General features: G+C 41.8%; 8 protein-coding genes and 3 long non-coding RNA genes across 15 annotated transcripts in view; 9 read left to right on the top strand and 2 right to left on the bottom strand.

The window, feature by feature from the left end:
- The window catches only part of LOC101164252 (caveolae-associated protein 4a), a 12,742-nt gene extending 4,200 nt beyond the window's left edge, over positions 1-8,542 (top strand). Inside the window, exon 3 of the mRNA XM_011486221.2 lies at positions 6,063-8,542. Within this exon, the coding sequence (XP_011484523.1) occupies positions 6,063-6,647 (585 nt within the window). The 3' untranslated portion in view covers positions 6,648-8,542. The remainder of the gene's footprint in view (positions 1-6,062) is intronic.
- A 14,909-nt stretch (positions 8,543-23,451) lies between these two features.
- Positions 23,452-32,811, top strand: LOC101164002 (zinc finger protein 664-like). Its single transcript, XM_023965681.1, has 2 exons — positions 23,452-23,853; positions 31,388-32,811. The coding sequence occupies exons 1-2, from the start codon at positions 23,682-23,684 to the stop codon at positions 32,554-32,556; spliced, it is 1,341 nt and encodes a 446-aa protein (XP_023821449.1). The 5' UTR covers positions 23,452-23,681; the 3' UTR covers positions 32,557-32,811.
- A 3,750-nt stretch (positions 32,812-36,561) lies between these two features.
- Positions 36,562-42,790, top strand: ift57 (intraflagellar transport 57). The gene is made up of 11 exons (XM_023965684.1): positions 36,562-37,072; positions 37,486-37,660; positions 37,773-37,891; positions 38,586-38,676; positions 38,805-38,873; positions 39,810-39,932; positions 40,047-40,118; positions 41,060-41,191; positions 41,271-41,333; positions 41,793-41,859; positions 41,971-42,790. Exons 1-11 carry the CDS (start codon positions 36,939-36,941, stop codon positions 42,150-42,152), a joined length of 1,227 nt encoding a protein of 408 aa, XP_023821452.1. The 5' UTR covers positions 36,562-36,938; the 3' UTR covers positions 42,153-42,790.
- A 28-nt stretch (positions 42,791-42,818) lies between these two features.
- tmem71 (transmembrane protein 71) lies at positions 42,819-52,536 on the top strand. Its single transcript, XM_023965688.1, has 11 exons — positions 42,819-43,016; positions 46,192-46,267; positions 46,740-46,797; positions 47,820-47,865; positions 48,049-48,258; positions 48,554-48,828; positions 48,906-49,097; positions 49,189-49,255; positions 49,338-49,399; positions 50,745-50,794; positions 50,865-52,536. The coding sequence occupies exons 2-11, from the start codon at positions 46,265-46,267 to the stop codon at positions 50,886-50,888; spliced, it is 987 nt and encodes a 328-aa protein (XP_023821456.1). The 5' UTR covers positions 42,819-43,016; positions 46,192-46,264; the 3' UTR covers positions 50,889-52,536.
- A 1,002-nt stretch (positions 52,537-53,538) lies between these two features.
- LOC101163766 lies at positions 53,539-72,913 on the bottom strand. Its single transcript, XM_023964924.1, has 15 exons — positions 72,428-72,913; positions 72,044-72,135; positions 71,744-71,867; positions 70,824-71,551; positions 68,936-69,493; positions 68,033-68,093; positions 65,720-66,598; positions 64,349-64,454; positions 63,400-63,451; positions 63,181-63,267; positions 63,007-63,129; positions 60,725-61,067; positions 54,529-54,617; positions 54,391-54,460; positions 53,539-54,302 (listed from the first exon to the last, which is right to left on the bottom strand). Exons 1-15 carry the CDS (start codon positions 72,711-72,713, stop codon positions 53,539-53,541), a joined length of 4,362 nt encoding a protein of 1,453 aa, XP_023820692.1. The 5' UTR covers positions 72,714-72,913.
- A 717-nt stretch (positions 72,914-73,630) lies between these two features.
- Positions 73,631-123,064, top strand: lrrc6 (leucine rich repeat containing 6). Of its 3 annotated transcripts, none has more exons than XR_002875163.1 (12): positions 73,631-73,698; positions 75,061-75,228; positions 75,369-75,446; positions 76,336-76,508; positions 91,078-91,274; positions 91,844-92,014; positions 101,110-101,184; positions 101,419-101,484; positions 101,583-101,652; positions 103,180-103,264; positions 104,515-104,610; positions 105,871-105,962. XR_002875163.1 is itself a non-coding variant. In XM_023965680.1 (12 exons), exons 1-12 carry the CDS (start codon positions 73,689-73,691, stop codon positions 122,854-122,856), a joined length of 1,383 nt encoding a protein of 460 aa, XP_023821448.1. In that variant the 5' UTR covers positions 73,631-73,688; the 3' UTR covers positions 122,857-123,064. The 3 variants fall into 3 exon arrangements, 2 of the variants coding, with proteins under 2 accessions (XP_023821448.1, XP_023821447.1); XM_023965680.1 differs by lacking the exon at positions 103,180-103,264 and adding an exon at positions 122,670-123,064; XM_023965679.1 differs by lacking the exon at positions 103,180-103,264 and adding an exon at positions 122,667-123,064.
- LOC110016814 lies at positions 83,314-90,950 on the bottom strand. 3 transcript variants are annotated; one of them, XR_002875173.1, is made up of 5 exons: positions 90,791-90,950; positions 90,638-90,723; positions 90,061-90,552; positions 89,661-89,708; positions 83,314-83,579 (listed from the first exon to the last, which is right to left on the bottom strand). It is a non-coding gene; the product is annotated as an uncharacterized LOC110016814 (long non-coding RNA). The 3 variants fall into 3 exon arrangements; XR_002875172.1 differs by having other exon boundaries at positions 90,638-90,950; XR_002875174.1 differs by lacking the exon at positions 89,661-89,708 and having other exon boundaries at positions 90,638-90,949.
- A 26,541-nt stretch (positions 123,065-149,605) lies between the features above and the next one.
- On the top strand, positions 149,606-257,607 carry kcnq3 (potassium voltage-gated channel subfamily Q member 3). The gene is made up of 16 exons (XM_020711392.2): positions 149,606-150,283; positions 150,592-151,014; positions 241,690-241,780; positions 242,060-242,186; positions 242,986-243,158; positions 243,993-244,166; positions 244,660-244,770; positions 244,934-245,029; positions 245,174-245,268; positions 248,255-248,281; positions 250,880-251,079; positions 251,169-251,274; positions 252,725-252,856; positions 252,935-253,030; positions 253,110-253,197; positions 255,606-257,607. Exons 2-16 carry the CDS (start codon positions 150,698-150,700, stop codon positions 256,260-256,262), a joined length of 2,490 nt encoding a protein of 829 aa, XP_020567051.2. The 5' UTR covers positions 149,606-150,283; positions 150,592-150,697; the 3' UTR covers positions 256,263-257,607.
- On the top strand, positions 200,743-202,019 carry LOC110016813. Its single transcript, XR_002292150.2, has 3 exons — positions 200,743-200,986; positions 201,726-201,814; positions 201,976-202,019. It is a non-coding gene; the product is annotated as an uncharacterized LOC110016813 (long non-coding RNA).
- On the top strand, positions 202,248-204,855 carry LOC111949063. The gene is made up of 3 exons (XR_002875086.1): positions 202,248-202,660; positions 204,301-204,426; positions 204,720-204,855. It is a non-coding gene; the product is annotated as an uncharacterized LOC111949063 (long non-coding RNA).
- Positions 223,009-223,874, top strand: LOC111949062 (E3 ubiquitin/ISG15 ligase TRIM25-like). The gene has a single exon (XM_023965196.1). It carries the CDS (start codon positions 223,050-223,052, stop codon positions 223,857-223,859), a length of 810 nt encoding a protein of 269 aa, XP_023820964.1. The 5' UTR covers positions 223,009-223,049; the 3' UTR covers positions 223,860-223,874.
- Positions 257,608-266,462: the final 8,855 nt, after the last annotated feature.

The following is a 266,462-nucleotide window of genomic DNA, read 5'->3' as shown; positions in this document are numbered from 1 at the left end:
AAGTCCAGGTCCCCATCTCCTGGTCTCCCCACTGCTTTAGAGTTACCAGTTTTAGGGTGTATTCTGACTGGACAGTTTAAGTGAACCAGAGTTTCTTTCCCACGATAATCCAGAACAAATTTTCTGTCTGAAACAGACAGTCAGACAGATCTGACACATCTTTCAAGGTGGTCTCAGTTTGTTTCCAATTGGACTGAGCTTTGGTTTTCACTGAGATTTCCCAGTCTGAATACAATCCGTCCTCTGAGTGGAACAACTGGACCAAAGAGGCCATCGTAGCTGGTTCGTCACGTGATGTAAACAGAGTAGAAATGAAGGAACCAATGAGCCGTGGACAAATGTAAAGCAACGATTGTCGTTTTATCAAACAGAAGAAGAGTTTGTTTATTTGTTAGAACATTTATTTTAACACTGCTGAAAACGCTTCATACATGCTTTTCTAGGTCATATTAAAAACAACCCTGTAGTTTCCCTACTGGAATTCTCTTAAACAACACCATAACACCACAACGATGAGACACAGCAACTCATTAAAATGTGATCAGAATAAGACAGACTTATATATATATTAATATATTTTGCCATATTGCTGCAGTTAAGGTGAATTTTCTTAGAGTTTTTTTTGTATGCCTTCAGTGCAGTCATCTCCTTTGTCTCACATGCCACTGTTATAGCTCGAGCTATGTTAAAAATGTGTCTTTCTCTGGTGTAAATGAAACAAGTCTCCCGTATTTAGGGTCAATATTGAATTGGTAGATAGATAAATATCCCTGAAGCATCAGTGTTGCTTTACAAAAAGCAGGTTTTTTATGTATTTCCTAGATCTTGAAATGCTGGACAGATGCGTTCATTGACTGTCAAATACCGTACTTTAATTATGCAGTCATCTGCTGACGGCGATGTCCAGGTATCATTGTTCCTTTCTTTAGCCTCATACATTGTCAATCTTTCCCATCTTTCACCTCCACGCTCCAGGCTTTTGAAGATGCCGAACCTTCAGTTGGATCAGAGCAGATCCATCAGATCAGCTGTGGAGGCTGTCTTTGTGCTTCACAGGGTTAAAACATGAATAAATGCTCTGGATGAAGGTTTCCCGTCTGTGAACCTCAGCAGTGCAGGAGATCATGCTGCGCCCGGCTCAGGTCGGTGCCGCCTGCAGGACAGACCCTCGCAGTGTCCGGTTTCTTGGTGACGGATGCGCTGTCAGTTATTCTAAGGCCTCCGTTCGTCTCCTAATATAGAGCTTCAGCTTCAGACGTTTAAGCAAGTCTTTGTTGGGGGAAAAGGCGGAGCTGCCGGCTGAATGATGGTGGCCGGCAGTAATAAGACAAAGATAAATGGCTGCCGGCCGGCGCCCAGGGCCGTTCCGCCTCGGCTGTTGTTCAGGACGCCGGACATTAGAGGACGAGGTTTAATTTTAGGGAAGCTAATGAGTGTGAGTTTGTGATGTTTCTGCTGTGTGTCACAGAGGAGATGAGCAGTGACAGCTCATGAAATGAAGCGCCTGCAGGAAAATGCAATTAAAAAGGTCACCCAGCCAATGACAGCAGCATGGTAACAGCATGTTCAGAAGGCTGAGCTCGCATTAACAGCGCATCTTTGAGTGATTGCAGAATTTATGCAGTAGTACACCCAACACAAATTCAAAGCTGACGGTTTCCCCTATTTGTCATCCAGTAAATCAGCCATAAACATGAATGTTTAATTTCAAGACTGCAATAACTCAGTGAGCACATGAGACAGCTGAGGAAATGTATTAGTCTTTTGTTTTTATGGTTGTTCTTTATACTATTTCAGATTTTTAAGGTAAGTTTTGCAGTGCAGAGATTTACATTTTTTGATTTTCATCTTTAGACAATTTTAATCTAAGATGTTTTAATGATGATTAAATGATAGACTTAAAAGAGAGTTCCTTTTTTGTCTTCTTTATCCCATTTGTTATTTTTCGAAGATATGTTGTGTTCGTTGTGTTCATCGTTCATAGTATTGTTGAATTGATTTGCTTTTATTGTCACACAAGTAAAAGTGCAACAAAATTGTATATTCGGATTCTTTCTGTGACCTGTTTGTTTTTTTCCTCATAATAATTAAAAGCTCACTTTAGTTCCACCCTTTGGTCCATGGACAGTCCATCTGCATTCACACTGAAGTGAGCTGTCCCAGAGTTGTCTATTCACACAAACAAAACAGTGCCAACTCTGTCTCTCAGTAATCTTTTGTGTCTTTGAAATGAATTAACCCTTGTGCTATCCTATTACCCCACCCTTAAATATGCATGTTATTCCTACCATGACAAAGGTGGATAAAGGTGGAAAGATTTCATGTAATCCATGGACACCAGTGAAGATCACAAATCACTGAAGAAAAAAGGTTCAGACTACTGTCTAGTGGGTCTAGATGACGCAACTCCCAATGGTAAAGTGCCTACGATAGCACAAGGGTTAAATGGTGACATTATTTTGCTTACTAAATGGCTGGAGGTGGATCTGTGGTTGGCGCTCTTGCTTTCCATCTGGTTCAAATCCCAACTGGGAGGTTGCGTGGACTTTACATGTTCTTCTTATGCATTCATGGGTTTTTTCTCCAGGCACTCCGGTTTTCTCCTACAGTCCAAAAGCAAGCTTCACATAGGTTAATTGGTGTCTCTAAGTGTGTGTGGCCCTGGGACAGACTGGCGGCCTGTTCAGGGTGTATTCCTCCCTCATCCAACAGTAGCTGGTTGGCTCCAGCAACCCTGTGACCCCTGAAAGTATTCAACAGGCTCGGAAAATCGCTGGATTTACCTCATTTCTAAATGTTAAAAAAAAGTTTCTCATTTAAATGTTAGCCAATAAGGAAGTGTTTCAACAAATACAATATGCTGATTTGACTAAAAGCTGGAGAAAAGTTCTTCAAGATAAGGTTTTTGCAGACTTAATTTTTGTTTTCTTTATGCCTTACATTGTTTCTCTGCACACTTCAGCGCTTTCACCCCCCCCCCCCCCATCTTCTAACCGTCCTGGCAGCCCCCCACCCACTTTCAGCACCACTCAGGTTATTAATACTTGCTTTGACCCACATTTTGTGTAATTATTGTTTCTTCCTGCGCGCTCGGACTCGATCTGACGACTTTTCACTGATTAATGAGTGTGATGACTGCAGGTGGCTGCAGCTTAACAATATTAAATTCCTCTCACATCCAAAGTCACCTGTGGGGGACAGCAGGTGGAGCAGACGGGAGGACGTCAAGTTGTTGTCATCCATGACAAACATGGATGTTCTGCTGATGAACACTGAGTTTAGAGGGGAAAAAAGGAAGAAAGGGAAGGATTAAAGGATTACACATGTCGAGACTGTACCTGCATACACTTTTGTGGGATTATTTTAGCTGCTGTTAGAAACACCAGAGCCACCGATCCAACCGGGACCAGCTTCCCCCCGCGCCCCCCTCACCCCTCACCATATGGCCAGGTTATTATTACTGCAGGTCTTGAGTTGCAGGTGCAGTTCCTGCCAGCAGTTTCCTCTCCGATTCAGCTTCGGTTACTCCTCATTGATAAAAATAGAAGAACTGGATCTGATGACGATGGGAAAGGGGGGTGGGACTGCAAGTCAGACTTGTCTCAGAGGAGCATCATGTTTCTATGAGTTGGATTTGCAGCACAGGGATTTATCTGAATGATTGCACGAGAGAGCAGATGTGAGTTTAAGGTTTCTAACTGGTGTTTGATTGAGAGGGACTTTCAAAGTTAGAGGTTATAATAAAAGAGGGTACAAGTGCATCAGTGTCCTGCTAAAGTCACTGATCACACCAGTATTCACCACGGCGCTGATTTTAGAATTGTTAAGTGTCACAACCAGGACTTATAAACTCTAAAGACTGTCCTTAAATTGTCTGGAAGTTTCCGAGCTTCAATAATAAAAATAATAATTATAAAAATAACAATGTTTGTTTTTTTTAAATCAATGTTTTAAAAACATGCAGGATACACATATGACATGAAAATGAGTCAACTATGACTTAAATAATCTTAAATTAATAACCAACCCTTTTAATTAGTTGTTAATTAGTTTATTTTTATCTTGCAGGAAAAACAATCTGAATATGTTGCCAGTCCAAAGTATTCTTTTGATGTTTTCCAGTCAGGTTTTAGACCCCATCATAGCACAGAAACTGCTCTTATCAAGGTAACCAATGACATCCGCCTGAACACTGATGATGGCAAAGTCACTGTCTTAATGCTGCTAGACCTGAGCGCTGCCTTTGATACTGTTGATCATGGGATCCTTTTGCACAGACTCCAAGACTGGGTTGGCATCTCTGGATCTGCCCTAAGTTGGCTCAAGTCTTATCTAGAAGACATGAAATATTTTGTTGAAATTGGGAGTTGTGTCTCAGACTACATGGGCTTGAATTGTGGTGTGCCCCAGGGATCGATCCTGGGACCCCTTCTGTTCAACCTCTACATGCTGCCACTAGGGCAGTTAATACGCAGTAATAACATAACTTATCACAACTATGCAGATGATACTCAGATATATGTGTCACTGACAACAGGTGAATATGGGCCGGTGGATTCTCTCAACCACTGCCTCCAACAGATCTGTGCGTGGATGCAGAACAACTTTCTCCAGCTAAACTCAAACCAGACCGAAGTTATTATTTTTGGCCCACAGAAACAAAGAGAAAGTGTCAGCAGCTACCTTCATTCTCTGTCTCTGAAACCCTCAAATCAAGTCAGAAATTTAGGGGTAATCATGGACTCTGACCTAAACTTTAACAGCCATATCAAGTCAGTAACATCAGCGGCATTTTACCACCTGAAAAACATTGCCAAAATCAAAAACATAGTGTCAAAGCCAGACCTGGAGATACTTATTCATGCATTTGTCTCCAGTAGGTTAGACTACTGTAACGGCCTGCTCACCGGCCTCTCAAAACGAGCTGTAAAACAGCTTCAGTACATCCAGAATGCTGCTGCTCGAGTCTTGACCAGAACCAGGAAGTATGATCACATTAGTCCTGTGCTCAGGTCTCTGCACTGGCTCCCTGTACCTGAAAGAATAGACTTCAAAGCAGCTCTGCTTGTGTACAAGTCTCTCCATGGCCGCGCACCAAAGTACATCTCTGACATGTTAGTGCCATATGAACCATCTCGTACTCTGAGGACCTCAGGGGCCGGCCTCCTGTTGATTCCCAGAGTCAGAACTAAACAAGGGGAATCAGCGTTTCAATATTCTGCAGCTAAAATCTGGAACAGCCTCCCTGAAGTCGTAAGACAGGCCTCTTCTGTGCTCATGTTCAAATCTAGACATAAAACATTTCTGTTTAGCCGTGTATATGACTGAAAGGTCTTATCTGCACTTTTCTTTCCTTTCCTTCCTTTATTTTTAAATCAATTTTCAAATTTAATTATTTATTTATTTATTTATTTTCTTTTGTTTTAAAGTAAATTTGTTGATTATTTCTATGATGTATTGTGATTTTAATGCATTTTCTGTTTTGTGAAGCACCTTGAATTACTTTGTGTAGGAATTGTGCTATACAAATAAACTTGCCTTGCCTTGCCTATTCTTTTGTTTGTTGTTTTGTTTTCTTAAAAGTAATTTGTGCCAATAGTGATTTAGATTTAACTCTGGACAAGTGTCACAATGTTTAAGTTTTAGATCAACAGAATATAAACAAAACTCGCTAAAATGTTGACATTTTGAACCTAATAACGAGTTTCAACACAAAAACTGATTTTTAAAGCATGTTGTAAATCAAATTTTGAAGTAGTTTATTTTGTATTGAATAGAATAGAATAGAATAGAATAGGGATAAAAGCAGCTCTTTCAACCCCAGAATAAGGGAAAATACACGAATAAAGCATACGTACAAAATGTTCTTAAACAGTTTCTGTATTTCTCTCTGCATTCTGTCATAGTTTCTCTTTATTTACATTATTTCAAGAATTATTGGAACATAAAGGAGATGTTGTGTTGTTCTTCTTTTCTTCATGCTATTTTTTAAACCCCTGATGGTCGTCAAGAGTGTTCAGGTGTTTTGACGTTGACAGATTTTGCTCCTTGTGTCATTTCAGGGAGAGACGGAGATCCCATCAGTGGCCGTTACCAAAACTCCTAAAGGCCCCACCCTGGAGAGTCTGGACATTGAGCCGGACGCATATGACCTCCCCGCCGACCTCTCCTCGGATGAGGAGTACCTGAGCGTGGAGGAGGCCGACCCCTCACGAGCGGCTCGCATCAAGAAATCAATGGTGAAGAGCACGGAGACCCTAAAGGCCGCTTTCTCCAAGGAGAATATGACCAAAAGGAAAGACAACCTGGGAACCAGGTTCCACAACCTGGGCGAGAAGGTCATGCCGCCGGAGCGCCGGGAGAGGATGCACCAGGCCGGCGAGCGGCTCAAGCAGTCTGGCGAGCGGCTCAAAGAGAACATCGCCAAGAAGGCTCCGACGAAAGAGACTTTTCGCATCAAGTTGAAGAAGGAACGAGCCGTCGCTGAGGGGCAAGAGGGTGCAGAGGCTGAGGGTGACGTCAAGGCCAACGAAGAGGAGGCCACAGGTGGGGTACCATACACAGAGGTTGCCCTAGAAACCAAGAGGGAGGGGCCAGTGGAGGAGGCCGGCGCCACCAGGATACAAGAGGGAGAACTGAGGAAATAACTAAACCGGAAACCTGACTAAGGAGGTAGTGGGACTTTGAAGGAAGAAGGTCTGTGATGGATGATGGAGATGAAGGAGTGAGATTGCAAGAGTCAAAATATTACCAGATTATTTTTATAATCTGAACAGTTAGGCCATCGTATGTTGTTTTTAAACAGAAAAGTGAGAGGTTCCGAGATTGAGATGATCAAGATTATCCGTCTGTGAGTCCAGATCGTTAACAGGTTAAGATGAAAGCAAAAGGATGCGGACATTTGTGTGAGACTCTCATCTGTGGCTCCGAGTAAACCGGTTAGATGAAACGAGCTTCAGTGGGTCGTTGAGAGAAGTCTTCATCGGACTGGTTTCTGCAGCAGCGTTCAAACCCACGTGCGGCATGTTGCTTCAAGTGTTTGCTTTGATGTTTACACTCCTTAAAGTCCCACTCCTATTATCTCCTTGATCTATTGTAAACACGCTCCCAGTGGTCTTTATTTTACTGATTGTCATTTTTAGCCTAAATCAAAACACCTGTGTTGCTGTCTAGGACATAGTTTCTACAGAGCGGCAGTTGTCCATTAGAAATTTACAACAGAGTAGTGGACGGGACTCTTGACACAGAGTAAGTCTTCCCTCATTTCCCATCATCCTTCTAAATTTAAACTTTCTCACTAGCTTTCAGCCCCTCACACCTCCGACCAATATTAGCGGTGCAACAAAAATGATGAGCAATATCGGAGCTATCCAGCCTTACAGGATTGAGCCAGATGTCAGCTCAGACGAGGAAAACAAAGACGTACATGGATCTAGTCGTCTACAAGTGAATGCATCAGAATGGAGCGGAGTGGGGAGCTTGACGCCTGCCCCGTGTATTTTCTGCGTGATGAATTCGAATCTTTTTCTAACAAAATAGTTTTCATCTGCTCCTGATTCACAACAATTTGAATTAAAAAAATGCTCATGAATGCAATTTTCATTACACCTTATGTCCTCAATTATCAGAATAATGCCACAATAATATATTAAAAACCCTAAAAACATCATTTTTATTGGAGGGGGTCTTTAAACTATGGCTATGTCCAAATTCCCGCCCTAATCCCTAACTACTAAAAAATATATAGTGCGGGGCTATGTAGTGCCATTGATTTTAAAAGCAATTTGGACACAATGCCCTCTACTTGTCTTTCGAATATGGCATCATTGATTTCACAAGGTTAAAATCTAATTGATATCAGCGTTTTGCGACAATCATTCATTAATCTACTATCTTCTGAAGATAAAAACATTGAAGGTTTATCAAAATTATACAATAAAGTACATTTTCTTGAAAAGAATTGTTCAGACATAATGCATTGTGGTCTATATTTGCCAATCTCATGAGCATCGATGCACACTGGTTTTTCGCAGAGACTTCTGGGAAATTTCTAGGGCACTTGATTTTGGAATTGTATATTCACTATGTAGTGAGTAGTGAAGGAATTCGGACACAGCATATATCTTTATTAAATGTTTTTCTCACTGCTGCCTTAACACCTGAGTGGGTAAATAACACTCACAGAAGGAACATGGTGGATTTAGGTCAGTCTGAGCTCTCATGTTTAATGGCTTCATCAGCTTTTGTCTAATTTTGGAGAAAGAAAGTTAGTTGAAGGGTAAATGTTTATTAGTCGGACCTCCTCTTTCCTCACAATCCCAGATTTTAAAATTTTCAGCACAACAACCATAAAACGCTTTAAATGTGTCCAATAAAAGATCTGCTTTCTTGTTTGTCTTGAAACATCAGTGACGTGTCTTATTCTGAAAAATACCTCCAGTGTAACTTCAACCTCATTTCCTTCCAAATTGATGTTTCTGCACTGCTAATAGTGTGTGAATTTACTCCAGTGAATTAATAAAATTTGATTTATTCTTTCTTTTCTGTTGTTTTTGTTTCAATTTTGTTTCTAATTTTGCATTAATTTTTCAAAGTCTCAGTCAGAAGACAATCACTGTTTGTTTTAGGCTGTACTCTCAACGTTTTGTTTTTTTTTATAAGTAAAATTACTAAAAATCAAAAATAAAAAATATATAAGTATCTAGACTCCAAAATACATCAACTTTTTTTGTTGTTTTCTGTGGCATGTAAAGAGAATCATTTCTTTTTTAGCTAAAAAGTTGTGCATATTAGGTACATTTTGATCAAAAACCTGCAGTCTTTGGACAGTCTTAAATTTAAATGCACAATATACAACATCACAATATTTAAAGAACATAAAGAAATCCCTGTATGCCAGGGACAATGCCAATTGCAATGCTTTATGATCTCTGATCTTTACCTATGTTCAGGAAAAAATAAAGCAAATTTCTCTGATTTTTAGATGGGATTGCAGTAAATTGTGTGTGTTCATTAAAGACATACAAATGGAGCCACAGCTGAATCCAAAGCAGAATATAAATGCTTTACGGATAGATACATAGATATATGTCCTGAAACGTCCAAAAAAATTGCGTGTTGGGTGTGTTTCAGGTTTCCCCAAAAATCAGAGATCCTCTCTGCTGCTGTGGAGTAAATCCTATGAAAGAAATGGAAACTGTTTGCTATATGATAAACCAAAAAAACAACTGAAACTGTGCAGAACCGGGAAATAACTCTCTGTTCTTGGTGGTTTTCAAAGACAGTTAGTTCACTGCAAATTGGAATCATCTTTCATGATCATTTTTCAGATGGATTGATTTTTTTAACCCTTATGCTACTCTAGGCTCTTTAACGTTGGGAGTTGGGTCATCTAGACCCACTAGACCAGGGGTGGGCAATTCCAGGCCTCGAGGGCCGGTGTGTCTGCATGATTTCCAGATAGTCTTGCCCTACTCATGGCTGATTACCTGGTTCAGGTGTGTCCAGCCAATAATCTTGCCCTACTCATGGCTGATTACCTGGTTCAGGTGTGTCCAGCCAATTAGAACATGCCAGAGCAGGGTATGCTGGAAAACATGCAGGAATGCAGCCCTCAGTGCCCACCTCTGCACTAGACAGTGCTCTGAACCTTTTTTCTTCAATGATTTGTGATCTTCACTGGTGTCCATGGATAACATGAAATCTTTCCACCTTTATCCACCTTTGTCATGGAAAGGAGAACACGTCAATGTAAGGGTGGGGTCATCTAAGATAGCACAAGGGTTAAACTGCTGAGAAGACAGATGAGTAATGAAAGAAAATATCAGGGTTTTTGTTTTTCTTAATAAAAAAAAACTCATATTAGTTTTATTCTGATTGAATCTATTTTAAAGTCCATAGGTATGAAGTATTCAATCACATGGAATCCATGGAGTCTTACAGTTGTTTGAAAAAACAAATGGACCCAATTCCTTATTGAAATGGTTTGGAAATGGTTTGGTAATGTTAGTCTGAGTCAAAGGACAGGCAATGTGACCGGTGAACAGCTTACAATGGACAGGAACCCCGTTGAGAAAGCTGGGAAACATTCAAAACGATAAAAGTACATTTTATGATGTACCAGTGAGGTAGAAACAGGAATTGAATGTCAAATTAAGAGCTTCATATGAGAAGTAAGGCTGATTGAGCTGTTCTGGGTTGAGTTTTTAGGTTTTTCTTTCAGCTCTGTGGTCCCATCTTCACCAAATGTAACATCACCTAAACTTTTCAAAACTTTACAAAAAGACGAAAAACAAACTTCACAGCGGTTGGAACATACCCACTCATTGTTGACCTGAAGATTTGTAACCTGCCAATAAAAATAAGACAACTGAAGTAAATTTACTGAAAAAATGAAGTTTGTATAAATTCCCTCCAAGCATAATTATTGCCCGCAGCAGCAGTCATTGACTGCAAGGACCTCATTGTTTTTTGCAGTTGCAAAGATTTCGGCGCCTTTCAGCGAAAATTTGACCCATACTTGAAAAGTCCCCATAATGTACACACCTAGGATAAATTGAAAATAAATTTTCCACAAAGTCAACATCACCCCCCGAAGACGATGACATCACAGACATCATGTGGGTGGCCGTGGGGTAGCGGTAGGGCGGTTGACCCATGATCGTTAGATTGCAGGTTCGATACCCGCCTTGCACGCCCATGTGTCGAAGTGTCCTCGGGCAAAACACTGAACCCCACCTTGCCTCTGGTGGGAGGTTGGCGCCAGCGTTTGGCAGCGGAGCCGCCATCAGTGTGTGAATGTGTGTGTACATGGGTGAATGGGACTGTGACTGTGACTGTAAAGTGCTTTGGGCCTTCGAAAGAGGGTAGAAAGCGCTATGTAAGTATACGCCATTTACCATCACGGCGAGTGATACCGTAAAAAAAGTTAATGGGTGGAAAATAACGTATGGGGCCGAAAGAAAATTATTTCAAAATACATTTATGAAACCCAAATACACGTGATGGGGATGTCCCAAGAGAGTTTTGAAATCATTATGGGACGGCCACACGACCTTCGCCTTGGCGAACTCTGAGAATTGCCGATTTTTGTGTTTTGTCTTTTGTTTGAGCAATTTTCTCGAAATAGCACACACTTGCTGCCAGATACAGTCTACAAACACCACAGAACTGTTGTTGACCTTTGACCTTGGGAAAAGACCGCCATCTTGCATTTTGAAAAAAAGGCACCTTTAGCACCAGATACAAAGGAAAACTCGTCCTAGGGATTTATAGCGATCATATAACTGCTCAGGCATCCATAGCAAGGTACTTTGGACAAAATGTTGGAATTAGAAGTTGTAGATTTTGAACGGCGTTTCCTTGGCACATTCGCAACCGTTGCGATCTTAGTTAGCTCGCACATTTTTTATTGGAATGAGATATGAGATTCTCTGGCCCACGCTGAACAAAACGATGTAACATACAACAAGATCGATTAAGGAATGTGGGCGTAGTTAGCAAAAAACCTCTGTTGCCAACAGTGGCGGTTCTACCCTGAATTACTCCCCGGGCGAGACCCTCCTCTGCCCCCCCCCCCCCCCAATAGAGTCACTTTGTCCATTTATTGTAACTGAAAATACAGTTAGGAAATATTTAATAAACACAAATAATCTGAAATAAATATTATAAACTACAAATCACACAAATAATACACTAGAATAAATGTGACTGCAGCACTAAGAACAGAAAACACTAACTAAAACCTAACCTTTGTGGCCTTCCTGATGCAAGCTTGTCAATAACGTCATCATATGAAATCTGCTCCCCCCCTGAATGATTGATACTAACAACAGCAGGTTAGTGAGTTGCTCCTGAGACATTGGTGATCTCAGGTATGACTTGATCAACTGGAGTTTTGAAAAGCTAACAGCAGCAGCAGCAGCATCAGCAGCATCAGCAGCAGCAGCAGCAGCAGCAGCAGCAGCATCAGCAGCAGCAGCAGCAGCAGCAGCAGCAGCATCAGCAGCAGCAGCAGCAGCAGCAGCAGCAGCAGCAGCATCAGCAGCATCAGCAGCAGCAGCAGCAGCAGCAGCAGCAGCAGCATCAGCAGCAGCAGCTATAGCTACAGCAGCAGCAGCAGCAGCAGCATCAGCAGCAGCAGCTATAGCTACAGCAGCAGCAGCAGCAGCAGCATCAGCAGCAGCAGCTATAGCTACAGCAGCAGCAGCAGCAGCAGCATCAGCAGCAGCAGCTATAGCTACAGCAGCAGCAGCAGCAGCAGCAGCATCAGCAGCAGCAGCAGCAGCTATAGCTACAGCAGCAGCAGCAGCAGCAGCAGCAGCAGCTATAGCTACAGCAGCAGCAGCAGCAGCATCAGCAGCAGCAGCTATAGCTACAGCAGCAGCAGCAGCAGCAGCAGCATCAGCAGCAGCAGCAGCAGCTATAGCTACAGCAGCAGCAGCAGCAGCAGCAGCAGCAGCATCAGCAGCAGCAGCAGCATGCTACCATCACAGCTTATTTAACATTATGAACTAATATACAACAATAAAACACAACAAAAACTTTGTGTTACAGCAGAGCAGACAGACACACGAATCATAACTAATGTTACAAGTTAAGGCAGAGCAAACATTTAAGAATAAATATCTTAAAAATGACGTTATTTGCAATATTTGGGCCTACTTCAGTTTTGGTCATGATAGACCAAACAAGAGATTTTTCCTCTGCAACGTTGTTGTTGTTGTAGGGCAGGTAGCATTCGAATTTAGAAAACGTGCATCTAGCTATGTGATAATACCCTTTTCTTTGTCTCTTTTCTCCTCTTCTTCTCTTTTCTTTCTAAATTGGGCACCAGCTTTGACCTTTTTACTCCATATTTCAGATGTTTTTGCATTTAGCATAAATGTCCTGACATAGGTATCAAGTCTGTCGACTAAACCAACTGTCATCTAAGTGAAGAATTTTTTTTGTTTTCCCATTTTTTATTTGGGCATTTCACACAAAAATAACCAAAAAAGCATGATTTTTTTATACCTTTTTTATACCCGCAGCCCCCCCCCCCGTTCGTCATACATTTCCAGAAGGAGCGCGTGCAGCTGCACCCAGGGGCGCCAATTCGCTACATGGCGGCGCAATTTTTATTTTTATTTTTTCATCAAGCACTGAGACAGGAGAGAGCGCAGCTGCGGGGCGGGGGCGCCGCCAGGTTTCAGGCTGTTACAAACTCTGTGATATAAGTAAACCAATAGTGATTCATAAAGTATTTTACAAGAGCTGAGCCGCTGGCGCCGCCCCTCCGTCATTTTTCCGCCCCGGGCGATCGCCCGTATGGCCCGTGCCTAAAACCGCTACTGGTTGCCAAGGACATCAAACATTTACTTTTTCCGATTTGTCTGAAACTGATGTCAATCTGTTAGTTATCTCCAGCCGACCAAAACGTAAAATGATTGCGATGGAGATAAAATCAACAGAAAAGCCGCCATTTTGAGAAAAGTTGATTTTTTATCAACTTATCACATGTAGCTCTTACCAATGGAGCAATGTGTTTTTCTGAGTGAGTTGATGATGCTTATTGCAATGCTAGAGCTTTTAGCCACATTAGCATAACTAGCATTTTTAGCATAATTAACAAATGCATCTTTGACTAGCCTTGATCAAAGGTGGGCAGTGAGGACGGCGGTGCTGCGTAGAGGTGGGCAGCGATGGCACGGCGGTGGTGTGTAGAGGGGGTGGACGGGGCGGGTAGCGCCTGCGGGCCATGCAACGTCGCTTGCGGCTTTAATTATTATTGATATTACAGTAAATTTAAATCTAAGTTGAGAAATGTTCTGAAAGTTCAGTAACAGCTTGGTTAACTGACTAGACTCTTCTTTCTTTAAATGTGGTTCAACTGGAAGGCAAGAGGTTTCTCCTCATTTCTCATTTGAACTGGAATCTCCTGTTTTTAGAAAAAAGGGTCTATCCAGCAACACATAAAGGGTTATGGAGAAATTAATCCTTGAGAACCCAGACCCCTTTTTCTTTAAACTGATCTTTTTTTGTTTGTTTTACTTTTTCAATTACCTATACGAAGCCCATCGAGACGACTGTTGTTGTGAATTTGGGCTATACAAATAAAATTGAAGTGAATTGAATCTTTTAATGAGACAAGCCAAAGAACAAGTACATTTCTGATTTTTTTCAGTTACACTGACGTCACCATTGGTTCTCTTAATTGTATACAAAGTCAAATCAACAGTAGGCAACTTTCATGGCAACTCCTGCAAGGATTCTTTTTGGCAACTGGAGGTCCAGGGAATTATTTGAACCCCCAGATAAAATGTACTTAAAATATTCAAATCCGGAACAACTTCACAGATCAGTGCCTTGAAAGACTTTGGCTACGTTCACACAGCCCTCAGCAATGCGCGTTCAAATGACCACTTTTCTGTTTCAGGCTTCAGCATTCAAAACTCTCACATTCACGCGTCACTACGCCACGCAGGTTCCTACAGTCATTTTTAAAACGCTCATCCATTGAACGCGTGTTGAGAGTTAAATCAAGTTAGAATGTGACCACTCAGGGACTTCAATTTGGGGCTATCCAGCTGTACAGTTTTCAGCCAGATGTAGGGTGGTCAACCTCTTATCAGAAGATTTTTTCCAACAGCATTTTTTTGTCTGCTCCTGAATCCCGATTGGAATAAAAAAACACACACAATTGTGTGTGCGAAAGTGCATGGGTGGTGACAGACCTGGGGGCTGGCTCGCCATGACCCGCAGGGGCTCACCTTCCCACTGTAGAGTGGGGAGGGCATTAGGGGTGATATGGGAGGAGGGGGGAAGGAACTTGTTCCTTATTCAAATTGGCTCTTGTATCCCCCACTCTCTCCCCCTCTCTTCCTTTTTTCCTCTTCAACCCCTCCTTCACACTTTTCCCCTCTCCCTCCCCACACACACTAAATGTGACAAATAAATAAAATGTAATAAAAAAACAAAAAGGGGTTTATACAAATGTACACTCTGGCTATCCGAAGATATATAACCTCTTTTTGTAATAATAAAACCTGTCCAACACAAAAGGCCTTCAGCGCTCATCTGTTTGCACAGTTGTTGGACAGAACAAGTAAAAGAAAAAGAAAAAAAAAAGGAATAAAAAACACATGATGAAATGTAATGTGGAGCGTAAGTTTCTTAATATATGTCCTTCATCATCAGGAGAATGCCACAAGAATATGCTAAAATCTCCCCAAAAAACAGGATTTTCATTAGAGTGGTTCTCAAATGACTTCCAGGATATTAATGGAAACAGATGAAACCCTGAAATCTCTTGGTTGTGCAAATGCAGCATTTCAGCCTAGTTAAACTTCAAGGTTCCTCATTAATCCATTGACGCTCAGGTCTTGTCATGACGTTAAATGCGGGTGAAAATGTAGGTAAAGAAAGCATCCTTCCATGAGAAGTGCTGGGAGGGATGCAGCCTACTTTGATCTCTGGATGACTCATTGAGCAGACATGTGGTGCAGCGACGATGCTGGGACCACAGTTTTAAAAGGCTGCAGGGTGTTCAAGTGACTGCTGAGCGTGATTATGATGACAAACAAATGAAACTTGTCCCTCTCTCGGTCCAAGCTCCACCACGAGAGTCTGCAAAGACCTTGGAGAGCACCTGAGCTCTGGGTAGCAACAGAAGCAAAATATCAAAGGAAAGCGGAGCAAAATGACATTAATTAATTCCTCTTCTCTGGGGCGAATCTGTGACTCTGAGCCACATGAAAGTGCTGCGTCTCTGTAGCATTTCTGCTCCTGAGCTGCACCAACGCCAAAAACCATCATTTTGATTTATTTCAGCACTTCAGAGCAAAAGACAGAGAGAAGGACACAGAGATGCACTGCAGTGATTGCTCTCGCCTCGTCTGTTTGCTATGCATTAGCTGTGTGCAACTGAAGAAATCTGCTGTAGTGCCTTAGGTGAAGCACAGACAAGAGAAGAAGAGCTCCATTAAAACATTTTCATTTTCTGCCTCAGTCTGGGAACTCTTCCACTGAGTCAGAAACACCTGAATAACCTTCAGAGAAGCTTTTTTTTTTTCAATTTCCCTGAAATTGACTTGTCAAACCTGTTCTTTTACAGGCTGGATTTATACAAGCAGACCAGAAGGTGGAGAGCTGCACTTCATCCACAACTCTCTTTTTTGTGTTTTTGTGTCACTTGATTTATGAAAAAGGGCTGGACTCGAAGTGTCTCCTGTGAAAACTTGTGTTTCTCTTTTGTCTGCTGTGACAGCAACACAACCACAAAAACAAGCAAAACTTCAGAGATCCGCATCAGCAAAGTCCTACAGACACTTTGCAGTGAAGTCAGTGGAGCTGAAAAAGACAAACTTAGTGACACCCAACATCCCAGGTGAGTTTCTGAAAAATCCGCTCACCTCAGCGCTAAAGCAGCTGGTGTTTGTTCTTCGTGTGAAAAATGATGTGAAAATGGGTTTTTCAGTGTCTCAGTGTGAGTTCAGAGTATCGGCAGCAAATTCACTGTCAGCTTTTCCAGATGAGTTAATGACAGCAGAAAACCAAAACACTCCTGATCACCTGCAGCCTCAGCAAAGACGGTTAAAAAGCTATTTCTTAAATAAGCTAAGTCTATTGTGAAGCTTTAGTGCAAATAACAAACATTTTTACAACTGTTAATGATCTGTTATCTACCATCTTTGCTAAACTGATTGCAAGCTAGTTAACTTGTGATGTCAGTAGCCTACTTGGGCATTAGCATCCTGCAAATGATGTACATGTACAGCAGTTTTGTCCAGTTTTTTACACCATCATTTATAGTCTAGTGCAGCTGCAAAGTTTCCACATAATTTAAATGTTTAAGGTTGCACCCCCTAACCTTGACCTTAAGCATTCCAGTGCCACAAATGGACAAATCATTTCAGAGGGACAGAAATGCCACCTGCCGAATGCTAGGTATCGCTTTTATTTAAGGTATGCTACTTCTCTGGCTATTTAAGTGGTAATTTCATGGTACTTTTGATGTACCTACTGGGTATTTATGTGGTATGGGACAGCGGGGTAGCAGTGCCAATTTGTACCTAAAGTGCCTCTAAAGCAAGGGAACTTCTGTAATGGCCCCAAGTAAACTATGTATACATAGTGTAGGATCTTGTGCATCCCATGGAGACAATCACTTTGGATCGCAAATAAACTTTTGGAGAAATTTTGCTTTAGCAAAGACGTTTTTCTGTGGCACAACTTGAAGTAAGTTGTGCCATTTGAGAAAATACACTGGGGTAGATTGTGCCATTTATATTTGACGTACAACAGATCTAAATCTCACAAATGATAATACTGTATGTAAGCAGGATAATATCAGTAGAACATGTATTTAATTAATTGCTTTATTGTTTATTTAGAGTTTCAAAAACATTTTTTTAGTAATGCTGCGGGAAAACATTAACCTTTCTTCCCATGTGAATGTATAACTAAGTGTTGTGGGGGGTTTAATAAAGATACTTAAAGCAATTCGACATTCTTCAGTTGTGCCAGTGGCACAAACCTTTAGGCACAACTTACCCCAAGCCCACCATTTTTTTTAAATGCCCTCCCCTGCTGTTTTAAGCTATAGCTACATGCTAACTCCATAAACTTGTGATGTAGCTTAATAAAGCACTAGAACATGTGTGAACTGCTTTCAAATGTATCTATAATTGTTCCAACATAGCAATAAAAAAACCTCAGGTATAGAATTTTTACTTTTTAGGGCAAAAAATTGCTTTTTGAACCAAAAAATGCTTTTCTCTCAAAATACCTCTCTCCCTTCTTTGGACGATGAGTGAAAAGGATGCCTCTTCAAAAATTGTGTGGTCAAATCTTCTGTGTTTTTTTTTAATTGGTGGGGTGGCACTGTTTCGGCTGGGTAGCTCAGTTGGTAAGGCGAGAGGCTACCATGCAGGAATCCAGGGTTCAATTCCCAGAGGAGGATAAACAATGGTTCTGGGTCAATTCTATATCAATGGCGAGCATTTAACATCACCCAGAGATGTCCTTAGGCAAGTTTTCATAACGCTACTGCCTCCCGAGCGTGGTTAGGCTGCAGCTCACCACTCCCCCAGGGGATGGGTCAAATGCGGAGAAGAATTTCCCCATTGTGGGATAAATAAAGTATCAATTATTATTATTATTATTATTACTTGGCACAACTTACCCCACTCTCCCCTACTATTTAGTTCATACTGGGTATTTATTTAGTACCACTGGGTTTTTACACAGTATCTACTGGCTATTTACATGTTGAGGTAATGTGTCTCTTGCGGTACTCACCATATGTAAGAACAGTGTAAGCACAAAAAAAGTCCTTATTTACTTGTTGACTATGTTTTAGAAACATGATAGTAGGGAAAAGAAAACTACCTTTGAAATGCAATAGTGAAGTGTCCTGCATTTTTTTTATTTCTTGGAGAGCTGTAAAAGTTCGAGATCCAAGACATTTACTGCTCACATGGAATCTATTGGTGGCATTTTTTTTGTTTCTCTTTATGTTTGCCATCTGCTCAGGTCCATATCCTGTTTCCAGGTTTCTTCTTACCTAAAGATCACACCAGATTTGTGTTACTAATCAACTCTGCTTTGTGATTGTTAATCAGCCTCAGCTGCCCTCCGCCACTTCTTCCTGTGTCAATCCTAGAAAAGTTTACGTTTTTGTTTTGTCAAGTTTGGGTTCCTGAAATTCTTCTATTATTGAACTGACAAAATACCGTAACTTTTTACAAATTGTTGAAATATCACTGAGACACCGAATCAAATTTCAACAATTAAAACTCTATTTTGTGCACCTGTGTGTTATTTTTTGTATCTGTGTTCGTGTAAATCTGTGTCTGCGTGTGCCTATGTGTCTGTTTTTTGTGAACGTGTACCTTGTGTGTTCATGTGTGTGTTTGTGTTGTGTGTATCCTAGCTTCTGTATGCAAGCTTTGTGTGTTCAAGTTTTTTTTTATTTTGCTTGTCTATCTTTTTGTGTTTGCTTAGTTGTGTGTGTGTGTTGTGTATTTATTTGTGTGCTTGTGTGTTATGTGTTTCTTTGTTTTGTGTGCGTGTGTTGGTGTCTTGGTTTGTTTGTGTGTACTTTGTGTGTTCAAGAGTGTCTGTTTGTGTCTGTTTTTGTCCTTTGTGTGTTTGGTTCTGTGCCTGTGTATGTCCGTTTGTTTGTGTGTGTGTTTATGTTTGTGTTTAGGTGAGCATTTTTGTGTGGGGGGTGTTTGTGTCTGTGTGTGCTTTGTGTGTTGAAGTGTTTTTTGTGTGTTTAAGTGTTTGAGTTTTTGTGTGTGTCTGCATGTACGTGTGTGCCTGTGTGTGCTTTGTGTATTTAGGTGTGTTGTGTGTTTTTTTTTTTTTAGTGTATCTTTGTCTTGTGTGTTTGTAAGTTAGTTCTTGTTTTAAATGTGTGGATTCAAGTGTATGTCTTGATGTTTTTGGGTTTGTCTGTGTGTGTATCTATTTGTGTATGTTTAGGTGCGTGTTTGTTTGTCTCTGGGTGAGCTTGTGAGTGTGTGTGTGTTTGTGCGTGTGTGTGTGCATTTGCGTGTGTGATCCAATCGCTCTGCCCGCCAGTCAGTTTTCAGAGAATGTAATAACTTTTCAAGCTTTGAAAAAGACTGTTTTCCAAATGACCCCCCCCCCCCTCCTTTTAAAAAAGTGACACCTCCTGTTAGGGAAATGAGCTGCGGCTCACTCAGAGAGGAAGAGGAATACTGATGAAGCTGTGAGTCAGTGGCATGCCTCCTCCTGAGACTGCAACAGTTAAAACCATCATCGGCTCTTTGCCGCCTTGTTTTCTTGTCTTTTAGTGACACCTGCCTGTCAGGAATGTAACATGCTGCACAAACTATAAAGCAAAAATAACTCATTTCCTAAATTTGTTATTTAGATTTGAGTGTAAACTTGTCGCTTTCAGTTGACCAGAGAAGATTTTTTTTTTATGTGGTTCTGTGAATTATGTGAAGTGTTTTGATGAAACCAGCCTAGTTTGCAAGATTGTGTGTTTTCAATTGGAAAAAAAACTGTAAAAAAGCTTTATGGGGTTGACACTAGGAAACTGGCAGGACTATCTAATGCACTGACTGTAATATTACAGAAAACAAGACTACATATGAAAATAACTCTACCAGAATCATTTGCTGCAGTAATGTGACGGGGCAGACTAAAGCCGGGTTTCACACTTCTCTCTGCAACTCGTGTTCTAGTGACCCCTCCAATGAAACGCCTATGTTAACAGCTTTTGATGATAACCTGCTGCACTGTCTTCTGGGGTCATGCTTCCAGTAGATCATTGTTCCTGAACTGCAGTCCTTAGGGCCACCCATCCAGGATCTTCTTTTTCTGCTTAAACAAATCTGCCTCTAATGACTGTCATGATCCAGCCTCCTTCAAGGAGTGATGCTGAGCTAAATCAGGTGTGTTTAAGAAGGGTAACAGAAAGCAGGTAGCAGGTTGGTGAAACCCTGGAGTAGATTTAGTTTCACTGGGGATCTAAAGTGTTTTTAATGAGAAAAATGAATCTGTAAACTTCTGTAACTGTAAACAAAGTCTTTCCAAATTCTTTGGCTTTTTCAGTTCATCCCCTGATCTGTTTGTGAGACAGATCTACTTTGAACATTTCTAATTTAAATGTTCCAAATGATAGTTTGATAAATCAATAGAGGTTTTATTTCCCAAATATAAATAACATGAAAACAAACCTAACCTATTGCTAAATCTTTGTTTGAATTGCACATTAATTAAATGAATGAACATTTCATTCTTTTTTTTTTTAGAATAAATGTGAGCTAAAAAAACAACAACAACTAAATACTCTGAAAACAACGTCTGAAAATTCAGAAGAAGAAGTCAGCAAATGATGAAGGGTCTTTGCAGTCTTAAAAGAGGTTGCTTCAACCTAATGAAACGGAGCAGTAATAGTAGAAATGTTTTGCTAACAGTTGCAGAATGCGTGAAGAAAACATTATAGAGCTCAGTGCCTTGTTCTTCCTATCCTGTCCTGAACCAGATGACAGAAAAGAACAATCCCAGCAGCTAAACTGACCTGTTTTGGGGTTCAAATGTGTTCAAGTGCAGTACAGTTCATTTGGTGTGAAAAGGCCCTTGTGACTTTATCTGACTTGGCAAACTCTGGACCAAAGAGTAAACACACAGCAGCAATGAAAACAATCTGTTTAATTTCACATATTTCCAGCAAAAAGAGGAAAGATTGGCTTCTCGTGTATGAAAACCGTATTTTGACAATTTATATCAGTCCTTCCTGACAGGACTCAGTGATGCGGGGATTCAGTGTAATGACTCTCAGGGGTTATTTTTGCTCAAAGGGCACACAGTCTCTCTGGCTGGTGTCCAGCAGCCTGATAAGCTTCCTGTCGGCCCCGAGATGAGGCATCCTGCCAGCCAGCACTCATTAATGCTTCGCTCAGGTTAAGCTGTGGATCCACCCCTGCTTCTCCTCCCAATTACCTCTCAGAGCAGCAGAGGCGAGGCACTGAAGGAGGCCGGTTGCAGACCGACATGCTGTCTAGCTGCACAGTAATCCCAGCAGACAGCAGGGGAAATTTGCTTTCTGTTTCTAAATGCAGCCGTATGAAGGAGACTCATTAGTAGCCCATGCTGCTGGACAGCAGCTCTCTGTGTGATGGATGACAATGAAGTGCTCAGGTGATCCTCTGGCTTCAAACTGAATCCACAACTGCTGCTGCCTTAAAAATAATCAGTAAATCCAGAATTTTTTCAGACAATTTCTTTTTGCAATGCCAATGTTCATCGAGTTCATTCGTTTATATGTTTCTATAATTTGACAGCATGCTCCTGGAAGGTGGTGTTGCTCTCCATGTATTCAGAATAAAGTTGAGATAATTTAGCTTCCTCAAACTGACCAAAATAGACATTAACCATTTGGGATGATTTGAAATACAACTATCAGGGATGCAACCATTCTTGGTTTAAAACCGAACTGTATGTTTCACCACTAAACCAAATCATGGGGAAAGTGAATCGCTGCATCCCTAAGGTCTACCAGGATGTTTACGCTGAAAAGGTACAACACATGTGTAAGGATATATCATTTATTGTTTTATTATATTACACCACGCTCAGTAAAACCAACCAACAGATTTTTCATCATTTTTAGCCATTTCCATTGCCTGCAACAGGTTGAGGTTTTAAAACAAATTGTTGAGAAAGTGAATCATTGCATCTCTAATAACTACAGTGAATAAATGTTATGTTTGCTTAGTTTTGAATCAGAATCATTCATTATGCAGTGCGCAACGAAATTATGTCCAGCAGCTCTTTTCAGTAAATACCTAAACACAATAAGAAAGACTGTACAAGGTAGGGGTTATTTTGGTTATATGTAGTGCTTTGAGACAACCCCGTCTATCACAAAGTAGTTCATAATATATAATCTTAGTTGTGAGCACTCGTGCTGAGTGGATCTGAGCAACAGCTCACAGAGTTTCATTGGGCAGCAGCTGACAGCAGGACTCTGTGAACCACAGACAAACACGAAGCTGCAGGTGGATAAAACAACCCCCCTCCCTGCTGCAGCACAGGACCAGCAGACATTCTCCACATAAGTGATTCACACACAGTCTCTGCTGGTGGAATCTGTAAGATGCATCACAAGAAAGCATATTCAGAGCACTTGATGTCAACTCCTTTAAATGTAACTGTTTTTATAATTGAATGTAATTGTATTTGTTGTCTATGTTTGTAGCTTTTTGCTGCCTCTTGGCCAGGACTCTCTTGTAAAAGAGATTTTTAATCTCAATGGGACTTTCCTGGTTAAATAAAGGCTACATAAATAAATAATTTTAAAAAACAGCTGGATCAAATATGTATGATGTGTAACAGAAGCAGCACTGAGAAAACTATTTGTTGTGTTCAAAAGTAACTGCTGGTTTAACCACAAGTCATGACAACAACACAAAAACTGTCTGAAAATCACTTTCAAAGTTTTTAGCCAGCTCCTTCCGGCACGAAAAACAAAACACAGCTGTATTTGAAAAAAGTTGGAGGAGCATAAATCCACGCAGATTTAGCAGGGAGAGTCTTTTTTATGCTGTTTCTGTATTTCTATCCACACAAGGTCAACCAGATCTATAAGACATGTGTTAAGTACAAACACCTGAAAATGTTCATGATGAAGTGCAAAGTTGTGCCAAACACTTGAAAAAGTCAAAAAATGACAGTAATGTCTCAATAGTTCACTGGTTTTAAAGTTTTTTGGTGCAATACAAAATGGATAAAGTCAAAACTAATTCCAAATTTAAAAGTTAATTAATTTAAAAATTATTTGGGATCAAATTGCATTTAACAAAATTGCCTTCCTGTAGTAATCAACTTGCCTAGGTTGTCCTATTTTTTAAAATGAGTAATCCATTTTGGCTATTAGTTGGGCCTAATGAAAGCCAAGTCTTTCTGGACATAGAATGCTTTTCAAAAGTATCAAATTGGTTTAGTAAAAGTTTAATATTAATCTTGTAATCTTTAACTTATTTCTAAAAATGATTTTTTTTTTCCCCAGGGCGGAACTATATGTACGTAAAATAAACTCCCCGGAACTTAGCGGTGTAACACACTGTTGTGATGAAACCGCGGCGCTTCGTCTGCTCATCTCCGGGTTGATTTATTGAAAGCTTTTATATCCCAGCTGGATAGATTTCTCCTCTGCGGTAAAGATGTCTTCTGTTCTCTATCTGAAGGATTTCATCAGCAAGCGCCTGACGGCCGCGGCGGAGGAGATTTTCTTGGAGTTTGAGAAAACCATCGTTCAGTACGAAGAGCAGCTGGACCGGCAGCGCAGACTGCTGGACGTCGGCTGGAAGCCGCCTGCGCAGCTGCAAGCCGCAGGTAGGACTAGGAGAGGCTAGAGCTGTCTGTGTTCTGCGGAGTTTAGAAAACGCGACACAAAACAGAGACACCGGGGACCGGAAACGGCTGCAGAGCTAGCATGGCCAGGCTAAAGCTAACCTGATATGCTGTGATAACCTGTCATGATATAAACCCTCAGTGTTTAATAATTAATATTTATTATTCTTATTATCTTCTAATGATGAACTCTGTACTGTTTTTCTATGAAAGGATGAAGGTTTACTATTTATCAAATTAAAACATTTTGGTTTAAAAATATGTATTTATTAATATTATTATTATTATTATTATTATTATTATTATTATTATTATTATTATTATTATATTTCAAGGAGTTAAATCTAACTAAAAATGATCATTTTTTTAAATATATATTCCCAAAACTCGCTCTCCCCTCCACAATAACTCATTTAAAGTTTAATTATAGCAGAAATACAATCATGCTTAGTAACAGTTAATATAATAAATCCAACATTAAAACAGTTTAACTTTTTTTTCTTCAAATGTAATATACAGTTCTAGGAGCATTTTTAATGTTTTAATCTGTGTGAGAGTGTTTGTTTTTTCCCAAACTCTTATTGTAGCACCAGAATTAGAAACTAAAATGTTAAACATGCCTTATACTTTCATGTTTAATATTTTAACTGTTTCATTAAATTAAATACATTTTTTTCTTGAAATCAGGGAGCCTTTAAAGAAGCCAGAGGACTTCACGTTTTTATTCTGCTGAGTCAGCGCCGTGTCAGCATGCAATGCAGCTGATTTACGGGTGCATTGCTGCAACGCAGTTGGAGCACAACTGTCAAAAAGTAATTTATGATGGAAGGAAAGAGAGAGAGAGAAATTAGTGCCCCAAGGGCAATTCTGTCAAAGCATTTCTCTAGCAAGATGATAAAGACAAGACAGTAACATCAAACAAATAAATAAATCATTTAAAATGAGAAAATAAATTATTTAAAAATAATACTGTCAAGTTTATCCTCTCTAATGTAAAAGTTTTATAGCATTTGGAATAATAATAATTCACTCTTCATTCATACTTGGAGATGGTAGAGGCGTGGCTGCCAGTTCTGACCATCACCAGGATCATTCATGCACATTCATGCTGGTAGGCAGTAGCGTTAACGGTCTTGCCCCAGGGCCCCCACTGGGTGATACCCGTACTCCTGCATTGATATGTACCATTGTTTATTCCCCTCTGGGAACCAAACCCTGCGTGGCAGCCCTTTTACCTTCACAACTGAGCTACCCAGCTAAATAGATGTTATCTACCTGTTTGTTTTCCTTACTGGTACCAAATTTAAATTAAAAACACTGCCTAGGTGCAACACTAAAAAGGACGTGTTCGTGTTTTAACATATTTTTTGCTTTCTGAACAACCTGCCTCTCCCTCAAAGAGTTCAGAATTCTTCTGTTGGATGGCAGTGAACAAACTTAACTATATTGAGCCAGTTTTTGTTCCAGAACATCTCACTGCTTCACTCGTCCGCTTTGGCTTCAATGAGAGACGGAGACCCATCATATGGTGTTTTTTGTTTGTTTCAAAGTGAAATGAAAACGTGATGATGTCATGTTTCAGTGCAGAGAACTGGACCTAGTGACCCCCCCCCCCCCCCCCCCGCCTCGCATTTCAAATAGGAACTACCCAAGAAGACAAAATCCCACAGACTTCTATAGAGAAATAAACAGCTATTACTCAGTCATTATATTTGTCAGAATAACAATAAAAATGATCTTATAAAGTGACCATCAAATGCCTCAAGAAGAGTATGTGGTCTCACGTTAAGCGTTTAACAGATTCCCCCCCTAAGCCTGCTTTCAAGTGGTAGGGGGTGTGGCCTTCCAGATAGGCATGACTGCCATAGAAATGATGACTCGGACCAATCACTGCTTACTTGCGATGCCTGGCTGGCATCAACATGGTGGCATCCGTATCGCCATTTTATCTTCTGTCGAGGTATCACTGACAAATTCTTGAATCCACTTCATTCAGATTTCACAGTTCAATTTAAAATCTGTTTTATTTTTCGGATTTATTTTTTCGAACTGTAATGTTTGTTATGTTTTCATATAAGAACTGATTTAAACTGAGCAAAAGGTGACAAAGAGTTAACATGATGCAAAATCTCGGGATTAAAGCTAACTGAAAAGGTTAAAAATGGAAGAAACGGCATCAAAGATGAGATGTTAATACATCTTTTAAATATGGAGTTAATTCAGTCTCAATAATCAGAAATGCACTCAACCGGTTTTACAAATACACACGCTCCGATCCACAAATGTCATTTTATGCAAACGTGAAAAATAAATTCGGAAATACACACCCTGTGTTTCACAAACACACACATTGTGTTTCACACATGCACACTGAATGTTTTACAAATGCACAATAAGTGTTTCTCACAAATGTGCACACTGTTTTTCACAAAAACATTTTAGAAATTCACAATAAATGTATCAGAAATGCACAGTAGGTGCTTCACAAACATGATTTTTAGGTACACATGTGATGTGAACTCACAGATCATTCGAACTGCAGAGGGTGCATTCAAAATCCCGTTCTCGTTTGTGAATCTCCCCGTGTGTGTGAGAGATTTTTCTACGCTGAATATTGAGACTCATCTGACGGAACAGGTCAACTAATGTCACCGTTGGCTAGTGAATCTGTCAATCAAACTCATCAGCAAAGCAGGCGGGTTCGCTTTTAGCCAATGGAATGGCCTCTTACACTTTCTCTACGCTTTCTGCAGGTGGCAAAAGCCCCGCCCATATTTGATTCCATACCAGTCGGTCGTTAGCGTGTTAGCCTTAGCATGGCTTGTCGGTTTATTTGCCTTCGGTTGTCAAAAATTACTGGCTTGTGCAACTTTTCAGTGTACCTGGAAGCAAGGCAACAGTGGTTGAATGCAGTTGACATAGAATCCATCGAACTCTGTACTGGTCATGAGATTTGTAGTTTGAATGAACTATGAGAAATGTAATTTGAATGAACATTTCACTCGGGATTGTTTGTACGTTGTTCTCTTAGCTTTCATGCTAGCCTCATTTCAACACTCAGACACGGTTTTGATCATATGAAGGTGGAGGAGAAAAATCTTCAACTTCCACAGAAGGTTTTGTGGAGAAACTGGCATCACTTTGCTCCGTACCACGCAGTGGGACTACATTACCTCGAGTTCATCTCACTGTCAATCACAGACCCCCAAAACACCTCCCCTGCTCAGCCCAAAGTCACTTTGCTGGACCTTAATTTTTTTTAAACTCACATGTCATTGATTTTATATTGTAACCATATTTATGCTTCTAACCTTTTGGTCAAGTCACCCTTGCAAAAAGATCCTGATCTCTCTGGGTTTTATAACTGGTTAAATACTACACAACAAAAGATGGTCATAGAACAACAAAGTGCAAACATTCACCCTTTATTGCTGAGTAAAATTCAGTGAAAACATGGACAGATTAAAACATCAAAATTTAAGCAGATGCAGGGGATCTCTACTGATTTGAATTTTATTTAAACTGGAACTAATTTTCATAACATCCTTACATACAATTAAGTCCCTTGAACAATACAGCAGTATTGATTTGAACTCTGTCTTGCTCCCCTCAGTCTCTCTTCTTCTGTATGTAATTATGTCGCCTAAATTAAGTTCTAAACAGGGACAGTAAAGATGTAGGTCCACTCCCAAACATTCTGAATTCCACAATGGATTGATGTCGTTTTGCAGTTCCAACATTTGTGGACCCAAAAGGGGACTGTCTCATACCAGGACATTGATCCCAGGATGAGGTTCAGTCATGGATCCACTCTCCTCCCATTCAATCTATGGAACCAGCATACCCTGACAAAAAAAAAAAAAAAGATACTGTTTATGAACAGCACTGTTTTTTTATGTTTTAGATTATGTAGGCACAGTGACCCACTAATAATTACTTATATTGTTGCTGGCAGGCAGACCTCATATCTCCATAACTGTTTTTAATTTGCAAATAAGTGAACCTTAACAAAGTAGTGAGATTAGTTCATCTGATAGCTCATAATGCCATGCATTGTGATGCATTTTGAACTTGCAGATGTGCTATTCTTCCTACTTGATTAAAAAAAAAAACAATTTAGGGAAATTGCACCACACAACAATAATACTTTTCATTCATTTTTGATGAAAATTCACTGTAGTCATTGTGATTTCATTATACTGTTCTTGATACTTTCCACTTTAGTCGAACTGCACACACATCAGTTGTCCAGTACAGTGAGATTAAATAAAGCATTTACCCGGGGATCAGAAACAGGGTTGTGGGTCAAGCCCAACTGCCACAGCTGATTTGTTGTCATGCTTTACTCCGTCCTGATTGGATGGCTGTCCCACGCGTCACTAAAGACATCCAAACTGGCCTGAATGTGTGGTAGAAAAATGTAATGGCAGCAGAATACGTGATGTTACTGATATTGAGCAAGTCTTGGTCCTCAGGAGAGTGCAGGATGTTGTAATATAAACCAGTAACAGTCATGAAGACATCACACCAGAGGAGCTCAATCCTGTATTTGGAAAAAAGCAAAAACAAATATTATATTGTCAGATTTATTTTTAATACATCATTCACTTTTATGTATATATAAAAGCTTCTAAAACTAGGTTCAAATCACCGTTGATTGTGTGTACACTTTTCCTGCAATGAAGCCGTTTGTGTCAGTTCTACATACTGTGAGCATTTACTCGGCTATGGCCACATGTTCTCTTCCAAGATCTCCTCTCACCCTGACAATAACACGAAGATCATGTCTCAAACACATAATTACAAATGCATCGCCAATACGGTGCACATCAATTTAAAATGTAATGTTCTTATGTATGATGCCAATAAGTAGAGTTTCTAGGTTAAATAAATTGCAGGAGTGGGTTACATGTATCACTGGGAAAAAAATTGAGGTGAGAGAGACTGTTAAGGGGGGGTAAAATGTTATTCATGAGGGGAAAGAGTTTTAGAGTTGCCCTTATGGAGAGGAGTCTAAAAAAGTTATTTTATTTTTGTACAAATAACCAAGTACTTATACTGCCTGATATGTGAATAAAATATTTCTTTATGAATAACATGAATACCTCAGAGGTAAGCCATACACGTTCACAGCATTACTGAAGAAGGCCAAGTCTGCACAGTTGTTGTCTGCCATCTTCAGGTACAAGATCTATGGAATACAAGTACAAATACTTTCAACTGACATATATTTACAGGGGCAAAAATGCTAAATTCCCAATTGACAGGTAAAACAGTTATACAATAGGATGATAAAATATGAAATAGAATAGAATAGAAGGGTATTTAATAATCCCACATAAAAACACACACGCATTACAAATAGAAATATCACAAATTAAAAAGATTGATAAAAAAGGTAAATAATTGAAAAATCAGTGGGTAAAATTAATTAAAAGAAATTACTTCTAAGATGCCCTGCCAGAGAGTTGTATTGCCTGATGGCACGAGGAACAAACGATTGCTTCAGTCTTTTTGTGGAGCAGCGCTGGGACAGCAGACTGTTGCTAAATGTGCAGGCCTTCCACAGCAACAGGTTGCCTCTCCTTCACATCAACAGGTTGCCTCTCCAAGGTGCTTAACAGTCGATGATGCAGCCTTTGAAGGATGTCACGCTTCAGTAATTCCTAGAGAATAAATAAAAACATGACAAACATGGATTAGATAATTTTGCTGGTTTAGATTAAATTACATCATTTTCAAATATTTGAAAGGGGAATTTTTTTAAAACACTCTTGCTATGATAACTTGAGCTTGTAGTAAAGAACAGCTTTAAAAGAAAATCAGAGACAAGACACTGATCACAGGAAGCCTGTGTGTAATATTTACAGTAACTTCTACTCTAATCACTGTTGACAGCTGATTTCTCCCATCCACCCTTGCTGTGACTACTTATCGACTACAAAACAGCCTAAAAACATAATGTTTGGGATTCTTGTCATTACGTCATTGGAAGTAAAGATACGGGGATTTTAGTGGCTGTCACTCTGATCTGACACAATCTCACAGGGCTTTTCAGCAAAATACGGGTTCTAACGTTAGAAACTTAATGGCTTCTTTCATTCAACAGTGGATTCACGTCTTAAAAAATGCCATTTTCATGATGAATGTCATACGAATTTACTTTGTTGCACATCACACCACACCGTCTTAAACTAAAGTCTCGGTTGTGAAAATGCTGTGTCTAACTTTAACCCGGATCGCGTTTACATAAGGCAGCACACGGAACAGCTAACTAGCTAGTTAGCATGGCATAGCATCAGTGTTTAAACAAATCCCCGTCTCCAAAACAATACTTTTTATTAAACTTTCTTTGCTGCTGTAAATCTGGCATGTTTTTCCCCTTAGTTCTATCTGAATCATGTTAGAACCTACAGATTGGCTATAGACGCTAGCTTGAAGAACCGACACCGGCTTGAACTCACAGGCAGACACAACTTGAGTCGAAAGCCGGCTAGTTTCGAGGCCCCTGGTTGGTTGTAGTTATTCGTGTTGTGTGAAGAGCTGGTATGCCAAATATAAAACTTGACAAAACCATCATAAGTCCTCCCCCGCTTTAAAACCATTATAACCGCACAGGCTAAGCAAAGCTAAGTTAATTTGCGGTGGGGGTACTCTGCAAACGACTCGGCTGCAGTGTTCATAAAGCATTCACACATGTCACTTGGCTAAGGAGAACGCTGCAACTTAGTATTCAATAACATTACAGGACGTACAACGAGGGAATGATCAAATAAATGCATTACTTACGGGATGAGACTGATCCCGTTGGGAAGAGAACTCTCCGCCATGTTTGCCGCCCGCGTCCTTTCAACTCCTGTGCTGAACAGCTCCCTCCCTCGTTAGTTTGAAAGTGAGGAGTGTAAGGGGCCATTTGATTGGCTAAGAGCGAACCCGCCTGCTTTGCCGATGAGTTTGATTGACAGATTCACTAGCCAATGGTGACATTAGTTGACCTGCTCCGCCAGATGAGTCTCAATATTCACCGTAGAAAAATCTCTCACACACACGGGGAGATTCACAAACGAGAACGGGATTTTGAATGCACATTCTGCAATTCGAATGATCTGTGAGTTCACATCACATGTGTACCTAAAAATCATGTTTGTAAAGCACCTACTGTGCATTTCTGATACATTTATTGTGAATTTCTAAAATGTTTTTGTGAAAAACGGTGTGCACATTTGTGAGAAACACTTATTGTGCATTTGTAAAACATTCAGTGTGCATGTGTGAAACACAACGTGTGCATTTGTGAAACACAATGGTGCATTTCCAAATTTATTTAGCACGTTTGCATAAAATGACATTTGTGAATCGAAGTGTGTGCATTTGTGACTCGGAGTGTGTGCAATTCTGAGTTATGAGACTGTTCTGACCTCATATTTAAAGGTTAAATTGATTTAAATATACCCAAGTTTACTACCAATCTTTTTCTTTAAAAGTAATGCTTTTTTATTCTGCTCTGCCCTCACAGGCTTTGTGGAACAAATCTCCCCAAAGAAGGAGGTCTTCCTCACCGACGACCAAGTGAAGAAGATCTCGAGCATAAAGCAGGAACAGGGGGACGTGTACCGGGGTCAGGCAGGGGGTCAGGCTCCACTGAAGCAGGAGGCTGATGTCTCTCTGGTGATGGTCTCCCACAATGAAACAGAGTGGAACAGTCAGCAGCTCCTGGCTCACGGCTCCCCCCTCCCTCAGAGTCAGGAGTTTAGTGAAAACCGCCAGGTTCTCCCGGAGCATGGTCCCGCGTTCCAGGCTCCCAGTAGCCATGGAGACCGTGTCATCATCAGTGGAGATCAGCTTCCTGTGGAGCCGAGCACGGAGTACCAGTTCCCCCTCCTCAAGAAGCCTTACACCTGCAGCACTTGTGAAAAAGTATTTCAGTACGCGTCCACGCTGAGAAGTCACCTGAGGTCGCATTTGGTTGAAAAGCCATATGCCTGCAAGACCTGCGGAAAGAAGTTCAGCTGCAGATTCAACCTGAAAGTCCACATCCGAATCCACACGGGCGAGAGGCCGTACTCCTGCAAAACCTGCGGAAAGGCCTTCACCAACAAAGCCCACCTCCGGTATCACGCCGGAGTGCACACGGTCCGGACTCAGATCCTAGAGCCGGAGCAAAAGCTGTTCTCCTGTGACACCTGCGGCAAAAAGTACACGTGCAGAGCCAGCTTGGTGATCCACATGAGGACGCACACCGGCGAGAAGCCCTTCTCCTGTGAGACCTGCGGCAAAAACTTCACCTGTAGCTCCAACCTCAAGGTCCACATGCGAATCCACACGGGCGAGAAGCCGTATTCCTGCCAAACCTGCGGGAGAGCTTTCAGTAACCAAGGACACCTCCGCTACCACACGAAGATCCACACCGGCAAGGCCCAGAACCCCGTGAAGAAGTTGCACTCGTGCGAGACCTGTGGGAAGACCTACACGTCCCGCGCCAGCTTGGTGATCCACGTGCGGACCCACACGGGCGAGAAGCCCTTCTCCTGCAAAATGTGTGGGAAGAGGTTCAGCCGCAGCGCCAACTGCAAAATCCACATGAGGATCCACACGGGCGAGAAGCCCTACTGCTGCAAGATCTGTGAGAAGTGCTTCACCAACAAGGCCCACCTGCGATCTCACATGAAGGGGCACATGGGCTGAGCGCCCACGCCACTCCGAGAGCTCAGTGTTGGAGCTGAAAACGTTTGGAAGCTGGCATCTCTGCCAGAAGTTATCAGTTTGCAGTGAAGTGCCTTCTCCCTCATCCAACTTTATTGAAATGAACAAAAGCTTATGCCTTAGTCACATGTGGGCTTGTGGAGGGTCGTGGACAGGGGCAGGTGCATATTGAGGGTGCCTTGCAGTTCGCTTAAGGCTTGTGTAACACGTGAAGGGACGTCATAAAATTGAAACATACCGTCTTGCGTGTGTTAGGGATGGGCATTAAATCGGTTGTATTCATAAATTTGAATTAGTTGTTTAACCCTTGTGTTATCCTAGGTACTTTAACATTGGGAATTGGGTCATCTAGACCCACTAGACAGTGCTCTGAACCTTTTTTCTTCAATGATTTGTGATCTTCACTGGTGTCCATGGATTACATGAAATCTTTCCACCTTTATCCACCTTTGTCATGGTAGAGAGAACACGTCAATGTAAGGGTGGGGTCATCTAAGATAGCACAAGGGTTAAGAAAATTTATTTTTGGGAAAATCTGGATCCCCACCCCCACTTTCGTGGACTGCCATTGTTCAGACTGTGATTAACCTGCCTGTTCCTCGCAACGCCCAGATATTATAAATGCCCAGGTATGGCCGCTAGCAAAAAAAGGGCTTGTTCCCAAAACAGGAACAGTTTCTTCAGTTCTATAGAAATGGTTTGATTTTTAGACTTAAACTTAGAGAAACAAACCACTGCAAAGACTGTTTAATAATGATGGACTGGATTTATCTGCGCTTTTCCAGACACTCAAAGCGCTGACAGTGTAGTGTGGAAGTCTTTGGCTTCATACTTGGTGATGTAGCCATAGAGGCATGGCTGCCAGTATGCACCCCCTCTCACCATCACCAGGACATTCATAACCCATTCACGCTCCAGTGGAGCCACATTGGAGGCAGGAATGGTGGAGTGTCTTGCCCAAGAATACGACAACAGTTGACTGGGGGGAGCGGGGATCAAACCGCAGACCCTTCGATCATTGGCCGGCCCACTCAGCCGCTTGAGCCACTGCCGCTCAGGCTGTTGATACCAAAAGCGGGAGTTCGCCAAATTAGTTTCATCGTCTGAAACGGAGACTCTGGCGACTGTGAGAAGTGTTTGTCTTGACGAGACGCTCAAGCTAACAGCAGCTCACAAAACAGCTGCTACGATGTTTTACAACATTTTTTTACAGCTCCTATTTAGTTACATTTCCAAAGGCAGGCAGACAGACAAAGGAAGGCAGACTTCCAAAGGAGATGGGAAAATAAAATGGCTTTTGTTAAATATATTATGTCATTTGAAATTGGTAAAGAGAGAAAAAAAAGCTGAAACTTTGGGCTATGTCCGAATTCCTTCACTTATCACTATATAGTGGCGTTTGCCATTTTGTAATGCCGTCCGAATCTGCAATTCCAAAATCCAGTCCCCTTGAAATTTCCAAGAAGTCTCTGCGAAAAACCATGCTTTTTTTTGTTGTTGAAAAAAGCATGTTTTTTGTGTCCAAATTTTGAAATCCAGGCACTACATCGTAGGGTTTTTTTTTGTAGTTTTTTTATTTATTGTATTGTATTTATCCCACAATGGGAAATTTGTTCTCCACATTTGACCCATCCCCTGAAGGTGGCAGGGTTAGGGGTCTCACTGGGTGAGGCCATTGATAAGGTGATTGCCCCAGTACCATTGTTCATTCCTGCGTGGCAGTCTCTCACCTTACCAACCAAGCTACCCAGCCATCATTAGGAGTTGGGGCAGGAATTCAGAAATAGCGTTGGAGTGAAAAAAATTCAAAGATTTTGTTTGCAGCCCTAGTGTTTGTTTCGTAGTATTTGTAAGAATAAAGTAAGTTGCACGCACTTGTGACGTACGGGTGAGGCTGTCGTAGGGCGACCTCTACGCAGCTCTGTAGTCGTTAGGTGCACTTACTGGCTCCTTACTGAGCTGCACGCAAATGCTATGTGTACGGGATGTGGAGGTCATATATGTAAGAAGAATGTCCACACAAGCTAACTAATGATCTCATTTCCTCCTGTCTAACAGTCAGTCTGCACGCACGCTTAGTGGCGTTCCAGCGATGAAGGAAGGCACTCCAATCGCAATCTGTGGAATTTGGGGGGAGAAAGAAAAATAAAAAAGTCTGTACAACACGCCTGCGTCTCCCCTACTTCCCCCGTACACATGGAAGTGTTCGCTATGACCTGTTGCTCGGATCATGGCCTTAGAAAAAAACGTGTATGAACACTTTCAATCTAGAATCTTAAAATCTGCGTACAGGTTTGCTCGTATCCACCCGTAAAGACGGCGGTGACTAAGGCCTTCGCTCTGCACAGATTGAACTAACATTTGGGCTCCAACACTTTCACCCTGAATGTGAGCGGGACATTGTGGCGAGCCGCTCCTCAAAACTGTGCATGATTGTTTCTGCAGATTCACCTGAGGTTTGGTGTCTGTGCGACCGACTGCATAGAGTCACTGTAACTGAAGGAACTTCTTACCCTTTTTTTCCCCTGCATGTTCTGAAGTCCCCCCCCCCCGACTGTGAAAGTGTCCTTTTGTTTTAAATGTCAGATCTTTCTCTCAGAACTACTGCAGTGAGCATCTACAGGTTCAGAGCTGTGCTTTGAAGCAGATGGAAGTGGGAGCAGCGGCAGGACGCCTCCTCCACTCCTGCGTTCGCTCGCGTGTTCTGTCACGCGTGAACACTAAAGCTATTACTGTTTGTACCTCTTCAGAGGATTATTTCCTACATTTTGTCTCCAGATGCAGAAGATGTTTTTAAAAGGAGGAAAGACATGAAGAGACTTTTCCATTTGAGAAACGTCTCACTGAAAGGACGTCGGGCCTCTTCAGCCTGACGCAGAGACGCTCTCCGTGACAAGTGTTACTCATCTTACTGTGTCAATAAAGTTCTGCAAGTTAAACGCTGTATGATGAACAAATGTGTTTCTACTTAAAAACACCGAAGTTAAAGGTTTGAACTCCTTACAAACTTATTGGCAAACTGACAAACACCCACAATCCATTATAGGAAAAACTTTTTTGGGGAATTGTTTTGGAATTTAATTAGATTATGAGGTTCTGTGCAAAAACGAAACACCCCCCCCCCCCCCCCCAAAAAAAAAAAAACCATATGCATTTAATTGTAAAGGAATTTAATCAAAGTTTAAAGGTGACATTATCTGTTTATTATCTTTTATCTATATGTAGAGATTTTGCTTCCTTTAAAAAAAAGAATTCCATTTAATTTTGCTTTCGTACCTTTTTTCTTTTTGTCAATAAGTGTATTAAAAAAGAAACAAGCACAATGATGGGTGTTATACTGTAATGATTATGCACCCCGTCAACCTTTTTCTAAAAGAAATCTTCAAAATAAATGTGAAAATAAAAAAGTTTGTCCAAAAAATATGTACCCAAAATTATGACAGTATTGGTCAAAATTATAAGGAAAGAAAAACACAGACACCCTGTTGGCAAAAAAAAAACCCAAAAAACGTATTTAATAATAATGCCTGAGCAGCATCATAAAACATTAAAGAAAAAATCAATTTAATCTGAAAATATCTTAATTCCAATGTCCTTGTAAATTTACAGCTGACCCTTCAGTTTCAAAATACCTTACATTTTAAGTTCCTTCTACATACCTAAAAAAAATGAAGTAGTTTTAACGGGTTTTTTTGGAATTTTTTTTCCCCACTATCAGCAGGTTGTTAAACATTTGTATTTTCATTTTGCTCCTTTCACTTTAGAATAACAGAAAGATGATGCACTTTAACTTTAAGCCTTTTAGATGGCTCCATGCACTGTTGGACATAAATTACCTTCTTTTTTAATCTGAGATTAAGATAGTACAATCAAAATAACAGTAGAATTTCTTGCATGGTGTATTTGTGTACAAATGCCTCAGTAAATGCAAAAAGGATATTTTCATTTTAAGAACAAAATCCCAGTCCCAATATTCAGGTCCCTCTCCCGCCCTCTAGGGGGCGATGTTTGACTCTATATTCTAGCAGAAGAAGAGATCAAACTCAAGTTAGCAAACAAATCTACCAAGTTTCTTATGCTAAGGACGGAGCCCTCGAACTTGGTCACACCCATTCTGTTTTCCAGACAGTTTGAATGTTGTTTTGTTGCTGTTGAGCAAATTCTCAATGCGCATATTTAAAGTTTAAAGGGAGGAAAAAGAAATACGTGTTAAGAAAAGGGCTACTTAGCTTTCGGTTGCTAGGCAACGGGCCTACAGTCAACCTGAGCTAGCAGAGCAGCGTGTGCTAATCGAACAAACAAGGCCCCAGAAAACATTTATTTTTTTAGTGGATTTTAAAGCGGTTTGAAAAGTAGCTGGGCTCATGGCAGAGGAGGATGAGCGGGGCCCGGGAGCCGCTCACCGGATGGTGTCGGTGATGGAGGGACTGTTAGAAAAGCTCGACGCTCTGAACTACGAGGAGCTTCTGGACAAACACAACATGAAGAAAGTGTGCAGGTCAGGAACGAAACGAGCCAAATGACGGGTTTAAGCTGAATTTCAGCTCCCTGAAGACGACGTTTTGAAGCAGAACACGATAAGAAGCAGTGATGATATCTGCCGGAACAGAGCTAATAGAACAGAACCTGAGCTGGACCGTCGATTGTGTTAAATGAAAAAAACAAAGACAAAAGTTGAAAACAGCTTTGATCACATTTTGTACTTTTCCCGAGCACTAAATCTTTATTTTTATACAATTTTAAATCAATTTTAAATACACTTAAGAAAATAGCAGTAAGTCTACAAATAAATGCCTAAAGTGTAATACATCTTTCCAGACTGCTTATTATTGAAGTTGTCTTCCTAAATGTGTTTCATTTCAAACATGATCTGATCTTGTGATTCATGTATCTTCTTCCTTCTCTTCCCAGGCACTACTTTGTCTCCAACTCCCACCTGTCCTCCAATCCGGGTGAGCAGTTTTACATGTTCACCATCATCGCTGCCTGGCTCATCAACGTGGCAGGGAGGCCGTTCACCGAACCCCGGGAGCACGACGAGCCCAACGCCACCGTGTCCAACATCCTGGCGGAGCTGAGAGCCTTTGTGAGCTGCTGTTTCACATGCAGATGATCCAATATGTCCCTTTCTGTGTGACTTAGACTCTGATCTCAGATGTGTGAGGACGACCTCTGACTGTGACCCTGGTGGGTTTCAGGGCGTAAAGGTGGACTTCCCTCCCTCCAAATTGAAGACGGGCTCAGGCGAGCACGTCTGCTTGGTGTTGGACCGACTGGCCGACGAGGCTTTGAAGAGGAGAAACTTCTCCTTCAAAAGGTGCTTCTGCTCTGCTTTACGCTGGGACATCTTTTGGGCCAGACACGGGTTCTAGGCTGGTACTGGAGCCAGTTCAAGACTGGAATGAATGAAGCAGTTTTACAGCTGCAAGGTTGGAGTGTCTTTCTTCTTGGGTCCCAACAATACCGGTTGTGGTCAGAAGTCAGTTTGGTTAAGTTCAGGCCGCCACACCTTAAAGATCTCCGATTAAAATTGTGTTTGTGGTGTTTTTAATGTTTTGTGGCATTTTTCTCATTATAGAAGACCTATATGAAGAAAGTAAAGCATAAAATGACCTTCCTGAAGCTGCAATATGGCTCCCCATATTTTGTTGTACCGGTGATGTTAGGTTGGGGATGTGAGGGACTGTAAGCTAGTGGAAGAGAGTGTAAAACAAAGGGATGATGGGAAATGAGGACAGGCTTTCTCTGCCCCAATAGTCCCCCCCACAACTTAAAGGTGTATTTCTAATGAACTGTTGCTGCTCTGCAGAAACGATATCCTAGTAAAGGACACTTTTTTTTTTTTAATTTTGGCTAAAATCTGCACCATCATAATTAAAAAAACACTGGGGGACACTTTTACAGTACATCAGATAGATCACTGTGGTGGGACTTTACAGATTTGACAACAGCGAGGCCTCACTGGCTGCTCCAGTTTGAGATGAAGTGTTCTTCTCCCTCCTCCCCTTTAGGCCAGATTACCCGTCAGAAACCCCGGAGGAAGAGTCGATGCTGGAGGACGATGCAGAAGTCACACTCAGCACAGCAGAGGAGGAAATATTGGTCAGCACTTCACAGAGAAAAATGCTGACAGCTTATTTCAACGCCGCTTTTGCAAAAACTGGTGTCCTTTTTGTTTTTCATTCTTGTATTTGATTTTTTAAAAGATTGTTTTCTAATTGTGACTTCAGGAGGAAGATGAGGATGAGGAGGAAATTGCGATGGATCTGGAGTCTCTGAAGTTGCGGAACTTCCACAATGTGAGAAAAACTTGTCTTTATACAGACAAGAGAGAGCACTCCCATTGACTGTAGATGAGAGCTGGACTGAGTGACTCCGCCCCCCCCCCCCCCCCCCCTCGCGTTCCTAATAGGAAGGACCCGCTGGCTCCAAGAAGCCAAAGACTTCCATCGATAAATAAACAACTCTTACTCAGTCATTCTATGTGTCAGGATGACCATTATTGCTCTGATACCTTTTTAATATGTTCTTCATAATCCAAATTTTTTCCCTCTGATATTTCTTCTATGATTCAATTTATTCAAGTTATAAACCGACCAATCAGGTGCCTCAATAAAAGCATGTGTCCTGACATTGAACGTTCAAAACGTTTGACAGATTCTCCCGAGCCGGCTTTAAAGTGCTAGGGGTGTGGACTTCCACAAGCTCACTCCTGATTGGCGAGAGTGGTTGCCATAGAAATGATGACTTTGATCGATTCGGTCCTACCACTCTGACGTCCTTTGGTTTCAACGTGGCGGCATCCGTTATGCAAAAAAAAAAAGGCGACTGAATTGACTTCTTTTGGTTGGGGCTGGAAGTGAGGCATTTTCTACCACAGGGGTGGGCAATTCCAGGCCTCGAGGGCCGGTGTGTCTGCATGATTTCAAGATAGCCTTTCCCTACTCATGGCTGATTACCTGGTTCAGGTGTGTCCAGCCAATAATCTTGCCCTACTCATGACTGATTACCTGGTTCAGGTGTGTCCAGCCAATTAGAACATGCCAGAGCAGGGTATGCTGGAAAACATGCAGGAATGCGGCCCTCAGTGCCCACCTCTGTTCTACCAGGTGGCTCATAGAAAGACGTCTCACTAGCTTAGTCCAGTTCTCACACACTCAATGGTCAGATCCTTCACAGAGGCTGTTCCTCTCAGAGAGGAGTCGAGCTCTTAAACCAGACCTACTGTCTGACAGGAACCAGAACTGTCATCCAAACCCGAGGAGATCTTGGAGGCGACTGTGGATGCTGCAGAGTGGAACCTGGAGGTGGAGAGAGTCATACCACACCTGAAAGTCACCATCAGGAACGACAATAAGGTTCAAACGGAGGATTTCTATCTACTAGCTGTCAGCGCTGAGGCCAGTTTTCTGCTTTAACATAACGCTCTTTCCCATCATGCCGTGGTGTGTTGCTTTTTCCGTTTTCTGCAGGACTGGAGGGTCCACCTGGAGCAGATGCATCAGTACCAAGACAAAATCGACTCCCTGTTCAAAGAGTCCAAGGTTCGTTCACAGACTGTAGAAGAACCGAGCCATACTGCTGACAAAGTCCAAAAGGTTCTGATCAGACCAGAGACCAGGACTCATGACACACCAGATCAGACCAGAGACCAGGACTCATGACACACCAGATCAGACCAGAGACCAGGACTCATGACACACCAGATCTGGCTGCACCACACTTTGGAAAACAAACCCCAGAGTCACATACAGTTCAGACTGAGATCCTTGTGTGTCCTTGGAGTAAACTAGGGCTGTAACGATTCCTTTTAATGACGATTCGATTCATCTCATCATTTGTGGTTTCTGATACGTTTCATTGTTGATATTAGTTTCTTTTGAACGATCCGATTCACCGACCTAAAATCGATCCAGGACATCTTTAGCCAAAAATGTAACCAGTGTGACTCAGAGATGAATACCTGGCTACCGAAAAGGGCAGGTGAAGTTTTTCCACATTCTGTGGATTTCTTGCAAGATAATCGAGTGTAAATTAAATATGTAAACAAACAAACAAGAAATGATGGAAAATTCATTCACGTTTTAGTTTGATAAAAATTCAGCCCACTGTTGTTTTTCCACATCACAATAACACAAACGGAACAATATTAGAGCATTCTTCCACACTGAATGGTCACATGACTTTGAGTCTTTCCACACATTGGACTGGAATGATGGGCTGATCATTTCATGCTGACATCACATGTGTGTTGTTCTGTGTTATCCTTAGTTGTTTTAACATTATAGTAAAAGAAAGCTACCATGTCTCAATCCAAACGGTATTTTCTTTAATTTTGAAAGGATTCTATAGGTCGATTTGATTTCTATTAACAATGTGCCTTAGACAGATGGATCTGGTTGGATTGTAGGAATAGGAATCGATTCATCAATGAATCGTCACACCCCTAGAATAAACATACTTATGATCTTCTCTCTGGCTGCAGAGCTACATGGACAAGCTGCAGGAAGACATCGGAAAGACTCAGGAGAAAGTGAGCAGCAGGGAGAAGTACATCAACAACCAGCTAGAGCTTCCGGTGCAGGAGTACCGCAGCGCCCAGGCCAAACTCAGCGAGGTGCACACACACACAAACACACAAATGAGACACCTCAAAGAGTTTCAGCTGCTGACCTTATGTGATCCTCAATCTGCAGGCCAAGGAACGCTACCAACAGGCCAGTGGAGGGGTGACCGAGAGAAGCAGAGTCCTGGCTGAGGTCAGTGAACGCATCACCAAGTCAAACAAGATCATTGATTAGGATAAGCAGCAAACCAAAAGATGACTAAAGCCATTAAAACTATTTAGAAGCAGTTATTTAAAATAACTTAAGATAAAATAAACACTTTGTCATCATTCAGCTGTTGCACCATTTTTAATAACTGTAATCTTAATGACATAGCTATAAAAGTCCTGTGTTTTAACTTTGTTCTTTACTACAAAATAATCAAAATTTTTATTTTGATTGTTAAAAAATGTTAAATTGGGGTACTTGTGATAAAGTTTATCTTTATCCCTATGATGTTTTATTTTGAAACATCCAGTTTTTCTTTTTTTAGTTTTTACACACATGGAAGGTTTTTCCAATTTATCTTCCATGTGCAGTAATGCCTCTTTAAAGCTGATGAGCCCTGCAGATGCATCTCTGTGAGACCGCAGGATTGTTTCTCTGCTTCAGATCAGCGAGGAGCTGGACAAGGTGAAGCAGGAGATGGAGGAGAAGGGCAGCAGCATGTCGGATGCAGGTGAAGCAGAGGCCACTGCTGTGCGTTTGTCTTCTGTGTCTCTGCTTGCTGTGAGTCTGACCCGGGTACTTTGTGTGTGTGTGTGTGTGTGTGTGTGTGTGTGCTCCTTAGCTCCGGTGGTAAAGATCAACCAGAGTCTGACGAAGCTGAAGCAGGAGATCGTGCAGATTGACTTGAGGATCGGCGTGGTGGAGCACACCCTGCTGCAGGCCAAACTCAAGGAGAAGTCCAACATGACGCGCGACATGCACGCCACCAACATCCCTGAGCCCACTGCAGGGCCCTTCGCTTAGCAGCACTCACGGACCGGGTCAAACCGGAGCCAGTTCTGATCTGAAACAAAATGGTCGTTCTTTCAAATCAGTTACAAATGAAACATTTATTGAAATTTCAAACATTTATTTTTTTACTACCTTTAATAAACAAATAAACACACCTGAACTGCAAAAGTCTAAATCATCTGGACCCAGAAAATGTTTACATTAATTGGAGCCAAATGAACACTAGAGGTCACTGTTACTGCACTGAAATCCAAATTCGTTGAACCTTTACTTTGAAATTTTTGAAAAAACATGTACATAAACTGTAGTTTTTGTCAGAAATGACAAACATATTTAAGAAGCAGGAAAATAAATCATCGAGAAGTACAAAGAGCTGCTTTAGTGTTCTAGTAAAATGTCGAAAGAAATCCCAGTTAGTTATTTAGCAAGTTATACCAACACTTGTCAGGGCACTATTCCTGAGCCCTTATCCTGCCTTTAAAATAAACAAGGATTTTAATTTTTTTATTTTTTGCTTAGGATAGAAAATATGTTGAGACTTGCTACTGTTCAATAAATCCACTTAAATATTTCTAACTTAAACTTGGTAAGTTTGGCTTTCAATGTTCTCTGCTTTTTAACGCATGGAATAAATTTACTTTGGAGAGTCAAACCGGAAGCAGCATGTTTTTTTGTTTTTGTTTGACAGCAGCTGTTTGTTCCTTATGCGCAGGCGGGGCGTCGTCACACTGTCGGGTTTTCTAAACCATGTAATTATTTAAAAAAAATACTACAAAAGAACAGAAAAACTAAACGAAACGGAAAAAGCAAGAGATTGGCGGCTACAGGAAGATTTTCCTCCACACTTCCGCTTAGTAATCCAGAAGAAAAGCATCGGTGAGTTCATTCTTTGTTTCTGTTTTGCTGAAACTGCCCATCGAAAACTCAAAATGAGATAAATAACTCCGCAAAAGCCTTCCGCTTGACTTTAAGCTTGTTTAAAAGAAAAGTGAAATCAAAATTATATTTCAATAAACACGTTTTAAAGGTGATTAAATGATACAAAACAACCGTGTCCCTTATATTTTATAGCTTACAGAAATGTTGTGTTTATTATTTTCGTGCCTTTTTCCATACTTTATACCCTTTGCACACAGGTTTTTATGAGATATTTTAAAAACAACGTCATGGATAAATGCCGGAATTTAACTAAAAATAGTATAAAAACGTTAACTTGTCATATAAAACACAAATGGAACGCTTAGATTCATTCATTGACTAATTCAAGTGAAATAAGTCTAATAACGAGAGTTAAAACAAACTAAATATTTATAACCTAAATCTGAAAATTAATTCTTACATTGTGTTGAATTAGTGAAATGTTTTTTCCATGTATTTTATTTATTATTATTATTGTATATATATTTTACATTAACTTCACGTTGGAGATGCTCAGATGGTCCTGCGGGAGGCTTTACGCTGAAGCTGCTGGTGGAGGTGAAATGGTTTGGTCCATGTCTGTGTTTCCTGCTACGCGTTTTCCTCCAGCATCAGCAACTGAAATAAGACTGCTGCTGCAAGGCATGCTGGGAAACCCAGACTGGGAAGAGCCCAATGTGTCACACATGGGGGGGGGGTCATAAAAAAAAATCATCTGAGAGCCCCAGAAGTCAACTGAATACCATCGAATTCATATTCAGCAAATCAGACACGAACTAGAGAGAATCAATAAAAATGCAAACGTTTTGTTTTTTAATCTGCCTGTATGTGTTTTCCCCAGGGCTCCTAGATGTTTTACAGCTGAAGAAAGCTTTGTTTGAGCCTGTTTTTAACCAAACATGCCTGAGCATAAAGCGGAAGCTTTTGTTGTGAAAATCTGCCTGTTTGCTTTTAGCATTGAAACATTTTCGGAGCAGACAATAGAGCTTCAGGAAAAAGGCACACAAACAGGCATCTGTGTGTCAGGATGGGAAGATTTTTCAGGAAACAAACGTTTGGTTTGGGTTTTTTAAATTTTTTCTTAATCTAAATTTAGCTGATCAAAGCAAAAAAAAAAAAAAAACTCAAGCAAGGGGGCACTGAACTCTTAATGTTTTGAGCAACCATCTGTCTTCACAGCAGGGGTAAACCAAAGCTTCACAAAGCTTCTGAATCCTCTTCAACATACAGCAGAGTTTATCATTTCAGACCCCACAGAATAAGACAGACTTAAAACTGAAACAAGGCGATGAGGAAAGTTAACGGTTAGTTCATAGAGGGCATGGAATGAACGTGTACAGCCTTTCAAAATCCACCCATGACGACCATCTGAAGTCCTTCACTCCCCACTGCTTAGCACACTACATACAGCATTCACCATTTATTTTAGTGGTGTCTGACTCTACAATTGCAAAATCTACTTCAACAAGTGAGTAACATCATACTACAAATTTTAAAATATATATCTACAAAGACAGTAGGCCATAGCAACCATCAAGATGTTGACACCTCTTGGGTTAAAGTGTATATGTGGCAGATTTTGTGGCTCGACATCAAAGTACATTTCTAAATATTCCATAGCAACCAGTGTTTACACAAGCCACGCCCACCCAAATGAGTCAAAAATGATTAAAAAAACAAAACAACACAGGAAGACGTCCTCCATGGAGAACTGTTTTTAACTTAATCTGTTTAACTTTCTTTCAGATCATCAAAAAATTAAAATGCTTAATTTATTTAAACTGACACTGACAGTTTTAAGGCCCGTTCACACCGGGACGAATTTCACCGGCGATTTTCGCCGACGTTTAACGCCTCGTGACTAAACAAAGGGCACCAATGTGAGTGTGCACACCGACGCGAAAAAATGCCACGCGCCAAAGCGTCAAAAAAAAAAAACGCCTCGGGTTCGTTTTTTTTTTTTGACGCGTCGCATCGAAATCTATTCGACCAATGAGAATGGAGCTTTTGCACACGTGTCTGGAGCTTCTGAAGTTACAGTAAAACACAACTTGGGGGCGCTCAAACACAAAACTGCCTTGCTGAGCACACATACCAGCGAAGAAGATAGACGCCAAGTAGCGTCTACACTGCCGCGAAGAAATAATGACGGACATTCTAAAATATCCCCGAACCAAGCACCAGTTGGAGCTACTGGTGCTTGAAATATTCATGTTTTCTTTTTATTATTCTGACAAGCACGTAAATACTTGCTCTCTTCTTCTGAGTGAAAAGCGACTTTAAGAAGCGTAAAGTTGCGCAGCGCCACCTTGTGTACAGGAGTATTTCTGTTTACATTAAGCGCCATCTAATGTCAGGGAATGAAATTGCATGTTCACTTGGCTCATCGTCAGCGAAAATCGCCTGGGTGTGAACACAAAAAACGTGGCGAATAACGCCTGGCGAATATTCGTCCCGGTGTGTACGGGCCTTAACACTGACAGACAAGTTCTCTGATCTCTGGATTTGCCTCTAGGTGGCGCCCTCAGTACAAACACTTGTTTTGTAATGAGACATGCCTGTTGAGATGTGGATGACTACAATAACTGTCTTTTATCTTTTTAATTTTTGAGAACTGAAATTTAAATGGTTGTCATGGCGACGTTCTAACTGGCGTTGGGTCCACGACTTCATAAGACAAAATGTTTCACAATTCTGGCAATTTGACCCAATTTGGACACATTTGTGTAATTTTCAAGTTAAGGCAAACTTTTTTTCTTTTCTTTAAAAAGTTTAAATAATTACGTGAGTTTACAGCATTTAAACTCAAAGAGTGAAAAAATGTATCATTAGAAATGTTGTTTTTTTTCAGTAGAAAATCCTTTGACAACAGAAACTGGCTGTGTCCTAAAATAAGTGACTAAACCTGCAGGAAGAGATCATGTGTACAGAGTGACAGTTCGTCAGAAGATAAACTCATGTTTCCTCTCTAAAAATACATCAAGTCAAATCAAACACTGTAAATGGGTTGTAATGAATAAGGAAGGAGGCGTCTCTGGCCCTGCAGTCAGTGGTCGGCGGCGTTCTCCGGAGTGAAGGAAGGGTTAACAGGAAGCTCCGAGTCACAGCTCCTCTTTCTGTTGTTCTTCTGCAGTCGGCTCTGCTGCAGGATGTGAGAAAACCTCCTCAGAAAAGTCTGAAAACTGATCCCAGCTGGAGCCGCTTTGATGGTGAGACTCACAACCAACTTTTTTCTCTGTTTATTTTAAACCTTCAGCTCTACTTAAGTGTGGATTAGATTTAAATCCAGTAATCTCTGAACTTCTCAGACGTTTGACTGTAAAAGGATTAACAGGAACAGATCTTTTAGCGTTTGAAAGAGAATCCCCTTTAGATTTTTGTGTTTATTCAAACTTTTCTCACTAAGTTGTACGTCCACTGCCAGCTCGCTGTCGTTTCTTATCATATTCTGTGTAGACCTGCTAAAAAAAAACATCCTTACAAGATAGTTTTACCCAACCTGAAGAAGAAAACTCATTGAAGCTGTAAATATGCTTCAGTCCTCATCTGAGAAACCCTAACTTTAGTGAAATAGATGCTTTCAAACTCAACGGTCAAAAGCTCTCACTCTGGTTAGAAAGCAGAGAAAAGTGTTTTTCCCTCTCTCACCAGCAGGTGTCGTGTTTATGATGTCTTTCACAGAGAAACAGGCGGGACGCCCAGAACAACATGGCTCTGTTCTTCTCTGGAGCCGTTACAAGTACGTCACCGTCCGACCCCTGAACAGACTCACACTCAGAAACACACGGCAGAGAGTCGGAGCACCGCCTCACGGACGGACAACCTTTTTAAACATTTCACAACAATGTGTTGCATCTCCTTCCCTCCGCTTCAGAATCCGTGGGAATTTGGTGAATTCCCAAAACGGATGAAGAGTTACGGTAGTTGAAAATATGTAAGCGGTGGAGCTAAAGCTCTGGTGTTAAAGTCCCACTTCCATCATCTTTTGATCTATTGTAAAAGCTCCCAGTGGTCTTTTAATCATGATTATGCTGTTTTTAGGCAAATTCAAAAAAGCTGTGTCGTCTTTTTAGGACCTAGTTTCTGCAGAGCAGTATGTGGCGGGACCGGAGTAGCCTCATTTTTTCTCTTTTGCTTGTTCAATTAATGCCTAATAATCAAAACAATTTGATTTAGTTTATTGTGTGAAGTATCAACATATCAGATGGTGTTGACTGGTGGAACCAGAAGGTCTGTCTGCATTCACACTGAAGTGAGTCCAGATGCATGGGAACCAGGAACCTCCTTTTCTAAAGGACCAGAGTTCTCTTGTTTGGTCCGAACTTAAATTCCGGTCCACACCTGATTAAACTCAAAGAACGTTTGGATCGACTACGGCTCAATGCATCTGGGAATCCTCCTGACTGACATTTCAAAGACGCGTTTGGATTTTTAGTCGATTTAATTAGAGGGAAATGATCCAAATGAAAGTCTAAAGTCCAATTTGAGCTGCAGGGATTTTTGTGATCCACTAAGTTGGACTGACATGTCCATCATGATGTGGAGCGAGCATCAACATGCAAAGCACATGTTTGATTCCAATTGGCCACTGTAGAATTATCAGCATTTAACCTTCCCTCTGCCACAGCGAGGCTCTCCAACTGTCAGCTGGCTGCTCTGTCATCACCATTCACTCAGACACCCCCACCCCCCCATTCCAGCGCCGGCCTCTGGAATGCGCCCCTGCTAACTCTGCTGACTGTTCTCACGCTTGTCTTTCAGGCTCTCCAATAAAACGGAGGCTGCGCAGCTCCCAGTCCTGCCTCAGGTAATCTGCTGTGTCACTGAACATCTCCAGCTCATAATCAATCAGCTAAAGTTACATCTTGATTTCAGAATAAAAGCATCTCCAGACTTTTCTCCAGAAACAGATTTCAGCACCAAACGACGCCGCCTTGATCACATGTGTTTGTGTTTTGGGTTGGCATCAGTTTCTCCTCTTCCTCCGCAGCCTCGACCAGTCCCTCCTCTCCCCCGACTCCTCCTACATCTGTTACTCCTCGGCCGACAGCAGCCGGCCCTGCAGCTGCCGCCGTTCGCCGCGCCTCCTCACCAACGGCTACTACGCCGTGACGGAGGACAGCTTTTCGTGGGACGAGGACGGGAACGTGTCGCTGACGCCCTGCAAGGCCAGCGTGTCCTACAAGGAGAACCACGTGAGGTGAGTCATGCAGCAGCCGCAGCTGCAAAGCCCTCACCTCTGAGTTCATCGGGCCCTCAGGGCCGGCGGTGATGTCATTCAACGCAGTTGCTAGGCGACGCTCTGTTTTTTAGCGTCAACACTGGAGACTGGGATTTTTCTGAGCTCCAATCAAAGACTCGGAGACGGTTTACACAGCTGTCTGTACGATCTTCTGTCAATTTCATGTATTTATTTTGTGTGGTCATTTTCTTTACATGTCTGTCCAAATTTCATGACATCGCTGAAATGCAGCTGATGCTTTCGGGTTCTGCAGGGTTTTCCGGCGCCGGCGCCGCAGACTGCGCCGCTCTCTGGTCCAGCTGCTGAGCGATGTGACGGAGAGCTGCCAGTCCTGGTTCGATCAGAACGTCTTCGGAGGCCTGTACACAACCAACCATCAGCAGGACCATGACAAAGACCCAGACCTGGATCCCCACCGGGATCTTAGTTTTTCGTGGAGCGGTGGGTTGGGCTCCGCCCCACTGGACGAGTCTCTGTGGTCAGAACCACACAGCACCATGCTGGACGACAGCTGCAGCTTCACCTATGGTCAGAATCTGAGCCCTTAACATGCTTAGACTCTATGAATTGAAACTAAACATCCTCGATTTTTTTCCCCCCCTAAGACCTGACAGAAGCCCCGCCCCCTCATGGTAAAGAAGCCACGCCCCCAAAGCTGCTCATCCAGGAGGAAATTTGTTCTGAAATCAGTCAATCAAAAGAGCGGTTCATCCGCTCTGTGGGCGGACTCGCCGAGGTCCCGCCTCCTCTTTCGTTCGTCAGCAGCTGCTGCTGTCAGGCAGCACCTGAGCCCATAGGTAAGCCCCGCCCACCCAAACCTAAACCAATATGTTTGGGAGAGTCTGACCTGTCAGAATTAAAGCACATCTTGGCATGTTTTTGTCTTAGGGATCACCATGACGGCCTTCCTCCTGCTCATCCTCACCATCTTCATCTTCACGTCTCTGTTCTCGGGGTGAGTCTGAAACCTTCAATGAAGCTTTTGGATATTTAGATGAAGCTGCTGAGCTGACCGTCTCACTGGGTCTCACCTGTAGGTGTCTGTGGTTCAGCGGCGCCGTGGCCTCAGTCGTCTTCATGAGCGCAGCCGCCTTCATGTGTGAGTATCTGAGCCCCCCCCCCCAAAATCTGTTCTGAAAGAATAAAGCAAACTAACACAAGGAAACTAAAACTCAGCATAAACAACTCCCCCATTAATGAAATAAGGACATTCCTGCCTATGCAGATTCTCCTACTGCAATCCAAATCCACACATTGATGAAGGTGCACCAACAAACGCAGCATCCTTAAAGTTCCACTCTGATCATCTTTCATTTATTGTAGAAGCGTCCCCGCTGGTCTCCTATGTGTCTTATAACGCTGTTAGTCCAATCAAAAAACCTGGAACTGCAGAGTTCATTAGAAATTCACCTGTGAGTGTGGGCAGGACTCTTGGTGCAGGGCAACCCCAACCCCCCTTTCCGTCATTCTTAACTGAGAGCTCTCTGTTTACATTCTCTCCTGTTAGCTTAGCTTACAGCCCGTCAAATAACCACAACCTAACATTAGCGGTGCAACAAAAAATGGCAATATTGAAGCTATCCAGCCGTACAGGACAGTTATGATGCAGATTCCAGCTCAGACGAGGAAAACAGAGACGTTCATTGATCGATTCGTCTGCATGTGCATCAGAATGGAGCGGAGCAGGGAGGAGCTTGTGGCCCGCCCAGCGTACATTCCACCGCATAAATAATCTTTTTTTCAAACTGCATTATTTTTCATTTGCTCCTGATACACAACGACTTAAATGCAGTTTTAAGCTGAATTTTCTTCATAAATGTCCTCCATCGTGAGAAAAATGCCACAAGAATAGGTTAGAAAAAATCTTTTCAGTGGAATGGGTTCTTAAAAACCCCCCACAAAACTGAACCAGGTTCACAGAAACTGTCGAGGCTCACACAGTAACTATTGTCAGTTACCCAGCATGCTTTATTGTTTATTTAATGTGTTTTAACATATTTATGATGAACCTTCAGACCATTTTTATAGAATTTTAGTTTCTGCAGAAAAAATTCCTAGAAACTTTATTATTATTTTTTTTTTTTACAAAGTAGTTCATTTGGAATGATGGTTTTAGGATTTTTTCTCTAAACTGTTTGATGTTAAATACTAATGAGCGACAGTGGCGATCACAGGGGAAGCTTTTAAACTTTCATGGAAATTTCAATCAGTTAGCCACAAAATGTTCATTTTATTGATTTTTGACCATTAGAAAACAATAAAAAATGTTTTATAATCTCTCAACTGTTATTTTAAAATACTGAATTTGTTTATGTTGCTTTTTTAGGTTTTTAAATAGATTCTATTGTGTTTATTAATTTATTTATTATGCATCAAAATAAGGGATCAGATGGATTCAACACATTTCAGCCCAACATTTTTCTGAACTGCGGTGTCTGTTTCAGTCCTTTCAAAGTCTGGGCCGATGGGCGAGTGGAGGAGGGCGAAGACAGAGGTGAGCGCGACCCTGAACTCTTTAGAGCTTCTGCCGACTCAGCAGCTTCAACCCATCCTCTGTTTCTCAGGACATCACATCCAGGAACGAGTGAGGACAGACGTCTGCTCATCTGCGGACAGCGGGAACGCTCTGATGGGACTTCACGGGGAGGATGAGGAGTTGTTGTGTCTCTTTTTGTTTGCATGTAAGTTGCACTTAAAGGGCAAAAAAGTTCTGGAAGTTTTCACCTCAATCAGCGTCCAGACATGGGCCAAGAGGAGAAGCAGCGGGATGTGACGCAGAAAGAGCTCAAAGACTGAATTAAAGCAGCTCAGAGAAGCTCATGTCAAACACAGCCAAGTGTATCTTCTGGGGTTCGGGCTTGAAAGTTGCTTTTTGGGCGTCCAAAGTGACCAAACGTCAGGGAAACGTCGACTCAGCCTGCTTTCCAATCTGAGCTGAGACTTTTTCTACAAACCAAATGCACAAAAACTTCCTGGATGTTACTTGTTTTCACAAACAAAGCCTTTTTTTTAGTAGACAGAAATTAAATGGAGAGATTTAAAGAGAAAAAAAAGCAAGACAGTTTTACTCCTGTTTATTATTTAAAGATAAAAAATCCTGACCTCTGCCTTTATGCTTTTGGATTGTTTCTCCACATTTACGCTTTTATTTTGAAACAATTCCATCTTGACAGAAGCAATAACTTCTAAAAAAAAAAAACCCGCAAGTTACAGCTGGAAGTTTTTTTCTAGACAAAAAAAAGTAATGCTAGTCTCAAATGATGAAAAATCAGAAGAGCTGAGTTCAGGTTTTTCTGTTGGCTTGCTTCCGCTCTTCTCCCTGTTTGTGTTATTGTCCATTTAGACCAGAAAAGCATTTAAATCTTTAATTTTTCAATCTCCAGAATCATTTTTTCACCTGTCAGTCAACAATTTGATCTACAGTATCTATTAGAATGTGTTAGTATTATAAGATAATGGATTGAAACTGCAGCATCAGGAGCTAGAGATCATTATAAAGTGCCAAATGTCTTTCATACCACATCACATCTTTCTAAACAAAAAACATCAAATCTAAATGTTCTAAAAATATCTCTGCTTTGTGTTTAACGTTGCACCTACTAACATCCGTATAATCAACAATTTTCTGCCTCGTGTTTCTTTTTAAAATCAGTTTTTTGTAGAAGACTCAGAGATCAGTTTTAACCTGCTGCCCCCTGGTGGCCTGAATCCAACAGTGCAGGTAAAAAAAAACAATTTGTTTGAAGTAAAAATGAAAAAAAAAGTGTTAAATGGACAGAAAGTGGATGAAAAAAAACTGTCAAAATAACACATTTAAAAATAGATTCACCAGATTTTTCTTCTTGTGTAGCACTGAACATCCTTTGTTTATATTTTTTTAATTGACGGCACTTGTTTCCAAAGTCGGAAATGTGAGACTCTACTGAAGTGGCACTTAATATTATTATTATTAATAATTTGCAGATGTTTTTAAATATTTCAGCTTTGAATCCTACAGCTATATCTTTAACTAAAAGCTATCAGGACTAAAAAGGGTAGATAAATAAAAAGGGTTATTAGAGCGAGGATGAAGTCCTCCTTTATTGATCGCTGCATGGCGATGAGGAAATGACTTTTTTGTGGATTTTAAAGATTTAACTTTCACATTTTCTAAGCACTTGTAGCTTTTATGTGTGTTAGTAAACATTTGTACTTTAAGTGAACAATTAAGCAATTAAATTCATTTCTAAAACCAAATGAGACATTTCTGTTACGTTTTTTAAGTTCCTTTTAATACTTTTTATTATTTTATATTTTGCAGAAAAGCCTTGAAGACTTGGTACAAAACAAAGTTTTTTGGCTCTTTTTACATATTTTGGAATTTCAACTTTTCCCCCTAATTTTAAATTTGAGCCTAGTTTAACATTAAGGCGTAACTATTTGGACATTTAAAAAAACAGTTTACCTTCTTAATTAGGTTTTGACTTTTTTTTCCAGTTTTTAAAACAAATTATTTATTAATGATAAGTTTACAATGTATTGCAAACACAACACATTTTTCACACGATTTTTCAAAAATCATTTTTATACATTTTCAAAATTCTTTTCCAAACGTCTATAAAACTTTTAGCTGAATTTAGCTCTCCCACAAATATTTTACACATCAACACAACTTTATTTACACAGTGTTAAGAAAAATCTGCCTTAAACTTTGTGCTGCAATTGTGTTCTGATACTTAGAATTCAAACGCAATTAGCTCTTTGTTTTAAATGCAGTTTATTTATCATTTTTTATATTACAGTAACTTAAAAAGTGCAAAATGCATTTTTATTTGAATTATGACACTAAAAGACCCTGACCATTTAACCTTTGTGCTATCCAATGGGGTCCAGATGACCCCACCCTTACATTGATGTTTTCTCCCTACCGTGACAAAGGTGGATAAAGGTGGAAAGATTTCATGTAATCCATGGACACCAGTGAAGATCACAAATCATTGAAGAAAAAAGGTTCAGAGCACTGTCTAGTGGGTCTAGATGACCCAACCCCCAACGTTAAAGTGCCTAGGATAGCACAGGGGTTAAAATACAACAGATTATCTTTTTCTTTCTTTCTTAACTGTAAGATCGAATTTCATTTTTTCACACTGAATTCTAAATTGCAAATACAAAAATAAAATTTTCAATGGAGAATTGAATATCACTTTGAATTATGGGTAAAAAAGGCATCAGAGATCAGAGACCCTGAAGGTGGTCCTGTCAGGGCGATGTGGCGGCAGCGAGCCGCTTCTCTGTGGTGTGGAGGCTGATGTGGCGCCGCAGGTGCGTGCTGGAGATGAAGGTCTTGCTGCAGTGCAGACACTTGAACTGTTTGCAGTCGCTGTGCACGCTCATGTGGACCTTCAGCGATCCTGACTGCGCGAAGCGTTTGCCGCAGTGCGTGCAGCTGTAGCGCTTCTCGCCGGTGTGCACGCTGTGGTGGCGTTTCAGGTTGCTGGAGTCAGAGAAGCGTTTCCCGCAGAGCGTGCAGGCGAACGGCTTCTCGCCCGTGTGCACCCGCATGTGGGTCTTCAGGTTCTTCAGGCACGCCAGGCTTTTCCCGCAGCGGCTGCAGATGAAGGCGCGGCCTGCAGCGTCGTCCTGGTTCCCCCCGCTGTCCTGGAGCCCCCACGCTTCCCTCCTCGGGAACACGCTCGGACCTCCACCCGCCCCCATCTGCACAGGAAGCTTTTCTACAGGTGGTGGCGCCCTCTGCTGTTGGCAGAGGAAATTCCCACTGCGCTCCGATTCAGACGGGCAGCCAGGATAAGAACCCGGGGGATTCTGGGTAATGGAACCACGCTCTGACTCAAACATCAGACAGTCATAAGCGCCAGCTTCCAGCCTCTGACTGCAGTTCAGGCTGTTCTGGGTGGAGGAGGAGGTGGAGCTGACGGCGCCGGCGTCCGCCGCTTCCTGTCTGCTGAACGGGCCGGGAGCTTTTTCCTTCAGCGTCCGTACTTCCACAATGCGGCAAAAACCATCTGCAGACCAAAAGCACACCAGAACGTCAAACTTCCCGTCTGCCGCAACCGATGTTGCACCAACGGCTGAAGCGTGAGTCTTCCTCACCCTCCGCCTCCGAGGGCGACCAGGACTCCTTGTCCTCCTCTTTGATCACCACGGCGGATTCCCCTGTGGGCTGAAGTCAGAGAAGATGAAGGCTGCAGCAGGCAGTACAAAGGCTGCTCCTCTTCCTCCTGTACTCACCATCTGCTGCGTGCTCTCCCGCGTCGACGGAGGACTCGGGTCTCCGCGGACCGGCGTTCCCTGACCGGACAACCAGGAGGGCGCCGGCTCTGACACGAGAGGTGAGAGAGGACGTGAAATTCCAGAAATCAACACTTTCTTTTTTTTTCATTCAGGTGTCCACTGTGAGAGACATTACCTAACAGAATCTAGGTATCACGTTGCATGACTTTTTAAGTTATTTATTTGTATGCTACGGCAGCAAATAAGTATTTGAACACCTCAGTATTCGGGACTACAGCCTCTGTTTGCTATTACACAGGTCAAAGGTTTCCTGTAGCTTTTCACCAGGTTTGCACACACTGCAGGAGGGATTTTGGTCCACTCCTCCACATCAGTCAGGTTTTTGGACCGTCACTGAGAAACACAGAGTTTGAGCTCCCTCCATAGATTTTCTATTGGAACCAGGTCTGGAGACGTTTCTAGGCGCCTACAGAACCTTGATGTGCTTCTTCCGGAGCTGCTCCTTGGTCATCTTAGCTGTGCTTCAGGTCCTTGTCATGTTGGAAAAACCAGCCACCACTCATCTTCAATGCTGTAACTGAAGGAAGGAGGTTGTTGCCCAAAATCTTGCAGTACATGGCCTCGGTCATCCTCTCTTTAATACAATCCCACGTGCAGAAAACCCCCCCATAGCATGATGCTAGCTTCCCATGCTTCACAGTAGGGATGGTGTTCTTGGGATGGTCCTCATCATTCTTCTTATTCCAAACACGGTGAGAGGAATAAATTAAGACCATAAAGTTATATTTTGGTCTCATCTGATCACATGACTTTCTCCCATGACTCCTCTGGATCATCCAAATGGTCAATGGCAAACTTTACACGTGCCTGGACATTTAAGCAGGGGAACCTTCCGTGCCAAGCATGATTTCAAACAATGTCTTAGTGTATTACCAACAGTAACAGCAGAAACGGTGGTCCCAGCTCTATAACGGGCATTGACCATCTCCAGCTGTGTGGTTCTGGGCTGAGTCTCACCTTTCTTAAGATCACTGAAACCCCATGAGGTCAGATCTTGCATGGAGCCCCAGTCTGAAGGAGATTGACCGTCATGTTCAGCTTCTCCCATTTTCTAATACATGTTCCATTTGCAGCAGTAGCACACAAATTATTTTCTAAAAGAAATCATGCAATGGGATTTCCACATTTGTTTTTGGGCCGTTGAAATAATTGTATGTTCAAAATCAAATAAAGTTGGATTTCAAATGTTCTTCACACGTGTAGAATCTGCAGATGTTTTTGTTTCCACATCTGCACATCTCTCTGGCTGGGTTGATAAAACTGATTCAACCATCTGAATTGATCCAAGCTTTATTATTGTATTTCTTCACAAATATGTCTAAATGTGGAACCTTGTAAATTGAAAATTCAATCGAGTGGATTGAAAGAAGCAAGACATCGTGGATCAAATCTATCTAGATTCTAGTGAATCTAATCGATTCTGGAAATTATTGTTGACACATGTCAAAATTGGTTCAAAAGGTAAATATCTATTTATCCAATAATTATGATTGTAACATCCGGTGTTGTTCCACGCACCGACGCAAGTTGATGACGTATGTGACGTGTGACGGAAATAAATAAAAGGAAAAGAGTTGTCTGACGAAGAAGCCTCTTGTAGTCCCTGAATACCCTAAATAATACGGAAGTATTACATGGTGTCAGAACGGAGCGTGCCCACATCGACCTGACGATTGACGATGGAAAGCGCCGGCGTACCGATGCCGCGAATGGATTGGGATTCCACCAATTTACCTGACGCTTGGAGAAAATTCCGCCAGCACGTGGAGCTCATGTTCTCGGGCCCGCTGCGTAATAAATCTCAGGAGGAGAAATGCAGCTACCTGTTGTTGTGGATTGGGGAGAAAGGCAGAGATGTATACAGCACGTGGACTCTCACAGCTGATCAAAGAAAGGTACTGAGAACTTATTTTGATAGATTTGAGGAATATGTCACGCCCAAAGCAAACCCAATCTTTGCACGCTATAAATTCCATGAGAAGATACAGGGAGAATGTGAAAGTTTTGATCAGTTTTTAACGGATTTAAGGCTCCTGGTTAAAGACTGTAATTACCAAAACAGCGATGAGATGATCAGAGACAGAATTGTGTTTGCAACCAACTCACCACGAGTTCGGGAAAAACTGCTGTGTCAAGGCCCCGATCTGACTCTAGAAAAAGCGATCGACATCGTTAAATCACATGAGCTGTCTCAGCAGCAACTAAAAGTAATGGCAGGTGCCACCTCCAATATTTCTTCTCAGTCTGCTCATGCAATAAGCCAAAAACCACATAAGCCAAGCTCGTCCTACCACAGATTCAAAACCTATAATAGCAATGTGACGGCTCCAAACACAGAATGTGGAGCATGTGGAAAACAACACAGCCGCATGGAGGACTGTCCAGCAAAGGGACGCCAGTGCAACAATTGCAAGAAATTTAACCACTTCGCTAAGATGTGCAGAACGCAAAGACAGCCTAAAAATACTAAATACAAGCCCAGAAAGGTGCATACTGTCATGGATGATGAGCAGCAACCAGAACTGTTCGTTGATTCTGTTACTTCATGTTACAAAGACACAGACAAAGAACAAGCCTATGCTGAAATTGAGCTAGGAAAACAGAGACACAGATTGAGTTTTAAAGTGGACACTGGTGCTCAGGCTAACATCATACCAGCCAAAATATTTCACCAGACGTTCGGGAGTGTCGCTTTACGCCCAGCAGACAGCAACCTCACTGCATTTGGTGGGCATTCACTGAAAACAGAAGGAGTCTGCAGGCTGACATGCAGACACAAAGAAAAGATCATTCCTCTGGATTTCACCATAATATGCGAAAAGGCTCCCCCTGTCCTAGGCATGCGTGCTTGTCTGGACCTCGACATAGTCAGACTAATACATGTCGTTTCTGCAGAACCCAGGAGAGGCACAAACATCCTGGAGGAGTTTCCTGATGTTTTTGACGGCGTTGGTCTATTCCCTGGAGAATGTAAGTTTCAGCTAAAACCTTCAGCTGTCCCAGTGGTATGCCCCCCCCGCCGGATCCCGCATGCCCTGCGAGACCAACTTAAAGCTGAGCTCGATGCTATGGAAAATACAGACATAATACAGAAGGTGACAGAGCCAACAGAATGGGTAAATGCCCTAGTGGTAGTGGAAAAACCCAAAACCAAGAAACTTAGGGTGTGTCTAGACCCTCGCCCACTGAACAAAGCCATCCAAAGACCCCATTACCCCCTGCCTACGTTGGATGACATCACACCGAGGCTCGCGGGTGCACAGTACTTCAGCGTACTGGATGCCAGATCTGGATACTGGGCGATAAAACTCAGTGAGGAATCATCCATGTTGACCACCTTCAATACCATCTATGGAAGATACCGGTTCAAAAGACTTCCATTTGGAATAGTTTCAGCTCAAGATGAGTTCCAGCGGAGAGTTGATGAAGCATATGAAGGGCTCTCAGGCGTTTCCGCCATTGTGGATGACATCCTGGTGTACGGCCGCACGGAAGAGGAACACAACAGGAACCTGCGTGCAGTACTAGAGAGAACCAGAGAAAAGGGCATAAAACTGAATAAGGACAAAAGCATCATCTGCGTGCCTGAGGTGAGCTATTTTGGACACAAACTAACACGGGACGGGATCCAGCCCGATCCTAATAAAGTCAAAGCCATCAAAGAAATGCCACCTCCCAGCAACAAATCTGAGTTGGAGACCATATTGGGCATGGTAACTTACCTCTCAAAGTTTGCACCCAGACTTTCAGAAGCAACAGACCCACTACGTCAGCTACTAAAGGAGAACAGTGAGTTTGTGTGGGACTCTAATCATGACGTTGCTTTTCAGCGTGTAAAAGACCTGCTGACACAGGAACCAGGTCCTGTACTAGCGTACTTTGACTGTACCAAGGATGTGAAATTGCAGGTGGATGCATCCCAATGTGGCCTAGGAGCGGTTTTGCTGCAGGACGAAAGGCCAATAGCATACGCATCCAAAGCACTGAATGACACTGAGAAAAACTATGCCCAAATAGAGAAAGAACTGTTTGCAGTGCTCTTTGGGTGTAAGCGTTTCCACCAGTACCTGTATGGGAGGCAGGTAGTTGTCGAGTCAGACCACAAGCCTTTGGAATCCATAATGCGCAAACCACTTGTCGCCGCACCACCTCGACTCCAGCGCATGATATTGCAGCTTCAAAGGTATAACATTGACATCCAACACAAGCCAGGAAAACACATCCCCGTCGCCGACACGCTGTCCAGGAAACCTATTGAGTGTGACAGCCAGACATTGTGTGAAGGAATGGACTTTCAGATTCACAGTGTAATCTGTAATGCTCCTGTGAGTGACAGAAAAATGGCAGAAATCAGAGCAGCCACCGCACAGGATGAGCAGCTGTCAAGATTGAAGCAGATGATCCAATCAGGTTGGCCAGATTCGCGCAAAAGGTGCCCAACCACCGTCGCTGAATACTGGAACCACAGACATGAGATATCTGAGGTAGATGGCATCTTGCTGAAGGGCGAAAAGATAATCATCCCTCACTCGCTCAGGACAGACATGTTGTCACGCATACATACCGGACACCTTGGGATTGAAAAATCCAAGCAGAGAGCGAGAGATGTTCTGTTCTGGCCCGGGATGGGAAAACAAATAGAAACGCTGGTTGGATCTTGCAGCATCTGTCTAGAGAGGCGTCACTCACACCAGAGAGAACCAATGATATCCCATCCTATCCCAGAGAGACCTTGGCAAGTAATAGCCACAGACCTGTTCACGTGGAACAGCCGTGACTACATAGTAGCCGTTGACTACTACAGTAGATACTTTGAAGTAGAGAAAATTGTCAGTCTTACATCAGCCGCAGTGATTACAAAGCTCAAAGCTATGTTTGCCAGGTTTGGTGTGCCCCAGACTGTCATCAGTGATAACGGACCCTGTTACAGCTCACAGGAGTTCAAAAACTTTGCACATTCATGGGACTTTGAACACATCACGAGCAGCCCATTGTACCCACAGAGCAATGGACTTGCTGAAAAGACAGTGCAGACTGCCAAAGCTCTCATGGATAAAGCTCATGCTCAAAGAGTTGACCCGTACCTGAGTCTACTGGAGTACAGGAACACACCAGTGGATGGTCTGAAGTCACCAGCCCAGTTATTGATGAGTCGTCGCTTACACTCTGTGTTACCAGCTACGGAGAAGCAGCTGCAGCCGGTCCTTTCGCCTCGCTGCACATTCCAGAGCAGACGACAATTATGTCAAAGCCGGCAGAAGCAATACTATGACAGAAGTGCCAGAGCGCTGCCTGCTCTGTCCCAAGGATCTACAATTCGATTCCAACTTCCATCTGGGACATGGAAGCCTGCAACTGTCATTGGACCAGCACCCACACAAAGATCTTACAACATTGTCACTGATGAAGGCCAGATGCTGAGGAGAAACCGACGTCACCTTCTACAGACACAAGAACCTAATCCTGAAAAAAAATGCATCTGACCCAATCAAACCTGCGAGCACCGAAACAGAGTGTTTGCAACATCCTAACGCAGACCCGTTAGAACCAGAAGAAACATCACAACTGGTTTCTACCAGATCAGGTCGCATAGTGAGACCTAGGGTTGTTCTAGATCTGTAATCAAATCAGTCGTATTCTTTAGACTGAAACCTTGTTACCAAATGTGTTATTTTAAACCTTGTAAAAACTAAAAGGAAAAAAAAACATTGGTTTAATAGTTCATCCAAACGGGATTTGAATTTGCTCCATAAGTTTTATTGCTGAGTCTGATTGCTTTCTGGTTTAGTATGGTTTACACAGTCTCGTCAGTTTGACAACTATACTGAAGTTTTTTTTTTTTAAAAACAAGGGGGATGTAACATCCGGTGTTGTTCCACGCACCGACGTAAGTTGATGACGTATGTGACGTGTGACGGAAATAAATAAAAGGAAAAGAGTTGTCTGACGAAGAAGCCTCTTGTAGTCCCTGAATACCCTAAATAATACGGAAGTATTACAATGATTTGTTACAACTTGTCTTTAATGTTTACATTTTTTATTGAAATCTTAAAGTTACCGGAGTGCAACACTCAGATTTCCCACATTCCAAGTGGTCCATGAACGGTTCTTTCTTCATAAAAGTAATGTTCACCTGTACAGATGTTTCCTGGCGGTGCCACGCGCCTCCTGGGCTCCTGGTTTGTGAGCACGTGAACTCGCGGGGGCGCGCTCGCCTGCAGTAGCGTGCCGCCACTAACGGCTGCTCTGAGCGCGGTGGCGCGCGCGGCCCGCAGCTCCGCCAGGCGCAGCTTTCTCCGCAGAGCGTCGTTCTCTTTGCGGCTCCGCGTGATCTCCAGCTGCAGCAGCGCGTACCCGCCGTCCACGAGCTCGCAGATCTCCGCCACCGCCGCGTTAGCCAGGACCTCCATGATAGAGGCTAGCTGCGCGTGGAAGGACTCGCGCGGGGACATTTCGGACCAGCGCGTGCCTCGAATCTAAAGAAAATTGGGAAGCGCCGATGTCGTGGATGTCGTTCGGCTTCGGAACTAACGGAAGTGACGTTTCGCAGACGCTGAGCGGACAGTAGCTAACACGCATGCGCATAGCTTTTTTTTTTTTTAAAGATATGTAGATACCAAAAGAAATATGCACTGTATGAATTATTTGGGTGTGCAACTAGAAGCTCAGACTCTGGAGTTGAACAGACTGTTTTAGTTTTCACTGTCAGGACTCTGCAGGTCTTTTTTTCCAGACCAAACTGGTTCGCTATGATTTGTACTCAAGTTGGAACAGGAAGTAGCTATCCCAGATTTCAGCATGAAATTACAGAAAACCTTTGGTCTGCTGAAGCTTTCACTCATTCTTTTAATTTTATTTTTTTTATTGAATCTAGGGGACCAAGCCCAGCCCCTGTAAAAAATAATAAATCAACCCACACCATACTACTCCCTCCACAAACCTTTGCAGCATTACCTGTATAGAGTAGTGGACTGAGCGAGTGTGACGTCACCCATAGAAAATGGCTTACTTACGGCTCCAAGAAAATGAAGTCTATTCAGTCGCCATTTTCCCGCAGCACGGACGCTGCCATTTGGAGCCAGACGATGTCAGCAAATGGTTATTGGTCCGCGTCGGTCTGAATCAACGTTTTTATGGCCCCTACTCCCAAACGGTGCTCTCAGGAGAATCTGTTAATCAAATGTTTTGGATGTTCAAGGTGGGGGCCAGCGAGCACCACCTACTTTTACTAAGGCATCTGATTGGCCAGTATATAATTTTAATACCCTGGCTCGCAATAAAGAAAAAATGTCATGAAAAGAATATTAAGATTAGCAAGAATATGTTAAAAAAAAGGTATCAGAGCAAGAATGATCCTGACCAGTAGAATGACTGAGTAATAGCTGTTTATTTCTCCATAGACGTCTATGGGAATTTGACCTTTTGGAGCTGGTGGGTTCTTCCTGTTTGGAATGTGAGGGGGGAGGAGTCACTCAGTCCAGCTCGCTTATGGTTCTCCATGTTTACACCTAGCCTAAAGCAGACAGGTGTCATTTCAAAGCCGCCACATTCATCCGACCTGCTGTCCTTCCCTCTTTGTTATGATGCCACTGACGGCTGACTGTGGAGCATTTAGGAGTGTGGAAATGTCAGGCGTGGACTTGTTACACAGGAGCGTCACAGACGTAGGGAGCTTGAGGATGGAGAGAACAGTACATGGAGGCAGATGATTCACTATGGCGACCCCAAAAAGAAGCAGCTAAAAGGCCAAGAAGTCTTTATTGTTAAAAACAAAAAAAAAACATGAGAGACAGTCTCAGCGTTGAAACCCACAGATGATCTCAATCTGAAGATGAAACATGTCCATCGTTTTTATTTCTATAAGATATTTAAATAAGTCCAGAATTGTAAAAATAACACAAACCAGTGAAGGCTATTATTCAGCTTTTAAACTTGAAATCATCACAAGGAAAAGAGAAGATAAATTCAAGTCCTTGGAAAAACATGAAACCAAAATCTTTCAGAAAAAGCAGAATGACTCACTTTAATATTTGTTGTTTTATTCTGAAAAGTTAAACTTAACTGGATGGGATTTCCTTTAGAAGTGTCTTTCTATCTCAAAATAAAAAAATGACGACATCACAGCAGACGAAACCGTCAAAAAAAAAATGAATGTGGCCAAAATCTCTTATGGGGCTCAAAAAGATTATTTTGAAATCCAGAAACGAAATGAAACATCCACAAGTTGGACCAACTTGGGCTCAGCACCTCCCTGTGCAACTGGAATTTCTGACAGGGAGACCACAGGCAGTTTGTGTCGGCAACAACACCTCCAGCACCATCACAATGAACACAGGGGTCCCCCAAGGCTGTGTGCTGAGCCCCCTTCTCTTCACTCTGCTGACTCACAACTGCACCCCAACATCAAGCTCCAACCTCTTCATCAAGTTTGCGGATGAGACAACAGTGGTGGGTCTCATCAACAACAACGACGACGAGACCCCCTACAGGAGTGAGGTGAACAGGCTGGCTCTGTGGTGCAAAGACAACAATCTCCACCTGAAAGTGGAGAAGACAAAGGAGATGGTTGTGGACTTCAGAAGAACTCACACCCAGCCCGCTCCACTGATCGTCAATGGTGCTGCTGTGGAAAGGGTGAGCTGCACCAAATTCCTGGGGGTGTACATCTCCGACGACCTGTCTTGGAACCACAACACTGCATCACTGGCCAAGAAATCCCAACAACGCCTGTACTTCCTCCGCAAACTGAAGAGGGCCAGAGCTTCAACCCCCCATCATGCAGACCTTTTACAGGGGCGCCATCCTGACCAGCTGCATCACCGTGTGGTACGGAGCCTGCAACGCGTTCTGCCGGAAGACTCTGCAGCACATTGTGAAAACAGCTGAGAAGATCGTTGGTGTCCCTGTCACTGGCCTCTGGGACATTTATCATTCCCGCCAAGCCGTCAGGATTGCATGGGACCCCTCACACCCATCCCAGAGTCACTTCCTCCTGCTGCCACCAGGCCAGAACCAGCAGACTCACGGACAGTTTCCTCCATCAGGCAATAAGGAAACTCAACTCCCTCCCTGCCCTCCCCCCTCTGGCCCCTCCACTCCCTGCTAGAAACTTATACTGAAATACGTTCACACCTGCATCAGAACATCATCTTCACCAAAGACTGCCATCACTGACTCCTCTGCTTACTCTTCTCTTTAAACTGTCACTTTAACCATCTCATTGCTCTTTTGCACTATTTACATTGCTGTTATTATTCTTGTAATTGTTATTTTATTATTTTCTAAGCTGCTTGCACTGTGGGGCGAGAGGAAAGTCATTTCATCTGTGCTGTATGTCATGTGTATGCAGCTTATTTGACAAGAAAGCTGACTTTGACTTGACTTTGGAAACCAAAACATTTATATTCAATGGGAGTGTTAGAGTTATTATGGGATGGCCACAGGACCTACGGTTTGGAAGGCATTTTGTGGCAAAGTGTAAATTTGACATTTTTCCACAATATGGGAAACAAAAACTGTTGTTCAAGCAATGCACACTCAAGTTTACAACTTAAGTGTTGCTGACCTTTGACCTCGGGAAGAGGCCGCCATCTTGAATAAAAAAAAAAACACCTTTACCTCCAGCTAGTTGTGTGTATTGGCAAGAGTACGGTTAAATCTTCACTGTAAATCAGATAACTGGTTTAAAGCAATACTAAAATCCATTTTGCCATTCCATCTTTTATGTTTCCATTGACTATAGCGAGGTGATCGCTACTCCAGGCGGCTGAGAGAGCCGCTGTCTGCCGCCGGAGCGGCATAGTGATCTCCGACAGTGGAGCACGCTATGCCAGGCAGCTGTCTGGCCGGCCGACAGAGAGCCGCTGCGGTATGGCATAGCAGCAAGCTCAGTCATCCTAAATCTTTTTTTTTTTTTTTTCATCAAGACAATAATAAATAGATGCCCTAGTTTGATTCTTGTTTTTATTTTCCCCCTCTTGAATTACTGCGGGGTCACAGAGACATGGAAGTAGCGGCAGAAAGCAGCTGTATGAAGTGTGTGCGAGTGTGTATGACGCTTTTTAAAGTACATAAACATCCTCCGTGTCTTCCATGCATAATGAGATATAAACAGACAGAAATGAGAAGGTATCTGCTGTAAATCCAAGTATTTTGTGTGGGAATTAATGAATTACTTTTTTACCCATGTCAGGTCACGGGCTGCGTGGAGAAGCTTGGTGTAGGCGGTGTAAAAAACCAGAGTGAAGGCTGCAAACCAGCAGCTTCCTGAACTTTTCCTCCTCAGGACTTTTTGTTCATCTATTCCCAAAGAATCTTTGGATTTCCGAATTTGAGCCACGGTTAGTTCTGGAAATGAAACTTGTTGGATGTCAGATCTGTGAACTTAAAACCTATTACAGGTGAACTGAATTCCATTTAGGTTTGGGAATTTTTCAATGTTTCCGTCTTTTCTTTCAATGCCTTTCAGAATTGTAGTATTGGATTGAAGCTAGAACATTTCACTTGTTTTTTTCTTCATTCAAAACTTTATAAAGCTTGTGTGGGCCAAAAATACAGTGAACAACCTGTTGTGTCTGGGTTGTACCCATTGACTGTATCTGAGAACTGGACTGAGCGAGTGTGACGTCAAATGTGCGACCAAATGGTTTCCTTCAGGCTCCAACCAGATGAAGTCAATTCTGGCGCCTTTTTTTCCTCAATCACCGTGTCCAGAAATCCTCTGGACACAGTGATTGGGTCTGCTTGCCATCGTATCTATGGCAGCGGGTTTGGACAGAGAGGGGGGAGGGGTCACTCAATCCAGTCTATTTAAATCAATGGTTGTAAGTCACATAAACGGTCTTTGGGTCTTTTTATTTGATCAGGGAACAAAATGTAAACATCAAACTTTCCGTTTCTCTTTGTTGATCGTTTTACGCCAAGTTTTTAACCCTCTTCTGAAAGTTACACGCTTATCCAACAGCTGAATTTTTCTTTTACTAAATCTGTTTGTATTTTTAAGCAGAAAAATGGTCTTAAACCAAAACTATAAACGTTTATTTCTTGGTTTGCAAACTGTTATTCTATAAAAGGTTTGACTTTTTCTGGAGTGACTTAAAAAATGAACAGAAAGTCATTTGTGACGCTCACAGAGAGGTCTGGCCGGTTTGGGCGGGTGGGGTCCAGCTGCTGGGGTGGGACTTCTTCGCGTGCAGCTTCAGGCTGTATTTGATCATGAAGCTCTTGGAGCAGAGCTTGCAGGTGTACGGCCGCTCGCCGGTGTGAACGTTTTGGTGCGACTTCAGGTGTGCAGACTGGGTGAACTTCTTGCCGCACTGACTGCAGGAGAAAGGCCGCTCGCCTGTGTGGATCCTCATGTGGACCTCCAGGTTCTGCGCGCTGGCGTACGTTTTGTTGCACATGGAGCAGATGAAGCGCTTCCTGTGGAGACCGGCGCCCGGCTGCCCGGCGAGGAGCTGTGGCGGGCCCGTCTGGTCCCCGTAGAGCCCTAAGTTCACAGCGCCGGCGTCGCACTCGAACACTGAACTCCTGCTGTCGGACAGCTGGCCGTCTGCGGGGGAGGAGCCAGAGATGCTGACTACCTTCAGTCCGAACGCGTCACCACTGTCATTCGGGACAAACGTGCCAAAAGCCACCGAGCCTTTAGGCTGTTTGGACCACACCGAATCCACGCTCAGGTCCAGTTCCGCTCGGCTGGATGGGGATTGAGCTTCCATTAGAGTGCTGCTGCTGAAACACATCTGAGACGAGAAAGAACAGACGGACTCGCCACCGTCCGCGGAGACGCCCTCCACCAGCTGAGAGGAGCAGCCCGGCCCGCCGGTGGGCCCGTCCAGAGTGTAAATTGGAAGCTTGGCCTGCGCCGCGGGGGGTGATGACATCACGTCCATCTGATCCGACAGCTCTTCTGAATCCTCTGTCCTGCAACTGCGTCTTCTCTTTCTGCTGATCGCGGTCGACGTGGCGCCCCCTCTGGCTGCGCTCCTCTCAGCAGACGCCCTGTCACCTGAAATTTACAACGATCGACCATGTGGGTCAGAGCAGGTAGATGGACCAGAGGGACACCAAGAAATCCACACACAGCATTAATGTCTGGACACCAAACTATTGAGCAGAAAAATAATTTTTGATTAGCTTTTGATGGAATAAGCTCCGCCTCCATCATGAGGTAGCTGGGATAGAATCGAGGAACCTCTATGATTCTCCACAGAAATATCGTGGATGGATGGATTTTACAGCAAAATCCAGACTAAAAGAAAATGAATGACGAAAATGGAGACATGTTTTCCCTCTAATGATAAAATCTCTGTGGTTTTTTTTAAGGATGGATATTTTAAAACAAAACAGAATGCTTTTTTGTTCTTTAGATTTGGAAAGATGGATTTCAGTTTTTGTTAAAAGAGGGAATCCCATAGACGTCTGCATTTCCATCAACACCTGAGGACATCAGGAACGTTTAACACCGGTTCATTCATGTTACTTTTATCAAATGTATCTTTTTATAGGACAAACTGGATTAAAAATCCCACAGAAAGTCATTCCTATGATCTATGTGCGCCACAAATGTCTAACAGTGGACGTCTTAAACACACATGTTCACCCTGATTTAAAAAAAAGCTTTGGAACGAGCTCAAATTCTAACACTTCAACCACTGTGCTGTACAGTTGGTTAGAGGTTTGAAAAGTAAATTCATGTTTACTTCTATGTCTAGCTACAAACAGAGTAATGTTGTGTACTCTATCCACTGCAAAGAGAACTGCAATGAACAGTATACACAAGCAGCTTTACCAACATCGCAGAGCCAACCCAAGTGGACCTGAGTCTGCAGTGCATCTCCACCTGAAGGCCACAAACCACTCGTTCGAGGACAGTGAAGTCAGAATTCCAGCCAGAGAGAAAGGATGGTTCGAGCGAGGAGTGAAAGAAGCCATTTTTGTCAAGAAGGATAAACCTTCTCTTAATAAGAACGGTGGTCTCAGGTATATTCTTCCATCCATCTACGGCAGTGTTCTGAAACCTAAACAAACCAAACCAGTTCCAGCTGGGTCGTTAACAGCTATAAGAGATGACCAGTTTGGGGAGGGAGTCACTGGCTCCCCAACCCCCAGCTGAGGACAAAGGACTATTAACGTCCTGAAACCATGTAGGCTAAGTTGACAATACCATCCAGTTTCAGGTCTGACTCCTCCCACATGAGCGCATATATACCAGCTCTTTTACCAGCTAATTCAGACAAGACAAAGCCTCTTGGATAAGAGGTGAAATGTCTTCTAATTTAAAATAAACTAAGTCCAGATGACAACCCCTAAACCTACTACTATGATGGAATCAACCTGGATGAATGAGAGTCTTTATAGACAAAAATTCACGTTTATGTTCACATGGGAAAGTTTGGTCTGTTTTCTCTGATTACACCCCTCCCGCCTCCCTTTCATTCACCTTCATCCTCAGTGTCGTTACTGTCAGAGTCTTCGTCTTTGATCAACACCACTTCAGGAAGCTGCAGGCACAACAAAATCATCATCATCATCATGATCAGTGAGTTCAAGAGACGAAAAAGCAAATGATTTCTCTGTTAGATGTTTTGTTTCAATCCTAAAATTGAAAATGATTGATCAGAACAGCTCGATCTTTTTCCATCTTGGTTGTTGGTTATTAGTTAACCCATTTCTTCAAAGCAAAGGAGAGAATGACTTCATCACAGTTTCTACGCCCAATGGAGTCATTAACCAGAGAAAGTGTCTTTCTGCCTGCTGCAGTGATGCCACTGAGAAGAAAAGCATGAAATGATTCTAGTGAGGAGTTTTTGGCGCTTGTTTTCCAAAAACTCAAACTCCACAAACACGGAATTTCATTAAATATCTGCTCTTTGAAAGGAGGCTAAGTAGAGCTTTTAGAAAATAAATCCGATCTCTAAACATGTACACATCAATGCATTGACATGAGATACACACAAAAATATGAAGGTTTCTGCTGTAAATCAAAATATTGCTCCCATCCCTGTATATAATAAGTTATCACGTGAATTATTGTTTCGTGGGAACGGATTACTACAGCGTGGGAACGAATTAATTACTTCGTGGGAACCAATTACATTTTATTTTATTTTTTTTTACTCGTCAGGCTCCGTACAAAGGAATAGAGAAAAAAAGAACCCAAAAGGTATGGAAGCCCAGAAGGGCCACGTGGAAAACTTTTTGCTGTAATTTCACAAGAATAACCTTATTATGACGGTGTACCTACAACGGTCCTATAACGGTTTAATTTTCACATTTTTTATGGTTTATGATGAACAATATTTCTGTTACCACGGACTCAATAAAAGTATTTAAAAACCTTTACCAGTCCCGCGTGAGCGTGTTCAGCCAGGTGTGCCGTCCGCGGTGTTACAGGCTGCTCCCGCTCCGCCCCGGCAGCTCCTCCATGACCTCCGCAGGCAGCAGCGGCGGCCCCCCTGAACCCATCCCGCTCTCGAGGCGACGCATCCGGCCGCAGGACCTTATCCGCGAACGGCGCCGGTTCCATTCCTTCCGCAGCCGCACGCGGCCCGCTGCTCCCGCGGACCACGATGGACTCGATGAGCTGCAGCTTTTTCTTCAGGTCCTCGTTCTCCTTATGGCTGCGGCTGATCTCCATCTGCAGCACCGCGTAGCCTTCGTTCACCAGCTCGCAGATCTCCGCCACCGCCGCCTTGGTCAGCGCCCCCATGATGACGGCCAGCTGCTCCTGGAGGGCTCTGCTGCTTAAAACAGACATCCCACCGCGCGAGCAGAACCCCAACTCACCCGAAAAACCTTCCGCCGAACCGCGTGAAGCTAAAACAAACGCCGGACGAGCAACAGACGACGGCTCTGGACCTCTAATGGACCACAAACAAGGAGGCGTCATTCCGACTTGTTGATGTCATATCCGGAATTTTTCAAAATAAGACCCCAAAACAATTTAGAAATGGTTCTGTTGGAATAATGTATATAAGTTATCTCACATTTGCTTTTTATGCAAATACATATAGGTGATATAATCATGTTTGCAGAAGTGTCTGTGTCCAACTCTGTTTCACAGGAAGGTGGAGGTGAAACCCGTGGGAGAAAACGTTTATCTTTCCAGTATCTTCCTGCAGCTTGTTAGCTGTGCTTAGAATGAATCGAAGGACGCTCTGTGTTAGTTTATCCGTGAGAAAAGGCTTTGCAGGTCTGAAGATGATGTGAGAAGGCTGAGATAGACATGTCGTAATTCATGTTTTCTGATGGCACTGCAGCTGTGTTTTTATCTATTTCCCCTCCTTAGAGCTCAGCGCACATGTAAATTAGGGAAAACTCAAAACAACTTAATAAAAGGGAAGAGCAGCAGAATATGCGCCAGGAGTGGAGAGAGATTGTTTACTGGGTAGATCTCTGTCTGCTCTCCTCGTAAAGGTACCTTAGTCTGTTTGTCTTTTTTCCTTTTTGAATTGTTCTGACGTTGCAGGTTGTTTTAAACTAACAGGTTCTAAAAAGTTTAAATAAAAAACTGTGGAAACATTTGCAAGAAAAATCTTGTTTTTCAGTATGATAAATATATGAAATGACTGTTACTCAGTAGAAGTAAACGTCCACATGAAATATCACAGGAAAGGATTTCAAAAAGTTTATTATTGAATTTGCTGATTTTATACATGTTTAATTAGTCATGTTAAACAAATTAATAATTCCAATTTTTCATTTTTGCAATAAAAATACAAATGAATGAATCTGAGGAACTTGTTAAAAGCAATAAGAACACAGTGATATTTAATGAGAAACATTTCACAAAAATGGAATGTCTTTCTCTCTCTCTCTCTCTTATATATATATATATATATATATATATATATATATATATATATATATATATATATATATATATATATATAGCGGAAAACACTTTATTTTGAACTAAACTTATCTTGCAGTGGCAAAATTAGCATTTACAACTTAAGTTCAGTAAATTTGGAATAAAATGTCCAAAGACAAGTTATTCTGTTTAAAAATAAATAAATAAATAAAGTATTTGTGTCCTTGACCTGTTATAATTTCATTTTAGTACAATTTTGACAAATGTATTTGGTGCGACTGAGTTTTGGAAAGTGTTTGGAAACTTTTTTTGGGGACACCAATCGGACATATTTGCAAAAAGGTTGACCAATCAGAGTCCAAGTTTAGTCTTTGAATTGATGTTGCAGTCAGCCCTGAGGTTCTGTGTTGGTTCAGACCGGGCCTGTCGGTTCTGCCGCATGGTGTTTCTGCTGGTGGATCCTCAGGTTCTGCTTCCCAGCGAACCTCTTCCCGCACCGCTCGCAGGCGAAGGGCCGCTCGCCCGTGTGGACGCTCTGGTGCGTCTTCAGGTGGCCTGACTGCGTGAAGCGCTTCCCGCACTGAGCACAGCTGTAAGGGCGCTCGCCGGTGTGAACGCGCACATGTGTCTCCAGACTCCGTGAGGACGTGAAGAACTTCCCGCAGTAGCTGCAGACAAAGCGCCTGTCCCTGCAGTACCTGTTGAGGTCCAGCGGGTCGAGTCTAGACCTGCCGAGACCCAGGAGCGCTGGTCCTTGGTGATCTGGTTTTAGGTAAGACCTATGAGTGACAGGCAGAAGGTTTGAGGAGCGCTGATTGGTCCATGAGGAGCTGGGGTCCATCTCAGAATCATATGGGAGGGAGCTAATGAGGGCCGATCCACAGTTCTGCTCAGACGGGCCAGGAAGTGAAGCTGGGCTCCTTCGTGAGCCGAGCAGAAACTGCTGCCGCGTCTCGCCATCCGACTCCAATTCAAACCCAACATCCGTGGAGCTGCCTTCGGCAACCTCAACAGGACCCGGGGGCGATGCCTGCCTTGTCAGTCCATCCCCATCCTGGTCCCAGGGCCGCAAGTCGACATCTGTGACCTTTACCCCAGAGGGCCCCGCTTCCCTGTCATCCACCCCTGATGGTACAGCCTCTGTTCCTGCAGACAAAAATACATTAACAAGTCTTTCCCCTTCAGATCAGACAAAAATATTTTTGGGAACACAGGAAGTGATGGTTATTCTATCACAGTTTTCCTGCATTCATTGCCATGACGACATGCATGTTTGAGGAAGCAGAGCCTCCTCCCAATCCCATCATGAGTGCATCTTTTCCGTGAACAGTTACCAACCATCGCTGCTCAGAAGCAGCTCTCCTGCCACTGTGTCTCCCTCCTTCGCCTCTCCATCTTCCTTGATGACAACAACACCCTGCTGCATGCTGATTGGCTCCTCTGCAGCAGCTGTCAGTGGATCCTGAGGAAATGAAATCATTCAAAGGCTGTTGTTGGCTCTCCGTCAGCAGACATCAGAAGACTTTTAAATGAACAATTATAACTGAATATCTGTTGATTCCACTTAATCAGAACTTTTTAGTGTTTTGATGTGGCCTGGCTGTAATCTGAAGCAGAGATGAAGCAGCTGCTTCTCACCTCTCTTCTGTCAGGACTCTCCTCCAGAACCGGAACCTGTCCACATCCTGGGAGGGTGGACAGCTTGGGCTGCGTGGAGGAGCCGGGTCCAGCTGGAGAGGAAGCCAAAGGAAATTCACGTGGGACTATTTATTTATTTACTTCTTTTTAATTAGAAGGTCTGATTGTTCCACTTATTTTTTAAAAATTGTTAAAGTCATATATCTTGATAAAAAAAAAAACATAAATCCCCAACAGGTGCAAAGCAACGAATTATTTTTTGTAGTTAGGTTTGGTGGGAATCCTTCCGCCAATATATCGCAGCCGCATCACCACCGAGAGGAGACGGATGACAGAAACCCGCTGGTTCCGTCCATTAAGAGAAAAACAGCATTTGTTTCTCACCGAGGTTAAATTCCGGCCGACTGCCGCCGCTCTGCCTGCCCTCCGCATCCTCCTCCGCCCGGCTGCCGCCCGAAATCGCAGCGTCTCGGTTCTTCCGAGCGATGATGGACTCGATGAGCTCCAGCTTCATCCGCAGCGCCTCGTTCTCTTTGTGGCTGCGGCTGATCTCCAGCTGCAACACGGCGTAGCTGTCGTCCACCAGCTCGCAGATCTCCGTCACCGCCGCTTTGGTCAGCGCCTCCATGATGGACAGGAGCTGGGAGTGAAATGCCCGGAAAGTCGCCATTCCGGCGGAATGTCCGCCTCTGTTTATCCACGGGGGGAAACGCTCTCTGCTTCCGTTTACAGACCGAGCCGCAGTACACCTGCCGGCGGAGAACACCGAAGCTTCGACGGAGCGTCGCTGTTCGGACAGCTGCCTTCCCAGTTCACACGAGCTTCATCCGCTTCCGTAATAATATTTTCACAATAAAAGTTTGAAGGCTCTGCTGTGGTGCTTCATTTTACCTTTTACACTAACTGTCAGTTAGTAGACAGACCCTAACTCAAATAGTGATTTCCTCTGGCTTGACAGAAAATTGAAATGATTGCCAAGTTAATATATTTTTTGTTGTGTGGCAATCAAACATTTTGCACCGATAATTTCAAATGTTCTTCATTGTAAAGCATTGGTATACACTCACGATGTGGTAAAAAAAAAAACATAAAAAACAGACTATAAATAAATAATTGCTTCTAAAACTATTTTTGTTTTGTTTTAATCTCTTTTTTAGTGTTAAAGTTTTTAATGAATCTTTTTTGTTGCTAAATAATCTTTTAACCAACGTAATTAGTTGTTTATAAGTTTGTAAGTTTTCTCTTCTATAAGTTTTGATACATACTACTAATAAAGACTCATCAGTGTAAGTTTTTATCCTTAAGAAATTTAAATAAACCATTTCGAATTTTCTTGTAAATACCAACATTTTGTTTAGATTTATTCATTTTTCTTCCATTTGCATTTCTATTGAAAAAAGTGACGACAAAGTTTAAGTAAGTTTAATACCCTCGAGTCTCCCTTATACTAGCTGATCACAAGGTTACCTACAGAAAATGTCCATGTCAATAAATAATCGAAACGACTTCCTACTTAATGAGCTTGAGCCGATTGAAGTGAAATAATTTTTCAACAGGTATTTTATTCTGAAGGCTCTTTCAATTCCGGTTTTCCAACACAGCGCATGTTCCGTTTCCATAACAACGAGCAACAACGGACAGGGAAATGGTTTATAGTAAGTTGTTCAAAGGGGGGAAAAAAGCTAAATTCTTAAATAATAAATCTTTTTATTTTATTTTAACATATTTCCGTGTTTTGATGTAGTTTCCAATGGAAGCAGATATGTGTTTTTTATGTTTAATTATAGCTTTTTATGGTTTCTTTATTAACAATAGCATGTTGGTGCGAGGGTTAAATTATAAACATCGAAAGTTAGGCCAGTTTTCTTTTAATATTTGCATTTTACCTTAAATAACGAGAAATATTCTTAACAATTAGCTTGTCCTTAATATGTAACAGTTATTAATAAAATGTCTACGTTATTCTTAACTATTGATCCGTTTTTATATTTATTTATTTATTTATTTATTTATTTATTTATTTATTTATTTATTTATTTATTTATTTATTTATTTATTTATTTATTTATGACTTTTATTAATTATCTTACATTTTGAATTAGGTGAATAAGTCATTCAGCAAAGTTTATAGATACAACTCTTTGAATTCTTCTTTTTTAACAAAACCTTTCAAATATGATAATAATAATTAAAATCCATTAAAAATCCCACTGTGTGATTTCTCAAACCCTTTTTTACATTTTTGTCTCACAACTGAAGTGATGAACTGACAGACCTCTCTCTTAAACAGTGACTATTATTTTGAAAAGTCAGATCCTCACACTGTATACATCTCTCTCTCTCTCTCTCTCTCTCTCTCTCTCTCTCTCTATATATATATATATTTACACACACATTTGGCAGTCGTGGTGCCACAGTTGGGCGGGCGACCTCCAATCGGTTAGGTTCGATTCCCACGTAGCCCGCCCATATGTTGAAGTGGCTGGAAGGTTGGCGCCAGTGTTGGACAGCTGAGTGTGTTCGCCCATCAGTGTGTGAATAGGACTGTTACTGTAAAGCAGTTTGGGACTTTGAGGAAGATAGAAAAGCGCTACACAAGTATGCCATTTACATGAAATCTAAATCTACTTTTACATAACTTAAACATAAATACATTTAACTGCTTCTACTCACAGATAAATACTATAGAAATTGCATTATTTACCTCATCAAGAGTGAAATATGAACATCTACTGGACAATAATTACATTGCATGATGCATTTGACAGTTCAATATTCATTAAAACTAATAAAAATATGACAACCTCAGATTTATTTTGTTCTCTCACAAGCATACTAACCCATCAATGTTTTTCTAATAGTTCTGACAGTTCATGTCTTGGTCAATAAATCAGGAATTCCAACATAAAGTTCTTTAGGTTAAATAAGAGCCGAGGATCAGAACATCAGCAGATAAGTGGAAGGGCTGCAGAGTTCAAATTTCTGCTGTCGTTTTTTTTTTTTTTTTGTGCTTCCAGTTACGGAGGACCTGATCCGCCGGAGGGCTGAGCACAATGACAGTGAGCTCTTCTCGCTGGAGGAGCTGTCTCTGCACCAGCTGGACATCGAGAAGATCGAACACATCGACAGGTGGTGCTCAAAGCTGGTGATCCTCTACCTGCAGAACAACCTCATCCCCAGGATTGGTGAGCAACTGATGTTGTATGGTTACCCCAGCAACAGATCAGTGTTTCAGCAGAAGCAGAGAAGAAGTTTCATGTTAGTTTGGAAAAGATTCTGAAAGCCTTTTCTGTGGATCTTCATGGTTTCAGTGTTGTCTTTGCAGAAAATCTGGGTCACCTGAAGAGACTGCAGTATCTGAATCTGGCTCTGAACAACATTGAAGTGATCGAAAATCTAGAAGGTCATCAAACATAACTGATATCTGTCTGTGTTTGCCTTTTTAGTATTTGCACCTCTGACCACAAGAGATTTTATAGAGACTTCATAAATATTTATCATTTAAGAAATATTTACTTTTTTATGAGAGGTTTGTGTAGTTAAATGAAAGAAGGAGTTGTTTGCCAACGGGTTTGTCAGGAGTTCAACTCCCGTGTGAAATGTCTGTGTAGCTTTAAGCAAGGCACTTAAATGGTAAATTTTCTAAAGAAATATGGATTATTCTGGATAAATACGTTAGGAAATGTTATGTAATAAGTGAAAAAAGGTAGTTAAATACATTTAAATCAAGTTTATTGATCTAAAGTCTCATTCCGATCCTCTTTTGATCTATTGTAAAAGCGTTCCCAGTGGTCTTTTAATTATGATTCTGCCATTTTTAGTCAACATCATCATGTTTACAGGCTTAGTTTACAGTCCATTACTGTACAAATCCAACCTAAAATTAGCGGTGTTATAAAAAATGGCGAGCAATATCAGAGCTTTCCAGCCGTACAGCTCAGAGCCAATTGCAAACTTAGATGAGGATCTAGTCGTCTAAAAGTGGATGCATCAGAATGGAGCAGAGCAGGGAGCTTGTGGGCCTCCAAGCATATTTCCTTTTTCTTTTTCCAACAGCATTTTTTGTCTGCTCCTAATTCCCATCAATTTGAATAAAGACATACTCCGAAGAGCAATTTTGAACTTAATTTTCTTTATACATGTCCTCCATCATCAGAAAAATGCCCCAAGAAGATGTTAAAACAGCTAAAAGTGATTCTCATTGGAGTGGTTCTTCAAAGGTGTTGCATTGAGACGCTGTATTTCAGCCTAAATCTTGGAGCCAGCACAGACAAACTGCTTTCTGCCTCCAGGCTGTGAGAGTCTACAGAAGTTGGACCTGATGGTGAACTTTGTGGGCCACCTGAGCAGCGTGGACTCTCTGCGGCACAACATCCACCTCAGAGACCTCTGCCTGATGGGGAACCCCTGCAGCCGGTTTGAGGGCTACAGGCAGTACGTCGTGGCTGCTCTGCCGCAGCTCCAGGTGAGCCCTGCATCTGAGGGAGAAACTCCAGCAGTGCTCAGGAACATGCTGGGAGGCTTTGTTCTGGACCCAAAGACTTTAGGAAGAACACAACACATGAAACTATCATGGTCTTTGGTGGATTTTTAGGACATTTGATGTGTTGTTGTTGTGGTCCCGAGGGAGTTTATTTTTCTATTGGCAGATGCACACAAAAGAAGGCAGGAGACGGAGGTACAAAAATTAAAATGATTTTATTACAAAACATTAAAACCAATTAAAAATGGACCCGTTAAAAGACATACACAACAAATTCAGTATGCTGAGGACCAGAAGACTTAAGGGAGGTGGAGGCTCCCAGAGAACAAAGATAAAATTTCACCCCACTCACGTGATGCAGACCACACACACACTGTGAAACCTTCACCCAAGGACACGTCACTCCAAACTGGGGGGATAGCCTCCACCTAGAATTCTGGGCTGGCACCTGAGTCCTCAGCACTGAGGGAGGGGGGAAACAAAGGTGGATCACACAATAAAATCCAGTTAAAACACAGGTCTAAAAGAATTGTGTAAAAATGCTAAAAACAAAATAAAAGAAACTCTCGTGAGAGTAAGTCCGCCCGTAGGGTGCTGCTCAATGAACGGAGCGCGGCCGAGCTTTTATTCTCGTTGGTGGAGGATTCAGGCGTGACGCCCCGTTAGTCCTCCGTTGCTCAGGCTCAAAGGCAGCTGAGGAGCAGCCGGGCCCGGCAGAACCCTGGTCAGGAGTCTACAGGGATTCTGATCACGAGCGGTGACAGTTCCTTAAAATAATTCTAAAATTCAATATATAAAAAGCAGCAGCTGTTCAGCAGGTGGGAGCGTCAGAAAGTCCCCGGCGCTGCAAGAACAACAAACATTACCAAAATAAAACAAAAAAAGAACAGCTTAAAGGCAAGCGCAGGACTTGACCCTCGCCGGCTTACCAGACAGACTGTTCGTCACCTGGGAGGCGCGCTCGATTGCAGAGGCTGTATTTTGCTCAATCTGTGCCTGCAGGTCTCATCCGGAGCTGAAAGAGTGTGTTAATATGAGGCAGCGAACAAACTCTTGTCCTTAGCCTACCACCGCTACTTTACCTGTGAGGCTAGCCGGAGGTGTGAAAACAGGAAGTGGGCGGTTCCAATGGCCAAATGCTGCCCCTGGCCGAGTGAAGGCTTCTTTGCCCTTTATAGCGCCCCATGAGGCCACTGCTAGTAATCCTCTGCCCTACAGCACCTGAGCCAATTAATCCTGCCACAATCCTCCCCCACAAAATGCATCGTCGACCCGACGATGATTCAAAGTAAACTACAGCCATGGTCTAAAAGCAACAGCAGATGATATGCTTACTGAGGAGGAGCTTTGCTCCTCCCCTACGGCCCGAGGAAGCCGGTGAGGGTTGGAGTGCTGTCCAGCAGTGGGCCGTGACGTCCGGCGCACTGGCACGCTACTCCTATCCCGGTCAGCTTGTAAAGTGACTCCGGAAGCACAGGGTACAGCAGCTGCCGCGGAATCAGCCTCAGAGAAGACTGGTGCCACCTGTCCAAAATGCAGTTCAGGTTGGTTGTCCTCTACCGCCTCACTAGTGCGGTCCTCCCTTAGAACAAACCAGTCCCCGTTCTCTATTGGGTCCTCTTGGGAGAAAGAACTTTGTGGGGGTTGGCTCGGAGGGCAACCAGCCAACTCTTTGTCTGGTCCTCGCCTGACCACGGCCTTCAGTAAGGACCGATGGACTTGTCGGGGTGTACAGGGTTCATCCCTGGGGGAAATGGTGTACACTGAGCCCCCCTCTCTGGGTGCCTTTAATACTCTGTGCACCCTGTGATCCCACAAATCCCTGATTTTCTGTCGTCCTCTAAACCCCAGGTCACGCACTAAGACCAACTGCCCCTCACTCAAAGGAGGGTCCCTTACCCCCTCATCATGACCTCTCTTCCTGCGATCAGCAGCTGCAAGCAGCTTCTCTCTGGTACCCTCAAAAGCCAGTTTTAGCCGAGCTTTGTGTTCCTGGACCCACTCCTGCACAGTGCCCTCCACTGGCTCTTGCACTCTTCCTAACAGGAAGTCAACTGGAAGCCTTGGCTCCTGTCCAAACATCAGAAAAAATGGTGACTCACCCGTTGAATGATGGGTAGTCGTGTTATAAGAATACAAGAGCTGCGGCAGGCACACGTTCCAGTCCCGCTTCCGGGACACTGGTAGAGTTCTGAGAAGGTCGTGGAGGGTTCTGTTGAAGCGTTCACACTGACCATTACCCTCTGGGTGGTAAGGTGTGGTGCGAGACTTCTCTACTGCATAGAGGTCACAGAGTTGTTGAATGAGGGCGCTCTCAAAGCTCCGACCTTGATCGGAATGTATCCGAGCTGGAACGCCAAATTTTGAAAACCATTCTGTGACCAAGACCTGGGCCACTGTTGCAGCACGCTGATCCCGAGTCGCAACCGCCATGGTGTATTTACTGAAGATATCAGTAATGACAAGAACATTCTCTATGCCACTGGTAGTTGGCTCCAGCACCGAAAAATCCATAGCCAAAATCTCATTGGGCTTGGAGGCCAGCAAATGACCCATGGGGGCGCGGGCTGCGGGACGAGTGACTTTAGCTACTTGGCAGCGCTCACACTGACTGCACCACTCTGCCACCTCAGCTGACATACCAGGCCAATAACAGCGCTGCCGTAGCAGGTCAAGGGTCCTGTCTACACCCTGATGACCATGCTGCTGATGGACTGCCGTCAACACTTCCTCCCTGATCGAGCCAGGAAGCAGGATTTGCAACACTGCCTCCCCACCATCATCTCGAAAGACCCTTCTGTACAGAACCCCACCTTGCTCAACCAGCCGGTTCCACTGTCGAAGCAATGCCAGCGTGGGTGAGGACAACTGCCTACGCTCCTCTGGGCTTGGGCGAGTCTGACGTTCCCAGAAAGGCAGAAACTCCTTTAGAACAGGATCAGCCCCTTGAAGTGAAGCCATGTCAGAGGGGCTGTGATGGGGCAGGGCAACCATGGTGGCTTGGGTTGTACCGACAGTCTCCGTCTGTTGCACCTGCTGCAACGACATGGGCAAGCAGCTACCCGGAAGAACATCTCTCCAGGCCTGCATGTCTGGAAAGTGCTGCCTTGACAGAGCATCTGCATTTCTGTTGCTGCGGCCCGAGCGGTACCTTATCTCCAGGTCAAACGCTGCCAGCTGCGCTGCCCACCGTTGCTCCATGGCACCAAGCTTGGCGGTGGACAGATAGCTGAGGGGGTTGTTGTCAGTGTACACAATACACTTCTGTCCCAAAAGGTACTCCCTGAATTTCTCAGCTACTGCCCATTTTAGTGCCAAAAATTCCAATCTCATGGAGCTATAATTGACTGGGTTCCTCTCGGTAGGCCGCAAGCCTCGACTAGCGTAGGCTATTGGCCGCACCTTACCCTCTTGTTCTTGGGAAAGAACAGCTCCAAGGCCTCCGTTGCTAGCATCGACCTCTAAGATGAAAGGGCGGGAGAAGTCTGCATACGCCAGGACTGGTGTTGTAGTCAGCTTAGCCTTTAAAGCCTCAAAGCTGCGCTGGCATTCCTCCGTCCAGTGGTTAGTTAAACCACGTGCAGACTTTTTTCTGACCTTGTTTCCCTCCAGCTCTGCCACTAACCGGTGCAGCGGTGCAGCCAACTTGGCAAATCCCTCCACAAAACGTCTATAATAGCTGGCAAAGCCAATAAACGATCGCAGCTGGAACACTGTAGTAGGGGGCTCCCAATTAGCCACCGCTTCCACCTTGCCAGGGTCTGTAGAGACTCCCTGGTCCGAAATCACATGACCCAGATAATGCACCTGGTGCTGAAAAAAGGCACATTTGGCGAGCTTAACCTTAAGCCCTTCGAGCTGCAGTCTCTCAAGTACCAGCTCTAATCGCTCCAGATGCTGCTCGATTGTCGAAGAAAAGACAATGATGTCATCCAGGTACAAAAGCAAGGACTGACCTTGTTGCTCGCCAAACATTCGCTGCATCAGCCTTTGAAAGGTGCTGGGGGCGTTGCAAAGGCCAAAGGGCATGCGGTTCCACTCAAAAAGGCCAAATGGTGTGCAGAACGCGGTCTTAGGACGATCTGCCTCTGCCACCGCCACCTGATGGTAACCGCTGGCTAAGTCCAGAGTGGAGAACCAACGAGCTCCGGACAAGGCATCCAAGGATTCCTCTATTCGAGGAAGTGGAAAAGCATCTTTCCTAGTCCTGCTATTCAACTGCCTGTAATCCACGCAAAGCCGGAGACCACCATCTTTTTTGCGGATCAAAACGATTGGGGACGCAAAGGGGCTGCTGCTCTCACGAATCACCTGAGACTGGAGTAAATTGTTAATATGCTCCTTAGCCGCCACATAATCCGATGGGGGAATGCGCCTATAGCGCTGCCGGACTGGAGCATCATCCACCAAGGGAATCTCATGAGTGATTAGGCTTGTGCAACCCAGGTCCCCCTCATGCAGTGAGAAGACAGTTAAATACTTCCCTAGGAGGGCCCGGACTTTCTCCTGCTCTCCCGCCGAAAGTGCAGAGAGGTCTACTGACTCCAGCTGAGCCAGAGGCAGGGTGGATGCTGCATGAGCAGCCACCACAGCGGCTTCCGATTGTACCTCAGTCACTTCCTTGGGTAAACTTACCACTCCAGCTGGAGCCACCGTACCCACCAGGGTACGTGGGTGGAGTCTCACAGCGGTGGACCCCACATTGATGATTGGGATGTAGGCTGTCCCCCTTTCCACCCTTACGAGTGATGGAGTTGCTAAAAGGCCGGCAGGGAGGCCTGAGCTACATGGCTCAAACAACACCGCTGAACCAGCACACTGCTCGGAACAAGTGGCAGCAACGATAGCCAGGACACCACCAGAAATCCAACGAGCCTTTCGACCACGTGTCCTTACATTAAACATGCTGGGGGTTACCGTAGCTTGAGCTTGCTGGCACTGTTTCAGGGCCCCAAAAATTACATCTGGGGCTGTGGACACCTCAGATTGTCCAAACAGGGCACTGCCATACTGGGCAAAGAGCTCTTGGTAACAGCGCTGGATGATGTTCATCCCCAAAACGCCCGGCGCCTGTAAAGGTCCTCCACCGGGAATATCTTTAACTACTAGTACACCACATTGTGGCAATAACTTGCCACAAAGTCCCACTTCCAACTCCAAGTAGCCAAGATATGGTATAGCCAGCCCGTTAGCTGCCCTCAATTGTAGCCACTGGCAGGAGCGAAGTCGCTCTGGTCCCCATGGCTCAAAATTCTGCTTGAAGAAACTTTCCGTGATGGTGGATACCATGGACCCAGTATCCACTAAACACGAAATGGAACGACCCCCCATGCACACCTGTAAATGAGGACAAGATGCCAGAAGTCCATCAAACTCCCCCTTGGAGCCAGCGGCTGCCCCCTCCGAGCTGTGGCTCAACAACTCGGTGGGCATTAGTTTTCCGATGGTGATGGGGTGTTATTATTTCTCTGGCGGGACCTTTGGGTAGGCGAGACTGGGCGGGCCGAAGGAGCCACCCGAACGCCATCACAATCCTGGGCAAAATGCCCAGGCTGCTGACACCTTCTGCAAATAATGGGACCACGACGAGGGGGATGACTGGCCTGGCTAGGATTCTGCAGGCGTAGCAGGTCCTGAGACATCTGGAGGATCTGCTCTTGTTGGAGCCTTAACATCTCCTTTATCTCCGATAGTTCGGACACCGGAGGGACTGATTGGGAACTACCCCCAACGCCACACTGGAACCCAGGGACAGAGGGGACGGAGTAACTACGACTCCGTACGCCTCCAGGGAGACCCTCCCGCTCCCACTGCATTGCCTCACCCCTAACCTCCAGCAACGTAGCGGTGGGCTGTCGGCGCACAAACTGTTTTAATTCACGGCGTAGGGCACAGTCAAAAACTTGTTCCACAAATTGATCCCGCAATAAAATCTCTGCATTTGGAACACCACTAGGTGCAGCTCCCTTAACGGAGGCCATTAGGCTCATTAAAGCCAGGGAGTATTCATGCAGTGTCTCACCTTCCTGCTGCCGACGAGAAAAAAATGCCTCCTGCAAGGCAACATAAGAGTCAGTGCATCCGTATAATTCCTGCAGCACTGCAATGACCCTAGCCGGGTCCTCCCTGTCGGAACCAGGGCGATATTTAATTTCGTCGCGGGCCTCTCCCTCCAGGTGATCGAATAAAAAGAACGCCTGATCGGCTACACCTAAATGGCGGGTCCTCATGCAAGCCTGCACCTCCTCAAGCCACTCCGTAAGCCCAATACCAGTCCGTCCCCTAAACATGGGACATTTTCTGTCTCTAGGGACATACAACAGTCTCTCAACCACGGGAGGATTGGTCGAAGGCCCAGCCAAAGTGGCAGGTGCTGCACCAGGGCCAGAAGCTGCTGCTTGTTGCTGCCGCAGCCTCTCATTTTCAGCTTGCAGCCGTGAAACCAGGTCTGTCAAATCCTGGACCTGTCCTTCCATTACTTAAACCTGGAGGTCCCAAAAAAAACAAAGTCCACTTTCCAAGGTTATTAGGATGCCAAGTTACCTTGCACAAATCACCTTCCTCACTTCCAAGCGGAACCAGCTGCTGCTTCTTTAAAATTAAAAAATAAATAATTAAAAACAGAACAAAAAAAACAGTCTGCGTGTGACCAAACACAACCACAGAATAATGTAAAAACCACACGTCTCTGCCAAGTGTGCGATCCTGCCGACAACGCCAATTGTGGTCCCGAGGGAGTTTATTTTTCTATTGGCAGATGCACACAAAAGAAGGCAGGAGACGGAGGTACAAAAATTAAAATGATTTTATTACAAAACATTAAAACCAATTAAAAATGGACCCGTTAAAAGACATACACAACAAATTCAGTATGCTGAGGACCAGAAGACTTAAGGGAGGTGGAGGCTCCCAGAGAACAAAGATAAAATTTCACCCCACTCACGTGATGCAGACCACACACACACTGTGAAACCTTCACCCAAGGACACGTCACTCCAAACTGGGGGGATAGCCTCCACCTAGAATTCTGGGCTGGCACCTGAGTCCTCAGCACTGAGGGAGGGGGGAAACAAAGGTGGATCACACAATAAAATCCAGTTAAAACACAGGTCTAAAAGAATTGTGTAAAAATGCTAAAAACAAAATAAAAGAAACTCTCGTGAGAGTAAGTCCGCCCGTAGGGTGCTGCTCAATGAACGGAGCGCGGCCGAGCTTTTATTCTCGTTGGTGGAGGATTCAGGCGTGACGCCCCGTTAGTCCTCCGTTGCTCAGGCTCAAAGGCAGCTGAGGAGCAGCCGGGCCCGGCAGAACCCTGGTCAGGAGTCTACAGGGATTCTGATCACGAGCGGTGACAGTTCCTTAAAATAATTCTAAAATTCAATATATAAAAAGCAGCAGCTGTTCAGCAGGTGGGAGCGTCAGAAAGTCCCCGGCGCTGCAAGAACAACAAACATTACCAAAATAAAACAAAAAAAGAACAGCTTAAAGGCAAGCGCAGGACTTGACCCTCGCCGGCTTACCAGACAGACTGTTCGTCACCTGGGAGGCGCGCTCGATTGCAGAGGCTGTATTTTGCTCAATCTGTGCCTGCAGGTCTCATCCGGAGCTGAAAGAGTGTGTTAATATGAGGCAGCGAACAAACTCTTGTCCTTAGCCTACCACCGCTACTTTACCTGTGAGGCTAGCCGGAGGTGTGAAAACAGGAAGTGGGCGGTTCCAATGGCCAAATGCTGCCCCTGGCCGAGTGAAGGCTTCTTTGCCCTTTATAGCGCCCCATGAGGCCACTGCTAGTAATCCTCTGCCCTACAGCACCTGAGCCAATTAATCCTGCCACAATCCTCCCCCACAAAATGCATCGTCGACCCGACGATGATTCAAAGTAAACTACAGCCATGGTCTAAAAGCAACAGCAGATGATATGCTTACTGAGGAGGAGCTTTGCTCCTCCCCTACGGCCCGAGGAAGCCGGTGAGGGTTGGAGTGCTGTCCAGCAGTGGGCCGTGACGTCCGGCGCACTGGCACGCTACTCCTATCCCGGTCAGCTTGTAAAGTGACTCCGGAAGCACAGGGTACAGCAGCTGCCGCGGAATCAGCCTCAGAGAAGACTGGTGCCACCTGTCCAAAATGCAGTTCAGGTTGGTTGTCCTCTACCGCCTCACTAGTGCGGTCCTCCCTTAGAACAAACCAGTCCCCGTTCTCTATTGGGTCCTCTTGGGAGAAAGAACTTTGTGGGGGTTGGCTCGGAGGGCAACCAGCCAACTCTTTGTCTGGTCCTCGCCTGACCACGGCCTTCAGTAAGGACCGATGGACTTGTCGGGGTGTACAGGGTTCATCCCTGGGGGAAATGGTGTACACTGAGCCCCCCTCTCTGGGTGCCTTTAATACTCTGTGCACCCTGTGATCCCACAAATCCCTGATTTTCTGTCGTCCTCTAAACCCCAGGTCACGCACTAAGACCAACTGCCCCTCACTCAAAGGAGGGTCCCTTACCCCCTCATCATGACCTCTCTTCCTGCGATCAGCAGCTGCAAGCAGCTTCTCTCTGGTACCCTCAAAAGCCAGTTTTAGCCGAGCTTTGTGTTCCTGGACCCACTCCTGCACAGTGCCCTCCACTGGCTCTTGCACTCTTCCTAACAGGAAGTCAACTGGAAGCCTTGGCTCCTGTCCAAACATCAGAAAAAATGGTGACTCACCCGTTGAATGATGGGTAGTCGTGTTATAAGAATACAAGAGCTGCGGCAGGCACACGTTCCAGTCCCGCTTCCGGGACACTGGTAGAGTTCTGAGAAGGTCGTGGAGGGTTCTGTTGAAGCGTTCACACTGACCATTACCCTCTGGGTGGTAAGGTGTGGTGCGAGACTTCTCTACTGCATAGAGGTCACAGAGTTGTTGAATGAGGGCGCTCTCAAAGCTCCGACCTTGATCGGAATGTATCCGAGCTGGAACGCCAAATTTTGAAAACCATTCTGTGACCAAGACCTGGGCCACTGTTGCAGCACGCTGATCCCGAGTCGCAACCGCCATGGTGTATTTACTGAAGATATCAGTAATGACAAGAACATTCTCTATGCCACTGGTAGTTGGCTCCAGCACCGAAAAATCCATAGCCAAAATCTCATTGGGCTTGGAGGCCAGCAAATGACCCATGGGGGCGCGGGCTGCGGGACGAGTGACTTTAGCTACTTGGCAGCGCTCACACTGACTGCACCACTCTGCCACCTCAGCTGACATACCAGGCCAATAACAGCGCTGCCGTAGCAGGTCAAGGGTCCTGTCTACACCCTGATGACCATGCTGCTGATGGACTGCCGTCAACACTTCCTCCCTGATCGAGCCAGGAAGCAGGATTTGCAACACTGCCTCCCCACCATCATCTCGAAAGACCCTTCTGTACAGAACCCCACCTTGCTCAACCAGCCGGTTCCACTGTCGAAGCAATGCCAGCGTGGGTGAGGACAACTGCCTACGCTCCTCTGGGCTTGGGCGAGTCTGACGTTCCCAGAAAGGCAGAAACTCCTTTAGAACAGGATCAGCCCCTTGAAGTGAAGCCATGTCAGAGGGGCTGTGATGGGGCAGGGCAACCATGGTGGCTTGGGTTGTACCGACAGTCTCCGTCTGTTGCACCTGCTGCAACGACATGGGCAAGCAGCTACCCGGAAGAACATCTCTCCAGGCCTGCATGTCTGGAAAGTGCTGCCTTGACAGAGCATCTGCATTTCTGTTGCTGCGGCCCGAGCGGTACCTTATCTCCAGGTCAAACGCTGCCAGCTGCGCTGCCCACCGTTGCTCCATGGCACCAAGCTTGGCGGTGGACAGATAGCTGAGGGGGTTGTTGTCAGTGTACACAATACACTTCTGTCCCAAAAGGTACTCCCTGAATTTCTCAGCTACTGCCCATTTTAGTGCCAAAAATTCCAATCTCATGGAGCTATAATTGACTGGGTTCCTCTCGGTAGGCCGCAAGCCTCGACTAGCGTAGGCTATTGGCCGCACCTTACCCTCTTGTTCTTGGGAAAGAACAGCTCCAAGGCCTCCGTTGCTAGCATCGACCTCTAAGATGAAAGGGCGGGAGAAGTCTGCATACGCCAGGACTGGTGTTGTAGTCAGCTTAGCCTTTAAAGCCTCAAAGCTGCGCTGGCATTCCTCCGTCCAGTGGTTAGTTAAACCACGTGCAGACTTTTTTCTGACCTTGTTTCCCTCCAGCTCTGCCACTAACCGGTGCAGCGGTGCAGCCAACTTGGCAAATCCCTCCACAAAACGTCTATAATAGCTGGCAAAGCCAATAAACGATCGCAGCTGGAACACTGTAGTAGGGGGCTCCCAATTAGCCACCGCTTCCACCTTGCCAGGGTCTGTAGAGACTCCCTGGTCCGAAATCACATGACCCAGATAATGCACCTGGTGCTGAAAAAAGGCACATTTGGCGAGCTTAACCTTAAGCCCTTCGAGCTGCAGTCTCTCAAGTACCAGCTCTAATCGCTCCAGATGCTGCTCGATTGTCGAAGAAAAGACAATGATGTCATCCAGGTACAAAAGCAAGGACTGACCTTGTTGCTCGCCAAACATTCGCTGCATCAGCCTTTGAAAGGTGCTGGGGGCGTTGCAAAGGCCAAAGGGCATGCGGTTCCACTCAAAAAGGCCAAATGGTGTGCAGAACGCGGTCTTAGGACGATCTGCCTCTGCCACCGCCACCTGATGGTAACCGCTGGCTAAGTCCAGAGTGGAGAACCAACGAGCTCCGGACAAGGCATCCAAGGATTCCTCTATTCGAGGAAGTGGAAAAGCATCTTTCCTAGTCCTGCTATTCAACTGCCTGTAATCCACGCAAAGCCGGAGACCACCATCTTTTTTGCGGATCAAAACGATTGGGGACGCAAAGGGGCTGCTGCTCTCACGAATCACCTGAGACTGGAGTAAATTGTTAATATGCTCCTTAGCCGCCACATAATCCGATGGGGGAATGCGCCTATAGCGCTGCCGGACTGGAGCATCATCCACCAAGGGAATCTCATGAGTGATTAGGCTTGTGCAACCCAGGTCCCCCTCATGCAGTGAGAAGACAGTTAAATACTTCCCTAGGAGGGCCCGGACTTTCTCCTGCTCTCCCGCCGAAAGTGCAGAGAGGTCTACTGACTCCAGCTGAGCCAGAGGCAGGGTGGATGCTGCATGAGCAGCCACCACAGCGGCTTCCGATTGTACCTCAGTCACTTCCTTGGGTAAACTTACCACTCCAGCTGGAGCCACCGTACCCACCAGGGTACGTGGGTGGAGTCTCACAGCGGTGGACCCCACATTGATGATTGGGATGTAGGCTGTCCCCCTTTCCACCCTTACGAGTGATGGAGTTGCTAAAAGGCCGGCAGGGAGGCCTGAGCTACATGGCTCAAACAACACCGCTGAACCAGCACACTGCTCGGAACAAGTGGCAGCAACGATAGCCAGGACACCACCAGAAATCCAACGAGCCTTTCGACCACGTGTCCTTACATTAAACATGCTGGGGGTTACCGTAGCTTGAGCTTGCTGGCACTGTTTCAGGGCCCCAAAAATTACATCTGGGGCTGTGGACACCTCAGATTGTCCAAACAGGGCACTGCCATACTGGGCAAAGAGCTCTTGGTAACAGCGCTGGATGATGTTCATCCCCAAAACGCCCGGCGCCTGTAAAGGTCCTCCACCGGGAATATCTTTAACTACTAGTACACCACATTGTGGCAATAACTTGCCACAAAGTCCCACTTCCAACTCCAAGTAGCCAAGATATGGTATAGCCAGCCCGTTAGCTGCCCTCAATTGTAGCCACTGGCAGGAGCGAAGTCGCTCTGGTCCCCATGGCTCAAAATTCTGCTTGAAGAAACTTTCCGTGATGGTGGATACCATGGACCCAGTATCCACTAAACACGAAATGGAACGACCCCCCATGCACACCTGTAAATGAGGACAAGATGCCAGAAGTCCATCAAACTCCCCCTTGGAGCCAGCGGCTGCCCCCTCCGAGCTGTGGCTCAACAACTCGGTGGGCATTAGTTTTCCGATGGTGATGGGGTGTTATTATTTCTCTGGCGGGACCTTTGGGTAGGCGAGACTGGGCGGGCCGAAGGAGCCACCCGAACGCCATCACAATCCTGGGCAAAATGCCCAGGCTGCTGACACCTTCTGCAAATAATGGGACCACGACGAGGGGGACGACTGGCCTGGCTAGGATTCTGCAGGCGTAGCAGGTCCTGAGACATCTGGAGGATCTGCTCTTGTTGGAGCCTTAACATCTCCTTTATCTCCGATAGTTCGGACACCGGAGGGACTGATTGGGAACTACCCCCAACGCCACACTGGAACCCAGGGACAGAGGGGACGGAGTAACTACGACTCCGTACGCCTCCAGGGAGACCCTCCCGCTCCCACTGCATTGCCTCACCCCTAACCTCCAGCAACGTAGCGGTGGGCTGTCGGCGCACAAACTGTTTTAATTCACAGCGTAGGGCACAGTCAAAAACTTGTTCCACAAATTGATCCCGCAATAAAATCTCTGCATTTGGAACACCACTAGGTGCAGCTCCCTTAACGGAGGCCATTAGGCTCATTAAAGCCAGGGAGTATTCATGCAGTGTCTCACCTTCCTGCTGCCGACGAGAAAAAAATGCCTCCTGCAAGGCAACATAAGAGTCAGTGCATCCGTATAATTCCTGCAGCACTGCAATGACCCTAGCCGGGTCCTCCCTGTCGGAACCAGGGCGATATTTAATTTCGTCGCGGGCCTCTCCCTCCAGGTGATCGAATAAAAAGAACGCCTGATCGGCTACACCTAAATGGCGGGTCCTCATGCAAGCCTGCACCTCCTCAAGCCACTCCGTAAGCCCAATACCAGTCCGTCCCCTAAACATGGGACATTTTCTGTCTCTAGGGACATACAACAGTCTCTCAACCACGGGAGGATTGGTCGAAGGCCCAGCCAAAGTGGCAGGTGCTGCACCAGGGCCAGAAGCTGCTGCTTGTTGCTGCCGCAGCCTCTCATTTTCAGCTTGCAGCCGTGAAACCAGGTCTGTCAAATCCTGGACCTGTCCTTCCATTACTTAAACCTGGAGGTCCCAAAAAAAACAAAGTCCACTTTCCAAGGTTATTAGGATGCCAAGTTACCTTGCACAAATCACCTTCCTCACTTCCAAGCGGAACCAGCTGCTGCTTCTTTAAAATTAAAAAATAAATAATTAAAAACAGAACAAAAAAAACAGTCTGCGTGTGACCAAACACAACCACAGAATAATGTAAAAACCACACGTCTCTGCCAAGTGTGCGATCCTGCCGACAACGCCAATTGTGGTCCCGAGGGAGTTTATTTTTCTATTGGCAGATGCACACAAAAGAAGGCAGGAGACGGAGGTACAAAAATTAAAATGATTTTATTACAAAACATTAAAACCAATTAAAAATGGACCCGTTAAAAGACATACACAACAAATTCAGTATGCTGAGGACCAGAAGACTTAAGGGAGGTGGAGGCTCCCAGAGAACAAAGATAAAATTTCACCCCACTCACGTGATGCAGACCACACACACACTGTGAAACCTTCACCCAAGGACACGTCACTCCAAACTGGGGGGATAGCCTCCACCTAGAATTCTGGGCTGGCACCTGAGTCCTCAGCACTGAGGGAGGGGGGAAACAAAGGTGGATCACACAATAAAATCCAGTTAAAACACAGGTCTAAAAGAATTGTGTAAAAATGCTAAAAACAAAATAAAAGAAACTCTCGTGAGAGTAAGTCCGCCCGTAGGGTGCTGCTCAATGAACGGAGCGCGGCCGAGCTTTTATTCTCGTTGGTGGAGGATTCAGGCGTGACGCCCCGTTAGTCCTCCGTTGCTCAGGCTCAAAGGCAGCTGAGGAGCAGCCGGGCCCGGCAGAACCCTGGTCAGGAGTCTACAGGGATTCTGATCACGAGCGGTGACAGTTCCTTAAAATAATTCTAAAATTCAATATATAAAAAGCAGCAGCTGTTCAGCAGGTGGGAGCGTCAGAAAGTCCCCGGCGCTGCAAGAACAACAAACATTACCAAAATAAAACAAAAAAAGAACAGCTTAAAGGCAAGCGCAGGACTTGACCCTCGCCGGCTTACCAGACAGACTGTTCGTCACCTGGGAGGCGCGCTCGATTGCAGAGGCTGTATTTTGCTCAATCTGTGCCTGCAGGTCTCATCCGGAGCTGAAAGAGTGTGTTAATATGAGGCAGCGAACAAACTCTTGTCCTTAGCCTACCACCGCTACTTTACCTGTGAGGCTAGCCGGAGGTGTGAAAACAGGAAGTGGGCGGTTCCAATGGCCAAATGCTGCCCCTGGCCGAGTGAAGGCTTCTTTGCCCTTTATAGCGCCCCATGAGGCCACTGCTAGTAATCCTCTGCCCTACAGCACCTGAGACAATTAATCCTGCCACATTGTCTTTTCATTTTTATGACCAAAAATGTTCAAACATTGTTGTGAAAAAACGAATTTCCCCCTCCTGACTGTCCTGCAGCGTCTCTGTCTGACGTCAACCTCCGCTGCTTTTCTGTGATCTCAGTGTCTGGACGGCACAGAGATCAGCCGGTCGGAGCGGATTCAAGCCTCGCACAGTCTGACGGAGGTGAGGAGGCGCATCCAGGAGGAGGAGAAGGAATACCTGAAGAGGAGGGCTGAGCAGAAGGAGGCCGAGAGGAGCAAAGGGGGGGAGGAGAGCGGCGGCTTGGACGGCAGCTGGTCCACTGATATCAGCACGGCGTGAGTCCAAAGCTGACGTAGGAAAATTCAACGAGTGAAGCTCCCTGACATGCTGTTCACAAAGCCTCTCTCTAAAATCAAGAAACTCCTTGTTGAGATGCTCTTCATGTAGCTTCTTGTAAAGTCATAGAGCTCCTCAAGAAATTCTTTGTGAAGCCCACTTTGAAACTTCATGAAGCTTCATGATTTTATTGGATTTTATGTTAAGCACTTTGGTTGCCTCTGCTTTTATAAGTGCTATACAAATACTAAGTGGATTTATGTGTGACCTCATGGCTTCCAAAGAGTAAAGAACACATCGTTCATGTCTTTCGTGACATTTTCTAAGCTCCTGAGCAAACGTCTCACCAAACAAACCAGATTCAATGTGCTGACGAAATAACTTTTGGCTATCTTCAAAATGGAATCATGTGACTTCACGAGGAGTGGATATATGTGTAAGCGCTAAATCTGCAGACTCCCTGAAACTTGTTTGAAAGAACTGAATATTGATAATAAAACCAAGCTTTCCCTGATCATTCAATCTGCTGAGGACACTTTTAATGACATGCAGGGTGTTCTGTTTGCAGGGTAGATTCTCTGGAGGAGAAGGACCAAGATCTGCAGGAGAAGCTGAGGAGCTCAGAAGCAGCCATGGAGAGGCAGGAGCAAGAGTTTTGGCAGAAGCCATGTGCCTTCACACCCGAGTGCCGCCTGGAGGTTCACCGCCACCTGCAGAGGAAGAGGAAGGCCAAAGAAAAGTAAGCACTCTCAAAAAAGTAAAAGGAGTTTTTTCTTTATTTTGTAAATTAGAGTTTGATCATTTTGGCTGCATTTTTCATATTGAGCGTCTGACCTGATCTACACAGCTTTAACAGACTTCATTCAACCACATGTTATTAAATGAATCATCAGGTTTATTTGTGACTCATAGACAAACAAGAATTACTAGAGAAACAACCACATTTTACATTTTTGTCTCTTTTACATCCTACATCCTTTTCTGATATTTTTTCACCATCTAAACATCTTGGTAATTTTTTTCATACAAGGTTCATTCATTCATTCATTCATTCATTCATTCATTCATTCATTCATTCATTCATTCATTCATTCATCTTCTTCCGTTTTGTCCCTTCCTTGGTCACGGGGCTGCTGGAGCCTATCCTGGCCACTCATGGGTGAAGGCAGGAGACATCCTGGACAGGTCGCCAGTCTGTCGCAGCGACACAAATCACATTTACACCCTAGGGACCAATTAACCAATTAACCCATGAAGCATGTTTTATTAAGACATATATAATATATGAGAGGTGCTACACAAAAATGTCTTGACTTTTTAAATTAATTAAATTAAATTAACCTAATTACAAGTGATAAAGCGTAAATATGTGCAGATATTCTTCTTAAAGCACTTAATAAACTCAATTGTCAGATAAATATAAATCTCAAGGGAATTTCAAGGCAAGAAGAAAATTCAGTGGAGCTTCTGTTCACAGGAAGATGTTTGACAGAAGCTCACGAAACACAAAAACGGCCACACTGGTCAGTTTGAGCCTGTAGGTGTCGCTGTAACAGCAGTTTTCACACTCAGACTTTCACCTATCTTCTGACTCTAAATAAAAGCATTCTTGGCACAGTGTAGGTAGAGGAGGCTCAAATAAAATAATTGACAATTTCAGTTTACATAAATCCTGAAGAAACGTTGCTTAAGAGTTTTTAAGAAGCAGCAGAATTGCTGTGTGGGAGCAAAAGATGAGAATTATGAAATCCTTTTTGTAGAAATGTAATGCATTCTCAGTACAGGTTGCATTTTTTAAGTTATTAACTATTATTTTGCAGAAGTATCTTTATTTGATTTGTGAACAAAAACTAGAGAATGAATCAAAATTTGAATGCGTTTTCTTTAAAAAGAATAGAAACTGAAAAACACAAACTTTATACGTACCAGTCTAGCTTCCCTTAATAAAGACACATTTTCTTTATTAAACAGGTTTGGTTGAATCAGTGAATCAATCGATTCGGTTATTTGGTAGTTTTTCTGTATGTTCGTTCAAAACAAAATCCTTTAAAAAAAACTCAAAAAGGAATAATTGGTCATTTTAACCAGTGGGACATTTTTTTTAAAACCCAATCAGATGACAATAGTATTTTTGGTGCTTTTAACACGTTTTTATGGCGTTTTCTCATGATTGAGGACATGTATAACGAACATTAAGATCAAAATTGTATTTCTGAATATTTCTTTATTCAAAGCGTTGGGAATCAGGAGCAGAGAAAAAAAATGCTTAAGGCTTGCAAAAGAGCTTATTTGTGACGTAGAAAATACGCTGGGTGGGCCACAAGCCCCCTGCTCTGCGCTCTCAGCAACATTAAGGGGAGCGGGGCTGCTCCATGCCAATGGCCATGCCCACATTCTAGAGGTACATTTTTGATGAACTCATGCTGCTCTGCAGAAACTATGTCCTAAAAATGACAGGCTTTTTTATTTAAGCTAAAAACAGTTTAATCATAATCAAAAGACCAATGGGAACGCTTTCAAAATGGATCACAAGCGGATCAGAGTGGGACTTTTAAAACAATGACAGTTTTTTAAATGTTGTTCATTTATGGCTCTTGATTTTTGCATCTATATTTTTAGTTTTAAACATTCATTATGTGGTCACTGCTCAAAGTCTTTTGTGTGTGAAAAGACCCAGGAAACAAACCAAAATGTAACCAATCCTGTTGTTCTTTGCTGGTCACATTCATTTTTATCAGCGGACAGAATGGCTTCAGCAGATTTTTGAGAAACATTTCTTACCTAGAAGATTCTGCAATGCAAGGAACAGTAAGATACTGCCTTGCTGCTCCCTCTCTCAGCCAAAGTTACTTAGTGCAGAGTGATGTAACAGGTCACATTTAAAAATGACATAGAGTAACCTGTGTCTAGAAAGCATGATAGTAGTAGATTTAAAGGTTGTCATCTGGACTTAGTTTTTAAAGCTGAAGACGTTTCACCTCTTATCCAAAAGGCTTTGTCAATTCGAATTGACAACGAGATGACAACCTTTAAACCTACTACTTTGATGGAATCTACCTGGATGAATGAGAGTCTTCATAGACATATAGACAGAGCTCAACTATGGCTACATTACACTTGTGCTAGTGACCGTCGAAGGTCAAAACTGCTGCTGCTCACGCACAAATGGCACCCGGCAGACACAAATGGAGCAAAAATTGTTGCTGACGTGTTGGAGGCTGTGATGCTGTTGGCTGTTAAGTGCAGAGACAGCAGTTTATCCTGATCTGAGAGGTTAAACTCGTCGTTTCTGTTTAATTAAAGAGAACATTTGACCTGTTTGTTATTCCTTCTTCTGCCCTCTAAAAGGCCTTTTTCCAGGAACTGATGAGACAATCTGACCCTCTGCAACTGCTGTTTAAATACCACTGACCCTTCCATCAAGTCAGATCTGAGAGAATTTTACCAAAACTCTTGGTGGAAAATGTAATTATGAGTTTAAAATTTGATGTAGGGGCTCAGAAGGAGAATTAAAAACATTTCCATCGTGTTACTTTAAAAAAAAAAAAACAAGGCTTTGATGCTTTTTACGTTTTAGAAATTTAGTCGTCTGGCTGTTGTTGGCTGTTGCTGTGGTAACCATACAAACATCAGACATTAAAATATTCATACAAACATCTGACATTAAAGCTCCACAAATGTACTAAGTACAGTCACAGCACAAAGACAGCACCATACAAAAAACTGCTGATTTGGGACAAAGTAGGGTTATCGATAAAAGCTGCTATGTCAAATGACAGCGTTTTTAATACGTTTGGTACTCAAGTACCACATTATTCCTCAGGAAAATGTCAGACTTTGACTCAGAATTGAATGTGCTCAAGAGTTAGGAGAGCGTCAAAGAACTAAAACAATGCATCAAGTTTCTGCTTCTGTGTGTCTCATTGACTGTGTGAGACTGACCTTTTTCCAGCTCTAACAAAATAAAGTCAATCCACTCGCCATTTTTTCAAGCCACAACCACGTGAGCAGGGTGAACCAGTTTATCTAAAAAAGCAAAAATGAGAAGCATGGTGTTGGTCATCATTTGTTTAATGTTTTAATAGCTGATCCAGTTACCGGGCAGAAAACTGAGGTCTAGTCAGATCAAACTGCTGGAGCAAAAAGCCGATGATATCATTATTCCAAAATGGTAGCGCGTGAAGATGCTGCAGCTCAGCGTTCTTCTAGCAGATTTTGGGCATCTGCAAACTAATCTGAAACCATAAGAATCTCAGAAACTGTTTAAAATCTCTGACACTTAAGTTGCAATCATTTCAGAATTTTTTAAAGGTTAGCATTGGTAAAAAAAAAATAGACCCTAAAATGCACAAAGAGCATGTTATTTCAAGGTTTGAAGCTGTTTTGATTCATTTTCTAGGAGCTGAATGTTTTGACGTTCGAATGGTTGAAGTAGCTGGATCTTACAGTTTTTCTCAGTCGCTTTAGTGCAATTCTCAGATCAGAATTAAAGTTTGCAAATACGTGTGTGCTTTCTCAAAACAATTTGTACAAACAGCAAAACACTATGGATTTCTTGCAAAAGCCTGTAACTTGCTCAAAATCTTTAGTTCATCTCTCAAAACTAAGTCTTTATGTCATTGAACGTGTCAGTGCCATCAGAATGTCAAGTCCTTGTGTCATTGTCTACGAACAAGACAGTCAAATTACTTAGTCATGTTGTCAATATAACTGTGTACTTTAGAGGGAGGTTCTGATGTAAACTATGGCTAAAGTTTGGATGACAATTATTGTAAAATGTAAGTTACACCGTTTTTGTTTAATTTGCAAGAGACTAGACAAGATTCACATTTACACTTTTATTGTTCATATTGTAATTTGTTGACAGACCATGTCATACCAACATAGAAAAAACCCACTGCAAACAGTGACATAAAGGGGGAAAAAAGAGAGGACAATATTCTGTCCAACAGTACAGGCAGTGCAGTAGGAATTGGTGTGGTCTTCCTACACCTCTCGTCGTTCCTGTATGTTAGGCCACAAATTCTCATCCACATCACAGCGAATATCTTCCTTTTGCAATGCAGCAAAATATGTTTGTCACATTATGACAACTTGATCAACCATTTTGTAGTTAATGACTTATACGATGAACTAATGACTAGGTGTTTTGAGGAGTAAGACTATTGCACAGTGAACTATATAATACATTTTGGTCAACATGACATAAACAATTGAAAATGTAACAAACAGCAGAGAATTGTACATAATCATTTGCATGGATGGATGTGGAAGCAATTGCAACTTGTTCAAAGAAGTGAGAAACTGCATATATGATGTGCACAAGTGACATCATGATGTGAAGATTGAACAAATAGTTTTGGGAATTTCATTCTGATCTGAGAATTGTACTAAAGCGACTGAGAAAAACTGTAAATGCTGAAAAAAATGTCCAGTGATGTCTAAGCCTTCACCTAGATATGCTACAAAGGATGATCATTTATCAAAACGCTGACAATAAATATGACAAAAGGTTCAAACCCTCATGTAGATCACATCTTTTTTGATATATCAGGAAAAAATAACACATGCAAGCTCCTCTGCTGTTTCCATGCGGTTGTCATGCGCCGTTTGCAGCAGCTCCTTATATCTTGAAGAGTGACTGCAGCGTCCTCTGCTGAAGGCTGAAGGTTGTGGGTTCCTGCCTCCAAAGAAAGTCCTCTGTTGTCTCCTGCACCTCATCATCGGTCCCTTTTATTTTTACTTTCTGGCCTATTCACTTTGTTGTTGCGCGGTTTGCGTGTCACGGGGTGTAACTGTGATTGAAGAGCGCAGAAATAAACCTGACACCGAGCAGAACTGCAGAATAATAAACACAGGGAGAATCCGTCACCCCCCTGCCAGACCTCAGGGCTGCTTGGAGCTTCATCTTTGTAGAAGGACGCTGTGACAGTGGCCCAGCATCCAGAGTGCAGGTCAGTGCAGCATCTGACTGGTTTCATACAACCGCAGCTCAGGCTGTTTGAACATAAATCACAGAAGTGAGTTATTTCTGATGCGGCAGAGTGAAAGGCCTTCTAATGTTTCCCTTCTGCTCTGAACAGCCATCAGCCACATTCACAGTTATAATTTACAATGTTTCCTGAAAATGTATGCATCATTTTGCCCCGGAAGCTTACTCTGCTCGCCCCGCTGACCCGAGGACAAGGCTGACTCAGAGCCTCGGTTTTTCAGAAGCCCTCGAGCTGCGGATGACCAATGCTTCTGCTGCTGATGAACCCGGAGCTGTTTGAGCTGTAGATTTCTGCTGGAGCACATACGGCCGCTGTCAGAGCAGCTCAGGTTCTGCAGCCTCTCTGTCGCTGTTTCTGTGCCTCTTTTTTTCCAAAGTTTAAATCGGACTGAACTCTTATCAGACTCTTGTCGAAAGGATGCTGCCTGATGTAAAAAAAAAGACTGCTGTTATTGTCTCACACTTGCAGCGTGCAGCTGAACAGGCAGGATTGTCAGAAAAGATGAATTTCTGGCGCCGGAGGTGGAAGCTGGGAGAAGGTCAACCAGGAGATGTTTCTGTGTTTAACAGCAGCTCGGTTCCTCTGAGAGAGAGACAGCAGAAAAGACCAGCAGAGCTCAAAGGGCGCTGACAGGCTGATAAATGGGTGGGGATAATTGAGGTGGGTGGAGGAGAAAGAAGGTAGAGATTTGAATAAAGTGTTCTCAGCCTCATCGAGGGGCGTGCAGTTGGATGTTGAAGGAGACAATGGTGTGAAAGGGCGCAGCATGTTTTTAAGCGAGCTGATACAAAGTTAGCTTCAGTTGTTGATGTCTGGTTTGGAAAATTCAGATTAAGTTATTTTAAGTTATGCACTCCAAGTTGTATATATTTCCTTGTAACTTTTTTAGCTTTTAAGAAAAAAGTAGAAACAGAAGAGTCATTTTTTTACTTTTTTAAATTCCAAATGAGCATTTATTTCCACTTTAGTTTCACATCTGTTTCCAGATGACTTGAGTTTCGGTCCATTATGACCGGTTTGCAGCTGACAGAAACTGGTTAAACGTTCAGGCTGTATGATTTTTAATTTAAAAGCTCACTCCGATCACATTTTGAATGGTTGTAAAAGTGTTTCCAGCAGTCTTTTAATGATGATTATGCCATTAAGAGACACAATTTTTAAAAAACAGTCATTTTCTAGGACGTCATTTTCTGCTGAGCGGCAGGAGTTCAGTGGAAATTTACCTCTGAGTTGTGGGCGGGATTTATTTGTCTGCAAGTGGATGCATCAGAATGGAGCAGAGCAAGGAGCGTATTTCTTACATCAGAAATACTATTGAGTAAGGAAATTCTCAGAAATGCTATTTTAACCTTTATTTTCCTTTTATATTTTCTTCATATACGGTATGTGTCTCATCATGAGAAAAATGCCAAAATTACATTTAAAAAAAAAACAAAAAACAATTTTACTTGAAGTGGATCTTTAAAGAAAGACATCTGTCTTTACATTCAAACATTACATTTTTTTAATTTATAATTTCCTTCAGCTTATTTATGTTTGGTTTCATTTTCTATTTAGTTATCTTTACTGACAAATGCAATGTGAAAAAAATGGTTTTGTTTTTATAAATTTTTAGACCTATAAATTCCCTCTTTACCTCGTGTTTAATCCCATGAACCCTAAAATCGGAAAAAACAAAGTGAGAATCACGACCACAACAGTGTGTGAACCAAAGCAGTGCCTTCCTGCCTTTCCCCAAACATGCTCCCTACACACTTGAAGTGTGTGGCAGTCTGGAACTTCCCTCTTGCGTGCCGTCACACTCCTCTGTGTCTGATGAAGGGCTGCAGATGCTCTGACAGCTGATTCTCTGCAGAGCGCTAAACACTCGCCTGCTCCGACCGCCGGCTCCGTCATCTGCTGCTCAGTGGGTCTGAAGGACGGAAGGATGTGAAGGGGTTTGCCTCTCTCCATGTACTTATGTCACGATTCGCTTCATGCGGCTGATGGAGTGGGCGTTTGAGGAGCAGACGGAGGACAGGGAAGGCTTTGACTGACGGTGTGCAGCACAACTCCTGTCTGAGTTTATGTGATCCACAGAAGATAAGGACCAAAACTGCTGATTTGAAACATTTTGATTTTATTGTAGTTGTGGTTTAAAATAAACTGGGACTGACTGAGCACCGTAATCTGTTTTTAGTATGTTATCCGAGCATGTCCAATCTGATAAAGAACTTGGGGGTCTTGACCCCTAGCTCTACTGAAATGACACTTTTTACTGGTTGCAACACAAAGCATCCCAGCAGTAGCTGGGCCCAGAAAAACTTTATCCGATTATAACAAACGTTTACATTCCTCACATTTCTATTGGAATAAGTCAGTTTGACATGAGCAGAGCTAAAATACCGGAAAAGACCGTAGAAGAAGAAATAGCGAGTTCCGTTGTAATCAAAGCTACAGCATAGAGCGAGATTATCTTCTAAACTTGCTTTTATTATTGTTATGACTATTATTAAGTGCCTTTTCGCTCACAATTTTTTTAAACGTGTGGCCAGTGCTTTATTCTTGGGCAAACGGACCTGGAAGGTTTAGGATTAGGCTAATACGTGCAACCCCAAACAATTAGTTTTGGGTGCAATCATGCACTTAAAAGTCTATGTGGGCGATGCCGCAATTTGCATCTTGGCCGCACGTAAATATGTGGAAATAAGCCTTTGTTTTGTCTGGATACAATTGAAAACACAAAATCACATGATTGTTTACAGAGTTTCTCAGGACTGTGTGGAGTGGCATTTCTGCATATAACAGGCACACCCCAGCCAGCTCACACTGTCCCAAAGCTGTCTGAGTCTAGCAGCTCACTCACGCAGAGCAGCCGGACAGACAGACTCCGAAGCCTCCTCCGAGGCGCACACCGTAACCAAGCACACTTCCCTTACCAGAAAACGTGAAGCTACAAGTCCGGCTGCTCTGCTCAGAGACATGATTCGCTTGATGGGGCAGCTGGCCGGTCCTGTTAGCGCTCCAAAACCTCCTCTGGAGTTCCACACCGGCACCATACTGGCTTTTATGTGTTACATAAATGCCACTGCAGTAGTGACCCACATTCGGAATTAGCGGATCAACAATCGGCATAACCCACCTATCTCGATAAGAAGGAAATATTGATCCGAATGAGTCTGATTGGGGCAGATGATTCCAAACGGCCTTTTCATGACGCATGTTTATTCTGATCAGGCGTTTATTCCGATTACCTTTTACGAGATAAAATAGAGAGACAAACATCCATCCATCCACCCCAATTGTGGTCAGGAGGTTGCTGGAGCCTATCCCGGCTACTGTTGAGTGAAGTTGGGATACATTTTGAAAGGTCTCCAGTCTGTTGCAGGGCCTCAATCTCACATACACACCCAGGGACACTTTAGAGTCATCAATTAACCTGCTAAGCATGTGGTTGGACTTTGGCAGGAAACCTGAGTGCCCTAAAAAAAAAAAACACTCATGCACACTCCACACAGAAATGACTTAGCTGGGATTCAAACCATTGCCTTTTCACTGTGAGGCAAGAGTGCTAACCGTTACACCACCATGCTAAGGGCACAGAAAACACCCAAACCCATGGAAGCTCTGCGTCTTTGCTCTAGCACTGGTAGGAGCTCCAAAGGTTATTTTTGTTGTGTTTGAGTCTGTTTTCTGGAAAGTCTGCTTTGATTTTCCTTACCTAATTTACTTCACAGGCCAAACGAGTCTTTGCAACAGCTCTGTTCGTGCAGATCTTCTGTTTGGTTGACTTCAGGAGACATGCGGCTTGAATCCTCTGCTGGAGTTTGGTCCTCACTCAGGCTCTCTTGTTTTTCTGCAGGAAGACAGAGAAAAAGGAAAAGTGTCGTGCTTTGTTTGGAGATAACGGACAAGTTTTGAACATTAACGAGCCAAAGTGAGTCAATAGAAATGAGTACTTTAAAAATCTGTGCATTTTTCTAACAATGTTTGTGTTATTTTTGTGTTACGTGATTGTCCTCCTTTTTGCAACACTACATGTCTTCTAGCATGTGTTTTGATCGGCTTTTACACGTTTTTATGGACTGTGTATGAAAGACAAGCAAAAACAAAAGACTGGGAGTCCAAAACCAAATGAATTTTTAATGTCTTTAATGCTGGGAATCCTCAGGCTCAATTTCCATCTCACTGAAGACGAAGAAAACAACACTGTGGTGTTGGACCTGGCAGTTTACAGGCAAGACTATGAAATAATTATTTTGAACAGAGATTTGCAGAATAATATGTAATCATCTGCATTCTCTGTTCCTGGTTATCATCTGTGCTCTCTTGCAGACACATGGACACCTCGCTGATAGACGCAGATGTGCAACCAACCTACGTTAGAGTCAGCATCAAAGGAAAGGTGAGCTTCATGGATTCATGCATTCTGATTAAGTGATGACAGGATAACCTTCTTCATCACCACCGTTTCTTCTGCCAAAACTGAACCTTTAAAAAATGTCATCTAACCAGGTGAATGAGAATGAGTGAATGAGAGTCAGGTGTGCGGCCTCCGGGAAGTGTGCGCTGGGGTTGCTAGGCGATGTAGTGTGGTTAGAACTCTGGAGATGGTTCCCGCTGGTGAAGAGGGGTAGACAGAGCTCTGACTGCTGACAATTTTAAGCCTTCTTTGTAGTTTTTGTAGGTTTAAGACTGACTTAAATAGCAAATGTTTTCAGTTTTATATAGCTTGTGCTATCCTAGGCACTTTAAGATTGGGAGTTGGGTCATCTAGACCCACTAGACAGTGCGCTGAACCTTTTTTCTTCAATGATTTGTGATCTTCACTGGTGTCCATGGATTACATGAAATCTTTCCACCTTTATCCACCTTTGTCATGGTAGGGAGAACTCGTCAATGGAAGGATTGGGTCATCTGGACCCCATAAAGTAGTATAGAGGTGAAGGAGCTTTTGTATGCTTATCACTCTTATTTACAATATACGGCATTTTTTGGAATGAAAAACTTTGTGACAACCTTTATATGCTTTTCCATGGCTCTGAACTGCTTCACCAACACATCAAAGCTTTGTTCTAGATTACCTTTAGATCAAACAGGCACTGAAAACAAGGTTCTGAGGGGTCATGGGTAATCACCTGATTTCATTGATTTCCTATGGGAAAGTTTTTTCTTTAAAAAATATTAACTATAAACAAACTATATTCATTTTCGGTACCAAAATAAATAGCACACTCCTCGCAAAGGAGCTCTACAAAACACTTTTGATTGCATCTTGATAGCTGCTTTTGCCTTGAGGAGAAGCGCGAAAAAAATCTGACTATACTCGAGTTGGAGGATAACATACTGATTGCTTTCAGCAATCAGACAATAAATCAGACAGAGGAACTCTACTCATTGACTGGGGGGGGATCTCTGTTCAGTTTACTGGTGACTTAATAAGCTGTTCTTTAAGATTTTGGTTCATCAGCTGGGCTCCTTTCTAAATAAATGACAAGTGCTTTTATTTAGTGGGACAGATTAGCTGTTCTGTCTTGCATCTAACTGCAAATCATCATATCTTACTCAATAAATATTTGAAGCAATTCTAACTCTTACAAACACTCCACAGTGACATCTAAGCCCTATTAGAGACCCATTCCAATGAAAATAGTGTTTTTGGTGTTTTTAACGTCTTCTTGTGCCATTTTTCTGACGATGGAGGACATTTATAAAGAAAATTAAGCTTAAAATTGCACATCTCTTTACTCAAATCGTCGAGAATCAGGAGCAGATAAAAATGCTGTTGGAAAATTTAATTTAATTTGGGCTAAAACGGCGTTATCATGAAGATCCCCATGACGCTTTTACGATACACGAAATGACGACTGGAATGGCACTTGAAATTAATTTTATTCATTCCCTAGCTGCAAAGATTCTTCTTTCTCTACAGAAAAGAGTGAGTCCTGAAGGCCTCGGATCCACTGACGGCTTTTATGGAGGCATGTTTTACGTCAGGGGTCAGACTTATTGGACGGGTGGGTGATTTACTCAGTAACACGTAAACTCAGTTTCATTTTAATAGAAACTCTTTTAGATGAGTGTGAGGAGGGTCAACCACCAACCTGGGAGTTTTTCTTCTCCTCCATCACAGCAATTGCCATTATTTACCTCCCACAGTTTGAAATTAAAGTAAACTGGGCGTCTACTTTGGAGCTCAGTTTGTCAACTCACACAGATCCTTCAGGATCGGCAGAACTTTCTGTTTTTTTTTATTTCTTTTTATTTCTTTTTTTTTTAACAAAGTTTTAAACACACACAACACAAACACTGCCAGTGTACAATTGAGAAACACAGCACAAATACCCACATACAGCAACATCACAGAAGGATTTGTCCTGAGAATGCAAAGAAAGGTAAACAATAGTCCTTCAGAATAATCCTCTTAGCTGCAATCATTCCAAACATGACTGCTTGTTGAGTTGAGTGTGACAGCTTCTGAGTTTGCTCTGAACGACCAAATATTGCAATCAGAACATTGAGAGTTATTTGTACATTGTAAACTGAACTAAACAACTTAAAAATATCAGACCAAAAATTTGTTAGCATGGGGCATGAGTAAAATAAATGAGATAAAGAACCTATAACAGTTTGACAATGGTTACAGGTTGGTGAAACAGAAGGAAAAATTGCATGCAATCTTGTTTTGGAGTAATGCAAACGCTGGATTACTAATCAAAGTTTTAGATGTCGATGCTTTAATCAAAACTTTGTAAAATTCAGGTTGTGTTGGCAGTTGTTGAAACTGAGATATAGATTGTTTAACAAAGTGTCTGATTTGCAAATACCTGAAAAAATGACCCAGAGGGAGAGAAAACTGTTTATGGAGTTGGGTACTTAAGGATGCAAAATGATTGTTGATGTAAACACGTGTTCTGACAGACCTGGTTGAAAAGCTGGATTCAAGCAAATGGGAGCATGGATAGAGAAGACCGACAGACTGAGTGCCCTTCCTGATTTGCTTTATAATTCTATACAAAGTGTACAAAATAAAATCATTTTTCATGTTTTTAATTGGAATATCCAAGGATCGGCAGAACTTTTGTGTGAGTGATTGCTTCTGTTCTCATTCGCAGCTATTCTGGTCAATCCCTCGAGGTTTTTTTGTAAAGTGTTGCTATAAAAAGACACAGTAGTGATTAAAGTCATTTGACCCACTGGGACGACGTCTGCGCAGGATCAACATGTTCATCTTGCTAATTAAAGTTCTAAATATTTAACTCTGCAGATTTTTCAGATTGTCCTGCCTGCAGAAGTGAAGCCTGACTCTTCGACGGCACAGAGGTCCCAAACCACGGGACACCTGCTCCTGACCATGCCCCTGGTACGCACACTGTGGTCACACACAAACGCCTGAACTGCAGGTGTGGTCGCTTTTAGCAAGTCACACTTTCTAAATCTGAGGTTAATTAAAGTTTAATATCTTTTATCGTGTACGCCTTATTTCAGTGAAAGCGGGTCAAATGTGAAAGAAATCAGATGTTCCTTGGCTCAACAACCCAAGTTTGAGGTTAATTAGTGTTTAATTCCTTTATTCCACCAATGTCTTGTTACTGGGGAAAGCCTGAAAGATCCTAGAGGTTATTTTGACTTTGGCAAATGCCCCCCCACCGTGGCTGACAGGTCCTGAGTGACATGCAGTTAATTATTATTTTTTGTATAACCAGTAGTTTGAAGAGTCTAGTGGTGGGGCCTCTATCCCAGCCCAAGCAGTGGTCAACCCCCAAATCCATGAAAATGGACTCTGACTGGAAAGAGTCTTAGCTTATTGGGAAGGCTAAGCGGTGGCAGCTGGAGAGAGTAGGGCTCTTTTGCTCTATTCCATGTACAGTTTAAGATCTAAAAACAAATTCCTTCAATGGTTTTTAACCCTCTTCCACTCTGAAGTCGCCCACAGTGATGTGCAGGTTTGCATATAGCTCTGAACGATGACTCCGTTGAAGGATCAGGAGAAACTGCCTCCTTGATCTGAACCCAAGTGGTTCACCACCACTATTTCCATTCCTTCTTTTGATAACCTCATCAGGTAGCATTTTGTACACTTCCTATACCAAAATCAAATGAAATGACCAATTTTAATAAACTTTAAAAGGCAAGCTTAAAAAGACACAAGTTTTGCTTTTCTAAATGACTTTTCCTTGTAAAGTCTAAGTTTCCTTTAAACACTTTTAATTAAAAAAGAAAAACTCATTTACTCATTTGGTGGTAAACTGAACCTTACTCCATTATGGCAAAACCCCCATAAAAAAACATTGTTGTGTATTTCTTTTTCCTTTCTTTTTTTTTTTAAAGGTTCTGTTTTACAAAAATGTATTAGAAAAATTATTTTTTTTGCAAGAAAGACAAGAAAATGATTCTTCAAAAAGGCGTTTAAAAAAAGGTTTAGTTATTTGGCATTGTAGCGATTGAAGTGATTTATTTGCTTTCTGGTTCTTTAGTCACAAGGAACAAACTTTTATTGAGTCTTTAATAAGAGTGGGATGAAGGTGCTGCATAATCAGTGCTGCTGCTGTCAATGAACCATTATGAATTCAGTGATATCCAACGCTTTAAAGAGAACCCCTATGATCCTGTGTTTGTTTAGGCTTACGGCGAAATCAAAGGGAACCGGACTATTCCACATCAGCGCAGAGCGTGTCAGAGCAGACACATCCCTCAGCTGGAGGCCAGTGAAAGGTACTGAATACTGCAGGAGCTCATTAGGCAACCAAGAAACTCAAATGAAGACACACTATAGCCAAACCAGACCGTTTAACTCACCTCAACACTGGAAATAGAAACCTGTTAAAGAGCAGTTAAACACACACTATCAGCACTAGGGGTGTAGAAAAAAAAGGGATTTGGCGATACTTGTATTGATTGAAAATGCTGTCAAGACGATATTTATTTAATTATTTATGAGCGTCCTTTAGCGTCTGACTCTTTTTTTTCCACTTAAACACCCTACCGGAAGTTGGCAGCACTGCACACTGAGGCCTGTTGAGCCACACCAAAACAACCACAAGATCTCAAGAGAATCAGCTAGTGTTAAATGCTAAATGTTCAGTCAGCCTTGCAGTTGCTGTTGTTATGAGACATGTACTACTTAGTTTTTGCTTGGAATCGATACCGAACCGTTGCTGCCAGTACCATATAAAACGCAGATTGTGGTGCTTTGTGGCGTGCTCCAGATGAGAACAAGTGACCCTTGAGATGTATCGCGATACATATTCCTTGAACGAGTATCGCGAAAAGCGTCGTATTGCCAAACTCTTGCCAATACACCCCTCTAATCAGCACAGTGCACCTGGCCCATTCACTAACTACATTTCTCTGTATCTGTATTTATAGATTGATACAGTGGGGGAAAAAAGTATTTCCTCATCAATTGTGCAAGTTCTCCCACTTGAAAAGATGAGAGAGGCCTGAAATTGTAATCATAGGTATGAAAATTCGTCATATATGAATGTACATGGAAAAAGTGAGACAAATTGTTGTCTTTAAATGAAATTTTCACAGATCAATCACAAAAGTGAATTAGTGACTGTGTGACATGGCCTTAAAAAAACTCACCAAACACATCCCATAAGTGGCAAAAACTTTGTAAAAATTTGAATTCCTCTTTTCAGATTGTGTTCCGATGGCAAATGTGATGGTAGTCAAAAGAGTCCCAAAATTTTTCATGATGTTTATTTTGCTGAAATCCCTACAAATACATGTATTCTAGTAAAGATGAAAACTCACTCCAAAAACTAATATTTACTGCAATTAAAACTTATTCTAGATTGGTTCTTCCAGTAGATTTGTTTTTTAATCATCTCAGTCTAAAGACAATGATGTTAAAAGATTTGCAAAGGTTTAGCCGCTAAACCTAAACTTTAGCGTTACCTAAGGCTACTTTAAAATTGGAATTCTTTTAGTTAATGTATTAAAATAAATGTTAGTTGTAAAGAAAAACTGGAAAGCAGAAACTTTCTTATCTCCGGACGTGGAATGAACGGTTGTTGTGGACTGTCGTCTTTGATCAAAATCCCCATTTTGTGTCCAAATCACACTTTGTTCTTGGTTTTTATTTTATTTCACAAAGGAAACTAATTTAGTGTTACATGTTTATTTAAATTTTTAACAATTGCTTGAAATGTCTGATCTTCAGTTCAGGTATGAAATATCCGTGTAGAACCAGCCAGAATCAGACTTTTCCAGCGGGCAAATGTTAACATTTTCTTACAGTTCAATTCAACAGTCGATTCCTTTATTCATGTTTATTCATGAACAGATTTTTTTTTCCTTTTCTGCCCCTCTGTGACCATATTCTGCAAAGTCGTCAACCTATTATTTTTCTCCAATATCTGGCCCGATCTGTAGTATTTAGTATCAACAAATAAACAGAAAAAGATGATTTAAAATGAAGCTAAACCCATAGAAATGTATCTAAATAGTGCTAGATTTAGCAGAGACCAGGTTAAAAATCAAACTTTGACCTGAATGTGTGAATCCCGAACATGCACAGACAGCAGTGTTGCTTGTGCAGATAGAGGATGAAATATCAAGTGTTTGCATTAAAGATGCAGCCTAAAGAGCAGCAGAGCTCAACCCTGGAGGCAGTTCATTTCTGAGTGTTTGAGCAGAGAGGAGTAGAGGCTTCAGCTAATCCACTGGCTGGTTTCTGCACAGCCTTGACTTAATTTCCCGCATATTTACAGGCCCCTCAACTCCCTGTAGTCCTAATCACAGTTTTACCAGATTTAAAATAAATTCTGTGCTTGATTTGATTTTATCTCCATATTGATGACGATGCTCAGAAATCCTCAAAGAGCCTTGACCATGTCCTGCACGTTTCCCCTACGGTTTAGATTCAGCTGAACCCACAAAACAGCTGTTGATGATGGATAATGGATGAGGTGATCTATTCTTGAACGTGACCCAGTAATTTCAGCTGCATAAAGAACTGAAACCAGTAATGTTTATAAAAGCCTTAGTGGGTGCCCCTAGTTTCTGAGTTGTCCTTGGATGGGCATAGAGAGGAGCAGCCACGTATTAAGGGAAGTGAATTTAGGTGTGTCTTGCAGTTCTTTTGAGGCTAATGGGGCCACCTTAAGGGACATCATGGAAATGGAAAATACAGTTGTTGTGTGTGAAAATTGTATCATGACATATTTGAAAGGCAAATATGAGTTGCACACACTTGTGACATATGGGGGGTGCTGTCAGATGGTGCCTTTGCACCACAATCTTGTTGTTTATACATAAGGTGCACATAATGGCCTCTTACTGACCACATGCCAGGGTAAGTAAGGGTGAAGTAGGTGTGACGCATGCATGTTTTACAGGTTTTTCTTTTTTTTCAACCCTACTACATGCATGTCAATGGTATGTTCCGTTTTCATTATGTCCCTAAGGTGGCTACACAACCCTCTAGGGAACTGCAAGACACACCTGTACTCCCCTTTATACCTGAGTCACAACTGTCCTCACGGGAGGATACGAGCTGTCTGCGGGCAAAAAACGGGCAAACCTGTACAGGATACGCAGTTGGCCCACATGAAATATCTGTTTGCTAGCAAGGCAAAATGTTCATCTGCATTTTTTCCTACGGGCAACAGGTCGTAACAAACACTTATACAACACACACAGGGGTAAGTAAGGGTGAAGTAGGTTAGAGGCAGGCGTGCCGAACATACTCTGTCCTGCTGCAGTAGCCCCTTTCATGATGTTCTAGTGTGCATTCCTTGTACATTCCTTGTGTACAGCCTGTTTGTTAGAAATGAGTAAATTAGAAAATAAGAGCATAGTTTGTGTGGTTATCCTATGGGCATCATAAGTATCATGTACACACTCTGTGCATGCAGTATTTGCATTCAGTCAGTAAGGAGCTAGTACACGTACCTTACTAATGACTGCAGTGCTCCATAAAGGGCGCTATGCGAAAGTATCACCAGTACGTCATAAGTGCGTGTAATTTACATCATCCATGAAAATCCTTCATAATACACTTGTCACACACTGTTGTTCCTGCACTTTTAGTGTCAAGCAAATCTCCAATGTTTAAATTTAGATGCTACTGTCTGTGACTTGATTGTTAGTTAGACGGCCGCCACAGAAACCCCACTCCCACACTCAGCCCGCTTTAAGGACAAAAGGAACAGGTGCATTAATCTTTTTTTACCATGGCTAGAATCCACAGAATAACAACAGAAAAGGTGAACCTTCACATTGCACCTTGCACACTGACCGCCCCCTTTGGGCGGGGTTATTACAGTATACGTTTTGGGCAATTCTATTAATTGTCTTCATACCTATACATAAAAATCTTTCCCTTGAAGGAAACTAGTCTTTAGTGTGAAAAATGTTGGTGATATTAAGGTTTTGTTTCTCTAAAACAGATTTGAAGCCCGAAGCTAATTCCTTGGGTTATCATTACATGCTGGCTTAACTAGTAGCTGTGGTTCAATTTTCCACACAGCCTAAAATATGTATATTTTTAAATCAACCAGCAGAAGAAAAAAATATAATAGATGCAAAAGAACAAAATATAATGTGCTCACTATATGATATAGTCATGTTTAATGTAAAATAATGTCAGTTCTGTTTCTATCTTTACTTAAAAATGCATTTTTTTTGTTTTAAACATAAAAAGATCCAATTTCATGTTGATTTTCTTACACTTGTATAAACTGTCTGTATGACTTCTAAACAAATGATCTTGAATGACAGTCAAATGTTTGCATATTGGCGTGTGGTTGTGGTAAGAAGACAAATGGTGGATGTGGTTTGATGTCATGAAGACATCCAGAATTGGTCTCCGACCAACCGACTATCCATGATCAGATGTTCAATGTTTGGTGGGAAAGGGGTAGACTTTTAAGAGTACGACTCACGTAGCCACGCGTGACCTCTGGACTGATTAAAGTCTTTGTGAACAAGCTCTCCTTATTCCACAATAGCCTATGCTAGAAATGTTTGAGCTTCTGAGAGCACAGCCATTGAAGACATCTTCTGCGCTGATGGTGGTTGCAGATTAAACAGCTTGTGAGCATCTAATCCCTGAAAAAAATCAATCTTTAGCTGAATATTTAAGAAAATACAGTCTTATGATTAGACCAATGCTTTTGAAGGTGTTCCGGGATCCCTCATGTACAGAGTCACTGAAAAACACTAAAGCAGATCCACCCTTCAGCAGCTCGACTCTGTGCTTCATCTGTTTAAATTCCCTCTGACCATCTTCCCCAAAGAGCAGCGGCTTCACCTCCCAGCAGGTCTGCATCTTTTTTGCAGAAATGCTCCTCTGTCCGCTCTCCTTGCCTGGAGCTGCTCCCATCTCACCATCTTCATTATCATTTTATGACAGAGCTTCTCCCCCGTCCTTCAGATGGCCTCCGCAAACACAATAAGGAGCCACAGCAATAAGGAGCCACAGCCCAATCCCATACATTCAAATTAAGCACGAAATAAAAAAAATGCTTAGCTGCTTCTCCCACTGCAAGATGACAAGAGAGTAGCCTGGATGTTGTGGAGTTATAGCTGGGCGTGCATGTGATGAGAGGCAACCTTTGAACCCCCAGGTTTCAATCATTCTCTGTGCTGTAGTTTGTGTGGATGGAAGGGATCTCAAGGACATAAGCAATGTTTACTTTGTTTTCCTGACCGACAAGTGAACATGAAGTGTAGACAAATTACTACAAAAGAATATTAAATGTCATATGAAACCTGAAGATAATATACAGTATCACTGTGTCCAAAACAGATCTGAAAGGGTTAAATTAGGAATTATAGTGTTCCATTGTTTATCCTGGGGTTTAGGTTCTAAAAATAACCCATTAGAAAACAATATCTGCAAAGTAGTTCCATTATTTTTTTTACAATTAATGTAGATGTTTTAAGGCTCTTCACTACAACACTTCATACACCTTTCTCAGACAGACAGACATAAACATTTTCACTCTTTTCTTTTTTTTGTTTAAACTCAAACCTTTGTGGAAATATAAGTCCAGTAATGTAGAATGAAAACAAAGACCTGATTATGTAGATTTGGTGACCTAAACGAACTATGGACAGGAGAAACAGCATAGAGGAGATTAAGTGACAATAGTCAACAGCCAATCAGAATGTAGAACACAATGCACTATAAAAAAAAGTGAACAATGTACTCCATTATGCTATGAAAAGTATTTGAATGCTACAGTATCTTTATAATCCAAAACATGCTTAGAAAAGTTTAAATGATACCATTTTTGTTTTTACTTCTTAAAATGCTTTCGATTGGGGTCTCCACAGAAAGTCATCGGTCTTCATCTCATCCTATCCTCTCGATCCTCCCCGCTCTCACCTGTTATGTATCTTATGTCTAGAGGTGCAGGTCATAACATAAAAAGGGGGGAAAAAAACAGGCAGGCAGCCCTCAAACCACAAAAATAACAGATACAGCTTTATTTTGTAACAAAAAGAAGGGTTTATTCCCCCAGATGCAAAGATAACAAAAGAAAATGAAGCATTTAAAGGATCATGCAAAATCAACTTTTTGAGCTTTTACGTGTTACAATGTTCCTTTCCTAAAAAAAACCCAACAACCCCAAAGTGGTATTTTGATATGTTCACGCATTTCTGAGTATTCCTGTAAAAACCTGCACTCTGAGCACCAGCCACTCACAATCCACGAAAAAGAGTGGGGTTTTCAATTTGTGATGTAGACCAGTGAGAATAGCCCATTCCAGGGAGAGATGGTGCTGCCAACACTGCCCCCAGGCTAACCCTAACCCTATGCTCTATTTGACTTCAGACAAAAATAAGTGGCAGAGTCTGACCTGTCTCCCTGAAACTAACAAAACGGAAGAAAACACTCACAAATAAAATGGCAGTTCACCACTACTGCTTCATAACTACAGGCAAAGTTCCACAAAGTTTCACAGTCAAAGGCCACACAAAACGCTGTCAGTGGGGAGAGAGAGAGAGAGCTACAGTTCCCCCCCACCCCTGGGGCAATGAAATAAGGATTTCGAAGATGCCAAAGTCCTCATCCTCTTCAATCCTGCACAGCCACCAGACCTTATTCTTCCAATGCAGAGCACCTAAAACAAAACAAAAAGAACCTACAAACCTACATAAAATGAACTCTCCCTTAATAACAACATAAACAGCAATGCAGTGCACAACACTCAAAATTTAAAACATATCCACAAATACAACAATGGTCGTAACACACCAACCATTCTCATGTCCTAATGGCCATCTCCGATTGCTGAACCAACAACGTAGCGGCTCTCACCACAGTCTTCCACAAGTTTAATTTCATTCACATACCTGAAGCCTTCCTCCACCTGTTCCAATCTGCTCACGCATGCCTCTTCACCTCGCTTCCACATCCTCCATTGCTCTGGACTGTTGACCCTAAATATGTAAAGACCTCCAACTTCTTCACCTCTGCCCCTTGTAACCTCGCAGTTCCACCAGAGTTCTTTTCATTAACTCATAGATACTCTGTCTTGCTGCAGGTGACCTGTTATCCTTTCCTTTCTAGAGCAAACGTTTTCTCTAGATGTTCCTCCACCCGCTCTCACTATTACAATGTCATCTGCAAACATCATGCTCCACAGATTCATGTCAGTCTGTCCACCACTGCAGCAAACAAGCAGTTACAGGCTAATCCTTGGTGCAGTACCACCTCCACCTTGACCTCCTCTGTCACACCCACTGCATATTTCACCACTGTCTTACTGCTCTCACACATGTCCTAAACTGCTCCATTGTTCTTCTCTGCCACTCAAGACTTCCTCATACAAACCACAGCTCCTCTCTCTGTCTTCTTTTGTAGACTTTCTAGATCTACAAAGAAACAAATGGTTCCTTCTGACCTTCTCTGTAATTCTTCAGAAACATCCTCAAAGGACGCACTGCAACAACTGTTTTCTACATATGATGTACATTTCTTCCAGAAAAAGCCTATTAATTGGATGCATATCAAGTCGGTTAGAAAACATGAGTCTCTTGTTATGCATGAGAGCAGTGGTTTTGCCACAAAGGTGCTAAATTGTAATTGACATTTTGAGATTGGCTACATGGTCAAGGAAGATACTAGCTAGAGATGATCTATCTATCTATCTATCTATCTATCTATCTATCTATCTATCTATCTATCTATCTATCTATCTATCTATCTATCTATCTATATCTATCTATCTATCTATCTATCTATCTATCTATCTATCTATCTATCTATCTATCTATCTATCTATCTATCTATCTATCTATCTATCTATCTATCTATCTATTATCTATCTATCTATCTATCTATCTATCTTTATCTATCTATCTATCTATCTATCTATCTATCTATCTATCTATCTATCTATCTATCTATCTATCTATCTATCTATCTATCTATGTCTATTTATATGTCTATTTATATGTCTATATATATGTCTATATATATGTCTATATATGTATATATATATATATATATATATATATATATATATATACATAGACAGGGCACACATTCTTAACTCCCTCCTTCTCTTCCCCAAACCCTCCTCCTTCAGTGTGTGCGTGTGTGTGTGTGTGTGTGAGACTGGTCTAAGGCCTGGTCTAAGCCACACCACACTGCACTAGGGTCAGCTGCACAGCCCAGTGTGGGCACCTAGCTAGAGATGATAAAAAATAAAATAAAAATAAAAATAAACAACATTTTTGACCACATAAAATAAGCTTTAATTCCTTAAAAAGCAGCAGTTTCTGTTTATAAGGGAAGACAGCTGCTTCTATAACATGAAGGATCCAAATCTAATTTCCTGAAAGGTTTGATGTTACGCCTCATTCCCAAGACTGAAATTAATCTGTCGCTCTTTTATTGACTGTTTGTCAAGAAGAGATGAAAAATGTGAGACGGGCTTCTCAGATCAAAATCCGGACATTTCGGCTGTGGATTTGATTTTTATCAGTGGCGTTTGGTGCCCTGGCTCTTCATCAAAAGATGGTATTTATTTTTTCTCAAAATTAAGGATTAACCAAATGTATCCTTACATAAAGGAATAAATTTACTTCATTAAAAAATCGAAAAACTTTCTGTCAATTTATTGAAATTTTTGAGTATTATGTCAAACTACACTTAATGCATGTTGAACACCTACTCCGTTACTCTTTTAATCTATTGTAAAAGCGTTTTCAGTGCTCTTTTAATTATGATTATGCAGATTTTAGCACAAATCAAAGAATCCTGTGTTGTTTGACAGTTTCTGCCGAGGTGCAGTAGTTCATTAAAAACTTGGCTCTGAGTTTTGGGCAGGACCTTTGGTGCAGATCAACCCCGCCCCATTTCCCCTCCCCGTTGCTGAGAGCTTGAAGCAGGATTTTGTGGCCCACCCGGCATATTTTCTACATCACAAATAAGCTCTTTTTCCTATGGCTTTTTTCATCTGGTTCTGATTCACAGCGATTTCAATAAAGAGATACTCAGAAATGCAATTTCAAGTTTACTTTTCTTCATATATGTTCTCCATGATGAGAAAAAGGCTACAAGAACATGTTTAAAACACCAAAACCACAATTTTCATCTAAGTTGGTCTTTAGAGGACTATTGTGGCACCTTATAAACAACAGCTTTATAGGCATCCTGCAGTTTTGACGCACTTTCATCTTAATGCATGAACGGACCAGAATAATCAGAGAATGTTCTGACCCCTTCCTTTCCCGTCATGGGTGCTGCTGCTCCGCTGCCGAGCTGCAAGATTCCCAACAAATGACTTCATCATCCTCACCGTCTCAGTACCTCGGTGGGAAAGCTCCTCCTTTCCTCTGAGACTGTATAACTAGGTCAGCCTTTGCCTGGGGTCACCCATTTCAGAGTTCTGGACCTCCAAAGTAGGGAGGACATTTGTGGAGGAGACCCGCTCCATTGACTCCATCCATCTCCTGTAAAGTAGCACTGACATTCAGTGTTCCTGTTACCAGGAGCCAGACTGCTCTAAATGGCAGCGTTATTAATGAGCTGCAGACTCAGTTGGATCTATCAGCAATCTGCCTGCTGAAGAGACACAAACATCCATCATGTCTGTCTACACATCAGTGTCAGGCTGTTCTGTCAGACAGGTTTTGGTTGGAAGTTCTTTAATCTTCTTAAACTTCTGATTTTTGGGGTGACTGCAGAATTTCTGAACAAGCGGACATTGTGAATCCTGTAGCATCACAACGCAGAACCATCAGAGCTTTTAGAGTCACCAGCCTCTTAACACTGTTATGTTTACTCAAAATGTACGTCCCCCTCATTAAGAAACTCCATATCACTGTCTCTGTGCAGCCATTTCTCTCTTTGCTTCTTCTCTAAAAGCCAGCAGATGGAATTGAGATCAGACCTCCAGTCCAAAAGCTCCTTCTTCTCTGTGGATCTACAATCACAGACACTAAACAGAACCCACTCGTGTTGTTGCTGCAGCCCGATAGAACTCGATTATGCCCTCATTACCGAGGGGAGAGTGATAACCTGGCACGAGGTCGCTGCTGCTAAAAGCTTTGTCATTGTTGGACTTCTGCAGAAACTCAAGATTTCACACGATATTTTTTGTGATGCACAGGTGATAAATCAAACAACTTCTAAGTAATGTATAACAGGCATTTCTTGGGAAAAATAGTATTTGGTCAGCCACCAAATGTGCAAGTTCTCCCACCTAAAAAGATGAGAGGGCTGTAATGTTTATCAGAGGCTCTCTTCAACTATGACGACAGAAAGAAATACAATCCAGAAAACCATATTGTAAAAATGTATTTGTAAATTCTTGTTAAAATTAAGTATTTGGTCAAAAACAAAAGTTCATTTTAATGCTTTCTTATATACCCTTTGTTGGCAATGACCAAAGGTTGTCTTTACATGGTTTTCATTCACTGTAGCTGCTATTTTGGCCCATTCCTCCATGCTGATCACCTCTAGAGCTGTGATGTTTTGGGGCTGCCACTGGACAAAACAGTCTTTCAGCTCCCTACGAATATTCTACACAGAGATCTGGAGACTGGCTAGGCCACTCCAGAATCTTCTTACAAAGTCACTCCTTTGTTCCCAGGGTGATGTGTTTATAAACGTTGTCATGCTGAAAGACCCTGCCATGTTTAATCATCAATGCCTTTGTTGATGGAAGGAGGTTTTCACTCCAAATCTTAGTACATGTCCCCATTCATTCCTTCCTGTAAATGGACCAGTTGTTCTAGTCCCTTTGCAGAAATCCTGTTGTGGATCATCCAAGTGCTCAAACTAGAGATGGGTCTGGACATGTACTGGCTTAAACAGGGGGACACATCTGGCACATCAGGATTTGGGTCTCTGTGTGTGACTGATGGTAGCCTTTGGTACTTTAATCTCAGTTCTCTGCAGGTCATTCACTAGGTCCACCTCTGTGGTTCTGGAATTATTCCTTGTTGCTCTTAACGATCATTTTTACACCACGAGGAGAGATCTTGTGTGGAGCCCAGGATGGAGGGAGATTTTGGTAATTTTTTTTTTTTTTTCATCAAGCTGATTACCTATTGCAGATTCGGTCCTAAAAGCCTTGTACAGGTCTACAAATGTATTTCTGGTGTCCTTTGACAGCTATTTGGTATTAGCTATGGTGGAGTTCTGACTAGAAAAAGAAACACTCAAAAACACAATTTTACTCATCATTTTCTTTAAATATGCTCTCCACCATGAGAGAAATGCCACAAAAACATGTTAAAATCATGATTTTTTTTAATGCTGATTAGTTCAAACGTATCATTAACACAGATACAGTGGAGGACAGAGTAGGCTCCTATAGAAGAAGCTACAGATCTGTGAGAGCCAGAAATCATGGTTGTTTGTAGGAGACCAAATACTTATGACAGAGGAATTTACCAATATATTTCATTAAAGTCCTGCAATGTGATTTACTGGGTTCTTCCCTCCCATACAATACTTATGGGGGGTTATTTATTTTTTCCATCCTTTTCTTTAAATAAATCATAACCAATCTTCTCTTTAAACAATTGCACAGATTAACCCGCTAGATGATAAAATCAATTTTCAGTTGAATTAGCTCCTGTTGGTTTTGATTTAATGTAAATAATTAATGATCACTTAATCAAGTGGGAAGGAGAGGCCCCTTGGGACTAGTCTAGGGAAACGCAGCATTCTGGAATGATTTTTCTGATATTTCCAGTTTGAAGCTGTTAGATTCAGCACTGAAAACAAAACATTATTGAACAGATTTTTCAATTTTGTCCTTTTTTTGCAGAAATAAATATTCAACAGCTGCTAATGACCTTAAATAAATCCTGTCCTGTGAGTGTGAACGTTTAAAGTTAAAGTGTAATTAAGAACAAAAGGACATGTGAAAAGCTGAAACAAAAGCGTTTAAGGTACAAACTTAATGCTAAATTAGCTGAAGAAACCGAGTGTATTCAGAAAGGTTAAAGAAAAAAGAATTCATGAAAAACCTGATGCCAACTGCTGTAGATGATTATTGGTTAAATGTGCAACAAGTACCAACATTTGAACATCTGAACAAGTTTTTGGAAAAAAAGACTAAAAATGCTTGGATATATCTTAGATAAATCAAATGAAATTGCTTCATAACAGCTACATTTTGTAAAAAGCTGAACCATTTTTATGTTCCCTCAAATGTTGTAAATACATTCTTTAACTGATAAAATTATCAGGTAAATCATTGGTTATGAATAAATTTCCTGTTGTTTAAATGATTGAAAACTTTCCCCCAAATGTGATAAATTTTCTGAAATCTTGAACTCTTGCATCATTAACACAGAATACAGTTTTAAAGAGTTTGAAGTTTCTGACCTTTATTGCCTTCGAGTCCAAAGTCCTTTCAGGTTTTGAAAAAACATACAAATGAGCAAAACCAAATGTAAGGAGCTGAATGTTTGGTATTCTGGAATATTGAGAAAACTCAATTTATTATGAAAATACTTGCAGAAGAATAAGAAGAGCATCTTGTTAGTGCCCTGTCCCTCCCCATCCGTATTTTGCCTTCTCTGGAATTAAAGACAGTATTTTCTGCACTATTATAAGGCGCAATAATTAAAAAACAACAACAACATTGAGCCTAATAACCTGGAGTGCCTAATAATTCAGGTTGTGCTTTCTGATATTGATGCTATTTAATGTTTGGTTGGGTTTTACTGTGAGTATGCTAACATGGCTAGCGTGTAGTGGTGTCGGACTGTGTTTTGTTTTACGTGTTCCTAACAAGGTTGGGAGTTAGATACAGTAATCTTTATCACCCATTTTTTTAAGTGTTGCAAACAGGATTGGGAGTGACAGGTATTGGGAATACGCTAATGTGTAGCGGTGTTGGACTTCCTTTATTCTATGAGTTTATGAGCAGCCGTCCTTACCTGTGCACTAAAAGTGAGTGTGGTGCGCAGGTAAAGTTTTTTTTTTAGATTTATTCATTTATTCGATACAGGGATAGGGCATATTAATTAACGTTCCTGTTAATATGCCAGAGTTAGCCAAAGGGCTATTTTCCCCTAGGTAGATGTTAAAATCACCCTAAAAGTTTAAAATAAAATATATACATAAAATTATGTACATATATTAAACATTACATTCAGTAAAATTAGCAGTTAACTTAAAAGAAAATTGGCGATAAAATAATCCAAAATCAAACAAATTTATGAACATATACACACATACAAGACAAAATGGTGAGAGAGGATCGGTGAGAGGAAGTTTACTTAGTGTTGACAGCTCTGATTGTCAAGGAGCCATTTCTTTAACTGTGTCTTAAATGAATGTGTTTTGATTTCTAATAGTTAAAGATGGCTGTCTCCCAACACTGCCGTGACTGCATCAACAAACCTCGACATACAGGTCACTAACCTCAAAAATGGCATTCAGAAACTTTCTGATGATGTTGAATTCTTTGCTAATTATTGACCACTATCAAACTTACCGTTTTAAAGTAAAATGTAAGAAAAGACAGCTTCAATCCAATTCAATGAGTTTTTAAATAGAAAATGACGTCTTTGAAAAGGATCAGTCTGGTTTTAGGAGAAACCACCGCACAGAGACGGCCCTTGTTAAAATAGTAACTGATATTAGATGTAACCTGGACTATCAGAAACTCTCAGTCCTGGTATTACCGGATCTGAGTGCTGCATTTGACACAGTAGATCACAGTATTTTACTCAACAGGCTGAGAGGTTTGGGCATCTCTGGTACCGTTCTGAAGTGGTTTTATTCCTATCTCACAGATCGAAGTATTAATGTAAGTATGGATACATGCTCCTCAAAGGTCTTTGAAATCAATTGTGGGTTCCCCAAGGTTCAATTTTAGGCCCACTACTTTTCAATCTTTATAAGCTGCCACTTGGAGATATCAAAAGGAAGCCTGGCGTTTGTTTTCATAGCTATGTTGATGGCACACAATTTGGGTTTTTGCATCCCGGGGTTCAGTTACTGCTTTTCGTATTTCTCTGTGTTCACATTCATACTGTTTTTTTGTAACTGACCTTCACCAATGCATTAAGCTCTTAAATCTCCAATTAACCAAACAAATGGAATAATTTGGAGGTAAACATCAATCGGAAGTTTTTCTGGAATATTTAGGAATAGTGCGCTCAGATTTTCAGGAATTGGCACCTAATGGATGAAGCTTTACTGAATTTTTCTGGACTTTATTAAAGCTTTCTCTACTCCAAGAGGAGAGATGAAACTTTCTTTTTTTTATTATTACATCTGAAGGATAATGATGCCAATTACTTCCCAGTTTTCTGCCGGAGCTGGTAATTTTCCTGCAGCACATTTAGGCTGAACACACCGGTGTGCTTACTTACGTGTGTTATGTCCTCTGGCAGCTTTTTGCAATCTCAATTAACAAACGGGAGAATGAACACAGAAATGATGTCTTCCACAGACTCCTGCAGCTTATTGTCAGGCGCTGTGCAGAGATTCAATTACAACAGCTTCACTCGTTCTGCAGAACCCCCACATTTCATTAATTTTCTCTCGTAAAAGACTTCCACTTATTAAAATGCAGGAGATACTGGAGGAGCTGAGTGTGAGAGTTTCTGCAGCAATGTAGCCCTGCAAAATGACATCAGCAGACATTTTATTCACCACATACGTTTTCTGCTACTTGTTACTGAGAAAGAGAACTACCTCAACTTGATTAATAGTTAAGGTGAAAAATGAACAAATCCAAGAACGGAAAGAGTACACATCCGCCCGCATCTGTTGGTCATGTGACTTTAGTGCCAGTAGATTGAATTCATTAACTGTATGATTGTCAGACTGAGTGACCCCTCCCCCCTCAGGCTCTAAATATGAAGTACCTGCTTGCTCCAAGAAAAAAATCCCATTTTCTTCTGTAGTGCAAGTAGAGTTATAAAGTGGCCAATCAGAGGCCTCAATGAACACAAACAAGTGAAAATTTGGATCCATGAACAAAAGTTCTGTAATTTGTTACGTTTAAACTTATGAATTTATATTAAATTAAAAATTTGAGTTCATAGTTAACTCAACTCAAAAATTGTATTTCATATAAGCTAATAATTTTATAACTGCTTAGGAGAAAAACTTGTTTGACAAATGATCGGGAAACGTTTGAAATTCCAGTCATTACTGCAGCTCACACTAGAAAACAGAGATGCCTCAAACCTGATGTGCTTCAGGACCAAAGCCATGAATGCTGTTTGTCACAAAGACCAACACTTGTGGGAAGATTTTGGTCTGAAGTAAAGAACAAAATCAGAACAGTGTTTCATTATGCCTTTTTTTTTATCAGGTTGTTGCTTTTATTGTGGGTTCTCCCTAAAATGACTTTGAAAAAGTTTTTTTTAATGCTTGTTACAGACTAAATAAATTAAATGTGAGAACAATGTATGTTATTATATCATTATAATAATTTAAAAAAAAGTTGGTGGTAATTAATCATACTAACTTGGCCCAGCCCTCTACTCTGATTTAAAGAAGCAAAGCTGAAAACAGCTGACAGAGCTCAACTTAGTTTCACTGTCTAATTTAGAGCCTGAAGGCCCACAGGGGAGATTTGTTCCTGTAAAGATTTTAGTATCAAATAAAAATTTCCTACACGCCTTCATGATATTTACAGTCCCTCCCTCCCGGAAAGTGTGCTGAAATACTGCACCCCCTGGGCGTGAACACTTTGTTCTTCCTGCAGTGTGACACCCCTCAGATTATGGGTGTGATGCTTTCATGAGTTTTTTACTCGTGATTTGTGATGCTGCTGCTGCCGTTTCATCCAGAAAAACAGATTTTCAGTTCATCTCTGTCACCTCACTGCTCTATGTTCTAGGCTAGAGTAGATAAACCTGGAGACATAAAGTCCCACTCTGATCATCTTTTGATCTATTTTAAAAGCTTTCCCAGTGGTCTTTTCATTATGATTACGCAAGTTGTAGCCAAAATGAAAACACCTGAGTCATTTTCGGACATGGTCTCTTCAGAGCCCCGGTCACCAGGCGCTCGCCTGTGAGCCCCAAGGCCGGGCCTGGCTCCAGAGTGGGGCCCCGGTGACGCCAATCCGAGCGACGTAATCGGGTCCTTGTTCTTTCCTTTCATCAGGGGGTTCTGAACCGCTCTTTGTCTTGCTCGTCACCCAGGAGCTGTCTGCCATAGAAGACCCTACCAGGGGCTTAAGCCCCAGACAGTGTAGCTCCTGGGATCACTCGAGCTCTCAAACTCCCCCACCACGTTAAGGTGGCGGTTCACGTGGAAGTTTTTTTAATAAAAAAAATTTAAAAACCCAAAAAGCAAAGCTCTCAATTTACCAGTCGATCTTCGTTCCAGTACTCACCAATGGTCATTAGCTCTGGGTCGTGACCGAAAGAACGAGGTCCCGAATACAAGCGGCTGAAATGAGCTTCCTCCGTAGGGTGGCTGGCGCTCCCTTAGAGATAGGGTGAGAAGCTCGGTCACCCGCGGAGAGCTCGGAGTAGAACCGCTTGTCCTCCACATCCAAAGGAGCCAGCTGAGGTGGCTCGGGCATCTAGTCCGGATGCCTCCTGGACGCCTCCCTGGAGAGGTGTTCCGGGCATGTCCCACCGGACAGAGGCCCCGGGGAAGACCCAGGACACGCTGGAGAGACTACGTCTCTCGGCTGGCCTTGGAACGCCTCGAGGTCCCCCCAGAGGAGCTGGAGGAAGTGGCTGGGGCGAGGGAAGTCTGGGCATCTCTGCTAAGACTGCTGCCTTCACGACCTGGTCCCGGATAAGCGAAGGAAGATGGATGGATGGAAATAAAAAACATTTTTGTCTGGTCCTGATACACAATTATTTGAATAAAGAAATACTCAGAGATGCTATTTTAAGCTTCATTTTCTTAATATAGGTCCTCCATCATGAGAATTATGCCACAAGAACATGTTTGTAACACACTTTTATGGAAGTGGGTCCTTAAGATTTTTTTTTTTTTTGACCCAGCAGAAAAAATGTTCCTGAAAGGCTGGAGGTTGATCCAAGCAAGTGTTCATCCATCGATTTTACCAACATCATTTCCCAGCAAAGCTCCAGAGAAGGTCGACGGAAAACTCCGCCCTCTTCCGCTGCCTCAACCAGTGAGGAGTTTGAGGACAACCCTGACGTCCCACCACTTGTGTTAGAATTTGCGTGAGGTACATGGATGCACGACTGACAGGCAAAAGGATATAGAAAATGCAAACATTCAAAGTAAAATAAATTGTCAGAGAACCTACGGGAAGTTTAGAACAATTCTTAACAATTTGCTTTTTAGTTTCTAAAGTCCAGATGTTAAAAAAAGAAGACTATCTGTAAATGGACATCTCAGACATGTTTAAATAAAGTTTTATAATCTTTCTGAATTTTTTGAAAACTAAAGGTTTTCATCTATGCATATTTTAGAGATGTGTACTCAATCCCAGAAAATGCTACAAAATAAAGGTTTGATTTTGTAACGTGTGAGCAGGAGTCAGACGAGCAGAACGGAAAACATCCTCACCTGAAAGAATGTTTTATTCCTAAAATAAAGGACCAGGTCAGAGCCATCTGGGAGGAAATCAACTTGATTTTCAAAATAACATACTGAAAAGGTTTCTGATGTGATTCCTATGATAAAATGAATGAGGTGAGTCTTCATGTAGACACAAAGGTTATTCTTTATGAACTAACCTTTTATGGCTGGAAAGCTCTCATTTAGTAAAGATTAGTGACTTTTGTGTCACACTTCACCAAACATTTAGGAGTCACTTTACAGGATTTAAGTCAGAATTTTGCTTTCAGTTGTGTTTCAAGAACAAAACAAAGAGAATAAAAATTGTGAGGATATTTTTGCTCAAATAATATCAGAAAATAACTGCAATATTTAATGCTACATATGACCTAGAAAGGATATTAATGAAGTTTTTTTAATGGACAAAATAGATGGATACATCGTCAGTGGGTTTAATAAATGAAAATTCTCATTTGGTTCTTTTTATTCCTTGAGAGCAGAATAACAGAAAACCAATACTTCTTCTAACTGATGTTAATTTGTTGCGGGCCTCTTTCTGTGGCCTGTTTCCTCCATTTTTTGTGGCTTTAGCCTGTCTTTCTGATGCTCCCATCATCTTCCTCCCTAAAGGTCCATGCAGATATTCTGACATGGATCCTTTCTAGCCCAGAGGACATCAACCCAGAGATGTCTCAAAGTGACTCAGTTTCTCCTTGGAAAATTCTCTGAAGCCTCTGAAGTCTTCTCTCTGATGTCCCATCAGAAAACCCAGAGGTCACAGCTTCCTCCTCTTCCTCCTCGCTCGCAGCCCACATTGAAAGCTGCTTCGCCCTTTAGGGTCATCCTGACAGCCTCACTGGTCTTTTAATATCCAATCCTCTACACTGAAGTCTCAGTCCTTCATAGAAATTAGGATTTTACATTCATTTAGATAGAAACCTGACAAAATGAGGCAGAGCACTTCTGATTAAACTACTGTTTCCCAATCTAACAATAAAAAAAACACCTCTGGTTAGGGACAGACTCCAACAGATGACTTATAATTGCAAAATGGATAGAATAAATCAGACTGAAGTAGTGATGAGCACATTTCAGCTCACAGTTTCATGACAACTTGTCAGATAAATGCATCTAGACATTAAAGAAAAACACAATTATAAACAACAAACCACAACAAGAATCAAGTTTCTCATGCACGAGGGAGAGGAGCAAATGTGTTGGAAAAGGTCCACCACGTTTCTCTTCTCAAAGGTCTGCCTCTCCCTGTGCACCTTTTATTAAGAACACAAGTGGGAGGTAACAATTCAAGACAAAGACAAAAAGTTCATCAGGGGGTGTCGTCAAATGACCCTTTTGGTTGGATTCTAAGTTCAAACAGTATCCCTTATCAGCTGAGGACAGTGTGTCGTAAACCCCTCATCCTGGGTGGGGGATGAGAAGCAGATGAACAAACACACAACTGTTTTCAGAAGAGGTAAAAAGGTCAATCTAAGTTAACATTTAAAGAAATACATTTAAACAATGATAATAATAAAACAATTTCCTTCACATAGTCCCTCCTTTTTATCATTGATAAATGTTAAAATCTCACATCTAATATCACATCTCTTTTCAGTTTTCTGTGACATATTCATTTTTATAAAACTTTCAATTTACACTCAGATGAGAAGTTTTTTTTTTTTTTTTCAAGTAATTTCAATTTCAAAATCATTACAGTCATCTTGTTCTCCCTTTAATAACAAGTTGTATTCTTGACTCATAAGAACACTTTGTACTCAACCATTCACTGCTCTGGAAATCATAGATTGAATACAAGGAAAAATGCACATAGTAAACACACAACATATGATCAGTACCATAAGAATAGGTGTCACTATTTTTAACAAAAGTTGCCACCAGGAACCAAAAGCAAACCAGGAGAAGAAATCCCAAGATTGGGGTTTCCTGTCATCCTGCATTTCCTGCTGAACCTTTTCAAGTTGATGTAATGCTTCAGTGACGCTGTGACCTTCATCGGTGTTGTCAGGAATAAATGTACAACAGGTATCATTTAACATTTTACAAACACCTCCCTCCTGAGCAACCAATAAGTCCAAAACCAATCTGTTCTGTAGAACCATAAGTCTCATGCTTGACATTTCTTCATTATAGGCTTTAAATGCTTTGATTGTAGCGTTCAAAAATAAACCTAATCGATAATCAATGGTCTTAATTCTGAGAGCGTTTGTAGCATTTCCCACTCAGGGAAACAATGCCATAGTTACATTTTCCCCAGTATTCCAGTGTTTATGGTCTTCAGGTACATCTGACCCCCAAATGGAATCATGTGGCTTGACATCAATAAGGTTACGTCTGGGACGCAGGTGAGGCTCATGGACTGCAGAAACTATGAAAGTGTGACCTGTGACCTTTACAGAAACACAAATCCCACTCCAGTCTCTAGGCAGACTGAGGTAGAGGGCCTGCCCACATAACCAAAACATTTGACGAACCACATAAGTACCATTGTTACCTGGAATTAAATCTGGATTAGATCCAACACAACGTCCTCTGGGGCAGGGAACTGCATAACCATGGGAAACTCTGTCATTGATTATCTGGACTGTGAAGGGAACAAGAAGTTCATGACACATCTTCATCGGCAAAGTTCCTAAAAGTTCTGTGCCATTGTTAGTTACACAATGTGGAAACACAGTTCCTGGTTCCACACTAGCATATGGAGCTAATGATTTTTCATTTTCAGTTTTTTAAACTGATACAAACTCTTGCAACTTGGTCTTACAAGAGTACCATTTGAAGTGGTAACGGCTCCAGTACTAATATACCCTCTGGTACTACATTCAATGACACAGTCGCTTTTCCACTCAGAAAATTGCTTTGCCTGTAAATTAGGATGTAGGGATGAAGCTGGAATTACAGAACAACATAGCAATCAGATCAATGCATTTCCTTAGCCAGTAACATAACATACCTATACCAAGAATTTGTCATATACAGGTGAGTTATGTTCATTTTTGGACTATTCAAAACATCATGTTCATCAATACTCAGCCATCGTCGAGAAATGTTTAGTCTGTCCTCGTTGGTGGTTCTTCTTGTAGGTGGATAACGATTCCAAAAGAATCAAATCCATGTGGTTGCTCCTGTCAGGAATAGCAGGAACAGTAAACAATAAACTGTCTCTTAGCCCAGTTGGACACGCCATGGTGGATATGTACCTATCTTCGGGAGGGAGAGGTTACTAGCACATCACCTCCTCAAGTCCTCTAACAGTGTAGGATCCGTGTAGTGCAAAAGAGATCTGGTGTGCTTTGTTCCCTAAGACTAGGTGGATCTCTCGGCTTCGCTGACGTTGAGACAAGCAGCTTCTATACAGCTGCCTCCCTTTGTAGTCAGACTTCCCCACCTAGCAGTTGGAATTAGCCTCACCCAGATGCTTTTTCTTGCAGTGTGACAGGTGGATCCAAGACGTCCTTTCAGCAATCTTTACAGCTGTTGGTGTAGTCAGCAGGACTTGGAATGGGCCTTCCCCCCGTGGGCTGGACCAACACTTCCTTTTTATGGCCTTCACAAACACCCAGTCACCAACCTGCACTGGTGAAGTGTCCTGTGGAGATAAGAAGGAATCTGGCACTTGATTTGTCCTTTGCACATCTTTAGTGGTAAACATTTTTCTCAAATAATCCACTAAATTTGCATCATCATCTGGAGGATCAATGACTGGTAACCTATAAGAACGTCCATACAACATTTCAAAAGGCGTTAAAGGTTGACCTGCTGTGCGTGTGATACGCATGCTTAGCTGAACTAAGTCTATGCAGTCAGGCTACTGTCTGTTTGTCTCTTCCATGCAATTCTTTAACTTTGATTTGATAGTGCCACTAGTTCTCTCAACTAATCCTGCACTCTGTGGGTGATAACTACAATGTCTCTTTAGATCAATACAAAGATGTTGAGCCATTTTGTCTATCACTTGATTTACAAAATGTGTACAATTATCACTTCTTATCACTTGTGGTATGCCAAAAGTTGGGATTATTCTTTTACAAATACCTTTAGCTACTGTAATAGCATCTTGTGTTGCACATGGAAAAATTTCAACCCATTTGGAAAATGCATCAATAATCACTAAAAAATATTTCAATCCTTTACTTTTATTCAATTCAATAAAATCCATATGGATTGTATGGAAAGGAAAAGGTGGTTCAGAAAATCTTCCTCTCTTAAATTTAACATTGCCTTGGGGATTATGATGCATACATGTAACACATTGTTTACAAAAAATTTTTTTATAGAGTTTATAGAGCATAAATCCATAAGTTGTTTAATATTTCTCTAATAAGTTTACCATCCCCCCTGTTGAATCATGGCAAAGCCCATGACTCAAAATTTCTGCCCATTTGTTCATGGATCTTGGCAAAATATGTTTTCCTTCTGTGCTGACATAAAGACCTTGTTCTAACTTTGCTCCCTTTTTCAACCAAAATTTTTTTATTGTTTTGGTGCACTGGGTGGCATTTCTTTTTTTAAAAAAAAATCAGCGGTTACATCTGCAGTCACATCCTCATTTGTGCATATTTCTACATCTTTTGTTGCAGCTTGCTTTGCTGTTGCATCTGCAAAGGCATTTCCTTTAGAAATATGATCTGTTCTTCGTGTGTGTCCCTCGCATTTACATATTGCCACTTTAGATAGTAACATTACAGCAGTCAATAATTCCTTCAGTAAGTCTACATGCATTATTGGTTTTCTTGTTGACGTTTTAACCCTCAGTTCTTCCACTGTTGACAAAATAAACTCACTGTAGCAAACGCATATTGGCTATCAGTGTAGATTGTAACTGGCTTATCTTTAAAAAGTTTGCATGCTTCAGTTAAAGCTGTCAACTCTGCTGATTGTGCTGAGTAATTTCCAGGCAGGGGTCCTGCCTTCAAAACCTTATCTTGAGTTACAACAGCAAAACCCACTTTGTTTCTGCCTGTTTCATCTTTCTTTGCTGACCCATCAACAAAAACTATTTCTCTTTCAGTGAGATCTAAAAATTCATCACTAATTGGTTGAATTACTAGTTCTGATTAATCTTTTATCTTGTCATTTCTTTTACCATCTAATCAATCTGATTTCTTCCTTTCAGGACAATCTCTCTCTCCCAATGATCTCTCTGTCCACAAATCCAACATCCATCATCAACTTGCTCTGACCCTCTGTTGCTACTTCCTCTAGACCTTCCTCTAAAATTTCCTTTACCACGACCACGATTTCTTCTTCTCTTCACATTCCTTCCAAAAAACACATCACTACTTTCCTCCTGCCAAAATGTATCTACACTTTGATTCCTAAATTTCTTTCTATTCACCATCACTTTTTTTCTCCATGAACAGCAAAATTCACAAACTGTTGTAGTGCTCCTGTTGGTAGATCAAAGTAAAGTTTCCTTATCTAGTCTGCAATCTCTGGTCTCATAGCTTGCAGTAAAGCTTGTTTCAGCTGCTGTCTATAGGGACTTTCATCATTATCATCATCTCTGAGTCCACTATTAGCTTTAAAACTTCTTCAAATTTGACTCTAAAATCAAACACTAATTCTCCATCTTTTTGCTTAGTTTGACCAATCTTTCCATAATCAGGTCTCATTGGAAAGGCTTCTCTAATTCTTTGTCCTAAAAGTGTAAGACTTTGAATTAACTCTTAACTGTTATGCGGAAGAGGTCTGGGTGGATTGTCATCATACATAGGATTCCTTTTTCCCTTTACTTTTGCCCAGTCTGCTTTCATAGCAATCATACATGGTTTCTGACATTTAATGCCATTCAAATGACAAGCTCTCTGAACTTCCATCATTTGCCCATGAGAGATAACTCCCCTCACTGCCTTCCTAACATCCTCTAATGTCCAGGTCCTAAACACAAGAAGTGTAGGCCTCTGGCCATCTTCTCCAGCTCTGGGATTGGGCACTTCAATCATTGGAAATGTCTCTGCAACTTTAGATGACTCTCCAGCTTCTTCCAAACCAACCCCCATAGTTTTTTCTCCATTCAAGTTTTTTCCCTTTTCCTCCTAACATTATATTTCCTATTTCTGGTTTATTTAAATCAGTCACTGGTGGGTAAAAACCCGTCAACAGAGGAGCATTTGTCCCCTGGTAGGGAGGAGGTGAGAAATCAGCTGGTTTCTGCTCTCCCCCCCTTTCATCCCGCCCCTGCTCGGTCTGCAGCCTGCTGCAGCCAGCTGTTGCAGGGGTCTGAGTCTCACATCTGATTTATCTCTAGTTTTACTTTTCTGAATGCCATTCTTTATTTTTCGTTGCTTCATTTAAGCACAGTTTTGCACAAATTAATTCTTCACTATTTTTTTGTTTCTTTTTTAGTTTTTATTCTGTTTTTAATTGGTAACCATTGAACTAATTCAGTATATTCCCCTTAAAATTGTAGTTTTTATCCCATTTTATCAAGAATGTAGTTGAACCTGGATGAACCTCTTTCCATATATTTTTAATCTCATGTTAATGCAACTTTTTTATTTGAATTCCCCATTTTTTATTTTTTTGTTTTATTTACGTTAGTCACAGAGTGTGATCAGAACCAACAGAGAATTTCTCTCAGGACCGAATTTCACTCCCCGTGCAACAAGCTTCTAGGTCAGACCTATTGTCTGATCCGGTCACACGTTTAGGGTCCTCCCAGGAGCAAAACCCGTTTTAGACTCTGGGTTCTTTTCACCTAAAGCCTAATGAGATGAAATCTTGTTCTACGTCAACAAGCAGCCTTGTGTTAACACCGCAAGGTTTCCAGCTGCCCACTGCTTCGAACAAGTTCACTCCTTTCACACACGCACTCACATTCACACCAAAAAAAACGTTATTTTTTATTTATTTTTAAATTTTTATAGGCCTTTTAGGGACTTGAACCCTCTTACGCGTTTTAGGCTGCAGGACTCGAACCTACACCTTTATTTAGAATTCTGGACTTTTCCGGGACTCCAAACCCACACGTGTTTTAGGCAACAGGACTTGAACCTGTCCCTCAGAATTCTGGGCCACTTCGGGGACTTGAACCCCTGAAAAAGCGCTGTACTTGCCTTGTCGTTGTGGTCTGACTGGTTAACGAATAACGTCAATCCGGACCCAGGGATCAGACCAGTCGATTGGCCGGCGTAGAATTCACTACGACGGACTTTCCTCCGGAGACCTAGTCTCACGGGCTGTGCACAGACTTCAATCGGCATGATCCTCCCCCAAGGACGCAGATATGTTGTCATCCGGCTCGAATGGACCAAAGAATGTCAGATAAATGCATCTAGACATTAAAGAAAAACACAATTATAAACAACAAACCACAACAAGAATCAAGTTTCTCATGCACGAGGGAGAGGAGCAAATGTGTTGGAAAAGGTCCACCACGTTTCTCTTCTCAAAGGTCTGCCTCTCCCTGTGCACCTTTTATTAAGAACACAAGTGGGAGGTAACAATTCAAGACAAAGACAAAAAGTTCATCAGGGGGTGTCGTCAAATGACCCTTTTGGTTGGATTCTAAGTTCAAACAGTATCCCTTATCAGCTGAGGACAGTGTGTCGTAAACCCCTCATCCTGGGTGGGAGATGAGAAGCAGATGAACAAACACACAACTGTTTTCAGAAGAGGTAAAAAGGTCAATCTAAGTTAACATTTAAAGAAATACATTTAAACAATGATAATAATAAAACAATTTCCTTCACACAACTAAAAGTCCTCATGATGGAAATCAGGGGATGAACTGATAAGCAGCATTTCTGTGGAAGAAGAAGCTTCATCGCTTCCTGCGTGATCACAACTCTGAGTAAGACAAAAAAAATTGGAGGGAAACCACAATTCTTCTGTGAGAAAATACATGAAAGCAGCTTCAGCTGAATACTAGACCACACTCCGATGCAAAAATAACAGGAGCAGAATCTGGGATGGCTTCTCTCTGAAAGGTTACAGTTTCTTTGTGTCACTTTTTAAAGAATTTGGAGGAAAAATAAGAAGAAAACAAAAACGGTGAGGGGAATCCAGACAACAGCTATTTTGTCCTGTCTACTAAATCCACCAAAAACATAAAGCTTCCACAGCTCCACCACTTCAAATTTCGTATAACTGAAAAGATACCAAATGATAGTCATTCAACACTATGCATTGGTTGGGAGACATTCAGGTTTAGAAATGTCTTTTACAGAGGACAAATTAGCATTTGTGGTACTCAAAAAGACAGAGCTAAGTAGCCAAAAAAATATCAGTAAACTTCAGCAAAGCTCTCAATATGTCATTGAAGAAGAAAAGATTAAAAAAAGAAAGTCAGCATAATGTGAATAATTTAACCTGGAAATGACTGCTCTACTTTTTCATAAAGAAGGTGGATCTACAAGATGTTATTTTATATAATAATAATATATACATTATGATAATAATATAATAATTGGAATTGGTTTTTTTTGCATTAATAATGTCCAATAGATGAGATAATGAAAAAAGTTGAAGGACCCACAACAAAAATTTCTCCTTCAATCAATGAGACTGTAATCAGACCGTGTTTGGCGTCAAGGACCAATGCTGCAGGAGGATCGGGTCTGAAACTGAAGATCCATGAGACCCTAAAGCTGCTCAAAAAGCTTCAAAAAACATTTACTTTGTGTTTGAGTTTCTTTTTGTGTCAGAAACATCCAACAACTTTGATTTGATGATTAAACTTCACTCCTTGGTTGGATTGTTTCAGCCCAGTGATGAACATAAAGAGGAAAAACTTTCTCAGAGTTCATTCTGGATCGGGGCTGACGGTGACCCGGCTGGGAGCTGACAGCAGAACCTGATCGAGTCTGTGTGGGCAGCACATTTCTGCTCATCGATTATCGCTGAAGGACCTGCTGCTGGGCACGAGTCTGTGCTGCAGGTGACGCGTGTCTGTGCTGACTCCACTCACCGGCCGCGGCTGAGGTTACACAGCATGACTGAAATGCACACGAAGGCCCCACTGTCATCTGATCTGCTGCCATCTCAGGCTGAAAAGCCTCATTAGTGATATTTAAGAAGTCATTTCAGTCCTGTTTACTGTCACTCTGGGACCATTAAGTCCGCCTGGATTAATGACTCGGTTTCAGGTGCGACTCAAGCTGGAGTTTTTACTGTTGACCTCAATTGATGCAAATATGCATCAAACCACTTCTGACTGACCCAAACTTACCTTCATTTAGCATCTATTTGACAGGTGTCAAGGGCTTAAATTATCATATTATTTTACTTCGGACATGAACTTTAAAAGAAAGGTCGGGACAATTTTAATATTTTATTTTCGTTTTCAAATAGACAAAATCACAGACAAGCAAAACAAACAGTTCAGGTGCTCTTTTGGCCAAAACAGAATGAAAAAAGAAAAGTGAATGAATGATTGCCACTTACATTCTATTCAACATATGTATATATTTCTGACTAAATGTATTTTTGACCTAAGCTCCCTCCTCCCTATTATTACGCATAGAAAAAATGACTTATTTTTATTGTTTCGATTTCCATGAAAGAGAATTCTGTCATTTTTCTTGTTGTCCACTTGAAGCACTGCTCTCAACTAAAAAAAAAAAATCAATCAATATGCAGATGGATGCAAAAACTTTCTATTATTTTAGTACATATTGTATCTTTGAAGTTTTTTTAGAGGTTACACACTCTTAGATTTTTTCCTAATACTTTTTTTAAATCAGCTGTTATAAAGTTGTATAGTAAACCTGATTAAGATTTTAGATTAAGATTTTTAGATCAAGAAAGAAAAAATGAGTATGAGTATATATATATATATATACACATACATACATATAAAATGATTTTATTTTTTGACTATAAGGCAGAAAGGCTACAGGTTTCATCAAACTTAAAGTCTGTTGTTGTTTATGAGCAGCAGTTGGGAATAAACACATATCTATGAAACTTTATCTTTTTTTTAATGCTTTAAAAATAGAAGAGTTGGTGGGAGTGATTTCTTAAAGTATGAAACTATATAATCTGTTTTTTTATATTTGAATTTGCCCTTCCTACAATAGCTTTTTAAATTCCTCTTCTTTTAGAAAAGTAACCTAAGTCCCCCCCATGTTAAGTCATAGTGAACAATAGACTGATTGAATCTTTCTTTCTGTTCACTTTTGTTTCTGTGCCAGCTCCTTTGTGGCCTCATTGATTTTCGTCTGTTGCTATGGCGACTGTTGCCTCCGAGGTGTCGGTTGGGGTCAGACAGACGTGACTCTCCAACTTCTGGTTTCTATTTTTCTCTTTTCAGCAGTTTCAGACAGTCCTGTTGTTTTAGGTCAAATATTTTTGATCCAAACTCTTGAAACAATCCTCTAAAGGTTTGCAAGAGAAAGCAAACAACAAAGCAGATTAAATCAACCCCTTAAAAACTTTTGGGTCTACATTCAGACACTTCCTTCCTCAGAATATCTAAATTAAACTGGTCGCTAACAAGATCACCCCACCCCTATTTCATTTACCGTACACTGCTCGCAATAATAGGGATATTGTTATCTTCTTGAATGCTTTTCCCATTTAGTCTAAATTTGAATGAAATGCATAAAAAGTTCTCTTTGATATAACAAATAATGAATGAGAAGAAACACAATTTTCATTAGTTGGATGTTCATTACACCAGAAATTAAGACAATATTAAACATAGCATCAAATTAAAAAATTGGACCATGTCAATATTGGGTATTTCCACCATTTGCTGCAATAACAGCTTGACCGTGTCGTCTCATGCTCCTCACTAAACTCATGATGTTGTTCTGAAGCAATGTGTTCCACTCTTCCACAAGTGCTATACACAGTTCTGCCAGGTCACTTGGGGGTGGGGAGCGATTATCCAGTCTCTGCTTCAGCTGGTCCCAGACGTCCTCTATGGGGTTCAGGTCAGGGGTCATTGGTGGTCAAACCATACAGCGATAATTTTTGGCACCATGTGGTGGAACATTATCATCCATTAAAAGAAAGTTGGGGATTAGCTGGTGGAATCAGGGGATGGTTCTGTGATGTCTCTGAGGTAAGAACCTGCAATGACTAGGCCATCTACGATAACCAAATTGGTTTTGCGCTATCTTGTGCCCAGACTGTTGCACCTCCTCCACCAAAGTGAACCCTGGGGACCATTTTTGGCCTCGGCATATCAGTCGACACACCTTCTCCTGTGCAACGCTGACAACCATCATTTCTGTGCAACCTGACCTGCCACTCATCAGTGAACAGGACACTACAGACCATTGCTGCATTGTCCAGGTCACATGGTCTTGAGCCCACTGTATACATTCAGTGGTGTCTGTCAGTGGAGTCACTTGCAACAGTCGTCTGGCATTCACATCAAAGCAGAGGAGCCAACTGTGAAGGGTTTGAATGAAACCCTAGTACCCCTCACATCTCATAAACAGACCTGCAGCTGTATGGCGTTTACAAAACCATGCCTGAGTGCAGAGGTCCTTAGTTACTGGTCAATGCTGTGGTCTGTCACTCACTGGGCTCCACTCCTGGGTCTGTCACAAACTCTTCCAGTAGTTCTGTGTCTTTATGCAAGTCTGCTGATGACACTTTGAGGCTCATCAAGTTCACCTGCAACATCTGACTGCCTACCACCAACCTGAAGACACACTACGGCCAGGGTGGTGCCGCTCGTCCGTTGAGCGACGTCTTAAGTTCATGGCTGTTTGAATGATGAACTTGGAATGACTCACTGGCAAACTCAGCCTCACAGAATGCTGAAACTGATACAACATTGAAACAGGTTTTGGAGCAAATATTTTATTTTCCTGAAGGCTCCCCCAGAACACAGGTAAACATAAACAACTTCATCCACATCTGTCTAAAGAAAGAAAGTTGCACATCATTAAAACATGTGAGACAAAAACCACCTGGACTCCACCAACCCCCTAAAGATTTGATGATAACCCTTAAAAAATATATCAATTTTACCAGAACAAAAACATTTTTATTAACATTTTAAAAACCCTTGTGCTATCTTAGATGACCCCACCCTTACATTGATGTGTTCTCCCTACCATGACAAAGGTGGATAAAGGTGGAAAGATTTCATGTAATCCATGGACACCAGTGAAGATCACAAATCATTGAAGAAAAGAGGTTCAGCGCACTGTCTGGTGGGTCTGGATGACCCCACTCCCAATGTTAAAGTGCCTAGAATAGCACAAGGGTTACGACAGTTTTACTGTTTTGATAATAATAATATAGTTTTGATTTTTACACTTAAAGACCCTATACTGCTTTATATTTTATGTGATAGTACTGCTTATTTAAATTATTTTTTATCAGACACTGGTTTGTAAAACAAACCAGTGTCTGATAAAAAAATAATTTAAATACGCAGTATAATTTTATAGACACAAAGAACCTCATTGAATCATTATATGAAAGTAGTTTTATGAAGTGTTAAAGAAGTTGTTATCAGCCACCTCCCTACATTAAAAATGTTTCATCCTCTACTTCATCAGACCGGCAGCAAACATGTCGTGTTTGGTGTTTCTATACGTTTCTGTTGTCGTTTAAATTCCGTTTTGATCTTAAATTTGTGATGTTTGAGCTCCGAGGTCCATCTGTGACCTCACATGTGTGACTTCACTGTCGTGGCCTTTTCCTCCGTTCAGCCTGCAAACCAGATGTTTTCAGTGTTTGCTCTAATTGATGTGAGAGGAAAGGTGGAGTGGGCAAAGTGTGCATCTGCATGCAGCGTCTGGGTGGAGGAATGACAGAACCAAACTCCCAGAGGACTTCTCCCACTACAGCTCTGAAACCAAATGGAGCCCGAACAGATAAATGGAAAGAAAACCCAGAGCATCTAATTTCTTAAGTGGTCTTTTTAATGTATTTTCTGCCGCACTCACCCTCCTCCCCTCTTCTGTCTCTCTGGGATGAATAATTTAACCCCATCTCTCCGGTTCTGCTCTTCTAAACTGCAGCCAAGCTAAAACTCAGCTCCTCAACTGTGTAGATACAAAAGATGGAAAATAATTATGTTCTTGTGACAAAACGCCAGTTTATAGTAAAAATCCGTGATTCTGCTGCTCCTGAGTGTCAACCCCCTGATGATGTTCCAGTAATCTGCTCCTTACAGGACCTGAGTTTCACCTGTTGCTCATTTTCAGGTTTAACTTTAGTAAGTTTCTTATAATGGTCTTTATTTGATTACTTTTCTCTAGTGACTCATATCCAGGCCTGTGTCTTTAGTTTGTTTGTTTGTAAAATGACTCTGTGGTTATTATTATAATTCTGCTGTGCTGGAGATTCAGGCTAAAACTGATGTAGGAATTTAATGGAAACTGATTTTTTTTTAACGTTTGATGGGTTTTGAAAGAGAGTGGAGGAACTGATGATTGATGTTTTGGTTTTAGGGTTCAGCTCCACCCTTCAGGAACCAGCTAGAGTCCTCCTATAAGTACGTTGGGCTAAGAGAGCTGAAGTCACACAGCATCTCTGCAGATGAACTTCAAAAAGGTCATCCTTTCAAAGTTAACCCACCTCTAATGGGGGAAGGATGGATCAGTCCACCTTAAATCTTGTGTAAATTGGACTAATGACTCTCTTTCCTTCTGTTTATTTATGAAAAACCAAGTCACATGAAGCCATCTCAATGCACAACACAAAGAAATTTGCGTTTAAGATTGCGATGAACATAAAAAGATGTAAAATTCTCCAGTTCAATACAGGTTTTTCTAGTTCTTTAGGAAAACTCAATATCTTAAAAAAAAAGTGTGTGAATGTTGTCAGTTAAACAGAAAAAAAAACCTAAAAGTTACTCCCCTTGAGTTAAGATATCTTAAACAGATTAACATTACCTAAAAAATAAAATTGTTGGAAAAAACACTTGATTTTTAAGTGTTGCCCACTCAGCGAGTGAGTTTGATGTTGCAATGGTTTCTTCTGGCTCCAAAGAAATGAAGTCAATTCAGTCTTTATTTTGGGCAATATGGACGCCGCAATGTTGGAACCAGACAACACTAGTAAGCATTGATTGATCCGAGTCAGTCTGAGTCACTTTGACAAATGACAAAATTACAGGGGAAAAAAAAAAACAAAACAAAAAAAATCAGGATTTTCCACAAGAACAGGCAGACAGCTGGATCCAAACGCAGCAGGTTTATTAGCACAACTAAAAGTCCATAAAGCTAAATCAGGAAGGCAGGAGTCGATAACAGGCATGAGACAATCAGAGGAGAAACAGTGTAGTCAAAATCCAGTCGAGAGGCAAATACAGGGTCAGGAAACAACTATAACGCTCTGTAAGGAAGGCAGAGTGACACAAACAATACTTGGCAGTGAGCATCTCTCAGTGAGTATGCTGTGGTTGATGAATGAATGAGAGTCAGGTGTGTGGCATCAAGGAAGTGTGCAATGGGGGTTGCTGGGAAATGAAGCGCGGCTAGAACTCTGGTGACGGCCCCATCCTGTGACTAGAGGGGAGGAGAGAGTTTTACTTCTGACAGGGTTAGAACGATCATGTTGAAAAAAAGGTAGCATGGTAGAGTGTTTATTCTGCCTAGAATGACTGAGAAATAACAGATTTCTCATTGGAGGTCAATGGGATTTTTTCTTCTTGAAACCAGCGGGTATTCCTGTTTGGAACACCAGGGAGAAGGATTCACAGTCCAGTACGCATATAGAGTCAGTAGTGTTGCCATAAGATACAGATACAAGATATAAAAAGCCCTAATTTATTTAAGAAGAAAAAAACTTAAACATTGGTAAATTACTGAAAAAGCTACAAATACTTTGCAGTTTTGCTCTGAAAATTCTAAATTACCCAAAGAATGCTACTACGATTTACAAATTGTAAAATTTGTAAAGATAAAAACAAACACGGTTGATATGTTTCTTTAGCTATTTACGTGACGGATAATGCCAGAGGAAGTGTCCAAAGTAATGGAAGACACAGAAGCAATTGCTTTTGTGAAGTCCGCTAATTTCTGTAATACCATGGTCCTGTTGAATACTTGATTCTGATTGGCTGCTGGGTGTGGATTAAAAAGTGATAATCCACAGTGATAACACACACCTAAAAAAAGTTCCAGTCACATAGCTTAAATGTTATATATCACTGTACTGGCTTCTTTAAAACAAACTTTAGCTTCATCATCTGAACAAAAACAAACGTTCAGAGGTGAACTGTGTTTACTGTATTTAGAGTTTGTCTGAAACACGCTACACGTTAGCAGTGTTAGCATATTCACAATACCTGTAACTCACAACTATGTTTGAAACAAAAAAAACAAAAAAAAACAACACACTGATACAGCTGAAACAAACATTACTGTGACTACGTTAACTCTCAAACTTGTTGATAAAAAATACAGTTTGACACCGCTTCATGTAAGCCGTGTTAGCATGTTAACAATAACACCCAATCTTGTTTGCAACTCCTAAAAAACCAGACTGATAATTTGGCAGAGCGTTTGTGAATGACTTGAACATCACTGAGCACAACCAAAATCAATCACATATAAGGCGCTCCGGTATATAAGGCACACTGACATTTTAAAAAAAAAAAAACAAAAAAAAAAAATACAAGGCTTTTAGGTGTGTCTTGTAGTGCAGAAAATAGGTAAATAGAAAAGCACAACATCCATTTACAGACATGAGAAAGAACTTATGGAAGATTTTTGGTGTAACACCCAAACTGAACGCACAGCTGGATGGCCACGGGGAAAAACAGCTCTTTACAAACAATAATTGTACATGTGAATGTCTGTCTGATAGTGATGTCCCACCTGTGATCATCTGTTTGGAAGGATTAGGACCACGGAGAAAGAAAAAAAAGGGCATAAAAAATTCTGACTTTAATCTCAAAATTATGACTTTTTTCTCTCAGAATCCTGAGACTAAAATCAGAATTTTTTTTCCATCTCCATGGCCCTAATCGTCTTCTGTACATCTAAACTGACCTTCAGTGAAGTTTGAGCCATTTAAAAAGAGAACTTGGTTCCTCTTCTTCTGACAAATCTCATCTCTTTTTCCAAAGAGGATTATCTCCAGGGATCTAATAATCAACCAACTATTCTCAAAAGTTAACAAAATAAAAGCTTCATTTTCTGCAACCATTATCTAACGTTTACTCACAGAAGTTTTTTTGTTCCATCATGAAGGACACAAAGTGCTTCATGATGGAACAAAAAAAAATATTTTGATAAAATACAAACAGGTAAATCATCAGCATTTCCTGTAGTTTTTCTGTAACAGTTACAGTCAAACAGCTGGTTGAGCAGGGAAATTTCCAGATGTGACACGAAAACGCATTTAGCTGAACAACATTTTTTTAAAAGATGTAAACAGTCAATAAGTCTAATGAAATTGAAAGGATTTCTCTCATTTTCCACGTGCGTGGCTGAGCTCTGTCGTCAGTCATCTGCTCATGCTCCGCCTCTGTGTCTTTTACCCTTTATTGTAGTAAAACTTGAATGAGGCAGATGAATAAAAGATGCTGTCTGTGTTGCAGAGGAGTTGGCTACATCAAGCAGATCTAACACATCGCAAGAGCCCAGTCAATTATTCAGCAGCTGGATCTCTCAGAGAGAGACCCTGCCCTGCAGACAGATCACTGTCTAAGTACACCAGAAACCTCCAGAACCTGCAGTCAATCCGGTCCTTTGTTCAGCGGCATTCATAGATTTAACAAATGTTTACCCGTTTCACTGTAGAAGATGTTGGTGTAATCGTAAAATACTAGATGCTGAGAATGCAAACAAGGATGTAAAGCTGAAAATCCTATTCAACAAATACTTGTTAGAAGCTTTTATTAGTAAAAGAGACAGCAGCCTCGCCGCTAGAAGCTTTTACGCAGTAACAGCTGTGAGTCCTTTTTAGATGAGAACAACGGTAATCGCTTTCTTTTATTGTGAAAAACAAAAGGGAGCAAAGAACCTTTATGATTTAAAGTGTCTAACTAATAATTTGAACAAGTTACTTTTTTCACATCTTTCTTGATTTTCATCACCACTAAAGCTTCAACTCTCATCTGTTTATATTTGTGCTGAGAATATTTTTTCTTCCTTCTCGAGCTCAGAGTTTTTACTGAATGAGGGTCGTTCAAAAAGCAACCCAGTCTTTCACCAAAACCTGTAGTACCTACGTTTCTCCACAGGGCAAAACGTATGCATTTTAAGAGAACTGCTGTTGTGATATGTCTCACATACTATGAACATAGTTCCCTACGCAGAGTGATACAGAGTTTGCCTTTTCACCTGTGCCTTAGTTCTACATGTATGGCCGAGAAGTTGGAAGTGAATAAAGCTGCGAGGTCCCTCTATAAGTTATTGTTGGTCTTCATTGATACAATAACACTTCATGGTGGCAGCGGAAAAAAGAGATTGAAAAAAAAAAAGACGAGAGAGGAGAAGAATTTCCCCGACGCGAACCGAAACGACAACTTGTCCGTGGATAAGTCACGTGCTGCTGCTAGCTAACTGCACGTGTAGCCTGCTGGTTCGAGATGGCGTCGCATCTTCCTACTATGAACTGGTCCGACCCGGATCTGGGTGAGGCAATTTCATTATTCAAGCAAAAAATGGGCCTGTACCTAGAGGATAAGGAGATCTCAGATGAAGAAAAACAAGCCAGGAAAATATGCCGAGGCATCGGAGATGAGGGGCTAAAGCGGCTAAATGCTAGCGGCCTAAGTGCAGCTGAAAAGAAAGTCCTGGCAAATCTGTGGAAGTTTTTTGAAGGACAATTAAAGTTGGATGTCAACTTCAGAATTCACAGACTGCATCTTATGCAATATAGACAGAAAGCAGGCGAGAGTATTGATGATTTTATAAACAGAGCGAGAACTCTTGCACTAAAATGTCAATTCACAGATGAAGAACTCCATGAACGCCTGATTGAGCTGATCATAGCCAGCACGCCGCATGAAGCTTTCAGAAATGAGCTCTACAGCAAGCCTCAAGGTTGTTCTCTGGCCGAAGTCCTGACTGAAGGACAAAAACATGAAGCTCTCACAGCAGGAAATCTCCAACTTCACCAACTTGATGTATGCAAAACAGAGCAAAAGGAAAGAGTGGATGTTATTATCAAAGGAAGGGGAAGGCTGTGGCAAAGATGTGGATCAGATCATAAGCCACGACAATGTCCTGCTTTTAATGATATATGTCACCTATGTGGCTACACAGGACACTGGGCTAAATGCTGCAGAAAAAGAAAGCAACAGAAAAAAACAGAATATACCAACCAACACTGGCGAGATAAATCTCAGCCACAGTCAATGGGCAGATACCACAGAAAAAGTTATCAGAGCCAGTCATACAAGAATGACCGTAAAAAGCAAAGGAAAAATAGATGCCATACAAACCACAGACTCGAGTGAAGATGACCCATATCAAAGAGAGTTTCACTCTGTCACGGTCAGCGAATAATGTATGCACAGCATAGATGCAAAAAATGCCAAGAGAAGAGGCTTATACAATCCTAAATATAAAATCACCTGACGTACCTGGCCAGAAACACACACTTCGTTTAAAAATTGACACAGGTGCATCAGGGAATACCTTGCCACTACGTACATACAGACAAATGTACGACAGAGACAGTCAGTCGATGAACAGACTCCAAAAGAGCCATGCAAAACTGTCAGCCTACAGCAGACACAAGATCCGATGTTATGGGAAAATAAACATCCCGTGTCAATGGAAGCACTCAGAGTGGATTAACGCCATGTTTTATGTTGTGGATGTACCAGGTCCAGCAATAGTTGGACTGCCTACATGCAAAGCACTCAACCTGGTCACTGTAAACGTGGACTCTATTGCTAATGTCAGCAAAGCAGCTAACAAAGAAAACAAGAGCCAGACCACAACAAAACCTAAAAAAGCCAATCCACTGCTACACATAAACACCATAGAAGATCTAAAGAAGGCTTATGCAAACCAGTTTGATAAGCTTGGTAACTTCAGTGGGACTGCAAAACTCCTGCTAAAAGAGGGGGCTGAACCATTTCAAGACCCACCACGCAAATGCAGTATTCACATAAAAGATAAGCTCAAAAAAGAACTCAACAACCTTGTGGAACAGGATGTGATCTGCAAAGTGGAAGTGCACACAGATTGGTGCTCCAGTCTAGCATACAGTACCAAGAAAGATGGCAGCCTACGGATATGTCTCGACCCTAAAAAACTAAACGACAGTTTAAAAAGATGCCCACACAGGATTCCAACAGTTGAGGAACTAAATCCAAAATTTGCAAATGCAAAAGTTTTTAGCAAGCTTGATGCTAAGGCAGGATACTGGTCTATACATTTGGATGAAGATTCACAACTGCTAACAACATTTCGCACTCCATTTGGCAGGTACTGCTGGAAGCGTCTACCATTTGGACTCAGTGTGTCTCAAGATATTTTTCAGGCAAAGATGGACCAGATCCTAGAAGGATTGCAAGGTGTGGTCAGCATCGCAGATGACATTGCAGTATATGGGAAAATGAAGAGGAACATGACAGGAACCTAATCAACCTGATGGAGCGTGCTGCAAACACAGGTTTGGTGTTCAACAGTGAAAAATGTAACATTAAACAGAACCAAAAGTCAAAAGTGATACAGAGTTTGCCTTTTCACCTGAGCCTTAGTTCTACATGTATGGCCGAGAAGTTGGAAGTGAATAAAGCTGCGAGGACCCTCTATAAGTTATTGTTGGTCTTCATTGATACAATAACACTTCAACTGCTCTAAAATGATACTGCGACAGTGTCCAAAAAATCCTAGAATATAGTCATTTCCCACGTAAAACAAGGGACGTTTGCCATTTTTTTAGGGTTCTCGCTGCAGGGAAACCTGTCCGTCACATGACCAAAAGTGAGCCCATGGACAGAATACGTAGCCGAGGTGTATTTTTAGAGCAGTTTTTGTAGAATACATGTGTTTTACCCTATGTGGACAAACGTAGGTATTGCATGTTTTGGTATGAGACTTGGTTGTCAAAAAAACATCACCGCAGCATCATGCAGGATATTTTTTCTAAACCAGCACAGGCACAGGACCCTATAGTGGCAACAGGTTTCTCCTTCCGGATTAGTTAAGAAACTGAATGCAATTAAGTTTACAAGGTAACCACTAGGAGGACTACTACCGATATATCAGTCCCTGTTTGCTCCACTGGAAAACAGTCCAATTTCACAACAAAATGTTTCACCTCTGGTTAGATTTTATATTCAATTTATTTGTACAGGAATAAACCTTTGGTACCTCATTTTTTATTTTAAATTTAGCTTTAAAATGCAAAGGGGGCGGTCCTTTTTATTGACAGTTACCTCTTGGATCATCAGCTTCAGAACTTGATGTGTTCCTTCATGAGGTCCTTTCTTTTGTTGCTTTTCCGGATTCCGTTTTTTTAGGAGTTTTTCCTTACTGCGAAGGGGGGTCTAAATGCAGGGATGCCAGTTTAGTTTAGTCTGTTTAGTTAAAGTTTAAGTATTATCCTATTGAATTGTATTGATTTATGATCCTTTTTGATTGTGTGTTTACCTTATAATTACCGGTACGAAGCCCATTGAGACGACTGTTGTTGTGAATTTGGGCTACACAAATAAAATTGAATTGAATTGAATTGGATTAGTGGTCTGTGATGATGATGAATCTTATTTAACAATTGACACTGGAGAATTTCCATGTTTGACATGGCAATCTGCAGCCCAGGAGCACCTCAGGGAACCCTCTGACTCCCAGCACACCTGGAGCTTCCTGATGACAATGTAGCGGAGGGGTGTTTTAGAGATGGGCAAAAAGTGGAGCACAGAACATTTGGAGAGCTTAATGATCAGCAAACTATCTCCATTTAAACACCACGGAAACTAGGAGATGGTTGTGGATTTCACACAAATATGCTCATCACTGTTAGGGGTGTTGATGCTACGGTGGCCCTTAAGTGCAAATCATTCAACAATTCACTCCACACAAAAACATTTCAAAGGTCACATCGACAATTAAAAAACAACTCATTAAATGTTAAAAACCAGCATTACATTTTAAAAAAACAAAACAACATTTTCAGATACCCAAAACGTAAAAAACAAAGATAAAAAAAAAACAGTTTAGAAAACAAAATTAATTTCCAGAAAACAAAATGGAATGTTAAAAAAAAGAGAAAACAAAATGAAATGTTGGAAAAATGAAACAATGAGGAAAAAAAAAACCTATTAGTTAAAGTGATGGACAAACGTCATCGTCCAATCAGCGATGTCCCTCAATAGGACACAATAAATCTGTGACTCAAAGTAAAGACGCTCAGAAAAACATAGTATGTCATCTTAATCCAATACACAGACACGCTGCAAGTCTGAGAAATAAAGATCGAGTCATCTTAGGAAAAAGAGCTGCATAAATAACTCATATTCCATTAAAAGTGTGCCAAAGGTAAAAATTTTATCATATACATGGATATAGTTTACTCTAAAAGGCTTAAGAAAAGCATAAAATAGGCCCTTTAAAATGACAAGTCACAAGTCTCCTCATACTGAGGGCAGAGGTTTTTTTTAATGATTATTGACTATAATTCCATAATGTAAACCGTGCAACAGCTGCTTGTCTGAATGAGTTCTTCTGTTGACATCCACGCTAAATGTGCTAAAAGGGCATTTTTGAATGCCCTTTTAGCCAGCCTATGCTGTTCACACTGGACGAGCAGGGTCGAACATCTTTTTCTTCTTCTACTGTTTACTAGCGCATGTCCAACACCAACATTTGTAAAAGGCTTGATGTGAAATGTTGATGTGGTGTAAATCTCTGGAATTTTTGCTCCAGGTATTTTCTTTCACAGCTCTTTTCCAAAATATGAAATTCATAGAATTCTGTCTGGGCACAAACTGCGATTATTCATTTCTCCTTCATGATTCATTTTCAAACGGTTGGCACTTCTGTGAATTAAAAGGGACGTCATCCACACATCACTAACAAACCTGAATCCCTGATCTGTCAGAGTTTGACTGGTTTAACTCTCAATGTGCGCTCAATTGCTGTGTGTTTTGTAAGAGCCCAAAAACATTAAGCCATGCATGACCAGAGGCGCTTTTAATGCGAAGGCTCCAAATGTATATTTATACACAATTACATAGACTATTCATTGGAAATGGTTGGTTAAATGCCCATTGCTGGTGGTTTCAGGGATGATGTGTGACAAAGGAGTGTCAGCAAGAAGGAAAGGCACGTTCTAGAAGATTGGAGAGAGTAGATATGTTGTTGGAGAGCTCATATTAGAGGTTATGAAGACAAATGCAGGCAAACAGACTGAGATGTTTGGACATTTTGAGAGTGAATGTGTTGGTGAAAGGAGGCTGAAGCTGGACATAGGAAGGAGACCAAGTGGAAGACCAAAGAGGAGGTCCATGGGTGTAGTGATGGGGGACATGAGGGTGGATGGAGAGGGTAAGGAGGAGGCAGATGAGTCACTGTGAAGTCTCCTCAAGGAAGCAGTTGAAAGACAAAGGAGAAGTTGACAGTTGAGGCACTTTTCCCATTTAGATTATACATAAAAATAGAAGTTCTATGTCTAATATTTGATTTGAAACAGAAAGGTTTTCCTCGCTCCAGTCACACTATGAAACCACAGAACTGCGTGTGGGTGTTGATCTCTGTGGACACAGCGGATCCACTTTGGAGGTCTCAGCTGACGTCAAAAGCTGCTGTCATGGTGCTGTCCGGGTGAGTGCCTGCAGAACTTTACAAGAGAACGCAGAAGTGGAGACGCAGCAGAAAAGTGAAACCTTTCAGGCCCACCTGACAGGTGACGGGTCCAGGAGGCTGAAAGAGCTGGAAAGTGCTGAAGGGAACAGGAAGATGAGGACATTTTTTTATCACATTCATCCTAAAAAGACAAGCTCAAATAGCTTTTATTTTTTAAATAGGATTAGTATTATGTATTAAAAACAGTTGATTTTTACCCTTTAATTACATTGTATTCTTTATGTTTTTATTCTTTCTAGGCTTTATCTAAATTTAATGTAAAGAGCCCGCACTGCCACTCTGTCTTCAGATTTAGAAACCGCTGTTATTAATCAAGGGGTTCACTAAAAATCAATGATGGGTCCCCAAAAATAATCACATAGTATCTCAACGTTAGCACAAAGGTAAAATTATAGTCAATGATCATTTACATCATGTCCAAATTATCATCATCCATCCTTGAGCAAGACACTAAACCTTGTGTTGCTTCTGGTGGTTACAGGCTGGCACCGTTGTTTGGCACGGTTCAATGTGTGAACGTGTGTGTGAATGGGACTGTGACTGTAAAGCACTTTGGGTCTTCTAAGAAGATAGTAAAGTGCTATACAAGCGTATGCCGTTTACTATTTACAGACATACACAGAGTAGGCCTACCACAGTAGTCGTGCTTTGAGTACTTTTATTTTTCCAACAGTTTTATTCCCAAGCTTTCTGAAAAATCGCTCATCATTTAAACTCATTCAAAGTGATTATTTGGCATTCAGTAGATGTGCTCCTAGAGCCAATGACAGGAAGGGCTTCAGTGCTTCATGAAGCTTCATGTTCCCATCCCTAAAGTATAAATGCCGGCAACAGTGTTTACTTTGTGCTTTTAATAGGATGATATTTAGGGTTTTTAAACTTCTGGTTTGATGCAATACGATTAGGAATTTTGTTTGTTGAAAGGGGCTAAATGAGCAGAAAAGACCAGACCTTGCAATGTGTTAAAAGACTATTATGAAAAATGTAATAGTTCTTTAAACCTCGGTGGTTTTCCTCCATTTGAAACAAAAACAAACCTGGAACTAAAATACATGCGATTGGGTCTGTATCTGGTGGGTTTCTCCAGCCTCAGAGCCTTTCTCAGAGCCTTCTTTAAAACCACCATAAATCCAGTTCTGTACACGGACTCTGGCATTGATCTGGATCTGCTCCATCCCCCTTCAGCTTGTATCGACATACTGGCAGCGTCAAGCGTTCCTCTGAGGTTCATTCGTCCAATTCTGCCCAAATATTTGCCTGTTTCTAAAAAAGGACGTTCTCCACAAAATCAAGCTTCATGCAAACCAAACGCCAGTGATTTCAACCCTTTTCTTTTTCTTTTTCCCCTCATAAACTTCTTGTAGGCAATTAGAGGTTACATAGAAAGAGCAGCTTTCAGCTCTGATTCAAGTGAAGCTCCTCATGCTAGCGTCCAGCAGCAGCAGACAGCTGCAGTCAGATTATTGCTTTTTCAATTACACACTCATTCAGCTGTTTTCCATCTAGATAATTAGTCAAATCCACCAAACGGCAGCCATTAAGAAGAAATACTAAAGGCCACCAAGACACGCAATCAATCTATTTTAGGATTGCTCTGTTCTGCTCCCTTGGGTTAGATCCTGTTAGGCGGTGGGAGAACTGATGACAGGCAGTGCTGACTCGGTGCTTCTGTGTGCGCTGCACATGTGGGCTCCTCCTCTCAACGGCGTCTTCTGCTGCGTCTCAGGGGGTGGGAGGCTTCGGTTTTTGCCATGACTCATGTGCGCAGGGACTCTGTCACAAAGCACCTGCTGCACATTTCTGACCAGTAAGAATATTGTCACAAAACAGCGTGAACACTGACGTAGCAATGCAAAACATTTAGATAAATAAAAATTTAAAATATACTCAAAATATGTGCAAAATGAAAGAAACTTAAGTAAAAGGTAACTCTAACACTACCAAAAATTGCTTCAACATCGATTTGTATTTTATCCATGAATAATAAAGCTAAATAAAAGGCAAAACCTACAATAACTATTTACAGCCAATAAAAAGATAAAAACCGCATTGCTAACATTAACAACACACGATCAATATGTACTACTGAGAGACACAAGGTCAACAAAAAAGTTTAAACTGTACAGAATCTTCACTCCTGACAAAAACCTCAGTTCATGTCCAGAAACTCATGAGTTTGTTTGAAGTTCATGAACATCTGGTCTATTTTTCAAATTGTTCAAAATCAAATTTTTTTTGGAAAAGCGTCTGGGAGAAAGGATTTTTAATACAGCAAAATTTGGCTCAGAAAAAAATTGTTACCATTTTCAATTCTATTTATGTACATAAGTGTCGACCTAAGTGTTGAAAATTAACTTTTTGCAGGCATGTCCAAAGTCCGGCCCGTGGGCCGTTCAAATTTCTATCGGCCCACAGGTTCTTGTCATAAAATGAACAACATGCTGCCCCCAGCACTTTTCAAGAACTGTGTGTACAATTTCTTGGTTGAGATTAGCTAAATTTTGTTGTAAACGGTTGCAAACCTGTGGCAACAATCTGGTCATCAAATTAGAAATTCGCAGTAAACGTGTTCCATTAAAAAACATACTTTACTTTACTTGCCTTTAATGTTATTATAGGGAAGCAGGCAGAGTGGAATGCCTTTACATGTTTTCACCTGATTATATCTGGCCCTCGTTGCAAAATGTTTGGACACCCTTGCTGTGGAGTTTATTTAGATTGTTTATAAGAAATGAAAGGAAGATGAAAGAAAAGTCTCTAAAGTCCCGATCATCTTTTCATCTATTGTAAAAGCATTTCCCAGAAGTGTTTTCATTATGCCATTTAGGCAAAATCCAAAACAGCTGTTGTTTTCTAGGACATTGTTTCTGTAGAGTGGCAGTAGTTCTTTAGAAATTCACCTCTGTGCTGTGGGTGGGACCGTTGGCGTGGAACAACCCCCGGCACCCCTTCCCACCAACAGTAATTGAGAGCTCTCTGTTTACAGCCTCTTCCGCTAGCATACAGCTTCTCACAGCTCCAACCTACATTAGCGGTGAAACAAAAATGGTGGGCAATATTGCTATCACTAATTCTATTATTCTTTAGTACTGCGTGCCTCCCCTAGTGTATTTGTAATGCCTATTTTTAGCAGGCAAAAAAAGACTAAATGGGTCACAAACTGGCACCAATGGAATCAGAAAGTTGGCGAGAAATAAGCAAAGGAAGTAAACAGTAAAGCGCTCGAGTCATCTGCAGCTCCAGTCAGTGTGCGCAGTCTGGGGTGCAGGGTAGGTACAGGCAACTTGTGCCTCACCTGCCACCTTCTCGTGTTTTTAAACAGGAAATTCGTAAATTCTTCTCTATTTTTTAAACCAAAGAAAGTTGAAATCCCACAAAAAAGTAATCATAGAATTGATATATCTAAAAAGAAACTCTAAATATTAAATAAAAATATTAATTAATAAATAAATAGTATATTGATCTTATGTATGCATTTTTGAAGCTATATTTTGCCTCCCCATGACTGCATGTCACTGGGAGCTATACAGTTTAGCAGTTTAGAGCCAGATGCCAGTCCAGATGTTTACAGATCTATTTGTCTGCAAGTGGATACATCAGAATGGAGCAGAGCAGGGAGCTTGTGGCCCAGTCATGGTATTTTCTCTATCACAAATACAATCTTTTTCAAACTACATTTTCATCTGCTCCTGATTCACAACAATTTGAATTGTTTTTTGAATTTGAATTGTTTTAATATTAAATTATTAGTATTTTTTTTGCCCTCTTTCTTTTTTGTTGTAAATCTATGCCAGTTAAGTCACAATTAATACTCACTGTTGCCGTCTAGTGGATGAAGACAGATTGCAACTAAGTGAGATTATTTTACTTTCATTGTCAACCTCAATGATGGAAACCATAAATCTGTCAAAACAAAAGGTTCTTGACCAAAGACAGACATTCAGACAGCTTCATATCCTTACGCTTTGTTTACAAACTCTCTCTGGGTATTTTTTAAACAGATATTTTTATAATATTATTATATTATTTTATTATTTAACGAACGGTCCACCCACAGATGTTTACATCGCAGTTGCGCGCGTGACTGCATCAGAACTCCTCTCGCTGGCTGACATGCGTGCTCTCCTCCCTGAATACATCAAGGTGTAGGCCGTGCTCGCGCACACGGGCGCGCACGTAACGTCAGCGCTGGTGCTGGCCAGATCTTGCGCTGCTCCTCTTCCTCATTTTCCACAAACAGACCTGCTTCTCCTCCTCCTCCTCCTCCGCTCGCAGCAGCTCGGCTCTTCCTCCTCCACGCCGTCTCCACCCTCATTCTCCTCCGCGGGTGGATGGAGGCCGGCAGTCCCGGAGACACGCGCCATGCCCGGAATCCGCGGCTGGTGAGGCTCGCCGCTCCTATTTTCTTGGGTCCGTCAGTGGGTCTTTGTGTTTCTCTGCTTTGCGAATGCGCGCTCGTGCGCGTGTGCTGTGGAAGTAGGTAATTGTTGCGTTAATTGGCTGCGCGCGTCAGGTGTGCTCGTGCCTCTGATGCTCCTGTAATACTGTAGCACTTTTCCCCGCACTGCGCGTGCGTGCATGAGCGCGTGTTGGAGCAGGTTTTACGCACAGTTGTGTTTTTTTGTTGTTGTTGTTTTTTTTTTTTTTTTCTTCTGTATGACGGAACCGAACCGCCATCTGTGTCTCCCAGTCAGACTGCTGAGCGCGCACCGCATCCCCACATGACCCGCGGCTGAGCACGGACACCAGCGCCCGGATCATGGCATGCGGCCCCCCCCGGGCATCCAGCACTGACCATGGGGCTCCGGTCCAGGACCGTCGCTAGCGGCTCGGAGGAACAGAAGAAGAACCCCGGCGCTCCGCCCGGGGACCCGCTGGACCAGAGCATCGGCGGCGGCGCGGACAAGGATGGCACCCAGCTGCTGGTGGGGCCGGGCCGGGAGGACTGCAGGAGGGGGGGTCCGGGTATCGGCATCGGGCTGCTGGCCAGGACCCCCCTGAGCTACACCCGGCCCGTTAAGAGGAATAACATCCGCAAGAGGAAGATCCAGAACCTGATCTATGACGCGCTGGAGCGGCCGAGAGGGTGGGCGCTGCTGTACCACGCGTTCGTGTGAGTACCCAGCTGTTCTGAAAGTTTACACGCGCTTACATAAGACCAGTGTGGTCCTGAATCTGTGACTTGTGCTGACTCACGCTTTGGTTTGAAGAGCTGACTCAGCGCTTCTCAGGCTGTCAGTCACAGATGAAGAAAATCTGGACTCGAAGTAGATAGAAGGTGCATCCTGTAGATGTAACCTCAGCAAAGTGTGGAAAAATGAAAATCTGAGATAAAAAATGTTCCTAAAGGAGGAGAAATTACAGGTGAAGCTCCAGAGGAACAATCTAAACCTGGAGGAGAATCAGTTCAGATCAGTTTGGTGTAAAAAATAAAATGACAGCAGTTTTCTTTACATTTCCCATAAGTTTTAGGAAGTTGATGTTTACCCGCCTGATGCATTCTGAGCTGTTGTGGCGTTTTGTTGGATGTCTGAAAAAACTCCTGCTACAATCTGTGAAACCGGATTCTGGTCATACTGTTCAGCACCTTTTGGGCTCATGAACCTCTTTATTGTGGGCTGTTGAAGGCAGAAAGGGCTGCTTCCTTCTGATGTTTGGGAGGAAAGCAGCTCAGCCTGCGGTCAGCCTCACCAATCTTGGCTTGATGGGGTTTTTTGAACGAGATCCGAGTAGAATGACGGTCCACAAAGCCGCTGATCTCTTTTCAGGCTGAAACTTGTCGTCCTGCGTTGCTGGTTTTCTATTTTTTAGATGTGAAAACTCATCATCACAACAAGTTGAGTTTGTTTGTAGACACTGTCCCAAAGATGTTCTTTTGTTGTTGGCGATGTTCAAAAGCAGTTCTGAGTTTTCCTGGATTAAAATCCCAATTAAACAATTTTAGGCTTTTAATTGGGATTTTACTCATTTCCACATACTTCATCCTTTAGGTTGAAATGTAATGTAGATGAATCAACTGAGGAAAAAGTCTTCCCATTGTTTTCCTCTTTGATTTGCTGAATGTTCTGACATTTTAGTTGTTTTTTTACTTTTGATCCAAACGAGAATGTGATGAGTAATGGTGACGCCGTCTGATTCAGTTTGACCTCCTCTGTGTTTGAACTCCACGATGCTGAAATTCTCTGTAGCTGATGGTGGAAACCTCAGTTTGGCAGAATTGACTATCAGGCAGATTATTTAAGTCTGTAATTATCAGGAAACAGCCGAGTATAAATATAAATTTACCGTTGTGGCACTTTTAACAGTTTTCCTTCAGGGATCTCCAAAGACAGCAGACTTTAGTGTTGGAACCAACTGAACCAACTGTGTGCTTCAGTCAGGATTACTGATGATTGGATGTATTCTAGTACTTTGAACCAGTGGTCTCCAACCTGTTTCAGGCCACGGACCGGTTGGATGTCAGAGTATTTTCTGCCTGTATATGAATGTACTTTTTTAGTTTCCAGTTTCCCTTGAGGGTAAAGTTTTATCTTCATCCTCTGTAAGGCACCTGCAGCTGATTTCAACTATTTTTGCACTCTAGATTTCGCGTAGGAACCATTGAATGTGATCTAGATTTTGTTCAAGCAGCCACTTTCAATGAAAAGTCTATGTAAACACGTTTTTCAGGCTTCCATGTTTGAAACTCTTGCATTCACTCGTCGCTTCGCAAGTTTTTAAGTCCGTTTTCGGGCTCTGCATCCAAAGCCTTCAGCAACTGAGCGCGGGTTAAAGGTTAAACCAGTTGACCAATCCGGGACTCGGATTTTGGAGTAAGGTCTGAATAGCATCCTTTTTATTTCTCTGGAGGAGAAATGAAAAATTGCGGTTTGCGCCCGGCTGGAATTCTATCACATCAAGTCTTTCATGTATCAGAACAGAGCAGTGAAAGAAAAAGCCTGGAGCAAGACTCACCAGATTTACACTTTGACATTTTGCACCAAGCCTCTTTCAACTGTGAGTACATGCAAATATACAAAAGAAATCCATTTTTTCAGGAAACATTTGAATTATTCTAGTTAATGCTGACAGGAGATCTTTGTATTGTGACCTTTCATATAATAACAAAAGGCAGGTTTTTCTTGCTGATTCACTAAACATGTGGAGTTATCCTTGTTTTCAACATTTATTGTAAAAACTAAAAATCCAAAAATTTGCAGATAGGTTTTGCATTTTGCCATTGATTATGATAAAAGCGCAGATTCAGCACATTAGCAAAAACGGTCACTAGAAATCTTTTATTTTCTATATGTAATAAAAAACTGAAGTCCACTGTTGAAAAACTTTATTGGAAATGACCTCCTAATATTAGAGATCCGGCTCCTAAAGATTGTGTATTAATATTATTATGTTTGGGAAAAACTGTAGCAATAAATCCATATTTGGAGTAAAGCCTTCTGGTTTTTGTCTGTTAATTGCAGCTCTTTTATTTCGAAGTCAAAGGCTTTTCTCTGTTTCCTCATTAGCTTTTTTCTGCGAAAGTAAACTTTTCAAATTCATTTGTTGTTTGTTAACTTTGCTAGCTTGGTGGTTTCAGTTTAGTGGTCAGCCGCTTTCAGAAAGTGGTGGATGTATTTCCAACACCGGACCGAGTGACTTGACACGTAACAAGAATGAGTCGGGTGTGGTGGAGAATCCAGTAGTTTTCCAAAATAAAATGGCTTTTAAAATAAAATTATAAATAAAAGGCAAAAAATATAAAGCTTGTGTTTTTTTGTTTTTGTTCTTCTTTTTTACTCTGCTGCCCAGTATTAACTTCTCCACGGACGGTACCAACGCCGCCCAGGGGGGTTGGGGGGCCACTTCTCTAAACCTTTGAAGCCTGTAAAGTAACACCCTGAATAGCCTGTTTTTTTTTATTTTATTTTTTTAACGATGTGAAAACCCTTTATCGAGGAATAAACATCAAATTTTCATCTTTTTCTAAACTTAAATAGTAAACTTCTCCTGTTATATACTTTTTTTTAACTTCTTTTTTTCACTTACCATTGGTGTGAATGGGGCATTATCATGACATGATTGGCGGTGTGCGTACCGGATCGACTCGGGCCACCGGATGTTCTCGGGGTCCTTCAGGGTCCTTCCAATGAGTTATATCACTAGAGGAGACATCACATGGTTCCTCATGGGAGGAGAGCACCGCCATCTTGGTGAGGTCAAGTCACAACTGCAGTGCACATTCTTTAACTGTGGAATTATAAAAACATTCTGGGATGCGTTCTGCTTCTGGTATTCTTCCAAAATTGCAATGCCATTTTATTTACACTCAAAAAACGTTCTATTCGGTGTGGTATCATATAGACCAGAAAATACAGTTCTTAATATCCTGATATTGCAAGGAAAGTTTATATGCACAAAAATAAATTTTTGAAGACCAAACCACTTTTTATAACATTTCATAAAGAGCTCTGTTTTGACTTTCAATCACTTCATTATATGAAAAAGAATGGCTTGAAATTGCTTCGTTTTGTTCAGAAATACAAACTTCACGAGTGCCCCTAACTGGTATTAGACTATTTAGATTGGTTCTATGTTCCTTTATTTTATTTTACTTATGTTTTTATTTATTTGTGTGTTATGTTCATTGTTTATTTTTTCCCCCTCTATTCTTTATTTTCTATGTTAATGTGTTATGTTTGGCAATGGTGACTGATCTTCGAGGTAATATTGATTACATTGTTATTGTTCGTTATTTAATGTATGATACCGCAATTGTCAATAAAGTTTTAAAAAAAACTTAGCGACGTTAACTCATTGGTCGTGGCAACTTACAGCCAATCAAATAGTGTGACGTCATCATTGGTCGAAGGACCCCGAAGGACCCCGAGAACATCCGGTACCCACAGCGGGTTTCGCAACATATTTTTTAAGTAGTGGTGTCTGTTTACACAAAGAATATGTTTTTTTTTCTTGTTTTTGCACAGCCTGAAGTTATTTTCTATGCTCAGAGAGCAAAACCAATAAATAGCTTTATCATTTTTCCCATAAAGTAAACAAAAAAGGCTCTATGTGTTTATCACCCGACTCCTCCGGCTCTGATGAAATCACAAAAAAATTCCAACATGCTGGATGTCCTTCAAGTCAGCAGTTCTCTTCTGCAGCTGTTGGAACATCAGAGCAGCATCAAGCAAACATCCATCCTTCACTCTCAAACCTAAACGTACACAGCTGCCGCTTTAAACTGCAGCTCACTAGGGGTCTTGCTCAAAGGCCCTTCCGCAGGGGAGGAGTTTATGCCGTTCTGCAGCAGATGAACCTCATTGTCATGCGTGCACGAGAGTGAAGCATGAGGAAAGCGGCCCAAGGAGCGGCAGTGACCTAAGCTGTTGTTTGTTGTGTCAGAACATGCTGGCTCACGGCTCCACAGGTGAGCATCTGCAGGCAGGCGTCGTCACTCTCACAGCTCTGCTGCCACCTTCACCGATAACACCGATAATTGAACTAAAGCCGACACTTCCCAGCCTGCGGGGGGGTTTCATTATCATCCGGATGACTCTGACTCGTTTCGGCTCCTTTGTGGAGTTCGGTGAGATCCGATGCTTCCTGAGGAGAAGTCGCTGATGGAAGAATCTACTTTCAGTCAAGTGAGAAAAAGACGGCGCTGTTTCTTTCTGCTCCCCAGCAGCGAATGTTTCTACCCCACCAACCTCCCCTCTTGAGGTTATAGACTAGTTCACGTCTGCCATAAAGGTCTTTGGCAAAGGCTATAAGGCTTCAACTTATACTCACTGCTTCTCAGGAGATCTGATAAGGAGCCTTCATACCTCAAGTTGACATGGGGAAAAAGATCTTAATGCACATTTTACAGATTTAGAATGGGCTAGAATAAAAAATAAAATTATGTATGTAGGTAGGTAGGTAGGTAGGTAGGTACAATTTAATTAAAAAATAAAATACTAAACAGATTCTAAACAGAATATATTGGACACTATAGATTACATGTGTTGGAGCTGCCCCAATGTTCAGAGCTTCTGGATGGAAATCCCTTGGTACTTCACACAAATTGTTAAGCACAACACACCCATCTCTCAGGTGCTTTTTATTTTGAGAGAACCTTCCCTCAAATGATGCTTATGGGTCCAGACTAGGGCTGGGTATCACCAATAATTTCAAGATTTGGTTCAATTCACCAGAGCCTGGATTGACTTCCTTCATGACTCTTTTGATTCAATTTTGAATTTACAGGGTTTACACATTTGGACATATTCATATAGAAATGCAGTAATAATCTAGGTATGTGTTGAAGAAATTCATATTAATCTGATACAGTTCACTCACGTACTGTTAAATTTCTTAGTAAAAATAAAAGCCAGTGATATTTTTAACACCATACAGTGTTACATTATTTCTTAAAAGGAGTAAATGTGCAGCTCATTATGTTCTGCCTCTGCTGCCTCTACTGCTGTTATGCATGAGGTCACTGGAAAAGGAAAGGCGTAAATGATCGATCTAAACTTTTATGGATTGACTATTCATTTATTAAGCTTGGATCGATGCAGATTGATTAATCGAAGTGACCCATGCAGCCCTGGTCCAGACGGTGTTAATGTTGGGTCTTAAACTCATTGATTCATTGACTCATTGATTTGCATTGACAGCAGCTTTTGTAATGTAAATGTAAATGTCTATTAAGTTTTATAACTCTTAAGCTTCAGGTCTCAGATTCTTTTAGAAACGTGGTAAACAGCGCTCAATATCAAAGTAAATCAAAACTCAGATTGTGATTTCTAAACTTAAACAAATTCGTCACGGGTTTCATCCTGGTTCTGGTTCCTGTTTTTCTTCAGCATTTCTAAGTTAGGCTTTTCTGTTTGGTCATGATACTTCTGCTGTGTGGGATTTTCAGGTCACAGCATGAAAACTGCTGCTAGCATAACACTACTGAAGCACTGTATTACCCAAATTCTGGTTTCCATAACAACGCAGGGAAGAGAAATCAGATCTCAAGTGGAGACTGGGAGGCGGGCCGAGCCAGCACGCATGAAAGCAGAGGGAGAGAAAGATGTTTCAGCAGTTTTTATGGCAGATTGTCGGTGATCCTCCGTCTCTTCCTGCCATCAGCACAAGCATGACAGCACAGCCACTTCCCAGAATGCAACACAATCACGTCATCTTTGATCTCCAGAGATTTTCTCCTTTTTCTTAGAAAAAAAAATCAGATTTCATCCAAACAAAAAGCAGATGAACATTTATTTGAAGAAACAACATTGACTTTATTAATGTAAACACATATAAAGTAAGATATAACAGATTTGCTCTACTAAAAACCTGCTGGAGTGAAAAATAAGATTTGTATTAAATGAAAACAAAGATTTTCAAATAAGAAAACTCAATATTTTTGTCCTAATTAAACACCTTTACACTCTTAAATTACCCTTTTACTTACCAACTGACTCCATTTCAGTTCCTAAAACACGTTTTCAAACATCATCCAAAGAGACACTGAGGAAAACTTTGTGCGTCAGGAACCGCTCTGAACACCTCAGTATGTAGCCTGATGTTCTCTGCTTCTCAGGGGAGACCACCTCTCTGATTTGAGCAGTTATGTAACTGAATGGTTGAGAGTTACTTCCAGTACTTCCAGAAACGTCAGCATATGAAACCTAAGCTGCTCAAATCAGAAAGGAAGCCATATTTAAACGTGGGATCCTATGAAGCCAGAGTCACTCAAACTTACCCATTTTAAAGTGAGAAGGTTCGGTTTTTAGACTGGTCCAAATGGGATGTTCTTGTTGGATATTATGGGCGTCTGGTCCTGTGTGCCAAATAAGGGGTAGACCACAGTGTAGACAGCTGCTTGTTTCTGCATGAATGCTGAAAGGTCTTTAAAGGTTTCAGAGCAACAACTGCTTCCAGGAAGGCCGTGCGTGTTTCAGCAGGACAATGCCGAACCTCAGCCTTCAGCTTTACATCGTGATAAGGGCTCTGAACCTCTAAAGGGGCAGGCTGGTGCCCCGTTATAGAGCACTCTGAACCCGTAGAGAAAAAATGTTGGAGCACATTTTTATCCATGTGCATGCTGTGAGCAACAGGTTGTAGTGAACCCTTAAACAACACTTAAGGTAGGGTGAAGTTGGTGGGATGCAGGCGTGTCGTACGGATTTTTCAACCCCCCCAAATCCTGTGGACTGTGCAAGGATCCAGTTGGTGATATTCGTGTGATAAGTGTGCGCTCCATGTGTGTAGCCTTAGACAGAGGGTTAACCCTGACCCATCCTGTGTGTTCACCCATCCTATAGGCAATTGTGTATCACGTGCACACATGCGTGGGGCATTGACGTGGTGTCAGTAAGGAGCTAGGTTTCAAAAACCTTTACGATACATTTACCACACACACAGCAATGGTACGCTCCAAGTTCTGTAGAGTCCTTAAGTGAACTTTTCTCTCTTTAATATTGCACATGCTGTTCTCTGTGACCCTCCACGGGCCCGGACAACCTGAAAACACACGACACCTGTATGGCTCCACCCCTGTTCGGGTGCATGCAACTAAGGCTTTAAAAGCTGTGGTTTCTACCTCCACCTTCTGTGAACCCCGCTGTTGCTGGATCTTGCTGTTCTGGGATCCAGGCTCACCAATCTCATTTTTTTTTCTTTTTACTTTCTGTTTTGAAATAAGTTATTAATAACTTGTCTTTTTCGTTGACCTTTGCAGAGTGTAAAACCTGTTTTTGTTTCTTTTTCCCTGTAGTTTTGAATGCGCTTCAGTAAATTAGCTTCAGTTTAAAGAGAAATGCATGGCTGGTTAGACAGTGTAGATGTTGACAGATGTCCTTCCTTTCTCAGCTTCTAGTCCTTTGATCCAAACCATAAAGAAGCATCTGTGCTTTTCAATGATGGATGTTGTTTTTCTACGTGTAAACGCTGGATGTGGGAGCTTACGTTAAGAAAAATCACAGCCGCCGAGCTTCAGTAGGAAATTATCTTTGGCTGACAGACAGGAAGTCACTTTGAAGCTTTGCTGGATTGATTTCTGTCATGGCTGCCTGAGCAGACTCTGGCTGCGTTTTCAGAAATGATGGGATGCAGACGGATACAAAGCGTATTGATCGCGAGTTCCTGCATGATCTTTGCAGAAACATCGGTGAACGTTCTCCATCACTTTTCTGCAGCTTCTCATGTTACAGGAAGAACAAATCTACCCAAAGTTCATTAGCACCCCATCAATACCCTTCACAACATATATTAGACCCTCATTTCAGTGCATTTATTGCTTCCATTAAAAAATATGTATTGATCCGTTTGTTTGAGTCTGAAAGGTTATGCTGATGTTATTCCTCAATAAACAAAAACCTGTTGCACTTTAAAGAAAGTTCTCAGGTTTCCTTCTTGGAAATCAGCGGCAAAGCTCTCCGTTTTGGACCGATTGGAGAGTTTTCATTGCAATCTCATAATTTCTTTGTAAGGTTAAGGTAGATCTCAACAGGTTTTTAGTTCATCCATCTATCTTTCAAACTTGCTTTAATCACTTTTGGGTCATGGGGTTGCTGGAGCCTATCCCAGCTAATTGAGGTACTCCCTGGACGAGTTGCCAGTCTGTCACAGGAGCGCATTAACTACTCTGACCTAATCAAATGAGATTTCTTTCCAGCTTCTGACTCATTCATAGGAATGTGATGCAGTTTTATCACAACAGCCTGTTTATATGTACCAGTGGAGCAATCACTTTCAGGCTCCCTAATGGACTCTGTGGTTGTGGTCATTTAGCGTAATGACATTCATTTGCCTCAAACGTTGTACTGCTGGGAGAGGAGTTCAGTTTCTGCAGAGCGGAGATGAAACGTCCGGGTCTGTCCCGGACTCGCTATGCAGTCACGTGTCAAAGCCAAGAAGTGAGAGAAATCACATTTCTGTAGACGTATTGAGATTCAAGTTGGCATGTTTTCATGGAAGAGTGGCTGTAAAAGCTCAGGACAGTTAATGTTCTGCTCTTCATCTCTGCTGATCCATTGGAACCAAATCTCAGGGATGAAAAGGAATAGAAATTTTTAATGTCCAATTAAGATGTTTTCTTTGGAAACCGCTGTTCTACAAAAAACTGGGGGAAAAAATAATTTATGGTGGCTGTCAGTGACGTCTTAGGTTGGTCGGTGCTTCATCTCTAAGGTTTGACAACTATTCTGTCTGGGCAGATTGCCAAACACTCCATAAGAAACCTGTTGGTGAATTTTAATAAAACTGTCGACTTGATATAGCCATATTTATTCTTCATAACCCTTTTGTTTATATGTAAATGACCTTTTTATTATGATTGCTTTAAGATGAGTTTAATCTGAAACAAGTGTTTCAATAAATTCTATTCATCAGTTTTTAAACTTGTAGAATTATATATTTTAAAACTTTAAAACGAGCGATGTCGCTGGCTACACCCACACTTAACAAAAAATAATTTCATTTATATTCATGCGCTTTTTCTCCCATTTGTCATGAGATGAACTAAAATGTCTGAAACATTTTCTACAAACACCAATGTGCCCAAAGATGCTAAAAACTAAATGTTTTGTTTTCATTGAGCATGCTATATCCATCCATCTTCCTCCGCTTATCCGGGACCGGGTCGCGGGGACAGCGGTCTAAGCAAAGATGCCCTGACTTCCCTCACCCCGGCCACTTCCTCCAGCCCTTTGGGGGGGCCCCGAGGCGTTCCCAGGCCAGCAGAGAGACGTAGTGTCTCCAGTGTGTCCTGGGTCTTTCCCGGGGTCTCCACCTAGTGGGACACGCCCAGAACACCTCCTCCATCTACCCATAATATTATAATTTCACATACACATTTCTGAGACCCCTGTTTCATAATCATAATCCAAATTTCTTTTATTAACCCATTGTATAAAACTTGTTTTTTGCCCTGTGGTTTGCCATCACTCCACTAGGGGCAGTGGAAGGGCTGCCTCCAATGTCAAAAGCACGTTTGGCAGGAAAAAATTCAGCTAATTTTTAAAATTTATGGAGATAACTTATCTATTGTTATTCATTTGTGCTATGTTGAAAAATTTTAAAATTGGTTCACAATTAATTTTTAAAATTCAGTTACATCATCTTTAAAAATGTGTGCATCAAATTTGAGACAGTGGGTAAATAAGGGGCTTTTTTTCTTGAACACTCATGTTAATATTTTTACATCTTAACTAACATTGTTAACATTTTCATCCGCCGTATATTAGTTTAAAGTATCTATATTGTTAAAAAAAAATGATATTGCAGGGGATTTAACCAAAGGGTAAAAAGAAACTCCATCTTAATTCCAGAAAAAAAAAAAAATTCTGTCATTTTCTGATGTACTGTGCTTGACATTCATGGTTAAGACCATTTAATGTTGACTTGTTGCTAAGCAAATGCTACTGGATACTTCTCTCTAATACGTCTACGACATTTCCCAAATGTGTTTATTATGGATGTAGATGCAGAATAATTCTTAATGAGTGCTTTATACTGCTGTTAGCCACAGTCCAAGATAAAACCACAAATGCTTTGGCCAACTAGCTGCTCATGTCTTTGTTTCAGAAAGTGATGAGCAGAAGAGGTTTCTGGGAGTTCCTGGTCTGCTGGGGCTTCTGTTTTTTTTTTTTTTTTTTTCTGTCCTGATGAAAAGCGGGGAAACGAGCAGCTGTCTGAAAGCACTTCCACTGTAGGAAGAATGACGTTCATAAATATGGATCAGAAGGTCACAGATGACACAAATGAAGGTATTTCCCTGCTGAAGACCCTAAAGAGCGAGTCCAAGTTTGTGCTTCACACCAGGAAGATGCATTATGGGCCGTGACATGGCCTCCCTGTCTCCATTATGAGCTCAGAGCTTATCAGAGCTGTAATGGAGGTCTCTGTAGGAATGGGCAGGCGCTCATTCATTACCAGTATTCTCCTGTAATGGATGTCTAATTAGGGAAGAGGAAGCTCATGATGGCTCTGACTGATCAGGTGAAGGATGGGGCTAGAATGTGAGGGTCCACGTTTGTTCCTCCAGTCAGCATCCTCCTCCTGCATGGCTCTTTTAGAACTCAAACCGAGTTGCTCCTGCTCGCCGTCTCTATTCTTTTCATGAACATTTCTGTTCTTCTGAGTGGGTTTTCACTCGTCCTCCTCTTGTAGCCGGAGGCTCAGACTTCCCCTGGGGTTGGTCGCCTGGGGCTGCAGCAGCAATGAACGATGCCTTTAGGTTCAATTTTCCTTCAGTCTCTGCGGCAAAACCTCAATTTTCAGGTGCGAGCCTTGAATATTTGATTAATTGATTTATTAATGTTTGGATCTTGGTCCCAAGCCCGGTTGGATTGAGAGGGTTGCGTCAAACATGCGTAAAACATTGCCAAGTTTACCATGCGACTCATCCTCGAGGGAGGGTTGTTTCGCTGTGGCGACCCCTGATGGGAGAAGCCGAAAGTGAAAGAAGAAAGAAGATTAATGTTTGTACCTTCTAGATACAGTATGAAAAATCTATTTAACGCTCAGTTAAACTTTGATTTATCATTGGGTGGTTTTCAAAAAAGCAGGGCAGCTTGTTAAACGAAGGTTTTGCATCCATTTTATTCGAAAAAAAAATATTTGTTTTTAATGTTTTCTTACAAATACTCATTTCACTCACTGTAATATAGCTGCAATATTGCTCGCCATTTTCTTGCACCAGTAACGTTAGGTTGTGGGTCTCACGGGCTGTAAGCCAGCTGGAGAGCATGTGAACAGAGAGCTTTCAGCAACGGCGAGTGGAAGTGGGGCGGTGTTGCTTCGCTGCAACGGTCCCGCCAACGACTCAGACGTAAATTTCAATGACTTTCCGCCGCTCTGCAGAAACTATGTCCTAGAAAACAACACTTTGCGGTCTGTTGATATACTTTTTAAATGTAAACTTTTGTATTAAATTTCACATTTTTGTAATAAATGACAAAACACTGTTTTTAAATAAACTTTTCTTTATGACTTAAACTTTATTAATTTTAAAGACCAAATTACATATCATCCAAACAAACAAAACAAAAAAGAAAAAAAGAAAAGAAATTCCAAAAAAAACAAACTAGCAAAACCTAAAGGAGAAATAGATGCCATATCTGACAATTATCCCTTATACTTACATAAATGGATACAACATTACAAATACAGAGAGTTGAGGTCATTTCTGGTTTCTACAGCTGGACATGTTATTGACCTGTGTGTTTAAAATAGTGAGACCATTTATGGTTGAAGTCATCCCTTATCTATATAATGACCTCTCATGTGCTGGCTGACCCAGAGAGGTCTGCCAGTGGGTAAGTGATGGAGTCAATGGGCCCTAGAGGTTCCGACTCCCCGGGCTGCCGGGCCTGGTGCGCCCACGTTTGGTGCTCTGGGCCTGGGGGTTGGGGGTCTCTGGGGTGGGGGGTGCTGGGGATGAGTTGTGCTTGTGTTGCTTAGATGCTGACACCCCGGCCAACAGGAGGACAGGGCGGACGGCGCCTTCTGGGTTCTCTTTTCTTAAGCTCTGTCATTTCTCTTTTACTTGTGCTTGTTTTTGTGTGTTTTATTTTGAGGGGCTTATTTATTATTTTACTACATGTGTGGGGTTTGTTTTTATTGTATTCTTGTTTTTTTTTTTTTTATGGAAAGCACCTTGAGCTGTCTGTTTGACATGAAAGGTGCTTTATAAATAAAATTAATTTGAATTTGAATATAGAGCCCAAAAGATCATTGGCTGCCATCTCCAACCCCTGGAGGAACTGTACAGTTCCCGCTGCCTAAAAAAGGCTCAAAACATTCTGCTGGATCCATCACACCCCGGACATTCCCAGTTTGAACTGCTGCCTTCAGGCAGAAAATACAGAACAATTAAAACAAGGACAAACAGATTAAAAAACAGCTTCTATCCGAGAGCCATTGTGGCCTTAAACGCTGCTAGATAAAGTTAATTTATTAGGGAAGCGTGCAATAACCGGAGAAGGTGTAACTTCCTTTTTATATTTTGTTGTATATTTTTTTTTTAACATATCTTTCTTATATTGTCTTATTTCGCAGTTTTTAGTTTTTTTATTCTTACTTGACTTTTTATTCCACCGGAAAAATTGCACTGTAATTTCGTTGTACATGTGCAATGACAAATAAAGATATTTCTATTTCTTCTTTAAATAAGCTTTTGAAATAAACTTCTGATTTTGCAGTTTCTAGTAAATGCTTCAACATTTAAAACCTAATTTTTAAAAGAAAATTTCACATCTAAGCTCAAATATACATTTTTTGTGTGTGTCACTGTTAGCCGAAGGTTTTCAGTGGCGTACGAGTGCAGATTGCGTTCACAAAGTTGAAGCCAGGACAGCCTTGAGAGCAGATTCCTCCTGTTTATTCTCCGTCGCAGGGATTTACTGCGGCAGCACCGCTGCACTTTAGCACTCGCGTAACGATAATTTCTCAGCGCCTGTGTCTCAGAAGACACAGCCGTGGTTTACGGCCGCAGCAATGGATGCTGGGAAACCGTAATCAGTGGCTTCAGAGTATCAAAGATGTAGCATCACTCAGTTTTATAGTTGTGGTTTGATTCCTGCAGTGGATTTGAAGGTGCTGGGTGATCAGAGGGGTGACGACCTGCGATCACCCACTCAGCCTCAGCTACCGATCGCTGCCGCCCTTTCCTACGATATAACTAAACCACATGGTGAGAAGCATTGGATGGAGGCCAAAGCAGCGTCTCTGCAGTCATGCTCTGCTTACCAATGTATTTTATGTTTTTGCATTAATTTGTATAAATTTTGGTCATTTTGTATCTTAAAAATTAAGTTTTTATTTATTCAACAGTTAATGTTTGTTTTTTCTTTAATTCATGTTTTCCTTCAATTGTGCTTCAGTGTCTAAATATGATTTTCAGTTGTTTTCGTTTTCTTTTCACTGTTGCAGCTCAAACTATGTGAACACTAACTCCAAATTTTCTTATCACTTGTGGGGGGCAAATTTTTGTTTTCATCTAAAAACTCCATGATTTATATAAAAAATGGTGGCGTTGTTGTTTGATTGTCCAATCATGAGCTCTTGAACAGCCTTTTGGCTTTTTTTCCCACTGACAGGTGTGTTTTTCCTGAAAATGTCCTCCTTTTTAGAAAAAGAGAGATTTCCTGGCATTATCTTGAGTCAAAAATGGCAGCATCCTCTTTTTTCCCACATTCCAACTGTCTTCCTCATGGTCTCTTACAGTTCGAAGTTTTACACAGATTACATTTAGCAGAGTTAAAATAGTCAGAAATGTTGCACTCTGTCAGTTCTGGCTGTAAACAACCGGCTTCATTAGCACACGTGATCTGGGATTGTCCTTGTGTAGTGACACATTGGACTAAACTTTAGCAAAACTTTTTCCCTCAAACCGGATCTATTTGCTGCTTTGTTCGGAGCGAGGCGGGTCTCTGTGGAGCTATCATTCACCCAAAGTACTGTATTATGTTTTGCGATGCTTTTGGCACGACGATTAATTCTGTTGAATTGGAGACAATAAAAAAGCCGCCAACCCTTTCAGTGTCACTACGGGGCACGACGACACATTTGAAACTGGAAAAAAGGAAGTTCAAACCAAGAGGAAAACTAGACCAATTCTATTTGACCTGGCAGTAGGGCAATTACAGTTGCATAGAAAACATATGTTTGCTTGTTACTCTAGCATTAATCCTTTCAAATTTGATCCTGTCAGGTTTGGTTATATTGACAGTGTTTAAGTCCTAATGTTTAGTTGCCCAATCTGATATTTCAAGTCTATTTCCCCCTAGATATAAATAAATACACACCATTTTTTTTTTTTTTTTTTTAAGAAGTTAAAAACTTTTATGCTCTCGCGGGCCACATAAAATGACATGGCGGGCCACATTTGGCCCCCGGGCCTTAAGTTTGACACGTGATGTAAAGGAACAGAGCTGTGAAAGAAAAAGCTTTGAGCTGAATTCACCAGATTTCCACCGCTTCGACATTTCACACCAGACTGTAAGGACAAGCGTTAGTGTCGGGTAGTGACAGTCCAGTTTGAACACCAGATGCTAAACGCGTGTTCCTAAACATGCGTCACATACCAAGGTTCAGTACTTGTTCCTAAGTGTTGTATGCAGTCTGCCTCCATGCACGAACATCCACCTGCTTTTCCTGCACAGATGATATAAAACTTTAAAGTTACCCAGAACTTGGCTGATCTTTTTACTGTATAATCAATCTAGCTTTACTTCTAAATCCATAACACTAAAGTGGTGATAAATCAGAGACTTGGGATGAACGACCTGCTGGCCTAAACATTCTGTTTTTCCTGGTACTTCAGTGAAGAGGTGATGTTCAGCAGCTGCGCTCATCTAGACTCACTTTTGCCAATCAAAGCTGAACGTTCTCTTCATAATGTTTAGACTGATCTTTGTCTGGACGATTCTCTTTTCTGCCAAATCCCGACCCGGCGGGTTTCCGCTACAGCCGCCTCTTCATCAGTCTGATTCCTGAACTACGGATGGGGATCGATGAGTGCAGGTGGAGCAGTCAGACCCCGAGGAGGATGTTCTTACTTGGAGGAGAAAGAAGATCTGCTGTTGGTAAAGGGAACCCCCCTCCCTCCCTGCTTTCCCACAATCCCCTTCTCTCCTCAGCTCCTGAACACCAAACCACAGCCCGGTTTGATCCTGTACATACGAGTGTGTGTGTGCTAAATGCACAGCAGAGGGGGGGGGGATCATTACCGTATGGAATTTCACCCCTACCTGAATCTGCAGCATCAGCGATTTTCACACTCGTCCACTTCCTGTAACACAGCGGTTAAAACGTCAAACTTCACGGGTTCTCGGCGCACAGAGGCCATTAATCTCTGAATTAAAGCAACGTTCATTGTAAGGTTTTCATAATTCATAAATGTTCAGGAAAAAATGGTATGAAATCAATCCAGTGAGCCTCAACAAAACTATACTCTTGCATTTGACTTCCTGTTGTGAACCGTTTCTTTTTGGTTATTAGTAATGGTTTTTTAACCAAATTGTTTATTTGTTTTAGCCGTTTGTAAGTGTTTTCTTAGTAAAGTTTAAGGAGCAATGTGTGTTTGAAAAGTCTCTTAAAAATCCTTTTACTTGAATAACAGGTTGCATAAACAAAGTTATTCAGCTACTTTACAGTGAATGAACTAAATGAGGATTAACTGTGTTAATTGATACTTTATGTATCGCGCAATGGGGAAATTCTTCTCCGCATTTTGACCTATCCCCTTGGGGGGGGTGTGTGTGCTGCAGACTAGCTGCGCTCTGGGGGCGACAGCTGGCCGGGAAGAGCGGGGTTCGATCCGCCAAGACTCACTCCGATCATCTTCTGAGCTATTTTATAGCATATTCAGTGGTCTTTTACCATTTTTTTGGAGTTTAAGTTGTATTTTTTTCTTGCATAGTTTGGCCTCAGCAGAATGTTTCCATATGCTGTGCTGATATACAAGATTCCCCGTTTTATGAAGCTAAATAAGCGTCAATGTTTTCCGGTAGTGAAGCGTGCATAAATTCAGTCTGTTGTTGTTGTCTAATTTATTATTATGATTTGCCTTTCAAGATGAAATGTCCTTTATTGTTCCCGTATTTTGTCAAAAAAAGATAAATCCCACCTTATACTTAAGTACAACTTAAATTGATGCACTTTTTGGTGCTCCGACTTCTACTTCTTAGCAACGTATGGTCCAAAATATACAGTGATTATGACTGTGCTGTCTTTTTTGGCTAAAAAAAAATCAAAAAAACCTGTTGTTTTCTTGGACATAGTTTCTGCAGAGCGACAGGAGATCATCAGAATTTTGCCTCCAAGTTGAGGGTGGACCCGTTGGTGCGGAGCAACCCCGCCCCACTTCCCCTCTCCGTTGCTGAGAACGCTCTCCTGCTAACTTACGGTCCCTCACAAGGTCAACCAAACATTACTGGTGCAACAAAAATGGCGAGCAATAGTGGAGCTTTCTAGTCTCTCAGTTCTGGGCCAGATGCCATTTTGGACGAGGAAAACGAGGACGTACATGGATCTATTTGTCTGCACCTGGACACATTGGAATGGAATGAAGCGGAGCAGGGAGCTTGTGGCTCGCCCAGCATATTTTCTATGTCACATACGCAGTGATTCCAATGGCATTTTTTCATCTGCTCCTTATTCACAATGATTTGAGTAAAGAATTACTCAGAAATGCAATTTTAAATGGAAGTTTCTTTATACATGTTAGTAAAATGCGAGAAAATGTTAAAAACACCAAAAATATGATTTCCATCTGCATAGGATTTCAAATAAAATGGACTTTATCAAAACTACCATCAGACAGAAATACGTTCAGACATTTCGATGTCCACCTGATATTTTTCTGAGACGCTGTTGTTTTCAGGCGCCGGTGGTCGGAAAAATATCTCCCGATTTCTGTTCTTTCCTCCTAATGGGTTCCTGATCTGATGGCTGGAGGAGCAGCAGGCTTTTTGTTGGCAATAAATTAAGAATCTTTCCTCCTAAAGCTGCTGTTTTTGTCTGGAGCCTCTGATTAACATCCTGATTAACCCCCCTATCTCTCTGTGATAAGTCGAAGGCCGGCAGATCTGCAGCGCAGAGTCCATTAAAGCGCCAGACCTGTGGAGAAAGTCTCTCTGTGACTCCAGACTTCATTAGATCATGTTTGCAGAAAGAAACCACCTAAAGCGCCATTAAGGGAAGCAATCGGTTTGTTCTAAAAACTCTTTCACATTTGAAAATCTAACTGGCGTTGGAGGAGGCGGTGGAGTCTACAGAACAGAGAATGCAGCCGCATGAGAAGCCATGGAAACTCACCAGCCTCACTTTTATGACGGGTGGCAGACATCAGAGGAGCATAATGTCATCTCCTCCTAGCTTTGGGCTCCTTGCGGAGGCGCCACTCTCACAAAAAAAAAGCCTTTAACTCAAAGTCAAGAAGCCAAAGGAGCAAACTGATGGTGATGGGGGAAAAAAACTCCTCCTGCACTAAGATGACAACTTTCTTTTGGTTTTTGCACTTTGACTTTACTGCTTTTATGACAGAATTATTGGTACTGACAGAGTCACGCTGTACCCTTTTGAACAAAAATGTGCTTCACATGTAGAAATGCTTCATTTCTAACGGAGTCAAAAAGATCAGGAAAACCAGAATCATTTTTCCCAATAAAAGTTCCTGCAGCTCCAGCATTCGTTTTTGGCTCTTCATAAACAACATACAAAGCTGCTGAAATAAGAGATGTTTCTACATTTTGTGACTTGATGAGACACAGAAACACCTGATCAAACTAGTTAGAAAAAAAGAAAATCAGGACAACACTCAGGCATGGTGGTGGAGGTGTGATGGTGTGGCGCTGGAACCATGATTTCTGTACTCCATCAATAAAACCCTGAAGAATGACCTCCATGGGATTCCTGTTTCTCTTTGCTCTTCTAATAGTTTTTTTCTTCTGTTTTTTTGTAATTTCTGTCATTTTGTCTTGACATTATGTGTTTTTTTTATTTTTGTAAATCTAAAGGGCATGAATGTTTAATAACATTTAGGGGGCAGAGATTTTTCACACCAAATCCATCTGTACAATCATTTTAGGCGGTAATTGCAGATTGTTGGGCTTTCTAACTGTGGTTTCGGTCTCCTCACACTGATGTAATGAGCTGAGGCGGCTCTGCTCATCCTCCGCTGCTCTCCATCGTTTAAGCGAAGCTCTGAATGACATCGACGCTTTGCAGGATCATAAACGTCCACGTTTCTGATTCTCGGCTGCATGTCATCCTTCACAAACTTCTAAGCTCTGCACCTCTGAGCTGCTAAGCGTTTTCTTTTGTTCTAATGGAGCTTTTCATGCCGCTCACAGCAAACCTGCAGTTAATTAGTGTGTGCAGCTGCTTCCTCTGAATCAAGAGTGTTGGAGTGTTAGTGGAATCATTATCCGGAGGTGCTCTGATGTTTTCACTGACAAAAACGGAACCAAACTTGTGGATTTCTGTGTCCTAACAGAACAGTTTGTTTTGGAAATATTGAAATACTCTGCGTCTGTTGTATGAAAATGTGATTGTGCTGCACAGTCTTTCAGAAATGATGAAAGAAAAATATATAGGTTTTTTTTTTCCGGACATTTTTTCTTCTTGGAGCTTTTGTTTAGTTTTATTTCGTAAGAGAAAGTCTGAAGTCGAGTCCAGGTTTTTCAAATGAACATTTATAAAAATAAATGTCCTTTTATGATTGAGGTCAGGTGGGTTGATCAAACATAATGATGTTCTGGATTTCTCCTGTTATGGATCTTTATTTTTTTTTTTAGACCCATGTTGGGTATCTCAGCACAGACTCTGCTAACCTTAACGTCTAAATCAAATTCTTAACCGGAAATGAAAGTCTGATAATCTTGTTTGTCCCACAAAGGGAGTCTGGTCCCAAAAGCGAGTGTACTCGCATGTTCACGTCTTTGAATTCACTGGCTTCCTCCGAGCTGTTGTGCACTTCACTGCCTTCTTCTCTCCGGATCCTTTTTGTAGGAGTGGCCGCCTGTGGTTTGACCCAGGCGCCATTAAACCGGCTCCACCAAAGCTCTGAAAGCGGTTGATGAGGCTGATTGGAGCGTTTGTGTTTCCTCAGCTTTCTGCTTTGCTACACTGAGACGTCCACGGAAAAAACAAAAAAATACAAATCCTCCTCCATGAACTGCAGCAGTGTCTTTTCTGTGTTTCTGTGAAGCAAAATGATCGTCAGGATAAAGAACAAACATGGGGGGGGGCATAGAAATAAAAATGTAGGCTTCATATCAATGGACAGTTAGTGTTCCAAGGTTAAAAAACCGTTACTGTCTATGGAATAATTTTTTTTTGTGACATTCTGAATGCATTTCCACATAAAGGATCAAAGATACAATAAAGTCCATCATCTTCAGAAACCACGGGGTTGCTTGAGCTAACCCAGCTCCTAACGGGGGGAACATTCCAAAGAGGTTGCCGGTCTGTCACAATGACACACAACCACTCACATTCACAGCTAGGGTCAATTCAGAGTCACAGATTAACCTATGAAGCATGTTTTTGGACCCACACATGCATAGGGAGAACATGCAAACTCCACACAAAAAGGACCTAACTGGGATTTCAACAAGGAACCAGGGCCTTTTGCTGTGTGTTAGCCACTGCACCACCGTGCAGCCATCATACAGTAAAAAAGAGTTTAATATGGAGGAAAAACCGAGATGACTAAAAGATAGAAGGTGGTGGATGACAGCAGAGTGAAATGCAACCTGAGGAAGTAACAGATGTTATTTCAAGAGTGGGAATGAAGTTAGTGGTTTGGTGATGTTGATTGTGTGTGTGTGTTGTGTTCTAGATGGGTGTTGGATGCTCTGGTGTACAATGGGAAGGAATGGTTAGTTTATTTGTCTTATTTCTGAGGCTCCTTCAGAGAAGGGGAATTGAAGGCCACCTGGGTGCTGATGGTGGTGGGAGCTTGCCTTGGTTTTTTTTTCCGGTCCTGGGGAGGCAGCGAGAGCTGGCGTTGGTGTCCAATTGTCCTTTCGGCTGACCCGATCATCTCCAGATCCATTTTTTCTGCTGCTTTTGTCAGCAAAGCACTCTGAGGGCGAGAACGCCAGTAGATGGAGGCAGCAGCTTCTCCTCCAGTCCTTCTGAAGACTCTCAGGAAGTGAAGTCTCTGCCGGGCTTTCATAACCACAGCGTTTGTGTTGGCTGTCTATGTTTAGATCCTCAGGGATGTGGAGCTTCCTCTACACAAGTACCGGTGCCAACGTGGGACTGTCGTGACCATGACCACCTCCTTGGTCTTCTCAATGTTTTAGCAGTGTCCCCCTCACTAAGGGGTTGAGGATGTCAAAGGCTGAGCTAAAGTTGAATAAAAAGCCTGCTTGTGAGGGTTAGAGTGGTTGTTTCTTTTGTCTGACTAAAGTTAACCTTGAGTGTAACAGTGAAGTGACAAATTATTTTTCATTTCCATACATCCAATACAAACGCATCCATGTAACGTCCATTCAAAGATATCATATAGTTTGAATTGTGGTTCGATCTGTAAATCGTGGAATCATTGAAGCAAGCTTGATTAGAAAAAGGGCGGGGTCACACTGCACCCACTTTTTTGAGCTACGAATCCTTTTCAATTTTCTTCGCTTTAGCTTAAAACTTTTGGAAAAAAATAAAAAAAAGACTGTGGTTCTTCAGCTATTGGCGGAAATGGATATTCTTATACCTGCAGCCTGTATTACTGCTGTTGGATGCTGCTGTTATATTTGTTATTTATTTCTTTGTCATTTTATAAACATTCTATAAGGACATTAGCGTCTAATATAAAGGAGAAGTTCAAACTTGAAATCCAGGTGTAAAAAAAATTAAAGATTTAAAAAAAGTTCATGTTACAATAGTAATGTTGCACAGCAACCATTCAAGTTATTTATGCCTAAAGGTGATTAATGTGTGAACTGATTGAAGCATTAAAAATCCTTCTGGACTGATGAGAAGTTATATTTCTGAACCTCAGTGATACTCTTGAGTGATGCTGAAGTGGTGTCAAGGAAATAATGTTCCACCTCTGGAAGAACATGGCCGTTTGGGACAAAGTTCACTGAGTTCACGATCTGCAGAGGATGGTTTTTTCTGACGTTTCTATAAACAATCTGAAATGAGTGTTTCTTCACGCGTGTAAGTGATGATGGAGGCGTGTCCTCATTCATTCAGAAGAACTAGGGGGCTTAGAAATCTCTCGTATTCACAGCATCTTCCTTAACAGATAAAAATACAATGTTAGCAAGACGTTGAATCTTCAGTGAAAACTGGTGATTCTCACCTCTTTAGCTGCTCTGCTGACTTCCCATCTTCTCATGCTTTAAAAAAAAAAAAGTCTGCGTCGCTCGGATTTGTTGAATTTGACGGAAGAGCTCCATTAAGCTGAACCTCGCTGCAGATGGCTGAGCACTTAGCCACACTGTGAAGCGGGCTCTCATCATTTATTCATGCTTTATTTTGCACCAGGAACCTTTTCTTCCACCGCCTCCCTCGACCTCGCCCTGACCCCGCCCCTTTCCTAGCACCTTAATGAGGCATCACTTTTAAATCCTTGGATTCCGAGACTCCTCTCTCTGCATGAGGTGTCTCACTTTCTCCAGCGACTTAGCAGCAACGATGAAGAAATGAGGTGTTCATGTTTACAGACAGCTCTGTTGTTTTCCTGTGAGGCTTTGGGTACAGGATGACCATTTGAATTTACACTCTTTAAACTCAAACCTTCTCATGTTCCCAAAAGTTAAATCCTATTAAAGACCTGCTCAAAGGAAAATTGTGTTTTTGGTGTTTTTAACATATTCTTGTATCATTTTTCTGTTGATGGAGGTCATATATTAAGAAAATGAAGATAAAGATTGCCTTTCTGAGCATTTCTTTATTTGAATCGTTGTGAATCGAAAAAAATTTTTTTTGTAAAAGTTTGTAGTTGTTACATACAAACTACAATCGGCAGGTATCAAGCTCCCTGCTCCACTTCATTCTGATGCATCCACTTTTAGACAACTAGATCCGTGTACGACTTTGTTTTTCTTGTCCGAGCTGACATCTGGGTCATAACTGAACTGCTGGATAGCTCTCATATTGCTCTGCATTTTTGCTGCTCTGCTAATGTTAGGTTAGTGGGTGTTAGGGGCTGTAAGCTGGCGGGAGAGAGTGTAAGCAAAGGGATCATGGGAAATGAGGGCCGACTTGGTCCACGCCAACAGCCACAACTCCAAAAGGAATCATCCAATGAATTACTGCAGTTTCTGCAGAAGATGTGTTCCAGAGAACAACAAAAGTCTTTGTTTATTGACTAAAAACATCATAATCAGAATAAAAGACCACAGGAACACTTTGAAAATGGATTTAAAAAAAGGATCAGAGTTGGACTTTAATAAGTATGAAAATCTAAAAATAAGTATTATAGAATGAAAATAAAAATCTGATCATGATCAAACATGTAGATTTGACTAAACACATTCTGTACTGTAGACATGGCACTGACGACATTAACAAGGTGAGCAGCCAATCAGGACACAGGACACAATACGCTGTTAATCGAAAAAGAAAATGTACAAAACTGCAATGTACAAAACTTTCACAGGTCTGTGAAAGCTGAACTGTGCTATAACGAGGAACCACTGTTGTTAAATTAGACTCTTGAACCTAGGAGCCAATGGGAAGTTTCTTCTTTTGCCAGCAGCCTCCAGTGGTCTTTTGAGGGACTGCAACATTTGGTTCGTACTGGTTTGTGTCATATAGGAACATCAATCCATCAAATAAAACACAGTTTATGGCTTAGTAGATGACACCTGAACAGGCTTTGACAGAACTCCTCAGGGTTGGTTTCAATCCAATGCTTTATAGCCAAAGAGCCACGATAGAAAATGTTCAAGAATCCATTTGTTTTTAGGTTTTACTGTCGGAATATAAATCAATCCTCATAACCCGTGACATTTTGTTGAATGTAAACATGTATTTAAAGGGACTGATAACCTTCAGTATTTGCTGATAATTTCATAAAAGGTCATCTTTAATTCTGAAATTGACAGACTCCATGTGAATTCCTGCAATTAAGCAAAACAACAGTTTCAATTTATTATCGACCAACTCCTAATTTCAATTATTTTTGGCATGTCGATATTGCGCATCACTACAGATCATCTGTGCACTCCATGGCGGGGGGCTCAAGTGTGCATGAACTTATCAACTAATCAACTAGAAGGACTTTATTTATTTATTCATTTATATATTTTCACCAGCAGTCTGAAGCTTCTTAATAGGCTTATTGAGCCAATAAAATCACAAATATCATAATTTAAATAGATATATCGAAATAAATGTACAGGATTCATATAAATCTATCAAATGAAAAAAATAAAACTGAGGAGTGCATTATTTTAAGTGTTCACAAAGCATTGATATATGTTAAAGGAGAAGATTTAAAAGTGCAGGAGTCAGTAGTGAGAAAAGGACAGGAAGAGGTAAAAGCATTTGCCAAAATAAAAGGTCTTGTCGTGTGGTTCACCGTGGCACAAGGAGTCCAGAGCAGCGCAACAGAAATAAGAGTGATTTCAGGTGAGCTCTGTGTTCAGACATGGTCCACACATTTATTGTTAATCTGCAGATTCTGAGTCGGATCAGGACATTTGCAGTTCAGAAAGATGAAACACTTTCTAGAATCTTTTCTGAGGCGTTTCTGTGAAGCAGCACATCAACCAGATTCTGCTGCCAAAGTCATAAAAAGATGTATAATAAAAGCACAGCAGTTTAATGAGACGTTGCTTCACTTTTCCAGGTTTTTATGGCTGTAATCTGTTCAAAATCCATTACAGTCACTAATGGATAACTGATGATGAGTCAGAGTGGAGCTTCTCTTTTCTCTCAGTTTTTGAATAAATATTTTCCTCATAAAACCAAATAATTAATTTTACATTTTTGAGCAGCTGCTTTGATCAGAAGACTTTTTACAAACACTGAACAAAAATATAAACGCAACACTTTTGTTATTGCTCCCATTTTGTTACGGTATGAACTCAAAGATCTGAAACATTTTCCACATACACAAAATAACCAGTTCTCTGAAATATTGTTCACAAATCTGTCTAAATCTGTGATAGTGAGCATTTCTCCTTTGCCAAGACAATCCATCCCACCTCACAGGTGTGCCATATCAAGATGCTGATTTGACAGCATGATTATTGCACAGGTGTGCCTTAGACTGGCCACAAGAAAAGGCCACTCTGAAGTCTTCAGTTTTGTTTTATTGAGGGGGTCAGGGGACTCAGACAACCAGTCAGTATCTGGGGTGACCACCATTTGCCTCATGAGGTGCGACACATCTCCTTCGCATAGAGTTGATCAAGTTGTCTATTGTGGTCTGTGGAATGTTGGTCCACTCTTCTTCAATGGCTGTGCGAAGTTGCTGGATATTGGCAGGAACTGGAACACGCTGCCGTATACGCCGATCCAGAACATCCCAAACATTCTCAATGGGTGACATGTCCGCTGAGTATGCTGGCCATGCAAGAACTGGGATGTTTTCAGCTTCCAAGAATTGTGTACAGATCCTTGCAACATGGGGCCGTGCATTATCATGCTGCAACATGGGGTGATGTTGTTGGATGTACGGCACAACAATGGGCCCCAGGATCTCGTCACGGTATCTCTGTGCATTCAAAATGCCATCAATGAAATGCACCTGTGTTCTTGGCCCATAACAGTTGCCTGCCCACACCATAACCCCATGACCACAATACACAACCAGATCATCTCTATGCGAAGGAGATGTGTTGCACTTCATGAGGCAAATGGTGGTCACACCAGATACTGACTGGTTGTCTGAGTCCCCTGACCCCCTCAATAAAACAAAACTGAAGATTTCAGAGGGGCCTTTTCTTGTGGCCAGTCTAAGGCACACCTGTGCAATAATCATGCTGTCTAATCAGCATCTTGATATGGCACACCTGTGAGGTGGGATGGATTGTCTTGGCAAAGGAGAAATGCTCACTATCACAGATTTAGACAGATTTGTGAACAATATTTCAGAGAACTGGTTATTTTGTGTATGTGGAAAATGTTTCACATCTTTGAGTTCATACTGTAAAAAATGGGAGCAATAACAAAAGTGTTGCGTTTATATTTTTGTTCAGTGTACAAATAAAACTTTCTTTAACTGTTTTTGAACTTGAAAAATAACGATGACCATAATTATTCTGCTGCTTCCTCGGCTCAAATAATTCCCCCGCTCTGATAATCCTCTTCCTCCTCCGGAGCGGTGAGGGTGAGGAGCTGGGGGTGGGGGGGGTGGGCAGGCGCAGCAGGTGGTGCGATAACACGGAAGCGTGGATCATAAGTGGATCAGCGGATGGGGGGGGTCCGGTAACGTTTGACATGAGCGGCAGCCAAATCGCTGGCAGAGATGCTGATCCACGTGTGAAGGGTGAGGGAGGACACAGCGGGGCGGCGGCAGGGAGATGGCAGTGACTGCTGACTGGACGAGAGGACTTTCAGTGTGTGAAGGACGCCGCAACTTCATCTTTCACAAGATTTTTTTGTGCTTTTTCAGACTAATCTATAGATCTTGCTGCTCAATCTGTCAAAAGTAAACTTTCAATGTTAAACCAAATAGTTTGTTTTTGACCTCCAATCGAGTGTATTGCAACTAATCTAAAAAACTTTTAACTGACCTAACTTAGTTTAAGACCTTATTCTTAGAGAAATATTATTAAGTTGCGGCGTCCTTCACATACATGAAGAGAAAAACAAAAGGAGCAGAGAGAATTAATAGAAAATCCATAAGTTAGACTCTGTCCTGCTGATGAAGCGTGATGTTCTCCTCCGTCATGAGATGATGGATGTGAAGCTGTGGATGAGAGCAGGCTTCTGGCTCCTCCCGCTCGGTAGCCAAGAAGGGATCATTTAAGGCGTAATTGGATTTGGAAACTGTTTGACGCACAGATATTTTTCCGACTCTTATAATGGAATGTGCAGAACTGATGGCACCGCGCTGGAAGGCTCAGTAATGCAAAAAACTCCAATGTTTTAGAGCAAACATGAAAATGTGCAGAAATGCTTCAACGAACATGTCATTGAGCTGCAGTGGGGATGATAAGAACCGGGTCAGATATAAATCCCCATGCTGTAAAGGTTTTAAAAATAATTACATCCATCCATCTATCTTTTCGTGCTTATCTGGAGCGGATCGTGGTTTTAGCAAAGATCCCCAAACCTCTCTCACCGCAGAAACTTCCTGTTCCCCCAGGGAAACAATCCCAGGCCAGCTAAGTGATACAGTTTCCTCCTGAGTCTTCCTCTGGGCCTCCTCCCAGTGGGACATATGTGTGGAAAACCTCTCCAGGGAGGCGTCCAGGAAGCATTTAATAGAGATACCTAGGCCACTTCAACTGGCCTCTATAAACATGGAGGAGCTCTTTGCCTAAAAGAACGCCTTTTCAGCCGCTTTTATCCAGATCTTCTCCTTTCCTTCATGACCCGGAGCTCGTGAACATAGGCGAGGGCGGTAGGAACGCAGACTGACCAGTAAATCTGGAGCTTTGCCCTTTGGCTTGGCTCCTCCTTCACTCCTTCACGGATCAATACACAGACTGCATTACAGCAGCTGCTGCACCTTCCCACCTGTCAATCTCACTTTCGATCCTTCATTCGCTGGTGAAGAAGATTCTTAAACTCCTCCACTTAGGGCAGGAGAGGGGAGCTTTTTAGACTCCCTCTGTGAGTTCAGCTTGGGCGTTGGCTGAGTCCTGAGCTCTGCCCTTTTCTTCCCCCAGAGTGTCCAACAAAGTGGATTGTTGACCTCCTTGGGGTGTGCTGGTGCCACGTGTACTGATGGACATCCATTGTGCTTGAAAATGGCCATCTTTATGGACTGACTGTGACAAGCACTGAGGCAAATCCATACCACGTACTGGCTGTCACCAGTGGCAGATCAACTCTGGTTCAAAATAAATTAATAAATAGGGCAATTAGCGTTTTTTTATTCTTATATATTTATTTGCACACTTGCACACACTGTTTAGCATGAAATCAAGATTTGAATAGATTTTATTTTACTGTATCCTAAAGACACTTAATAACCTTCATTTTCTTCAAATTAAAACGGAGCGCCTTATGTGGATTAATTCTGGTTGATGTTGAAAGGACTCTGAGAGGAACATGGCGCTCTGTCAAAATACCTGGTTGGGTGTTGTAAATATGCTGATACGGCTAACATCTAGTGATGTCGGACTGTTTTTTTTTATGTGTTACTTTTGCATATCATAAAGGTAATGATTTTAACTCTAGTTATATTTATACCTTGTTTTGTTTATTAATTTGAAAAGAACCAGCTTTTTAATGTTGTGTAAAGCTATAAAAAACAAAAATATACACATTCATGAAGGAGGTTCTGAAGTATTTGTGGGTTTCCTGGGGCTCAGATCAGTCACAGCTGCGGTTCACTTTCTTGATTCTAGAATTTAAATATATTTACCAAAAAAGGGAACAACTGAAGTTACTTCATGGCTGATCACTGAAAGCCAACAAATCTAGTAATTCTATGAAATGTAAACTGTTCCAACAATGTGGGTTTTATGAACGTTGTTGATCTTGTAAAAAGGAGATTCTGATCTAGATTGCAGCAGATTTCTTGACAGTTTCTGCCCCTCAGCCTCACTTCCGTGCACTCCTCTTCATCACCCTTAAAGGGCTTGTCCCAACACTTTAAAAAACAGTTTTTCAACAGACTGCCGCGAGAGTCACACGTGAAGGCTAGCTGCAATACATTTCAGAGGCTGTAGAGGAGTTTTGTATATTCAGGTTGTAATCTGTAGTGGTGGTAAATCCCTTCTTCTGCTTTAATTTGTCGCCATGACCGTTTCCCCCAGCGCGGATGGAAGACGCCGCAGAGCTGCAGCCTCGCAGACCTGCAGAATGTGTTTGTTCTGGCGCCATCTGAGCATGTGCAGAGCTGCTGACATTTTCTAGCCGGCTCAGGCTCCTGAATAATTGATCAAAATCTTCACCTCTTTCTCAAAGTGTTTGCTGCCCTCAAACACTCAATCAGCCCCCACCCCACACACACACTTCTTTTTTGTGAGCTGTCAATCACTCTGCTCCATGTGAATGAAGATGTCCAGAGGTCATACTTGACACTCAACTTTCATCTGCTTCAGCGGAGGTCAGTTTGGTCACATCCATGAATGTGCAATAAAAACCCATGAGAAAAAACCCATCATGCATCTGGTAGAGTCAGTGTTGACTGTAACTGCAAAGAGCAGATTCTGTTGCGGAGAACGAATCATTGCGTTGATATGCAGCACTTAACAGTGGTTAAGTGTTTACTCAATCTACAAAAATCTGCTGATTCACCATGAATATTTAGGAGTCGAGGAGTTTTGGTATGTCAAAAAGTTTGTGTTATTTAGGTGTTGCTGGCAACATATCCAGTGTTAAAGGGTTAAAAATACTCTTTAAAACCGGCATCTGTGCTTGCTGCACCCACATGGGTGGGATTACTTGAGTAATAGCATTCTAACAGAACCTTGTTCTCACATCTAGTCCATTTCCGTCTTGTTCCAGTAGCCCAATTTCCATCAGGGTACTCTGGTCCTCCGGCACCTGACGCAGACCTGACGCAGTGGTTCATTATCTCATTCATTGTCTCTCATGTTATGAGGTAGGCAGTAGCGTTAAGGGGCTTGCCCAATGGCCCTCACTGGGTGATGTTAATTGCATATATATATATATATATATATATATATATATATATATATATATATATATATATATATATATATATATATATATATATATATATATATATATATATATAGTGTGTGAGTGTATGTATGTATATTTATAGGTATGTATATATTATATATTCATTTTATGACAATTTGTCTCTAATTCTAATTCTTAGACCTCCTTAGGTGAAAATATCACATAGTTGCCATGACGACAATACTCAACTGGGACACTTTTTGACTTTAAGTGTAAGTTTTTTTCAGTTTTTAAGTGTTCGGGACTCGACATTGAATATTAAAAAAATGACGACCTGTGCGCAAAGGTTGCAGTTTAGCTTCCCTGAAATGCAGGTCTTCTTGGTTCGTCATAGGAGCGTTTTGGTCTTCTCCAGGTCGGCGCTCGGCTCTTTTATCAGCTGCTGTCACAGTGCTGCCAGCCGCAGCCACCAGCTGTCGGTTAGCTCTGCTCCGCTCGTCAGTCCTCGTCTCTCAGCCTTTCATTGCCGCCTCTCTCCTGCCCTCTGTTTACTTGAACACCCCCCTAGCATCAGCATCAGCACTGTGGTCTGCCTCTTATCGTTTTCCTCACATGCCTCTCTACTTCCAATCTTCCTGCGGCCTCTTTGTGAGGTAGATGAGAAAAGGATGATCTCTTCAGTGTTTCATGCTGTGCTGCAGTGATGCAGGCTTCTGGAAAGCGTTCCGAATGCAGCTTGTAAGCGGACAGAATCCAAAAAGTGCCTCAGCACTTTGTCACTGTCACAGTCAGGGTTTGAAATATTCAGGTTTGTTGAAGTAGGAAGGCAGATCTCACGCTGCATTTCTGTTGCATGCTGATTTACACAACTATGGAGGCCATGAAGCACCACAAGTTCTAATTCGGAATGCTGCACAATGCACAGTTTTTTGCACCGCTTGCTTTGTTTGAGTCTGATTAAAAAGGGACAACAATGACTGGGTTCCATCAGGGATGAGATCATCTTTGCACAGTCCTGGAAGAACATTTGCAGCTGACAGACTTCTCCGTCCCAGGCTAGTTCCAAATCTCAGAGACAGACGGATGGCAGTTTACTGTGATCAACACAAATGTTTGATATTTTAAAACCTTCTCTGATGAAAATTGTGTTTTTGGTGTTTTCAACATGTTCTTGTGGCATTTTTCTCATGATGAAGGGCATATATAAAGGAACTGAGGATTAAAATTCCATTTGAGTATTTTTTTTCTTTAAATCATTGTGAATCAGGAGCAAATGAAAAAATGCAGTTGAGAAAAGATTGTGTTTGTAATGTAGAATATACGGTGGGCTGGCCTCAAACTCCCTTTCAGCAATAGTGAGGGGAAGGGAGGGTGGGGTTGTCCTCTCCAACCGTCCCCACAACTCAGAGTTGGATTTTTAACCCTCGTATTATCCTCAGATATTATTAACACATTTCACCCTTGGGGTCAATTTGACCCCAGGGATATTTGCCTTCAGAAAATTATTTACATGTAATTGTTAACCACTTTTTTGGTGTCAGGCACATTGTTTATTTGTTGAATACATAGATAACCCTTTGATAATGAAACAGATCAGTGAGTTGACCTGTTCTCTAGTGCCACCAGTAGAAAAAACTTTTAAATTAGAATTAATGTATCTTGAAAATTTTTCATTCCAATCTTCTCAAATTTACTGACAACATTGATGACCACAAGAGTTTGAACCCTATTGGTTTTGGTGATGATATGACCTTTGTTACAGTGCCACCATCAGGTCAAACTTTCAGTTTTAGAAGTTAGTGTATGTTGAATATCTGTCATCCAAATTTTGGGGTGCACATTCATGACTCACAGAATGAAGCATATTGACTGACTTGGTGACCCCCCCCCCCCCCATTTCCTCCAAAAAACATATTTATTTACGTATTTATATCTAATTTTTGTGTAACATATTTGGGGTTGGTCACCATAATGTCTCACTCACACTTCCTTTTTTGTTATCCGGCCTTGGGACCGGCAGGTGTGAGTACAGTAGGTAACACACACATTCTTGCCCATGGTGCGTGAAAATTCTCATGAGAATATTATTTCCCGCTTCCCTAATGTCACGTTGGCACCAAAGATGGAAAATTATGATCCCTCTACTCACTTCAACAACAAGGTAGACGTTCTGCTAAGAGTGTTTTCCGCCAGTCACACAGTCAGCCATGTTGAAGACAAAGTCATTATTCGAGTGCTTCATATAAGCATCAATTGAAAATATTTTACTTGAATGGTTAAAAAAAGGCGTATACTTACAGAGCGCTTTCTCACTTCCTTGAAGGCCCAAAGCGCTTTACAGTCACAAACCCATTCACACATTCACACACACATTCACACATTGATGGCGGCTCCGCTGCCGAACACTGGCGCCAACCTTCCACCAGGGGCAAGGTGGGATTCAGTGTCCTGGCGAAGGACACTTTGACACATAGCCGCCTACGTGGCGGGAATCGAACCCACAATATTACAATTGGAGGTCAACGCCCTACCACTGCACCATGGCCTCTAAAATTATCATCTCAATGATTATTAAGGCATGAGTAGTTGGAAAGACTTTGATGATATCAACTCACAAGACTACATTGGCTTCCTCATTTTGGCAGGAGTTCACCAGTCATGTTGTTTCCCACATCAAAGTTCTTGTGGGAATAGTTTTTTTCCCCACCTCTTTGTTATTTATCAACTCAAAAGTATCAAGTCTGCACTTGCAGACAGACAAGTTTCACACAGCTAAAACAGCCCGGGGTCAAGTTGACCCCTAAGGAACACCAATGTATGCGATATGTGTTTAGCACATTGAAAAAAATATCATGAAGATAATTTTATGCTTTATTAATTGTCCCCAACAACTAATAAGGAATGCAAATCCTCTTCTTCACATCGTTCCAGTAGTTCAGCTGCTTGCCTAGCTGCAGCCCAAGCACAAACTAAAGCTGAAGCTGCCCGCACTTGAGCAGAGTACGTTAAACACCAAATAGATAGATTGAAAAGGCACGCATGGAGGCTAAACCCAGTGCTCTGAAACAAGAAGCAGAAGCTGAAGCAGCGCTCGCTGAAGCCAGAGTTCTAGAAACAGCTGTCATGGAACAGAGTTTTCTGTCAGAACTTCCAGTGACAAAAGCCACAGAGAGACTCACTGAGGACTATTTAAGCAGCCATTTTCACAACAACCCAAACAGAGAAGAAGAGGGAAGACAACAAAAATAGAGATACAGAAGGAACACAATCCACAAGCAGACAAAACCCTCTGTCACCCACTTATGGCCACATGAGCAACACCGTCAAAACGTCAACACCGTAACCAAAAGCATCCCCACCTCACTCACCCAGCCAACCCGTTAATGCTCCATCCTCAACACCACAGAGACCTTCTGAAATCTCTAACCTTGCTGCTTTACTCTCGTGTCGTGATCTGCTGATGTCAGGGCTAACCGAGCTGAGAGTTATGTGGCTCGGAAATCAATGTTCCGCAACGCCACAAAAGATTTAAGTCTGAAAGGCAGTGAAGAACTTGACCTACTCACTACGTGGCTTAGTGGTGAATCTCTCCAACATGCCTTAAGGATCAGAGCTGTTCATGTTAACAATTCAGAAGATGGTCTTCATCGTTTGTGTCATAGACTGGACAGAAATTATGGCTCAATGGAAGCTATTGAAGCTTTTCCTTTCAAACATTTCGAGAATTTTCCTAGAATTTCTCCTAAAGACAATCAACTTTTACAGGAGCTTGCTGACCTCTTGGACCTCAGTGCAGCAAAAAATGAGGGATATCTTCCTGGCCTGAATTTTTTGGACACTTTAATTGTCGAGAAGCTCCCGCATAGACTGCAGTAGTCATTGAAAGCAAAGGGTCGAAGTATAAAGCAAGACTACAAAGTTCATTATCCACCATTTTCTTATTTTGTTTGGTTTGACCATGCAGAGATGAAAATATATCCCAGCTTTATGCTTCAGAACTGGAAAGTGGAAAGCCGGACAACGAATGTGCACGGCAGGGAGTCCGATCTCTCAAGCTCCATAGTGACTACCTTGAACTGTACTGAGGTATGTGGGCAAGATCTGCATGGTAAACCCTGGTCAAAGATTTGCTTTGTCAAATCAGTCCCTGAAAGGAAGAGAAGATTATATGCAATCTTAGATAACCAATTTTGACATATTCGATCAGTTTGGTGAAGCCCTCCCATATACTCTAAGAACATACTCTGGTACAATCGACAAAACAGGGTGGAGAGCATTTAATTTTAATGAAGAAGACATCAATGGCCTAGTGTCTATGCCCCTCTTTGCGCATACTGAGTGTAATCATACCCCAGACAACATTAGTGAAATACCAACTCCAGAAGCTGCAGCCGCCCAACCTTATCTGACTCAAGCATCCACTCAAAGACCATCTCTCGACTTGTCAACAGAAATTCTCCCACTCCTTGGTAGAGAAATTAAACTGGCTCACAAGGTACACCATCAAGTAAATGGCCCTCATGAAGCACCTTATGCCCAGTGACTCGACTTTGGATGGGCCATCGTGGGAGATGTGTGTCTCGCAGGAGCTCACAGGCCTACCGTGAACTCCTATAAGACAAACATACCGGATAACGGTCACCCCACTCTGCTGCAGTCAGGACCATAAATATTTGGACAGAGACACATTCTTTCCAATTTTGTTTCTGTCCATTACCACAGTAAATTTTAAATAAAACAACTCAGATGCCATTGAAGTGCATACTTTCAGCTTTTATTCCATGGGTTGAACAAGAAGATTGCATAAAAATGTGAAAAACTAAAGCATTTTTTAAACACAATCCCTTCATTTAATGGGCTCGTAAGTAATTGGACAATTGACATCCATGCTATTGCATGGGAAGGTGTGGGCAATTCCTTTGTCATTATGAGTGAAGCAGATAAAAGCCCTGGAGTTGATTAGAGGACTCGTGCTTGCATTATGAAGATTTTGCTGTGAACAGACAACATGCGGTCAAAGGAGCTCTACATGCAGGTGAAAGGAGCCATCATTAAGCTGAGAAACAGAAAAAAAAAAACATGCGAGAAATGGCTACAGTATTAGGAGAGGCAAAATCAACAGTGTGGTACATCCTGAGAAAGAAAGAAAGCACTGGTGAACTCAGCAACGCAAAAAGACCTGGACGTCCACGGAAGACAACAGTGGTGGATGATGGCAGAATCATTTCCATAGTGAAGAGGAACCCGTTCACAACAGACAACCAAGTGAACAACACTTTCCAGGAGGTTGGCGTATCAATATCCAAGTCTACCTTAAAAAGAAAACTGCATGAATGTAGATACAGAGGGTACACTGCAAGATGCAAGCCACTCATAAGCCTCAAGAATAAGAAGGCTAGATTGGACTTTACTAAAAATCATCTAAAAAAGCCAGCACAGTTCTGGAAAAACATTCTTTGGATAGATGAAACCAAAATCAACCTCTACCAAAATCAACCTCTACCAGAATGATGGCAAGAGAAAAGTATGTATGATCCAAAGCACACTACATCATCAGTAAAACACTGTGGAGGCAGTGTGATGGTCTGGGCGTGCATGGCTGCTAGTGGCACTGGGACACTAGTGTTTATTGATGACGTGACACAGGACAGAAGCAGCCAAAATGAATGCTGAGGTGTTTAGAGACATACTGTCTGAGCAGATCCAGGTGAATGCAGCCAAACTGATTGGGCAGCGTTTCAGAATACAGATGGACAACAACCCAAAACATACAGCCAAAGCAACTCAGGACTTTATTAAAGCAAAGAAGTACAATATTCTTGAATGGCCAAGCCAGTCACCTGATCTTAACCCAATTGAGCATGCTTTTCACTTGTTGAAGACTAAACTTCTGACAGAAAGGCCCACAAACAAACAGCAACTGAAAGCTGCTGCAGTAAAGGCCTGGCAGAGCATCCAGAAGGAGAAAAACCAGCATCTGGTGATGTCCATGAGTTCAAGACTTCAGGCTGTCATTGCCAACAAAGGGATTTCAACCAAATATTAGTAATGGCCATTTTGTTTTCAGTTATTTCATTTGTCCAATTACTTACAAGCCCATGAAATGAAGGGATTGTGTTTAAAAAAATGCTTTAGTTTTTCACATTTTTATGCAATCTTTTTGTTCAACCCATGCAATAAAAGCTGAAAGTCTGCAATTCAATGGCATCTGAGTTGTTTTATTTAAAATTCACTGTGGTAATGTACAGAAAACAAAATTAGAAAGATTGTGTCTCTGTCCAATTATTTATGGTCCTGACTGTATCTCCTTGCACCAACAAAGAGAAGTCAACAGAGAACCTTGTTGTTTATGAAATGGGTGAAGCTAAAGACAATCTTGAAGAAAAAATCTTCAAACAAACAGCTGATGATGACGGATTGGTGTTGTCTGCAGATGTTGAGACATTTTTTAACATCACGAACAAAGCGTTCACAAAGGATGCGTCAAATGATTGGGTCGCCCCATTGCCTTTTCAATGCCCCCTTTAACGTTTGCCTAACAACAGGAAAGAAGAATGTGGAGTTCATGAAAAAAATCATAGAAAAAAGACGAGCAGAAAAAAGCAGTGCGTTTGTGTTAGCCTGGGAGCGGAGCTGGCAGTGCATTCCATTTCCTGGAAGGGACTGTTCCCACTGGTCTTCATTAGCTCATGAGAACCCGCTTGTTTTCGTGGATTGGAAAGGGCTGGTGCTCAAAGTGCAGGTTTTTAGTGAACAGATCAATATTCCACTTTGTTTTTTTGTTTTTTTCATGAAGAATGAACATTATAATACACTTAAAAGCTCAATAAATTGATTTTGCGTGGTATAGCTCTTTTCTACCTTCCCTGATGGCCCAAAGTGCCTTGCAGTCACAGTCCCATTCACCCATGCACATTCACACACTGATGGCTACTGAACATTTGGTGCCAACTTATAACAACCATGAACAATGCAGGGTTCAGTTGTCTTGCTCAACGATACTTTGTAAACATCCAATCAACCAATCCGAGGTCAACCGCTCTACCTCAGCACGTGGATGAAAACACAGAAGTTAAACGATTACAAACAAAAGTTTTTATTTTCTTTGTGTCCATTTTCATTTGTGTGATAAATCATTTGTTTGTTGATGTAACCATAAAAAAAAAATCACAGTTTAGTTCTCCTTTCGTGTAACATCGCCTCCTACTGAGAGGAATTATTATTTAGCTGCAGGCCTTTTAATGAGAAACTTGTTGATCATTATAGCAATGATTTCACTTTACGCTTAGCTGCAGAATATGCTGCTGCTTTCATTTCCAGCTTTTCATTCACTTTTGCTGTTTGATGTCATGGTGTGGGCTTTTTTTTTGGCCGAAACTTTAGTACTTTGGTACAGCTGAATTTCCTTTCAAGATGCTAAAAAAAGTTACCCTTTTTCCCTTACTGTTTTTTTTTCTCCATCTTTTGATGGAGGCTAAACTGTTGTCTCCATTATCAACCGAAATCGGTCTCATCTTCCTCTCTGAGCCGAGGCGTTTACCCGGGAGCGAGAGATAAGCGGATCTTCCTCCTCAGGCAACTTTTACTTCCCCCTCTGGCCTCTGGACTTGTTGCTATGGTTACCAAGAGCATCTGGCTCTTTGTTGACCTGAGAACTGGAAGCTTTTTGTTCATTATCTGCTGATTTTGTACTTTTAAAGCCTTCAAATATCCCACACACTCAATTTAAAATAAATCATTTGGTGTAGAATCGGAGGAACGTCTTTTCCAGTACAGAAAACACAGAGCTGTAACGCCGCGTTTCCCTGGAGACAACAGGAGTATGCTGACTCTTTCAACACACCGCCTATTTTTAGTGAGGTGGTGTGTGTGCTTGCTCTGATCAGGGTGTGTGTGCGTGTGCGCACTAGCTTCAGCACGATGACACAGCCTTGCTCAACAAAGAAGCTCAGTTGCTAGGCAACCCCAACCAAAAAAAATAAATACATTTACCAAAATAAAGTAAGGGTGCAGCAAGTTGCAGAGTTTGTTTGCAGAGAGGAGCTTCTATAAACTAGTTTATTATCGTCTCATCCTGACATGCAGAGATTTCCTGATCTAAACCCAAAACAACGGATGATCTTCAGGAGGACGGCTCTGTTCTCCATCAGGGAAGAACTAAGATCAATTTTTGTGCTTCGTCATGCTTTATAGTTCATTTATACTACACAGATACTGACCTGAGTTAGTATGAATTGAGTTAGTTTTCTTGAGCATGCACTGATAAATTATCAAGTTAACTCTACAAAAAGAAAAATCTCACCAAAGTCTTGCACTTTTTTCCTAAATCAAGCCTTTTTGGGACAGAATTGTAAATTAAGTTTCTAAGAATTAAAAAAGGAATAAATAATCTTTTTTATCTAATTCGAAAACTAAAATAGAAATGGTGCGTCATGCAATCAGAAAGTTACATTAAAATAAATTACATCAAAAATTCCAGAAATGGTTCAGTTTGTCATCACGGAATCTGCTATTGTTTATTTTTTTGATGCAAGACAAAAATACAATGATTAATGGTAAATGTAAAGACCCTCTTCGATGAAAACCATGGCATTTCTGAGTTTTTCTCTATTTAAATCGTTTTGAATGAGGAGCCGATCTAAATCTAAGCAGGTTTTAAAAAATACTTTGTACAAAAATGTGCATTTAAACTGGAACAATGACATTTTTAAATGCTCACATAAAATAAACAGCATTTTTCCATAGCAGAGATAGAATAAGTGGCTTGGGGGTCAGTGAGTAGTTGAACCATCATAAATTAGTAATCGTAAATGTCTTTTTCAAATGTGAGTTAAGTGCATCAATCCAACCTTGTAGTTGGAAATTATTAGTTGGCGGTTTAAATAATTTTATTACAAATGAAAGTACAAGTCCATTCATCTATCCATTCTTTTTTCAGAACTCTGAATTTCTTTTGGGGTCATCAGGTTGCTGGAGCCTATCCCAGGGTTTGTTGTGCAAAGGCGGAGCTTGTGCACCGCCACACACTCACATTCAGACCCCCTACGAAGCATTTTTTTTTGGCCTGGAGAAAACCCACACACGCCCACTCCACACAGAAAGAACCCAGCTTGAACCCACTGAGGAGCCTTCTGGCTGTGAGGCGAGAGTGTTAAAAAAGACGAGCGTCTTGCACAGCCTGTTCTTCATTTATTCTTACCAAAAAAAGAAATTCAGATCACATTTAACAGTCATTGATTTGACAAAGATAATTGGTGCTGTTGATCCCCAATTCACCACTGAGATTACCGTTGTTGTACCTTGCTTTATTTTACCTTTTTTAAACCATATCCATATTATTTTAAACTCCTCTCATCTTGTTTCTTTGAAGACCTGAACATGTGTTACAGTCTCTGGTTTCTTTAACGGACCCTCAAATTCCGCACAGTCTTTCTGAACTTTGCTGAGTTGCAGCCGTCCCCCGGACGACCCGCAGAGGTCGGTGGCAGAAGATCAAGTCCATGTTTGGCCCAGAGAGCCTTCAGCAGTGGTTCCCCGCACTGCGCTCCGGCCAAGCCGAGTAATTAGCTGCTGGTAAATGACCTTGGATAATTACATCAGTGGGAGCAGAAGTGTGCTGATGTGGTTGAGCAGAAATGAGGATAAAAATGGATCAAGATCCATTCACAGCAGCGAGGTCGCAAGTCATTTGAATAAAGGCGTGTCAGGGCTTTCAGGGAGTATTTGAAAGTTTTTTCTCCTTTTCTGAGGACATCGACTGAAGGAATTCTGTGTTTGATTAAATGCAACCATTAAGAAAAGTTATCAAGCTTCTTCTGTCTGATAATTACATTAAATTATTAAAAAAAAACACTTTATGTGACAGTCTTCTGAAGGAGGAGCAACATTAGGTTCACCACTAACAGAACCGCGGTCATTTTGGTGTCCCACTCAGGCTTTGAGTTCTCTTCTGTCTTTTTGATTATTAAACTCACTGAGTTCATAAATGACCTCAACATGTTTGACTCTGAATGTACAGATTAACCTGAACAGAGTTAATGACTAAATTTGATCCAAACCCAAAAATATGTTTACTTAATTTATTGTTTCACCTTTTTGTTATATACGGAGTTTCTTGTTTCAAAATAAGGGCATTAAGTTATTTAAGTGGGTTACACAATAAGAGTCCAGGGTAGCAGATTTGGATTCCAAACAGAGAGAACAGCAAAAAGAACAGCAGGAGCTGAAGTGGGTGGATGTGAACCACCAGCAGAGGTTCTGGCTCAAAGGCATCCCAGAAAAAAAGGGAGGGGAGGGGTTAAAGTAAGGTCCAACAAACTTGATGCTTTCTTTCTATGTCATAAATGTGACATCGTCTTACATTCTGTGGAAAGGAAGAGCAGCAGGTGTGGAAATGCATTTGTAAGCAGGGAGGGGGATAAGCAGACAGCCATGAAAGGAAGACAGGATGAAGGAGGGGAAAAGTAAATCAGGAGGACGCTGTGACAGATGAACCTGATGATCCTCAGCTGCAGACAGACAGCATAAATGTTGTTTAATCTGCTTCCAAGGTGCAGCTCAAAAAATATGACAACAAACGGAGGAAACTGTGAAACAACAAAAAAGGAAGGTTTTGTCTGGGACTTTGAGTCAGGCACGCAAAAAAAAAAACTTTGACCTGATCACACCTGGATTTGAAATCATCTGGGATTTGTAGTCCAAATCCTGTTTGATCGCTTAACTACAAACATCCAGATGCACAACCGATATGAATGTTCTGGAAACATCTGAAATTCCAAAATTAAATTGAAACAAAAAAAAAGATGTATTTTAAATGTGTGGGTTTACTCAGAAATAAAATAAAAAAATCCCCTTCAATCTGCTGTTATTTCATCTCAACGTTGAATGATTTAAATAGAAAATGACAGACTCTTGTATTTGATGAAAGAGGAAAATGTTCTAAAGTTTGTTTTCTGTGTGTTTGGAGGCACAGCATCTCTAGAATCCCAGATGTATGATCTAGATTTCCTCTGGAGCGTGAGCTGGAAGAAGCTGCTTTCTTCTGCCTGCTTTGTGTTCTTCAGAGACTCTGAGATGCTCGATAAACGATATAATTTGCGGTATATAAACAAATAGCAAAATAATCAAAAACATCATTCCCATTTCATTGCAAGGGTTTAAAAATTATTCCCTTAATGACCGTCATCGACATAGGTGACAAACATCTAACATAATAGGCCTCCATCTGATTGGTCAAATGCATAAAGGAATTTATTTGATTGCTCAAGCTGCCATAAGATTGTTTGAACACATTTAAGGATTTTTAAGGATTTTCGCCGTCTTTTGCGATATGTATATTGCAGAGCTGGATATTGCGATAACGATAAATTTGCGATATATTGTGCAGGCCTACTCCAGATTAAATCCAGATTATGGGAGCTTTCATGATTGTCTGTTAGAAGATGGGATTCTGCTTAGAGGACCGGCCCAGAAGCTCTCAGCTTCTGTCTCTGTGCAAAACAGAACCATTGGAGTTTTCCACTTGAGTTAGATCTGTTCCATGGTGGGATGAGGAACTGAAGGTCCTCAAGTGTTCGTCTAGTTCTGCCTCACTCAGAGACTTTGTTTCTGCTGGTTCCAGATTCGTTTCTCTGACAGACACCCACAGTTTAGGACTGAAGACGCATCCTTCATTTATCCCTGAAGATGTTTGTTTTCAGGTCTACAGCAGACTCTGACTGCAGCCTCCTCTGCTCTCTGCTCTCCTCACCTTCCCGTGCAGTCTTTCGTGCGGCGGGCGGCCCTGAAGACGCCGGAGCGAATCAGCTGGCAGAGCTGAGCGCTGTGGAGGCATTTTTCTGATGTGGAGGGAGGACAGGCTTCCTGCTGAAGTTTTACGTGGAAACAGGAATGGGTTTAAGTCTGAACTGAGGATTCCACTTGTGAAAGATCAGAACATGATTGATGCTTAAAGGAAAGAGCTGGAGTAGGAGCAGCTGCTTCACTGAAGCTGGGAAGAGGAGCTGAAACCATCGCAGCTGATGCTGCGTACCCGGGTGTGTGTCACGTCTTCAAGAACACACTGAACGGGGGTTCTTGAAGGCGCTTCTGGCATATGGCGTTCTTACTGGACTCACAGATGGAAGAGGTTTAGTTTAAAATGTCAGGGCAATGCAAATCTGGGGAATCTTGCTCCAGGTTTTTTCGTTTAAAAATCTATTCTTAGGAGAGACTTGGTGTCATAATTCCAGTCGGGCACAAACTGCAATTATTAATTTCTCCTTCATAATCAATTTTCAAATGGTTGGCACTTAACCAAAATGGACGCCATCCATACATCACTAGCAAATCCTAGTCCCTGATTGGTCAAAGTTCAACCCAGTTTAATTTTTCAAAGTGCGTTCAATTGCCGCACGTTTTGTGTGGCGGGTTGGTTCTGTGGCAGCGGGTGTTGTGTCTCTCATTTTGATCAAAGTCCAACAGAGCTGTGGGTTCTGGAAGGTTCCACAAAAACACTCCTCTCTGTCTCTGGGTGAACCTGTGACGGACACTCGCTCCAACCACGAGGACGTCCAACACAGGAGTTTGTCTCATAGTGATCTAGTTGGTTCTGCTCCAAATGACATGATAAATAAAGCTTTTTTTTGGCCTTCATGTTTGCATAGATCCTTGCACTTCTGGATCCAGAAACTGGAACATTTGCTTTTAATAGAAGCAAACTTTATAAGTCATGCAAAGGAAATGAGAACATTTTATGTGAAGAAAACTCTGAAGATCCTACCTGTTTGATGCTTCATCAGTTACGTCAACATTAAAACTTTAATTTTAGCTTGTAGCATGAAACACATCTCTATACGTGGTTCTCTTTAACCTCTTGATAGCTGGCGTCCACATTAGAGGCCATAGCATTGTGGGTTTTATTGCCACTGTAGTGGATTTTGACCTTGGGGTCATGTGACTGCCAAATAGAAAAAGGCACATCAAAAAAGAGCTTGGGTCCAAAGAGGATAAACGACTGCATGGACTTTTTTATAGTTTTACTTGAGTAGAGTTTTGTTAGCTCTACTGCTAACATGCGAGCTACAGGAAGAGAAGCAACAGTCATTGTTAAAAAAAAAAAGTCCTAAAAAAGGAAAATTTTAAAATATGAAAGATTCCAAGCTTTAGAATGAACAAGTATCGCTGTGTCTGCACAGGATATTTTACTTCTGGAAACCAGTGATGAGCTCTTGGGTTATTCTGGTGTGGGGGGTGGGATGGCAGCTGCATCTGTTTTAAACCCCCCCCCCATTACTGTAATTATTAGCTCTGCTTGTGGGGCCACCCCCTTCCCCTCCCTCCTTCCTCATTTCCCCAGCCTCAGCTGTGTTTACCTGCTGGGACAATAACTTCATGCGGCGGCAGAGTGCATCATGGGGAATATTCCACGGAGCTGCCGGTTCAGCTCCTCGTCCGATCGGAGAGGGTGTTTTGCAAACAAGCGTGATGTTTCTCCCTAAACTGCGGTGATCAGCTGATGCTGAGCTGGAACAGATCTTCAGCTCCAGCATCAGGCTGTAAATGTTTTCTGAAGAACTCAGGAAAAGGAAAAATAAATCTTTTTTGTATTTATTATAGATTGTGTTTTAATGAAGATTAGTTAGCTTTTACATAATTTTCTGTTTGTTGCTAAATTTATGACCCTAGAATGGAGCAAATATTAGCAGGAGAGGTAAGGATCTGATGACATTTATTCCCATTACACCTATAAATTCTCTCTTTATTTAGTAGTTTTATAGGTCTGACTATGAGGATTTACTTTTCCTCGTACATGAGTACAAATAAAAGATCAAGCTCATTGGCATATTTGCCATGTCTGGGTTTCCTGTAGTTTAAAGACCCACTCCGATGAAAATGATGTTTCTGGTGTTTTTGATGAAAATGATGTTTCTGGTGTTTTTAACATTTTTCTTTTGGCATTATCTAAAAAGAAAATTAAGTACAAAATTGCATATTTTTTAACTTGTCCTGTTCAACAGCTGAGGAAACAGATGAGAGCTGAAGGCCTCTTGTGTTGGACATATTTTATTTTATCAACAGGGGTTTTGAATCTACTTACAAACTAGAGGTATGTCTGAATAAACCCCTCTTTATTTAATTTTAATTATATTTGAAAATCTTTTGTGTTGGACCGGACGGAATAGGAAAGAAGAGAGAGGTGATATTGGAGAGGGTGGGGGGTGGGGGGGTAGGAGGGTGATTATAGAAGGGGGGGGGGGGGGTGTACAACCATGAAGCAGCATAAAGCAACAAGTTTCTGGATGGTTATCATTACGGTGAGGTTCAGATGTAAGATGTAAGTCTAAAAGGGCGGGGCCTGTCCACACACACATTCAAATGTTAGAAGCACACCTGTTGGCTCCAAAAATGTCCACGTCAACATGTACACAAAACAAATAGTGTTCACACACACATACTTATGCATTCAAACCAACTAGTGTGAAATATTTCATTCAATCACACAAACTATTTGTATAAAGGTGAGCTAACACCTGTACTAAAGTGACTGTTTATGTTCTTCTAAAATGGATGATGGAATGTAAAAAGGAGGGAGAGTGACCCGCCATCCCCACACCAAGGATCGCACCTGGATCAAACCTGTACGGCTGGATTGCTCGCCATTTTTGTCGCACCACTAATGTTCAATTGGGGGTGTGGGGCTGTAAGATGGCAGGAGACCCTGCAATCAGATGAATGATGGGAAGTGGGTGCAGAGTTGCTCTGCGTCATCAGTCCCACCCACAACTCAGAGGTGACTTTCTAATGACCTACTGCCGCTCAGCAGAAAGTGCGTCCTGGAGAATGATGTTTTGCAGTTTTTACATTTTTACCTCTAATTCTTTTAAAGATCGAAGGTTAAAGTTAATTTATGATAATTATAAATTAACCAGTAACTCTGCGCTATAGGTAATTGTTAGATGCTTTCTTTTTGCCTTTTCTTGGCGTGTTTTCAGTAATGACACAGTTTGTTCATAAAAGTACATGGTGGGTTTTTTTCTGCAGATTTCTTTGGACCATTTCTATTGGTTTTAAATGTTTGATCATAGTGGTTCCCTTCCCTTAAAATGTCTTAACCTGCCAGAACTTTCACGGACTCTCACCTCGCGCCCGTCGTGCCTGATGTTTGGCTCGGCGACACCCCCGTTCTTCCTGCCGCCATCTGCACCGCTTCATCTGGGCTGCTCCTGGAAGACGCCTCCTTCCTCTTTTGTTTACTGGCTTTTCTTTGAACTCAATTTGCCAATAAAAACCAGAGAAATTCTGTGGGGGAGGCCTGCGTCTGTCGGCTCCATTCTGCCCGCCGCCTCTGCCCTTACTTATCCCCCCTCCACACACACACAAACACAGACACACAAACGCACACTGCTGAGTCCACAGGACAGCATCATTAGGATGCAGAGCACACGGGAGGAAACGCTGCCTTCATGTTCCTGAAGCAGCCAAACCCACCACCGTCTGTTTTTATGTAACTGTCTGAGCAGAGAGCTGACGCTCTTCATCACCCACTCTCCTCTTCCTCTGCTGGAAGGAAAACCAGACTTTTGGTTCTTCATTTAAAGAACATGCTCCTGCTTTTGCCTAATCAACTCAAATCTAGCATAAGATAAAGTCTGTGAATACATATGACACATAGAGGTCCGTTTTTTTAATGTTTCCCCTGTGAAACATAAAGGTGTGTTCTAAACCTCCGCCGAAGCGATCCCAAGTCCATCTTCCACAATCTCGAGTCCCACGCTTATGGAGAGAAATTAGACTCAGTCGGATTTGTGCGTGCGTAATTCTTGATTTGTGCGTAAATTAGGATTTGTGTATGCATATTCTTGCTTTGTGCGTGCCTAAATTAGGATTTGTGCATAAATTTGGATTTGTGCGTGGTTTGTTACTCACATAATACGTTTTTGTGTATAAGTTAAAAAAATATAAAATGAAAAAAATACAAAATCCAATTTACGTATGCACAAATTAAGATTACAACAGCTTGAAACTACTTACACACACACATCTTTAAAAAACACGCACGAATCCCTTGTTACGCACACACGAAGCCAAAGCTACGCACGGATCTACCGTGAGACTGTTTTCACGTCTCACAAATTCGTCCGTAAGTGCTGCGTTTAAATACCAGTGGAATGCTCGGTCATTAGAATTTTCCAATCAGCCTTCCCTTCTAAACGTATTTCCTTCAGTGGGTGAAGCAGGGTTAAAAAAACTTTAAAGGAAAATAAAAATTATTATCTGAGAATATGACGTTCATTTTTAAACGCTAATATATATATTAAAAGTATATTATTCTCCGAGACACCGAATTGACACAAAATGCGTAACAGGAACGACCAGTAGGGGGCACTGTTTTTTCTTCCGGAAAAATCAAAGGCAGTCAGAATGAGAGAGTCACGGGAAGAATGGCGGCCCATCTCGGTGGTCAGCGCCCCGAAGTAAGTAGCCTCTATGTTCAACACTAACATCTACTGTCTTCATGTATTGATTGAGTCATTGTCTGGATACGTTTAGAAGGGAAGGCTGATTGGAAAATTCTAATGACCGAGCATTCCACTGGTATTTAAACGCAGCACTTACGGACGAATTTGTGAGACGTGAAAACAGTCTCACGGTAGATCCGTGCGTAACTTTGGCTTCGTGTGTGCGTAACAAGGGATTCGTGCGTTTTTTAAAAGACGTGTGTGTGTGTGTGTAAGTAGTTTCAAGCTGTTGTAATCTTAATTTGTGCATTCATAAATTGAATTTTGTATTTTTTTCATTTGATATTTTTTTAACTTATACACAAAACGTATTATGTGAGTAACAAATCACGCACAAATCCAAATTTACGCACGCACAAAGCAAAAATATGCATACACGAATCCTAATTTACGCACAAATCAAGAATTACGCACGCACAAATCCGACTGAGTCTAATTTCTCTCCATACACGCTCCTCCACCCATGAACCCACGAGGGGGCAGCTGCACCTGAGAGTTTTCTGCTCCTCGTCTGGAGGAGCAGCAGCTTCAGCGTTTCTCATCCCGGGAACATTTTCTGCACAAACTGTTAAAACAGCTGAGAGGGTTCATGCGGTTCATTTATGTCACTGAAGGTCACAGAAAGAGGAGGGAACTCAAGACCTGCTAGAAGGCTGTGAGAAACGTTTGAAGAGCAGCTTTTTCATGGATCTGCTGCTGCAGAAGTCTCTCTCACTCATTTCTTTATGAACTTATAGGTTTAAAAGAGAAAAAAAATAGTACATTTATTTGCCTATTAATATTCCTTGAAAATGTTGTTCCAGATAGACACTTTGGTGTATTTCTATAGGACAAATATGTGTTATTAATTTATTTATTGATACTTTTGAAGTCAGTGTTTATTTGTCTGCAGTTTAATTAACTCTAAACTGCTTTAATGAATCTCTTCTGATTTGAATGTAGCTTTTGTGCAACCCTTTCACAATAAAAGCCCTGCTAATTGAGCACTTTTTGTGTGTCTTGGGAATCGCCTCCTTTTCAGGGGTATTTTGGGTGGAGCCTCAGAACAGCAGAGGCCAAACTCACCAAGGTGTCCAGGTGAATCCATCTGAGGGTCTCAGGTGTGACAGAAAACATGCATTTGTGCAAGAAAAGCTCCTCCTACTTTTGTCTTGAAAATCCGACAGAAGGAAGAAGCTGGTCTGTCTTTGACAAATAGTCTGAAATGAAGCAGCATGACTCAGCATTTCTGCAAAGACTAGCAGTTACAGTAAACTCCCCGAAAAGGGAGCGGTGAGCTCAGCTTTTCTGCGGCCGGCCTTCTAATCGCATATTTACTCCTAAGGCAGTGAGCAGGTCACAGCTCAGAAACATAAAACTACATGGTGGATAGATAGTGAGTGTGTTTATGTGTGTGTGTGTGTGTGTGTGTGTGTGTGGGGGGGGTAAATCAGCAAAAGGTTTTCCAGTTTCCATGGAAACTAAAATGCCAAACGCTGCAGTGCTTTGCTTTGTGGGTAACAGACACATCGGGGAAGTGAGGACAAAATAGCAAAATCACCAGACCTAGAAGCACGTGTCAGCACTTTGCAGGACAAACAGTGTTGCTTTTACAACTCAGATATCAAGAATTTTATGTTCTTTGAGCTAAATAATTTACCCTAAATATGATCTGAAAGTCAAAAATCACTTTCAATCTTTGTCAATGTGTTTCCCCGGAAATCCCCCCAAAACAGGTGGCGCTGCAGCAAGCAGCAGGTTTGGTTGTCTCAACATATACATCGTAAAATTCTTAAGTGTTCCTGCTTTGCTGCTTAGAAGTAACAAGTATGAAAAACTGTGGGTTGAAGGTGGCAGTCTTTTCTCGTCTTTAAAGGTAAAAAACGCCAATTAGCAGTGGATGCAGTTTATTTTTCCAAATCAGCTGTAAGGGTTGGGGTCTTTGACAAAAATAAGCACAAGTTCATAATGATGTCCAACTAGAGCTGTTATTAAAGCAGACATAGAGCATTCAGCTTATTTTGTGTTGCTTTGGAGCAACTGACTATGAAATGTTAAATGAAATTTGCAATGGTGGAATAATTTCACATAGAAGTGCAAACTGATTGGTTGTTTAATTTTTTTTATCTGTTAAAAAAGCTTATTTTGTTCATCTGCTTTTCTTTATTTCATGTCTCTATCTAAACAGCATTTTAGGTTAGATAGTCCTAAAACAGTAAAATGTGGCTTTTATTTGAATACATCACACATTATACTGTTTTATTCCTCAGGTTATTGAAAATTATTTACACATCCAAACACAAAAGCCGTTTTTCATGTGAGGATCGTTGTTGAAAAGTTTTTATTTGCAAAAGGTCCAAAAGATTATTTTACCAAATAATCTGAAAGAGCGCCCCCCCCCTCCAATTTAAAAAGCTAAGCTTTTTTTCCTGTACACTCACTGAAGCAGCATAGTTCTGCAACAGATAGAATGGACAGGCTGTCAGTTGTCGGTTCATAGGCGGTGTGATGTTTTCGTCTTCAGGAGAGCGTTTGCTCCTTTGTGTTTAGTTTCGTGCAGACGAAGAAGTTGGTGATGAAACGAAAAAAAACGAGCCTCCAGAAGAAGAGACGCAGCTGGAGCAGAATAGCAGACTCCAATTAAAAACTAACTGAAGGAAAAAGGTTCCCGGAGCCCAGAGCTAAGCTGTCATCGGCTGGAAAAGCTTTGCTGCCTTCTGCCTTTTCTGCTGTGATAAACAGTTACAGCGCTGGATCAGAAAGGTTTGAGCTGATGGGACAAAACAAAAACAAAACCTCATTTACGTTGGGTCATTAGCTGCACATAACAAATGTAAACTATTTTCTAGATTCTTTCTCCTTCTTGCGCACAACTGGCTTCATTCTTCAACAAAAAAAATATATAAATCTCAGTTTATTATTTTTGTTTCCTGCAAACAAAATTTCATTGGAATTATTTTGAAAGCATTTTTCGATGAACATTTGAGAACGTAAAGACTTGACGTCTATTAAAACCTTTGTCACGTGCACCTGGATGGAGGCTATGTTTTTTTTGGGTTGTCCTGGCCTGTGGAGGGTCGTAGGGAGAAGTCGTCGCATCTTAAAGGTGCGTCTTGCAGTTTCCTTGAGCTTTGTGCAGTCACCTTAACCCTTGTGCTATCCTAGGCACTTTAACATTGGGAGTTGGGTCATCTCCACTAGACAGTGCCCTGAACCTTTTTTCTTCAATGATTTGTGATCTTCACTGGTGTCCATGGATTACATGAAATCTTTCCACCTTTGTCCACCTTTGTCATGGTAGGGAGAACACGTCAATGTAAGGGTGGGGTCATCTAAGATAGCACAAGGGTTATGGGACATCAGAGACAATGGAACGTACCATTGAAGTGTGTGTCATGAAGTATCGGCATCTGAGGAGCAGACACACGTGAACAACATGAACTAATGGACTCCTTGTAGAGTCTGCAGAATCGGGGGTGTCAAAAAAGTAATGGCCTGCATCTCACCAACTTCACCTTTACATAGCCTTACGTGTTGTTTTCACTGTCAGAAAAAAGGGTACGGTTGGGGTACGTTTGTGAACACTTAGGGTACAAATGGTGAATTTGTACCCTAAGTGAGTCATAATTATACCTTGGGGTACTCATATGTACCATTTAAGGATAAAAAAGGTACAAATATGTTTCCAACCATCAGAGGGCCCATATTTGGACCCTTTATTCCACAAACAAAGGTACAATCACTTGTGTGACAAAAGTAATAATTCAAAGTGTATGAAACGTCACCCAAAATCATTTAATACGTGTTGGTTATTTGGAAAAGATGCACAAAATAACCAAATATATTTAAGAGACCACACATCTTTTATGACTAGTTCTGAACAGTACACAAGCACATTATATTTTATTGATTGTGCAGAGCATCAAGATAATAACTTTTAAACATATATTAGTGTGAGCCTGTGTTTTTTTTTTTTACTTATCTAAGAGCTGTTTTAAGTTTTGCCTTTAATTTAGAGCAAAAGCACAATGTAGACAAAATTATTTGATGTTTTTAACCTTATATGGTGTACTTTAACTTGGCCTAAGTTCAATTTAAATTTCTAGTCTTTGAGCTGTTAATTTAAGTTATTTTCTTTCTAAGCATACATTCTCATAAAAAAGTAAATTTCTCTGTTACTACGTTACATTATGTGTACATATTAGTACCTTTTAGCTTTTGTACCTACACAGGAAAAATGAGAGAGTACTTTTTTCGTAGTTACCATCAGTAATTTTTATTTAAGTAGGTGTAAAAACGTAGAGGAAATATGTTGGAGTAATCCAGCGAGACCACGCCCACTCTACTTCCTTAAGTTTCGTTTCTTCCGCCATTTTGTTATCCCGCAGCGGCCGGAGGAAGATAGAGGCTGTGACTGAGGTAAGTCTGCTAATTGCTCAAAAATAAGTTGTAAACTTGTTTTAAGCGGGTTCGGTTATTTTATCTGTAAGGAATAACTTTTTTTGTAGTGGAATGCTGCTGTTCCACCGTGTATGTGCCTGTGAGGAGATGGAAAACTACGAGCGGGAGTTTGCTAGTAACGGTTAGCCTCAGCCGTTGAAGTTCAGCTAAATGCAGCCATTAAATAAATTAAGCTGTTGTTTTTATTGGTGTTTTACCGCGTTCCGTTAAATACATTGAAATATATACAATGCGCGCGCAGCCACCATTTCTCGAATGCAAGACAGTGACAGAGACTGTTTAGGTTGTCATGATCGCTCATTGTTGGTCAAGCGAAGTTTACACTGTGCTTTTGATCATTCCCCTGCAGATTATTTTTTTTAAATGGAGGTCCGTGATTCCAGATATTTGTCACGATTTCCCATACCAAAAACTCATCTATAAACCAGGAAAAAATATTTTTTTTAAATGAACTTCCAAGAAATAAATCTGTAGGCCCTTAGAAGCCAGTGCATTGTCGTCAGTGTTTTTTTTAGCAGTTTTGCAAATGTAGCAACATTGCTGTGGCAGCTAGTGTGAACTGTATATTTGCCATTACTATTTTAAAATGTATTAATTTATTTGGAACAGGGCTTAGATCTGAATAAATGCTGTGTTGGTACCTTTTGGTGTTGTAATGTTTTTTCTTTTTTGTAATATGTATATTTTTTCCCACCAGGAAAGATGCAAGCTGTGCGTGAACATGTCGAACGCCAAAAAAAAAATAGTTTGAAGGTCAGCTGACCTACAAATCCTTTTGGGAATGTGGTGAGTGGAAACATCACAATTTCCAGCATTTTTCTTTACAGGAATCAGTCAACTTTGTGGATAAACTGTCAGCTGTGATGCAAACAGATTTTTTTAATTGCTTTTTAATTTAAAGTTAATTTCTGTGCTGTATTTTAAACATAATTTTGCTGTGTTCACAGCTGCCAAAAAGTTCAACATCCCAACCTTGGACTTGAAAGTGTTTGATGACTCAAAGACAGAAGTTGATGAGCAGGTTTTTGATCTCGTGTTGAAAAACCCAAACCTTGGTGTGTTGGAAATTTGTCTGGCCGAAGATACAAATCCAGAAGGTGAAGTTTTTCTTTTAAATTTTAATTTATCTATTTTGTTTTGAATGGTTTTGGGTAAATTCCCCTTTGATGCCTGAATTTATTTCCAAGGGAAATAATCTGTGTTTTTGCTTTCAAGTACATGCTAAATTAAGAACATTTTTGAGCTGAAGAGTTTTGATTGTATATTTGCATCAATAGGAGTCTAAGGGTTAATGATTTATTTGACAGGATAGTGTGGGGAACAAAACACAGGCAAATAAGTATGAGTTTTTTATCCTATTGCTGTCTTAGACAAGATAATAAATCTGCTAAACTGTTAAGTCGGTCAGTATTTAAAAATCTTTGTTTTTACTTGTTTTGTTCTTGCTATCATACTAATTTAAATATTACAGTAACTGAAAGCTTTAATACTTTGACAGATCAGCCGAGTTGTCCTGCAAAGAGCTGCAATACCAGTTCAAGTGGAGATACTGAAGTGGACTCAGATGACACAATAATATTACAACACAGTCCTACAACAAGACGAAGAGTTGAAGACGCCTCACTTGCCAAAGTAAGTAAATAATCTTTTCACAAAGTCATTTCAAGCATTCAAAGTCAGGCTGTCTTTCCAATTCAGTTTAGTTGTCAAACAGTGCAGTAAGGCAGATCATCCAAACTAGTTTAAAGTTTTCTAGGGAAACAGCAGATTGCACCGAGTAAGTCACAACACATTGAATACATTCTGGAATGCTGTCCTCATCATACAAACATATAATTCTTCTGTATTTCCTTCAACAATTAACAAGATATTGACTATACGGGCAACAGTGGCTCAGGTGGTTGAGCGGGTCCAATGACCGAAGGGTTGGCGGTTTGATCCCCGCTCCCACCAGCCAAAATGTCGTTGTGTCCTTGGGCAAGACACTTCTCCCTCCTTGCCTCCAGTGTGGCTCCACTGGTGTGTGAATGTGCATGAATGCTCCCGGTGATGGTCAGAGGGGCCGTAGGCGCGAAATGGCAGCCACGCCTCTGTCAGTCTGCCCCAGGGCAGCTGTGGCTACAACAGTAGCTTACCGTCACCAAGTATGAATGAGGAGTGAATGAATAATGGACACACTGTAAGCGCTTTGAGTGTCTTGAAAAGCGCAGATAAATCCAATCCATTATTATACAAAGACAGACATTGATTATGCAGTTTTTGAGGGGGAAAAATCTTTTCTGGGACATGGTTTCTGCAGTTTAATTGGAATTCACCTTCAAGTTCTTGACAGGACTGTTTTGCAGAGTTAACTGGCCTTAATTTCCCATCATGCCATTGTTTACGCTCCCGTTACCTTACAGTCCCTCACAACCCCCAAGCAACAGAATTGGCGTGCAATATTGGAGCTATCCAGCCTTATAGATGTGAGCCAGATGCCAACTCAGACCAGGAGAATGAAGACAAGCGGAGCAGGGAGCTTGTGGCCTGCCAAATGTAGCTTGTACGTAACAACTACAAGCTTTCTCAAATTACATCTTTTCATCTGCTCCTGATTCATCCCAATTTGAGAAAATAAATATTCAGAAACACAGTTTTATTCTTAAATCTTATAACAATATGTCATCATAAAAATGCTACATTTTAAAAAATAACTTTCATTGGAGTGGGTCCCCCATTTTTAACTTGTCGCAGTATTTTTCTCATGATGGGCACGTTTAAAAGAACACGTTTAAAACTGCACATCTGAGTATTCACTCAGATTGGGATGAATCAGGAACAGACAAAATAAATGCAGTTTGAGGAAGGTCTCTATTGTGACGCACCACATGAAATGAAGTGGGTCCGAGTCCCTCTGCTCTGCTGTATTCTGATGCGTCCACTTGCAGACAAACGGATCCATTAACATCTTCATCATACTTGTCTGAGCTTGATCTAAACTATGGCCGGAAAGCTTCAATATTGCTCACCATTTTAGTTTCACCACTAATGTTAGTTTTTGGTTGGAAGGACTGTAAGCTAGCGGGAGAGGGCGTAAACAAAGGGATGATCGGACATCAGCAGAAGGTAACTACTGTGTCAATACACAACTCCGAAGTAATTTCTGATCAACTCCAAACCACTCTGCACAAACTGTCTTTAAACATCATCTCAAAGTGCTTTAACCCCAGTAATCAGTGCTTGCAGTTGTATTTTTTTATTATTAATATGGACTTTTAAATTTGATCCAATAGGCGGTTGCTGTCATTGGTGAGGATGCATCATCCGTTGACGGTCATGTGAATGTCCTGCATATCCAGTACAGCAAGGTGCGAGAGGATATACTAAAGAAGTACCCTTTCTTGAAGACAACCTCAGGGGTCAGTGACATTTTAAATCAGTTCTCAGCTTAAAATACATTTTGAATGTCAATATAAGCTGAGACATCTGCTAAAATGATCATTAACAGCTTTAACTCAATTGTAAAAACATTGTAATTTTCTAAACCCATATATAAATATATAGTCATTCAAGCCAAGTAATATTTATACAATGAGATCACTAAAGGGAAATGGCAATGAAAGAAGCAACAAAGAATATTAGAATGTTTTATGTCTTTTGTTTGTTTTGGTTAAAGTGAATGATTAATTTTCTAATTTTTTTCAATTTTCAGTTGTTTGATGATGTTGACCGAATGCATCCATCACCTGTGAGTTTAAGACAGCGCTTCAAGGACGGCGTTTACCAGTATTGTGCCAAAGGTGCTTGAGCTTGTTCAAAGAAAAGCTCCATTAGCCAAAGTCTCCAAAGAAGCAAGAGAAGAGATGAGATGCTTGCAGAGGATCTACTAGGTATTGACATGAAACGTACTCCTTGGTAATCTTTAGTGTGTTTTATAGTTCTTCTTTTTAGAATTCGTATCAATATCATCTTATCACATTTATGCATTTTATTATTTAAATTATGCATTTAAACTTGGTTATAAGTTTACTTTTTTATTATCTTTAGAAAATGTAGAATGCAGTAGAAAGATGTACTTAAAATGAGGTCTAGTGCTTCTTTTGTTAATGTCACAAGTTTTATTTCATGGTTTAAAAATGGTAACTGAAGTGCTATGTGCTGTTTACAATTGATCAAATGTTAAGGTTATAGTTACAATGAATGCAATGTGAACTGAAGGAAAAATATAGATTTTTCATTATTGTAAAATTGCTAATAATTTTAAATATATGCATCCTGTTGTGACACTGTACATACTGTGAAATGTCAGAATTGTAATTGTTTTGAATGTTTAATAAATGTGATAAACAGTGTACTGGTCTTTTAATGTGCTGTATCTGGTACAAATTTGCCATCAAAGGGTACAAAAGGCTTGTCACTGGGGCAGTACCCTTAAAAGAACAAATTTGTACCTTTTTTAAAGGTACATTATGGTACCATAGCACTATAAGGTACAATTTAGTCCACAAAGGTACATATTTGCCTTTGAAAGGTACATACTGAAAGGGTACAGATACGCACCTATATGAAAGGGTACAACATTTGTACCCTTGAGGGTACTGCCCCAGTGACAAGCCATTGTACCTCTAAAGGTACAAATTTTGCACATTTTTTCTGACAGTGTTGGTGTTCTCTACGACCTGTCGCTTCAAAAGCATACTCATAGAAAAGACATACATAGGAACGTTTTCGCTCAGTGGTCTAAGTCCTCGATATTTCATACAGGGTTCCCCTGATTGCCCCGAACAGATTTGCCCATTTTCCCGCCCGTGTCCACCCGTAAGGACAGTTATGACTAAGGCCTTAAAAAACAATAGATTTAGGAAAAGACATTTTATAGAAGAGACGGAACAAACAGGCAGTTTTTGTTTTTATGTTTTTGGTAAAAACAGCTTTTCTCTTAGTTTTATTGTAAGAATTTATCGCCAAAAATCAACATTTGTCCAACAGCATTTACTTCATTTAACTGCCTATGTGAGACATATGTCACTTAATTTCTCCTGTTAATTTATTTGGATTAATTGAATCAACCTGTGGATTGAAATGGAATCGATTCAGCAGTTTGGCAGGAACAGCAACCCTGAAGATCTGAGGAGAATCCGCTATGACACACGTGGAACTGGAAGGACAAAGATTTGGTGTGAAAACATTTTGCTTCTAAGTATTTGAGTTCTGGCTTCAAAGGATCTTGAAACCTTTTGTTCTTTGTTTTCATTCATGGATTGATGGAAACACAAGTGATCTCTGACTCTGATTCAATATTGGCTGCCGTCTGCGGTTCAGCTTGGATTAAAAAAGAAAAAGTTTCCTTTTAGATGCTTGTTTCATGTTGCATGTCTTCACTGTGGCCCAGCTGGAAGACACTCTGGTAGTGTTGATGACTTCAGTCGTCTCTCTCAGGAATGAGGCTGCAGGAATGGCAAAGGAGCAGCAGAACATCAGGAGCCAAGTTATAATGTTTGACCCCAAAAAAAACAGAACGGTAAAGCAGAATTGAAGTCATCTCCTCATAGGTTTTTATGAGTCTCTGCACCCGTGTGTTTCTTTCATTTGTGTCCCCAGACCTTTCCGTCCAGCTAGAGACCTTGTTTCTCTCCAGGCGAATCCTCCTCACTGAGGAGAGGAACCGCAGCTTCATCACATTTGGAGACACACGCTCCTCCTTAACTGCAAATTTGTCAAAATAAAACACCCCCCGACTCGGGTGAGTCATCAGAAACGTCACAGTTCAGCATCCTGCACCAGAATCTGCTGCTGAACCACTGTTTCTAGTTCCATTTTTGTGATTTTACATCCAAGCGGATCTTTGAGGGTCCAGGGGGTTTAAATGATCTTAAACTGTAAAACTGGACAGGAAGACTGAACAAAAAATGATATCCTCAGGGAAACTTCAATCTTAATATTGATTTTGTTGAAGGAACACTGACCAGGATGAAATATTTTCAAAATAAAAGCAAATGTTACGCAGAATAAGTTCCTTTTCCAGATGAGAGGTGGAGTGTGCAGATTTTGTTGAAATATTCTTTCTGTCAATGCATCACATTTAAACACAAAGCAAACGAGCAGAAAAAAAAGCTACAAATGGCAGAAAAACGAAAAAAAACAAACGTGTTTCATGTGTTTAATGCTAAGAAAAGAGAAAGCTTGATGGAAAGATCATTAAATTTAGTAACTTTCTTCTATGTAAGTCATTTCTGTTCATTTGGATTTGTTACTTTGGAGAAGCAGAAGAAGATCACATCTTTCCAAGCTTCTGATTGGACAAGAGTTCGTGATAAATGTCCTGAAAATCACTTAAAAGATTAGCATGTTTTGTTCCGCTCAGTGAATTTTACCTGTTTCCTTTTCTTATTCATGTCCCTCAGTGGAATAAAACACATTTTTGAGGCTCCATGATGTGGTTTCCTGCTCTGCTCTCATTGGTGGGCTCTCCCTGCCTCTGCGGTGCGTCCTCTCCGTGGACTACAGGACTTGTGCATTAAAGATGGGGGGGGTTGCTCACTCATTCGTGTCTGATCAAAGGTAGCAGCTTCCAGGATGCCTGAAGTTCAAATTTGAACCGTTAATTTGAAGAAAAGAATAACGTTCGCTGATTTCCTGACTGCAGCTTTTTTTTTTGAGCTTTTAGCTTCAGTTTTTGGTGCAACGATCTACTTTTTTAACCAGGAAGTAAAGAGAAGAGCAGCACTACTTTTTTAGAATATTTTTGAAACCTGAACAGGTCATGTTTGTTAAAATCAGATGAAGGAAAAAGTCCTAATCTGTGAGATCAGCCGGAAGAAGAGCCTGTGGGTCTGTTAGTTACTGTAGAATATAAAAAAAGATTCCAAGTTTCCTGTTTCCTCGTGTAACAGGTCACAGGTTTGCTTCTGTTGAGCATCACAAAGTTTATTTAGATGTTTGCAAAGCCACTTCTCTTAAAAAGACTACTTGAACTGGTGTTCCATTCTGTAGTTAAAATGAGCTATCTGCTGTATTGATCTACTCTTCCCAGTGGTCTTTTAATTATGATCATGCCGCTTTTGAGCTTCTGTCATTTTCTAGGACACAGTTTCTGAAATTTGCCTCTGAGTTGCATCTTACAGTGAGATGTTATACTTCCCGTTATCCATCTGTTTACACTCTCTCTCACAAGCTTACAGTATGAAGGTAATTATGTTCCATAAAGGACATTACAGCCCCTTCACAACCCCAACCGAACATTGCAACAAAAAGGACGAGCAACATTAAAGCTATCCAGCCAAACAGTTCCTATCCAGATGTCAGCTCAGACGAGACATTAATGGATGTTTGTCTAGAGGTGGAGGCATCCAAATGGAGCGGAGCAGGGACCTTCAGGTTGTAGTTCCTACGTGGAAACTACAAACTTTTTAGAACTGCACTGTTTGCCTGCTCTCGATTCACAAGGATTTCAATCCATAAAATCCTCAGAAATACAATTCTGAGCCTAATTTTCTTTATAAATGTCCTCCGTTGTCAGAAAACATGTCAAAAACACCATTTTCATCTGAGCTGGTCTTTAATTTTTCTGATTTTCCGTATTTGAGTCTCTTCCCCCTCTGTTCAATTGCCTCCTTGTTTTCAGTGGCAACATGCCGCCTGTGCAGCAGCAGAGCTGCAGCTTCTGTTGTCTCCTCAGTGTCAGGGACATCCTGCTTCAGCTTCTGTTTACAGCCCGTCAGTTTAAGCTCGCTCCGTAACGACTTCCTGCCTCCACCGTCCGCACCATCGATTCCACTGGAGCCCTGACACGTCTTCAGGACAAACAACCAGAAACAGCAGCAGCAGCAGCAGCTGCGGCAGGAGCGCTCACACAGAGCGCAGTTCAGGCTGCGCAGCCGCAGTCAGCATGCGGCTGCTGTCTGCAGTTTGGGGTTCAGGGGTCAGGCTTAGGTCACGTCCTCCTGAGTGAGGACATTTCTAAAAGTACTTTTTTTTTTTCCAGAACCTTTTTTTTTTTTAAAGTTTTATTATGAAATAATTGCGATACGAAGAAAATAGTATCCACAGAACCTGTAGAATAATCTAAAGTTATTCTGAATAAGTCAGAGATGAAATAGGTTTCCCATCCATTTTTCTTCACACACATTTGCGGCACCTTCTCAAAGACAGGAGCCTGTGCAGTTGCAGGGAGCAGTTCAGTTAGTTAGTTCGCTGGTTTCAGGCCGTTACAAACTCTGTGATATAACAGATAATAGAAAAAATTGATAGTTGCGCAGATGTTTTTTGTGGTTTCTGAGCCACCGCCCCCTTTAAATTTGTGCCCCGGGCGTTCACCAATACCGCCCGTGCCTAAAAGCGCTACTGGCAGGAGATGGTGGACATGCTGGAGAAACAGGAACTCTATATATGCTCTCTATTTTATGTTCCAACTAAAGCATCTCAGTCTCTAACGTTCAAATAAAAAAAAAAAGTTTTCTTTGCAAACATTATAAACTTGTGGAGGGGTTTCTTCATGTCTGCTTTACAGGATCTGCACAGATGTTCTACAGTGGAGCTTCTTTTCCTGCTCAAGTTTTTTCAGACTAAAGTAACGAAGCATCGGCGTTAATCCTGCAGACGCCACACTTCTAATGTGGTATTTTAAGAATTCAGAGCGGCTGATTCACTTTGTTTTTCTAGTTTTTTCAGAAGAATTTCTTCTGGTTCAGTTGGGATAAAAAAAAACATAAAAAATCTGAAACTTTCTGATCGAGTCGCTCAGTTGATCTGGATTGTGAGGAGGATTGTGTGGTGGAGTTCAGCCAGCATGTCCAGCTGCTGCTGTGGTCACTGTGAGGTCGACAGATTTAGGGGATCTATGTCATTTATGCACGACCACACCCCTTTTTTTGGGATAAAGGTGTAAAAACATATGCAATGGTGGACTTGACCTCTTACTTTGACCTTATGTGGCATCTCAATGACGACCTTTTTGGAGTTTCCCTCAGCTTTAGTGAACTTCTCTGAAAACGGTTTGCTGCAGGATTGTGGGGGCAAAGAAGGAAACTCTGTCTTCACCTGATCGTACAAACTAATAGTCTTAGAGGAAAAAAGTAATCATTATCCAAAACTCACAGAAACCTTATTTCATCAAATAAAATGCAGTTAAAGGCTGTGTCGAGTTGATTTAGTGTAAACGTGTAAACGTGGCAAACTGAAATGTTTGTGACATGTAGATGAATTTAGAACCACTTCAGACATAACGTCTCATTCTGTTTGCTGAAAATGAAACTCCTAACATCCTCCTGACTACTAGAGAAAAGAAAATCGTCCCATCACATTTTAGGACAACACTGAAGCACTCATCCTTGTAGCTCTGAACAAGCCCTGAACACCAGAGCGGTAGAGGCTCAGATCCATCACACCAGACAAAGAACCAAGGTGTGGACCAGGGGTCAGCAACCTGCGGCTTTTTCATCTCTGTGCTGCGGTTCTCTGTGGTTTCGTAAAATAATTATTATGTTCTAAAATTGTCGTGGTGCCTTTAACACTGTTGGGATGTGCGCAGGCAGGAGGAAGAGAGTGAAAACAAGTAAAAACAAGTGAAATGATGCCACTCACTGGAAACACTGGGTTTTCCAAAGGGTGTTAAAGCTCCCTGTGTTTTAACTTCTGTGGGAAACTGTTCCAAATGGCTCTTTAAAGGGGTAAAGGTTGCTGACCCCTGGTTTAGGCTGTGCAAAGAGGAGCCTGAAACAATCCAGCACATACCAGGGAGAAAGCATGGAAAGGGTGAGAGGGGTGTTGTTGTTTTATTTTAATCAACATCTCAGATTTTCTTTAGTCATAAACAGGTTGTATTTTCATTGCAGTTACTTTTCACTGTCTATATATTCATGTTAAAGACCACTTTGTTAAAAGTTTACGAAAGTTGAGTTAATAAAATGCATTTTTGTAATAATTTAGGATAAATTAATACAGACCTGTCAATTCTGACCTGGAACTCAATTAAGGGGCAGAGATGAACCCCACTGGAAGGGTAATCCACCAAAAACTACAATTCCCAGAGCCCCTACCTTTCACATTTTGTATCATTAAAAAGCCCCAAATGTCATCTGTTGACGCCAAAATGAGTGAAATTAGTGGAATGTATGCAGCGGTCAAGAGATATTCAGGTTTGGAAATGTCTCCTCTTTGATTCAGATTTACACATTTTTTGTTGGATGCTTTCAGTTCAGTCCATCAGCCATTCATTGTGTAAAAATTAGTTTTCTTGTTTAAGAGTTTTCATGGCGCCATAGTTGATTAAAATGAAAATTAAATAAATCATTCAAGACTAACAGCAAAGACAGTCAGACTGACAGAAAAATACATTTTAATAACTGATTGGGTTAAAATTGTTTTTATAGATTTGAAATAATTTCAAAAATGTGTCCCTTGTTATTAAGTTGATGCTCAGTAATTCAGTTGTTTTGTTTGCCCTCAGTGATGTTCATTTATTTTGCTGTAAGGGAGTTATTAGTTCCCTGTTTGGCCTTCAGATGTGAGTTTTTCGCCACTCAACTCTGTAATTTTCAGTTTTCTTTCTTTCTTTTTCTGGGTTTTGCAGAAACTAATAGTTAGCTGCCGATTAGTTTTTATGTTCTGGCTTTTGTTGGCTCTGTCAAAGCAGCAAAAGCCAGAACACAGGGTGGACCGAGGGTGAAGATAGCCTCTGTCCTAAAGCAATCACTTCTCTCAAAGACAACAGAACTATGCAGAGCTTTTCCAGGGACGGGTAAATTCCCCCGGGTGTCTGGAAGACACTTGTTACACATCGCAGTGTTTGATGCATGCCAGCGAAATGCCAATACGCCCCGCGCTGTAGCAGGAGGCCCACTGTAAGTGTCGATAAATCTAAGTTACAGCGGCCCATCATCGATTCCGCTGCACATATACAACCGAGGGTTGAAGCTCTGCCTGCTCTCCATTTGTATGCAAGGCAGGGAGCTCTGCATTTGGAAGGGAAGCGGGCGTTTTGGAGTCTGCCGTCTAGTCAGCTTCCATCTGCGCGAGAATGAAATGGCCGTCCTCAGTGAAATTTAATTCCAAAGTATTCCTCCTCCAGTGACAAACACGCCAACACACTTCTGTGGAGCGTGTGTACGCCACGCCACGCCACCGTGGGAAATAAACTGTTGAAATTGATTTTTCACAGACCCTTCTGTGCGAGACAGCGGCGAGGCCGTCTGCTGCGCGTCACGGCAAGAACAGTCGGGTTTGTTTGTGCCTGATCACACCCAGAGTGCAACTCTGGCCGCCGCTGAGGAGGATGATCGGTTATGGAGCAGTTTAACTTTAGGATCAGAGCAAAGCTGCTCTGCAGGAAGTCTGTGATGAGCTAAGGTTAAAACAAAAGGGGCCCAGTGGGGGCTTTGGCCCCTCTAGACTGAAGACATGCAGCACTGTCAGAGAATCATCCATGCATTTATAAATCTTTAAGCTAAATCGACAAATTCTTATTTAATTTATTATCCTTAGAATTCCAGCCTAGTTTTGCTGACTTGTTCATCCCACATAAACACTACATTTATTGAATACAGCTTCTTATAGACTCACTCCAATCATCTGTTGATTTATTTTGAAAGTGTTTCCAGTGGTCCTTTAATTATTATTATGCTGGTTTTAGCCAACAAAACACAAACAAACCTGTGTTGTTTTCTAGAACATAGTTTCTGCAGAGCGGCAGTAGTTCATTAGAAATGTGCTTATGAGTGGTGGATGGGACCATTAGCACAGAGTGAGCCCATCATACCTTTGTGTAAACTCTCTCCCACTAGCTTACAGCCCCTCAAAGCTCCAAGCGAACATTAGCGGTGCAACAAAAATGGCCAGCAACATTGGAGCTATCCAGACAGACAGATGCCAACTCAGACAAGGAAAACAAAGACGTACATGAATCTGCTTGTCTACAAGTGGATGCATCAGAATGGATGGAGTTGGGAGTTTGTGGCCCGTCGATTCTAGCTTCTACGTCACTGCTACAGGCTCTTTCCAACTGCATTTTTCCGTCTGCTCCTGATTCACAAGGATTTGAGTATAGAAATGCTCAGAAATGCAATTTTAATCTTAATTTTCTCCATCATCAGAAAAAAGCTTTAAAAAGATTTGCAAAATGCCAAATACAAAATTTTCATTGGAGGGGGTCTAAGGTAATTTAACCCTTTAACACCAGAACTTTAGCACCAGTGTTGACGTTCTCTGCATTACTGTAACTCAACCGTTTACGCAATTCAGTCATTTGGGCACACAGTCATTTTAATGGATTCTAATGAATTCCAACTAATTCTGTCGTGGAGAAATGCCGCATTTGTTTCCACGACAGAATTAGTTGGAATTCTGTAAATGGTCCAAGAGTAACGGTTGTTCAAAGAGTTGTGACATTCAGTGCTTTATTTAGCATCTTCCAAGTGGTTTAGTCATTTTTAGCTGTTTTTGCTGATTTTTGTTTTGCTAGTTGGTTCAGGATCACTAAAATTTCATTTTGGTTTTTAAACTTTTTCGAATAGTTGTAGCTTATAATTTAAGCAGTCATTCAGTTTGTTGGGGGACCCAGTTCCAGGCTTGAAAACCGCTTTTCTCTGCGTCATAATCCCTTAAAATTACGTTAATTGTATTAATGGCGGAAGAGCGACGGTAGTTCAAAGAGGGTGTGGTATTTGTTGCTGTTGACATCTCCTGTGTTAAAACGTTAAGCTAATGCTCTTTATTTAGCATTTTAGCATGTGGTTTAGCATTGCTATTTTTGATCATTTCAGCACTGAGGTATAATCCAGCATCATTATCATTTTGCTAGTTGGTTCAGCATCACATTTCTTTTCCATGTTTAAACTATTTCTAACAGTTGGAGTTTGGAGATTGGTCGGGAGTTCAAGCCTATGTAGGGATTTTTGTGCCATTATTCCAAGCACAACACTCACTGTTTTGAGCAGAAAACTTTGGAAATGTATGAGTTCAAATTATTTTGCACTTAAAACTCAAAAATGTGTGTAAACAAAACAATTTTACTCTTGCAATGTAAAAATGTATTTTTCCAATCAGCTCATAGAATTGATCCGGTTTAATAATAATAATAATAATCCATTTTATTTAAAGCGCCTTTCAAGGAACCCAATGACACTTTACAAAACAAAGGTTAAAAATAGACATTAAAAGCACAATAAAAATAATAGATAAGATGAAAAGTAAATCAGGATGGGAAGGCAGAAATGAACAGATGGGTTTTGAGTTTAGATCTGAAAGTAGGAAGAGAGTCTATGTTACGGAGATCAGGAGGGAGGGAATTCCAGAGTTTGGGAGCCGAGCCGCTGAAGGCTCTGCTTCCCATTGTGACGAGTCGGGCCGGAGGGACAGAGAGCTGAACAGAGGAGGAGGACCGAAGAGAACGAGAGGAGGTTTTAATATGGATGAGGTCGGAGAGATAAGGAGGAGCCAGGTTATGGAGGGCCTTAAAGGTGAACAGAAGGAGTTTGAATTGGATTCTGGAGGTTATGGGAAGCCAGTGCAGCTGGTGGAGAACCGGGGTGATATGACTGAAGGAGGGGGTTCTGGAGATGATGCGGGCAGCTGAGTTCTGGACCAGTTGGCTTATTGAGGGTTTTTTGGGGGAGGCCAAAGAGGAGAGAATTACAATAATCTAATAATCAAAGGCTGCACTCAGGTCAAGGAGGATGAGGATGGTGAGGAGGCCAGAATCAGCTGCAATGAGAAGATCATTGGTGATCTTGAGCAGAGCAGTTTGAGTGCTATGGGAGGGCGGAAACCAGACTGAAAAGGTTCCAGAAGATTATTGTGTTTCAGATGATCATAGAGTTGAGAGGCGACTATTTTCTCAAGTATTTTGGAAATGAAGGGAAGGTTGGAAATTGGACGGAGATTATTGAATAAGTTGGGATCTTAACCAGGTTTTTCAGGATGGGTTTAACAGCTGCCATTTTAAAAAGTGATGGGACAGTACCAGATGAGAGTGAGGAGTGAATAATGGCAGCAATGAGCGGAAGGAGAGATGGGAGGCAGGCTACAATGGGAAGAAATTTTTGACCACTCAACATTAACCTTCATGTCTACGTCTGTGATTGGCTGGCTTTTGTGGTACATTTGTAACTCTCTGCTCTTTTTGAGTGCAGAAGAGAGAAGTTTTCTCTTGAGTAAAAATTGTTTTGATTGCATATAGTTTTAATTTAAAGTGCTTTTTTTCTGTTTCAAGCTAGCGCAAAATAAATTTTTGAGCACAGAATTTGTAAAGTTTTACTCTCAAAACAGTGAGTGTTATGGTTGGAATATTGGCACAAAAATCACTCCGTACAAGTCATATAATTGCTGGTTCCCTGCGACAGACTGGCGAACAGTCCAGCGTGGCCCCTGCCTTCGCCCACAAGTGGCCGGGATAGGCTCCAGCAGCCCCCTGACCCCGAAAGGGATAAAACGGTAGAAAATGAACGAATGAATGAATTGCTGGTTAAGGTAAAGGATTTTAAAATTTGAGTAAAAATTTTAATTTTATGTTTGTCAAAGGATTTTAAGGCAGAATATGTATTTTATTTTATTCTGACTGTTGTTACTGCTGAGGACTTCGTCTGCAGTCTGTTGTGAACAACAGAGGAACCTCTGATGGGCATCCACGACAAGCAGTTCTGAGACAGTTCAATCACATCACGCTGCCGTGGTGCCAGACAGCATCACCATGGAAACGGACAAAAGAGGGATCGCCGCCAATCCCTGACTGGACCGACGCATGACAGAAGAAGTAGAGAAATGGTAATGTGGAGATGAAGGGGTTGCTCCAGTGCGGCGCAGTGAGCAGCTGTTGCCATAGCAATGCACAATGCATGTCACCAAGTGCTTAGTGGAGTACCAAGGAGGCTGCAGTGATGCAGCACAACACATGCAATGAAGCAAAAACTGCCTAACGCTGAGTTCCTGCTATCTGATCAGCTGAGAACAGATCAGCTGCAAGGCTTCCTTATTGTAACCTGGATCATCTGTAGATGTTTTATCAATTCAAAACTCTTGGAGTTTTCATTGATTCAAAGCTTAAATATGCTGCATTAACTTCGAAGCTACAGACAGACCTGGCATGTGACACGTGTTAAAGATTGCGCTATACGCCAGTCTTGAATGTGTTTTTAGCCTATGGTGTTCACACTGGACAAACAGGCAGGGGCTTCTTCTTATTCTTTTTACGAACCAACTAGCACTAGATCTTGAACAACTAGAACTAAAACTAGAAAAAGGTGGGTGCCTCAGCGGCCAAAACCCCAGTCATGGAACTTGGCTTTTGGGACATGGAACATCACCTCTCTGGCAGGGAAGGAGCCTCACGAGTGACGGAAGACCGGAGCGTGAGATTGACTGGTGGATCACGGCAGCGTCCATAGGTATGCGGTCGCTGTATCGGTCCGTTGTGGTGAAGAGAGAGCTGAGCCAAAAAGCAAGGCTCTCAATTTACCGGTCAATCTTGATTCCACTACTCACCTATGGTCATGAGCTCTGAGTCATGACCAAGAGGTCCCCAATACAAGCGGCTGAAATGAGCTTCCTCCGTAGAGTGGCCAGGCGCTCCCTTAGAGATAGGGGAGCCAGAAAAGAGCTAGTTGATATGGCTTTGGCATCTAGTCCGGATGCCTCATGGAAGCCTCCCTGGGGAGGTGTTCCGGGCATGTCCCACTGGGAAGAGGCCCCGGGGAAGACCCAGGGCATGCTGGAGAGACATCACTAGGCTGGCCTGGGATGCCTCAGGGTCCCCCCAAAGGGCTGGAGGAAGTGGCCGGGGTGAGGGAAGTCTGGGCATCTTTGCTTAGACTGCTGCCCCCGCGACCCGGTCCCGGATAAAGGGAGGAAGATGGATGGATGGATGTACTGGTATGTTAGGTGTCACATTTGTGTCAATCTAAAGAATGTGCCGACTATTTTCAACTACATTGTGGTCTGTAGTCTTTTCAGGTTTTCCAAAGTACAAGTTTTTGTAACACTGTCATAGTCTAACCTACTGGTCCGGGTTTTTACTGTAGCTATGCCTCAGAGATGTTACACTCGTAATAAAAGGGACGTCATCCATTTGTCATTATCAAACCTGAGTCCCTGATTGGTCAAACTTCTACCTGATTTAGGTTTCAACACGCGTCCTATTGCCGCACGTTTTGTACCTAGAGCCTGAAAACAGTGGTAGAAACTTATGTAGTTATCCATGAGCGCAAATGTCTTGAACGCGGAAGCCAGAAACACCCTTTCACATAGACTTTTCACTGGAAGTGGCTGCTTGAACACACATTGGACATCATTAACAACTCAACCCACCTTTGACATATTCTCATAAAAAGTAAAAACATTTCTTTACACATCAGATCCTCCTTCACAGATTCCATTTCTCCGCTTCTTTTCTTTTTGTGTTTCATTCCAGGGAAATTATTCCTCACCAGAAAAATCAAAGTAAAGTCACAGGGAAAAGAGAATACCTTGCTGCATTGATAAATTAAATATATTTGATCAAGAATGATTGTGCCACAATCTGGGTCTGTCCACTATGAAATACACTCACTCTGTGCTAATGACAAAAAATGAAATACTTCCTCTTTTTTCCTTTACCAATCTCTTGGTTACTGTTTCCATGTGAATCTGGATCCTGCAGTAGTGATCTGACTGACCGGAGGGCAAAAAAAATTGATCGTTTTAGTGGTGGAGCTCGGCTCCTTTCACTCTTGTTCGTTCATGGCTACTTAAGTCAGACGTCGGTGCGTGCCACGCTGTATCCCTTTGAAAGGTCATTGGGGGTGAAGTGTTCTATTTAAATTTCAAATGGGCTTGAATAAGAATCCCTGCTTTGGGGCCCTAGATTAGAGTATAAAGTCTCCATGTCCATGTCTCACCTCTACAAAAAAATCTTTTTAAGCCCCACGTCTGTTTTTTCATCTCCATCACCCCCTCTTGGAGACATGGTGTCGTACTGACGCTCTCCCCCCGAGGGGATGACGATCACTCCCAGCTTCAGAATTGGGTTAATAAGCGCGGTTTCATGTCGGCAAACACAAATGGCAGGGTGTGAAACAGGGAGCAGGCGGTTTTTCGTCGCCTCATTTTTCTGTTAATAACTTCCAAGCGGGCGTGACAGTCGAGCAGACTGATGAACGAGCTCTGATATGGTGATTGATGGATGAGTGATGCCCTTTAAATCAAGTGGAGTGTCCGCAGTAACTCTTTGAGTACTTCTATTTCACTCTGTCCTTCCTCTTTCCTCTGCTCGTTCTTTCTCTATTGCTTTAATCAATTTTTGTTTTCTGCTGCTTCCTTGTTCTTTTTGTAGCTTCAGTTCTTTTTCCTTATTTCCTTTGAGACCTGTCTCTGTGTTTCTTTATCTCTTTGTTTTTTTGTTTACTACTTATCTCTTTCAGATATTTCTTCCAACATGTGTTTCTGTTCCTTCTATCACTCCTTGTTTTATGAGTCCGCTTTGTTCAGATTTTTTGGTCATGTTTGCTGTGGATAATTTGTTTAGTTCTCTCATATAATCATTTAACTTCCATTTCTATTTATGGGAAAAAATCTGCTAAAATAATTTTACCCCACTTGTTTGCCATCTACTTATTTAAAATTGTATGCAGTTTCTAGTTTAAACTGTCTATTAAGGACTTTACTTTATTTTTGCTCTTTTTATGTATTTTACTTAAATTTAAGTGTAATTTTTAAAAACCTTTAAAAGTTTGATCCAATAACCCTCCAACCAGACGTCAATGTTGCTAACCATCAAGTCATCTTAGACTGCTTAGGTTTTGTTTAGTTGTTCTTTCTATAGTTTAAACCAGGGGTGGGCACTGAGGGCCGCATTCCTGCATGTTTTCCAGCATACCCTGCTCTGGCATGTTCTAATTGGCTGGACACACCTGAAACAGGTAATCAGCCATGAGTAGGGCAAGATTATTGGCTGGACACACCTGAACCAGGTAATCAGCCATGAGTAGGGCAAGACTATCTGGAAATCATGCAGACACACCGGCCCTCGAGGCCTGGAATTGCCCACCCCTGGTTTAAACAGTTGGTTTCAGGGCTTTGACACAACAACCACAATGCGTCTGAAACACTGGATTTTTCAGCTTCTGTTTTGGCCCTTTTAGCAGACTCTCATACCAAGTTAGCTTGAAAGACTGCTTTTAGAATTTTAGCACATTTTGAAACCAGTTAAAAGCTTTTTAGATCTTTTTTCACGTTATTGAGAGCTAATTTTACTTTTTTGAAGGTTTTGATTTCTTTTTTGAATTTCCGTTAAGCTGTGGTAGACTTTCTTCAAAAGGATTCTTTGTCGTGGAATATTTTTTAGAATTTTCTTAGATCTTATCAGGTTATTTGCATAACAGCAATTTTATAACTTTAAGCATTTATGTTGTTTAACTTTAGCGGTTTACAATCTATTTCCAGACACAAATATTAGTTTTCAAAAAGTTTGCAGCCAAACTGCCTTTAGATCTTTGTTTCAGTTGTTTCTGTGATATACTGAAATATAATTATAAGCATTGTATATGTTTCAAAGGCTTTTATCAACAAGTACATGAAATTTATGCAAAGAATCAGTATTTGTAGTGTTGGACCTTCTTTTTCAGGACCTCTGCAATTCGACTAGGCATGCTCTCAATCAACTCCTGAGCCAAATGCTGACTGATAGCAACCCATTCTTTCAGAATCACTTCTTGGAGTTTGTCAGAATCAGTGGGTTTTTGTTTTTCCACCCGGCCCTTGAGGACTGACCACAAGTTCTCAATGGGATTAAGATCTGGGGAGTTTCCAGTCCAGGCCCAGCCACCCTACGGAAAAAGCTCAGAGGTTTGTAGTCGGGACCTTGTTCTTTTGCTTATGACCACATGTGAGTATTGGAACGAAGATCGACCGGTAAATTGAGAGCTTTGCTTTCTGGCTCAGCTCTCTCTTCACCACAACGGACTGGTACAGCGACCACATAAATATGGAGCTGTTTCAATCCGCCTGTCAATTTCATGCCTTCCCTTACTCGTGAACAAGACCTCAAGGTATTTAAACTCCTCCACCTGGAGCAGGGATACTCCACCCACCGAGAGATGGCAAAGTAGCTTTCTCCGGTCGAGAACCATGAGGTGGCAGTCGGGAACTGTCTTTCATGTCAGCCAAGACACTCCCACAGCATTCAGAGACTTGAGGTATTCAGGGCAGACTTCGTCCACTCCCGAGGCTTTGCCACAGAGGAGCTCATTGACTACCTCAATGACTTCAGCCTTGGAGATGGACAGCCTCACCCCAAAGTCCTCATCCTCTGCTTCCTCAAAAGAGGGCATGTCAGTGGGATTGAGGAGATCCTCAAAGTATTCTTTCCACCACCCGACAATGTTCACAGTTTAAGTCAACAGCTCCCAACCTGCACTGAAAATAGTGCCTGCAGATAATTGCTTTCCCCTTCTGAGGGGCTAAACAGTTTGCCAGAATCTCTCCAAGGCCAACGGATAGTCTTCTTCATGGCCTTACCAATCTCCTCCCAGGACCGAGCTTATACCTCAGCAACAGTCCCGGCCACAGCTCGCTTAGACTGACGGGACCTGTCAGCTGCCTCTGGAATCCCACAAGCCAACCAGTTTTTCAGCTTTACGGCATCCCTTACTTCTGGTGTCCACCACCTTTTTCGGGGGTTACCACCGCGACAGGCATCAGACCACTGCGAGAGATCTGGGACCACAGCTCAGAACAGCAACAGAGACAATCGGGGTGGAAAACATGATTCACTCTGACTCGATGTCCCAAGCCTCCCTCTGTACCTGTTTGAAGCTCTCCCAGATGTGGGACTTAAAGACTTCCCTGACGGAGGGCTTAGCCGGACTTTCCCAGCAGACCCTCACAGTGTGTTTTGGTCTCCCAAGTCTTACCGACCTCCTTCCCCGCCAGCGAATCCAGCTCACCACCAGGTAGTGATTGGTGGAGAGCTCAGCCCCTCTCTTTACCCGCGTGTCCAAAACAAGGGCCAAAGGTCGCCTAAAACAACTACAAAGTCAATCATTGACCTCCTGTCTAGGGTGTCCTGATGCCACGTGTATTGATGGACACACTGGTGCTTAAACATGGTTATGGACAAACTATGCTGAGCACAAAAGTCAAACAACAAAACATTGCTCGGGTTCAGATCAGGGAGGCCTTTCCTACCAATCACGCCCCTCCAGGTGCCACTGTCATTGTCCATGGGGGTATTGAAGTCCCACATGGCTTCCCAGTACCCCTTACAGAGACACCAAGAAGGCAAGAAGGTACTCCAAACTGCTGTTTGGCCCGTAAGCCGAAACCTCAGTCGGGGACCTGTCCCCCACCCAAAGGCGGAGGGACATGACCCTCTCGTCCACCAAGGTAAACTCCAACACTTAGCAACTGAGATGGGGGCTCACGAGTAAGCCCACACCAGCCCGCTGCCTCCCACCATGAGCAACTCCAGAGTGGTAGAGATTTCAACCCCTCTCAAAGGACTGAGTTTCAGGCTATGTGTGGAGGTTAGCCCAACTATATCTAGCCGGTATCTCTCAGCCTCAAGCTCAGGCTCCTTCCCACCCAGAGAGGTGACGTTCCATGTCCCAAAAGCCAAGTTCCATGACTGGGGTTTGGGCCGCTGAGGCACCCGCCTTTGACTGCCACGCAAACCACATTGCACCGGCCCCTTTTGAGGTCTCCTACGCGTGATGGGCCCACAGTAGAGTTGTCCCATGTCATTAATTTGGGCTGGACCCGACCAGGGCTCCCCCCATGGGCCTGCGAGCCTCTGCGAGCTGCCTGCAAACCTCAAGATTTGATGGAAATGATGCTATGCTAACCAGATGTTCCGTGTGTTGCCTATATGTAAACACAGACCGGTTTAAAGTCGGAAAATTGGACTTTAGGACGTGGCGGATAAATACAACAAAATAAATTGATTGGACATTAATTTAAAAAAAAAGCAGTATTTTCTAAATAATACCAGAATTAAATCTACTGTGTTTTATCAGTGTCTTTTTTAGCATTACAGAGCCGGTGTTACACCATAAACTGTGAGATGTTGTACTGAATCCCCCTGCCCCCTTCCCTCATGAGAGCGCTGTAGCTTTAAAGGGCATAAACCATGTTATAAAGCCTTTTATAGTAAACATTATCCATATAAAGCAAATATATATTACATATTTTGTTAATTGTGAGTCCTTTTCCTGAGCTCTTTTCCAACCTGGAAGTAAGATGACCCAGTCTCTGAGGCAGCGCCTTTCGCTCCGTGTGGGTGCTGCCCATTTCATGACGTCAACCTAAAGCCGGCGTGCCTGCAGCGTGTCTGCATTTCACCCACGAAAACAAACAACATCCAAACTGAACATTATATTACACTTAAAAGCTCCAAAGATAGATTTTGCATGGTATATGCCCTTTAATGTCATTGATGTATAATGACAATAATCCAAAACTTAATGTTTTCAGGCTGTTTTTGTTGGGATTTCATTTAAATCTGTCCTTGTTTTCTCAGCCTGTTTGAGTTCACAGTTAGATGAAAACAAATACGTGTTCAAACCAATTTAAATTACTTTGATGCAATTTCATTAAAACTAATAAATGTTTGAGTGTCAATAAAGTCTTCTGTGAAACCACAGACTGTCCTGAAATCTGATCCTGAAATCCTCTTGATGACAAAACATTTGAAAGTTCAAAGTCTGAAGGGAAACAAGCTGTGAGGAAACCTTCACTGTAGAAAGAACTGCAGCTTCTTCAACTGGAACTCTGAAGCAAAATGACCACGAATGATCTGGATCAAGAAACCTTCTGCTGTTCCATCTGTCTGGATCTGATGAAGGAGAAGACATTTGATGTCTTCTTTTTCTCTTTCTGAAAAGTTTAACAGCCACTTTCTCTAAAGTTCTCCTCTTCCTGATCTGGAGCTCCTCCTCTGTCATGATGGGCGTAACCAACAGGAAAGGAAGAGAGAAGCTGATTGGCTGAACTCGCAGTGAAAACACCTGATCGGAGGATTAGAGTCAAACTGGTTTATGAGGAAGTGAAACGCAAACAGTCTTTGTGTCTGAGAGGAGAAATGGCGCAGAAAGGAGTTGATCTGGATCAAGAAACCTTCTGCTGTTCCATCTGTCTGGATCTGCTGAAGGATCCGGTGACTATTCCCTGTGGACACAGCTACTGCATGAAGTGTATTCAAGGATTCTGGGATGAAGAGGAGAAAATCCCCAGCTGTCCTCAGTGCAGGAAGACCTTCATACCGAGGCCTGTTGTGGTGAAAAACAACATGTTAGCAGATTTAGTGGATCAGCTGAAGAAGACTGGACTCCAAGCTCCTCCTGCTGATCTCTGCTATGCTGGACCTGAAGATGTGGTCTGTGATGTCTGCACTGGAAGAAAACTGAAAGCCATCAAGTCCTGTTTGATCTGTCTGGCCTCTTACTGTGAGAAACACCTTCAGCCTCATTTGGATGCAGCTGCATTCAAGAAACACAAGCTGGTGGAACCCTCCAAGAACCTGCAGGAGAACATCTGCTCCCGTCATGATGAGGTGATGAAGATGTTCTGTCGCACTGATCAGAAGTGTATCTGTTATCTCTGCTCTGTGGAAGAACATAGAGGCCACGACACAGTCTCAGCTGCAGCAGAAAGGACTGAGAGGCAGAGAGAGCTGGAGGAGAGTCAGGGCGGGGGGCCCTGCTCGGGGGGGGACGTCCAGCAGTGCTGGATTGGCTGCCCATCTACACCTGGGGCTGGGATCAACCCTTCTCTGGCTCCTGGACGGGGCGGGGCAACCCCCTTGGGGGCCCCCGGTCACTCTGGGTGTCATCCACTGGGGCTGCGGGGTCTGGGGTGGAGCTTGTCGGCCCTGTGCTGTGGGGGAGTTTGACGGGTCGGGGTCTGCGCTGAGGCAATTGGCAGTTGCCCGGCCGGTTCGCTGCCTCGGTCCCGTCGAGGCCTTACCAGAGCTCTCCCAGGGCCGGCGCCTGGGGGTGGGGGCCTGGAGTTGTCCCGAAGGGGGGGGGGGGGGGGGATTTCTGGCTCCTCTCTCTCTGTGTGGGGTGGGTGGTGCTGGGCCTGGGGTGTCGGCGCCTCCGGGGATGGGACCCCTGGGCTGGGGGGACCTGGGCCCTATGCTGGGGGATGGCTGTTTGACCACCGGGGGACAGTCTACCAGCTGTCCCCACCTTACCCCCATCCTCATATTATTTGCACCTTAGAAATGTAGGGCCCTTGGCCAGTAAGCTGGGGGTACTGGACCCTTGGCAGCGGGGCCGTGTCCCCTGGGTGCTGGTTTCCTGGGCCCGGCGGCCCTCTCTCCATGCAGGGAAAGGGATCCCTGAGCTTTCTGGCAAGGCCAGAAGCCGGGGATCACATCACACCTTAGTGGGTTCTGGTCCTTGCCCCCGGGTGATGGGCCTTGCCAAATTGCCAACTGTGGCCGAGCCTGGTCGGGCCATGTTTACAACAACCCTCATGGGCCTCCCTTTTCCCCGGGGTGCTCCCCTCCTGGGTGGCGGCGGCTGGCCCCTGCCTTGCGCCTTTCTGGACCAACCGTGGACCGGGTGGGTGGCTGCCTGGAGCCCCCTTGGGGGGTCCAGGCAGCCACCTACCCGGTTCCCCCCATGCCCCCTGCTCTCTGGCTCTGGGGGCCTCGCGGCGGTCCTGCTGGCCCTGGCCTGGGTGGCGGATCTGATCGCCGGGGGGCGGTTGTTCTCTGCCTGCTGCCTTGTGGCTTTGGGGGTTCTGGCTACCGCGGCTGCTGCGGCGGGGGTATTGGTATGGGGGTGGCTGGGCACTCTCCCTCCTTCTTTTCACACTCCACCATCCATTTTTTAACACCCCTTGTGGACCCCCTTTTCTCTTGGGTGCCCTCCTCCTGGGCCGGGACGGCTGGCCCCTGCCTTGCTCTTTCTTGGACCAACCGTGGGCCAGGTGGGTGGCTGCCTGGAGCGCGGAGAGGGTCTCTCTTGGGGGGTCCCGGCTCGTACCTGGGGTTAGAGCAGGGGGATGCCCAGAACTCCTGGGTGGAGATGATGTGCTCGTATGAGGCTGTGGGCGCTCCTCTGGGGCGGGGGGGCTGCTCTCCTGGTTGTGCTGGAGCTGCACACTCTGTCCCCCCATGCCTCCCTGCTCTATGGCTCTGGGGGCCTCGCGGCGGTCCTGCCGGCCCTGGCAAACCAGACAAACCAGAGGTATGTCTGAATAAACCCCTTTTGTAATTGTGGCCAAACTTTATTAATTTCAACCATGTTTGAAAATCTTGGGTGTTGGACCGGACGGAAAAGGAAAGAAGGGAAGAAAAGGGAGGGATGTTAGAGAGAGAGGGGGGTAGGAGGGTGATAATACGAGGGGAGGGGGGGATAAAACCATGAAGCAGCATAAAGCAACAAGTTGCTGGATGGTTATAACCATTATGGTTCAGATGTAATACAAATCTAGAGGGGGGTGGGGCCTATCCACACACACACTCAAATGTTATAAACATACCTTGTTGGCCCCAATAATGTGCACGTACAACTAATATTACAGATTTTTATTTTTGCACAACTTACATTTTTTTTTTTTTTTTTTTTTTTGCGAGGCTGTTGCTCAAAGCAGACGCTCCAGCACGAGCGGGTCTTTGCAAAGAGGAACAGGATGGTGCTCTGCCACAGACCCTTCCTAGAAGCTCATGCTTGAAAAATGTTCATCTATAGAAATAGAAAGTAAATAGACCAGGAGTGGAAGATACAGACAATGCTGTGTCAATGTTGACTCAAAACATTTGGTTTGGCAAGTGGGCGGGGCAAACCTTCATGCAGTTGTGGCAGCCGCACTCTCATTTCACCCTGTAGCTCCGCCCCTGTTCTTCCTGCATGTTCATGTTTCATACATATAACTTTTTTGTAGCCTTTCCACTTTGGATTTACCCACCATATTGTTTTCTTATCTGTTTACATTTATTTTACAAGCTTTCCTGTTTTTTTATTCCACCATGTAAGACTAGTGTTTCTGTGTTTTTATTGTCTTGTTTCTTTGCTTTTTGTGTTTTTTCTCTGCTTATTTAAGGTTTTTCTCTCAAAAATCTTTGTTACTTTGATCATTTCTAAAGTTTATATTCCCGTAAGCCATCACTTTTTCTGAAATCGTTTGGTTTTGTTTCTTTTTGCCATCGTTCTTCAGCTTCACACACTTTTATTTTAAGGCTGTGACAGCAGCAACCATGTTTGTCTTTCCCTCCTGTTTTCTTCCATTTGTTAATAAAGGCACTTCTGCACCTCATTTCCTGTGAAATGACCCTAATTATACGACTAGAAAATCTCAGATTTGAGATTTGTTCTTTAATCCTTAAAGATGACGTCAGACGTGTGTGTTAGAGGAAACCAGAAGATGTTCCTTCACTCTGTTTGATCTAATATCTTCGCCATGTCATGCATTTGTTAATTTCTTGACGTCACCGGTCACTGCAGGATCTCCTTCCTTCTCTTGGATTTCCACCACTGAATATGAAACGTTGCTGTTATGAAAGCAAGTAAACTGTAATTCATGAAGTTTTTCATCCAGCAGGTCACTTCACTTTTCTGCTCCTGCTTTTTTTTTTTAATTAAATGGGCTCTAAATTAAGCTCTAATAAATCCTATTAGCAGCACTAATGACTTTGTTCAGGCTCTTTAAAAATCAGCGGCACAAAGAAGAAACCCTCTTCTTTAATAGTTGATCACAGTGCAGCATTTCCAGCTGGTTATTAAGTCACTGCGTTCAGATGAAGGTCCTGATCCGGGTTTGTGTCGAGTTCTGTTAACCTGCTTCTTCAGTCTGTGTTCTGACTGCCAAAGGGCAGGGATGAAAAACATTAAAGAACAGGAAAAAAGTTCCTTTAATCCAATAAATATAAATTATCCCCAAACTACAAAGAAGTCAGCAAATCTTGTTGTTATGCAGCTACAAGCAAAGATTTGGCAGATTGAAGTGGATCACTGTAACCATAGAGCAGGTAGGAGCAGCCGGAGAAATAAAAGCTTTGAAGTCCAAATTAAACTTCGTGTTTCACTATCATAAATCATCTTCAAGTAAAAAAAAAATAATAATAATTGCAGTCTTACCTTTACGTTTTCTTTCACAGAAATTTGTTATTCCTGACAGAACTTTGTCAATCTAAAACTCACCGATCTGCTGTAATAAACAGAATCACTGATGTTAGACAATGATTTATGTGCTTTTGAAAATTACCTTTAATTCTGTCCGTCATAGAGGTCAGTCAGTGGATCACTGAGTTAACGATCCCTGGGTTTAAATGCGCCTAACTCACCGTGTCACTGAGGAGAACCAGGTTTTTCACTCTTCACTTGAAAATCTGTCTTCGTTTTGTGCATCTCGTCTTTTTAAATTGAGTTTTGAGTCTAAAGACTTTTTACGTCATTTGGTACTTGCTGGTTTGCGTCAAATTCAGGAGCTGAACCTTTAGCAGGTAAAAGTAGTTTTCAGAATAAAACTAGGAGGTTTGGCTGGTTTTAATAAAACTGTTGAGCTTTAAATCAGTCCAGGCCCTGCCTGAGGAAGATGTCAGAGGTGACATGTAACGATGAAGACATCATAAGCCTTTGTCGCATGGACCTGTACGGGTGTACGACAGCATCACCTGCGTGCAGGTGATGCTGTCATGCAGTATCCTGAAGCCACACTCGAGTCAATGCTAAGTGAGCTTTTGTATCTTATTTGACCGCATCTGAAGGCTGCACACATGGGGTGTGCAGCTGACATGCAAGTCCCCGTAGGACACCTGTAGGTTGTAAACACAAATGCTCTGATTGTCTAAGTTCAGAGCTTTTAACAGTCAGGTTGCTCGCAAGGAGCACGCACGTATTCCATAAACAGCACTAAAAGGCTTCCCTGCACTGTGCGCAGGATTTGGGGTGTTGAAAAGAGGTAAAAAATCATAAACAACATGGCTGCATCTCACCTACTTCACCCTTACTTTAGTGTTGTTTAGGTGTTCACTATGACCAGTCAGCTGCAGCATGTCTGTATTAAAAAATGTGGATGAACATTTTTTCTCTATAGGCTCAACTAGCGGTCTCAAACTTTGATATTTGGCGTGGGCTGCCTGCGTGCCCCGAACAAGTTTGACCATTTTTCCCCTCACAGCTAGTCTGTGTCCACCCGTAAAGGCAGTTGTGACTTAGACCACGGACACACAGTTCCTGATTGGTCAAACCTCAACCTGGTTTAACTGTTCATGTACGTTCAGTTGCCATGTATTTGGTACAGTCGTAGAAACTTCGACGCTAGAAAGCCTGAAACGCGTGTCTTCATGTGTTTACATATACTTTTAATTGGAAGTGGCCACTTAAACACGCAATAACAGGAGGTGTGAACGTAACTTAACATCTTTCTGATTGTCCGTTTTAAAGAATCGTGTGGAGGTTTGTGTTTGCTCTACTCTGCTTTTATTCTGAAGGTCACACTTTTACCCCTTTTTCCTAAGAAAAATGATTGTCTGTTGGGTGTAGGTGTGAAGCAGCTGAGAGTTTACTGTTAAGCTGCTCACCTCCACCTCAAACGTGTTCATACGTCAATGAAGCTGTCAGCTGTCATGTTGCTGAGGCTGCACTCAGCCAGTCCCACCTGCACGGATACGGACATTCCCGTAAAACACAGTTCTGCCTGATCAGCAAATCACAAATCACACCCTAGATATGATCCTCCCCCCGATGAAGGGGGAGGTGGATCACTGAGAAATTCGAGCTCCTGTCAGCAGGGATGCTGGCTTCACAGGAACAGGCAAATTACACCAGATTCCTGCAACCCGAGCTGTCAATCGCAAATCAATCATTAAATAATTCAACAGCCGAGGCATCAATAAAGTTGAAGCCCCGGGGAGATGACACTGCACCCTCAGGCTGTGCTGACAAACGGAGGCTCTAACCTGCAAGAAGACAAGACCTCTGGTAGGTATCTGGCCACAAGCTAGTGTGCCTGGACCTGAACAAAGACGGAAAGCAGGAAGAGAAGTAAACCCCTTCCTGCAGGGGGACAGGAAGTTGATACTCATTGCTGCACAAGGACAGGAAAAAGAAACTTGTACCTACACAAATACAGAAAGACCCCTCATGAGTACAGGAAGGAGACACGTATGCCTGGACATGGACAGGAAGCAGATTCTCATTCCTGGACATGGATAGGAAGCAGACACTCGAACCTGGACACTGACAGGAAGCAGACATTTATGCCTGGACATGGGCAGGAAGCAGATTCTCATACCTGGACATAGACAGGAAACAGATTCTTATACCTGGACATAAACAGGAAGCAGATTCTCATACCAGGACATGGATTGGAAGCAGACACTTGAACCTGGACACTGCCCATAGGAAAAATCTGTTGCTCATATGTTGCTTGATCTCGTCTCTTGAGATCAGTTTGAGCGTCTCATATTCGTATCATTCTGTGATCATATGCTTCTTAACTCTTGCTCCTAAGGGTCCCTTAGGAGCAAGAGTTAAGATATAATGAGAAAAGACATCACTGAGACAAATGAGGTTGAGTTGAGATAACGGTTTGAGCAATAATTAAGAAGTGGGAGAGACGAACCTAAGACGCTCATGAGACAAATCTGAGAAGAATGAGTCCTAAAAGAGATCTCATCATTGTCTGTCTGATGTCTCTTTCATGTCTTAATCATTTCTCTTGAATGTCTAACCAAAGCCGTTAATGAGAATATTTGAGATATATTTGAGAAAGAAAAGAGAATTTATTTTTATAGCAATGGTCGCCAATCCTGGTCCTCAAGGGCCACCATCCTGTAGGGTTTAGATGTTTCTTTGCTCCCCAGATGTGAATCAACAGGTGATTAACCACCTCCTGCAGAACTTGAGGAGGCAATTCAACCACTGCAGCAGATCTGTTGGAGCAGGAAAACAGCTAAAACATCCAGAACAGTGACCTTCAAGGACCAGGATGGGAAACCACTGATATACAGTAACAGTAAAACAAAACTAGAAATGTAAATGCTTTACACTTTATTTGGGCAGCACCATCATCAGTACAGCATTTGAATTGCGGTAGCAGTATTAGACACTTTTTAAAATATTAAATGCATTAAGTACATGAACCGTGGCGTACTCAATCTGGTTGACATGCTGGTCATGAATACTTCCAGATTTTAAACAACACACTGAAAAAAAACATTATAAAAACATAAACATAAAAACATTCTCTGAAACTTGCAGACTATCAAATCCATGAACCAATTTGAGAACCAAATTAAGATTAAAAATAAGAAAAAAGATGGAAGAGAAACCAGTCCGCATACTGTAGATCATAGCAGTGGCCTTAGAACCTGCTCTGCCCTACATTTGCTGACAAGTTTCAAAAATATGTCTTTTGAGGACATGACCGTCTTAATGATTTAACTTTTTTTTCTTGAAATTGTAATTAAGTTATATAAATATGTAAGCAATAAACAACTTTTTTAAGTTGAACATAAATAAAATAAAAAATATTATTTTCTCGAGATGAACTGTAATGGTGTCATCATAAGACTCATTTTAGGGCTTGTACTACTCTCATTTTTCTTTTTGCTGAGACAATAAAAAAATAGGCTAAAACAAGATCTAAATTATTGAGCAACCAGAGACAGAACCATTTATGTCTTTCACTGAGACGTAACTGAGATAGGGATTTGAAGTAAGGATATCAAATTGAGACAAACTTGAGCGCAACATAATATGGCTCATTTTTCTCTCAATTGAGATCTGGAGAAGAGACAGTTGTGAGAGAATTTTGAGATCTCAAACAGTGCTCACTGTGAGACTTATTTCTCAGGAGAAATGTTTGAGAAGAATGAGAAAAGCAGTTTAGTCTCAAACAGTTCTCATTTATGTCTAGGAGACGTAAATGTGACAGAAACGAGATCTCATCTTCAGTTTTGCTTTGCTATGGGTGACAGGAAGCAGACACGTATGCCTGGATATGGACAGGAAGTAGACACTCATACCTGGATATGGACAAGAAGCAGACACTCATACCTTGACTTAGACAGGAATCAGACACAAATGCCTGGACATGGACAGGAATCAGATACTCATACCTGGACATGGATAGGAAGCAGATACTCGAACCTGGACACTGACAGAAATAAGACGCTTGGAGGGGTTCAGAAAGCAGATGCTTTTTAAGTAAATTTACATTTAACTAAAATGCTCTAATTATGAATTATTTAGACAGATGTCCAACCACAGACTGCCCACATCTGTGACATTTTTTAGGGTCATGTGACACACCTCTTTCCATTGGCCTTATTCAAACCAGTTAAAAAGAAAAAAGGTAAATTTGTGGAACCAGCCATCAGTCAGTTGGAATCCACCAACTGTGGTTGATTTAGAGCTCAGGATTGGACAGTCAGCTTTCAGTCAACCAACCATGGATCAAACGGGTTGATAAATAGTTCAACTTTCCTGGAATGATTGAACCAAGCTGCTGGAGATCAAGATTTTAATTCTATAAATTAACTTATTTCAACGATTTATATTTATTTGAGCTGATATTAGAACCTTTATCTAGATAAGAAATTTTAAAAACATCCTAGCAAACAGCTGACAAATGACTGAATTTGATTCCATTTGATATTAATTTTGCTTTTATTATGAAAGAGCTTAGAAATCTCAAGAACCATCCATCTGTCCATCCGTAGATATTGATTTGCAAAAGACCTTTTGTTTTGGTGACGTAAAAAAAAACAAAAAAGACAGTTTTTGCAGCGAAAATATGACATACATAACAGTTGATTAATTAATTGATTAATAATTTTACTGCGACAGACTGACGACCTGTCCAAGATGTCCACTCCCTTTGCCCATAAGTGCGGCAGCCCTGTGACCCCAAAAGGGACAAAACGGAAAAAGATAAGTGAATGTATGAATAATTTTACATCGTGTTAAAGATCAATTCTAAGTCAATAACACTTTTTTTTCTCAATGGTAGCCCCCAAATAAAATGATAAAAACGTTTTTACTCCGTAGAAGAAATGCTGTTAATGCAAAGTGGTTCAACTTATTTTATGATCTAATCTCCAGTTTTTCGTATAAAATAAAAATTGAAAAACCCTTTATAGCAGGCTTTATTAAATAGCTAATCAATTACTAAACTCATTCATGTTTTACAAAAAAATAAAAAATTGGTGAAACAAGCTCAAGCTCAATATTTTTGTCTGTCAATAAACTGTAGAAAAATAAACATATCTGTAATTCAAAATACAATCATTAGCAAAGGTATGCTGGGATTTCAGAGACAGTTGTTACAATTCAGCAAACTTATGATCAATGGTTTATTATACAGTTTATTCATGTTTATCAACCTGATTCTTCTGATTTTGTTCATAAAATCAGTTTCTTTTAGGATAATCAGATAATTTAAACGATCAAGATTTAAAAATACTTTACTTTTTTATTGTAAATATAATGATGTTGATTTGAAAATTAAGATTTGGATGGTATTTCAGTGTTTCAGAGTTTTGTTGTATCAGGGATGGATGAAGGTTGCTCTTCCTCCTCATTCTGCATTGATCATCGCTGCTCCCTACCCCCTCCTATGGTTGCCGTATGGAGTGGGCCCCCCCTCTTTCGGTTTTATTTGCACCTTAGACATGTAGGGTCCTTGGTAGGGGGGGTGCTTGGACATCATTGCAAGCAAGCAGCAGATGTCCTCCTGGCACCCTACCCGCCAATTTTAACCGCACCTTAGACATTTAGGGGCCCCTTGGTGGGGAGGGTGAGGGGACATCACTCTGAGTAATCAGGAGATGTCCCCTTAGTGCCATACTCGCCAATTTTAACTGCACCCCCCTTAGTACACACACCCCTCCCCCTTCAATATATACATTCCAACATAAACACACACACATGCACACACACACCCTTTCAAACACACATACACGCACACACATTTTGCAAGGAAGGTGGGACCTAGGTCCATCTGTCCCCTACACCTTCCCTGGTGGGGGGTGCGGGCCCCTTGGCGACGGCGGCCGTGTCCCCTGGGTGCCGGCTCCCTGGGCCCGGCGGTGCTCTCTCCGCACGGTGGGGGGGTTCACATTACACCTGAGCCGGGGGTGTTCGTGTCCCTGGGGGGTGGGTCCTGGTCCTTGCCCCTGAGTGCTGGGCCCCGCCAAACTTCCAACAGTGGCCGAGCCTGGTCGGGCCATATTTACAACACCCCTTGTGGGCCACCCTTATTTCCCCGGGGTTCCCCCCTCCTGGGCGGGGGCGGCGGGCCCCTGCCTTGCTCCTCCCTGGACCAACCGTGGGCCGGGTGGGTGGCTACCTGGAGTGCGGAGCGGGTCTCCCTTGGGGGGTCCTGGCTCGTACCTGGGGTTGGGGCGGGGGGATGCCCGGAACTCCTGGGTGGTGGTGGGGTGCTCGTCTGGGGCTGTGGGCGTCCTTCTCCGGTGGGGCCCTGCGTTGGGCTCTTCCGGGGCGGCGGGGGGGCTGCTTTCCTGGTTGGGCTGGGGCGGCGCTCTCTTTCCCTCCGCGCCTCCCTGCTCTCTGGCTCTGGGGGCCTCACGGCGGTCCTGCTGGCCCTGGCCTGGGTGGCGGTCTTGGTCGCCCGGGGGGCGGTTGTTCACGGCCTGTTCCCGTGTGGCGCTGGGGGGATTCCGGCTGCTGCTGCGGCGGTCGTCTTGGGGTGGGGATGGCTGGGCAGTCTCCCTCCTTTTCACGTTCCACCATCCATTTTAGAAGAACATAAACACTCACCTGAGCACAGGTGTTAGCTCACCTTTGCTCTAACAGTTTGTATGATTGAATGACTGAAATATTTCACACTAGTTGGTTTTAAGGCATAAGTATACGTGTGAACACTATCTGTTTTGTGTACATGTTGACATGTGGACGTTTTTTGCGGCTAGCAGGTGTGTTGATAATATTTGAGTGTGTGTGAACAGGCCCCGCCCTTTTTGTACTACATTTGAACCTTACTGTAATGATAAACAACCAGTAAACCTGTCTGCTCTATGCTGCTTCATGGTCTTACCCCCCCCCTCTCACTATCCCCCCCCCCCCCCCCCTCTCTAACATCTCTCTCTCTTCTTCCCTTCTTTCCTTTTCCGTCCGGTCCAACACACAAGATTTTCAAACATGGTTGAAATTAATAAAGTTTGGCCTCAATTACAAAAGGGGTTTATTCAGACATACCTTTGGTTTGTCTGAAGATTAATAACCCCTCTTGTTAAAGTAAAATATGTCCAACACAAGAGGCCCTCAGCTCTCATCTGCCTGCCTAGCTGTTGGACAGGACAAGTTATTAAAAAAAAAAAAAAAAAAAAAGATCATCGCTGCTTTAAAGCAGAGAGTCTGCTGAGGCGAACTTATCCCTGCTAACATCTGTAAAAACATCTGTTTGAGTCACTGATCACTGAAATAAGCTAGTTTGAATTTACAATTTACTTTGGTTAATTACTGATAAATTGGGGTTTTATATCTGTTGATCAGTCAAACTTTTTGGCAACACATACATTTGTTTCCTTTTTCAGGTCCAAACTGCATCAGTTTTAAGGTTTTTTTGGTCCAAACTTTTTAATAACTTCAATGCAAATGTGTCAGGAACTGCTGGTGTTGGAGCCAAAACTGCAGGAGTTAAGACTTAAAACTTCAGTAAATGAACTCAAACATGACAAAAAATATTAAATAAAACTGGTATCTAGCAGCAGAGCTGACCAAGATAGACAAAAAAGCAGAATACACTGAGGATGCATGACTAAACTGAACAGCTGTGGGGGAAAATCCAACGAAAGCAAGTGGAGTTTGTGAACCAAGAAAGCATAACTGAGCTCAAGCAAACCAATAATCCACACAAAACTGGCTCCAACAGAAAATGTGGTAAAATTCCCCAAAGTAAACATCTGATTCAGTCTTTATTGCTTCCAGTTTTTTCTCTGGGTTTTTCTGGGATCAATCTAACAAGTCTTCTGTCAAGGAATTTTTTTTTTCATTAGATAACATATTGATGCAGAAAAATCCTCATTTTTCATGAATTTCTCTTCAGTTTCAGTGTGTTTGACACATTACTGATGGTTTCCTGTCTTCCTCCGGGTTGTGTTGTAGGTTTGAGCGTCTGAATCCTCCTGTTTCTGGAAGCAGCGCTTGGAAACGCCCTCTCTGAGGAGGCCAGCGCTCCCACCGAGTGTTGCTCCACTTTGTAAAGCGCCTGCTTTGATGAAAGGCTCTATTACTTTTCCCAGTTCCACCCAACCCCCCCCCCCCCCCATTTTAGTTACAGCCCCAGCACGCTCTGTCTGCCGGCGCTCACTGGGAGAATGGACGGAGGACACATCTCTCTGGTATCCCGGTGCTTTTCTACTGATTTCTAATCACAGCGGATAGGTGGTTCCACACTTCAGTGGTAATGGAGTGCTGCAGCTTCCTGGAGTGATGCTCAGCTGGTCTAGGTTCTCTTCCTGAGGCTTTCTCCGGGACTCCACAACAAGAAGCTGGAAAGTGACCAAGCATGAAGCTACGTTCACACCTTCAAGCGTCCAGATCCAGTGAAAAGTCTGTGTAAATGGCTACGTTCACACTGCAGGGCTTAATGCTCAATTCGGATTTTTTGAAAAAATCCGAATGATTTGCTAGACCGTTCACATTTCCAAGTAAATCCGAACTTTTGTGATCTCCAGTGTGAGCGTGACACGACCCAAACGAGACCCGCATGCGCAGAAGCCAGAAGAATACTCAACGGTGAACGACGTCACTCGTTGTTTGCGGAGCAAACGTTAACAATGGATGTCAACAACAGTGTTGTCAAAAGCGGAGCTCTTTTTGTAATATTAAATTTATTTTCACGAAGGAGCAGCACAATTACAATCTTCTCATTTTAAGAAGGCATTGGAGTCGGGATCGTCTGTACCCACTGTAGTGGAATAGGAATGTGTATGTGTTGGGGCCGCGCCCCCGCGTGTGTGTGTGTGCAAGCGCGTGCCGCGATAGAGAATGGGGGGGGAGGGGGGGGGGCAGTGTGGGCGCGCATTCATGTTGTGTGTTACGGAGGACGGTAATAAAAGAAGTTTTCCCCCAGAATAAATGCTATGGACTCTTTATTAACCCGTTCTGGAGAATCTAAGGATCAGAACAGGGAGGAGGAGGAGGATCGCCTCGGGTCCCCCGCGCTTCTGAGCACAGTTGGAAAGGGGAGAAAGAAAAAAAAGTTATCGCGGGAAAGGTTCAACACCACGCTCTGCCATTTATCTGGAAATTTTTTCAAAAACCGCCCAGTTGCAATAAGAGCCCTGGAGTTTGGCCTGAAAAGAGCGATCACCCCAAATATTAATCCAATCAGTGACCTCCCTTCCCTTCCACTGACTGGTCTCAGCAGCATCGTCCACCATGGTTGATGTTTACGTTCTCGTTCCCGCCTACTTCAACGCAAAATGATGACGTTTGTTGCGAGTCGATGACGTACGGTTCGGAATCAAGTCGCCTGGCCGGTCAGACGGCGGTCGCAATTGAAAAGAACGGCTACAATTCGGAATCAGGACGGCAAACCCACGGGGCCTGGGTCGCATTTGAAAAGATCGGATCTGTGTCATTCAGACTGTCATGAAAAGATCGGAATTGGGCCGCTTAGGGGCAAAAAATTCGGAATTGCGTCGTTTCAGCCTGCAGTGTGAACGTAGCCAATGTGCGTTTCAGGCTTCCACGTTCAAAGCAATATCTACAACTATTTTTAGGTTCCACAAAACCCACAGCCATTAAATGAGTATAGAAAGTTAAACCAGGTTGAACTTTGACCAATCAGGGACTCAGATTTGGTAGTTATGTATGAATAGCGTTCCTTTTAGTTCATGGAAGTGCCAACCATTTCATAATTAATCATGGAGAAGAAATTAATAAGTGCAGTTTGTGCTCAGCCAGATTCATATGACACCAAGTAGGGCTGAACAATATGAGGAAAACTCGGGATATGCGATATTAGTGATTAATATTGCGATGACGATATAACTTGCGATAAAAGAACAAATAGCAAAAACAACAAAAACATTTCCATTTCACTGCAAAAGTTTAAATTAAAAAGGAGACAAAATAACTTAAGTTATTCTCCAAATGACCCACATCTAATTAGGAGGGCAACATCTAACATAAAAGCTACATCTGATTGGTCAACGACGTAAAGGGCTCCATCTGATTGGCCAAATGCATATAGGGATTTATTCAATCTCATTAACTAGTTCAAGTTGCCATAAGATTGTTTTAGCAGATTTAAAGTTTACCATTTATTGCAATTTTCGCCGACTTTTGCTATATGAATATTGCACAGCTTGAAATTGCGATAACGATAAATTTGCTATTAATTGTGCAGGCCTAACGCCAAGTCTTTCATACATCGAAATCGAGCTGTGAGATTTACGAGATTTGGACCAAGATTTCACACCAAGCCGCTTTCAAATGTAGTCAGCTGGGATCATAACACATCTGAGTCAGGGGGTGCCGTGTCCCGGTGGTGTGGGTTCTGGTCCTGGCCCCTGGGCGCCGGCCTCCTTCACATTTTCCAACTGCGGATGAGCCTGGTCGGGCCATATTTACAACGCCCCTTGGGGATCCTCGCTCCTCTTGGGCGTCCTCCTCCTGGGCGGGGGTCCGCCCCCTGCCTTGCTCTCTCCTGTAATAACCATAGCCTGGGTGGGGCTGCCTGGAGCGTGGGGGTGGGTCTTCCCTGGGGGCCCTGACTCGTGCATGGGGCTGGAGTGGGGGGATGCTCAGGACTCCTGGGTGGCTGTGGGCCGCCTTTCTGGGGCTTGGGGTGCCCCCCTTGGGCGGGGCCCCTCATTGGGCCCCGCGGATGCGGTGGAGAGGATGCTCTACGGGTCGCTCTGGGGCTTGCACTCTCTACCCCCTGTGATCCCCTGTGCTCCCCTGCTCTCTGGCGTTGGGGGCCTCTGTGGCGTTCCCGCTTTGTGAATGTTAGTGGTAGTATGTCCATGTAGACTTGTTTGTGTGTGAACACTTTTGGAGCCAACAGGTGTGTTTATAAAGTTTGAGTGTGTGTTTGGAGACAGGGCCCGCCCATTTTTGATTTTTCATGCATCTTAACATGTCAGTCGTGATTATATAGCTCCAGCAACTTGTTGCTTTCTGAAGCTTCATGATCTTACCCTCGCTACTATAATTCCCCCCCCCCCCCCCCCCCATCTGTCATCCCTCTCTCTTCTTTCCTCCTTTTCTTTTCCGTCCGGTCCAACAAAAAATATTTACAAAAATATAATTAACATGAATAAAGTTTAGCTGAAATTACAAAAGGGGTTTATTTAAATATACATCTGGTGTATCATAAGATTCATAACCCCTGTTGTAAAAGTAAAATATGTCCAACACAAAAGGCTTTCAGCTCTCATCTGTTTGCTTAGCTGTTGGACAGGACAGGTTAGAAAAAAAAAAGAAAATAAAAAAATAACATAATAATGTAGTCAGAGTGCACTAGTTAATATTAGCAAAAGAAAAATCAGTACAAGCCCCTCCTATTGTGAACACCACAGGCTCGAATGCGCGTCACATGCCTGGTGTGGACGCACTGCTTGGTCTGTCTCAATCTCAGTTATGGGGATAGGTCCAGTCGAAATCAGCTGATCTGGTTCTGAAGGTGTTCCAGTTAGATGGTCAGTAGGTCCTCACCAGTCTTGGCAAGTCATTCTGCTCTAGTCTAAGTTAGTTAGACTGATTTTTCAGCTATCTGTTTGAACTAGATCAGATGGTTTGACCTGCCTCAAAATGAGTGCCTCCATTTACTTGCAAGTGAATCCTGTTGTAGTTGTTAACAGTGTAAATGTAAAAGGTGGACCTAACAAATACCGAAGGAGACAAGACCCTCATATTCTATTGCTAATTTTAAAGCAAGAAAACCCCTTTGAACCAAAAGTTGCAGTTCTTCCGATGACCATTAGAGGCTGGTTTCAGACAGAAACAATTTCCAATGTCAAGAAATATTCTACTGTACACCAAACTGTTTCAGAAACTTTTTCTTTCCATTTAGAAACTTGAGGGGATTAGTTTTTGAAAAACTGTCATTTTCATTTCATCGCTTTAACTTTGGATTTTTAGTTCTAGTGTTGACATTCTTTTGACAACCGTAACTCTTCTACCGTTTACGCGGTTCACACAAATCCAACAGTTTCCAAAATGGAGAAAAGCAGCTTTGAGCTGATATGCAACACTTTACAGTAGTGGAGTGTTTATACAATCAACATAAATCAGCTGATTCTGTCACAGAGATAACAGGAATGTGTTAATCAGTGCCAAACTGATATGAAAAGCCGCTTTTCTCCACATCAAAATCTACTGATTAATTTTGATTACGTTAGCAGTTGAAGTATTTTTTTTATTCTTCCTCTCCTAAAGTATTATTTATTTTTTACCTGTATTCCAGATTATAAATATTTACTCTGTAAATTTACTGACTTTTCTGCTGTCTTGACTTTTCTTGGTGTTTGTGTGACTTGACCTTCACCTGCTGTGTAGAAGAAGCTGCTGGAGGCGGAAAAGGCGTTTATTTTCCGGGGATGATGAAGAATCGGTTTTTGCTTGTTAGAGCTCTACATTTATATCGATTCATCCTCTTTTTTTCTGCTTGTAGCTGTAATTGAAGCTACTCGCTGCTCTTGTTAAGCGGCAAATGAGAGAACGGGGAGTTTGGTTTCCAGATCTGATTCCAAGACTTGTCTCGTTTTTTTGGAAGTTTTTTTCCTTCTCTCCGCTTTAATGCATCTGCTTTTGTTGAGTGTAATGGGCATTGATGTTGTTCTTATTGAACAAATCATTGGGATCCAAAAGGAAGCAGATCTGCTTCTGCTGGATCATATTGAGTTAACATTGATTCAGGATTTTCTCTGACCTCTGGATCACTTTGGAATAAAAAAAGTCACATTAACTCAGTGAACTGAGTTAAAAACACATGACGAGCTCGACACAGATCCGCTTTGGTTTGCGCCTAATGTTTATCTTTGAGAAGCACTTTAAAACTTCTCCACCTAAAGATGAAAACCTTGGAATAATTTACAACTTTTTCTGAAAAATATGGCAAAAAATACCAGAGATTAATGGTGTCGGAGCTGTTCTTTCCTAATATTAGACAATAAAGGGCCTTTTAATCAAAAATAAGGAAACAATGATGAAAGCAGATGATGGTAGCTGGTTGTCTGTGAGGAACTTGAAGTGCCTCATTTTTTTCTCTTGCCATGCAAACACGAGTGGTTGACCTCACTGCAACCTTTTGGACCGAAGAGATCCTCGCCTGCTGGAGAGCTGAGCATAAAAGCACTTTTGTAATGGCTCAGTCAAACTCCTCTGACAGTCTTAAGCATCACAGAAAGAAGTCGTCTTCATGTGGAGTAGTGTTCATATGTGGAGGGGACAGAGATGGCTTTAGAAAGACACGGAAAATGAACTTGTTTTGTCTCAGAAGCAGATTCTTCATAGACTTTTGGTAGAAAAATGTTGACATTTCAAAAATGAATTGGAGTGTGTGAGATTCCGGCCTGATGGTCCTTCTGTGGGGGTGGATCCGTGAATCTTTTGCAGCCTGAGTCAACACAGACTCCATTGGGGAAGGATGCAGTCATATCACCTGGCATCGTCAGACCATTAAGATGGTTTGGTACCATGGAACCCTGTGGAGCTAAACAGCCTTAGTCACCTTGTTCATGCAGGAGATTATTACTTATGCCTGCGTCATATGCTCCCAAAAGGGGGGTTGGCCTGTACAGGTGCTGCAAGTTTTTGGGTTGTCCAGGCCCATAGAGGGTGTGAGAGAGGAGTGGCTGCATCTTAAGGGGAGCGCAGATGTATCTTTCAGTTACCGTGAGGCTCTTGTCTTTAGCAAACCTTGTGAATTTTAATAAAGCCTGGTGGAAATTAAAACAACAACAAAACACTGACTAGTTGCTGTCTGGAAGCAGCTGAACATTCTGAGGCTTCGGTCCCAGAAACCACAGCTGCTCATAACTCAGAGATGCTTCTTTGAGGTAAAAGTGAAAGTCTGACGAGCCAGAGATGAGCCAGAGGCAGGAACCACAGCCAGGTGTAGGAGTAGGAGCAAAGGCGAGGTAAACGGTCAGGAACTGGAGCACGGATGAGCCAACTGGAGTCTGGAAGCACTCCCACTCCCCAGGAGGGGAGAGGAAAAGAGGGACAATACATGAATCGCACTGCACCAGACAGAGGCATGGAGAACTAAATGATAAATTATGATCAAGAATAGCTTAGTTTCATCCGTCGCAACCAGAAGCAAAACAAAAGTCTTCAGGGAAACTGCCAATGAAACAGAGTTCCATCCCAGTTATTGTTGTTTAACTGAACACAGTGTGGATTCATCTGTAACTCACAGAGGAGCACAGGGCTGTGATTACAGCACAGACGCTGTTCTAATCAACGTCAGGATTGACCCCAAGAGGCCCGACCCACCATCAGAGAGCTGTAACCTAAAATCCTGGAATTATATCCCTAATTTTTTTCAATAAATTTAGGAGAAACATGTTTTTAGTGTGATTAGAATCTTGAATTTCCATTAAAAACTAATTAAAAAAAAGATGTGTAAAGGTATCAAAACTTGTTCTCTTTTATAGGGAAGCAGCGCTCTCTGGTGGACAGAGTCCCACATTTGATGCTTTCACTTTTCTAACCATTTGTGTAGTTTTTTTATGTATTTCTGCAGTTGTTTTGTGTGTCTTTGACTCATCTGTCGTCCTGTTTCTGCAGGTTTTTAATCGTTTTGGGCTGCTTGATTCTGGCCATCCTGACCACCTTCAAGGAGCACGAGAACACGTCTGCACACTGGCTGGTCATCCTGGTGAGACGCCGTTCACACCACTTCACTGACTTTTTACCAGCCTTTTTTTTTGCAAACTTATGTTTGTAAGAGATGCATCACTTTGCCTTGTGTGTTTTTTCACATTTCCACATTTTTCTACATTCTGTCATCCTGATCCCCCCTTTTCTCTAATCATTTGACGCTCCTAATTTACATGGAGTGTGCATTTTAAGAAAAACGTCAAAGCTTTAAACTAGCTAGAATTTTTTTTGGGAGGATACTTTGATGCTGTGAGTAAAGGAGTGGTGTTGTTTGCAGGAAACCTTCGCCATCTTCATCTTCGGGGCGGAGTTTGGGTTGCGGATCTGGGCAGCGGGTTGCTGCTGTCGCTATAAAGGATGGAGAGGGAGGCTGAAGTTTGCGCGTAAACCTCTGTGCATCTTAGGTGAGGAGGCAGACGCCTGCTGCAGAGAATGGACAGAGCTCCTTCTAGGAGTAGATAAAGGATCCGTGTTTTCAAACCGGGCATTTGAAACACATTAAAGAACGTGTTAAACAGGCATTCTTGAATGTGCATTTAACCCAGTGGACGAGCTGGAAAAGGGGGATTATTTTTCTTTTTTTACTGTTCACTAGCTCAAATCCACCCCCTACAGTTGGAAGAGGTTTGTTTGGGAAGGTTGAAGTGGAGCACATCTGTTAGATCTTGCTCCAGACTTTCCAGCTCTATTCTGAAATACAAAAAAATGTGGTGTCATAGAATTCTGACCAGGCACAAACTGAATTTATCTGTTTCTCCTCTGTGATCAATTTCTAACAGTTGGCACTTTCATTAATGGAAGAAATAGTATTCATACATCCGTACCAAATCCAGGTCCCTGATTGGTTGAATTTCAACCGGTTTAACTTTCAATGGGCTCTTGCCTCACAGCAAGAAGGTCCCGGCAGGGGGACCTGAAAGAGAATCACCAATGGGGGACCTTTTTGTGTGGAGTTTGCCTGTTCTCTCCGTGCATGTGTGGGTTTTCTACGGGGACTCAGGCTTCCTCCCACTGTCCAAAAACATGCTTCATAGGTTAATTTGTTACTCTAAATTGTCCTTAGGTGTGAATGGGATTGTGTATAGGTGACTTTTCCGGCTGACACAATGGCCCCAAAAGGGACAGAACAGGTTTAGAAGATGAGTGATGAAAGCTTCAGCATTTGTTTTTGAAAGCTTCTAGCTGCTGTCTTGGATTCCCCAGACATCTTCGTGCTGATCGCCTCTGTGCCGGTGGTAGTGGTGCGGAACCAAGGCAACGTGCTGGCCACGTCCCTGCGCAGCCTGCGCTTCCTGCAGATCCTGCGGATGCTGCGTATGGACCGGAGGGGAGGGACCTGGAAACTGCTGGGCTCTGCCATCTACGCACACAGTAAGGTAGGGATGACCTCAAGTGACCCCCAACTGATGCTAATGGAGGAACAATTTAAAAATACAATAAAGCTGAAAAAAGAAGGATCTGTTTATGCGGTCTTTGTTTGCAACACTCTGGAAGATTTTACTTTATTTACTTAAAGATTATCAAATGTATTTTATATTTTATTAATTTAAATTTTTTTTTAAAGATGCTAATTTCTAACTTGTGGTTAACTATAAAAGTTTTTAATTTTTTTTTCAATTTTAACTTAATCTATCTGATTTTTAAAAGCTTGTTGTTTACTTTAGGTTTTATGTTTCCTCAATGAATGTGTATTTTTGCACAGAGTTTTTAGCTTAAGTTGTTGCTGCCAAACACACTGGTGTCATCTGCAAAGAAAATGATTCCAAAAACTTTGATTCTTATCACGGATGCACAAATTTATCAAACAGAATAGACTCTAAATGTTTTGTTGTGTTGAAACTAGGCCTGCACAATAAATGGACAATGTATAATTATCAGGATATCAAATATTATTGATACGCATATCACAAAAGAGTTTACTGTGTTAACTGCGATAAATCAATATTTTGAAATGTTTACACACGTGCTAAAACAATTTCATGGCAGCTTGAAGTGTTTAACAAATCAAATGTCTAGTTGGATGGACCGTTTGAAGTTGAAACGGTTGGCACTTCTGTGAATTACAAGAGATGCCAGAGATTCCTTAAAAATACTTGCATAGTGATGTGTGATCGCAGCCTTTCATTTGAAATGGTCGCATGAACGCGATTTGCCGAGCCCAGTGTGAACGTAGCATGAAAGCTTTATGTTGGCGGTATTTCCCTCTCTAGGAGCTGATCACAGCCTGGTACATCGGCTTCCTGTCTCTCATCCTGGCGTCTTTCCTGGTTTACCTGGTGGAGAAGGATGATGTGTCTGTAGACGGGTCGGACCGGGAGGATCCTACAGTGCAGCCTAAGCAGCAGGACTTTGACACCTACGCAGACGCGCTGTGGTGGGGCCTGGTATGTTCCAGAAAACCAAGCAGAACTTTTATCAGTGTTGCGTTGCATCCTCAGTACGATTGGTTTTTATCCAGCTGTAGAATTTCAGCCCTTAAATCAGCTGTGCATCCTTCATGTGCTAATGAGGACGTCAGACTTTGAAGCTTCACAGTGGACCACTGAAGAATGAAAAAAAAAAAGCTTTGGTTTGAAGGACAAACCATATCAGGAGTTCCTGATTTAATGAAGGCCTCTAGTCAGAGTAGCTCTGATGCTATTTTATTTTTAAAGCAGCCTCATTAAAGCCTCTGTCCTTCCCACAGAGGACAAAAGTTCAGCCTATGTGACAGCTAGCATCTGCTCCACCAAAGCAACATGCTCCACCGCCTCCGCCTGCTTTACCCATATACTTTGATTAAGTCGGGTTCATTTAAAGCTGACAAAGATCAATTTTTTTTTGTTTTTTTAATTGTTGTGTGTTTGTTCTGCAAATGTTGTTTCACCTCTTCTTCAGATCACGCTCACCACCATCGGCTACGGGGACAAAACCCCCAAGACCTGGGCTGGAAGACTGTTAGCCGGCACTTTTGCTCTGATTGGAGTTTCCTTTTTCGCTTTGCCTGCAGTAAGAAATCATTCAAAAATCATTTTTAGAGATCATTTCTGTGAAACAAACAATGCGACATTTGGAGACTATAGGTTCTGAGTTGAAGCTTTGAAACCCCCTATGGAGGTCACGTCCAGCGGTTTATTTGAAGGCACCAGTGGCTGTTTTCTTCTGGTTTCAGGGTATTTTGGGTTCTGGTTTGGCTCTGAAGGTCCAAGAGCAGCACAGACAGAAGCACTTTGAGAAGCGCAGACATCCAGCAGCTGGGCTCATCCAGGTGAGGCGCCGCCTGACATCAGTAACATTTCTTATGTTTGGTTTGGTTCAAATGTTTGCTGCAGCTTCAAGCAGGAGCTCAACTAAGTGTAACTTATTTCTGTTTTGTTTTGTAACTTTGGTTGCTCTGTCTTCCTGTTTGAAGTCTGCCTGGCGATATTATTCCACCAATCCAGTCAGGGATGATCTTATTGCAACGTGGAGATTTTATGAAACCATCATCTCACTTCCATGTTTCAGGCAAGTGAATTGATGTTGTGTTTAGGGATTCAATCCTTCTTAACTTTCCATTTACTCCCCTGGGGCCTCATTTATAAACGTTGCGTACGCACAAAAGAAGGCGTACGCCACTCTCTACGCAATAGTTGAGATTTATAAAAAGCAAACTTGACGGGAAAATGTGCGGTCCTTCACGCAAGCTCTGACCCAGGCGTACGCACAAAAACGAGTAAAATGGGAAATGGCGACACCGTCGGCAGATGGAAGAAACACGTGAAAGTGAAAATGACAATACTGCCTCTCAGAAATAACATGAAGACTTCACAAAGCAAGTCTTACAATTAACAGCCTACACGAACACGAACACGTTTGATCGATCAGCAGTGAAACAAACAAAAAAAAAATCAAACGAAAATTACAACAGAAATTCAAATGAACACATATTTGCAAAAAGAAAAGTGAAATATTTTCTGCAATATTGGCATGTTGTGCAATTCATCCTCATAAATAATATATTTAACAGAACGAAATAATGCACAAAACTGACATTCCCGTCAATGTGTCCGTCTGGCGGAGCAGATATAGGTGCAATTAGACAGACAGATGGATAGATAGAGATGCATTAATTGTCCACTGGGGAAAGTTGTTTTCATAGTAAAACATTTCTTCATAAGCTACAGAATTATGGTATTCATGCATATGCCTTTAGTTTGTTTTATTTTTGATAAAACATTGCATGGCGTATGTCTCAACCATTCAGAAAGCAACAAGAAATTACATTTGCGCTGAACAATTTCCCATTTCCACGTCGATTATTCCCGACATCTGTTGCTTGTCAGATGCAATTAAATAGATGGAAATAAAATGCTCCATCACAATGCGTAATGACGCACAATGGCTGATCTTGCGCTCTCAGAAGATGTGGCAAATGGAAGAATTCGGAGTGAACGCATCTTTAGACAGCAAGGAGACTTGTTGGCAAACGAGGACGAGTGGCTTATGAGCCGGTTCCGACTTCCTCTGCGGGCTTTTGGGGGGGTGTCACCCAGTGCATCTGGCGCGTCGGTGTCCCCCTGCGCCTCAGTCACCACTCCACTTAAAAGGGATTCCCCAATTATTGCCGCCAGTCTCTCATCAGGAGGGGTCAGCTCCGGTGTCCCCCCCCCACACACACACACACCCGTGGCAGACACGGGTGTGTGTGTGTGTGTGGGGGGGGGTTCAGCGCTAGACGTTTTTTTGCCTTGACTTTGATGTCCGACCTTTTCTTTTTTATTTCGGCCACGGTCCGAGGTTGTGAGGCTACAGCATTTACGGCGTCTGCCACAGTTTGCCACTCACGTGCCTTTTTGGCATTAGTAAGGCCACACTGTGCCCTCCAAACAACATTATTCTCCTCTTTTCCACCTCGCCAACGATAACTTCTACTTCACATTGAGTGAAGTTACGTTTTTTTGATTTTCTCTCCGTGTTTGGCATGGTTTCGCAATCAATGAATATTCATTTGTGGGCGTTTCACGGACTATTTATGGGCAACTATAGGCGTGTCATGTAGCCGCAAAAGCTGCGCAGCATTTAGAATTGGTTGTGATTTATTAAGAGAAAGATGCGTAGGATGTGCGTGCGCACGGTTTTATAACTCCGAATATTTCTGTGCGTACGCACATCCTATGTTTCATCCGTACGCCACTTCTGACGCAAATCCTACGCAAAGTTTTATAAAAGAGGCCCCTGGTCCTGCGGATCAAATATGACCCACCCTACCAAAGCCCCAAAATAAGGCATCTTAGTGGAACTTTGAATTCTTTGTGCATGATGAAACAACCTGTTACTTGTGAATTCCGCTCAATAGAACTAATTTTTAATATATTTTCAGTTACACAATACAACAAAACAATCACCAGTGAACATTATTACACTCCCTTTTAATTAGATGTGCTGTCAGACTTCTGTGGTTTTCTTCAATCTAGTTTTTTTGTTGTAATTTCAGATTATTTATCACCTTGAAAAGAAACAGCCTTTCACCAGTTGTGTTTCCATTGACTTTGAAATTGCGCAAATTGGATTTGTGCTACTAAATTTGCCTAATAGAAACACAAAAAATATGAAAAAAACTCAAGTTTATGGATAAAAAGTATTTGCTTTTGGCTGAGGTGGTTTTTAAGCAGTATCAAAGTTGACATATTTAGCTAAACTGCAATGGAAACACTTATTAAATAGTCAGATAGCGATGGCCATGTGCTTCTTGCACAATGCAGGCGCCACAAGACGTTCCACACCGTCACACGCTCAAGAGTTGAGCGTGTCAGGCGGAATTGGATCTGGAATTGTTGAATTTTTATCCTTACTAATTTTTTGTTAGCATTCTGTTTAAATGGATCTCCACAAATCCACTACTTCTATTCCAGAAACTTTTAGGGTGTATTCAGACCAGCGTACCTTCATACCCGACGTCTCCTCATCACTACAGTTGCTAGCATCCTCTGAGTTAAAGCAAACGCGGCACGTCTCCTTGTCAGTAACCGCCTTGCAGCACGCCTCCGCCGTATCAAAGTAACAAGTAAAAAGTTTTGTTCCCGACATTCAAAACCGGTAATCGAGTAAAGTTTTAAGAAGTTAACTGTCCCAATAAGGACTGTAAAGCGCAGCAGCTTCATCTTTCTCTTGTTCTTTTGCCCCGCTCTCCTAGTTCCTGGCCAGTGAGAGAAGAGATCTTTAGTCACTTGGTTTTGTTTACAAGCTTTGGTCCAGAACAGAATGGTCCGCTTGATGCCGGTCTGAATACAGACGAAAAGCAAAGTCCAGGACTCGATTTTTCCAGCCTAAATACACGTCTGAAATAAAGAAAAAAAGAACAAAACTAGCATTATAGTTAGCAGCTATTGGGAAACCAAATTTTATGTTTAGGTTTTATTTCAAAATGCATTAGCTGGTGCAGAATGTGTTTGTAAATGTCATTCTTCAGTTAAATATTTGACTTCTGTTGTTTTTTCTTTTTGTCTCAAAGGAAGGACACCTTTGAGGTCATGGTGAGGTAGGTCGCTGCAGAAATGCTGTCAGTCGGAAGTTTTCAAATGGCGGCCCAAGAGCAACTTTGAGTCCCTCAAAGTTGAGAATTTGATGCACTAAAAGGCAACTCAAACATTTAAATACAGCATAAGTGCAGTTTGTGGAGGTCGTTTTTTTTCCCCATCTATACAGATTTATTTTGAAATTATTAAAACATACCACTTAGTTTGAACAAGTAACACGCAAAGGAGTAATAAGACAATCCCTTTTTAAGCCACTGATATAAAAATAGCATACTGCTCTCGACTTAAAACTAAACAGCAAAAATTAAGTCAAAAAGCCTTAAGATAGGAAAAAAAGTATTCTTTAAATAAGCAAAATAAATCTGCCGATCAGGTCAGAAAAATGGTCTTACCAAGGATTCTCATTTTAAGACAAAAACATTTTATGGAAGCATTTGTGTAGCATAATAAAAAATAAAAGTCAAAACCAGAAATGCTTTTTCATTTTCAAAATGAAGCTGCATTTTCTGACTCAAAATTAAAATGAAAAAGCAATCCGCCAAAATACTTTTTCCTTTTCTTCCTCAACACTGCTTATTCTGTCACTTCATTAAAATGATAAAGAAAATGGTATTTGAAATTTCATTTTCAAAAAGTTCTCTGGTATATGTGTAGCAAAATTAATTTAGAAATGTCTAATTTGACATTGCTTTTTCATTTTCATTTTGAGTCAACAAATGCAGCTCATTTTGAAAATTAAAAAGCATTTCTGTCAATCAATTTTAATTCTCAAATTGGACATTTCTAAATAAATTTTGCTACACATTTACCAGAGAACCTTTTGAAAAGGAAATGTCAAATACCATTTTGTTTATCATTTTAATGAAGTGACAGAATAAGCGCTGTTAATGACTAAAATGAAAAAGCATTTTGGCGGATTGCTTTTTGTATTTTTATTTTATTTTGAGTCATAAAATGCAGCTTCATTTTGAAACCATTACTGGTTGTGACTTTTATTTTTAATTATGCTACACAAATGCTTCCATAAATTTTAATCAGTAAGACATGTTTTCTCAAACTAAGATTATTTTGCTGTTAAAAAACTTTCTCAATAAGATTATTTTTCTTAGATTATAGAAAACAAGGGTTTGAACGGCGCTAAAATTCCATTTTTGCAGTGCACCACATTTAGAAAAACAGAAATCTTTTACATAAACAACACAGACACAGAATCCAGAGCAGTTTGATGATTTGACCGGTTTGAATTAAAGCAGGTTTTCTGCTGTTGTAGACAGAAAAAAGGGGTTAAATCTATAGATAATCTAAAATATGAATCTATATTTACATTGTTGAAAAATCACATTATAATAAGTATTTCTCTAAAAAGACAAAAAATGTGAGCAAAGACTAATCTGTCTGTACCACCCAGTTAATTAGTCATTTGATTAGTATGTACATTTGCTCTGTTTTCATTGGCCAGAATAATTCAAGTCTTTAAAATAACACCTTTGAGTTTTATAACAGTGCAATTTGAGTCACGTATGGGTGATACTTTCTTTCGGTGTCAGTTTTGGCTCCTGTAAAACCTTATCCGGGATTTTCTTATGAATCTAAAAGTCTGGGGAGGAGGCATCTTCATGCAAGCATCGTCTTCATCAGGCCAAGATCCTCATCTCTGGCTTTTAAGCCATTAGCAGTGGATGCATCAGCCTTTACCTTTGACATTTTTCATGTGAAAATAGTTACATTTTTTCATGTGGTGCATCTTTGTGTGCCTGCACAGAGTGTAATGCTGGATTTTCTATTAGATTTTTCATTCAAAACAATATAGAAAATTCAGTGTGAGAGTTAAATGTTAAATGTGAAACCTATAGGTCAGGTCCCTTAGGCTGCTATACTCACAAACACTGATCTATTTATAAAAATTCCTGTTTTTATAAATGTAATAATTTTTGTTTCAAGAATAATTTGTTGGTGTTAAATTGGACACGTGTCACATGCCCAGTGTGTTTGTAGCATCAGGCTTTTGATGAATTTCTAAATTTCTACCCAGCATGGATGTAGTTCAAAAGTTGTTTAAAAAACAAAGTGTCATTAGAAGAATCAGAAGAATGTCAGTAGATTTTTCTTTACAGAAAAATTCAAATAATGCAAATATCAGCCGATACCAATACTGCCACCGATATATATCGCACATATCTTTTGTAAACCTCTGTCAACAATGTCATTTGACCCTTCTGTGAGCCTTTGTAGCTCATTTCCAAAACATTAACTGTAAATAAAACAGAAAAGTTGACTGTGGGGCACCGCTTCCAGGACAAATGGGAATTGGTGAAATCTTTCAGTGAAACATCTAACAACTGTGTCTGCCTTATATGACTCTGGCTGTTTTTAAGGAGTTCCATCTAAAGAGAGACTACCAGACAAGACATGCTAACAATGACAAGTTAACAAGCTAACTGGGAGTCAAAGGTGGACGCAGACCAAATTCTCATTCTCTGATAAATCAATTTCCCACATGAAAAATTAATCTGTGTTGATTATAATCCATTGAGGTGTCTCTAAAACTATATTTATTTATCCAGCAGATTCCCCTGAGTTTGTCTTCTTCTCGATTTCAGCCAGAAACTGAGTTTGCTGGAGCGTGTTCGCCTTTCCAACACCAGACCGTCTGTGGGAATGGGCAAGAGGCTTATGGGAAATGCAGACTCTGTGGAGGACAGTCCATCCAAAGAGTCCAAACCTGCTGGCTTCAGCAACCGGGAACGCTTCCGCACTGCCTTCCGCATGAAGGCCTACACCCTTCGCCAGAGCTCTGAAGGTGAGAGTCCAAACCAGTTGGACCAGCACCTCCGGCTCCTCGTTTTTTTGAACGTTAAATCATTTTTACGATGTTTCATGTTGGCGCAGACGCCGGGGCGCTGGCAGACCCAGCCTTAGAGGAACGGGGCTTTCCACCGGACATCCTTATGGAGGACATGATCCCTACACTTAAGCTGGTCATCCGGGCCACCAGGTCAGCAGATGTTATTTTAAAAATAAATTTAATAAATCTGTGCTGCTCATGAAATCTGAGAGCTTTTGCTGCATGATTACTAAAAATCCAATGTGACGTTAAGAGAAGGACGATACGATTGAATCTTTGATCTGGAGTTGAAGGGGATTCCTTACACCCTGACATTACTGATGGGTATCAAACATCCCCACACAGACACATAAGAGTTAATGAGCCAGACGTAGACCTTAATGTGTTGTCCATGAGCAAAAACTACTACATGACAAGTATCAGATTACCCTGAAATGTGTCCGTCTTTGACACGTTTTCTCCACTGGATTTGGGTTGATCATTACGTATTGAAGACATTTCACGTCTTTTCCTAGAGGCTTTTATGAATCTAATGTACAAAGGTACAATCCTTGATCTGTGTGCTCCTAGAACAAAGGAACACATCAAGCTCACACCTGATTGAAGTGGGCTCACTGACTTCAGCTGGCTCCAACATGGTGGAGTCCACATCATGAAAAAATGGTACCTGAATTGAGTTAATTTGGTTGGAGCTGGAAGTGAGTCATTTTCTATCTGTAATCTAACTTTCTCTCGGTCCAGTTCTCATATACAGTCGAGTTTCACCCCTGAGTCAGGAGACCTCAACTAAACCTTTAACTTTCTTTACAATGAACAGGATCAAACTTTTTTTCCACTCCATCAAGTGATGGATTGAGACTTCTAGTCCCACTCCCACCCCAATCACCTATTTATCTATTGTAAATGCGTTCTCAGTCATCTTTTAATTATGATTATGCAGTTTTAGTCAAAATAATAATAAAAAAAAAGAAGAAGAAAAACGGTGTCTTGTTCTAGGTTTCTGTAGAGCGGCAGAAGTTCATTAGAAATTTGCCAGTTGTGGGCAGGACTTTTGGGTTGAAGTAAGCTTGTGTGCTGATATCCCATCATCCAGTTTGTTACACACTTTCCAACTAGCTTACAGCCCCTCACAACCCCAACCTAACATTACCAATAAAACAAAAATAGCAAGCAACATCGGAGCTACGCAGCCATTCAGCCTAGAGCCAGATAGCAATTCAGACGAGGACATTTATTAATTAATGGATCTTTTTTTAGTTTTGAATCTACTACTGATTCACAACGATTTGTTTAAAGGATAACTCAGAAATGCAGAAATTGCTGGTTTACATCAATCCATAAACACTTCACTACTGTAAAGTGTTGCACATCAATGCAAACTGCTTTTCTGCGCTTCAGAAACCGTTGGGATTATGTTAACTGCATAAACGGTTAAAAAGTCATGATTATTCAAAGAACGTCAACACTTGAGCTAATGCTCTGCCGTTAATGGGGTTAAAGAAGGATAATGCTCTATGTAAAGCAGACGCAGGTCCTCCATTTTTCACTTGCTTCAACTATTTCCTTCACATGTTCTCTTGACCAAATCTCTGTGTCTCAGGATCATGCAGTTCCTCTTGAACAAGAAGCGGTTTAAGGAGACTCTGAGGCCTTACGATGTCAAAGATGTGATCGAGCAGTACTCTGCTGGACACCTGGACATGCTCTGCAGGATTAAGTATCTCCAGACGAGGTGAGAAGCTGCAGCTCACAGCAGACTTTGATGGAATCAGTGCCTTCTGCCTATTAATCTAAACCTGTTTTTTAAAAGGATCGACATGATTCTTGCTCCTGGACCTCTTCTAACCCCCAAAAGCAAGAAGACTCAGAAAACACCCTTTTCTTATCCAGCCAATCAGTCGCCCAGGTGCTGCCCCCCTGATAACTTTTACACTGATGTCTGTCGTTTCTGCAGACCTGCTCACTTTGATGTCTCCTTGTTTCAGGCAGGAGTCCTACCTACCCAAAACGACTGCAATGCCAGACACTGATGACCAAAGCATGATGGGCAGATTTGTCAGGGTGGAGAGGCAGGTGAGGAATGGAATTTCAGACTGATGGTTGGGTTTACATCTTCATTCGTCCAATGCTTCCAAAGCCAGATTAACTCAACTCAAACCTGATTTGATGGGGAACTACATCCATGCTGGGTAAAAATTCAGAAATTCATCTAAAGCCTGATGCTACAAACACACCAGCCATGTGACACGTGTTCAAGAATGTGCTAAATCTGGGTTCTTGAACATGCTTTTAGCCTATGGTGTTAACAATGACAAGCAGGGAGGGGTTGCTTCTTATTTTTCTACTGTTTACTAGCGCATGTCCACCTAAAGTTGGAAGAGGTTTAGTGTGAAATGTCAAAGCGGTGTAAAACTGGTGAATCTTGCTCCAGACTTTTTCTTTCACAGCTCTGTTTCGTTAAAGAAAAGACTTGGTGTCATGGGATTCCAGCTGGGAACAAACTGGAATTATTAATATCTCCCCTCGTGATCAATTTTCAAACGGTTGGCACTCTCATTAATTAAAAGGAACGCCATACATGCGTCACTACTAAATCCATGAGTCCCTGATTAGTCAAACTTCAACTGGTGTAACTTGCATCGTTCAGTGTTTTGTACGTAGAGCCTGAAAATGGTCTTAGAAACTTGAGTAGTAACGCATGAACCGCAAAACTCTTGGACACAAGTTTAGACTTTTTATTGAATATGGTTGCTTGAACGCGGCTTTCTGGGGCGGTGTGAACATAGCATGGGGTCGTCCTTCAGTGAAAAATGTTGTAAACCTTAAGACTCATCTGCTTGAAGGCCTGACAAAGAGATAATGGTTTATTGCAGGACTGTCAAACTCATTTTAACCGAGGGCCACATCAGCATAGTGGTTGTCCTCGAAGGGCCAGATATAACTTATACATGTAACTAAATGTAATGAAAAATAAATGTAACTACTCCTTAATGTTAAATAACTCATTGTTTATTTATTATAACTTTTTAAGGTGACGATTACAGTTGCATAGAAAACACATGTTTGCTTGTTACTTTAGCATAAATCCTTTTACATTTGATTCTGTCAGGTTTGGTTATATGGACAGTGTTTAAGTCCAAATGTATAGTTGCCCAATCCGATATTTCAAGTCCAATTCCCCCTAGATATGAATAAATATACACCAATTTTTATTTTAAGAAATTAAAAACTTTTATGCTCTCGCGGGTAGAGCTGTGACGTGTCGGATTTTTTTTTATCATCGCGGTGATGAACCACCAGGGGGCGCGGTGTCGCGGTTAACCACAGCCCCCTCCCCAAAAAAAAGAACCACAAAATCCCCCGGCGGCCGCATCAGAAATAAATACAATTACAATGTAGTATTCTTTATTAACAAATAACAGTAACAACTAACTACTACCTATCTAACTAATGAACTAACTATATAGTTGTTGTAGATTGACTGTGACTGTGTGAGCGCGCTGCGTCGTGTGTAGGACTGGGAGGAGGGAGCGCGCACACATGTGTTGGGAGGAGGGAGCGCGCAGACGTGTGTTGGGGGTGCGTGTTGATTCTTCTGTCCAGTAATAAACAGAGTGCAGACACTTTGTCACCTTTTGGTAGCCATGAAGCCTGACATCCATGAAGAACGTGTTGCAGGAGGCTCCACCTTTGTTTATACAGACAAGTAACGTTGCGCTGCACAAAATAGTTCCCAAACAAAACATGTAGTGATATTCATCGAAATCTAAGTTCGCGCTCATGTTTGGTGTAACAGAGTGACTGAGAACAGTAATAAACCCCAACACAAAATCTTCCGGCGGGCAGCCGTGTCACGCACTTAAGAACGCACATAGCTTGTAACGGAAATGAATACAAGTGGAAATTAATAATTAGAACGCAGTCAATTTGTTGTATTTCCTCACGAGACGGAAACTTCTGTTGTAGAATGAGGATGTGTGCTTCTGAAAGCGCGCGCCTGTGTGTGTAAAGGGAGCCGCGTGCCACGTGCAGCAGAGGCAGCGAGAGTGCGCCGACGAGAGACAGTGACAGGTGCGGTGGGAGAGAAGGAGAGAACAGAAAGAAAGAAAGAAAGAAGGAAAGTCTGAACATTTGGCCCGCGGGCCTTGAGTTTGACACATGAGGTTTATTGTATATGTTGCCTTGTATTATCTTCTCTAAGATCTAGAGAGGAAAGTGGACACCTCAGATTCACGTGGTTCCTGGCAGCTTTAATTGACAAGAGTAATTACCGCTGCTGTAGATCTGTTTCATCAAGTGAAAATTAACCTTAATATGAGAGCTCCAGCAACACTAATATTGTCAAATGGCGTGAACCAGAAGACGGCTTGGTCAATAGTTTGAATATATTTATTTATGACAGATTTGAAGTCAGGCGTCCAAACATTGCTCTTTTAGTTTTTTTGTTTTCCGACATGTCATTAGTTCTGTTTCTGTCTCAGGTGGAAGACATGGAGAAGAAACTGGACTTCCTGGTGGACATGCACATCCAGCACACAGAACACCTACAGGTGGACTCGGCTGGCACCGCCCACATGACCCTAGAGACGTGCGGCCCTGGGGCAAATGGTGAGATCAGACGGGTGTTCCTCAACTACTCAGAGGCGTTCCCGCACATGTCGTACCAGGTGGCCATTGGGAAGGCTGGAAGGGGACGAGGGGACCAAGAATGCAGAAGGGGGGCGGGGCTGGCGAGGGGACACCCCGAGCGCCCTGCTATGGGAACCGTCCCAACTTACATAGAGCGCCCCACCGTGTTGCCCATCAGCTCCCTGCAGGACCTGTCAGCAGGGCCGGGCAGGACCACAGGGCGGCAGGGGGGCGACTCGCCGCTCTCCATGTTGTCTGTAAACCACGAGGAGCTGGAGCGCTCCCCCAGCGGGTTCAGCATCTCCGTGGACCGGGAGGGGGACGAAAGGGTTCCCACTGAGGCTGATATGGCAACGGGCGAGGTCAGCTGGACCCGTCCCAGACCCAGCTACCTGGCGGAGGGAGAGACAGACACGGACACAGACCCCTTCACGCCCAGCGGGGGGGCTCTGCCTCTCTCCTCCACTGGGGAGGGATTCTGTGATGCTGAGTGGAATGCGCCGCTGTGAGAGGTAACCTTCTGCTGGGACCTTCAGTCTCCAAAACCAAATGATGGAGTCCGAGCCAGAGCTTTTGGGGCCGCGGGAACTTTGAAATCAAAGCAGGGCTCCTCTACCGTGAAGCTGCAAGGTCTTATGGGAGATCAGGGCCCTCAGGAGGCCAGCGCAGATCTCCGCCTCCACAGAGAGCCATGGAGTCTGCCCCAGAAAACAAAGGGAATCCAGACCATTTGTAAAGTAAACTCTGTACAGCGCACTTCTCACAACAAAAAAATTGAATTTACAAAAAAAAGAACATTATTCTACATACTTATATACACCAAAAGCTTTATTGCTGCAAAGCCAACCACACTGCATGTGACGCATGCGATTTCTAGCGTAGACCCTGAAAAGTTCAGGACACCAGGAGGCAGAAGAAGGGGTTCGAACATTAACTTGCTATGCCATTTTGTAACACTTATTTTTTATATGAATACATTTTCATTGTTTATGCATGGTCAGCATGATAATGCGCCACTCTGGGGTGATGACTAGAGGGAACCAAAAGTCTCCTGTCTCTTGTTGTGTTTGTTTGTCTGCAAACTGTGTGAATGGACATGTGTGCGACAGCTTGTCAAGACCAAGAAAAGTGAACAAAACGTTTGTTCGAGCTTTTTTTTACTTTCTTCACAGTCATTTTGTAGGATGTCGGTTCTGCGGGAAAATCTGAAAGCCCCGCTGCCATGTTTGTTGACGCCACTTCAGGGATAAAAACCTGCCTGCATGTCGTCGGACTCACAAGGAGGGCTCCTTTTTTATTATCAGCACAAAATAGAGGCTTTCCATCACAAACGTACTTGCAAAATTCAGTTTGGATCAAAATGATGAGTTCATCCCTGCAGTTTAATTTATTTCAGTCAAAGTTTCCTCTTTCCGGTCAAAGTTGTTTTCTGGCTTCAGAGTCACAAAAGCTTCTGTGTTTGACCGAACGGCATCCGTCCAGCTCCTTTGAGACACTTTTTAGCAAAAATTTTAACACTTTTTTCAAACTTCTTTTTAATTTTATTTGCAAGGAAAACTTACATTTTGCATTTTTCTGAACTACTTTTTTAAAAGAGAAAATATTGAATTGAATTTCTCACAAAATAGAGCTTTTGAGAGCATAAGGAATACCTGAACACATGATGTTTTGATGAATCGGCTCTACAGAGAACCATGGACCTCAAACTGCCATAAACATACTAACGCAGAGCTTTTCTTGCCCTCAAATCAAGGCATGATTGTAATGTTAGACCCATTGACTGTAAATGGGAACTGGACTAAGACCCCCCCACATTCCAAACAGAAAGTACCTGCTGGTTCCAAGAAGCCAAAATCCCATATACCTCTATAAAGAAATAAAAAGCTAGTACTCAGTCATTCTGTTGGTCAGAAACCGTTTTATTTAAAATGTTTTTGCTAATACTAATTTCTTTTTCATATTTTTCCCTTTTTTAATTCTATTTCAATGACCAATCAGATGCCTCAGTAAAAGTATGTAGTCTACAGTCGAACGTATAAAACGTTTGACAGATTTCGTGTAGCTCGTTTTCAAGTGGTAGAAATGTGGACTTTCAAAATTTCGCCACTGATTGGTGAGAGTGTTTGCCATAAAATCTCTGACTCTGACCAGTCACTGCTTACTGACATTGTTTGGCTTCAACATATTGGGAAAGAATTGTAACTGAATTGACCTAATTTCGTTGGAGTCTGACGTAAGCCGTTTACTATGGGTAACGTCACACTCGCTCACTCCAGTATTCTTACACGGTCAATGGTCGGGTTTCAAATGGTAAGGATAATTTCTGAGAAATTAATCAGGGATTGTTAAAAGTTGGTTTACCCCTTAATTTGTTTGAATGATTGAATTATGTTTGCTTCCCCAAAAAGGAAACGTTTTCTGTGAAATTCTGGTCATTTTAAGATTTTAGGCCTTAACGACTTGAACTTTTGTCGCTGCAGCGACATGTGGGCTGAGTCTGTAACTCTGCAAGCCATTAAGATTTTTGAAAGCAGCTCAAACATGTTCTGTTGGTTGTTTGACAATGTGTTCATTTATTTTTATTTCATTTTTATTAAAAATTACAAACCTTTATTAAAATGCTAAAATACGGAGACCAAAAAGTTACTGCTAGTTTTTTTTTTGGTACGTTTATTTAATTTTAAAAACGTTCTTTGTTTTGTTCAAGTTACAAGTTATATTTTTCAAAACTCGGATGATGCATTTTTTTGGGATTCTTTTTGTTTGGATTAAAATAATTCCAAACAGTAAATAAATCACAGGTTTTTCAATTGGCTCTCAGGTTCTCAGTAGGTGCTTCTTCAGAACTCTGTGCATGAGGTAACCGCCATTGGAAATGATGAGGCTGGAACTTTCGAACTAAGTGCTCCGATGAAGCAGACGTTAAAAATGAAGCCCTCGGCCCTCCTGAAGCGATGCGAGTACTTTTTTTCCTCGCTTATCTCCCTTATCCCGGTTGAACAGTGATGCTGAATTTGAGCGCCGGAAAGTTCTGTTCTTGTCCGCCGGATCGGTACTTCTCAGTCCCTGAGTGTCGATATGTTTTTAGGTGCAATATGGGGACCTTTTCTATATTCCAATATAGCATGAATAGTTACTCATAACAAACCTAACTACTGAGTAAAATAAAATAACAGTTAGCCTTAATTTATCTATCTGGAAATGTCAAACGCTGCTCTTAGTTTATAGGCAAAAGCAAGAAATCCAAACAATGCATGCACCTTTAAATAACTGGTATTTTGTTAAAAACAGCTGACGTGCTGCTCTTGAGTGGCGTTCTCTGAGTAGTCTAAAGGTTTACATTGGAGAAGCACTGTGTGTTTGACTGGAAAAGGACTGGTGGTGAATGAAAGGGATCATCTGTTGATGTTTGTTGAATGATTTGATAGAAAAACTCAGCAAAGTCAGACCTGAACACCTACACACCACTACGTCTGTACATGCAGAATTATGCCAGACGATATCGACACCGTTCAGACTAATCCACTACTATAATAAGAAACGCATGGTCAGAGGTGATATTAGCGGAGGCTTCCACACCAAGCTTCAGCAGAGCATTTCTGATGTTCTGAATGTGGATTTTTGTCTGTTGCTTAGAAAGTTTGGACGAGTCAACAAACCTGCTGATGCACTTTTGTGTTGAAACAAAACAGTCCCCGCAGCAGTTAGAGGTTGGACTGAGCTTGGGTGGGGTTCCCTTCCTCGTATGGCAGATGTGGGACATCACTATGAATGTAGTTGATTTTTATTTTAGTTTGGTACATAAAAAACAGGAGAACTCATAAATGACACAAACACGTCCACCCTGTTTCGTCTGACTTTGAAAAACCAGATTTGTGACATAAAGATTTGGTCAAAGTTTGGTCAGATGACATAATTCAAGTTCAAAAAAGTTGAAAAAAGTGAGTTCAAGTTGAAAAAAAAAATCAATTACAGGATGAAGCCCAGAGGGGCCAAATAGGGTTATTCTGACTTAAGTCCTGGAGAAGCGTCTCTGTTTGATCTGTGATGAAGTCTCAACCCGGAAATCTGAAGCCTGGTGTGGAAGAAACCAATATTTTTAAGTGAACCCCTTATATGAATAATATCTAGTTCATTTATTCCAATAAAAATGCTCTGTGAATAAAACCTGCTCAGTTTATAAAGTTAAATGCAGACCAACACAGAAAATCTCACCATCCACTGTTGGTTTGAAAACAGAACCCATCTATTCTGAGTCCACAGTCTCGTGTCACATGCTTCTTCGTGCTTCACGCCGCCACCAACGCAGCAAAGATGACCTCTATGAAAGTAAACCATTTTCCCCTCAAGGGCAGAGCCCACAGTCTGGTTCTGCTTCTGGGAAATAGAGTTTTGAAGTATTTAGCTGCTTTGGCTCACAGCTCCATGTGGCTTCAGTTCCTTGGTCTTTGAAAACGTTGTTTACCCTTTTCCCACCACTTGTTCCTAAAGTAAAATTACACATATAAATGTTGCCATTTCCACGTCTTTGTTTTTTTCAGTTTTATCGCTCCTTGTGTCATTTTTCTTTCAACCTGCCAGACAAATTCATTTAGTTTGGTCCTCAGAAAAAAAGCCCTACCTGCATTTCTTCCATTTAAAATAGAAGAATGGCTTCCTTTAAAATGTATCTAGCAGCCACTGCACTCCAAACTACGAGAAATAATTGCACAAAAACAAATAACTGTTAAAAAGTGGTATACATTTTGAGATTATTTTTGCTTACAAATAACAAATAGTCTTCCAAAATGGTGAGTTACACTGTGAAAAAGTTATGTTAGCTGAAGCGGTTAGCTTTTAGTGCCAGATTAGCATGTATCTAACAAACTCAACCTGAGGTAAATCATAGAAATTCTACGATTTTGTTACAAAGCAAACAATGAAGTGTATGGAAGCATAGCTGTCTCACAATTCAAAATAAAGTTCAATACTCGAAATGCTTTTTCATTTTCACGATAAAGCTGCATTCGTTGACTCAAAAATAAAACAAAAAATCAATCCGCCAAACGTCTTTTTCTTTTTTCTTCTTCAACACCGCTCATTCCATCACTTTATTAAAATGATAAAGGAAATAGAATTTGACATTTCATTTTCAAAAACTTCTCTAGTAAGTGTGTAGCAAAATACAACTAGAAATATCCAATCAGACAATTAAAATGGATTAACAGAAATGCTTTTTTGTTTTCACAATGTTATTACATCAACTGATAAAATTGAAAAAAATAAAATCAGTCCTCCAAAATGCTTTTTCATTTTCTACTTCAACACAGCTCATTCTGTGACGTAATTAAAGCGATAATGCAAAGATGGGATTGCACTTTCGTTTTAACATGCACAGCTCCCATAATTCATCAGCAGTTCCAGAAGGGATGCGGGGCGATGACATCAGTGCTCATGCTTCTTCTGTCACTACTGCGCGTATTTGGCACTGGAAAAAGAGGGACAAAGCAAGAATAGAAGAGTGCGAACCAAGAGGTTGGGAAATGTTGTCAGAAGCTGAAAAAGCTCAGCATGGCGAAATCTGTGCTAGAGCTGTTGAGGGAGGCTGCAGCTGTTCTCAAACAGCAAAACCAGCAGGAAACAGCTGGAGACGATCTTCTAAATATGCTTTTATTATTGTTATAACTATTATTAAGGGCCTGTTCTCTCTATTCTTGGCCGCTTGGACCCGGAAGAAGGGTTCGGATTAGGCCAATACGTGCCAACAACATTTTGCTTTGGATGTATTTAAAATCCGTGCGGGCAATGCAGCAGTGTGCATCTTGGCTGCACGTAAAAAAGCCACCTCTAACAGCTCACACACCATCCCAAAGACACAGTTCTCCCGGGAGACACAGCAGCTCACTCACGCAGAGCAGCCGGACAGAATGGGGTCTAAAGCCTCTTCCAGGGCGCACACCATAACAAAGCCCATTTCCTTGCATGCAAACAGGAAGCTACGAGTCCGGCTGCAAGGCTCAGAGACATGCTTTGCTCGCGTGGAGCAGCTGGCCTGTTTGCGCTCCATAGCCTCACACTGAGTGAGCACTGTCGTCATTGCCCGCCTCCTCCCTGGAACTGCTGAATGAAAAAGGAATAATGCGACACTTTTTGCATGGTGGATGTGAAAACCAAATGCAATCTCCTCTTTGCAATATCGCTTCAATTATGCCACAGAATGAGCTGTGTTGAAGTAGAAAATGAAGAAGCATTTTGGAGAATTTTTTTTTTTTTTTTTTTTGAGTCAACGAACGCAGCTTTATTGTGAAAATAAAAAAAAAAACATTTTGGGTGTTGACTTGAATTTTTACGACGGAGCACCAAAAAAAAAAAAAAAAGTAAAATTACGACATTTTATCTCGTAAATTAACGAGAAAAAAGTCATAGATTAACAAGGAGAAAACACCGAAGTTGTCCGTTCATCGGAGCATCGCTTGAAGATGAAAGATGTGGAGCCTTTTGTGAAGCTTTATTTCCAGGTTTATTATAGGTTTAAAACAAAGAGATTCTGAACCTTTGGCGACTCAAAATCAGATTATTGTCAGTAGAGGCAGCTTTCCGGGGTTCAGTGTCAGTAAAGCGGCGTTTCAGATGTAAAACAGTCATGTTTTGATGCAGAGGATCGCTGCAGCTTTTATTCTCCTTTTCATTCACAAACCCTGAAGTTCATCTGTCACCTTACGTCATGAACCTGTCATCAGATCCGAACACCAATGCGGAAGTAAACGTCCCGTTATATCATTAAACAACAAAGATGAATGAAAATAGTCTTTTATATTAGCATTAGAACGTTGAAAATGCCAAAAAAAAGTGCTCCTCCTCAGACGGAAGCATCACACAAACATAGAGATCTTGTTTTTGGTGGAGGAAGAAAGGATTGAAGTGGAAAGCTGCAGGGACACCGATGGCTTCATCGGGCTGCAGGGATCCTGCAAACCAACCATCAATAAACAAAACTTTAATAAATTGTAAATCAAACAAATGAGCTTCCAGATATTTGGAACGTTCAAGCTCATTCAGCTCACCTGTTCAACTGAGTTTAGTCGGTCTGCTCTGTTGCTGCGCGGGGTTCACCTGCTGCTCTGCATGCTCACTTCCACTTAATATGAAAAAAATAAATTAAAAACTCGTAATTTTACTTTTTTTTTTTTTTTGATGGCCCCTTATACTCCGTCGTACATTTTGAATTATAAAACAGATATGCTTCCATAGAGTGAGCTTTGAATGGCTAAAATATAATGTAGGTATGTATTTTTAAACTAGCTGATGAAGGTAAATTAGTTCCAAAATCTGAGTTTAAATACGTCTGGTGGCCTGGGAGAAATTTTAATTTCATGGCAGTTTTTTTTAACACTTTTTTTCCCTCCAAATGTTAAAAATTCTAGAATAAAAGACGAGGTACCTTAGCTGTTATTTGATTGACATGAAGACTATACACCCAGAAATAAAAGCTCACAACAAATGACCTATCAAAATAATAATAACAATTTATAATAATTTAATAAGTAAGCCATATAGGAAACAGTTTTTATGGCTAAAATATTAGCCTCGCAGCACTGTTACAATTCAGTTTGTGTTAACAAAAAAAGCCTTAGCTCCTTTCTGCGCAGTTATTTACCCATTTACTGATCCTCATTCTTTAAACTAGTCACAAAGCATTTAAGACTATTAATTATTAATTACATAAACGGCAGGTTATAAGATACACAACATGAGACTCCAGTAAGACATCAAATTTCTGATTTTTCAAACAAATTCTCCTGCTATATTGTTATTTTTAAACTAGGCTTCACATCATTTTTCTATTTAACGCACCTTATTTTTTTTTAAACCAGGATTCAATTTTAGAAACTTTTGATGGAAACTGTTGTCAAGGTAAACCCAGCCTTCTTCCGTCTTTTTTTTTAACTTTACCTGACAAATAGACCTTACACCTAAAAAAAATACAATAACTTTTTAAAAGCTAAAGCTAGAGGAGTTTATCCTTTGCCTAAAATGTCCTGTCCTGATTGGTCAACACCTTCTTTTCAATCATGCTCCTCCCCCAAATCAAAATGACTCCTCTTGTTTTCTTTTTGATTTGATCAGAATTAAACAGTATCATTTAAATAAAACAAAGCATTTCTTTAGAACTTTTGAACATTTTCTCATTCCAGGCAGTTTGATAAAAGACTTTATGAGAACGGTCATTGTTTAGATTCACTGTCTTATTACTGTTTTTTCTTTCGTCATCTCATTTATTCGTTTCACCTCTGAATGTTTTAGATATTTTAATCCAGACAAGCAAGCTGCGTCTGTGAGAAATGCACATACATGTTTTGCAAAGTTCAGTTTTTACATGTACATTTTAATAATCTGCACTTTTTATGACCTTTTCTGAAAATTGATGTTGGTTTTGCAGTCTTGTTTTGAATCTGTGCTGTTCACATTTGTTAAATAAGATTTTTTTAATGATCAGACTCTAAGGTTAATTTATTTACTTTTGCTGTATTTTAAATATTTTCTCCTATTGTTGTTATCGTCTCGCCCTTTGAAATACTTGTTTCATTCTGTCCAAATATTCAGATACTCATCGTTTGGATCCACCCATGAACTGTTTATTAGACATTGGTGTGGTCAAACCCCCTTCTTCTCATTAATAAACAATTTAGAAATATTTTATTTTATGAATTTGGATTCTAAAGATCACCACATAATTTAGATTTTAGATAAAAAATGACTTTCCAGATGTTTTCCTCTAATTAGTTAAATCCATTCACAGATTAACCTAGTGGCCATCCGAGGAATTACGCTGTGGGTCACTTGTCATGTTTACTGACTTGTGTTTGTTAAGGGGTTACTACATCTATCTCTTATATTCAGTTAATGAAATATTTGATACATTTACAGTGAATTTAACACATTTTATAGTAGAAATAAACAATTATGTAATGTGTGGTGCCAATATTTGAAAGCTCTGCTAATGTACATCATACATAAGTTTAAAGAGTTTACACATCTGTAAAAACTCACTGGCACTGTTTTCCATCATTCTTGGGCAGAGGGGAGAAAAAGGCTCGTGGAAAAGCCATCATCACAGATCACAAAATTACCACAAATGTTGGTTCTTTACCGTCATCTCAGCAGTTTAACCATACTTCTTTACCCAGTTTCTTTTTGTAAGCCTTAATCTGAAATGTGTAGTAAAAACAAGCTGTGTGTGACATGTTCATTTACACATGTTTTTATGACATTTCCATGTGTGAACTCCATTCCAAATGAAAAGGAGCACTTTACGGCATCCATGTAATTAAGATGGCAATAGTATTGTTTCTTTTTCCTCCATGTTGAATGCTGTTCTAGTCACCCACATACAAAGCAATGCACTGATCGGCACATTCAGCATAACCTGTAACTTCATGGACGTTTTAAGTGCTATGGATTATTTGTGCCTTGGCTTTTTACAATGCGTTCTGTTGTTCTATTCATGCTTTTCTTGCCAAGGCTGTCTCACAAAGCTGTCTGTTATATTTGAAGCTTATAGATGAGCTGATGTGACAGATCCTTAGATATCACGGACGGTAAATCAAGTCCCAGTGGGCTAAATCTGGATATAAAGTTCCACACAATGCCTGCAGACAAGATTTTAGTTAAGCATTTGTATTTTCAGCATTTTAATGAGATTCACAGAGCTAAGAGTCATCAGCATAATGGGGTGGTCCCAGTCTAGTACCCTGCAGAACACCAAAATAAACATCTTGAAAGGTTAGCTTTCACTTTTGTGTTTTTCTTGGCTTCCTAAAGCCTAGGTGAGTCTAAATATGGTGCGATTCCCAATAGGCCTATTAGATGAAATATTGTAAATATTGAAAAAATTAAATTACTTTTAATTAATACAAATAAAACAATTCTATTTGCAGACATTATTTAAAGCTGTTGAATAATTTCACAAAGCTATGAAGAAAATGACTGAATGCATCTGTGTAACTATATAAGCCTGGGAATATTTCAGACAGCTTTAGGAGTTTACCAACAGCAGCTTTTTTTAGGTTGTATAGTCTGTTTTTGAAATTCATTTTGAACAAACATACACTAGTGGCCTTCAGAGCTATGCGTCATTTTTGTCATTCCAGTGTGAAAAGAAAGACAAACTTGCTGTTTGAATTCTGCATTTAAAAAATTTGAATATTTTTTTTCATATGATATGCAAATGTATTCCTACTTGATTTTTTTTTATTTGACCTTTTCAATTGCACCGGTTATTAATAAAGCATTGAACTTAAAAACTCATGTGAATGTTGTGTGAATTCTTGTGGACGTAAACTGTGAAAGAAAACTTTCATCTGATTTTGCTTTTTTGTGCTGTTTTTATCCCTTTTTGTTAAGTCTTATTAAGGTCGCTTTTTAAACTCTAAAAAATGTATTTGTTTTGTTAAGTGTTTTTGGTCTTATTAGCTGATTTCACTTATGAAGATATAGTTAGAAAGACATTTGACCAATAGGAATTGTGTGGGAAAAAACGAATGGATTACTTAGATTCCTGATCCATAAACTGCAAAGTATTTTGAAACTATGTTTTAAGGCATTAAAGGATATTACATTTTAAGTATTTCACATTGTGATTTTAACCTCAGATTCTTAATAAATCAAAAAAAAAGTTAAGTAATTAATGGATCAGGAGCATTACAAAACTTCCAATGTTAAGGTGCCTA

This window comes from Oryzias latipes, chromosome 17, assembly GCF_002234675.1.
Source record: "Oryzias latipes chromosome 17, ASM223467v1".
Taxonomy (NCBI): Eukaryota; Metazoa; Chordata; class Actinopteri; order Beloniformes; family Adrianichthyidae; genus Oryzias; species Oryzias latipes.
This window is presented reverse-complemented; position numbering and strand designations above follow the sequence as displayed.

What these genes read in the sequence shown, in the direction of transcription:
- LOC111949062 (XM_023965196.1), top strand. Translation starts at nt 223,050, where the DNA reads ATGGCGCAGAAAGGAGTTGATCTGGATCAAGAAACCTTCTGCTGTTCC.
- lrrc6 (XM_023965679.1), top strand. An exon ending in TCCACTGATATCAGCACGGC is followed by an intron (nt 91,275 to 91,843) that starts GTGAGTCCAAAG and finishes TTCTGTTTGCAG; the next exon opens with GGTAGATTCTCTGGAGGAGA. An exon ending in AAGAGGAAGGCCAAAGAAAA is followed by an intron (nt 92,015 to 101,109) that starts GTAAGCACTCTC and finishes GTTTTTCTGCAG; the next exon opens with GAAGACAGAGAAAAAGGAAA.
- ift57 (XM_023965684.1), top strand. Translation starts at nt 36,939, where the DNA reads ATGGCAGAGGAGGATGAGCGGGGCCCGGGAGCCGCTCACCGGATGGTG. An exon ending in CCCTGTTCAAAGAGTCCAAG is followed by an intron (nt 40,119 to 41,059) that starts GTTCGTTCACAG and finishes CTCTGGCTGCAG; the next exon opens with AGCTACATGGACAAGCTGCA. An exon ending in CCCAGGCCAAACTCAGCGAG is followed by an intron (nt 41,192 to 41,270) that starts GTGCACACACAC and finishes CTCAATCTGCAG; the next exon opens with GCCAAGGAACGCTACCAACA.
- tmem71 (XM_023965688.1), top strand. An exon ending in TTCACGTCTCTGTTCTCGGG is followed by an intron (nt 49,256 to 49,337) that starts GTGAGTCTGAAA and finishes TCTCACCTGTAG; the next exon opens with GTGTCTGTGGTTCAGCGGCG. An exon ending in GAGCGCAGCCGCCTTCATGT is followed by an intron (nt 49,400 to 50,744) that starts GTGAGTATCTGA and finishes TGTCTGTTTCAG; the next exon opens with TCCTTTCAAAGTCTGGGCCG.
- LOC101164002 (XM_023965681.1), top strand. Translation starts at nt 23,682, where the DNA reads ATGTCTTCTGTTCTCTATCTGAAGGATTTCATCAGCAAGCGCCTGACG. An exon ending in TGCGCAGCTGCAAGCCGCAG is followed by an intron (nt 23,854 to 31,387) that starts GTAGGACTAGGA and finishes CTGCCCTCACAG; the next exon opens with GCTTTGTGGAACAAATCTCC.
- LOC101163766 (XM_023964924.1), bottom strand. Translation starts at nt 72,713, where the DNA reads ATGGCGACTTTCCGGGCATTTCACTCCCAGCTCCTGTCCATCATGGAG. An exon ending in GCTGCTTCTGAGCAGCGATG is followed by an intron (nt 71,552 to 71,743) that starts GTTGGTAACTGT and finishes TTTTGTCTGCAG; the next exon opens with GAACAGAGGCTGTACCATCA. An exon ending in TAACGACACTGAGGATGAAG is followed by an intron (nt 66,599 to 68,032) that starts GTGAATGAAAGG and finishes TGTAAATTTCAG; the next exon opens with GTGACAGGGCGTCTGCTGAG.
- kcnq3 (XM_020711392.2), top strand. Translation starts at nt 150,698, where the DNA reads ATGGGGCTCCGGTCCAGGACCGTCGCTAGCGGCTCGGAGGAACAGAAG. An exon ending in ATCTCACTTCCATGTTTCAG is followed by an intron (nt 245,269 to 248,254) that starts GCAAGTGAATTG and finishes TTTGTCTCAAAG; the next exon opens with GAAGGACACCTTTGAGGTCA. An exon ending in CCTTCGCCAGAGCTCTGAAG is followed by an intron (nt 251,080 to 251,168) that starts GTGAGAGTCCAA and finishes ATGTTGGCGCAG; the next exon opens with ACGCCGGGGCGCTGGCAGAC.